This window comes from Falco cherrug, chromosome 1, assembly GCF_023634085.1.
Source record: "Falco cherrug isolate bFalChe1 chromosome 1, bFalChe1.pri, whole genome shotgun sequence".
NCBI classification, from domain to species: domain Eukaryota; kingdom Metazoa; phylum Chordata; class Aves; order Falconiformes; family Falconidae; genus Falco; species Falco cherrug.
Window position 1 is genome coordinate 61173686 of NC_073697.1, and position 288358 is coordinate 61462043.

Below are 288358 nucleotides of genomic sequence, written 5' to 3' on the forward strand. Positions count from 1 at the left end.
TGTGGATAGAGTTGTTGCAGTAAATTATTGTTTTCTTTCTAAAAGCTGGAGGCAGACTCAGTTGGGTCAATCATTGCCTCTCTGTTGTCTCTCCAGTAGGGAGAGCTACATTCACTCTGTTCTCCGCCCTTTCACATTCAGGAACTAAATGGCATCAGACTGCTTGGAGCTCATTTGACCTCTCACGGTTATGTGTAACACCAACTTAGACATTAATGTCTAAACATTGGTCCCATAGCAAAAGCAGTGATAGGGAACATGATCTGCCCCATAGTTTATACACATAAATCAAGATTAAAAGGTATTTTTAGGTCATATATACATATATATATACATATGTGGGGCTGTACTCCTATAATGATTTCCTGCAGAGGACACAAGGAAGTGGATTTCAAGCAGAGTGCCTATTCTGTGGTCACTACTTATGTATGTTGCTAAACTACCTCAAATAGAACTGATTTCAGTGAAAGCAGAGAATTTAATGAGGGAGCTGATGCCAACTTTAAAAACTGCCTCCCTCCATCCTATTTCCTAGTCTGCTGTGTACAGCTTCTTTCCTTTGCATGCTCCAACTCAGTGCAATTTATGTGTGGTCCCAAGAGATTGCCCACAGAAGAACTCAATATGCATATTTTTGTTGCCTGTTTAGTTCTGAGCTATCCTAAAAAAAAAAAAAAAAATAATCTATGCATTTATGCATGTGAAAACAGCGGCAGTCACTGCTAATGAAACTGCAGATAGAAAAAGAAAGGGATTTCTTAAGTGCAGTGTAGAGCTGAGTCAACCCTGAACAAATTGGCTGTGTTCAAAAGTCTGAGGGAGACTCAACATCCATTGCAAAGTCTGGCAGAGTTACATGCTAGAATCCATGTGACCTCAGAGACACTAGAATCTAATGCAACCTCATTTTGGGCTTATGAAAGCAATGGTAGCTGTGACTTGACCCTGCACTAATGCAATTAAACAACTGGTGTTTTGTTTAAAAGAATGCATGAAATGATCTTCCATGTTACTGTGGACTTATGCATCTAAACTATGTCTGGTCCTGACCTGGTAAAATCCACATGCTGCTTTGCTATGTCACATATCGTTACTGGCTCTGATTTGCATTGGATTGTTTCTACCTCCTCTGACATGACTACTGTATAGAAGTAATAGTCACATCTAGGAACTCATCTGCAGCCACAGGATGTTTTGGGTGGTTTTGGTTGTTTGTTTTTTCTTGACTGAAACATTCAGTTATTCCAAAAGCTTCATCTTAAAAATACTCAAGCAGACAGTCACAGGCTGGAGCAGACATGGGCTTAGGACTCCAGAAGACATGACAGGATGATTGAGGACCACAAGGCAGAAGGAAAGGCTGCATTTCTTCTCCCTTGTACAACCTGTAAACCAGGATGTCCTGCATAGGTTCTTTTACTGTATATTGTACATTAAGAAAAAGTCTAAATTATGTATGTGGTCCCAATTAATGTCATAATGTGACAATGTCTCTGTGTTTCAATGTCTCTGTGCTAGGCTCTTACCTGTAGGTATGACACAGTCAATATGGCATTTCTCTCATTTATAAACAGCAACTATTTTAATAGGTAAGCATCAGTCACTTAAAGAACAGACTGCAAGCAGGTGGTATTTAAGATCTTAATTGTCCTTTGGGTAAACAGTCACTTTATATCACTATCTAACTGTTCTTCCATGGAAGAGAGAGAAATAAGATCAAGGAATGAATCTTTGGATCACTGGAGCCCTTAACTGAGTCTCCAGTGAAAGTCTTCACATACAAAACCAGGGATTGCAAAAGATGCATGTTGTCTCATTTATGGCACTCACACAAGTTGCCTATGACTGTGCCTTACAGAATGCATTGTTCTATAACAAACCTACTAAGGTAAAAAGCCATCTGTTAACTTATCAATATTCAGATAAAGCCAAAAGAAGAATTATCTTTTGCTTACTGTTAATAATAGGACATTTCACAGCAGCCCTTTCTTCAGCAGCCTGATGGGCTGACCCTGGCTAGTGACTGTGCACCACACAGCTGCTCTCATTCTCCCCCCTACGACAGGGCAGGGGAGAGAACAGCCAGAGCAAAAATGAGAAAAATTCATGGTCAAGGTAAAGACAGTTTAATAAGTGAAGGAAAGAGAAAGAAAAAAATACACAAAACAAGTGATAGAAAGGCATTCACTCACCATCTCCCACAAGCAGACTGTTTCCCAGCCAGCCTCCAAGCAACAGCTACCTCCCCCCACATACCCTCCCCCCAGATTTTATCATCGAACATGATATTACATATTTCTTTGGCCAACCTGGGTGTGTCCCAGTTGTGTCCCTTTCAAACTCCTTGCTCAGCCCTCAGCCTGCTCACTACTGGGGGGCGGTGGGTTGGGGGTGGGTGGGGGGGAGCAGAGTGTGAAACAAAGGAAGCTGTGAAGCTGTCCAAACATTGTTTAGCAACAGCCCAAACACTGGTGTGTTATCAACACTGGTTTAGCCACAAATCCAAAACACAGCACCATAGGGGCAGCTATAAGGAAAACTTATTCCTTCCCAGCTAAATGCAGTACAGAGCCTTATTCTTTCCCTTTAAAATTAATCCTGGTATTTAATCTCAGCTCACCTGTCATGGTTTAACCCCAGCTGGCAGCAAAGTACCATGCAGCCACTCGCTTGCTCCCCGACTTGACCCTTAGGATGGGGAGGAGAATCAGAAAAAGGTAAAACTCAAGGGCTGAGATAAGAACAATTTAATGATTGAAATGAAGTAAAATATAATAATAGTAGTAGCAATAATAACAATCATAATGAAGAGATAGAGAGCAATAAAACCCAAGGGAAAAAGAACAAACAAGTGATGGACAACAACTGCTCACCACCCACTGACCAATGCCCAGCCAGTCCCCCAGCAGCGATCAGTGGCCCCCAGCCAGCTCCCCCAGTTTATATACTGAGCATGGCGTTCTACAGTATGGAATATCCCTCTGGCTAGTTCGGGTCAGCTGTCCTGGCTCTGCTCCAGCCCAGCTTCTCATTCATCTCCTCGCTGGCAGAGGATGTGAAAGTTGAAAAGTCCTTCATTTAGAGCAAGCCCTACTCAGCAACAACTAAACCATCAGTGTGTTATCAACGTTATTCTCATACTAAATCCAAAATGTAGCACTGTGCCAGCTACTAAGAAGAAAATTAATTCTGTCCCAGCTGAAACCAAGACAGCACCCATTTTTTCATTTAGCCAGGCTATCAGACAAACACGAGCATCCTAAAAGGTTCCAGGGCCACCTTCACCTTCTGTAGGTGTTCCACCTATATCAAGATAAGCGAGTGATATAAATCACTGCATCAAGGTGTGCATCTCTTGTTAAGATAAATTATTTTCTCCATTAGTCTTGGAAACACTGCTGGAGCTTAATATAAATTAAATGGGCTGCTAAAACTAGCATGCCTCACAGAATATAGAAAAAGACAGTTGGCTCCTGGAATCTGGGAAGCCAAAAGCATTTGCAAATATCACTTGGTAAGTCAAGTTACATATTGGCCATCACCCAAGCTCTGTAGCATTTCATTAATCTGAGGTATTGGATGTACATCTGAACCAGATATTACATTTAGCTTCTTGAAATCAATACAGAAATCAGATATGCTGGTAAGGTTCCGGAACTAATGTAATTAGGCTGCAGCATTCTCTGTATAAGGCTGTAATGACTAACTGTGGCATCTCCCATAATTTGCCTTTTACTATATTCCATAACTGTTCATGATCTGAGTCATTTGTAAAACTCCTCCAGGTTCAGGTGTTTCTGCTATAGAAGTAATCATTGAAAAGCTTTTAATTAGCTATCTAACTTCTCCATGCTGCTTAAGAGCTGAGTAATCCCAAATGGTGTTTTGGTCCTTCCACCAGAAGTGTTAACTAAATTCCATTAATCATGTCAGATTCTACCTTCAATTACACTTCTGAAGCCTAATGGATAGAACAGCACATGCAAAGAGAGACTTTGGCCTTGTAGATTCTCTTTATGTCAGTAAATATATGACAGCCTGAAAGGATATATCATTTCTGAAATCCTGGGCTGAGCATGCAGGGCTGCAGCTGGGAGTATTTTCATTTTTTCCTAGAACCTAAGCAAATATGATACAGAGTCACTGATCATAAAAAAACTCCTATCATGCTGCTGTTACACTGACAGAAGTCAGGACTGTTCTACAACTCAGGAAATAAGGACAGCTCTATTGTCTCATGCTCATTGTGTTCCAGCTTAAGTTAAATAATGTATGTAGCATGAACCCAGCTCACATCTCAAAATCCACACCTCCCAAACTATTACATCATCGCTTCAAAATTGGCTGGCTAGATGGAATAGTGGAATAAAACTTGCTGTTTCTAAGAAATGGTGAATAATAGCCTGATTGTATTTTCTAGCCCCTCTGAAATATGTCTGAAGAGTATTTCAGAAACTCACATAGAAAAGAATGAAAAGACTGCTGTACTGTCATTAAATAAGAAACTATGCTGTAAATCTAAGATACTTTTTTTCATTATCAAGGTGAGCTTTCTCAAAGATGCTGGAAGACTGGAAATGAAGGGACACTTATCTGCTGAATCAGGCCTAAAAAGGAAAAATGGCTCCTGCAGTATATGGCTAATGCTTTGCTATCACACATTGCTGGAATATTTCACTTCAAAGTTACCTAGAGAAAATATTTGTGAAGTTATTAACATTTTTTGTACAAAACTCCCATGACAGCACCGCAGGGAAGTTTTGATGCAGTTGCTGTATCTTTTCGTAGAGACCTGCACTGTGGATTTCAATGATGTTCTAACACTTTTAGCATGCACTTAAAAAAAAAACAACCAACCAGAAAATGCATTCTATCAGCTTCTATTGATGGCTGCAAAGATCACACTGCAGAGACCTTGTAAATCTAAACCCCAAGTGTTTAAAATGAAATAAAAAAGGGTTTCCATATGTTATTATTTTTAGGAGAACATAATTTTTGAAGGTGTAAGTTTGGGAGTGTTGAATAAACAGAACTCTTCCATTTCCTGGAAATCAATTTTATTTTACAGAAACATTTGTACTTATTGATACAAATGCCATGCAGAAACAGCGAATTACAGACAATAACAGAATCAAAGAAGAGAAGGCAAACTTGCTGAACATAAAAAAAGAATTATAATATTGAGAACTGGCAGTTGAACTGCAAGCTCAAAGACACTGCATAGAAGTAACTTAGAAATATACTCAGACAAGTATTCACAAACGAATGGTCCTATAGAGCCAATCACACTCACCGCAACCAGGGGAGAAGTGTGTGGAAAAAGAAGTGTGTGGAAAAAGAAGTGTATTCAGCTTGCAGCTCTCCCTGAGAAGCCTTCTGAGTGCACTGACGGATGCTGCCACCTCTGCTCTCCCCACAAGGAACTGAGGCGTCTTTCCTGAAGGTCCTCTCTGGCACGCCGCAGCCCTACCGCCCTGCACCAGGCACCTGTGGCAACAGCTATGGCATGGCATGGCATGCAGAAGAGTTGTGGGAGCCTGCATTCACACAGCCTCTTCTCATTGGCTTGGGAGTTACGTGCAAAGTCCTACCATGGCTTTTCTTTCTTATTTGTCGCCTTCTCAGTACATATGTGCCTAGCCTTCCACATTGCTAATCCCTGCTTTACATCACCTTGGCTTGCTGATCTGACTTCCTGGCTTGACCTCAGACCTGCCTTGTTGCTGCAGGCTTTTCCAGCAGTCCCTGAGCTGTGGTTAACTTCAATGACTGCTGTAGGACTTCCTCTGCTTTTCTTAAGTGCTTAAAGACTGGGTTGCTTGTAGTGAGCCTACCTGGCCATCATCCTCAGCTCCTGGCTTGTCCTCTGTTGAGGAGCAACTCAACTTTGGATGTTCCCTACCAGTTTCCCCATAAGTGTGTGTTTCAGATGTGTATAAAAAGTAGTCATTACAGCGCCTAATGAATCATTTGTGAGACTACTAAGATGCAAAATGACTACGAAAGCACTAAAGCTTTAGTTCTGTTGTACAACTTAATGCAGAAGCTCTTTTGAGTGCCAGGATGTAAGTAACATGTCAACAAATAAAGTATTTAGTGTACGTAAGGTATGCTGTGAGATGGAGAATTATGAACACTAGCCTCTAAGAAGTGGGATTTCAGTAACCTCTTTGTTGTCTTTATTTAATCATTATACAACACAATAGCATGGAGCAATATTCTTACTATAATTAGTCAAAGGAGATACCATGAAGGTCAATGCACAACATTTAAATTTTATAGGCATATATATGGGTCTACATAACTACATAGGCCTCTAAGGGCTATATATAGACATAAGAGATAAAGGATTTATCCGTTAGCCTTTGTCATAATTACATACCTAAATGCTTAAAGGCACTTCAGAATATGCCTTTTGTCGATGCAATGGTAATACCTGAATAGAAACAAACTTGTCTATGAAACCTTTAAACACTGATATTAGTGCTATAACACATATCCCAAAGGAAACGAGCTTTCTGTCAGTATTAGAAGATTAACCATTGATAGGCTTTTAATTGTAACATCTGATTTGTGGTTTATAATAATGACTGCAGTAATAAGTATTCAGTAAAGTTTAGAAGCTCTTTCCTTCCTTGTTATGCTGGGTGGAAATTGTTTAGCTACTTATCAACTTAAATGTTTCTATTCTTCCAAGTCATCTTCTTTTAAGTGGAAAAGATGCTCAGATCCAGGAAGCACCTTCTGTCTGTTAGAGTTGTCATCTAACAATAAGTTTATTAAAGTCTAAGTAAGATCATATAATCAGCTACTTATACCACCAGTAAACAGGCATGAAAAATCAAAGGGAAGCAGAAATCTGAACAAGCTATGTATAGTCTGTGCAAACATCCTTGTGTTATGCTTCAGCTGAATTTTGCTTCTGGTATAAGAAACTGTAGGGATCAGTCATCATTAAAACTGCAGAAAGCAAGCTGAGCAAGCCGTTGCAGTATTAGCCTATACTCACTCAGCTGAAACCACATTGCTACAGCTGCTGATGTTTTTTTTCATTCATCTGTGCCTCTCTTACTCTTCAGTAGGCCACCCACTGTTTGCTTGCATATTGCTGTATATGCACATTGAAGATTATGTACTATCATGCTCTATTTCTCTAAATTTTCCTTTAAATAAAAAAGCCCTAAGGCTTTCTAGATGCATGCCTTTCAACAGTATAAAGCTTGGATTAATGATGTCTATAACCTCATCTCTTCTTTGATAGGTGTTTCTCATTTTAACACATGCATATTGGCTAAAATGACAAGTTCACCACCTGTCGGTTTTATTAAGTAGTACTGGTGCTGGTTAAGTGTTGTTTGTTTATCAGAAAGATTCAGATTATCAGAATAATGGGAATGTGGTGAAAAATAATTATTGAATGGGACAGACAATATTCAGTTTGACCCATTCTATATAGCTCAACAAGCATACAGCAGGAAAGAAATTCATTAATTATTTCTGTGGGATGCTTCATAAAACTTACAGGATGTTTTCTATTATTCTAGCAAACTCCCTCCTCCTAATATCAAAGTGAATAAGATTTGACAGGTGGAACTAGTAATAACTAATGTTCTTCCTTTCATTTTCAAAAATCACTGAATATTTATCTATGCTTTGAATTCTAATTGCCTAATTAATAGGTAATCTAACCTTCTAATATTACTTAGACACAAGAATTAATAATTTCTGTGCATCAGGAGGAAGATACTAACTAAATCACCAAAAGTTCATGCTTAAAAATTATTCTTTTGCATCATACCGATACTCACGTCCTAACACTCTTGGAGCTTTCTATTTTCTCCAGAACTTTCACTTTTTTCCTCCCTTTACTGAGACTTTCTAATCCCTCAAACAGGCAATTTTTTGCTATCTTATTGTAGAGTGGCACCGTAAGAACTTGACTCCATGTTCTTCTGTTGATTTTTCACTTACTGTTCAAGGCAGAAAGGTTTACTGGTAACTCTAGGAAATAACCTTGAGAAATAATAGACATCCCAAAAGAAAAGTGCAAAAGTGTCACAGCACTCTCAAAACTATCAAGCTGCAACAAGGTCTTTTATCATCTCATACCAAGATATTCTTTATACTAGTCCCTCTGCTGCCTTCTCCTAGTCTCTCCTCATCCAGGGCTTGCATTCTCTCTGCTTCTTACTCACCTCTCTTCCTTGGCTGCCCAACCTCTTAACAGAACCAGCCACAGCTGCACCTTTTCTACATCAGCCAACCCACCGCCCCTGAAGACAGCCCACAGCTGTATGTTATCAATATTAATTAACCCAGCTTCATTCCTCTACACAAAAGTGGAAGAGTAATAGGTGAAGGTTTTGTTAGAAACTGAGGCTTGGAAAGGAAAATAATAATCTTATAAGGCTAAAGTTGGGTAGGAAAATCCTTAGAACTAGGGGGAGATGGACACACAAAATAAAGAAACAGAAGAGTTTAGGTTCAGGAATAAAATTATAGGATTGGGGATTTTGGAAATGGAAAAACTAACAGGACTTTTGGGGTATTCCCTAATACTTCAAGAGCAAAATGAGAAAGTAGAGCCCAAGAGCAGATGAAGGAAGGATGAAAGAAGCCCAGTCTTCAGAAGACTAGAGACTTTCAGAAAACTCTAGGATGAAAGGCTTGTTTACACCTGGCTCTGTGAGCCTGCAGTCCTTCCAGACTTTAAATTGGGTTTAAGGAACTGCTGAGATACATCTATAGCTAAAGGTGCTGCAACCTGATGAGTGACAGACACAAGGGGAAACCTGAAACAAAGGCATGATCTTATTCTGATTTTGAAGAATCCTGCTGTTTGGTGATACTCTAAAGAAATAACTCATTGAGCTGATCGATATGATCAGTGACAATACGCTTGATCTGTTTTGGCTGGTAAAATGAAGTATAGATAACTTCTATAAATACAAGCTTTCTATCTTGACTCTGAAAGGATCAAAGATTATTTTCATGTCAAATGTATTTAAGCAAAATGTTGAAGAGGGAATAGCTTTCAGCAGGAAGACTTGAACTCAAATATCTGTTATTGAAGGTCTTACCTTATTGAATCAATTTTCTTTGATTATTCACTGTGTCTTTGTTTAACCCCAGCCAGCAACAAAGTACCACACAGCCATTTGATCATTCCCTCTGCCCTGATGGAATGGGGAGAAGAATCAAAAAAAGGTAAAATTTGTGGGTTGAGATAAGAACAGTTTAATAATTGAAATAAAGTAAAATATAATACTAATAATTTTAATGAAAAGGGAGGCAATAAAAAGAGTTGGTCTCTCCATTAGACATTCAGATTTACCATATATAGCTATTAAAGGGTGAGGGGGTCTTGCTGATCACTTCTTGGCTCTCCAGTCGATGAAGCAGCTTACGCATGGGAATCTAAGAGCCTCAGTTGGTGCGGTGTTGCCACCGCTGTGCTGCTGATTGGCACCTGTTCTTCAACCTTCAGCAACCTCGGAACAGAAGGGTCCTCCTAGAGACTGGGCAAGGTAGAAAACTGCTTAATTTCCTCCATCTCCAAGGCAGCTATACCAAAAACCCACCAGTACCCTTCTGGGTCCCTGAAGTACCCTCTCCTGAGCTAGTCTATGCCAAGGGCGCATGGAGCCTCTGGGCCGGTCACTTCCCCTTCAGGCTTATTTCAGCCTGTTGGGATCTGTCTGCTGCTCCCGATATACGGATGGGTTCTGCCCCGTATAGCTTGATGGCATTAGGTGACACTGTGCACCGGTGTCTACCAGAGCCTTATACTCCTGTGGGTCTGGCGTGCCCGGCCATCTGATCCACACAGTCCAGTAAACCCAGTTGTCCTTCTCCTACACCAGGCTGGAGGCAGGACCCCTCTAGTCCCGATCATAGGATTCTCCACTTACTACTTGTAAAAATGGATTACAACTGCTTTCCATAGGATCAGGAGTCTAAGATCAGCCCTTTGACTCTGTCGAAACTGCCCGCTGGAGCAGCAGTTTTCCTGGAAGAACCCCCATTTGTGATTGTTTTTCCTTGCAATTCATATGCCCATATCTCTAGGGTCAAGATAAGTTTTCCATCCCACTTCCTCATGTCCTCTCCATGGTCCTGTGGGTAAAACCACAGGGTATCCCATAGTGTGTACCTCTTATGTCCTCTCTCTTGAGCAAAAGGATGCTGGTAGTAGCTGAGATGCGGGTCTGTACAGGTGCGGAGTGGGATCTATCCTCTTTGGATGGGCCAGTTTCTCCACAGCTGAGATGAGACAGGAAGAGAGATTGTCTTCATATTCCCAGAGCTGGTGAACCACTTCATCCACGGGCAGTGCTGCTTCATCTCTCCAGCTCATTACCACCAACTGAGTTGGCATGTGACGCTGGTGCTCTCTGTTCACATTCTCATCACATGGGTCATGTGCACTGGACTTTGTCTGGATCTGTAAGTAACTGTGCATTGTTTGGTTCACAATAAATCATCTCTAGCACAGCTAATTCTCTCAGGTACTGGATACTTCCCTCTACTGCATTCTACTTCCCTGGGCAACATGTATTATCCTTCTTGAAGGGACACCTTGACAGAGTCACGCTTGACAGGAGTCGCCTCCAAAGGCTGAGGACTTCTGTCCCTTTTCCAACTGCCCTGTCAATACCCCCCTCCCTAGAAAGTGCTCCCAGCTGCTTGGCTTCCCTACTCTCTACGTCCAAACTATTGGCTCTGCTATCCCAGTACCAGAGCAGCCAGGTGATAATGTGCAGACCTGGACGATGGTGACAATAGTTTTGCATATCCCACAGCTCACTCACGTATAAGGATTGAGTGGTTACTTCTTGTTCTGCCTCTTCCTCCTGTTCCTGCCATGGCCCTGCTTTGTCCTCCTTTAGTAATGACATGACTTTCACGTCCATTCCTTCTCGTGTATAGGCATGACTGATACTGGCAGGGGTTGGTTCTCTGCTTCACCTGCAGTGTCTGTCATGGGGGCTGGAGTAGCCACAGTGCCTGTCACTTTGCCGTCAGATCCAGAGAGCTTCTTTTCCACTGGAGGATACTTATTAGTGTTGAACAGGGCTCAGTAGGCATGGGCCAGGCCCCAGCATGTTGCAGTGATTTGTGCCTCTCTGGAACTGCCAGGGTGACAGTGTACTTTTTCCAAATAAAGTATTATTTTTTCCGGATTCTGCACTTATTCAGAGGTGAAGTTTCGAAACAGTTCATGTACCCAGTGTCCTAGGTACTTGCCCATAATATCCCATAAACCCTGCCACTCATAACTGTCCAACTTTGGGCAGATCTCTGGGTGGTATTCTTAGCTGTTTAACCTTAATCAAGACCTGGAACACATTCAGCATTCCTAGCAATAGGATCATGCTGGTTTCCACATCCCAGGGATACTCAAAATTTTCAAAGTTCTCAAACACCACTGTAATTAAACTGCTGGGGAAAGGGAAGATGTGGGAGGGTCTCTCCATCATAGGTTGGGTCTCCAAGGAGAAAAGGCAAAAGGTGTAATTATTAATAGTTCCCATTAGATGACCCCCAAAATACAGAGGTGATGGCCATGCTGTGTACACACCAGATTAATTTCACAACCAGTAATTCTATAATATCAGAAGCCAATGTTACAAAGTACAACAAAATAAGAACCTCCGCCCAGGCCCCAAGGGTGATAAATACCAAAAGAATGAACACGTACTGCAAGTAATGTGCTACATAATGCAACCCCGAAGAGAAGCACAACAACTCAGAGCAAACAAATCAACATTGTGACCAGTGACTATTAAACCACTACAATAAATTCTTACAACAATTTTGTTTTAATACACTCTGGTCTGTCATTATTTCAGCCCTTCATGCCCCATGTAGGGTACCAAAATGCACTATAATAGTTTAACCTCAGCAAGCAACTAAGTACCATGCTGTCAGTCACTCACTCCCCACCTCCCCTGGTGGGATGGGGAGGAGAATCAGAAAAAATGTAAAGCCTATGGGCTAAAATAAGAACACTTTAATAATTGAAAGAAAGTACAATATAATACCGCTAACAATAATTGGAATGAAAGGGGAGATAAAAGGAGAAATAAAACTCAAGAAAAAAAACAAGTGATGCACAATATAATTGCTTATGACCCACTGATGGATATCCAGCCAATCCCCAAGCAGTGATCCCACACCCGCAGTGAACTCCCCACAGTTCATATACTTAGCTTCATGTTCTGTGGTATGGAATATCCCTTTGGCCAGTTTGGTTCATCTGTGTTTTTAAGTAACTTACTACAGTTTCTTTCTTATAGGTATTTAGGACTTCTAACACTCACCAGCAGCAATTAAATAAGATCAAGTATTACTGATGGAGACCACAAAAGAATTTGTGTATGGGTCTAAAGAACAGACATTTTGGTGTTGTACAGAATTCTGTCTTAATAGCCCTGGTGGCAATACTCAGTCCACAGCTATGCTTAAAAAATATAATTAAGAACAATAATTCCAAAGATGCAGATAAATTATATGCCGAAAGACTTTCTCAAGAACATTATTTGAATATCCAGCTTTCCAGGAAGTGTTCTGAAAGTTTAGTATTTGATCTCCACTTTATCCTACTAGTCTTTATCGCAGGGCAATGACATAGATATGCTGGACAGACATAAGCAAACTGTGGACATAATTATCTTTTGCAACATGTATAAAATCCCAATGATGTGAATGACTTTACAAAGGATAGGATTTGGGTCTATATTCATAACTCTGTTCTCACTAGAAACAGTTAGCTTTGGATTTAAAAAATGTGTTCATGTTTAAGAACACAGTCCTTGAAGGGAAAATCTGCATTCTTGCTCTTCCTGAATACCAAGGCTGGGTGGGTGTGGGGGCACAGACAGTTATATAGAAATATATTACTTGTGCTGTGCTAAGAACTGGTTGAGAGTCAGTAGTGTTAAGATAGTGACAAGGAGTTAAAATGCTGAGGGCTTTTCCTTTTTTTGATGTAAGTCAGCAGAGGAGAGAAAAAATTGTTCTACATTTCCTTCAGGGACTTCCATCTCTCTGTAGGAACAACCACATAATACTATTGTGCTATGAAATCTGTGAACATCAGTTCCCTTCCTGAAAGTCTCTTTGCTGTGCAGGAACAATGATTGGACTGTCTTCCACTGCCAAGCACCATTTCCCTCACCAGACTCCTTTGCAGAGATTCAGTTCCTCGCTGTTCCCAGAATCTGTCTCCCTTTTCCCTCTTCCCTCTCTCAGCTGGAGTCACTCAATAGACTGAAAGAGCTATTGTTGCCATCTGTTTTGGGAAATGGCAGATAATAAATGGAACTAAAGCCCGCCACCACTCTGAAGGACTCCAATACCACAGTTGATGCTGAAAGTGATGTGAAATGGCATATCCCAGCCTTTGGCTTCGCCCTTCTATTTTCAGTATATTTCTGCTTTTTATTGAGAAAGAGCTGTGCCATGATATCACTTCTTTCAGACATTCCAAGTGGACCTATATGGCTAGGACCTCCCAATGAATTAGAAGACACTGTTGTCATTGTGTGTGAGAAAGTGATGGTGGCGTCCCTTGCAAAACGTGGGGCAGTCTGCACTATGCTGCTGCTGCACTCACAGCTGCAGGGCTCTCCTGCCCGTCAAACACCCGCCGGTCACAGAACTTGGCCAAGCTGTGACACAAACCAACTATTGACAACCATATCCTCCAATTTTATCAAATACTCTGGTGTACCCAACTAGTACCAAATAAAACCTGGAGATGACACTATCTTTATTTATACTGGATAGATAGAAATAAATTAAAACTGTTCAGTGAGGAACAAAGTCTGACCTGAAACCTCCCGAATACAGATGAAGACAGTTTTTTCGTATCATATTGCACTGAATATTAGATGAGTTATATTTGATGTTTTATTGATTTTAACGTGGGTGGCCTGAGAAAGAATTAAGTAAACACTAAATGTTATGCTAAAACGAGTCCCAAGATGGAGATTTGTATAAAATGGCTGTTAACAACCTTGCAACACTGAAGGCATTAAAAGTGGTATATGGAAGGACTGGAGGAGAGAGAGTTTGGAGAACAGTAAGGGAGTGGGTAAATAAGGAAGAGGACACGCATTAGCCAAGAAACTCCAATGCCTCACTTGCCATTTCAAAGTGATTTTTTTCTGCTAGCATACTTTTACTAGGTGTCAAATGGATATCTATATATAGATCTTCCTTCACTGATTTTTGTGGTACTTAGCCAGGGACCTTAGGTAACTCTTTTATATCTCATTGCGTAATTTTAGTGCTAGACACATGTTTAGTGATGATACAGCTCATTGATTGCCAAGAACACATCACATTTCTACTATTTATTTCTGTCTCATAAAACTAGAACTTTTAAGAAAGAATAACCTTAATATAGGAAAACAGTGAATCTTGGAGAAATTTTACTTTAATGAAACAAGTTGTTTAGTATGCTATTTCATAATATTTTGTTTCTTTCATATCCCATAGTTTCAGCAAATTTTGACAGGCTTTTTTGGGGCTACAGTGATAGCCTTGAAACATTCCCAAGAGCCTGGCAGCTATCCATCCCGTATAGATCTCTGCTGCTCTCTGAATGTGCCATTTTCAGCTGTCTGCTCGGGAAGCTTCATTTCCATATGCTCCAGATTCTAGTAATTCCAAATATACTTTTCTCTGCTGAAATGGAATATCATTTCCTCTCAAAAGTTTCCCATGTAAACATAACTATTCTGAAAAAAAATTATATCCTAATTGAAAAGAAACTTCCTCCTTTTTTTAAAAAATTATTTTAAACCACTGTCCTCCATTTAGTTGTCAATGCCCTCCGTAATGCATTGATCCTGAACTGATGTGGCATCAGTTAATTGCCTATGCCTGTTTCTCAAAGTTAAAACTCCTGCTTACTCTCTTTCCCCTTGAAATACTGGGAAATGGCAGTGGGTTGCAAGAATCCATGTTACTGATAACTACCACAGTGTTTGTTAGCACATGAACATAATTTAATGAGTTTCATTCTTCTATCTTACTACTGCAAAGAAGTTTCATTTAAATCTCCCCTTACTGGGCAAGAAGCACATGGGAAAGGAGGAGTTTCACTCTTGAGATAAAAGAGATAAAACCCATATAGATGCTAATCCTAGAATTTCCAGAGGTTGAATATAGATCCTTAGTGAGTGCATTAATTAACTGTTACTGGCAAGGCTGCAAACGTATTCCTAAGACTATATTTTCAAGCTATCATTTCTCTACAGTATAATCTACACAGAGACATTTTCTTTTGCTAACTTTGGCTTGGTTCTGATAGTGGAGCACTGCAAATGAGGCAGCTGATTACCACCAGAAAGTTTACTGTTGTGTTTTGTAGATTTACGTCTGCACGCTTAAACAACTAGAACTTTAAAAAGCCAGTGTTAGCCTGCTACCCCACTGAACTGCCACACATCTGGGCTCTCCCAAGCAGTTTTTCCCATGCAGGATTGCTTTGGATGACCTTGAAGAATTTGTTTGGGATTTCCAGATGTATTTCAGCTCAGTGTCCTCAGGTAACTTCTATGCACCCAGGAAATCCTGCACGTGTGGTTCAGTCCAAGGGCACATATACCATACAGAGGGATGCTTTTGAGAGCTCTCACACTGACTGTGGCACTGCAGGAGAGTAGCTGGGTCTGGGTTATAGCAGATCCAGCAGTGTTCAGAAGGGTGGAATGAAACACTGATGCACCGCACATGTGCAGTGAGACAGGCAGTCTGAAACCCTGCAGCTGACTGCGTTAAGAATAAGCTGTGGTGATATGATAGGCACCTACAAAACTGAGAAGGGATTAAAACATTTTCCAGCATTTAAAGGCTACCAGAGAGGGGAGAGAATGAACTGTTCTCCATGTCTGTGGTACACAGAATGAAAAGGAATTTTGCCTTAAATGCCAGCAGAAGGTTTCCAGTCAGATACTGGCTATGCTTTCATATATGTAAGAACTGCAAAGCACTGAAATGGATGGCTTAGGGAGATTGGAGTCTTCACCACTAGAAATACTTAATGACAAGTTAAACAAGCACATGTCAGGAGAGAGATCCTGGTTTAGAGAGGACACTAGGCTAGATAATGTCCCCAGGTTCCTTCTAGGTTTATTTTCTTATGATTGTATGCACAATAAATCTGACATATCCCAAAAGTTTCCAATTACTGTGCATGAACAGACCATCTGTGCAAGGCAATCTCAATATGCCCAATGCTTCCTGGAAGCATTTTACTTACTGAAACAGAAATATAACAGTTTTACCCATTTATTCAAATGTCTGCCCAGAGTAATTTGGAAAAATTCTGGTAGAGACACCAATCCAAAAATGTTTTCTTTGTTTACTTAGCATCTCATGTTGAATTTGAGTAAATGACTGGTTCTTCCAAGAACAGTGTGTGCTGAAGATACCTAGCATCCTGCAAGTGTTGAGATGTAGTCATGCCTTTCCCTGAGAATTACCATAGGAACCCACCCCATGAGCTTTTAAGAGAGAAGACTCACCTTAGTCAGACACGTAAATCAGTATTTGTATGAGTGTTTTTAGGATCAGGTCCATAACAACAATTCTTGGTGTTGCACTGAAAGTTACTCTTGTTTAAGAAATGTAGCAAACCACTTTCTTTAAACATTTCCTTAAGGAAGGAAAATACACATCTAAAGCTGAATTACAGTACTAGTGGACAGTGTTTGCCAAGTTGTCTGTAAATGCAGTCTTAACACGATAGGCTCATTTGTAAACAGGTGAACTGAATGGCTGGACATGGAATCAAAGCTTTTAAGAGAACTGAAATTCCTCTGCTTTAGAAAAGGTGAGGTTCAAAATAAAAATTGTTAGATAAACCACTTATCATGGAAGGCTATGTGGGCAAAGACAATGGTATTTGGGACATCTGAGAGCCAGTGACTCAAATCTTAAACCACCTAAGATCACTTTTAAACCTTGCTTAGTGATAAGCATGCCTCCAGTTTATATTATTTCTGCAGAGTTGCATTAGTCTTATAGATGTGCATGTTATAATAACTTTTGATATTTATATAGCATATGCAAAGGAAACTATCAGTATGCACAAAACACTAATCTTTAAAGTCTATTTGGTAAAAATGCAATATATAGTTAACACAGGAACCTATCTATTCAAAGAGTAGAATTTGGTAAAGCAGCTTGATCTTCTTAACATTAAGAACAAAACCCAAAAGTATGTGTAAAAATATCTCTCTGTCTTATTCCCTTGTATGTTGCTATTGCTGCTGTTCTTTTGTGATAGTAGTTGGTAGTACTGATTAGATCTGGGCTAAGTTCAGAGACACAGAAAAAATGTATCCTGTCTGGTGCTCCTTCTGCAATGAGTTTTGCAGTCTTGCAGCCTTGCTCTTATTTCTAAATGAGTAATGCTGTGATAATGTAAGTCAGGAGTTATGGGGAATTTAGTATAGCTTTTGAGCATAAAAGCATGAGGCAGGAAAAAGGTGAAGGATACACACAGAAAGAATAAGCAGAAGAAATTTTGCCCAAACCATCTACTATTAGTTCTGTGTTTCATACTTACAGCTGATCTTGTTGAAGTTCCACACTGTAAACTGGACTCTGCTGAATCAACAGACACAGAAAGAAAGCCAGCAAAACCCCAAAATAATATCTGAGTTTCATTAAAAGCCCGAAGGATATCAGATCGATCCTTCATCCCTTGGGGGATGAAAAGGAGTTCTATTCACAGTAATATGCTGAGTATCAAGTTTTCTAAACTAAAAGTTTAGTGTAAACATTTGATGTGTCAGTACATTCGAAAATTTTATTAAATAAGCTAAAACTTTTTAATTTAACCAAGTTGTGCTGCTTTTAAATAATTAACGTTTTGAATAGTGTAATAAAAATTCTCAAATGCCTGTTCCCTCCACACAAGAAAAAAAGACAGAGAAAGTTCAAAAGGCTGAGATCTGAACGGGAGGGTCTGGGTGTGGAAGCAGTGAGGGAAGGGTAGAAAAATAAAATTGTCATGGGTTAATAGCATCTTTGTCAGAAGGTCCGAAATATTACCATACATCTACATTCAGCTTCCAATACATCTAGACCAGAAAAACAAGATAGTTTAAAACAAACAGCAAAGGAGACACCCAGAAGAAAGTGAGGGACAGATTGAACCAAGCAAAAGGTTGAAGCCAGTAAGAGATAATGGCAAGAAAATGAAGAACAAGTTGGAGCCATTAGACACTGAGATAAGGAGACAGAAGCCACTAAGTAGGAGCATCAAGCTCATCAGCATACCATCAGCAGAGATGCCTAGTGATTTACTGACTTGAGGCTGGAGACAAAAGATCACAGCCACTGACAGCTCCTAACGGCTGAAAAAAAACAGCACATTGCCCCCTGTTGGAAAAGAACTAAGAAAAGGTGGTGAGGACTTGAAAGCCAGCACGTTGGTTTTTTTTTTTTTTTCTCTCTGCACCCTGAAAGATTCCCAAAGGCTGTTAGAAGGGGAAGCAGAAGCTTCTCCAGACACAGGCATTGGGGAAATGGAGGTGAAAAGGAAAAACAACACCCTGGTCAAGTCTGTGGTGGACAGGGGGAGGAAGGGTAAGGACATCTTTTTTAGGGGATTATTTTGGGTGATGGATAGAGGGTTGCCTTAGTGCTCTGAAATTAGATGCCTGAGGGAATTTGAACAACAGTTCATGTACTCAGTATTTCCTATTAACTCAGTGGCTTCCTGCTCAGCTTGCTGGGTAGCTATATCCCATCTCAGGACACTGACTTGCCTCAGGCGCTGTGTCGAAGTGTAAGCTCCCTAACACAGCTGCTGGGCTTAACAGGCATCATTTGCAACTGTTTCTTTGAGAAAACACCCTTAATTTTTTCAAGAATCTTTAAAATCTTGGTCCCCTGCTAAAATTCAGAAACATTGGCTGAAGTAGTTTGTGGTTGGGTTTTTTTCTGTGTGTGTGTGTTTGGTTTTTTGGGTTTTTTTAATAAATAAATCTGCCTTTAGCTTTGCTTTAATTGATGAAGTGATATGTCAGTTACTTAGCGATGTGAACAGCTGAACATTTTGGCTTAAATCAAGTTTCTATATTCTATACCTTCCAATTTGGAGTATGGCAAGGATGGCAAGAAAATATGCTGATTCTGTTCCTTTAGACAAAAAATACCTGAGGTCAACAGGCAGGATGCAAAGGGCAGTGATCAGAATGAGAGCAGAGTTTAGGTGGGATAAGTTTGTGTTTTCAGGGATAAATTCTTAGATTATATGTATCTGGGTAGTTTCACTAACAAGAATTTTATACCCCATCAAAGATTGCATCTGGCACCATCTTCAGTAACGGCTCTGTGACTTCTTAGAAAGAACATTTTGTTTGCATCTTTGGTGCTAGGATAGTTCCTCATTATAATCCCTTTAAGATAACTCAATTTGGGAAAGAGTCAGGAGAGAAATTTATGTCTGTTGAATGCTACTGAGCTTTTTATCCTAGGTTGACTCCAGTTACAGAGCTCCCTCTGAAACTTCTAACTTAATGTGAAGTCTGAGGCTCTTTGCTTGATATACTGTGTGTTGATTAGTTACTGCTTAACCATTGGTCTCTGTGGTTTATATATATATATATATATATATATGTATGTATATAAAATTTCTGGATACCTTGCAAGTCTTAGAGTGTGAAAATTTTTTGTTGTTGTTTTTGTAGCAGCAAGCCAAAAGAGAAAATCCGGTAGTTGCAGTCTATAAACTTGTAATGGCCAGATGAGAAATCTGTGTCGTTCCTGTGTATGATTGAAGTATTTGATCGTTCAGGAACTGATTATTCTAGGATGACATTAGTAACTGAAAATTAGTAATCAAGCTAGATAAATCTGGAGGAAAAAAAGAAAGATTAGGGATGCAGTGAACAATTCGTATGTCTCTGCCAGTCATAACAGCTGTTAGAAATGTCTGTTAGATGCTTTCATCAGCTTTACTTTCATCCTGTGACTAACATGATAGCTGAAAAGAAATGTATGGGCTTTTGTATTTTGTTTTAAAATTTATTTCATAGGATAAGTTACTTTAGACAAGAGATGAATAAAAGGGCATGTAAGAAGTATACTGAATAAGGAAGAAAATGGAGACATAAATTATATAGTCAGACCTTCTCTCACAATGAAAGAACATTAAAAGGAATTGGAAGAGAATACACTGTAAAGCTATGTACATTTACATGAAAACACTAAATTAGAAGCACTACAGATGTTGTAGACTTGATCCCTTATTTAAAATATTACAAAGTTTCTCATCTGCTTTAATGAGCTTTGGTCTCTTGTGAGATGAATTTGGAAGCTCAAAGAGGGAATATGAAAGGGACTTGTGCCTAGTGAGAGAAGAGTACACCTCGTTCCACCAGGGGTTAGTTTGGCTGTCTTTCTGCCAGTGGAAGGCTTTGCATTGTAAGGCATCAGCTCAGAGCTGGAGAGAAACTCCCTCTCTTTGATCACAACAGAGAAAGGGAGAGAGATTTCTAGACTCCTGCCGAAAGATAGGTCTGTTTATCACCAGCTTGAATGCCACGAACAGACACAAAATATAGCACCAGAATTTTTGTTACAAGATATGTACCTGAGGCTAAAAAGGATGCATTTCAATATGCCAAAGATCATCCGGCAAATTTCAGAAAATAATGCTATTTAGGACTTCCCTGAACAGATTGAAAAAGTCCATTGGGGCTGGCAGGGGAGAGAGTTAAAGCAATCGAAACTTTTTTATTTTCAGTGAAAATTTTTTTGACCTGTGGGAGGAAAGAGAAACACAACAAGGAAGATGAACAAACTGCTCAAACACTAATAAATCTTCAAGGGAGGCTGAAGAAAGTTTGAGCACTTGGAAGCGTGGATAGAGAAAGTATTAGTTATCTCACAGCCTAGGGAAATAACATTGTTTGGACTGAGGTTAGTCTGAACTGGCAAGAAAAACTTTTTAAAAAATGAACATTTTTGAGAGATATGTATGTAGCTTTACACATGACTGTAAATCATACAGAGAAACACTGATAAATGAGGGTATGGCAGTGAGTATAACAGTATCAGATATCAGAAAGTTATATAGTTACAGGTGAGATTTGCAGGAAAGTAATGTAAATAGTGAAAAGCTTGGATGGGACAAAAAACAAGCAACCAGTAGCTGAAAGGCCTGTGCTCAGTTCAGGACCCCAGACATCAAATGGTGCTACCAGAATTACTAGAGTAGAACCTGAAAGCAGTTATTAACATGGCAATCATGGCAGAGTACAGCTACTGACAGGCACAAATCCTTCAGGAAAGACAGATGTAAAAGTAAATATGATGAATACCGCTATATGTGGTGCTATATCAGATGCTAAGAAACAAGGAGAAATAGCCAGGAATAGACTAAAATCTGCTGCAAGACAAAATTCATTTTGAGGAAGGTTAATAAACTAGATTGTATTGGGATAGTACTGTAATAGATTCCCTGGATCAGATTTGGGTAGGAAAAAATGATGCAGAAATAAAGCACGAGAATCAGTATATAAGATCTTGTCATTATTAAATACCTTAATTTGCTAATGATAGACCTAACAATGTAGTTAAAGGTCTGTATATTGTGGAATCTCATAGCTGACAAAGTTTTTCAACAGCTAATCACTAACAAAAAGTGATGCCAGAAGTTATTTCAGTAAGACATTAAAATGTGATCAAAATGGTGGCCATGGGAGTGAGAGGGGGGTTGGGAAAAGTGTTATCAACAATCATAACTTTATTTCTGTTAAATAGAAAATTGATAAGGTTCTGTGGTAAATTTGTGAATTTCAGAAGCTCAATTTTGATCAGTGAAGAGAAACTGTTAGTAAAATTAGCTGAAGTAAGAGCTTAAGGCCTTGAATTTAGAAGAGGCTCAGAATTTCTCAAAATCAAAGAAATTTGATTTCTAAGCAAGGTAAAAATTTTATCAGAAATTTAAATAGATTAAAAATTCCTTTACAAGGCATATTAGGATTAAAGGATGAATTTAGAAAAAGTGAGACAAAAGCCTTGATTTTGAAAAAGCTGGATGTTAGAGATCAAGAACTGCAGGAGTAAAATAAATATAGTCTAAAGGGGCACCAAGTTTGATCGTACAATATTAAAACCAATAGTAAACATTAAACACTCTACATACAAAAAACAAACTACACAAATAAAAACAGAGTAAGGAAAGAGTGATGATTAGCAGTTCAGATGATACTGATACAGTCCAAAAGACAAAATGAAACCTTAACCTCTGCTTTTCCTAAGAGGGGAAAACAGTGAATAAATTGGAAAACCAGACTATTAGAAATGAGGGTAGAGACATTTCCATTGCCAGTTCAAATAAAAATCATTCTGTAAGAGTTTAATACACTGATATTTTGAGGAACCAATAAATTCTTACTAGGAAAATCAGTGAAAAAAACACACCACAGTAATGAACAACTGAAGTATCTGATTTTGTAGCAAGAATTTCTAGTAGGTCAGTGTTTACCACGTGACTACATCCATAGCTAAAACAAAGATCTGAATGAACGGTTTGGCTTTTTTTTAAACAATCCTCACAAGAAAGTTGGAAGATTCCTGAAATTTGCAGGTATCACTAAGAAGGGAAATGGTGTTGAAAGGATTAAGGCCCTGAAACCAAGGAAGGTGTGGTGAGTACCTTAGATACTTAGGTCAACAAAAGAGGATCCAGATGGTTGTAAAATAAGGGATGGGTGTAAAATAAGGGGGGAGGAATAATCTGGTAGACAACTCAGTCTAGAGAAGGGATACAGAAAGCCACAGATATAAGAAAGTTACTGGAGCATGGCAACAACAGCCTCAAAGGATATAGTCTACTGATCCCAGAACTGAGTTTGCTCAGAAGTAAAAGGTCAATCAATGGGCATAGTGAAAAAGACTACAAGCCTTCAGCTGAAGACCCTGACGACCACACAAAAACCACCAGGGAAGACCACTGCGCATGTGTACCAGACGTTTGCATATATTAATGAGTTCCAGGAAATCTCATGTATATGTAAATGAGTTCTCGGAAATCTTGTGATTATGGTATATAGTCTCTAAAAGTTTGCCAGATTGTTTGAGCACTTATGGTGCAGTTATCCCCAGTGCTACCCCAGTGTTGCAATAAAGAATACCTTACTTACTAACAGTCTGCTGTTACTGAGTTTTATTATATTGCACAACTTAGCCAGCCACACCTGGGGAGGTTAGAATGCAAGGGGGGCTGGATGCTGCCCATCCTTGTATCTGTGTCAGTGCAGAAAAGAGAGAAGATACCTTACTGAATGCGCTCAAAGATTGATAGAAGTCAGTGTTGCAACACACAAGGTAGCTCTCACACATTAATAACTCCTGCTTTAATCTCTATCTTGTTAAAGAGAAATAACTGTGGTGTAGAAATGGTTGAGCGGTGGTTCAGCGAGTCTGATGTATTAGACAGGCACAGGAGGCACATGTTGCTGCTGGCATATGGCCATGTTGAAAGAGGGAGGGCGAGAGGAAGATGTGGCTACCTGATACATTGGAATGGGCATTTCCAGTAGCAATGGAGGGGAGAACTAGGCGTCTACTCAGTTCAATGAAACAACATCTGAGGGGATAAGATTTCTCTCCATAAATAAATCAGGGGCAGGATACACAACTGGGAGAGAAAACTGTTTGAACTAAATGACAGTGCTAGCGGAGAATGGAGTTTAAACAGGTCACAACAAAATTCATCTAGAAATTAGAAGGTTTAAGTACGGCAGGAGTGATGGTCTGAACGATTGAGGCTACCAACTGCAGGATAAGGAGTCAAGAAAGATTCTGTTACAGGTAGTGCAGTCGGTCTAAGGAAAGAACTCCATGCTATACTGAGCTGTTGTATTTCAGGACTAGATCACGAAGGCCCCTTCTAATTCCTAGTTACTGAAGTAACTAATTCTAATATTTCCAAATATTTTTTTCCTATGCAATTCTCTCCTCTGTGACTTGTCAAGTTTTATATGTCCAAATCAATTATTCAAGGAAGTTCTCATTTGTTACCTTCATTTTGAAAGACTTCATTCTTATATCTTTGGCATAATTTTTCTTACAAAATTATACTAACTATTCTAACACTCAAAGCAAAAATCAACAGAAGTTGGAAAAGGAAAAAAATAATCTTAATTGAATGAATAGCTTATATGTATTGCAACTCAATTTACAGACTTTGTTCATTGTCCTTTCCAATAATTTACTGGATATATTACTCGAAATTACCACAGAAATACTGAAAGGCATTCAAGCCATCAGTACAGCTAAAAAAAAAAAAAAAAAAAAAGCCAAAACCCTAACAAAAAGAACAACAGAAACTACATAACAAGAAGACTAAATTCTTTGCTCTAGTAATCAATTTTATTTCAAAACTAGCTCATCTTTAGTTCCTGCTGTGCCTCTTTAGCAGAAATGTTAGTGCCTGGGTCTTTGTCTGGCCTTTGCTGTAATTAGTGCTAAAGCTCTGTTCAACGCACCTCTGAACAAGTTGTCACCCTTCATTGCAGCTTCAGTCTTCAGCAAAGCTAAGCTTCTTTTCAAAGTATGAAACATCAAATATGTCTTAGTGTTTTCAGAAACAAACCTTGGTTTGATGCTCCCTGTGTCTTTCTCCCCACAACCCTAAGCACTTTTGTGGTTCAGCAAAAACTAATTCCTTCTTCTGGGAATTCCTGCCAAAGACCGGGAATACTGCATGGGTTTGATTTCTTATGCTGCAGAAGTAAAAGCCATACAATTTCAAAGACCCTCCAGCTAATTTTACTAAGGAAAATGACATCACTCAGCAGTCCTGAAATTCCTGAAAGAAGTTCAATGCACATCACAGGGTGCGGGTGGGGGGTGGGGGTGGGATGACAGACTTCATGAAATCCGATAAAATCTTCTCAAAGTATTTTAGTTATTTAATTTTCACATCGCAGATACCATAAAAAGTAAAGCTTTTCTGCCTGTAAACTGTCTGCATAGAAAATGTTGGTGGGTTTTTTTGTTTTTCTTTTTTTAGCTGTCTCTTGGAATTGTAGGGAATTTCAGTAGCAGAGAAGAAAAAAAACAATTAATTTACTGACATAACATACCTGCATATCTATGTACACCCATGAGTTTTTATGTCCATATGCTGGCATGTAACCACATCTCTGCAAAGTACCAGCTGAAACATTTGTTAGACAGTCCCTAAACCAGTAAGATTTGAGTTGCGTGAGGCCCTTCACCTGGCAGGTGACTTCAGTGCCTACAAGGCAATTCATTAGACACAATTTGCCTGAGTCTATGACCAAGTGATATTGTCTGACAGTACATTCAATATATCTTGTACTGAAATACAGACTTCATTTCTTGTTGATTGTTTAGAATGTTTTAGTTTGTACATCCCCTTTATTGTTCAGCATATTTTCCTCCAAATTCTGATTTTTTGTTCACACACTTGGTTTATGTCCCTAATTTAGTTTTAGTACTTTACAAGAAACTTACTCCTTTCCAATGATGGCTCTTTATTGCCTGGCTTTTTTTTTTGTTTGTTTATATCAGGTTTTAAACACACTTCTGTAAAGTAGTAACTCAGGGTTGCTAGGTTTTCTTCAAGACAAGTAGCCTACAACACTGGTGGTAGAAATCATAGCAGTGTTCTTAGGAAAACCTATAGGAAAATGCCATTATAGAGACTTTTGCTGCAACAATGTTTACCTCTACTTAATTACAATCCTAAATGGGCAACAGTCTGACTTGCACAAATTTTCATGCACTTTTAAATAGTCTTTTTCAATGTACTTTAGAGGTAAGTAGATCCATATGTGCTACAACCAAAATAAGGCATACAGGAAGCTGTATACAAAATCATTGTATGAAATATGAGTTGGTTTAGAGCAGGTTAAGCTCATGCTTAATTAATTGAAAAAACTCACAGCATCTTCAGCTGGAGCTGAACTCAGCCGCAACTTCAGCCCCTGAAGACAACCAAAACATTCTTAAACTGAATACCACAGCATGTGAAGTGTTGTGTGACACTGGAGATATTTTTCTGTGCCTACTGCTATAATGTTTGGTCTTTTATCACATAGACTAGGAGAATCACCATTAGTTATTATCAATGTTGTACCCATAATACAAAATCAGGCCAGTCTGTTTCCATTCAGTAGAAATCACAGATATGCTGTAGATGAGAACATAGAATGCTAATCCAATATATTCTGCCTGACAATGAGCAGTGTAAGGCAGAGGAAAATGCAAGAACAATGTGGTAACCTACTTTTAGAAGTTTCTTTTCAATTCCCCCCAGTTAGTAGACATACATGTCCTGAAGCATGAAAATGTCAACAGATTAGTTTATTTTTCCCTAATGTAACTGTGGAAGATTTTATGGTGAATTCTGAACTTGCCTATAGAATCCATACATTTACAAAAAGATATGTAGATTCTACAGTGGATTAATTACACATTCTGGTAAATAAAGCATTTCCTTTATTAACTTTTCATTGTCTTGTAATTGGAGCATGGCTGATTTTGAATGACAAGATGAAGTTATTTTTATTTTAGTTAACTTTAAAATTAAGTACTGTTAATGCAGTTTTATTTATCCTTCCTTCTATCCTTATTCTCTTATCTTTAGGTGCTAGGAAGATTTCTGTTGAGCCATAAAACTTGATTTTCATTTTGTCATTTATGCCTTGTGATATGAAAGTAATGCTTTCATTTTTGGTGAAGGGCTTTGGTGGCAATGTTGACTTCAGGAGCTCCTGTCAGCCTCCACTCCCTCACCATACCTGCTCTTGTTATTGCTCCTGCAACTTGCCGGGTTGTCAGCTGTGTCAAACCAAATGATTGCATAGCCATGTCCAATCTGGACCAAAATACTCTTTAAATACTGGTCTCTCTTCATCCCTCCCTTATTCTCTATGTATGCTTATGTTTGTTTCAAACTGCCATCAGTCCACGGGGGAATCCAGCACACAGATGAACAAAGGGGACAGTGAACTGTCACGACTTGCCAAGGCAGGAACTCCTTAAGCCATATTGTTTCCACAAACCCTGCATCTTCAAATTGAGGTTTCTGTCTGTTAGAGAAGCTATTTACAGGACTGGATTTTTCCAGAGAGTCAGGAAGAAAGTTTCATTGCTTATATGTAATGATCTGACAGGTATGGCAATGTGTCTGCATTAACCCTCATTCAGAGAAAGCCTTAGCAACTGTTATTTCTAAACTTCTGCTGATACAGGTGCAGTTCTTGCAGGTTGCACTTTAGTTAGCTGTAAATGTTGCTTTACCTTGAGCAGATTTAAACTGATAGCTTTCCTTCATATAAATCCACTGCTTTCCAGTTCACATAAAGTGCAGATCAAACTCTTATTTCTCTTACAGACTTTCAAATATAGTGTGGAATTTTCATTTAAAATTAGTCAGGTGGAGGTTGTGTGTAGTCATTTCCGAGTTTTATATAGGCCAGCCAAGAATACACATTGTACTAAGTGACACAGTAGATATTTGTCTGATAACAAGGTCTAATTTGCATATATTGATCTGCTCAAAAGTCCATAACCTTTGTATTTTACTCCACATTCTTACAGCTGTTGCTTAAGGCTTTGCAGATGAAGCATCAAAGACCTGTTACCTAGGAAAGCTTTCCAGCTCATGAAGGCTGAACAACATCAAAGCTTTCTGTGACCGTTCTTTCTAAGGAGGACAAATAAAATTATTTTACTAGCAGCTTAGTTCCTCTAGATCTCCACCTTGTTCACATTTTTGCTGAGAACTCAGGCAGTTTTCAGCTCATCATTTACATCCAGGAGATGCTATTTCTCCCTCAGTTCCAGTGCTGCTTATCCTGATCTGTTGCTGAATTCTTTTTTTCCTGAAAGTTGGAAGCATGTAAATGTAATCTACAGAAGCTGAAGATCATACTTAGAAGCAGTCTTGGGTTTATAACTGCACAGAGAAAGAGTACCTTGTAAAGCTGTGTGGCTCTAAAGATGTTCAAGTTTATAGCAGCCCTGGCCAGACAATATAGGTGACATTAACAGTGATCCTTTTTGTGCTAAGGACATGACATTTTCCTAGCAATCTGATTTTGCTTTATGTCTTTTTTAGGTGGAAGCTGCATTACTAGAGGTGAGACTCAGTCATTATAGAAATGAATTAAATCTGGAAATGAGATTTCTTTGGATTTTATCATTCAGACTTGGCACCCGAACTTTCAATTTCAGTTTGAGTCAAGGAGGGAACATGAAGCACTGACACATGTTTTTTTCCACTACATCCTTGTCTCACTGAGATTTGCAGACCCGTGGTCATGTCCGTGGAGTATAACCAGTTCAACCATACAGTGCATCTACAGTAGGGCCAATGTTGTGACATGGCCAGCTGTACATGTGTTACACAAATGATTTAACTTCCTCAGGGTGCATGGTGTATATATATATTCTCCATACATTTGCAGTTCATGCCTAGCCGGTCTGACTCTTCCAGAAGGTATAAGGCTCACTGCATGCATGCTAAATAGCACCTGTGTATATACCCCTGCTCAGAAGAGCCCCAGCAAGAAATAAAGCAGTCTTTCCTTGAAAATTAGCTGGTATATATTCCAAAAAAAAGATTATGTGGACAATAAACCCAATTTTAAAATAGTGTTATTTCCCCCTGTAAATTATAATGCTAGGGTTAACTGTACCAAAAAAATGAATATTATTCTGGCAAGTATTTTTGTGGGGGGAAATAAAGAATAAAAGAAATGCAATGTATTAACAAAAGTGAAGCATATTTAAGACACGTTTTTGGGATTAAAGTTTGGCACTATGAGTCCTCTTGTTCAGAAGATATAGTTATTACACAGATAATATATATAAATATACTCATTTATATATAAAAATAAATTTATTATATAAAAGAAGAAATCAGTCATTATTTAATTAATTACTCCTTTATAGAATACACGGCCAGTTAAGAAAACAGCTCTGTGGTGCTGAGCTGCCTACCACTGTTAACCATAACAGTACAGTTAGTGAAACCATGACAACAGCAGCATTGAATAGGAACAGCACTGTGGATGGCTTTAAAAAAGAAAGTATTTAATTTTTAATAATATAATCATCTATTTAAAGTAGAAAATAAGTTGTATTATACTTCCAGTTTTAAATTATGTATTTTGTATTATTAGATACCTGGGGAAAAATGTTACTAGGGTTGTTGACATGAAACGGTCACAGTTTGTATTTCTGTGTATAACAGAAGCAAGATTCCATATACAGAAACCTTTTCTTGGTAGCACCACTGTATCATAGGACTGAGCGCAGAGAAACCTTTGCTTGAATTAATGTTTATCTAGAAATGTAAAAACTAGAGACAGGGTCAATTCTACAAGGAATTACTTGTCACTGGAAAAGAGTTGAAACTTGCTATAAAAGTTAGGTGAAGCAGGTAAATACCTGTTTGGGACTGAGGCTTTATCATCTACAGGAAAGCTCTTATATTATTTCAAGAATATAAAGTGTTTCTTGGGCAACAGTATGTAACAGAAGACAGTGCACAGCAGACTGGCAACCTATCCCGTACGCTTGTAAAGAAAGAGCTTTCCACCCACCCACGCTCAGGGCTTCCTTTGAGTTATCAAAAATGTTACTCAGTGGGCATTTATGTCCTGACCTCAAATGTGGAGACATTTGTGTACTTTTGTGTCTTGCCATTAATACCTATAGTCTGTGCAAAGTCTTGTGGGAAGATAGTTTAAAGAACATGGAAGTTCAATACATTTTCACCCTAGCAGTTAAATTAAAAGATTTATGGAATCTTATCAACAAGCAAGCAAAGTATTAGTACACAGCATTCAAGGCTGTGATTTAAAGCACTTGATACTATTTCCACATGTTGGCACTCATAATGAGCATTAGTTGCTCACAAGCTTGCCTAGCTTTTGAAGTTTCCCTACCCTGGGTGTATGAGCCAGCAGATGAAGACAGACATCTCTGCCTACACTATCTCTGAAACAGAAGTGCAAGGGAATAGAGACACTCGAGTTGAAAGGCCCATCTCTGGATGCAATGATCAGGTTTGTTTTCGTTGATTTTTGGAGGGTTCCTCCCACCCCCCTCTTTTTTTTTTTTTTTTTTTTTTTTTTATGCTACAGATTACTAAACTACACTTCATCTACAACATGAGCTATTACACTGTGGCCTTAGTACTCTAGGTGTCCATTGCTTAACAAGTTCTTTAGTTGATGTTATGGCATGTGTCTGCCTTCAGTATACAGGCTAGAGAACATATAAACTCACAACCTAAACTAGTTGAATATAACTTCATATAAAAGGGTTGCGACTGTCATCTTTTCTGATGTAAGCTAAAAAAATATTTTTTCTTTAGTAGCAGGTATTTTAGAAAATTAGTAAAGTAGTTGTGTGAACAACAGTAAACCACTGAAAACACTACTTTTTCTATCACTGATCTGTGTAAGAACTTTTCTTTTTCTTATGAGCCAATTACAGTATCTTCCATAGTAACCATAAAAGAAAGGAGCTACACAAAGACTGACTTAATTACATACAGACTACTAAATTTTTATTAGGCTAGAGTTACCTCAAAATGTAAACTATTATTTCTATTATATCTCCATAAAGGGAAAATTCAATGTAGTATTAAAGGTTGGGCAGTAAGAGGACAGCATTCAACTACTCTAAAACAAAAGCTGCATCTTTTAGATGTCTTTGGCGATAGTTCATAGAAGTGAAGATTTTTCTTGATTCAGCTGCATTTCACATGTGCCTTTTGGAAAGTGCATTCAAGAGGTCAGTCCGTTGGTTTTACTGGAGGAAATAAGGCCCAAGTGATTCCCATTTTGACTCTTATAACAGGCCAATGATTGAACCATGACAGCCTGCATGCTTTGTTTCACAGGCAGAGATGCTGTACAGTCTTGAGTCAGCAGTATCTTAGTTAATGGAGAAATAGAGGTTATATGACTTTACATTGAAGGCTTCACAATTCAGAAAAAAGATCAGATCAAGCTTGCTAGGGTCCCAACACGCTCATGGTAACTGAAGTGATCATTGTGATCATTCTTTAATAGCTACAACTTCTTTTGCCACCGGCAAGTACCTTCAAAGATGCTGCTAAGCCAGGAAGGATAGTTTTCTTGCAAAACAGATCTATATTACCTCACAAGGGGCTATACTGTGGCCAGAAATGATGTACATTTATGCAAAGAGAGAGGGCAATCAACTTACTGTCTTCATCCAGAGCCTGTGAGGCTTACACAAGGACATTGCATAATTGCAGCCTTTGGACTTGGTGGAACACAGGCATTTCTCCTTTGCTACATTTCTATGAGTGTAAGACTACCCAAAAGGGTAGTGGAAGAGGAAGAATACTTCTCCTAAGCCATCTCCGTCAACTTGAAATATGTAGAGAAGAGAACACAGGTGATGCACTTTGGAGATCAATTACCCAAGCAGCATTCAAGTGTCTTGGCTTTATGGCTAAATATAATTAAGAAGGTACCTTATATGCAAATTATCAAAACACACTTGATTTACTCATTTGCCCTTGAGGCATTACTGAGAAAAACCCTAAGTTAATAGTAATTACCTCTAGAAACAAACTAAACAATGTCTCAACTTATTCCCAAGGGCAAATTCCCTGCATCAGTTTCTGAACTGTGAAGTCTTTAAGCTTAGTCATTAACATCCAATTTAGATATTGATTATGAACCCTTTAATTCTCATTATAGAGCTGCTTATCAAAATCTACCTATGAAGTCTAGCCCTTGCTTCTGAAATTGAGATTTCTGTACCTCACTATACAGATATAGGAATAATCTTTTATTGTGTGTACTTTTAATTAGTTTATCTAAAAACTGTCCATTTGTACTTTTAATTCAGACACAACAAATATTTCAATGATATGTTCATAAGTTATTAAAAGAAACTTAATTCCTTTCCAGACATTATGTAAAATACAACCCTAATGAGGAATACTAAGGTCCTACATTCATGTTTTGTTTTGGAGATATTAATGTTGCAAATTTTTGAATTTCATTTTTCAGTACAGGACTTGTTCTTAACTAGGCTGTTACCAGTTCTATTATTCATTCAGGATTACTCTGATGTAGCAATAAATAACTGCCAAAAAAAAAAATTCTGTTGATTTCACAAGGTTTAATTTCTATTATAACCACTAGCAAGCTATTATTATGTGTCTGGAAGCTTCAACAAATCTATAAATGAAACAGCCTTTCCTAGATATTGGGACTTATTACTACCTATGTTTTTAGATTTGGCTACAGAGAAAAATATTACTATATGAATTTTGACTTTTGCTGATTTGTTGCCTTCATTCTTTTATCTGCAAAATATAATGCATTTGTCTGTTCATAGAATTAACTTTCAATCTTTAAGAATTATATGTAAATGAGGTGAAGATAATTTTGCATGAATCAAAATTAAAATTAAATTCCTCTCAACTTCCTTATGATTGGCAAACATTTCCAGGTATTCTTTTCTAGTACTACCTGTACTATTATTATAGGGTATTATAAGGTAAAATACCCAGTTAAGGTTTTACTGTCTACTAAAAAAAATAGTTTTGTTAAGAACATTGATTTTCTTCTGTTTTATATGGCTAAATCACCCAAGTAATTGTATTAATTCTTGTGTTTTAATATACAAATGAAAATTAGAGGCAAACGAACAGCACCGAGTTACTTTCCTAAAGGAATAAGAAATGAAAGTAATTTATAGCTTTTGATCCAAAGTTTTGGACAGTTTTGATCAATTACCATTGATAAGTTTGCCATGCTGTTATATGGTGGGAGAGTACATAATATGGTGGGTTAGGTGGGAGCCAGGCATTGCTGAACACCAGACTCCTGATGCAGGTATGTGTATTGCAGCGTAGTCACTCAAGATTTGTTAAGTATTCCTGGGCTTTCAAGTAGCTTCATGGAGTTCCCTTTGAAAGTACTTCACCCTTTATACAAATTGGATTCTTCTGCTGAAGAAAATTTAAATTTGTGCTCTAGCCAGTGGGATCTGCACAAAAAGTAGGAGCAATTGTATTACTAGACAACACAATGTGTGGTGAAAACTCATCTACTGGTTATCTGCTTGCTAATTTAATGAAGGATACAAGTGACTTGATCTTGATGATACAGAAGCAGAAGTACATTTTACTGCACTGGGCTATTGCACCTCAGATTCTGTCCTCACCACATCAAGAGTCTAACTTAATTTATATATGATTGTTTGAGTTGATTATATTACATGAATTAAGTAGCTTTGCCGTAATATTCTACTCAGACTCCTGATTGTAGGGTTCACCACTCAACGAATAAATGCATATTATTAGCATCTACTAATGAAACTAATTATTAGCATCCACCCTGAAACACACTAGTGAACACAGATTCCATTTAGTTTTGTAGTTCTGATGCTTAATATTCATAGGGGTTTGGGGGGAAGGTATTTTTCACTTGCATTTAAGGCCAGAAGTGAGCATTAGATCATCTACTCTGACCTTATGTATGATATCTGCCATTGAATTTCAGCCAGTTGATGCCAACTTATTTTAGAGAGACAGAAAGATCAACAGCAGACTGTCTCTTTCTGTCCATTTGAATCGGTGCACAACCAACCTTTTTAAAAATGTGCGTCCCTTTTCTGCTTGACTGTGTCTGGCTTCTAGTTATTATGGTTTATTAAATCTTTTCTTTGCTGAGGTAAAAAGACCTTTAACACCAGGTAGTCGCTTCTCAAGGAAATACTTATGCATTGTGTTAAGTCACCTTTCAATCTTCTTTTTGACATGCTAAACAGATTAAGTTTTTAAGTCTCTTCCTCTAAGGCATTTTCTCTGCACTCAGTGGTTTTTCGTTCTTTTCTCTGCCTGCTCGATTTGTTAAATGTGAACAGCAGTAGAATATGTAGTATTCCAACACTGCAGTCAGCAACATCACCCTGACAGATTAAGTCCCCACTTCTTTGTTTACAGTCAAGGATCAGATTACACTGAGGTTACAGTAAACTGGTTTTCTCTTACACATCCCTTTCAGGATTCCCCTGTCCATGACCAAGGACTGCAATTCATCTTTATAGATGTATAAAGCATTGTTTCTTGAATATCTTCAGCCTGCTGTGTGATCCAACAAGACTGTTTTGTTATTATCACCAGTCTCCAGGTTGGCAGCAGTGTGTCTAAGGACTTTATCTAGAACAGCAATAGAAATGTTTAATAGCAGCATTCAGCTGCTCTCTGCAGAGCCCTGTTAGAAGCATCCTGATTTGATGATTCTATGTAAAAAGATATTCTGATATATGACAAGTAGCTGTTCTAGATCTACTTTATTGAAGCTACTTAATGTTAACTTATTAAAAAACCTGTTGTTGTATGAAAAAACGTGTCAAAAGATCAAGTTCATTAAATTTCCAGTTACCTTTATTCACCAAAACAGTACTCTCATCAAAAGCTGAATATTATCCATGTGAGTATATTATATCTCATATAATTCAAAAACCCTGAAGATTTTGATGAATTTTGAAACAGCTGTCATTGCCACCTGCCTCAATTTCACTAGGACATTTATGATTTTATGGTTGTCATCCCAATTTTTTAATGTGGAGCTTTGGGATGAAAATTGCCTATTTTTTCTTTTTTACACTCTCATCTACATTTCCTGAGCATAGTAAAAAACACTTAACGATGCTTTGTTTCTCTTGTATTATGCTATATATTGTAATATTTAACAGAGAATTTCAGTCAGAAGAAAATAACAGGGAAAATACAAACAAAACCAATGTGCAAGCATAGCATGTGTGCATCTGTATCACCACAAACATCCATTCAAGAGGTAGCCAGACAGATTTTGAAAGTAGCTCGCTGTACTTCCCTATTTTTTTCATTTTTAATGTTGAATATTCAAATAAAAATATACCAAAATAACACTGGGTTTGCAAATAGAAACAAGCGTACAAGTAGGGAAATACTAAAAGAAAAACCTCATGCATACTATTGTTTCCAGAAGTCTGCCACATTTAGATTGCATAGCAAGAAACTACATAGAAAGTCTGTAGAAAAGGCATCTTGCACCATTGGTATCTCAGTTTGTCCCAAATTCTGTTCAAGTGTCACATAAGGAATGAAACAGCAAAACCACACTGTATGATGCAAGGGTAAATTAAGATATATGTTCATGTGGATGGTAATAAGTACACAGCTCAAATATGTTGCCTTGCCAATGTGGTATTTTTGAGTAACGAGATACCTCATAATGTCCCAAAAGAAGTGAAGGTGATAGTGGTCTTGTGAAAAGCTGTCAGTGGCACCAGTGAGCTGAAGTGCCTGCACTGCCTCATGTACCTGCAACAGTGTCACGTACTTGCTCCAGTGAGCTCAGGCTGTGCCACTGCTGGTGAACAATCCTGGAAGTATGTGCATCACATGAAAAATCAGCGGGAGGCATTGTTTCTCCCATAGTATGGGAAATCCTGCAGAATTACCTGGCCAAATAAGATGGCCAGCAAAGAACTGATAAATAGCTGATCTTGTAATGATGTGTTACTTCTCTTGAAAGTAGTGCTAACATGAAATAGATTGAGATACTTCTACCATGAGTCCTACAGGTTGGAGTGGATGAAATGTTCAAGGAGGATCTGCCAGAGACCTTGATTTGACAAAAGAAACTAGTTCTGCATAGCATCTGAGTGACTGACATAGTAGGGTGGTGGAGATAAATCAGTGGAAATGGTCCTTGCCTAACGTTACCAAGGAGCAGCACCAGAACCCAAGGTATAACACCAGAATGCACACTCCTGTACACGTTGACTCAAACTGTGTCAACTACTGCTACGCATGTTGGTCATAGACATAGCGTTAACCTGAGTGTTGTGCAGTTGTTAATAGTAAAGTTACACTAGGTGGCATAATGTGTCACTATTTGCACTTCAAAATGTCACAGAAAGCCAGAACAGCAATTATTCCTCACTGTAAGTTTTACCAAGCAACCTCCTTTAAGAAAGGAGAGGGCAAAGCAGCTGACCTTACTGGAGAGTGACAGTAGTAATCAGCTGATATACAACACCTATCACAGAAAAAAAACCCCAAAGTAACTGGCAAAAATCAAAATGGATGATCATCATTCCACTGGAATGAAAAAGTCTGTTCAAGCAGTTCTGGCCACCATATTACCCATTATTAGTAACCTAAATAAAAGTTCAGGAACAAATTTACAGAGGCCATAAAAATTTGCTATTTACTTGATCCCATACAATATCCTAAGCCAGCTAAGTGAACTTTGGTTTCTGAAAACAAGAAATCAACAACCAGAGAGAAAATCTAGACATATCAATCAGGAGCTGAAAGCTAAACAAAAGTAGGTGAGGAAAAAATCTTCCAGAGCAAAACTTTTGAGTAACTGTAAGCCTGATCTCAGAGGTCTACAGGTTAAGAACTTGTGCTAGATTTGTTGCAAGTAATTTAGCCAGTATCATATACAGATGACAATCTAACACTTAAAATAAGTTGTAATTTATGGGAAAACCCACAATGTATAATTGCTCAACTTTAATCACCTGTAAGAATAAATTAGAGCATAGTAAAAGTAATTCCTAAATGCGCTATGTGTAGCTAGTCAACTGAGATCATGTAGGGGTTTTCTGTACCCAGCATTTTGAACATCTAAAAATGTTGACTTTGTGCAGATACATGTATTGTCTGAGTTGCTGCTACAGAGGAAAACAGAGATGTACTCTTCTGTTCTTACATATAAATTTGACTTGTTAATGGTCAGAATTTTTACTTCAAACTAACTCGAAAATAATTTAAGACTAGAAGAATATTACTCCCTGTGTAAAGAAAAAAAATTACAGCATGCAAATCTGATAAAGGCTTTAAGGTCAGTATTTTGCCTAGCTCCACAAACTAGCGTTTAAGAGCAACACTCTTAAAGGCTGTTTCTAAATCTGGCTACCCAGCTGTATGTATTGCAGGAAGTCACTAAAACTTGGTAAAGTGATGTATCTGTCATGGTTTAACACCAGCCAGCAACTAAGTACCATGCAGCACCTTGCTCACTGCCCCCCATGCCGCTCCCCACCCCCCACCCCTCCCACCCCCCTGGTGGGATGGGGAGGAGGATCAGAAAAAAGGTAAACCCCTTGGTTTGAGATAAGACAATATAGTAATTGAAATTAAGTAAAAAAAAAAATAAAATTAACAATTGCAATGAAGAGGAGAGGGAGAGAGAGAAATAAAACCCAAGGGAAAAAGAACAAACAAGTGATGGACAACACAACTGCTCACCACCCACTGACCAATGCCCAGCCAGTCCCCCAGCAGCGATCAGTGGCCCCCAGCCAGCTCCCCCAGTTTATATACTGAACATGGCGTTCTACAGTATGGAATATCCCTCTGGCTAGTTCAGGTCAGCTGTCCTGGCTCTGCTCCAGCCCAGCTTCTCACTCATCTCCTCGCTGGCAGAGGATGTGAAAGTTGAAAAGTCCTTCATTTAGAGCAAGCTCTACTCAGCAACAACTAAACCATCAGTGTGTTATCAACGTTATTCTCATACTAAATCCAAAATGTAGCACTGTGCCAGCTACTAAGAAGAAAATTCTACTCCAGCTGAAACCAGGACAATTTCAAAGTAACTTATCAAAAGTAGTAAAATTCTTAGGTGCCCTTCTTCTTGCCTGAGAATGAGTCTCAAGTAACCAGCTGAACCCCAAGGTTCAAGCAGAAACTATATATAGAGTTTTTTTCGGGGCAACCCACAACAGGCAAGAGCTTCTTGCCTTTTTAACAATAAAAGAATTGAGTACATTACCAATATTGTAGGTGGAAGGATTTTCCAGAACATACAGTGGGTAACATTATTGACTTTCCCTTTCAGGAGAGGTGGGCACAGGGAAAGAAAAGATGCGGGAGGAAAACAAATTTGAATGCTCAACAGAGCTTAGCATACAACGTAGCCACAGCTTTATTTAAGCCAAAACTATCCAGCAGCATATAGACTTCAAACTCTGAAAACAGACTCTGAATTCTTCACTTATCATATGTTAAGGGAATTAAAAAGCCAAGTCTTCAGATTTCTCTTCAGCAATTCTGCTCTTTTCTGTTATTGCCTACTACCATATTCCGTGGCTGTTGTGGTAGAGGGTTATAACTGTAGCAGTGACATTGCAGTTAAATAGAAACAGGTGATCTCTGTATGGGAGGCTTAACTGCTGTCAGCATGAAATTGTTTTGCCAGACTCTTAAAAGACTGTCAGTAAAGCCTACAAGATTAACATGCTTACATCCCACGGAACTGCCATAAGGACAGGACACCTACTTCTACGGGTTCCGTAGGAAAATTAACGTAATTTCTTTTGATTTAAAGATTAGATTTTTAAGTTTTAAAGGTAGTGCTGCAGTTCAAAAGTAGCAGGTATTATTCTGTGTTTCAGTAGTAATCAGCACAGAAATCAGAGTAAAATATGCAGGCACACTTGTCTTGAAGATTAGTTATCTACAGCAATGGAGGGAAGATAGATTGGCAAACAGTACCACGTCCTCCTTAACCTGCACCATTCAGGTGTGACACCATCAGAAATGCACTCTTCAGTTTAATGCAGGCATAATAATGATGGGGCTTCAAGAATGAATCGTTTGAGACTGACTGACTCAAAAGTGGAATAATGTGCAATATGTCTGTCACAGATATTATGTCAGCATAATTAAATTGGAAAATGTAATTAATCTAGCATCCCAGATAAATGTGTGTGGATAATTTTAAGTTACACCTGTCCAAAGGCAATGTAACAGCCTGCTAAACAGGGACAGTAGAGTATTTGCTCTTCGCATTGGTTTAAAAGTCTTTGCAAGGTGCTGTCGGTGGAGAATTAGGTGCACAGATTTACTTCAGTATTCTTTTGGGATGCTGCTAATTAATCTGTGACAGGTATGATTCATTGAAATATTTGTGAAGAGCAAATGTTTCTCAATAAGTTTAGTCCAGATCATCAGAAATGTGTACCTGAAGTTTAGTAAAGTGTCATACAGCACGGTACTCAATTTGCATTGTCCACAATCTAAAGGTGACTGGGATAAAGACCTTGAAATTTAAAAAAATTAAAATGGTTAAAAATTTAAGTGCCTTTCACTAGGGCAACAAGAACATCAAGTAAGTGTGTTAACTCTTTATACAGTTAAGGACAAAATAATTGTTTTAGATGGACAGAAATTAATACATATGATGTATAACTATGGTAGTGGCAGGTTGTAACGAAGTGTGACTTTCATAATACTTTTATTATGCTTTATCTGTACTCCCAGGTTTATCAATGGAAGGTTTCCTGATGCATTTGCCAGTATATGGAGCTTATTTCTTCTAATGTTTAACTTTCTAAGGGACTGCAGTTTTGTTGCTTGTTGGGAAAGGACCTGAAGTTCACTGCAATTATCTTTTGGATCCCTTATGTGTTGTAACTTTCCTATTACTTCTGGAATGGAAACTAGTATGTAATTACTGACAGCTAAAACTTTAAAATGCAGGTCAAACCAATATTTTGAAATAAAACCAGTGCAGGTGACAGTATGAGGTTAGGTCGGGTATGTTGGATAATCACAAGAACAATCTGTTCCAAGCTTCTTAACACAAAGGTATCTGCTACTGACTCTACAGAGCAGAGGTAAAGAAAAGGAAATGCTCCTTCCCAGTGAAGCAGAACTTGGAGCTGGAGCATTCAAGTTACAAAAAAACCTTCTTAACGATTTAGGGTGAGGACACCTCTGAACTGAATTCAGCTTTCTCAGTCTTTTCAAATTTCCCATGCAGATACATGGTACAGTTTAGAACACTGACCTTGGGTTTTTTAAAAGTGAGATATAATTATACTATGAATAGATTAAAAAAAAACTTAAAAGGTATATGTGAAATAACAACCAATGCAATTCTACTGTCTGCAGACCAAATAAACTTTGTGTGCTAGTTTCCACATTTCAGAACAAGTTCTTGCACTTGTTTAACTTCTAATGTTCCCTAGGAATCAATGTTTTAACATTTTATTTATATTACAAACCTTCTAACTTCTTGTCCTTAGTACCTCTCAACTGTATGGTAAAAAGATTACACCTTTCTTTTGACTGATGGGTCATTTAGGTTTGTGCTCGTCATATATATATATATGTATGTTGGGGGGATTTGGGAACCTAAGTAGTATCAGCCAAGTGGCCAGGATCTGTGCCCAACTGTTACGATTTCTAAGGCAAACCCATTTTACCTATTTACTGTGGGACTCCATCTAACTCTGGATGGAAGCATGTTTGAAGCTCAACTACTGAATAATGTGAGTGAGGCTTTGAAATTAATTTAAAACACCTTGCTTTACCTTCGGCTTGCACTCACTTCAGTGTAAGGCAGGTTTGGTATGAAGTCCATGTTCAGCCCTGTGCTTAGAAATACAGTGCAATATACTCACTGCAGCTACAGTTCAGTAGTTTTAGTATATTTTCCCTCATGGTTATTTTTGTTCTTCTTTCCTTTTTTATATTATATTTTCTGTTCATAATGATAAACTGGTAAGCTCTTCTGAAAGCTAATCCCCTGTTAGCTTTGCATCTTCTATGCTAATCTCTTGTTAGCTTTGCTGCTTGTATTCTGAGAGCTGATTTGCATTCCCTAATCCAGAGCTGAATCTCTTTGCTCTTAGTACTTAAGTTTGTGTGTATATGTATTTTTAAAATAATTAGCTGAAGGATCCTCCCCATAGAACTTAAAATAGATTGAAGATATTTTATATAAAGTGATGTTTAAATGGCTTGCAAGCCAACTAAGTTTTTTTTTTCTGATTTATCTTTTCATCTGGGAACAGACAAACCATATGTTTATGATTTTTAAAATTAACTCTCAGCTCTAATTCTAGCGTAAGATTTTTGAGAAGCTTGCTTTAGTGCTTGTGAAAGGATTGCAGCAAAATTACAGGCATTCCTTCATCTGACTTTTGCAATTCTAGACATAGTACTGTAAGGTAAGTAGGGCTGGGCTTGAGAATCTTCCTTTCCCTGGGGTCTTTGGGAGGCACAGATCTGCCACCCTCATTGTACTATAGCCATTTGTGCATCCAGAAAAAGAGATGTGACCACTTCAGCCACGCACTCCGATTATTTGGTTTGCAATCCAACATTTACAAACTAAAGCAGCTCTACGTTGCATAGCTAAACCAGGAGTGCTCAAAGATATCCAGGATTTCTGTCTCCTATCCTTACCTCCCCAGTGACTGTGACAATAAGACCTCTGTTTTATTAGGAACACCACAAAGACTATATAAATCTTAAAGCCAGATAAAATCCATTTTTCTCAAATGTCTATTTTGTTTCTGAGAATTCCGGCAACATAACTCCCAGTCACCTACTCCGTAACATAAATTATGCACATTTTTATCATGATATATTTAGCATGGGGCCATAGAACATGAGAAAGGCTGTACTCGGAGCATGTAGCCTGATACCTGATCTAGAACAGTGAGCAGCAGTAAATGATCAGGGAAAAGTATAAAAGTGGACAACAAATGGTATTTCTGCTTTCCCTGAGATTGCCACAGTCAAAATTCAGTTTATAAGGAGAGACGGTCACTGCCAACTTGCTTTTTCCATGATTCTCCTGCAGGTGAAGAAGCTCAGCTCCCTGTACTGAAGTTGTTTCATGTAGTTGATCATCCTGGTTCCTGTTCTGTTGAAACTCTTTAAGCTCCATTCTGTCCTTTTTGAGCACCTCTTCAGTACTGTACTTTCTATTTCTAGTTTAGAATACTCTCCAAAACGGTCAAAACCCCAAACTTTTATAAAACTTTTATAACCAAATATGAGAAATCTCCCTTATTCCATAGTTCTGTTTTACCTATATTGTGGATTTACCAATTTTTAACAGAGCATTATTGCTTAGTCACATTGAATTTCTAACAAAAACTATTAAACAGTCATTATTCTCATTTGTGAATTTATGTAATGAATGATTCTAAGCTACATATTAAAATATCCCCCCCCCCCCCATTTAAATAAATGCAGCCAGAGAAGATATTACTTTTTCTAATTGGCTGCCAAAAAAAGGGCATATTTACATTTGTTTGACACACCTGACTGCAAACAAATGTATTAAGACTAAGTGAACTCCACTTAGCTGGAACTTACATTCAAAGGTATCTCATGGGATATGAGTCCATGTCAGGCAGAACACCACAGCACAGGACACAAGGCTGAAGAGGCTGGATTGGTCATTAGGACTAGAAGTTATCATAAGCCTTTAAATGACTTTATGTGCAACAGAAATCATACTAAGAACAATAACAACCCAATCATCAATACCTTTGTGAAGGCAAACTTGGATGCATGACCTATGGGATTGTAACCCAGCTCTGACAGGCTGGAGGAATTGTCTTGGGAGTTAGCATGGCATCAGAGTCTGGTAACAGAAGAGAGGAAACCAGAAATCAAACCAATCATTTATTTCCTGTTTTACTTTACTGCATCTCTTTCCAAACATAATATTTGATTTCACAAGCTTGGTTTTTGACTATAATAAACTTACTTAGCTTCTACATCTGAGCATTCCAGATATTGTCAGTGATTTCAGGGGACTTGCCAAGTCACAGGAATTTCACTCTTAGGAAGTGTCAGGTCTAAATGATGAGACTGATCTATTCTCATGAGCCCAGCACAAGGTCAGAATTCTCTACTGGCTTCTCAAGGCTCCAAAGGCCAACTGGACATTGATATCACAGACAGCTATTTAGGGAGAAGTACCTTTCAAGATAAACTATTAGCTAAAGTCTCACTGCACTGCAGTAGAACAGTGAGGCTGTTGGTGGAACATTTGGCAGACTGCTTGAAGAAAATAACAACTTAGGTCATGACCTAACATGAAGTTTATTATGTTCAAGTGCTAGGTGGACTACGACATAGACAAGCTGGCCAGCATTGCCTTTGATGCCCATTACATAATGAAATGATAACAGAATGGGTACTGTTGTAACATTGCCATGAGGTCTTTTTATGTTTTCTTCCTTCCCCCAAGTTACTTCAGTTTGTCTAGTTATTTATCTCATTAATACATAATTTTCGGGTCATTCATGATTTCTGAATGTTCATTTTTATCTGTGGCTGCATCCACAGCCGTATGTGCTGGCCTGTCAGATATAAACTGGTAGCTGCAATTAGTTATGCTACAGCAGTAACAATGGTGGAGGCAGAGGTCGTACCTTATAACACTCCTGAATTGTAACTCTTCATAAATTAAACTGTAAGTGGTACTAGCAGAAACACTGTCGTTTTCTAAGGAATGTAACAGTCTGAACAAACTTTTCTTCCATTAAATTTATCTAGAGGGAAAAAATGCCTCCTTCCATGCAACTACAACAAAGACATACAACCATTCACTTTTGCTGTCACTATCACAAGTCCTGAATGTATCAATTTAGTATGCTCCTGTTATGCAGTTTTCTTACTTCATTGCACTGACTGCAGAGCAGACATATATCCAAATATTTTCTTTCAAAATCCTCTGACGTGTGGAAGCTCCTCCAGGCCAGCACGGCACTGAGACCCTATAGCACCCACAGCTAATAGCTGTAAAGCCAAATTAGCTCATGTGTTCTCACACCACTTGCGCCACTGTGCTTAGATCCAATGCACAGAAAAGCAGCACTTTACTGAGTTTGCATGGCAAGGTTTTAGTAGTGGGGGGACTACAGGGGTGGCTTCTGTGAGAAGCTGCTAGAAGCTTCCCCTGTGTGTAATAGAGCAGATGCCAGCCGGCTCAAAGATGGACCTGCCACTGACCAAGGCCAAGCCATCAGTGATGGTGGTAGTACTGCTGTGGTGACATGTTTCAGAAGGGGGAAAAAAGCCTTTGTAACTGCAGTCAGAGGAGAGGAGTGAGAAAACGTGAGAGCAGCCACTCTGCAGACACCCAGGTCAGTGCAGAAGGAGGGGCAGGAGGTGCTCTGGGTGCTACAGCAGATTCCCCTGCAGCCCGTGGCGAGGACCACAGCAAGGCAGGCTGTGCCCCTGCAGCCCATGGAGGTTAATGGTGGAGCAGATATCCACCTGCAGCCCATGGAGGACACCTCAGTAGAGCAGGTGGATGCCTGAAGGAGGCTGTGACCCCATGGGAAGCTGGCACTGGATCAGGCTCCTGTCAGACCCTGTGGACCCATGGAGAGAGGAACTCTAGTGTGGGCTGGAGCATATTTGCTGGCAGGACTTATGACCCCATGGGGGACCCACGCTGGAGCAGTTTGTGAATAACTGCAGCCCATGGGAAAGAATCACGCTGGAGAAGTTAATGGAGGACTGTCTCCCTTGGGAGGGACCCCACGATGGAGCAGGGGCAGGGCATGAGGACCCTCCCCTGAAAGGGAAGGAGCAGCAGAGACAGCATGTGATGGACTGATCGCAGCCCCATTCCTCGTGTCCCTGTGCTGCTGTTGGGGAGGAGGCAGAGAAACTGGAGTAGTTAAGCCCGGGAAGAAGGGTTGTGGGGAAGATGTGTTAAGATTTGGTTTAATTTCTCAATATCCTATTGTGATTTGATTAGTAGTAAGCTAAATTAATTTCCTCAAGTTGAGTCTGTTTTGCCCATGATGGTAATTGGTGAATGATCTTTCCCTGTCCGTATTTTGACCCACGAGCCCTTCATTATATTTTCTCTCCCCTGTTCAGTTGAGGAGGGTAGTGATAAAGCAGCTTTGGTGGGCACCTGCTGTCCAGCCAGGGTGAATCCACCACAAGCGTTCAGATGTTTTACACTTGCAGTGCAGATACGTTCTTTCAACACAATGCTGACTTGGCTCTTACAGGTGTTTTTTCAAAGAAAAATGACCAAAAAGGTCAAAAAATATGAATATACCTCATGACACTGGAGGTAGTAACACAGACAGCAGATTAGTTTATTGGACTATTTAGAAGTTACACTTCTTATATTTTGATGTGTACTAGGAAATATATTATTGAGGGAAAAGATAATTTTTTATCATTGTATTAATTAGACTGCTGGGATTAATTTTTCAAGAGGTTCTATCCTTTTCATGCTTATATAACCCTAAATTGTGACTACACCAGCATACTAATACAAAGCTGAAGAGCACTCGCATTTCATATTTTTTTGAATACCCCCTAATTGGGAGAGATGATTCAATCTACGATTCCCATTAAAGACTTTATTAAAGAATGTAATTCTTTTTCATTTGCCATGATAACACAAGCATGACATGACAGTTACCTCTAAGACCAGTCAAGAAATGAAGTGAGTTGTTTGCTTAAAAATTAAGTCAGAGTCCTTGTTTATACAGCAAAAGGTTATTGCAACACTATTCTGTAGTGCTGTATTTTTGCTGATTAATTTGCTTCACAGTGTATGGTGATACATTCATTTGCTGACATAAGATTCATAGTCCATCTTTTAATTAAATTGTTAAAGAATGATGGAGGATACTTGATTGTGAGAATACTGATTATATTTTATTACTTTCAGTCCACCTTTAAAACTTCAGATATAAAAGCTGATTTGAAGCCTATGACCATTTAAAGTATAATGCCTTTTTTGGGTTTTAATCCCAACACACCTTTTCTGCACAGTTAGCATATTCTTCTTATACTCTTTTTAGATGTTAAGTACCTATGAAAATCATATACTAAGTTATATATAAGCAGAAATAAAGAATATAGTTATTTTGGTACCAGGCATATGTTCTTGGGAATAATTGTTTCATTCAAGTAATTTTACCTATTGATATCAATTAAAAAATCATCACAGTGTAAATGGTAGATATGAAACATATTACTCTTGTGTGTGCTAATTTTTATCATGAACAAAGATCTCAAGAACTTAAGCATATTGATTCTGTAGGACTGGTGATCATACCCAAATCATGGCAGGTCTTTCTATTTTATCACTCTCTACATCTACCTAACAGCAGGTTGCAGCAAGGGGGGTATCAGTCTCTTCTCGCAGATAACAAGCAATAGGACAAGAGGAAATGGCCTTAAGTTGCACCTGGGGAGGTTTGAATTGGATATTTGGAAAAATTTCTTCACCAAAAGGGTTGTCAAGCACTGGAACAAGCTGCCCAGGGATGTGGCTGAGCCACCATCCCTGGAGGTATTTAAAAGATGTGTAGATGTGGTGCTTAGGGACATGGTTTAGTGATGGACTTGGCATTGTTAGGTTTATGGTTGGACTCGATGATCTTAAGAGTCTTTTCTAACCTAAATGATTCTATTATTCTTTGATTGACTGAGTTTTGGAAAAGGAAGGAACGGTAGTTGTTCCTTCCTGTAGTTCTGTTTGCTTTAGAGCATCTGGATAAAATTTGTTGTATCACAGATTCTGTCCTCTGGATTCCATCTATACAACAGTACATATAAACTTCAACTGCTTGGCAAGAAACTTGTAAGCAATATGTAGTGAACAAACATATCTAAAAAGATTTGTAAACTGAGGCAAATTTTAAGAAATTATGACTACAATATGAGTGAAACAAAACAAGTCCAACAACTTTTGCATGACTAAGGTGGGGAGTGGTACTGCCCATACCAGGAACCCCTGTTGCCTGGCAAAGGTGGAAATGAAAAAGATAATCAGGCATCCTCTTGGGACACTCCTGATCCAAACCATAGCCCAAGCGGAACAGTACCATTGTAACCAAAAAACACCGACCTGGAGAAGGGCTAGGATGGAATTTGATGAATGACTAAAGCCAATCATCTCTTACCCTATAAACGGTGGTCCTAAGTGAGACCCTTTGAGCTCTCCTAGAATGCAGCAGGCTGCAACCACCACCTCCCTGAGTGGGATACTGCTCAGGGCTCACAACTCTCAAGTTTGTGATACTAGGGGAACTGCTGCCAACAGCTGATGACAGAGCCTGGGCTCATACCTCTGCTTCTCAAGACTCAACCCTTCACTCATGGAGAAATGTAAAGGTATTCGATGTGACTATTTCACTGAACTCAAGGAGAACTTTTAGTAGGCTGTACATTTGTACAGGTATCTCTTATACATCTATTACTTTGTGTTTGTGTGCATGCGTGTGTATGAATTGATTTAGATACCTCAACATCTCTAATACAGTATGTGTTATCATTTCAGACCCGTAGTGAAATCATTGTTATAATTGAACTAAATCCTATTGAATCACTTTGTAAATGTTAATTTAATTGATGATTAGATGCTGCTAAAATTTTGTGATCAACCTTAAACTGTGAATAATCCCCTAGATATAATCTGTTGTTGAAGTCTGAGACTAGAATTGGATCTAGCTGCCCCTAAACTCTAGAGTTTAGAAAGCAAGGGCATCCATTCTGAACCTGGTGACTCAATGGGAGAGTCTCCTTTTGTCCTACTCTTTATATCTTTTGCATTAGACATAAACTGTTGACCACTCTGAGCCTAAAACTGAATTTAGCTGCACCTAAACTCTGCCAGAGTTTTAGAAAGCAAGGCTGTTCACTCCTCATGACTCAGTGCTAGTGTCTCCTTTACAACTTTGATCCCTGTATAAATTATTTTGGTTTTGGTTTTTCTTTGTGTGTTCTAACCATGTAATAATTAATGAGTGAACCTTGCCATTGAACTTTGTGAAGTCTCACTCCCATAAACTCATGTTAAAACCATTTTGCTCATACATTTGATAGTTATTCTTTAAGCAATTTAACCAAAACCACTCATTTGTGACAGGGGGGCAGTAGTAATTAAGTTTATGAAGTTCACAAGATGCAGATTGACAGTTCTTACAGGTACTATAATTTCTTTTTTCTTTAAGACATCATCTGAAACCATATTAGGGAAACAGAAGGATGTAGTGAAAAAGTTGTCTATCAGTCCCATGACTTCACAGACTAGAAGGGGAATTAGAGTGAAGGCAGATTCTTCTCACTGCCCACTAGGCTTCTGATACCGTATTCCCTCTATTCCCTCTAATACAGCAATATAGGTAAGCTTTAAAATACATGTAAATTAAATGTTAAAATTTTATCTATAGGTAGGAGAGAAGACTGCCTTGTGATAGCTTGAAAAACTTGTTCAGTGGAGATAACCTCTTTTTCTTAGTATGAGCATTAAATAGCTTGCAACATCCAATTAACACTGAAACGATTTCAGAATGATAAAAATGAAGTGCTGCTGGGAGATATTCATAGCCTGTAAACTAAGCTGCCATCCCAATAGTATCATCTACTAGTCATCCCATTTGGAGAACCTCTCCTGAAGGCAAAATTTCAAGAGGGTCACTAAGGCCTGTCTCCAGCAAAATTGATGAGTTTTAATGAAATAAATAGGTGTCAGCAAAAATCTCTTCCATATTAAATACAAAGTAGGAGACATATCAATAGTTTAAAATGCATGATATTTCAGGAACATTAGTATTTAAAGTAATAATAGCTAGAAGCCTAGGAAATTCAGTGTCATTTTCTACCCACAGTAAGTTAGAATTGCTTTCTGTGAGGAATAAATATCCATAGGGATGCAAAAGAAGTCATTAAGAAAATGATAATATTTTACTGTGATTATTTTAGGTCGTTAAAATGTTTCCATTACCTTCACTTATCAGATGTTTAAAATTATCCTCATATGCTTGATGAATACCATAATTTACATATTTATGTTGTTGCTTACTTTATTAAGTAAAATATTTAAGATAGTTAAACTTACAAAATCCTTTTCCTCTGAATATGTCATATGCAAAAAGCTTCAATAGACATGCCTATTTTTGTTATGCTGAAGAGATACACATTACCCTAATTTACCATATTTTGATTTTGTCTTGCTAGAACCATTTGAATTTTCTAGACCACAGGGAGAGCTATTGAAAGCTGGAACTTATTGTTTTAACTAAACTTATTGTTTTGGTTAGAACAATAAACAGCACAGAGGAGTTTCTTATAGAGCAGAAGACAGCTTGCTCTTTGAAGAACTCTGGGGTTTTTTCTAGGATCTTAAAAGAGGTTCATACATTGCCTATCCATCCATGGTCTAGCTATCTCTCACAAACTGAGTCTAGGGCCCTTTATCATATTTTCATCCACCACATACTCTCTAGAGAAAATTTGATCTTTTATACTCACACAAAAAAGCCTGAAAGTGATGAGTACTAAAAAGGGGCAATTAAAATTTTGTGCTATCATCATTCACCTAAGAATAAGAGTATGCTTAGGTGAATGAACATTAATTCCATGTTAATATCATTCTTTAAGAGATTATTTATGACTGAAATGTTGCTATTGAAGCAAACTCTGTAATGGTTTATTTAAAGAGACTAAACACTTATTTTTAGTTTCATCTGATCTTATCACCTTTATAGATTAAAAATTGTTTTGACTATCAACAATAAATTAAGCAATATGCAGCACTCCTTGAATTATATTCTTTTGACTAATCAAACATTAATTCGGTCTTCTATGAAAAGTACACACTCTGAGATAGTTTTTAACAGAAATATTTAATATCTTCAAGTAAAACAGCATTTCAATACTCTCTTAAATGAATTATTATTGGAACAAATCAAACCTTAGTCTGTGCAATAAAAAGACTCATTATTGATGCAGAAATAATGTATGTTTCTCTTAACTTTCCTAGAGAAGAAATAACTAGCATTCTCAGAAGTGTCATTTTTATTTGAACCTTTCCATAGGGAGACATGTAAAAGATACTGTTACTGAAAGAACCACCTGTGCTGCTTGACTTGGGATTTTTTCATACTCCTCTCTTTTCATTTGCTAATGAAATATTCATACCTAAGACTAGTAAGTATTTCACATGTCCTTAATTTTGATGGTCCTCAAGATATAGTAAAAAAGGAGCTGTGAGTTTGGTGTGCTGTGGCACATCCCTAAATTATCTTCCAGCATGACAGTTATAAAGATAGTAATTGAAATGTTTTTTTCAATACAATAATTTTTTAGAATTTTTGAACACTCTGTCCCTCAATATATTCCTGTGTTCCTCATAGGTCCTATACCAACTACAGATTTACTATGGCAAGAAAAAGCTCCTATTCTAGGGAACCATTGGGAAATGCAAGGTTCAGGGTTGTCACGGAAGTAATTGCAGTGACTGTACTTCAAAATGCAGACCACTTCCCATTAATTCACCCAAAGTGTTACATTTATCTATTATGTTTCCATGAATGACGCTCATTTGTCCCAACTTCTACCAACCAACAGTTTTAAGTCTACTCTTAATTACGCTGCATATAGTGTCAATGAAAATAAGCACTCTCAAAGAGTGATTCATCTGACCCCCCTCAAAATGTTATCTACAATAGTTGGTATCTTTGATTAGTTTAGAAAAATTTAACTTATACAGAGTTAGGTGACATGAATCCACCCTACATCCCTGGCAGGGATCACCTTGACATTCATGTCATGCCTGTTGGTGTTCAAGAAGCATTTGGACAATGCTCTTAGATACATGATTTAACATTTAGGGCCCCCTGTTGAGTCAGGAGTTGGAATTGAAGAGCTTCATGGGTCCCTTCCAACTCAAGATGTTCTATGATTCATGTAAAACATTGACTTTGGTCTTGATTTTAGAGTAAGTATTAAAATGTATGAGCAATTTCACATCCTTTTTTATAATCAAATGCCAAAAATGGTGTTTTCATACAAAGTAACATAGCTGTTGAGAGGCAAATGGGTTATGGTGACACTTTTAAAAATTACAGGTGTCCATTGGAATAGTTTTTAAGTTTTATTTGCCAACAATGGAAAATTTTAAGAAGCTTTTCAGCCCAGATGTTCATGAGCAAGAACGACAGTTAATCCAAAGGTTAAGTATATAGCTTTCACCATCCTTCCAACCTATTTAAGCTACTGAATATGCAAACTCCTCAAAGACAAAATAAAATGTAAATTTTCAATTAATTTAAAATTTATATGAATTTGAAGTTGTTACAGAGTAGCTAAAAACCATATTAGTTATTTGCATAGCATATAATTTTGCTTTTCATTGTGGAACTGAAACATTTTTTCTAAATGTTTTGGTTTTCACATTCCCAACCCAAGATTGTCACAATTGGATATTGTTGATGTATGTCTGCAACTTTTTTTCAAGGTTGAAAATATTTCTTTGTTATAGATGATGCACCAGTACTTACAGATAAAGTAACTTTTAGAATAGGATTAGCCAAAAACATGTTAAACAACCAAAGCAAAAGAAGGTTTTTAACAAAGCTAAGAAAACTAAATCCAAATCCAGTCAAAATACAACTATGAAGGCAAAGACCCAATTATACATTTATCCATAATAAAAAATTGTTTTCCTAATTTAGTCTTTAAGTACATATATGCCCAGAAAAAAGATAAGCACACTGCACTGAAGCTGTCTCAATAGATAAAAGCTGTTTGCCTACAAATTTTTATTGCATGTACTAACTTATCAGCACTACGTGTTATTTACCTGCCTGTCACATTTTTTCCAGCCTCCTCCATTTCTTTATGAAACGTTTCGTTTGGAGTCCCAAGAGATACTTGCACAGTGTTTCTTAGTGTCTGACAGTTTGAACAGTCCCAGGAAGTCTAAATGTCCTCTCCTCGTTGCTTATACACCCATCTCCCTATGCTACAGCTGTACTGCAACAGCCTGGGAGTTGTTAACAAGGGTCAGGATCCCTAACCATATCTGATTGTGTTTTATCAATATGGGTGCAAAATTAGACAAATCCACAGTGCAATCTGAGCTTTGGTCCTGCTCTCAAATATAAAGAACACCTGTTGCTGATATAGACATATATATAATCTACGTATACACATATCTTTAAATACAATAGGTACTAAAAAAATTCTTGGTTATGCTTAGATTGCTATTTTAGTTTTCCTGAATGTATGGATTATTCTACCCTGTGAGTCTGTGTATCTAAGATAACATGCAATGCATTCATCATAATAATATGAAATTAATTTATGAACAAATGAAAAGGAAAGTTTGCAAACCAAAAGAATGTTAAACATAGTGTTAATGTACATGGACATTTTTTTTTCTGTAGTTCAATTCCATCTAGTAATTTTTTGTAGAATATTTCTTGAAATTTTAATTGTAGTCAGTGAAATAGGACAACAGAAAAAATTACATCACTTGATTACTAAAATTAAATGTAATGAAAAATACCAAAGTGAAGATGGTATGAGGTTTTTAATCAATCTGTTTTCATAGCACTTATCTTTTATATCAGGGGTATAAAGCATGCTAATAAAATTTATGCACAACAGCAAACACAGCATGCTTTATTGCAAGTATATAGCTGTATTCCCAAGGACAGGATCGGTGCCTTGTTCAGGAAGGAAAGATTATGAAAAAAAATGTTAGTGTGGTTTCAATTTAAGAAGGCATTTTTTCTGTGTCACCAGCCTGGCCCACTATTGTCTTTCTTCTGTTTACGAAAAAAAAACCCCACCAACACCAACAACCAAACCCCACCAACAACCAAACCAAACCAAACCAAACCTAACCAAAAAAACCCAAAAATGACAACAAAAAAAGAGAATGTAATGTTAATTCTGTAAACTGGTAAGCTTGGATGGCTGACAGGTAGCTAGGTAGTTTTATCTTCTTTACTGAGAGTAAACAAGGTCCAGAACAGGAATCAGCAACTGTTATACTACTGCCAGCTATACACCATGAGCAGATCTTTTTTGAATGGCAGACAAATGTGCGATGACAGACCCCAAGAGGCTCAGTATCTTGAAAATCACATCTGTAAGAGGTAACTGTCCTATTACCAACAAATTGATTAATGGCAACTTCTATCTATGGAAGGCAGCATCTCCCAGCAACCCTTAAGTTTTGTTTTGTATGCTTCATCTTTAACGAGAGAAAGAAAAAATATAACTCAGTACACCACCCTTCAGATCTCACTTGAACGTGATGTGGCTCATTGGTTGCAGAGAGATCAATGGGGCATGAATGAAAAAGAGCTCCCTGAAGGCTGATGGCTGAAAGCCAGAAAAGAAGATATCTTTCCATTTGATTGTAGGAGTAAATTCATCTTTCAACATTAAAGTTTGTAAATTCTGACCTGTGACTGTTAAATATCCAATATAAAAGTAGTAAAAGATTGTCCTTAAGAAACTATGTTTGTCCCCAGGTTTGTAATCTTTTCTCTTGAAAGTAACCCTTGCTACTGCCTTTGACACTTTTTATCACAACCTACACATCATACTCATGTCAAGAACAGGATTATACTAATATGGATTGCTTTCCAAGCCAATTACCTCTAAAAATTTCAGATGCAGGAATTAGAACAGAAGTCTGAATTTCTTGCAGAAAGTTCTAACGCATTATTTATTTTGATCCCAAATCGCAGTGAAATTCTCCTATTTTCACATCCTTGAAATTTTAATGAAGAAACATCAAAATATTTTAGCACCATTATTTAAAGGAAACACATTAGCATTCCCCGAGGTAAGATGTTTCATCATAGCTTAATAAAATGACCAAATTTCTTCATTTCAGGTCAGTTCAATATTGAATTGTACTTAACAAATGCAATTCCTTTTTCGAAGAAGCTGTAGCATACAAGCCTCATTGACCTTTCTCTCATAGGCTGCTATCATAATTAAACATTCCAGTTATGGCCTTGATAAAAACCAAAACCACACTGCTGAATGGATGTGCAGTTTTAAAGGATGTAACGCTCTACTCCTGCAGAAAATATTGGGGGGTTGTGGAATTTTTTTCCAATAGAAAAAAAAGTCAAAGAAAAATATCCTAAAGAAAACTAATGGCAATTCAAAGTAGCAGATGATAACTTACAACCAGAGCAGTAACTTTTTTTTTTTTTTTTCCTTCATATGGCTGGATATGGCTGTCTAACTCATATAATTCTTCTGTCAGGATTTGACTGTCTATAACAAAGATCAGGTTTAAATTTAAGGGGATTACTTAAAAAGTTCCACCTATAAACCTTTGGATAATTATATTAAACCTTTTGGTTCTATGAGAGATGGTTTTTCTCACTCATGAATACAAATTAAATAACATACAAAGAATAACCTCATTACAAGAAAAAAAAAGGTAAGCAGGTATGTATGCAAGATAAGAATAATTCTTAGAGTGTTACTAAAATGCTTTTAAACAGTTCATTTTTTTTGTTTTTTCTTCTAGGGAACTGCATTTGGATCCTAGTACCAAAAAATGTTCTATTTTTCTAAAGTCTGGCACATTTACATAGGTATTTGGGCCAGATATATGCACACTATTACAAATACAAACTCTCTTCATAATTTTATGACAGAACTAACTCAACAGAGATAACTCTTGATAACAGTAACACAACAAATGTCAAACAATCGGATTTCATATAAACCTTCCCATTAATCTCTCCTTCTCCAGCACTGCACTTCTTTTCCAGGCTTAAACTCCTTCCTCTGTCATTCCTTGAGGAAAGAAGGAAGGGATGTTTTCCTTTCACTTCAGGCATTCCTTATCAGGTTCATATTCATATACGTCATGATTAAGCTATCTATGCCTGTATATAGTACCTATGAGGCTAGTTCTATCAGCACAGACTTCAGATAGCCTCAGAGTACAAAATACATAGGAAAATACTTTACCATTGCAGTTTCACTGGGTCACTTGTTGTATAATACATCCCAGTTATTGCATCAGCTGTGTGAAGTCTTTATCCAGTGAGCTAGGGAAAAAATAATAATAATAATAAAAAATGGGCTATGAAAGTTTTGATTTCTATGAAACTGGTTAGAAATCTGATCAGAAAAGAAGTAAAGCTGTCCATGTTGCTGTTTCCTGCTTGGGGTCAGGGCTTCAGGTGCCCAAAAATGGAGACTTTTGATTCAAAATAAATGTAAGGATTTTGACAGAGCTGCACTGTGCCAAAGAAATTTCTTAGTCTTTTCAGGGAAAGAAGAATTCAGTGGTTTCCACATTCTCAGTATTTTTAATGCTCTTTTCATGCAGTGAAAACATGAAAGGTCCATGGTTTTGTAGGCTCAAGGGACCAACAGTTTTACAAACAAGGTTCCAATGAAATCACCTTGGATTCAGCAAGAGTGGCCTGAGATTTTTTAATTAAATGTTATTTCTTTTGCACATTAATTAAGATATGCCTCTCTTGTTCCAGTGGAAAGTTTCTATTAAATTCTTAGCTCCTAAATGAAGAGGAGGGAAAAAGGTCTTTTTTAAAGCACACCACTCTGATTCATAGGTATATCCCGTCTCTACAGAGCAAAGATCTGTGTTAGAAAACTCTGCAATCCACAATAATGACAGCTCTTTTTATTTTATTCTTTTTCTAACCACTTACTATCATTGTCCTCATTTTTGGAGAGGAGCAGGGAGGCAGATACCATGGGTGGCCTGCAATACTATGTTCACGCTATGTTCACTAGGTCACTTAGCTTATTATATAGTTAATGACAGAAATTACTTAGTAGTGGCTAGCATAGTATAGGCGTACTGATAGTGGGAATACTGAGCCACTTTTTGTCACAGTCACGTTGAAGCATCTGTACTAATACAAATAAAATAAGAGAAAGGCTATCTTGGAACTGTATGCTTCTCAAGTAAATGGCTTTGTCTTGCTTCCTGGTAAGTTGTTCCTGCTGTTCCTTTTTAGCCACATTCTAGAAGTGTGTATTAGAATATTTGTAAGTGGATGTTTTAGAACAGATAGGGTGTTTTCTAGGTGATAAAAAGGCAAGTTCAATTAAAAGCCCTATTCTTATCTGAAAAAACACTCCGCCTATCTGACGTTAATGGAAACTCAGAGATTAATGGCAGCACAAGGGTTTCCATAGCTGAAATAGGATGTCTCCCTCCTTAGTTTACAAAAGAAGACAGAAAAGATGATTTCCTCCCTTTCTTACCTAGCTCATGTTGGGGTGGATAGGTCTACATGCTCCAGAAGACACTGGAACTCCAAGACCATGGAACAGATAAGGAAAAAACAAAGCTTCTCAACATCTAAACCTCCTGCATTCACTTCACTTCTCCATATGACCCTCTTCCTGTGTCCTGTCCTCTTTTCCACTTCCTTCTGCTTTCTGTCTTTCTATTTCATGATTATTATTGTCCATTGACAGTCAGAATTTGATGGGTATGTATAACAGAGGGTCTGAACTCTCTTGCACTTAAGACACTTGGATCAGTCTTAAGTATCTGGTAGATTATATGAACATGATCTACAATTCCTATGGATAGAAGTAACTTCTGAAAGGCACATTGCAAGTGTAACTTAAGGGAACATAATGGCCTGTTTCACGTTTTTTAAATGCTTAGTGGTAAGATGTCAGCAGCAATATCAAATTAGTACTGATATTATCATAAAAATGCTATCTAAAAATTCTGTGCCCAAAATACAACAGGTGATTTTGAACACCCTCTCAGTGCCTCAGCTTTCTATTTTATTCTGATGCTTTGAGTCTAGAATTTGTCATAACTTTTCCGAGTGATACAGCAAAATCTCTGAAGAAATGAATAGTTCTAACTTCTGAGTCTGCAGCCCAGATGTGAGTAAATAACTAATGTAGCATAAGGTATTTGGAATTCTAGGGGAAAAAAAGAAGAAAAAATTAAGTATACGCTCATTAATTTAACATTACCTAGCCTGTGCACCGCAATGTGTACTTTCGTGGAATAAATACGCAATCACTGAAGACTGTATCATGAATGATAGTACCAAATTAAAGCTGCGTGGTTAATGCTCTGGGAATTAAATTCACAAATGAATAGTATTAGTGATTACATTTAGCATTATTTTCTGCAGAGGCTTTCTGTGTGTATAGTGAAATCTGACAAGCGTATGCATGCGAACGTGTAGAAAAAAAGGGTCGTTAATTTTCATTTCTTTTTACAGTCTTGATTTACAATTGCACATTGTTCTTCAGGTAGCTGTGGTGGGGAATGTGGAGCACCAGGTAGAGCTGCTCACTGTAACCCCAGGTGGGCACCACCTCTTGGGGACCCCCACCACCTCTGGGGCCACAACCTTGGTACAACGCACTGCCCCTGACAAAGCCGACCGCAAGCCTCCATCTCACATCACCTGCACGTAGGGCTGAGGGGCTGATCGCCTGCCAGGTACCCAGCACCGAGGCCTGCCTCACCCACCACCCCCGGGCGAGGCCCGCGGCCGCCGTCGCAATGGCGTCGAGCCGTCCCCGCGGGCACGCGGCGAGGCGAGCGGGAGAACTGCATTTCCCAGGAGCCACCGCGCCCCGGGGCGCTGCCATTGGCCGGCGCCACCGCCCAATCAGCGGGGAGGAGGTGGGCAGCGGTGCCGCAGGTGCCCGCCGGCGGAGGCGAGCGGCCGGGCGGCGGGGGGAACATGGCGCTGGGCACCGGGGCGCGGCGGCGGCTGATGATGATGCATCTGCCGGCCGGGAGCGGCTTCCTCCTCCTCCTGCTGCTGCTGCTCCTCCTCTGCGGCCAGCTCGGGGGAGGACAAAAAAAGAAGGAGGTAGAGATGTTCTCTTCTTTCGCCGTCGCGCCCGGCCGAGCGGCTGGGGCTGCCCCGCCGCGCTGCACCCGCCGCCCTCCGCCCCGCCTCCCCGCACTGCCCCGGCCGCGGCCGCCCGCCTCCTGCCCCGCCGGCTCCTCTCCCTCCCCAGCCCTCAGGGGGGCGCCCGCAGGGCGCCGGGCAGCCGCGCACCCTGCCCCGCGGAAGATGGCCGGCTGCCGGCGGGGGCTGCGGGGCAGCCGGGACCCAGCGCCGCCCTCGGCGGTAGCGCCGTGTTCGCGGTCCCCGGCGCGATGGGCGCCCGCCGCTCCGTGGACCGTCAGCTCCCTGGCGGTGAGCGAGTGAAGGCGCTGGGCCGCGGGCGCCTCGGCAGCCGGCCGCGGGCGAGGGGCGCTGACCTGCGGCCGGCCAGCGGGAGAGCGCCGCTGAACCCGCCCAGTTACCGCACGGCGCCGAGGCGGTGGCGGCAGGTGGGGCCCCTGCCTAAGGGAGGCGTGGGGGAAGGAGCAGGTTTCATTCAGGTGTCGTAGCAACGCTCCCGTCTTCATTGACTGTTTTGCTTAAACAGGGAAATGTGCAATGTAAATATTCGTCTATTTCACCTTCCTGTGCTACTGGAGCTTACTGGGCCGGCCCCCTCTGCTCGCCCTCGGTTCCAGGGCAGGCCCCATACCTGCCAGCACAGCCTTCGTACGGTTCCTCTGTAACTTCGTTTAGGGAAGGGGATAACTTTTGACCAAACTGTAATTTCTTTTTCCTTATATTTTTACATGTATCTAGAGTTAACCTTGCTAGAGGACTTGTGCTTTGTGCTGGTGGAGGAGAGGGAAAGAGCAATTTTGCCAACAGATCCTCTCCTTGAACTATCTGCTCAAAGAGAAGGATGGTTGAAAAATGTGTTTTTCTTTAAAGAACTATGTAGGTTACGAAGGCTTATAGGCCAAAGAAGTAAAGGGGGTACAGAGAGGGAGGTCCCGATGTCTTTCCTTTGGTGTCCCGTGGAAGGACGCAAGGGAATATTTGGCTTAAAGCTGTCTCAGGGAAGTCGGGATTGGGTATCGGGAAAAGGTTCTTCGCAGAGAGGGCGCCAAGCACTGCAACAAGCTCCTCAGGGAAGTGGTCACAGCCCCAAACCTGTCGGTGTTCAAAGAAATGTTGGACAACTCCCGGGTATATGGTTTCACTTTTAGGTTGCCCTGTGTGGGCTCAGGAGTTGGACTTGATGATCCTCATGAATTACTTCCAGCTCGGGATATTCTGTGATTCCAAAAGACCAATGTTAGTATGTAAAATCTTTAATTATCTAAATAGTGGTCTGACTTTGTGGTCTTAACAAGTTAAGTAATAAGCTGATTGTTGAGATAAATCCCTTGGGCGTCAACGTAAAAACCAAACACCTTCACTCTAGGCATTGTCTTTTTCCCTCTTTCTGGAAAAAGTAGGTGGTAATGTGTTGCTCTTCTGCTGCTATTATTAACTTGTTTTCAAATCTTTAACTTACTAATGTTTGACAGTCTTGACTGACTTGTTGTGATGTGTGCTGGCATTGTGACTTCTTTTGACACTTTCATGTGGAGTGCCCAGCTGTGCCACCAAGATAGCTGAAATAATCTCTTTTTAGATGGAGTCCTTTCCTAACATGTAAATAATGGCAAATTAAAATGCAACTCTACAATTAATTTCTATCCTACAGCAGAGGTGGTACACAACAGGATTGAAATGAGTATTTTTTGCCCAGTTATTTGATATTCAAATACCAGCCAGTTCAAGCCACTATTTCTCCTCTGTAAACTTGTTTTTCAGGTTGGGTTCCCCCCCCTTTAAGTTATTAACTGATTAAATTAACTAACAGTTCTCAGTCTTCTGCATCTTTTTACTGCCATTTTTCTTTCCTGTTTAGTCTTTCTCTGTTAATGCCATGGACTAAATACTGCTCCTACAGGCAATACCCTGGCTTTATATAAATACTTTGTATCTATAACTGAATGTTTACACAAACTAGTGCAACATTGTAAGTGCTTGCTTCACTTGAAATGGAGTATAAAGGAAGTGTAACTTAGTGGTTTTCAGGGTTTTGTACTTTGTACATGTTTTGCTCTGAATATGTTATATATGTTACAGGTAAATCTGGCTCCTTTTCTTGTCCTACTAACCTCATGTTGAAAGCTGTGGTAGTTTGCCCAATGAATATGGGATAAAGACATCCGTATACGAAATACAAAACTTGAACTTTCTTACACTAAACAGTTTGAAAATAACATGTTAAAACTGTTCTGAGGAAAATTATATGAATTGAAAGAGCGCAGGATCTTGTGCTATGGGAGGTTCCTGTTCACAATACTGTCCAGAAGTACAGTGGTAAAAGGCAAAAATGATGGAAGATAAATGTGTAAAGTGAACATACAATGAATTGTTTCAAAGTGAGTGCTGCAGGAGGGAAGTTAATGTAGTAGGATTAAGATATATCTCGTGACATAAAAAGAAGTCACATCTCAGTTTCCTCTTTCCTGCTTGCTTTGTGTTTGCCTTTGTTGGGGTGATTGTCTGGAAAGAGAGGTAAAGAATTAGAGAAAGTAAACTTTTTTCCCAATCAGCTTTTTTGGAAAAAACTTAAGTGCTTGAAAAGTAGTTGAAAATAAGAGGAACTTGAGGTATTGGAATTGGAGCTTAAGCAAGGAAAGTATCCTTGTTGAAGACAATTTTTTTTTTTTTTCTTTCAAAGCATTGACTATACAGAAAAGTATGCGTAAAGTCTGAGTGATTAGAGCTGTCTGGATCAGTTGTATGAGCCTGGAAGATAGAAATGTATTAGATATTTTTGAAGGACTTACTGTTAGGGGAGGAAGATGGATGGGGAAACTAGAGAACATTTGGTGAACTTTCTGTGTTGATTATGCAATACTATGTTAGAACTGTATTTAGAGTGGAAGGTATGTATGTTCTTAAATTTCTAAAATACGTTGTCCTATACAGTGAAATATTCTTAATGATAACTAAATAAACTTTCCCCTCTGGCATATTACTGAAAATTGCTGAGGCCCATCTTAAATTTGATTAGATTTATAAAAAATAAAATAAATATTTATTTGGAATGGATTTGCATTAGTTGATAATTAGTCATCTGGTGTCATGGAAACTATTTCTAGAATGGCCACATAAATATATAAACATGCAAACATTCCTATTGCTTCTCTTTAGTCCTGCTCTTCACTTTTCTGTACTGTGAACACTCATGACAGCCTTCACGCTGAGGAGATAAATAGAAAACATTGGACTGTCTTAAAATGACCACAGATAAAATGTAACAATTTGGAAATTAGATGAAAAGTAATGTCAACTTTCTCCCATGGCTCAGACTTAAGGGCTAAGTAGACTGGGAAAGACTGTTTTTATGATTTTAATTCTGCTGCTGAGCAGTACCTTTCTATAAATTGAAGCTGGGGAAAAAAATAGTTCTTGGTTATAGAAATAGCAGCAAGTGACTGAAGCAGGACTCTTCTCTTGGAAACTATATTCATGATGGGAGAAAATAATAGACTGTTTCCACAGTGTCTGAGAGAATATAGTTGTATTAACATACATGAATTTTTTTTGTAAGGCATGTTCCCAATCCTTTTGATGTTTTTTATGTACCTTATACAAATTCTAAGTAAGTAAAACTATTAAAAATTGAAAGGAATCAGAATGAGAATATTACACTTTGAAATATGCCAACAGCTTTTTATTATAAATTGCTTCACATGGGCAATTTATATTTATATAGATAAATAAGATAATTTTTTTTTGACTGAAACATTTAGAAGGAGAATATTGGTTTTGCAATATGAAAAGCATTTCTCATAGAGGGTAGAATTTATTTTTGAGCTTTCAAGTGATGATTCAGAAGCTTAGTTTAAACCACTGATATGCAACTGTAGCTATTTTTCTGTAGACTTGCCATTACTGCTAAATCTGACACAGGGAAGCTATCCATGTAGAGGAACATACCAGCTTCATTCAAGCGGAAGTATTTTGTTGAGCTTAAATTTACTCAAAAAGATGCTGATGACACATAACAATGTTTTAGTTATCTTACTCTTCTGTAGTGTCATAGTTTGCCCTGAGTATTTTTGAAGTGTTTCAAGGCTTGTATCTCTTTTACTGTTCCTCCCTGTGTGTCTCACCCTTTCGCAAACCGGCTGTAGAAATTACTGCAGCCATGAGAAATAGTAGAAGGTAGTTGAAAGGATGGTCTAATTGATCCTTTATCCCAAAGCTCAGCCATGCTTTTATTGTTCCTGACAAATGTCTGTTTGATGTGACCTTAGAAGCCTTCAGTGGTGGTGACTTTACAACTTCCTTAGGTAACCTATTATTGTGTTTTATTGTTAAAAAGATTTTTTTCCCAAATATCTAACGTAAATTTCTGTGTGTTCAGTCCCCACATTTTTGAGCCTATTATTTCTTGTCCTCATCATGACTGTAAAGAACAGATGATTCTTTGATGCATGGTCTTCTCCATTAAGGTGTAGCATTTGAGTTTTTCCAGGGTTAATTTTTTTCTTATAAATAGAAGTGACTCTGTATTTCTCTAAGGCTTTGAGTATTAAATGTGGTAATTTTCCTGAGAATCTTCAGTCCTGAACATGTTTTCTTCAGTGTTATGTGAAATTAACTGGGATAGATTGGCAGTATCTTCATGTTTCTGCACCATGTGTTCTTGTTTCCCTTTGCATTTACATATTAAGCCCATCTTGTTTTTTTAAGGTTACTGATGATTATTATGTTTTCCTTCCCTTGCATCCAGAATGGTACCTTTTGCTTTAGAATTCCTTTCCTAGTCTAATCCATGGTAGTGTTTCACCAGAAATGTAACAATTCTTACCCTTTCGGAGCTAGGGTCCACAAAATGTGCAGCAAAGCCTGCTGCCCTTGGTGTCTCTTGCTCCAAAATGGAAAAGGCATTAAAAATGGAGAAGGCATTACTTAGTTTCTTCTTCTGTCTTCTGATGCTGTTTTCGATGATCTATAGTATTCTTTCCTTCTGATGAATGTTCTGCCTGCATATTTAAATGAAAGAAAGAAATGATGAGAAACATGGTAGAGCAAGTGGAGAAAAAGCAAAGAAGAAACAAGATGTATGATGAATAAAGACTGTTCAGCGTAGATTCAATGGCAAATGTAGTATAAGAGAGATTCTTGATCTCTCAGTTCACTGATACTATTTCAACAAAAGTGATAATCAAAACTTAAGTTTCTTTTCTTCATCTGTTGAAATTCTCTTTAATGTTAAACTTGAATATAAAGCCTTTTTGATATTGTGATCATTAGAATTTTGGGTTTGGTCTCCAGACTGTGGAGCGCTGCGTGTTTTTGCTTTTGAAACAGCATGCAGGAAAATGGCCGTTATACCAAGTATAAACTTCTCTTCAAAAAATTTATTAAAAATTGAGATTTGTCAGAGGTTGAATATGTGAAGGGAAACTCAGTCCTGAGTATAGACTTGGCTTCAAGTAATTTTAAAGATATTTTGTAAGTGCAGGGTTTATATCCATTTGTGTAATTTGCCATTTTATCTACTGTTGCAGTAGAGCGAGAACTTTTTTCAATCAATGCTCAAAGCTTTTAAATAGCTGTCCTGGGTTTGAAGTGAAATAACAGTGATAAGTCATGCCTGAAAATGTGAAATTCTTTAAATGCATTTCTAAATGTTTTTCTCTACTCTGTCCTAAAAAGAATGGGAAAAAAGCAGTTGAAGAATTCTTTATGTTCTGCCGATTTTTACAAGCAGCAGAAACCTCTACATCCCTTCCTTTTTTATTCCTAATAAACTAAAGTTTTGGAGAAACTTGACAAGATTAACTAGCAATTCTTATTTTAAAAAAATCTGTATAGAAAACCTTGATGTCTTCAGTGATTGCGTACAGTAAGTGAAATAAAGGGTACTTACAGCAGCTTTTGTAATTGGATTACTTAAACTTTTCTGTCCCAGGTGTCTCCATTTGGCATCCTTGCTGTCATAAGAGAGATCAGTGGCATAATTGATCTTTTCTCCAGTTCTGTTCTATAACTGTTTATACAGCACATCCTGTGCAACCGCATGGAAAATGCAGATTGTATCTGCTTGAGTTCTAAGTGCTCTGGAAAAATTAGTCAGCACAAAGTGGGAAAGCATTGAAGGTTTTCGTTGTTCTGGATCTTCAGATTTATTCTCTCCATTTTTGTTTTGAAGGTCTCACATTGTATTGGCTAAGGTAGTGATCAGAACTGGAAAAGGAACTTCACCTGGAATTTGTTTTAGGCCTCTTCCTCTTGCTCTAATAAATCTGAAAGTATTGTTATACTGAAAAGTATAGTTGCTTTTCATCTAGTGCTATGAGATACTATAATATATATAAAAAGAGTATCTTCTTTAATCTTTTGAGCATATATCAAATGTAGTAATGATTCTTTTATTAGAACTTTCAATAATGAGGGATTGCCATGGAAAAAAAATGAAAGATATGTTACAGTGATCCTTAAAGTTGCATTTCATATAAAAAACCCTCATGGTTTTATATGCTATTATCACAAGTCCTTCACATTCTAAGATAGATAAGCAAGTTGATACTGGCATTGAATGGAGTACTTAGTTTATGACAATTAAAATAAACTGGCAATATTTTAATGACAGAAAATAATCCCCAAACTGGAGGTAGAAAATATTGGCACCCTTGCCAGTGCAGGCTTATTCATGACATCATTCTTCTTCATGATTGCTAATGTCGTGGCAGGACTTCTGTTGTTTCTTTGGGGTGCTTTTTCTCCCACTTAATGGGATTTGATGGTAGGATTTTATTTTCTTCTGATGATTGTATCTGATAATACCATTTTGGAATACCCCAAGTTCTTCATCTTCTTAAGCCATTGCAGTCCTTAGCCTAATTATGCCATTCCATTACTTTTTCTTGTTCTTTTCTTCAGAACCTAAAGCACTTATTTTTGCATTTCAGACATACTGTTTGTTAAGTTTAGCAGAGTTGGGCTGTTTTTCATGAAACATTTGTGTATCAAGTTCATAACATAAGTGGTGATTACAGTTGTGCAGTCCCTTTGTGGAATGACATTTTGAACTCAGAGTTGCTCAAGGTTATAGGCTATAGCATCTGCTGCTTGAAAGATAAGAACTATTTTCTGCTCTGCTTTTAGTCTGGTTTGTAAATAATCTCATATTACTATTGCTGTCTGCTATACTTCTACAAAATTAACGTGTTCAATTATTTTCCTTATCTACTTGCCTTACACAGGCCAACTATTGACAGGATCTAGTTCCGAATCCTGTGATTTTACATTTCTGTTTAAATTCTCTAGATTTTGGTACGTATGTTTGTCTGAGCCATGTAAATGTCTTTTCAATAGAGATTTTTGTGGAGCAGAAGTGTAGGTAACATAGTAAAAAAAATGCTAATATGTAAGGTTTTTATTTTACAACTTCTACTAAATGTTTTTGTAAACTTTATTATTTTATGATCCATTGATACTTAGCCTGTTTTTCATGACTCGTGAAAATAATTAACAGTTGTTCAGCTACTTAGTTACCTAATTCCCTTGATACTGCATGTTATCAGGTCCTGCTGGTTACACGTTCAAACTTTTTCATGTATTTTGTTTCTTAGACCTTGTCAGTGGCAGAGGTGCATTCTAAATCTAAAGTTAAGCCTTTACCTCAAAACTGCACTGTCCTCCAAGAGTGTGATTGTTTAGAAAAATTGTTATATTTATATTGCAGTGTTTTTTCTGCACTATGCTGAACAATACGGGGTTTTTCGCAATAAAGTATGAGAGGTAAATTTTTGGTTGGTGCTGCTTAAACTTTTCTTAGTAGTTGTAGCTGCTTTCACTTCAGTTGTTCAAATTACTACTTAAAACATGTTCTTTTCTTTCTCTTAGTTATCATCAACTCCTTATGACCCTCCTCTACTTTTGATCGTAAACTAGAATATCTAAATTGCATTTAATCCATAATTACTAAATTTACTGGGGTACTGATATACGAAAAATATGAAACAATACTTTTTAAAAAATCCTATTAAAGTATTTTAATGTGAATCTGCATCTTTCTATAAAAGACTTAACTAGAGACTCAGATTCTTCAAGGGAGATTAATGTGGGGGATGGTAAAACTGAGCAGACAGGATGCTTTGAAATACAGCTCCTTTCTCTACTCTTGTATTTTAAGGTTATCTAACAGTATAAAGAAGGTATTTGAGTACAAGTATAAATTTGTTTTGATTGATAGAGGTAATACTTTTCTAGATACCCTGGAAGTTGCAGGGCTGGGGCTACAGTGAAGGAATAGATTAGCTGTACCAGCATATGTTTAGGTGTTTGTCCAAAGGCAGGAATTCAACTTACAAGTAGGTGATGCAATCGTAGAGCAACTTACTATAGAAGCCTGAGGGCACCTCATCATAAGTGGCAGTACCAGTGCTCTGCACAGTCAGTGATCTTGAACTAGGGAATAAGAAATACAAAAGAATGTTTCTGAAAGCTTGCCCTTCCCTAGAGTTTGGGTGCTGAAGTCAGATCTGTAAGTCCGCTGTCCAGGATTTGGTATGATTTGCTAACATAGATGATGTCCTGGTAAAGTATTGTGCAGACTTCAGCTACAGGAGCAGGGGATGCTGGTGATGACTGCATACTAATTCTTCAACAAGGATTATGTATGTGGTCCTTAAAAATAATAAAACAAAAAAGCAAAATAAGAATGTGATCACTCAGAGTATTGCTTTCTTTTTTTTTTTTTTTCTGTCCACATGGTGATGTATTTATAGTGAAGGTGGTATGTACTCTGGTTTCTGTTCAGATCATGTAAGATGGTGCAAGCATGCCTATTGATTGTGGTTTACAGGATATGATTTCAGGGGTTTCTCCTGAGATGTAGGACTTAAATACTTCCATGTTGGTGAAGATCATATTGAATCCACTTCTCCTTACTTGGTCAAACACTAAAATTTAGAACAGTGCACAAATTTACACAGACATAAGTGGGTTTTGTTTTCAAGCATGCTTTTAAAGTAAATCCTCTGTGATGCCTTTTACTGAGATGGTTTTGGGTATGAATTAGGTATTTTCAGATTGTGCTTAAAATCAGATGCCCAGCGGGATTAATACACTTGCTACCTACTTTATCAATCTCTTTAGTGGGACCATAACTTGATCTCACTGCAAAGTCTGGTGTGTATAAGTGTAGGGCATGTTCAGAGGCCTAGACAACACTGAGAATTCTTCTTCCTCCTTTGCTGCTGTGTGAGTATTTTTTATACGTGTGGGCTATGCAACTTGGTAGTTGGATATGAAGTAGAATTATACATGTTGCAGATGCCTGTGGTTAATTAACTTGATTGCCTTCCATCTATGGATCTAGCCAGCGAAAAACAAGTTAGTTAAACATGCAAACCTCATGTCCAGTGTAATGTTACACATCCTGGTGACTTAAATGGAAATCCCGTCAGGTGTTTCCCTGACCAGTGTGTTTTGGCAAACAAATGCAACTTGCTGCTGGATTTTTTTTAATTATTATTCTTGGGCTGGATGAGAGAAAAAGTATGTAAGGGAAAACAACTATTAAAAGCTGTCTTGAAAATAAGAGGAGTGGTATGAATTGCCATTTTTTTTTTTGTTTATTCTAGCTTTTTCTACATAGTCTTTTTGAGATGCTACCTTGCCTTACATTTTTGAGATAGTCCTAGAAGATTTTTTTATACTACAATAACAATTAATGGGATATATAAATAGGTTGATATGACACTAAATGCAGTGCTTTACTGTAGAAGTATGAAGAAGTGAAACTGTTTATTTGCTCTTATGCTTGTACCTTTCTGACCTCATTTCCAAAAAATGGATTTTCATCAAACCATTTATGTTGCCATTATACTGTAAGAAGGCTTGCAGCCTATCTATGAATCTGGCAGTTGAGTATTGCAAAAATCAGTTTGAAGTGGATAAGTCTTTAGTAGGAGATGAATGAAGCTGATAAGATTTCTTCTTATCATCTACCAGCCATATGCCTTAAATGGAATTGCTGTTAATGACACATATAATTTCATTAGTAGCCAGACTTCTCCTGTATGTTCTCTCAGCAAGTCCTAAATTCTTCTAATTTATCTCATGCTGAAATGTGACTTACTCAATGGGTGGCTGATCAGGTAGGAGTGTTGAATCTGATCAACTTATTTTTTTCTATAAGCAGTTGATTTGAATTTGAAGCAAAATGCCTGTGAAATATGATGCCACACAAATTGCATGTAAAGATATTAAAAGCACACAATAAGATACACATGTTTCTAAAAAGACAACTTTTGATCATCCAAACAAATATTGTTTTGGTCCAGCAGGAATATTTGGTCATGCTATTTAGATAAGTCCTTTTATTATAGTTCAACAGTAATTGTTATCACATGCAGATGGCAATATTTGTTTATTTCATTCAGGAAATCATTCTAACAGTATTCTTTCTGTAAGGAAATGTGAAATGACCTTGCTTTAAAAAACAGTAAAAAAGTTTATGAGGTTTAGCTATTAAGATTTAAGAGAAGCCAAGTTCAATGAGCAAATCTGTTCAAAGTAAGAGTCCTTAAATCTTTAGAAATCTGTTAGAGGATAGAAACTGGTAGTGCTAAGTTGTCTGAATTATATATTATTTTTGCATCACAGTTAGAAATATTTAGGTTGTGGTTTGTACTCTTGGTAACCATATGATTGCTCAGCTTCAGTGCATTTAACTGGAAGCTTTTTCATCATCCAATTCTATGCCTGATTTCTACCAAGCTTCTAACTGAAGTAGAAAGTGAATGGCCGGAATTTCATTGGAATTTCAAGGACGACATCAGTCTTAGGAAGCTTAATCCAAATTCAAGATGTAAGACTGTTATGACTTTTTCTTGTCCACAATAGATGGATTCAGTTATTGACAATGTGACAGTGCTTTGAGTGGGTAAGGCAGAAATTAACAGGAATGGTGCATTAATATTGAAGTTACTATGTAAATATTTTCCTTCTGTTGTGAGACACTTTCTCTTCTGAGCTAGGTGTGGATAGAAGCTCTTGACTATCTTTATAACTTTTCTTCAAATCTCTGTTTATTGATAGCACTGCACTACCTTCTTCAGTGGGCTGTTTGTTTAGAAACTAAGATGAAGCATTATTAATATCCGCTGGACAGGCTCCAGATATTGTAATTATTTTCCAGTTCTCTTATGCTTTATGTTTTGGGGCATTGCTAATAATTTTCCACTTAAAATGCATGACAGGCTTTCTCATTTTTCTATTTGTTTCCTCTAAGCTGGATAAATCAGTCAGTACAGATAGTTTTACACACACACACACAGAGGTTTGCCCTGGTCTATATGAAATAGCACACGTGCACACACAGGCGTACAGACACACACAGGTTTACCTTGGTCTATATGAAATAACATTTACCTTTGCGTTGACAGGTGCGAGTTTTTCTCTTCCTGTAACTCTAAACCTAGGTTCTGTAAAAGATCAAAGTGCTCTAACTAGACCTCATGGAGAATGTAGCTTTCAGAGCAGTTTTCATCTGAAACGGTCTCATGTAATTGCGTATTGGTTCTGGAGGCTGCTAACTTTTATTCAGTTTCTTTAAAAGTAATAGGCACTTGAAGTTCTGCTTTTGTACATATGGAAGGATAATCCTCATCTAATTTAGCATCTTGTGTTCTAGCTCATCCTGTGAATGAAACTAGGCATTCTTAAGCCATTGTGTGCTGTGAACTTGTGACATTCACAATAGGATTTAATTTGTCAATGAAATTTGACGTCTCAACCTTTTATACAGTAGCGTTGTGATTAGAGCATGTCTGGAAAACTGACATAGTGGGAGCAGTTGATATTCACATGATTTATGGGAAATGATATCCTGTTTCACTTAAAGTACCCTAGGCACGTGTCTGTCTGCTCCTCTGGGTGCTTGGATCCTGTTAAGGTGGTCTGCATTATTACTTTAATTCAAAAAGCGAGCTCCTGCTCTGAAGTGTATTGGTTGTTTTCCCCCTGCAATGCTTTGCTCGCCCTCTGAAATGGTCTCTTGTGTGAGCTGGATTCTATTACTGAAATTAAACTGAAGCATGCACTCCAGAAATGCAGGTAATGCACTCCAATTGCTAATCTACATTAAGTCCTTGGAACTAGTTTAGAATTAGTTTGAAGCAAAGTCCTGTAGGTCGTGGGTATCAAGGTTTCAGCAGTAGCTGTTTTGTTCGGCAGGCCCATTTGTTTGTATTGCACTGCTCGCTGGTATCGACCTAGCCAAGCTGTCCTCTTGCACAGGCACAGAGCTTCAGAGAAGGTTGGGGGATTCACTGGGCCACAGAGGAGCGACAAGAGGCGAGGGAAGATAATTTTCTAGCTGAATGATCATTTTAAAGAGGGAAGTCCTGGGTTCCCACAGCTATTTATATGTTTAATCCAATAACTGTTTAGTGTAAAATATTGTAATACAATCTGTTCAAGTAGGTTTACTTGTCTGCCATCTGGACTGAGTGCAGCCTGCCAAACCTCTAAGTTGGGGAACACACAGAGGGCAATGAAAGAAATCAAGGTTACTTTTAAGTAGAGATGGGTTTTCAGGATAACCTCTCTACACTCGCTTTTCTCCATTTAAGCTGCTATCACCTTCTCATTTGTAACTGCCTTTGTCAGTGCAAGTGGCTGAAGGAAGTAAGCGTAGAGTGCATTATGCCCAGTGCTCTGAAGTGCCAGCCCTTGAATATTTAAAAGTAATGGAGACTGCTGGGAACATAAATGTACTCAAGTCGACATTTTGCTTTTGCTGTTCTAGGCTGTTTGTATGTTACAAAAATGTGGAGGAGGGGGAGATTACACAAAATCTGGGTTGTAAGTAGCTGGTGGCAGGTGGAAGAAGCTTGTTCTGGAATTAAGAAGCAAATCTGGAATTGCTGACTGTAGTCTCAGTTCCTGTTTGCTCTAGATCCAAATTCCTTATTTAACTGCTTCTGTGTGGCTTAGTTAAGCTAAGTACCATGTGACATCTACAGATAACAGGCGAAAAAGAGCATAGCGCAAGGTTGTAGTGGTGTTTGATTTAGTTTATAGGTGGTCATATGTCCCCATATTTGATTTGGGTTTAATGGAGTGCTAGATGGGGGAAAGGCACTAAAGCTGATAAGTTTCTTTTAGTGCAAACTGGTTTATACTTAACAAAATATATTAGTAAGTGGGCTACACCAGGAAACAATGAGATCTGAAATCATTCCGCTCTAGACTTTTAGTTGAGATAGTTATTAGTGGTTCAGCAACCTTATAGTGCCATCAGTAGTGATACTAATGGAAATGGTTCCATCTGTGTGAGAACTGAATGATATTTCCATCCTCAGCCTCTTCATAAATTGAGGATAAATATGCTCATGCCTTATGCATGCTCATTTTACAAGACCCTCAAGTGAGCTATGTTGGAGAGATCCTAAGTCCAAGTATATATTGCATATTCAGATAACATGTAGTTTCATAGAAAGTAGAACTTATTTTTTTTCTTGTCCCACTGCGTTCAAGAGGTAAAATTACAGCTGTGTTAGTGTATTAGTCTATTGGCATGTATCTTAAGTGATTCAAAAATCTAGGTGAAGCTGGTCAGTTATAGCAACATCAGTTTTTCGAGCAATGAATGCATTGTGCTGTCATGCAGAACTTGTGCTTGCTTGGCTGTGAGGGAGAAAATTACAGGTTCATTAGCTGATGCAGCAGCTTTGTCTTCTGAAATAATTTGAAGCCTGTACTCCTCCTAAGAAGTGAAGATGGAACTTTTCCTGAATTTAATGAACTGTTTTGATGGTAAAAATGTTCTGCAGGAAACAAACAGGTTTTCACTCAGGCCTTTACAGTGAATGTTGAGTCTACAAAGAGTTAAGGGAGTGTGCTTTAAAAATTAGCTAAGAGATACTTCCAGCTTTCAGCTGTTTTTTGTTATTAGATCTACAGTCACTTTTTCTAAGAATAAAAGATGCATAAAATGTTAGAAATTTGATTTCAGATTTATCAAATGGAAGTTAATTTCAGAAGGTAAAAATAAGACTTCATGATATGTCCATGTTTTTAAAAGAATGCAATGTTATTTTGGTAATCACAACAAAAGTTTATTTTTCTAATGTAGACATTAATTCCACTTCCAGTTTCCTCAGTGTGAGTTATTGAGTTATCCACTATAAGGGACTTGAATTTTTAATATTCATCACAGTAATTAATGCTGAGTATGGGTGTTTAAGCAGCAGTTTCTTACCACATTTAAACCCTTAGGTTTTGCATTAAAGCTTCCTGACCACTCGGTACGGTGTTGATTTAACATTCAACAATGAACTTCTGCTTTAATCATATTAATTGCACTTTTTTTTTTTACTTAGATCAAAATTATATGCTGGTATCTATGAACAGTCTTTCCTTAAAGTACTCAGAAGTAGATCTGAAACTACAAAGTAATTATTTTATGTTAAAAGGATTAAGGGCTTCATCTGTCACTAGAGATTGTCTACCTCCCATTGAACCACAGAATCCATTCATGAATTTAGCACCATGCTTGTCCTTTGTCTCATACTTACCAGGGGAGGTAGTATTCCAATGAGAGAATCTCCTGTTCAAAGAACTGTGTAATAATTCTGTCCCTTAAAGTAGGGATAATTCCAAGTATGCAACAACTTAATCTGGGTGGCTGACAGAGGAAAAAGGAAAGATTTGTAAAAGGTTTAACTTTTTGAAAACGTTGAAGTACTAGTTGCAGAGAAGAAGAATGCTAAATTTACTGGTTCTGTTGTAATTTTGTCTGGCTTTTTCCTCCCAAGAAACAGAAATTTCTAGGAAACTCTGACCATAAAGTGACCAATAAAAGTGTGGAATAATACAATAAAACAATGGAGATAAAATGTCAGAGATGGTGAAGAATGTATGAGTAACTATTAGTAATAAAATGACAGTGAAATAATGTGAGTATAGATGATATTTCTTACGATGAATGAGTCATGATCAAAAGAAGTTAAAAAAAATATTAGGAGGCATACTACTCCGAAACATACATTAATACAGGGATAGTGGGTACAATATACAAATTGCCTAATTTTTAAATGTGGAGTTTAAGCTTAATTAATTTTGATGCTTTCAAAACTTTCTTTATTGCTTAGTATTTCTAACTTTGTTTTATTTGCTTGTGGAATCTTTTTAGTGAAATGTTTTACCAAAAGAAAAAATAAGAAAGAGGATTGCTTTACATATGATAAAAGGAGGCATAATCAACTGTCTGAACTTGCATCCAATCTTTTATGACTAGGTAGTTGTGTTATCTGAATCCTTCTGTATTACAATTTCTCATTTATAACAGAAGAAAAGAGTGTTTTTTTGTTTTTGGTTTTTTTTTGGTGGCAAGTCATGCAGAGAAATCCTCTGCTCTGGAACCTTTTTTTCTTGTTTTATAGTAGGCTGTCCATTAAGTTGACTAGATCATGTTGCTATTGTTACTCATGTAAAGTGCTGTAGATATTTGTGACTATTTTTGATAGATAATGTTAATGCCCTTAAAATGCAAATCTGTTCAAAAGGCAGGTTGACAGATATTTGGAGGGAAAAAATGAAGGTTCACAATTAATTTCTTCATTGTGGGAACAGTTTGACCTTGAAACCAGAGTGAGCTTTTGCTAATTTCAAGTGAAGTAATGAAACAAGGTACTACTTTCTAATACCCTTGTAAAAGAAGGAAATTTGGTATCTTACCTTCTCTACTCAAGAGTCATTGTTAAGACTGCCCCTAATGTTAAAGCATCATCTGGAGAGTTATTTGAATTCAGTTGTTAGATGTTGTAATTGGCTTTCTCCATAACTCTGCCCAGACTTCTTTTGTTACTTGTCCGTTTTATAAAATTGAAAGTTTGGTACTTCCCTTTGTTCCTGCTTTTTCCTTTTAATAGTCAAAAAAAGGATGTGTTAAACAGATAAACTGATGTTTTTTTGTTTTCAGCACAAATTCTTTTTGGAAAAAGTAACAGTTTTTTAATATTTGCTCTGTGGCTATGTAATTCTTCTGTAAGCTCAGAAGCTTTAGAAGCCATCAGTTTAGAAAAGAAAAAAAAATCTACTTGAAAAGCCCACCTTTTGGCCATGTCAGCTGTCTAATGTGAATGATTTTGATATTTTAATGCCTTTCTTAGTGTCATGCAATAAGTGTCAAATTTAGTTAATTTTGAAAAAAAAAAAGTGCTGGAAGTGTGCATGACAGGTTTTGTCAATCTGTAATATGACATTTTATGTATGTTATGAAATTTCATGAAAGCAATGGACATTGAATGTACAATAATAATCCACTAAATATACTGGGGTGCACATGGTCAAACAAAACCAAATTCCCCTTAGGTCTTTTGAAGCACTATCTGTGATATTTTTTTTTTTTTTTTTTTTAATAGTAACATATTTAAAAAGAAAAGCCTGAAGGTCTAGTTTATTTTGGGTTTTTTTTCTCCTTATAATTTCTGGCACTTTTATCAATGACTTTTGTTGTGCAGTGTTAAAAATTACCTTTTAAGGAAATGTAGGAACAAGAATCCATCCAGACGGAGGGCTGGTTTATGAATGAATGTGTAATATTACATACATAATGTAATAACAGTTGCTTCAAAATACTTAAAACAGCAGTCCAAAGAATAAGTGATTTCTTTCATCACTTCTGTATACCACTTGGGTTGTGAAGAAAAGTGAACTAATAAATTGAAGGAAGATAAGAACTTTAAAACCAGTTTCCAGGACGGCAAGGACCTGCTGGTAGTGTAGATTCCTTTAGTAATATTCTGCAGCTCTTTTAATAGAGGAGGATGAATGAGAAGTATTATGTCCTCTTTCTTTCCTTTTTAATGAAAATTGTAGTCTTCACATTACTAAAACAAAGACCTGGGTTCAATTGATGTAGATAACCTTCATGAAAAAAGGTAAGAGAAAATAAGAGCTCAGTAAAAGAGTTGCAGCCCTTTTTGGAAAGGCCTCTTTTTGGCAACAGTTCTATTAAAGTGAATTTCTCTCATTTACCCTTGCTGCTCTTGGATGGATATGGAATCACTGTGAACAAATACTAGAGGAGACCATCTGGTCCTGAGCTTTTTTCCAGCACCCCACTTCAAACTCTTCACTGTGCATGTTCAGCAAGCCAACAACACGTTATAATTACACACTTTCTCCCACGTGCCTTTTAAGATCATCTTTTGTATGGATTTAATGTAAATTTAATGCATTTAAAACTGAAGGTACAGGATGATTAAACAAAATTTTTGAGTCAGATCTTGCTTGCATATCATTTATGACTTTGTTGGAGTTCAGTTTTGACACGTGTTTGGGGTGTTGTTTTTTTTTTTCCTGCTCATCTGTTTGAAGTGGAAAAAATAATGTGTTGAATGTAAACTTTAACAGTATCAGAATCTTTCATACAGTCTTGAGAAGATTGATGTAAGGATGCTTATTTGCTGTTTCTACCCAACTCTAGCCATAGTGCTCATTGTCTTTTATAACATAGTTTACATGTAGCATACTGGAATCTGGACTACCGTCGTGGTTTAACCCCAGCCACCAATGAAGTACCACACAGCCACTCACTCACTCCCCCCAGCCTCGAAGGGCGTGGAGCAGAACTGGGAGAAAGGTGAAACTTGAGCATTGATATAAGAACAATTTAATAATTGAAATAAAGTAAAATAAAACTAATGATAATGGCAATAAAAATTGTAATGAAAAGGAGGGAGAAGGGGAGAGGAATAACATCCAGAGGGAAGGAGGCAAAACCCCCAAGAGATTCACAATACAGTTGCTCACCACCTGCTGACCAAGGCTGAGCCAGTCCCCCAGCAGCAATTGGCAGACTCCAGCCAACTCCCCCAGTTCTGATGTTCTTTAGTATGGAATATCCCTTCGGCTAGGTCAGGTCAGCTGCCCTGGCTGTGTCCCAATTTCTCATGCCCCTCCAGCCTTCTTGCTGGCAGGGTGTGAGAAATTGAAAAGTCCTTGTCTTTTAATAAGCGTTATCTAGCAACAACTAGATATATCTAGCAACTGATGTTATCAGTTACCAACATTGTTCTCACACCAAATCCAAAAAACAGTACTGAACTAGCTACTGAGAAGATGAACTCGTTTCACAGCCAAAACCAGGACAGCTACATAGTATATCATCTTTGATTAGCCAGTTCAATTATGTGAAGTAGACTACAGGGGTTTTTTTTTGCCATAATGGAGAGTTCATGTACCAAGATAAGCCTGTTGGATTTTGACTACACATCTGCCATGGGTCAAATATGGTTATCTTCCTTATAAGTGTATGGATGAAAAAGGAGGAAAATAATTCTATTTCTACCAACTATCTGTCTTGTCTAGAGGGCCACTGCCAGAGATGTGAACAAGAAAATTAAAATGATGCTTGAAAAGTAGGAAGCACTATATTTTCTGCATTAAAAAAATGAATAAATGCTGTTGTGGGACTGAAAACTGATTGGCTGTCCAAATCTTGCCCATTATCTCATTCTGCCTTTCAAAGTGACCAAACTAATTTACTACCTCCTTTCTAAACATTATTATTCCTCAGAGCTAGGAATAGAATCTAGGCTTCCTGAATATCAATATTCTCTTGTTGATAGCAAAGATAAAAATAAAGGGGAAAATGTAACTTCATAGAAATGTTTAACTTCCTCTGGAGACTGGGCTATGTAGAAGTGGCTAGTTACAACTTGTGTTGCTCAGTAGCCTCTAACACAGGAGGTTTTTTGATCCAGGGTATCCATACTGACAAGACATTCAAGATTTCTCGGTTATGGAGTTAGAACTATGATTTGATGTTGTAGTATTCAATCACTGCAAGATAAAAGAGCATGATTTTTTTATTTTTGTCACATGATTTTGGGAACAGTTCATTGGTTGATGCTTTTAACACAATTTATAGATGTAGATAGATCAGATTTCAAGATTAGAACCATCTGATTATCAAAAAGTGGTAAGGGTTGAGCTTTTAATTGTGGATTTGAGTGATATCCAAAGTGGCAGCTGTCCCATATGCATAAATGTCCATTGTCAACATAAGGTACATTTTCCCCTTTGTTACATAGCAGTATTGATGGAAAGTATACCATGTTTGCCCTTGTATAAGGCAGGCATTTATATCAGCTGTTGCTGCAGGGTGTACCTCATTTCTAGAGGTTTTAGAAAGTGAAGATATAGTAACAGCCAAACTTACTTCCACTTGGTCAGTGGCATCATATTTTCTAATTACATGAGTTTATTTTCCTGTAAAGTAATTAATTTCTCAAGTAAAGGTTAATACTACTGTTACTATAATTCATGGTATAAAATACAAATATTATAATTAGTGTGTCTCAGCATGTTTGAAAAGTTTGATGTAATGCCAGGAATAACTTTTATCTAACTCGCCTGCAGGTGTAGATTTTTATGAAATTCTTCATCAGTTAGAAATACTGCTACATGCCAGTACTGAATTTTTATTTAAATGAATAGCAGTGGGTTTTTGTGTCTTTATGTTCACAAGAGGATGTTACATTTGCACAGATCCTTATGAGCATAAATCAGATGAACAGAAAGATATGTGGGCTCTCTTCCAGTCCATATTGCCTATATTTTTCTTTCTTTCCATTATTTTCAAGTTTGGGATAGATGTCAAGTCTTGTGTCAGTAAAAATAACTGCTGTATATAGCATGCCTCCAGAAGTTATAAGGTAGTCACATAAACAGTCATAAGCAATAGCAAAAAGTCATTCTGACCTGTAATCTGTGTCACAGACAGAGAAGGTTTCTGTGCTTCACAGATGCATATTTTTGGGAATGCATCTATTACAGTTCTGTCTCAAAAACTACTGTTGGAGGGTGGATAGCTATGAGTTAATATTGCACAAAAAGATTCTCAGATGTATGCTCAATGTATACCCTCTTAAACAAAAGTGCACCTTTGAGTTTATGTTATTAGAAGTTATATGCTAGACTGTTTCAAATTTCCTTTTGTAAATGTTTTAGTATTCATAGCTCTATTGAGTTGGCTGAGAATTTCAGCAAACTGATTCCAAAATAAGGTGGAAAAATTTTCCAAATATCTCAGTGTTTATTTCTCAGGTCAAGGGCTGCTGTTGCTTCTTTTTCCTCTGCGTTTCCATTTGGAGTTTTTGATACATGCCAGATGCATATTATTTAACTTACTACTGTGCAGTCCTGGTTGTGGGTTTGCCTCTTTCCCTGGTAAAACTCCACATGCTGAGCAACTGTGTCTGTGTCTTGGAGGTGCCCTTGCTGAGGGGCAGGTAGCCAGATTACACCCAACTACAGTGGAAATAATTCCTCCTCTGAATTTCTTTCTCCATAAAAATATGACCATTGTTTTAAAAGACCCTTTACATGTAGCGTGTGCACCAAGGTTAGAGAGTTAATTCTTTCAGGTTCAGCTGTTTGGGTGCATGGGCTATGTATATTTAACCCTGAAAAATGTATTTAAAGTGTTCAGTCTTGCATGCTTACAGACTGATGGGAAGATGTGTAAATTTTTGCTGCAGCAGTATAAGGACTATAAAATTACAATGCAAAACTTAAAATCAACAATTTGTAAAAATTATACAATTTGATAATTTAGGTAAAGGCTTCTAATTCTTTAAAAATTGTGGAGCCACAAATTGCATTAGCAGATCACTTCTGACCTCTTGTAGGAAACTTTTGAAGTCAAATTTTTCATGAAGTTATAAGCAATTTCTACTGGAAATTGTGTATTGTAAAACTAATGACAATACATATAGCTTTAGCTGTTTGTTATTAACAGGACGCTATGTATTATGTTTTCCAAAGAGCTACTTATTAATTCTCTAAATTCATGCATCAAAAAATAAATGGGTTGGTCCAGATCATCATCTCTAATACTCTGTTCAATTTGGTGACAGTAAATAAGTAGAAACCATTAAAGTTGTCAAAAATTGTGCTGTGCGAACAGACCTAAAGCATCATACAGCTATGCAGGCTACCTTTTATTCTTAGCATTTTCTCAGGGAAAAGCAGCATCACTTTTACATTAAGGTTACTAGCTGCTGAAATGGTCTTTTGATGGTATGGACAGAGTTAAACATACTGTTTTGCAGGCTGAATCTGACCTGTTAGAAATAATCCATATGGTTCCACTGGAGCTATCTCTGTTAGCCTTTCTGCAGTTCCTGTGACTGTGGTCAAGATGTTTTTGTACTGCTGGAATGCATGTGTTGTCACATGAAAGGTATGCTGTACCACGTTAAAAATACTTGAAACAATTTAGCCTAAACTTACCAAATGCTGTAGCACAAAGTGGTATTATTTTTTGGGTGTATGACAATAGTATATATCTTAGTTATGTGCAGTAGACATATACCTACCTGGAACAATCTAGTATAATGTTCTTTCAATAACAGCTGAAAAAACTAGTATGCTCTTACTGGTTTATGTAAATAATCCTGTTTTCAAGGAAAATTAATCCTGTGCTTCAGTTTTAGACTTCTGAGAACAACTATCTAAATTAAAAGAAAAATTCTTTATGGCCTCCCCAGCTTGGTGTCTCCTAGAGTGTCCGCCATATTTGGCTCAGTCAGCTAAATTATACTTAGTATTTTCCACAAAATAAGTCTTTTACAAGGTATATATGAAATGGAAATTAATCATTTACCACCTCCCTCATATTTCAGGTTGGCTTCTTTTGCACTCCAGGTATATCCTTGTCTTTTCCTTGCTTTAGTCTCTCTAGTCATCCTTTTCTCCTGTTAAAAATGTGTGAATGTTTTAGTTTCTTAACCCTTTTCTCTTGGTTTAATTTTTGAAAAAGAGTTCTTGTATATTTTTTAGTTACTATGTAGAAAGGGGAAATTCAGACCACGGAGAACAGCGCTCAGTAGTATGTCTGTGTCATCCAGAGAGAAATGGCCTAGTGGTTACCCACATAACACTGGTGTTTGATAGGGAGAGGTGTGCCTTATTTGCAGTGGTATGATACAGACACACAGTGAAAAGCAACGTTTTTTAGTGAGGGTTCCCAAGGAGGCCTGGATAAAATGAGTGTGTGTGTTGGAGTATTTTTGCTCTGATTTTCTCTTACCCGCTACACATCCTTGCATTGTCTCAATTATTGCATGCACATTCTTAATAAACAAACTGAGGAACAGTCTGATCAGTAGGTTACTCCTGTGGTAACTAAAGTAACTTAAGTGGAACTGGAGGTATGTAATGAGTGCATCTTAGATATGTTTCTATGATACAGAATGGCATTTCCAAGTTCAGGTTAGTTCATCCTCTGGGTAATATTTAGATCTTTTAAATAAATTTGCCATCTCAGCAGATACTCTTCTTCATATATATATAGTAGTCATTCTGACCTATGACTTCTTGAGATTCCCCTATGTACTCAGAATGAATTCTTTCCTAAATTTATGGTAGGGAATGCAGTTATTCTGTAATAGCTGTAGCTTGTTGCGTTGGCTTTAAATTACTTCAGATCAGAAAAGTATTTTATCTTTTCATTGTTTGGACGGTTTTTGTTGGCTATCTTCCTTTTATTCTTGTTATCCCTTTCTGTGTAATTCCCTTGGGGAGAAGTTTAATATCCATGTTGTCCTTCGATATTTGTATATAAAACCTGTAAATAAAGGAAAAGCGTAACAGCAGGTCAGTTTCTTACAACCTTATTTTTTCATCTGATAGTGGTTTTGCAGATTTTTGACATTTCTAGAAATAACTTTCAGCTCTTCTAGTACAATTTTCCATTGTCTTTTTTCTCTGGTTTTCTTTTTTCAAAGTATAACTTGTTTTCCAAACCTTCTGAGTTTTTATAAAATGCGGAGTCACCATCTGCAGTCTCAAGTCATCACAGAAAGAGTTACTTTTGTCTTCCTGTGACTACATTCATATTCTACTTAGCCAAAAAGTCTGCTTATTTCCTTCCTGTATCCCAGCTGGTGGTTGTTTTTTTGTCTGGATTGCTTCTTGCCATTTAGTTCTTCTCAGTTTTTGTGACTATCTTAGCTTTTTTGTTTACTCTAGAAATGGAATATTTTCATGGACCCTTGATGTCTGCTCAACTCAGGGAGCAAACTCCATCCTGGAATATTTGTGGCTGCCCTGGGGAAAGTTACTCGTGTGTTTTCTGCCAAAAATTTTTCTCTAGGTCTGTTCAAAGTCAAATTTCAGACTGCTTCCATTCAATTCCTGTGTTATGTTGTATTTCTATTCCCTTTAGTGTTAGAGTTCATTATTTTTCTTCCATTCTGTTTCTTCATGTTGTGACTCCCAACAATTCTACTTTTTTCTTCATGTTATGTTTTTCCTTCATATTGTTTTTCATCATAGTACTTCTTGCTTAGTGTCACATTTTTATGATTATCTAGATGTTTTTTCTTATAGCCTTTAGTTTCATCTTTTCTGTGTTTTTCTGGAGTATTTTCAACATTTTCTCAAAAATTTTGGTCTTGTTTTCTTTTTTCCTTCTTTTTGATACATTGCTTTTCTTGGTATGTACAGATGGATTTTAAAAGTCATTCCCACAATCTGTTTTATATCCGTTCTTAGATAGACTGTCACATTTTGTTCTCCTTTAAGGAGAGAACTGAATGAAATAACATAAAAATTTGACTCATCCTATCTGAGGAGATCTCTATTTGAATTTTTTTTTTCTTTTTTTCTTTAGACCAAAATCCCAGTATCATCCCTCTGGATTTGTTTGGGGTGGGGAAGGAGGGCACGTTGTAATCATTATGGTATCTGGAGACAAATGTGGAAAGGAATCAAGGGTTTGATTTCATTATTCAGTACTCATCTTTTCTCCCACCCTATGATTTGTATGATCTATTCTAAAATCAGAGACCATGTGCATATTAGTGCAGGTGTGTATGCAAATATATCCTGTGAGTCAGGACCCAAATGGGCTCACTTTACAGCGTTTAAGAGAGACTAGCTCATAGTATTGTCATTCTTCCTCCTGGTTTCCATCAGCAGATGTCTGCCACTATTTGAGTTCCTCCCCATTGCTGAGCTGACATTGAATGTTGTGTTGGTTCTTAATTCAGTTATTTGTTTCTGCCTCACATCAACTTTCCTTCTAAGTCCATACCCTTTGCATGTAAAGCAGAAATGTAATGATCATTTATTTATTTATTTATTGGCTTTTAAGGAGTCAACCTTCCCTAAAATGAAAACATCCATTTGCTTCTAGGTTGATCAAATTACTGTCTTAGAAAGCTAGCTTGTAGTTTACACTGCAGAAAGAAATACCTAAATCTGCTTTCCAGTTATTATCTGGTGTGATTCAGGTTATCTCTGTGAAAATTGCTGGTAATACTAATCTGACTTCTAGCATATACTTAGTGTGATGTGCTCACCTAGTGTTTCTAAACACTGAAAAGTAAGAACAAGAATAAACCCTTCAAGTACCACTTGCTATTTCTAACTGTAAGATGCTAATGGGTTTTAGTTTTACAGATACACAATGCAATGTTAATCTGAAAGATAAAATGTTTTATTAGTTCTGTTGGACCTGGCTTTTCTAATCATGACATAAAGTGAAGAAGTTCTCAGAGATTCAACACAATCCTGTTTCTCTGTGACCTCCTTTTGCCTTTGAGATTTATTAGGTTCCCTGGTTTTGGCTTGAAGGTCTTCATTGTGACTCATAGGTCTTGGGTTTGTATTTCTTCCCTGAGAATTCAAAATAGGCTGCATGAATTAGGTCTGTAAAATTTTTTTCTTTGCTACGTTTTGAGAAGAAAAATAACTGGGATGACATGGTGTGAAATACTATCAAAATGAATGTGTTCTGTTAGATGCTTTTATTTTCCCCTCTCCAGTCCTTACTGCAATTCCCTGATACACACAAGGCTAGTAATGGATTCTGATCTCATCACGATGACACTCTGCACTAATCTGTAAAAGGGATGATTCTCATTCATTAAGCTCTAATCGTTACCTCTTGCGTTATCCATCTATTGATGGGAGCCCTCATGGAAGTGATTTTTGTCCTGTTGCTTTTCTGTTAAGTAAAAATGGTTCAGGTGATATCTCTTTCCAGAACAGCAAATGGTGCACCATATTATAATAATCAGAAGAATTTTTTTTCTTTTCCTTCCTTCCTGAGCAGTGGTGAAAAACTACCTTGTGCTTTGAATGTTTTATAACATTAAATCAGCTAAGATCCAGTAAAAGATGGGTAAGAAGTCTTAACTTCTTCAGGCTGAGTTCACCTATTCCCAATATGTTTTACTCAAACAGCATCTGCAAGTGGATGCCTAGGGAGGGGAAGCATTACCCCCTCACTAACCCATAATCTTCCACCCTTTAGCTGTTTTCAGCTCTGGTTCTCTTGAGTCTCATGTTTTCCCACTAATGGATCTCTATGAGGAGTGCTCGATCATGATAAATTAATTCAGCAATCCTAGATCTTGCACCTCTCTTTCTATGATTTACAGAATGAGGCTGTTAAGGAATCTGGTTCTGTAGTTACAACTGTATCTGGAGACAATAGACTTGGCCCCAAACTGAAAGTGTCTTATCAGATATAAATTCTGCTGTTGTATGCCTTCTGTTGCAAGAATGTATTCTTCTTAATCCAGAGATTGGTGAAACCATGCATGAAATTGTTTGTTTAGTTTTCATGTTCATTCAGCATCTCCTCAGATGCTAAGATGAAGAAACTGAATTTCAAATCTTACAAACTTGGCTGAGGAGCTCAGGCAAGTCTTATGGTTCACGCCATTTTGCTACTCTTTGTCTTTGACAAGAAAGTCAGTGTTTTTCTTTTCTCCTACCATCTAGGGTAGGATTGTCCAGTAAACATCCCTCAGAATTTACTGAATAGAGTTAGTAGTGTTCAAAATACCTTCAATACCTTATAGCTACCTTGCTCCATAGCCGAGTTGTTCTTTTGCAAGAACCTGTTCTGGCCTGAAATAGATTTTTTTTTTTTCCATTCCTCTCCGCGGCGCCCCCCCCCCACCCCCCCCCCCCCCCCCCCCCCCCTTGCTTAACCCTGTGTACTGAATGAAATGAAACTGCCATACCAGTGTGGACTCAGACTTGTGTTTTACCATGCACCAGTTTGATTACAACAATTACTTTACCACTTCTGTCAAGGGGGTTTGTTCAATTCTTTAGAATACTTGCTTTCATGTCTTGATCAGTGTTGTATGGAAATATATTCTTCACAGAAAATATATGCTTCACAGAGGGTCAGCATTCTTAAGAGTGACGTTCTCCTTTTTCCACTCTACAGTGCACCAACACTCTACCAAAATACTGTCCTCTCTACTTAAGATGCAAAAGAGCCCATTCTCTTGCTGAAGGGTATATTTCTTTCAGGATAATTGGGTTGATATTTGGACCTTTTATTGATGATGTTCTTAGACTGTGAGCAAAGTCTTTCAGCTTTCTGGGACTGGGAGTAAATAAGTAAGATTGAGCTGAGTGTAAATTTGTGGTCTTTGAATTTGGCACTACCCTTTTGTCTTGAACGAGATTGAAAATTGCAAAACTGTATTGCATTTTACTGTTGTGATAAAGGTATGTTTGGTTCTTTTCTATGCAATAGACTGACATAGAGCTGATATGGCATGTTAGACTGCCAGTTTTATACTGTACATGCTCTGAGCAAGGATCCTTCCCTCCTATGGATAACTGTCTTGCAAGTCATGCAGTTTCTCAATTGGTGAAAGATCAGAGCTGTTCTTTTTTTTGGTTTTGTTTTGTTGTTTTTTTTTTTCTTAACATATTCCCAAGAAACATGAGGTATGGACATACCTGTAATCTAGTAGTTTGCATAGTGAAAAGAGGGCCACAAGAAGGAAATTTTCACTGGACATAGAAGGCAAAAAAAAAAAAAAAAAAAAAAAAGGAAAAGGATGCCCAGAGAGGTTGCAGAATCTCCATTCCTGAAGACTTCCAAAATGCTAATGGACAAGGCCCCTCAGCCAACCCATTGTAACTCCTGAAGTTACCCATTATTTAAGGAGGAGGTTAAACAGGATGATCTCTGGAGATCCCTTCCTACCGCATTTCTTACCATGATAATATAATAAATAGTATAGTCTTGATTCTTAAGGAAAGACTGAGCTACTTATACTTATTTTCAATAATGGGTACTTTGTGCAAAGAGGAAGATTTTGGCTTAGAAGTATTACAGATAGCATGGGTCTTATTTTTCATCATTGCAACTATAGGACTAAAATTAATCCTCACAACTTTATTGTGATTAAAATAAATAATGATAAAAGTAATTTTATCATATTAATGATAAAAAAATTGTCATTAATGATAAAAAGTAAAAAATGATAAAAGTCATTACCACAAAAAGTTTGATGAGAATAACTGAATAAAAACGTTATGCATTTGAAAAGCATGATATATTCTGATATATTGACTTTTTTTTTTTTTTTTTTCCTAAGGAGTAAAGCCCTCCATCAGCCTGCTCATGATACTGTCCCTACTGCAGCGCAGCACAGGGTGCTGCTTTGCTGCAAGGATTCATTGCTGGCTCAGTTCAATTTGTTGTCCACCAGGACCCCCCGGATCCTTTTCTTTCCAACCGGTGGTCCCCTAGGGTGTGCTAGTGCATGGGGCTTTTCCTCCCAGATTTAGAAGTGTGCATTTCCCTTTGCTGAACATGAGATTTCTGTCAGCCCATTTTTCCAGCCTCTTCAAGTTCTTCCAGGGGGCAGCACAATCATCTGGTGTATAAACTACTCCTTTAAGTTTGTATCATCTGTGGTTTTAGTTCTCTAGGTTCAAGATTTTCTGTAGCAAGTATGAGATCCAAAAAAAATATATTTTTGACTAGTTGGATAACACAGATTCTTGGACTTTGTATGAAACACAACACTACAAAGACCAAAGACCATAACAGTAAACTTATGCTTATTTTTCCTGTTTCTGCAGTTGACCATTTCTGCTTACATGGCTCTTGGGCATCTTTTTGAAGACTTTTATAAGATGGTCCTGGAGTCCTGGATTGATGTGGCCATGGGGTAAAAATAATTAGATAAGAATGTAAGGAGACAGGATATATAATACTTGATAATATGTAGTCCTGTGAAGTGTATCTCTGTGTAGAGCACTTCAGTTTGTATCCATCAAAACATTAGTACTCCAACAGCTGATTTAAAACTAATTAGCAGATGTGCTCTAATGATGAAAATCCTGATCACTGCATTCCCTGAACAAATTATCTGCAATACACTTCTTAATTTTGCATGGACTTTTCATTTACTTGTAAACTGAGAAGAGACAGTCTTCATTTGACATTTTTGTAATTGTATAAAAATGCACTTTCTAGATGCAGTATCATAGTGCAGTTAGTTACTCATTAGAAATTCTGTACTGAACATATAATCGATGGATATATGAACATTACATTGGATCTGTGTATGCTCAGTGAATGTACCTGGGATTCCTGGTTGTCTGTAGTAGTTCTGAAAGGTCAAAAATGTAAACAAATGTGAAAATTCCTCCATCTACCTGGACCAAATTTCCAGGAAAAGAACATCTTTTTTTGAGAAATACGACCTTATTTTTTCTTCTCCCCAAAAGCTGTTAAGTGCACAACTGCATAATTTAATAGGTAAGCATGAATGAACTGTAACAGAAAGTGCATAATAAGAGAGATTTAAATATATGCAGGAGGGAAATTTAAGCTTAATATGGTTAATTGGTAAAGAGATGACAGTTGTCACAAGGTAATCACCTGCCATCTGTTCTGAAGCTTTATAAACAAAACAAAACACAAAAACAATGAAGACATTTTCTTGATCAAGCAGCAAGATGATCTTTTTTTTGCCTGTATTTATTGCATACCAAATTTTTTGGGTTTTAAAGAACTAGTGACAGTTCACTTTAGTGTTTAGTATGGCCTGTGTGAGGGCACAAGGTAGTTACTTTCAATGATAGTCCGTTTGAATGTGGAATGAACTTGTGGTGGAGAGCAACCTGGTATAAAACCTTTTTTTTTTTTGACTGCTTTTGAAGTATATCAACAATTTTTCTCGAAAAATTGAACTAAATCTATCATCACATAACAGCAGTTTGCATTAACAACTACACAAAATATGGTTTTATGTTTTGAATGGGAGAACCTTGTCTTGGTTCCCAAGTCATAATGTAACAATTTGACTTAGTAACAAAAATGAACTTTTTTTGAATTATTTTGAAGAAATAGCCCTCTATTGTGTTTTTATTTAAGATGAAAGCTTGGAATAGAAAAAAAACATATGGAACAGGTCTTACACCTCCAAAAGAAAGATGCTGACTGAGGCCTATAACAGAAACTATCATTCCATGTATAAAATTGCTACCATGACAACAGATCGAAAGAAACACCAAGAACAGTACAAACAAGAAGGTCCACCTCAAAGTTCATGGCAGTCATGGTTAAAGTTGTGTAAGCAATAAGTATCAAGAACTTAGGAGTTTTTAAAAGAATTGTAATTGAATCTACATTACATCTTGTTAGGATGGTACTGTGGTAAGTGGTAGGCTCACTGAGTCAAAGAAATGCTAATTTCACATGACTGTTTCGAATGAGGTGATTTTAGATGTCTTTTTTTCAGTCTGATATATTGGTCGTCTTCCATCAGTCATTTGGAGAGCGACAAGTAGGTTTATATATGACATGGGTTATTTCATGTGATTAAAACCTAATGGGGCAGTAGTTCTGTATGTTGAATTCACCTGCCTGATTGGTCTGTGTGTCTGGGGACAAGTGTGAAGGTCACTTTTACAAGACGGTCCTGGAATACTGTGGTGACTGAAGGGGGGGGGGGGGGGCGGTAATAATGGCAGCCATTTGAAAGAGAATACTGATTTTAAGCTGTTGTGCAGAAGGTGAGTGTGATCTCTGAATAAACAATTGAGGAAATAATTAGCTGATTACATTATTGCATGTGCACATAGTACTGCCATGGATTAGACCGTTGATAGAGTATTATAGCCAGTTCTGATAGCAGTGCTGAAGAAAATGTTTGACAAATAATGAAACATTTAGGGAAATTACAAAAACTATTTGTAATCTGCCTGGAAGGGGAAGACTTGAATTCAGTTGTTGGCTAAAACTAAACATTAAGGATGGCCTTGACCACAATCTAAAACTATTTATATGAAGAAAGTTTGTTAAGAAAGCCATCTCTCATCTATCAGAAAATTATATGTTTTGTTTGACAGCTGAAAGCTAAAGCTTAGGCAAAGTGAGGTAAGAGATTAGGTGCAATTTTGTTGTAAGATACTTCATTAATTTCTGGTTAATTTTCTTGGGGTTTTAATTTATTTGGTATTTTTTGTCATTTAGATTTAGCGATTGTAATGCTGCTTTTTGGCTTTAAGCTATGAAAACTGCCTATAATCAACCCAGTTTCTGTAAATGATTTTTGTGTTGCAGTTCATTTTGTATGTTGTGTTCTCATTCTGTATGCCATATACTTGTATCAACAAAGCATAACTGCATTGCAGAGTGACAAACAAGATATACTGCTATCTTGTTAATCATTGGGGTTTGGGTATTTGAAAGTTGGTTGGATACAGTTTGTTAGAATACTAGCTGAATGTATTTATCAGAGTACTTGCCACTGAAATTAAGTGCTGACATTCCAAATGGCATTTGTAGATCTCAAAGTTATATCAGATGACTAATGCAAGTCGTGGCTTCATAGCTGTTGAATTTTCCACAACCTGAGGAAATAAACAGTGTCCTGATGTCTACTTACTCATTTATAGGGTTTTCATCACAAGCCTCAGAGTTGCAATTAAGATTTCTTTTTTTTTTTCCCCCAGTTAATGTAATTTCTACAAAACCAGTGCAGTTTTTCACTTCTTTAGAACATTTCAGCATTGGTTTGTCCTCTCTGCTCCTCCCTCATCCTCTGACCCCTGGATGACTTGGATTTGTTAGTATTATATGAAAATAAAATTTGTTGTTAGGACAAGTTTACTTGTATATATGGAACCATCAGTGTTCAGTTCAGTGATCTATCATATCTATCTTAAGATCTTTTCTTGTTAAAAGAGGTCTAATGAATTACCTGAAGTAAATGTATTGGATTAAGTAGTCGTAGAAATTGCACTTTATCATGTTTTAACCCAAGATCTCGTATTTCTGTGGTAGTAACACCACTTGAATGTCATTGCTAACTTTGTCAATGGTCTTAGGCTACTTTATATGCTAGTGTTTGAGGGTGGTTAGGTTTCACACTTAATTTCATACAATGATTAGAACAGTACTATTTTAATCAATTACCCGAGGAAGTGATCAGATGTGGTTTAGGTTGTAGGGATAATACCAAGTTCTGGAGACTATATCCTAATCGTATTTAGTAGTAAGGTTCCTGTCATGAGAACAAACAGATGGAATTATTACAAGAAAAGAAATTGCCAGGTAAACTGAAATAAATTTTTTCCATACCATTAATTTGGGGAGAAATGCTTTAGGGTTTGCAGAAATTTAATAAATATGCATAAGGTGATATTTTGTGTTCCACATCCTTTACATTTATACTGGCTTATTAAAGATTTAATTAAGTTTTCTAAAAACAGAGAGGATGCAGTCTTGCAAAAAAACATAGATGACAGTATGGGTTCACAATAATTAGGGCTTTAGGGATAAAAGAAAGGGTCTCTACAATTAATGAATATTAAAGCAATGGCTGCTTTGAAAACTTACAAAAATGACAGCATTTTACTTACCACATCTGTCTCCTGTTTGTATTCTAGCCCTGGTCCTTCAATATTTGTGATAAATGGCATACCATTTACTTATGCAACTATGGATACTAAGCAAAGGTTACAGAAGATATTTTACTTTCTTTTTTGTGTGTTAACAACTCTTTTTTGCCAGCTTCCTACTCTTCATTATTGTGCAGTGTCTGTCTTTGTTGTCCATTCATTTATATCTTAAAAACAAGTATATCTGAATGAAATTTGCTAATGTTTTCTATTGAACAAGCACCTCACAAAGCACTGCAAAAAGTCCTGTTCATTTAAATACCTCTTGAAGTCTGTTTTGCTTCAAGGTTCTAAAACCTTGACATTGGGTAGACAAGAAATGAGGAAAAGGAACTGTGGACCATGTTAACCCATGATCTTGCTCTCTTGTATTCTCTGTGCAGACATACATAAATGAGCAAATGAGATCTGTTTTATCTTCCTTGAGTAGCTTCCAAACTCCTGGGGGCAAGAACTGTCCTTTGTTGTGTGCTTCTCCAGTACCTCACACAATTAAATTCTGCTCCTTGACTAGGATTTCTCAGTGGTCTGGTTATATAAATAAGAGCAATACTGAAATAATAATTCCAAGCACAAAATTAATTAAGAGCATAAATGAAACAAACAATATTATACTTGTACCCTGAACGATATTATTTGGTCTATAAATTTTTTATCAAGGTAATATTGGAGAAGAAATATATTGTTCTACAGCTTAAAAGGTGTGTTCAATTGTGAGTTCAACACAGCTGCCGCAGATTCTTTTACAGGCTTTTATTTAAGGCCTTGAACATAACTTCTTGCTTCTTTAAGCTTTATATCACATATTAAAATTTACTATACAACCCTATGCTGTGGGTATGGCAGAAGCTTGCATCCTTTATGCTTATACTCTCTCAACCATTTTCCGGGTCTGCTTTCCTCCCTCTATTGTTGTTGATTGTGTGTTACTTTTCAAATATCTTCTGGATCTCCTCTTCTTAGAAGAAGAAATTCCATGGCTTTCAGATCTTTCTTTTTCATCTCTGTGCTCCACTTAAAATTCCAGTGGCCTGATCTGCTGATAGTAAGTTGGTAGCCCTTTCCTCTCTTCTCATTCGTTTCCATGGGAAAACTGGGTACTCTCAGGTCAATGATTGATGGTAAAGGGGAAAAGAGAAAAAAGGAGCTGCTGAAGGTAGTATGGACTATGAGGAAAGATCAACAGTTAATGAAGCTTGCTCTAAGTGGTTTCTACAGTTGATTCAGGAGCTGAATTCTCTGCAACACAGCTCTCCTTCAAAACCCGCAGCCTCTGTGAAGGCATTGCCATGCCTCTAGTACATAGGTCCTGGTGTTAATCTTTTTAAAATATACCCTTTCCTGATATTTCTTGCCTTCACTGAGTTTTGCATTTTAATTGTCTGAACGCTGGTTTATTTGCATTTGTTACTTCTCCCTGCCAGTCTGTTTAAATGCCATTTAGAAATAGCAGCAGAGTAAATTTTCCTCTTGTGTTAACTGTATTTTTTCAAGTTGAAACTGTTATGTGCCTCAAACAGGGTTTTTGTTTTTGTATAAATAGGAAGTTTTATTTTAGTGTTACAGTTTCTGGTAACTTATCCTGGAGACAGAACTGTGTATATGCAAAATGACTTAGTCATACTACCCACCCCCTTTTACAAAATGCTGGTAAAAAGCCATCTGGCCCACAAGCCCTGTCTGTTCTATATTATGAGATCTTTAAATACTCGTATTTCTGTGCTCTTATTTATCTTTTGAGCCATATGTTTGCATAGTTTTTGGAAAAGCTATATTTTTTCAGCAAAATAGTAAGTGTCTTTTCTCACCTTTTACCACAAAACATTAAATTAATGGATATTTGGCCAAACCCTATGAGCCAAACTAACAATATACCAGGCAATCAGATTATTTCAGTCAAGTCAGAATTCTATTTGGATTATGTGTATAAAGCAACCTATTTGTATGGTTGATTAATATACATGCAGTTTCAATCCTGCATATGTAAATCCATGTGTATATATAGTGCCAGAATATTTAAGTACATTATGTTAATTTTTTAATATTTTTTGTGTCCTATATTAATTTCATAATTTTATACATTTTATAAATGCATTCATTATTATAATTGTATTGTTTGGCAAAGTAAATTCAATTGAGTTGAACTACATTCTTGGAGAAGGAGATAAGTACTTATGTACTGGGAAAGTAAATTGGAAAGTAATGCCTCATGTACTTATTTTTAAATGTGATTCAGACCTAAAAGCTTATAGCAAATCATGTGGTGTTCTTGTAAAAGGATAGGTTTCTGTCAAATGGAGATAAAGTGTATTCTCCGTCTTTGTGTCTGTAGGGATTAGGACAGTAATTGCATCTAATTTCTGGTGATGCTTTCCCCTCCCTGTGGTCACTGATGTATTATTTTGCTGAAAATGTGTGGGGAGGAGTTGAAGAGTCTGCAATGGATTTCTTAAATCTGAATGTAATTCCTGTTACTTTACATTTCATCTCTAGGCTTGTCAGAATGAGAGGGTTTTTTCCATAATTGTTTTCTTCTAAATATAGATCGGGAAAAAATTGTGTAAATGTAAGTCAAGAAATTTATTTAGGCATATGCACATACATAGTGCTAATATTGATCTTTCTCCCCACCCGCTCCTACCTCCCCCCCCCACCCTTCCAAAAGGGGAAGGAAATTCTGGCACAATGAATAGAGTGATTCTGTAGGAAATGTAAAGTTTTTTAGTGTCCAGTTCATGAAATATGAAACCCTGACTCCTTTGAACAACATGGAGTGCAAATTGTGGCAGACTAAAGTTGGAGTGAGCTGATAAATGGTATCTACTTTTTCTCGGACATCTTTTTAAGAATGTAAGAAGTTTCAGTGATGCATATCTCCTATATTTAAAGTGATGTGACCAATGTGCATGTTCCTGGTTGGCATATTCCCAAGTAATAAAGTGATTTATTGTTTGTTCTTGCATGTTCAATGAATATTCACCAATTGGCTTGCTAAACACATTGACGAGCTTTGCATTTATATATCAGATCCTTTATTTTTTTATATTTATTTTTTTTTAGGCCTCTCTAATATCTTCCTCTCAAGAACACTTCTTGGTAATCTACCAAAAGTATCACCCTCTTACTTCCCTCCTGCTCCCTAAAGTAGCATAACCTTATCAAAGTTTTGACTGGTTAGTTAACTCACCTCTTAGGTCATATTTGTATATGAGTTTGTAAATTTAAATTGACAAATGAATAAATCAGAACTGTTCTGTGCTTTTTGGTCAGTTACTGCTTCAGTTTTCATGGGTTTCCCTTCCAATAGGAAAGTATGACTGTTCTAGCTTAGACCATTGTCCAAAAAATGATAGTGTAAAAATTAATAATGGCAAAGTATCCTATCTTTTAAGTAAAATCATTTGTTTTCATTTTCTGTCTGGATGTATTGGCTAGCTAACTTTGCTAGCTCATTATTAGAGTAAATGTTGTAGCATTTATAGGGAACTAGGGAAATGGCTTAGGGTCACATGGGAGAAAGTGCAGTACTGAAGGCCTTCTCACTCATAAAGGCAAACTTTTTGTAGGGAAACTCTTTCTGCAGATTCCACAGGCTATAAAATAAGGTTTCTAAGGTGCATTCCCCACCCCCCACGTGCTGATTTTTAAAGACTAGGTTGAATAGGAATTCAAAGTGCAGTGCTGGAAGGTGGCATGGTTAACTAGTGTGCTAATCTTGACCTTTAAGAATGCAGATTTCAAAGCTGGAATATTTAAGTGTGAGATAATAGGTTAAATTAGCTATAGTATATCTTTTCAGCTAGCTGCGAACCAAGACAGGACAAGAAGCTGCATAAATTTTATTCACCTATGAATGGATGTGTTCTTTAAAGATAGTGCAGCCTTTGACTTAAATAATTTTTCAGTGTTTATCCTTTTTGGAGTTCTTTTAAATACAAAGATAGTCTTTTCTACCTCAAAGTGTCCCTGAGATGCAAATGGTGAGGGCTTGGAGACTATACACTAGGATATATAATGTGTTCACTCAGTTCCTGCAGTGTTTTGTAGGAGTCGCAGGTTGGATGTGGACTAGGCTGAGTTTTGGCCTGAGCTGGTGCAGTTTCTGTTATGTCCTTACAACGATGGACTTGGGATCTACAGAGGACTTCAGAATATATCTGAGTGCATTTAGGTAATCAGGAACAGTGATGTCTCTTCAGCTGAAAAAAACCCCACAAAAACAATTAGGGAAAGTGCTTTGCAGAATTATCCTTCTAATTACTTTCAAAGCAAATCTCTAGGATAGATCTGTGGAATGTCAAATTTTATAGTCATGCTTTCTTTCTCCTTTTATATTTTTCATTATTCTACATCAACAAACTCCTTAAAGTCAACCAGAAAAAAACAAACTGCCAAGTAATTTTTTTTCTCTCCCTTTATTCTCTCTAAACTCCCTATGCTTCAAAAGTACGAGTGTTCTTTCTGTTTTCCGTAACTTTAGAGGCAGAATAATCAGTGGTCTGTAAAGGATCTGTTACAGAATTTAATCTTGACTTGTTTAACTCTTGAAATTGGCATTTACCTCTTTAGTGGAAGAATAATCTAGTATTTTTTTCTGGAAAATCTGCAGTTATTTTTAACCCTGATAACTCCAGACTTAGCAGATATAAGAGCTATCATTTTTATGTAGTGAGAATAGTAATGCTATTTTACATAATATTTATTTCTTTTCTACCATGTTTGTACATTGGAGGTTTAATCCTATGGGTGCTTGGGTTTATGGGTAAAACATGAACACCTGGAATTTTAAGGAAGAAATACAACTTGTATCTGTGGTAGGTAGTTAGAAGATGTTTCACTGTCTTTGGTAATAATAGTAAGTTTTTCCACTCTAAAGATTGATAACTGTTTTGCCTGCAGCTTTTCAACTGTAATCTTTGAAATTCTTGATTTGAACGTAGACTAGTTGGTGCATTTCTTATGTCAGAAAGTACCTGATTGGCTTGTCACAGGGTAGAAATTGTTTATTGCTTATCACCACCACATCTTTCCTCTGACATTAGTCTTTGAATTTGTTTATTATTCAGTTGCTGTGAAGAAGCAGATGAGAAATTTAATTCTGTTTTTTAGTTTCTCAGTGCACTGATCAACAAGGTAACCTTTCTTATTAATCGTAAAGGTGCCGGTATGGAATAGGTACTTGAGAATCCTCTTGGTATTACCAAAGAGGCAAATCTATTACATCTGCCTATGTGAGTTTTTTTGTTGTTGTTGTTCTGAATTTTGGGAGATGAGGTAGCCAGAGTAGTCATACCCATACCCAGAATGTTTTTCAACTAGATGCTTTATGTGGCCTCTAGATAAAACTAACTGGTCATTCTGTGCTTGTCTGGAGCACTGCATGAATAAGAACTCTGCTGATTTGTTGATTTAGGTAAAAGTCACTTTGATTCCTCTAAAATTATTTTATGTTATATACCCTCATTTTAACTGTCTGTTATATAGTAGCAAAGTAAGGTAAAGTACTGTTATATTTCTTGATGGAACAATTTAAAAAAATATTTTTTTCATTTCATATTCTTAGGGGGATCTGTCAAAATTATTTCAGTATATTTGACTGAGGTCTCATTGTTTTCCTGTTCAAGCAGTTGTATTTCTGATGACCAAACAGTGTTTACATGCCCTTTTAACAATGCCATTTCTGCCCTTTTATTCCTTTTCATACTGGCATGTTTTCACTCATTTAGATATCCAAAGCATCTCTGATTTGTATTGTATTTACTATTTATATTAAATTTTAAATGTTTATTGAATTAATTTGTTCTTAGTACTTTTTCTTCTAACAGGACATGCTCCTGCCCCTTCCCAGTCTTCCTTTATAATCTAATTCACTGTTAACTCTTGATACTTTTTCCATAGCTAGCAGTTCATAAGCTTCTTTTTAAAATAAAACTTGTTTTCTTTGTAGCAGTTTAGTCATCCTTCCGTACTTTCAGTGACTGATAAATACAGCATCTGCATTTTAACCTGGTGTTTGAAATAACTTTGAAAACTGAAGAGAAAGAAAGTTATTTTTTAACATTACCCATGGTTTCGTTGTCTGGCTTGATCGCTGGGTAATTCTTCAGTGGTAGCACAGTACTTCAGGGCTTTGACAGATTAGTGTCTGTGTGGTGATTTCACAGTGAAGAGAGCTCAGCTATCAATGGCTTTGTAGAATGTCTCTCTAGGATCCCTGTTTGCAGAGAGTGAAATCTGGATGCCATTTAAGTTTTTCAAATTTTTTGAGAGAAAATCTGGTAATACCCTGAACTGTTGTTGCTCCTTTGCCTTTTTGCCCTGTTTAAAACTGTGATTTGCTTCCAGCATTCCAACAAAGGCAAAGGAACCTTTTTTTTCCCCCTAAAATTTCTAATTTTTTTATTCTTTAAAATTAATTTCCAAAGTGATTTACCTCTGTGTGGTGTTACCATCATCGTTGCTATATCAACTTTGAACACAAAATCTTGTTTCATAAACATGCAGAGGAATGTGTAAGCAAGGGGTGGGAGAGGAAAGAGGAGTGGCAGTATGCTAATTTAAAAGCACTGTGTAAGAAAGGAAGGGGCTTTCCAGTAATGTAGATTTCTGAATTATTTTATCATGAAATAGGGAGCAAATACACTTTCAACAAAAAGGCAATTTTGTTGGTGTCTATGCTTATTTGAGTCACCTTTCCTATAGATTCTACTTGCTCTATAGAGTAGAACTTGCTTTGTACTCAATGAAGAACAAAAAACAGGGTGAACAACTGTTCAGTAAAGTGATGTCTTGTCCTGCACATCCTTTAAATATCATGCATTTCATCTAATGCTCTGAAATTGGAAATGTTCTCAGGAAAGGCTGAGGGAGCAGGGACTGTTTGACCTAGAGAAGGGTCAGGAGGGATCTTAGTAATTTATATAAATACCTGATGGGTAAAGTGTAAAGACAGAGCCAGACTCTTTTCATTGGTGCACACTGACAGGACCAGAGTCAGTGGGCACAAACTGAAACACAGGAGGTTTCATCTGAATGTCAGGAAACACTTTTTCACTATGAAGATGGCTGAGCACTGTCAAGGCTTGCCCGGACAGGTTGTGGAGTCTCTCTCCTTGGAAGTTCTAAAAAACTGTCCTGGACTACCAGCTCTAGGTGGTCCAGCTTGAGCAGGGAGCTTGGACTAGTTGACTTCCAGAGCTCCCTTTCAACCTTAGCCATTCTGTGAATCTCTGAAATTTCTCTAGAGTTGTAAATGGAACCTACAACCATACTAGATAAGAAAGGCAGACTCTTTTCTTCATGTTCAGACTTGACGTTAGTATTCTGTTTGCCTGTATTGTATCATAAAGAAACAACAAATTCAAGTTAATGTTGACTTTGTTTTATTTTCTTCCAGTCTTTCTCTTATGGATACAGAAATTATTACAGGACAAAGTCTTCTGAAGAAGGGTTTTGTTTGTTTGTTTGTTTGTGTTTTTTTAAAGGATCATATTATGTAAGTTATTTGCATTTGTCCCTGGGCAGCATCTCGTTCTATATAAAATACTTGAGCTACATACTATGATATGTACAAAACAATTTAAGCAGCCTGATCCTGGATTACTGGGTTCTTATAGCTTGCCCTGTAGAACTATTTTTTTTAAATAGATCTCTTTATTTTAAAGAGACTTATCTAAACAAAATAATTTGCAATAAAATTGACAGGGAACAGTTGGTTATACATCACTGTTTGGAGAAATGTTCAACTTATCTTCACAAATAGTGCTTGAGAGTAGTCAAATAAGAATATAACTCAAGAAAGAGAGACCTCGCTTTTATGTTTTCAAAGACACTTTGGACTCTAGCCTTAGGAAGTAACAGAAAAATGACATTTGGCATGGAAAAAGAGAAATGGCTTGTGTCTTTTTGTACTATTGAGCCTTTGCTTTTTAGTAGAGAAATGTCATTTCTTCAAAGGATCTAGGTAGTTTAAATAAGGCTGCCTGCTGATTTCAGCAAACACTAAAGAGGTTAAGTGAAAAGAATAGGATCAAAAGTTACTTTATTTTTAAAAATAAGCATAATGTTAATAAAGTGTCCAAGAAGTCAATATTCTTTGTAACAAGGGAAGGGTACACGAAGTGTATAATAGTTCTTGAATGGCTTTCAGTAGTTAATTCTCCACTGTAAATTCAGACAGGCTGCTGAATGCTGTGAGATGAGTATTGCAGCAAGCTAATAAAAAAATCTTGGGGAATGTGTGGAAGAATTCCTGAAATTTAGAATGGCAATATAATAGCAATTAGTTTAAAAGGCTAAGCTAAGTTTAGTCTTATCTAAAACTCAGAAATATTTGAAAATGGCATGCTGAATTAGTATATTAATGACACACATGCCTTGATAATCTGTAGCTGTGAGATGTGTTCCTGGATTTATAGAGTTTTTATTTGTGCAATACTAATTGTGCGTAGAATTAACTTGAAGTATCTGTTTAAAAATCATAAACTTAGCACTCTAAAAGGTATGGTCATATCCAGTTCCCAGGAACATGAAGGTTCTGAATCCTGGAAAAAAATAGACAGACATTAAAAATTGGAAGGTTGATAATTTTATTGAATTTAAATACCTGTGCAGAATTATGTATGCTTTTTAACTTTTTGGGGGATCATTTTAATATATTGCTAAGGATTTTCCCCCCATCTTTTAATCAAGAACTTCTGCAATATTTTTGCTAGGTCACCCTTATCACAACCCTGAAATGTTTTCCACTGAGGATAAATGGAACTTTTTAAGCCTTGCTGTATGACAAGTACTCTTGGAATCATCCTGGTTGTCCTATATTATGCTCTCCTGAGACCAATATCCTTTCAGTGTAAAGGTGACCTAAGCAAAATGTACTTTGAGGTTTAGCTGATGCTTTTGTTGTAGCGTATTTCCTCTACTTCATAATTCATCCTTTTGATATTTCTCATTATGTTTTTAATTACTTCCATACTTACATACATTAAAAAATCCCCCAAAACCGACAGTATAGGAAAAGCCTATAGCTGTATAAGGTGTCTTACCTAGGCTTATTTATATAAACTCAGGTAGTTTAACTTGCATTTATTTGATGCAGTACAGTAGGGATTCTCTTTCCTGAAGTGAACTGTGTGCTTGTTCACAATACTAGAATGCTACTCTGTAATTCATATTGTTGACTTGACAGATTTTATTTAAATTAGGTGAACTTTATGGATATGTACCTTCATTAAAAAATAAAATCTGTGACAAACTTTGAAAATTTTGAAAAGTATTAATTACAAAAAAGATGATTTTTTTATATTTTGAAAGAAATTGCCGATTTTGGATTGTACTCCATTGAAATTGAGGACAAAATACATCCATGTAAACCATTATGAGGGTTACTTTCTATCTTATGTTTTCTACAGTGACAAAAATATTACTGTTATAACTTTCTTGTGTGATCACAAAATGACAGCTCGGTATAATAGGAAATCACCCAGATTTTTCTTAAATTGCTAATAGAGCCACTTATGGGATAAAATAAAAAAAAAAATACAAAACACCTCATTACTTTTAGTTCTCTGTTCATTTGTTTACTCGGCCTTAAAAGGACATTTTTAGGCTTAATACCAAAAAATGTAGGCTATTTTGCATAAAGATGAAAATCAGTGTCTGATTCCAAGAAGCAAATCCTCAGTCACAGCTAAGTAACCTCAAGTCAATGGAGCGTAATATCAAGTCAGTCACAGTGTGCCAGCTTACATGGCTCCTCGATTATGTAACTTCTCAATTCCTGTAAATATGTAAATAATCTGAAAGGGAATAAAGTATCCTAAGAGATTTATATAAATATATATATATACACACACACACACATATATATCTATACACACACATATATATATATACACACACATATATATATATATATAAGTGGTTAGTGATATTTACGTTAACTTACGCTAGGGATTTTTTGTGGGTTTTGGTTTTGTTTTCTTTTTTTAATTTTATTAAAAAACAGCCTTTGAAAGATTATGGAAAGTTGAAGAGGAGATGAGGACAGGAAAGGAAACTTTTGCAGTACTGATGCAGCTGTTCTCCGTAGAATTAGTTTGTGGCCTTACGACTTTACAGAACAGATTGTATTGTACTTCTGATGCCTACGGAATCTGATGTAAATATTAATTTCTGCTGTAGAAAAGTATGTTTCTGACTGGAATATCCAGATACTTAATCCTGCAGTTCTCCATTAGACATAGAGTTTCTTGTGAATCAAGAAATGACATTTAACAAAGTTCATTAGTTTGACATGACCCATGGTTTTTGTTCTTGATTTATAGAGAAGTTCAAAATAGGGAATAAATATTTTGGATAAAGCTACTGACGCTGCATGTCTTTTATATAAAGTGTACTCCTCTTCTAAGTAAAATATGTTTTAATTTTTTGCCAGGTTCCACAATAACCTAGGAGGTGTTGGAGGGAAGAGTGAAGATCTAGGCAGATCAAAGAAATTACTCTTCTTTAGCACCTTCAAGTCCATGAACCATGTGAGGTCTTGTGTAGAAGGCTTGTGCAGAAAAGTAGTCATCTATCTTCTCCCTTTTTAGTGTGTAGGGATATTATGTAAACGTACCTGAGTACATGCAAGTATTGTTTGTCAAGATTTATGAATGATAAAACTATTTTTGGATATGTTCAAGAATACTGATATATTGATAGTGTGAATTACATTTATATGCAGGCATCAGATGAACAAGGGACAACAGAGGAATGAATGACTAAATTTAAATAGGCTGTAACAACACTTTGAATGTTAATTCCACTGTCTTTCTGCCATTAATGTAATTGAGTTAATAATTACAGTGAATGCTCATCAAACATATTTTTAGAGGAGGTAACTACTATTTCTACAGCATACTGCTGAAAAGTAGTTTCTCTTTACTAGTATTATTAGTTTAAAGACTAAAAAAGTGACTGTTCAATTGGAATTTAAGCTACATACATCAGATTGAGATATTTATGAGATACTTTACATGCCTTATCGGTGCAACCTTGTGGATTTTTTTACATTGAGTTTTGTCCTGAAATAATTACCTACAAAGCTAACATTTCTTGAGGACTTGATGCACCTAAGTGAACAAAGCAGAGTCTTTATCTCAAGAGTGATCATTCAGTCTACATTAGATGGTTTTGGTAAGATACACATACAGCAAACATGGAAGTCAGGCCGCCTCATTTTTTTTCCTTTGCAACATCATAATTTAAGAAATATTCAACAAAATCTGTAGTTAATTTATCTCCAGTAGCAAATGTAGGATCAAGTCATTAATTAGAAATTTATTTCCTTGCTTTATTTCTTTACTACAGAAACTGAGAAACTTGAACTACTGGACTGAATTTGAATTTTTCATCAGGAAAGGGGAATGGCTTGGTAACAACCAATGCCTCAGCCTTACTAGGAGTCACCAGTAGATTGAGTCCCTGCCTAATTTTTTTGAGGACGTTTCCTAGTACTGGTATCTCTTCTTATGGATCTTGACTCTACCTTCTAGAGCTGAGATCTTCCATGTTCACGTCTAGCAGCATTCAGGAGGTACCATCTTACATCAGAAAGAGCTGAAACTTCTTCTGAAACCTAGGGCTTAAGTTACCCGTGTGATGTTTTTCTGACTGAAGGTAAAGTAAATGAAAGGAGGTCTAAAGAAACTTAATTCAAACTAAATTTTCAATAATGTAAACCCATCAGAAATATGTATATATGATAAAGACAACTGATAAAACTTCTGTGAGAATCAAGGAGAAACTTCCCTTTGCCATACTCCAGCTATTTTGCTGTTATGTATATTTTTCAGATCAACAAATGTGAATCAACAAGTATTTCAATCTTAGGGTTTTTTTGTTTGTTTTAAAAATAAGAGATTTTCTTGAAATTTTCAGTGTCATCCGTTGAATAGCAGAGCAAGGACCATTTAGGAAAATCTGGGTGGTGTTCTGGTTCTTGGGTTTTGATTTTCTTTTCTCCAGAGAGATATGGTTTTATTTGGGTCAAAAGAAATTTTGAAAATCTGGCCAAGGAAAATTAAGTCAAGTGAGGCAAAACGTGTGTATACAGGGTGGTTGTTATTGTTGTTTATGCTTTGTCTTGTAGGCACAGTGTCTTGGGAGGCTGAATAAATAAAGCTGTGCTTTGAGTAGCTAATCTGCTAGTCACAGAGCATGAAAGGGAACGCTTGTAGATGCCAAGCTCTATTGGGTTAAGCAGCAGAGAGGAGATATGGGGGATCACTGGGAAGCAATCCCTGATAGGGAATTGCTTCAGGTAGAGATGCCAGAAGGTGGGCCTGCCAGCATCTTCTGTTTCATAACTTGTCACAGTTTGTCTGCATTTTTGACAGGTGGCACAGTTGTTTTAACACATCACTAGAAACTGAGATGTGTAATAGATAGGCTTTTAACTGTATTCTTTAGCTTTGTTCTCGTTTCATGATATGGACGACTGCAAATGGAAAAATCTTTTGCTAGCCATATGAAAAAAAGCAAGATTATTTAGAATTGCTGTCCCAAGCAGCTTATTTCAGTGGGGCTTAGCGGGATTGAGGTCAAAATGCCAAGGATTCTGCCCCTACTCCAGTAACAAAAATAATTTTCATAGGTGATCTCTTTATGGAGAAATCCCTGTCCTAAATAACTGTTTTCCTTGTTGCATCAGAAAATTTCTGCATTCTGGATTTTCTCAGTTACATTTTTAGGCGTTATTTATTTTTGAAAAAATGCTCGCGCCATGTATTTTCACTTGTAACAAAATAATGCAGGAACAGCAAGTACTAATGTAGTTCTGATTGGTTTACAGAAATTAGCTTTCGTGTTGTTTCCACATGTATATCATAAATGTTCTTTTATCTTGCTTGTAAGCATCAGGAAATGGGAATAAATAAATGGCACATGGCTGCCTCTTCACCCATTGATTTAAATGTTCCTTATGCTTTTATCAGTAGACTGTTGTCTGTTGACCCTTTTATAGTTATTTGCACCAAGAAAACTTGAACTTTACTCTGAAAGGTAGAATTTCCCTTCTCAGATTTATGCTTGTGGGTTTGAGTTTTTTTCACTGTTTAAATTAAAACAGTCCCATTGAGTTACCAGCATAAAGCTAGTGAATGTTCAGAGGAGTTCTGTAAATAAATGAGTTTAAATAAATGTAGGGTCTTTAAACTGTTTAGACTGTGGAAAGGAGCAGAAGTTTAGCAGTGTAGGGCAAAAATGAGATAGTTTCTCATTTTCTGGATGTGAGTACCAGTTGTTCATGTGTCTCAGTCATCACAAGATGTGTTTTGTCCAGTGGGTCTGATTTAGTCATCCTCTCCTATTTCCAGCTTTTCTCTGGCAGAAGTTTCCCCAGGGGGTGGAAAGAGGCCAGTTAATAAAATTTTGTAAATGTCTAGAATCCTAATGGAGATTCACTTTGGCAGTTTTATGTATGATTTATACAGTTTGATGGTAAATGGTAAAAGAAAAGTACTGGAGGACACATTCAGTTTCAGTACCTTCACGGCAAGAATAATTTGGGATATATCATTGTCTTTTCCTAGGTGTTAATAGATTATTATTTTCATTATTATTCCATCAGGATAATAGGGAAAATTCTGCCTTTTGTTTCTAAATGTTTTCTGTCAATTTGTTTTTTTCACTTTTCAACACTGTTCTTTTACGTGGGAGAAAGTTTTTGACTGGAGGTAGAGCTCATAGTCACACCTTGTATTCAGCAATCTGTTTTTCTTTTTTGTATGAAAAATGATTGCCTTTTTGACCCAAAGCTGAAGTAGGCAGTTGGAATGTTGAAATTTTCCATATTTCCTGAACATAGATATTCAGCTTTAAAGCAAAATGCATATCTAAAATGGAAAGTCATTTAACATTAGATTTATTTCTTGAACTTCATTATTAAGTGAGATGAGGAAAAGGTTGATAAATTACTCGGCAGCATACATTGTATGAATGTTTACAACAAAACAATATCAGATCTTCATCTATCTGTAAAGTGTTATGAATCAGAAAGCCATAAAATATAGGCTGTTCCACAGACTTCATTGCAAATTCTAGAGCTGTCAGTCCCAAGATCTCTTCTATCAATTACTTTGCAAAAGGAGACTTTCTGGAATAAAGTGGACTAAAAAGTAGTAGGATATCTAAGTGCAGCCAGTTACCGAAGAGAAATCTGGCCTATAGCAGAATGTTTCATTCATCAAGCTACTCAATGATAACTTTCTATTTGAAAAAAGTACATTCTTAAGAATCCAGCAAAGCAGGTAATAAAATTGTACCTAGTGACTTTATACTCCTGAAGTACTACTTAGTTACCTAAGTAAACATGTTACTTAGTTACCTTAGTAAACATGTTAGGTTAGTTACTTGCTTGTTACCTAGTGCATTTAGAAAAAGCAAAACAAAACATACAAGTGGTTGAGAACATTATGGTGAATCTCACCATATTGCACAAGAGCTATGTGAAGGTGATGTTATACATGGTTGAATCTGAAGGAATCAAGACAATTATTTATTGGCCACATCTTCCAAGTAAAACTTTGTGTAGGACTTCTCTGAGTAAGACTCTTCTGGTATCACTGATGATTTTGTAGAAACAAATTATATAGCAGTAATAGAGCTGGGTTCCCCCCCCCCCCCCCCCCCCCGTTTTTTTTTCTGTCAGGATCATGCTTTTGCTTTAGCACCCTTAACAATACTTCATAGGTTTCTGTTTCTTTTCTCTGCATAAGACCTATTCTGAAAAGTCTTTGGTCTTTTGTACCAAGTAGGATGTTGTGCATCCTTCCTGTGCTAATTTAAAATTAATGTATCTTTATCAGTTTTCTTTGTTTTATCTTTTTGCTTCAGCTATTAAAGCTTTTGGAAATATGAATACGCATCACTTTTTGGCCCCTTATGTTTTATTATGCATTACCAGGTGGAGTGCCTCTTGCAAAACTAGTGAATCTTTTGAAATGAACAGAAAGATTTAATCCAGGTACTGCTAATCCAAGGAAATTTTACAAATGCATAGGTTTCATTTTTATGTGATCTGCTTTATGGTTTGTTTTAAAGAACAGAACTTACAAAATATCTTTTTTAAAGTAAAACTACCAAAAAATAGGGCTTTTTGCAGAAGAAAAGCTGTATTGATTGATTCATTGGTATTCTCTTGACAGACAGAATTGTAGTCTCTTCTTTACTTTCGTGATTGCAAATCTCAGCTAAATTCTTAGAATAGTAATGAAAACCTAAAAGGGTTTTTTTGTTATTATTTAAAGGCTTTATACGGTCAAATAGATGTGAAATGTGGCTGTTTCAGAACTGTTCATGATTTACACTGATCAAAGCTTCTTCTTGACTCAGAACTTATGACGATGAGCTGTGCCTTATTAGGAGATCCAAGGGACGTCATCTGCTAATTTTTAAGATGGAAGATCTGACAGGCAAAATGGAATTTTCCTTTATCCTTCTATTTCATTCCTCCTTTCCCTTCACATACCTATCTTTACTCTTATTTATAGCCTTACTGATTTGTCAAAATGTTACATTTTTTTTTCTTTAAAAAACCCAAACTCCTAGAAAAGCTACCTTGTCTCCTTGCTCAGTGGTTCCTGCACAGTATCTGAATTTTATCCTCACCTTATGTGTCTTGATCCCTTTTTCTCAGAGCTTTCCCATTTCATTATATTTTGTTAAGATGGTTTATTCTTCTCTTCCACAGCAGACCCTCATCAGTTTGTATACCCTTTCACTAACTCGTGTATTTTGTAAGAGTTCTCACACCTTCCTGTTTTCTGAACTTAGTTTCTCTTTTGTTTGGTGCTTCCTCTTCACTTTCTGTCTCCGTTTCTGTCTGTCCCCCTTTCTGTCCTTCCCACCTTCTCTCAGCACTCAGCAACTTCACTGAACCTACATAACTCAGGAGACTAAAAAGTCTCTGCTGAGCATGTGTGACGTCAGGCTTACTTGATAAAAAAAAAACAAACAACCCAAACTAAATAGATTTTCATAGGAATGTTAGTTAATGTATTTAACTTGAGGGCCATCTGCTAATATGTCTCATAGCCTGATTCTAAATGCTTCATATGTTGGAATGCTTTCATGCAAAAGAAAAGCCACACACAAGGAATTTTTGGTCTTTCTTATATACTTCAGTCAAAATATTTTGGGCATCTCAACCTTGAAAGCAACTAAAAGTGTTGATCTCATAATGGAAAGTGCCTAGATGGGTTCATAAGACAGTGCACTCTGGTCTGTAGCAAAATACAAAACTTACATTAATTTAAATTCAATATGATACATATTTGTAAGGAAATTGTGAAGGTAATAACTATTTTTCTTTGTAGCTATGTTTTTCTTTGGTCTTAATATCTGAGTGACTGTTAGTATACTGCTATGATTTTTACTAACAGAATAAATATAACGCTGCATTTTCTAAAATTTTCAAATTTTACTGAAAGTTAAATGATTGCTGTACTTTTATCTTGTATTTAGATAATCAGCCTTACCCCACTCATTTGCCTTTGGTAGCAACCTGTTTATTTCATTATATGTATCCTTTCTAAGACCGCTTTGGGTTATTTTTTTTTTTTAAGTACTTAAAATCTACTTGTCTACATAGAAGACTAAATTGTGCTATAAGCTATATGGAGGTGCCCCCAATCTGCTTAAGTCCATAGGTGCTGTGTGCATGCAAAGGCAGAATATGTGTACGAAGTCCTTGAAGTTTAAGCTTAAACAGTGTTCATCCTTGTCCTCAATTACAGAATCTTTTGGCTGAGAAGGTGGAACAGCTGATGGAGTGGAGCTCAAGGCGCTCGGTCATCCGCATGAATGGAGACAAATTCCGAAGATTTGTGAAGGCTCCACCTCGTAACTATTCTGTGATAGTGATGTTCACTGCTCTCCAGCCGCAGCGGCAGTGCTCTGTCTGCAGGTAATCTATACCTTAGTGATCTTTTTCACCTTCCTCACCACAGTTTTCAAGTGTACATTTTAATCAATGTGCAGTACACTGAGTAGGATTGGTCTTTGCGTGGGATAGATGCTTACTATTTAACAGGCTCATGTGTTTGGTCACAGTGTCTCTTCAACTGCCTTTTAATCTATATGTCAAATTTTAGTCTTCCTAGTTTGGGTTTTTATTAAATTACAGTTGAATAAAATATACACAACTGAGGTAGACTTTCTCTTTAAGAAATCTGCTGTATTTTGTTATCAGTTGACCCTGATCTTTCCAAAGACGTTTTGTGTCAGAAGTGATTCGTTACCATTTAATAATATGACATTTCACTGATTTCTTCATTTAAGAGATGTCCAAGGTTCTGATAAAGAAGTGAATTACCCTGTAATTTCACAGCTTTAGATAGTTCCTACATGCAAGCATATTTTTTCTGTGAGGACATGCTTATTGTGGAATACTGTCTGGCACTGCACTTTGTTATGTTTTGGTGGCTCCTTTTAGAATATGTATTAAAGTGGCTCTGGTATTCTAAGTTCAAGGTCTTTCTCTGTAAGTTCCTAGCTCAATAAGTTAATCCAAAATTGACTGTTATAGACATGGAAATTGGGCCAAGGGACTGAAAGGTAGTCATGAACTGAATTACCTTAGTAAATCAGAAAGTGCATTAATAAAACCTTCTTCAGTCAAAATATGCATTTGCATTAGAAATTGTGTTTAGTAATAGATTTGATTATTCTGCAGGGAGTTCTAAACAGTATTTAAATAGGCAGCAAAACACTTCATAGAGCTATGTAATACATAAGCTTTATATGAAGAAATGTCATTTCCTGGTTTAAAATAGGTGCACTTTGAAGTTGGGATATATAGCGGCTTGTTACATTTCTTAGGTGTTGGAATGTGACATTTACAATAGAAACTAACTTGTGTACCTGTATTCATATACAGGCTTTATTACATTTTTTAAGTAGATTAATTTTAAGTCATTGAAGTCAGCTGGTCAGTTTTGAAAGCAAGTATATAAATTGCATTCCCAAGAGTTCACCCCTCTACATCTGAACTGTGAAAGACTAGGTACAGATAGTTTCAAACATCCTTAAGTCAAAGGATTTTTTTCTTTAAAACTTGCAGCACTTTGTTGCTGTTATTTCTTCTTTGTGTTGCTAGAGGTTAACTTTTGGAGATGAAATAGGAGTTGAAAGTTTACCATATTGTTTTGAATCATTCCTTATTTTCCTACCCAGTAGATAAAAGTACAGCAGATGCACTAAGTTCAGCTATATAAGGGCCAGTGTATTCATTGTTATAATGGCCATCACAAATTCTTTGCCTGTGTTATATACAGCTCTTTTGTGGAACATCTGAAAACAACATATATATTGCCATTATTAAGGGAGTTAATATTTTCGTACAAATGTATATTTTTTAAGGAAGTTAATTTTGCTTACAACTATTTATTGTTTCCTGTATTGAAAAACAGCTTATAGTCTTTGTCCTGTAATATGCCAGGCTAGCCATTCATGTACAGAAACAACTCAAAATCTTTAAGCATAAAATGAAGGGAAAAAATCAACATACTACTATCAGTTGGGTTTGTTTAAATAAATGTGAAGTTGTGATCCATTATTTCATGTGAAACAAAATGAGTTTAATGATGTTGATCATATTGCCCATAAAACCATTATCAGGAAAATCGACATTTTCAAATCAATGGCCAATTAATGGACAGGAGCACTGAAAGGATATACAGAACTGAAATGCATGCATTACTTTATAGTTAGCTTTTCACTAGCCAATTTGCCTAAAGGAAAAGTGGATTTTTAACTTAATCTGTAATGTTCTCTGAGGATGCTTTTGTCCAAGATTTAAGAAAACTGTTACTCATCAAAATATTTTCAGAAAATTGCATGGAAAAAAAAATCGTATTTCAAATAGCAAAAAGCACTTAGACTGAAATCTTTGACTTTGAATAACTGTCACAAAAATCACTACTTATTTTTTCCCCTAAAAACTGAGCCTGCTTAGTTTATACACCACAGGATTATCTAAAAAAAATGGTGTTGTCTTTTCCCTTTGTTGACTAGATTTGACATTTCAGTATCTTATCTCTTCTAAATGTCCAGTTTATAAAGAACAGGATGCAGTATTTTCAAAAGGGAAAACAAAATAAGTTTGTGTGCTGCTGTTGCATAGAGCTACATCAAATACTAAGCATGAAAAACACATCATTATACAAAAGAAGATAAATAACAGGATGAGGAACAATGGTTGGAAAAGTGGTCCACTTCTGGAGAAGAGCAGTGAAAGCTGATTGTCATTAGAGCAGGCCATTGCAGATTTACACATCTGAGGCCAGAACAGATCATGTGTGCCCTCTCTTGTTAAAATAAATTACATTAATTTTGTATCTGATTTTGGATTTCATTATATTTAGAATGTTTATTGTAAAAATGAGCCCCTGCTTATAATAAAATCAGTATGACTTTTCTGGCAGTGTTTTGAATGATTGTACCAACGAAGAGAGGTAGCTTCTTACATTCAGAAAGTTAATGTCACTTTTAGCACTCTTGAAAGTGAATGCAGAGTCTAGAGATCCAAATTCTCTACCAGATTAAGGACTATTGTGCCTGTCCATGGCTCAAAAGTGCTGTAGTTTGGGTATTTTTTAGAAGGTATGAATGAAAGATATTTTGCCCCCACCCCCGTCCTTTTAATGCTGGAGAAGTTCCAAATTTTGGATGAAACTTGGCTGAGGTTATCTTAGCCAAGTCTTAAAAGTCTTTCCTATCCATATAGCAAGGACATACGTGTGGAAAGCTGACCAAATCTGTCTCAGAGAATCCAAGGCTTTTCTATGCACACCAAGGAGGATATTGTAACATCAATCACATAAATCACTTAACAGCTATGATTTGTGAAAGTATATGGAAATAATACCAACTTATTCTTAAAGTGCTACATACAAAGAAGTCCCTGGGACTCCATATGAAACTTTTGTATGTAAAATATATCTTTTCATCCAAAGGAGCTGATCTTTTTTCAGTAAAACCAAAGCATATTGTGTGTTTTTATAGGTACTTCTAGCAAAAGTTATTCAACATACGATCTTTTTTCCAGTGGAATGAGAAGAGTTTCTTTGTCATTGCAGGAGGTGGATACATGATCTTACCTATCATCTTGAGAAACATAAATTAGAAAAACTTTTTGAATGCTTTGTTTGCCAATATTTTGAAACTTCCGTGTTCATCCAGTGCTAGGCTTGTTTGTTCCTGTTATACATCATATTGTTGTATTTAATGCTTTCCCTTTACTTAATTTTGCTTGATTTGCTTCTAATTTTTGACGTCCCTTTTTAATATATACTTTTAAAAGTTAGAATCTTATGTCTACATTACTGACTGGAATTTATTCTATGCCCAAAACCAATTAGGTTGATTTATAAGTAAGTGTTTCTAAAAGACAACTACCAGTTTGTTATCTTTGAGACAGAGATTGTTTCTATATTCATCTTAATGAAATTTTTTCACAAACTGTAGACTGGAAAATACATCTGTAGGCTATCTGAATCAATCCAGTCCTAACACATGAAGGCTTCTGTTACATGTTAGTAGTGCCTCTAGTCGTGCCTCTAGTCATGCCTCTAGAGTTTTTTCAAAGAAATTCTGTCTTTATCCTAAAGCAGAATTTGGAATACAACATTTCCGTCTAGCTTTCTGGACAAGGAAGTTTCACTTTTCTGGTCCAAAAAGCTATTGGAAGCCATATGATGTCTTAATAGCTGTGTAAGTGGTAGCATAAATGTCAGTTTTCCTGTTGACACTTGTTTAGGTTAAATAGACATAATTGGTATTGGGAGGTGAATTAACCATAACAGATCAGATATCTTACGTGCTCTTGAATGTGAAGTCATTGGTGAGGTGGAATGTGTTTCTAACAGTTGAAGTTGTGGGGTTTTTTCCACGTGCATTTGGAGACATAGTTAGCCTTGATTGGCTTTAGACCAAGAATAGTGCTAACATGTATACACTCTGCAACAGCACACTGGAAACGGATACCGAAGGGGCCTTTGATGCACTGAGATGATGAATCAGTTTGGATTTTTAGGGGGGTAGATGAACAGTGAGAAATAATCTAACTCTAAACAGTGGCTCCTCAGAATAAGACCAGCTTCCCTTTTCCCTTTGTGCTTAGGTATTCACTCAACTAGATAGTTTCTCTCTGTTATCCACATCAGTCACACTATTGGAAAAAATTATTTCTGTATGTAAGAAGGAGAACAAAAAAACAGTCACTGACAACAGCATCTTCACACAGATGAAGAGGCTGTTTCTCAGCCGGTACATTCTATTGCATGTAGGAAAACATTAACTACTAGCCTGACTTGAATCCATTTTTGGGTGAAATTCTCTTCCAACTTCTCTGCTTCTCATCTTCTTACCTCTGGCAGTCTGTTCTCCCATTTTATTATCACTACATTTTTCCCAAAGGCATCGGCACCATTTTACCAACCAGACTTCAACGACCCTCCCCATTCTACTTGATTGAGTATTAGTGCTTTGATTTTCAGCTGCACATGGGCTTTAGCTCTAGCCTGCTGAAACCTTCACCGTACTGACTGTTCTCCGCATCCTTCTTTGTTATCATTAACTCATTTTTTTTTGTTTGTTGCTGTACCATCTAATCAGTGTGTAAGCAAATTATATGAGATCTGTTATTTTACTTTCTAAGCACTGCTTCTCTCTCTTCTCACTGGTGGAAGCAACCATTTCTGCTTTGCATACAGATGCTTATCAGAAATATCTTCTTTATTGTCAAACAGTTCACATTATTGTCTGGTTCATTTTTCAAATTCATTGCTGGGGTGTTTTCATTTAGGAAGGGATATCTGGGTCAGAGAAATTAAACTGGTCACTTGAGTCTCTTTTTTTCCCCCTAGAGTTGAAGCCTGTCAACAAAAAAATGTATATTTTGTTTGATTGTTTTTTTCCTTAGTGTTCCTTGAAAAGACCAAAGCAGTGTCAGAGGCTAGATACTGAGTTTCAGTGAATAGGGTTTATTTTGACCTGTGCCACTAGTTTCTTATGAGATAATGATAAAAACATGTAAATTAGACAAGTACATCTCTCTGAACTTCAAGCTACCAGAAACAAATGGATTTTGTTTTGCATAGTTTCTAATATGCTTGTTTATACCTCTGAATTCCCAAATGTTTCTTTTAAAGATGTAGCTGAGCCTGTTTGAATCATTGCAAATCAAGATTAAAACCTAGAATTAGCATCATAAATGATCAGGTCGACTATGGAAATGGCAGGTGACCATTTGTGGAGACAAACTTGTAAACTGCACAAACTGAAAACTATGTTGTTTCAGTCCTGAATGATTTTTAATAGTACTTTATTGTGGAAGTAACAAACCTGCTTCCAGATTCTTGGAAAACACAGTTTTGCAAAGACAGTATTTATGAAGAAGAAGTTAGAGATGGCTGGTAATGCAGAGGAGTTTGTATAGCCTGTAATTTTCTTCACCCTCATGTTGGACCAGACTATTGCATTTTTAAAAGTGTCAGAAGTTTCATTATATTGAAAGTAGCACTGATTACTCACATTAGCTGAAGTTGTGTGTCTGTCTGTAAATACATATGTGTGTGTTAATATACATATAAAGTATATACATAAAATATATATGTAGGACGTGAGGGAGAGAGGTCATTTTTGCATGTGTGGCACATGTTTTCTAAAGACTTTTGTTTCTTTGAGTGACAAGGATGAATTCTGTCAGAAGTTAATGGTTTTAATGGAACAAGCTTGTAGTTACTGCAGAAAGCCTGCTGCAGAATGAGCTCAAAGTCAACTGCTTAAGCTGTCCCTCCTATATTTCTTTACAGGATTATATAAAAGGTAAGTAATAATTCAACATATAATTTGTGTATTTTTGAGCTTAATGTAGTATGTATTTCATAAAGGGCTATGAGTGTAGCTGCCTTCTGCTGTTGACTCACAATGTGTGGAAGGAAATGACAAAATATATGAGAGAAGAGATTCCACATAATTTTATTAACATCTACCCTATCAATGAGACCTCCAAGAGGAGGATTTTTTAATCGAGAGAGGAATTCTGTCATTTTCCTTGTTCAACAAAATATCTGAGAAAACTCTTTTCAAGCAGCTGATCAAAGAGTAGGTCAACAGCAAAAAGAATTCTGACAGTCAAGGAGGTGTCATCAGAAGGAAGAAACAGGATCCTCTGCCTTTCGGCTTTTTGCTGATTGATCAAGAGCAGGTAGTGAGAAAATCATTGACGGGTCTCTTAACTGTACTGAGAGGGAATTATCTTTTGAACTTTTGTTCAAAGAAGGAACAGGAAATGAGGAAATGTGGAAAGAACTGTTGAAAGTTCTGCAATTGCTTTTTCAGTGCACTTCAGGATCTTGATAGAGGTATTGATGAGGTCTGTTTTACAAGGCAGTAATTTTACACTTGGATCATAAGAGACTCCTCTCCTGGTTTTGGCTGGGCTAGACTTAATTTTCTTCTTAGTAGCTGGTGGATGCTGTGCTTTGGATTTCGTGTGAGAACAATGCTGATAGCAGCAACTAAAACCATCAGTGTGCTAGGTGATGTACTAAGTCAAGGACTTTTCAGTTTCTCAGCCTTGTGAGGAGGCTGGAGGGGCACAAGAAATTGGGAAGGGACACAGCCAGGACAGCTGACCTGAGCTAGCCAAAGAGGTATTCCATACCATGGGATGTCATACTCTGTATATAAAATGGGGGGTTGGCCAAGGCCAAGGGTTGCTGCTCCGGGACTGGCTGGGCATCAGTCCACGGGTGGTGAGCGCAGCTGTGTTGTGCATCACTGGTTTTCTTTTCTCCTTTCTCTTTGGATCTCATTCCTCTTTCCTTCTCCCTCATTTTCATGATAAGTGTGTTGTTATTATTATTGTTTTTATTTTATTTTATTTCGATTAAATTATTGAATTGTTCTTATCTCAACCTTTGAGTTTTACATTCTTTTCTGATTCTGGGTGATGGAGGAGTGAGTGAGCGGCTGTGTGGTATTTAGTTACTGGCTGAGGTTAAACCAAACCCTGTGGTCCCAATATTTTTTTTTTTATTTTTCACTTTGCAACTTCTACAAAATATGATCTCGTAGCTTCTTTTCATCTGCAAAATATTGGAAGTTTCCTGGGATGCTGTAAATAGAATAGCATGGATTTTAGATTGCTTTCTCCTATTGTAGTTATCTAGATTGCATAATTGCTTTCTCCTATTGTAGATATCTAGATTGCATAAACAGTGTAGTTTTCAACTAGTGTCCGTACTGTCTTCATTTTGTCATGTGTGGTGAATTTTCTGGACACATTTCTAGATTCTTTTCATCATGACATTAAGTCATGCTAAACAAAAATAAAAGCAAACAAGTATTCCGAATTTAGTAGCTTCTCAATACTGAGAAATCAAAATATGCACTTAGCCCTTTCTTCTCTTCATTTTGGGAAAACTGTTCCAAATAGTTGTTTTGGAAGTAAACTGCAGCAATGATCACGGTTTACTTTAAACAGATGGATAAGAATGGGTAGGTGACCTGGTAGTGAATTCTTTGCCAATTGTACAATTGTAAGTGTTTTGTGCAGTCCATAACGTGCCAGAAAATAATGCTTTACAGCTTTTTTTGGCAAATAATTCCACAGTCTCTTTTATTCTTTTCCTAATACTCTATTTGTGTTTTCCTTACTATAATTGGACTAGTAGAATAAAATTAATCTAATTTAATATAGCTCAAGCTATACAAATCTGATTATCTGCCATAGACACCCACATAATTAATCTTTTTAAATAAAACCTTTAATATTCATGAGCACATCTTGTGTAATGGAAGACGTTTTTGTAGAACACTTTCTTAGCAGTTTACTTTTCAGCATGTTGAATTTTCTAGGTAAGTAGCATTGCCTTCTGATCTGACCACTATTTTCTAGTAGTTGGTTAATATTACTCTTGTTACTAGTTCCTGTGTTGCTGTTATGATGAAATTCTTAAGAGGTGACTGTAGCAGCAGTCATTTAAGATTTAAACAACATTTAAATCTTCTCCATTTATCAAAAAATCCTTTCAAACTAACAGAAGCAGTGCTAACATTGTTATTCTGGTTTTCATACCAAGTGTAGTTCTGCCATATGCCTTTATAGTGCTTCATATAATTATTACAATGATTTCATATAATTATCATTACTTCATAGAAACAAACTGATAGAATCGATATTAACTAATGATAGGTAGGTAAGAAGTGTCAGAGTTTCTATTGCCTGATGTTAATTGGAGGCTGAAATTTCTTCAACCGGGTGCTTATGCTTTTTACTATTATTGTACCTGAAAAGAAGTAACTAGAGCTACAAAAAGTTACGTGATTGTATTAGGGTTGTATCCGTTGGAAATTCCATAGTGGACTGTAGGATGTTCTTCAGTGCTGTATGTGGTAATCCTGTAACTTTGTATTCCTGCCCCTCCTTGATTCACTCTTGTGTCTCAACACCCCTCAAGAGCTGCTATGAGGGTATCTTACACAGTGCTTTGATATCTTCAGTGTGAGGATGAGATTATGCTTTGAATCTGTTATAGAAAATCTGAGAAAATTTTTTGCAAAATGATACTTTCTGAACTATATTTTCTACTATTATATTCACTCAAAATAGTTCGAGGATGCAAAATACATGGAGATCAATGGGAGCAAGAGTCTTCCCTCAAATAGTGGGGGCATAACTGGAGTATCTAAATTTCCCAGAAATAGTGTTTCATCACAAATGAAAGGTAGGCTAAGAAGAATGATTGCATCAAGATGAAGTGATTTTTATCTTGTTCTTATAATAAAAATGGTTCAGCTTTAATATAGCAGGTTTAACAGAACAGTGCCCTACAGATATTACTTAAAATTTTAGAATGCCTTTGATGTTGTCTGACTGCCCTCTTCAGGATGACAGTGAATATGTTAGTCTGCTTGATGGTATCCGTTTCTAGAAATAACCAAACTAATGCCTAAATAACTTTTTTCTTAATTGCAAGCTTTGCCCTTTATGTCTTAAGTAGCAAATTTGACTAGTTCAGATAATAAGGGTGAAAGCTGAGTTTTGTTGTGCTTCATAATGTTTATTCTTTGGGGGGGTAAAATAGTAAAATTTAATTTTAACCTTTTTTTGTACTGATTTTTTTTCACGTACAGTATGTTCCTTGATACAATACAACTCTGGGGTTGTAGGTAATATATTTCGTGCCTAAGGCTGATCGCAGTTATGAGGAAATGGAGGTCTTATGACGTTTGCGGTCCTATCATCGTCTTCCCCCTCTGCTTTCTCAAAATACATTATGTATTATATGTGGTTAGTGCAGAGTTTCTCTTGCAACAAACAGATTTTTGCATCTACAGCCTTTAAATAAACAACATTCTGCACCATCAAACACATGGACCTGGTTTCACAGAAACACTGTTTTAAGAAAACCTGCAGAATACATTTATTTATGCTACTTCTGCATCTTACCACATGCAAAGATAAGTTGCCAGGTGGTAGAACCTTGGTTTGGACTCTACAGCAGATGTGATTAATTAGTAATATGGAAATAATGAGCAAAGCAGCCTATGTAAAGCCGAAAGTACTGCAAGGATCCTTTCAGATTTGGTTTGTTGTTTTTCTTTTTGGTTTGCTTTGGGGTTTTGTTGTTGTTTGTTCCCCCCTGATTTATTCATTGACATATATATTTGTCCTGTGGAAGAACCTGTGGTTTTGTGGTTCTGTGACTGTGTTTAGAGACTGTCTCTGCCTGTAAGGGTCCCAGAATTCTGCTGTAATTACTTCTTTTCCTTTCCTCTGAGTGCAAACAGGGCAAAGATTTTTAGTTTGTTGTATTTTTTGTTGTTGTTTTCTTTTTTTCTTTTAAAATGAATGGATGAACAAACAAAACCCACCCAACCAAAAACCCCTCACCTGAATATACAGCCATGAGAGGAAACTTTCTGACAAATTTGAATAGTAGCAATATGATTTTCTAGTGATGATAGAAAAGATTATTTAACCTTATATGTTGTGCAGAATTATCCTTTATCACTTTTAAAACAAATTATTTTTAAAATAAGAAATAATCTTGACTGTATTATGCTACTTAGAACTGTTCTGTTCATTTAGGCACTATCATTTCCCCAGTGTTTAGCAGTTTCTATGGCTTTCCTATTTTATGAAGATTACTACTTCCATGTTTCTGAGTTATTTGTCCACTAGTTTCAGAATTCCTTATGTGCAGCTGTTTCCAACAAATAAATCCTAATATCAAACTCATTGGTCACGTAAGCATCTCCTTGCAAGGATATGTTAGCAGGTTTGCATGATGCTTGCCACTCAGGGTATTTCTGTTTTCTGAGACTTTTAAAACAATGCTTTTTGTTATCATCATCTTGGGATGTATATTTTGACTTAATGAATTTCTAATTCTGGAGAAGGCAAGTTTAAAGCAAAGAGTTGCATAACTAGCTGAAACTCTTTTTTTAATTGATAGTATAGGTATTGAGAATGATAACTGCAAATGTAATTCATATAACCCTTGCAGCTGGTTATAGAATCTTTTTTTGCCAGCAAATGCCACATGGATGTATGTTTGTTTCTTTCTTTTACAGGCAAGCTAATGAAGAATATCAAGTACTGGCTAATTCATGGCGCTATTCATCTGCTTTTTCAAACAAACTGTTTTTCACAATAGTGGATTATGATGAAGGGGCAGATGTTTTTCAACAGGTAAATGCTGGATACCCTAAACATTCTTATTTTTTAGAACTACATGTTGATTTGCCATTTGATACAAGACAAATTATATTCTGTGTGTAGGTGTGTACTACTTTGTTTTCTTTACAGATTCTTTGTGGTTAAAAACACTTTCTATGGCATTAGAGAAGACAGATCATACCAGTAGCCACTTCTGGTATTTTCCAAGTGTAAATTATAATATTTGTTTATAGATTACATTATATGTATGCAAGATTTTTTCAACCCATTGTTAATGTGATTTTTTAGAATTAAGTGCAATGCAACTAACATTTGGCTTTACAGATTTCCTTTATTTTACCTTTAGGGGAAAAAAGCTCTTAACTAGAAGAGGCTTTTAGTTGCTTTTATGTAATACAATATTCTTCAAATCCAGTAATATTTGTATTAGTCTGGAAGTTCTTCAGGGAAGAGAGAAGAGATTGATTTAGATTTTATATATTGGCTATGAAGAGTAAAAATACCAACGGCTGGAGAACAATCTAAGGCCCCCTGTTAAATTGCAGTCAAGTTGTAGTCAAGGCAAGACAAGTCCCTTGAAAAGTGATACTAAATACTGACATACCTTTCTCTGTTATGTATCTGTTGATTGAATGTGAAAATGTAGATTAAGTGGAGTGACAAGTTTTGAAGTTCTCTGTATTTTTAACCACCTTTGGTGTGATTTGAATTTCTGAGGGGAAAAGGTTAATTTTTTTAATATTTGAAATTAATTAATATTAATAATTTAATTATAGTCCTAATATTTCTTTTTAAATACTTAATTTTAAAAGTTCAATTGTTCTGTTTAGTAAATATTTTTGCTTCCAATTGACATCTTAAAATCTATTATTAAGAATACATTGTAAAGAATAGTTATTAACGTCTTAAGACTTTGCTCTAAAAATTTTAGTTCAAATAAACTTCAAAATCATATTATGTTACCCTACATGGTTACAATAATACAAAATATGTTGTTAGATCTTGACTTAAGCCAACCAATACATATTATTCCTGGTGTAAAAGGGCACAAATGGAGTTTACTTCAGGTGGCGTGCATTTAAGTCTTGTAAAGTTTAGACCAAATTAGATAAAATATGTAAGGTTTTGGCTGTCTTTGAGAAATACAGTGTTAAGACTACGTGACACTAATGACTATTTTAAGATGCATTTGGGGGAAATGCAGCTCTTACCTGATGTTTATGTGTGTGAACAAATCATGTAGTAACTGATGTCATAGCAAAAAAACCTCCCATAAGTAATGTGATTTCAATTTTTCAGTTTTTACTCTGTTTATAGACAAATAATAAAGCAGTTGTAGACCAACTGCCCCCAAACTGTATACAATGTCAGAATGTTTCTCTGTCTCAGAATGTTTCTCTACCTTGTGAAATGTTTCATTAAACTATTTCAAAACATTTGTTGTGAATATAGCCTGTCTCAGAATATTTCTTATTTCCAATTCAATTAATTAAAGAAGAGGGCTATTTTTGGCTTAGATGGAAAATACTACGATAGCTGGTAATTTCAATTGATAAATTCAGTTCTGTACTTGATTATATATTATGTTTTGGTAATGTGATGAAAACCCCTTTTGCAAGAATGAAACAGACAAGTTTACTCTGCCTTTGTTATTTGAAGATCTCCACATGGCACCATCTTTAAATATTTCCCCGATTTTTTTTATGTTAATTTTCATTTTTTCAAGTGTTTTATTGCACTGTTTCTGAGATGGACTGAATATGGAAGAATTTTATATAGAAAAATTATGTTTCATAGGTTAGATACCGCCTTGCAAAGTTGAAATGCAAATATATTTTAAAGTGGTAAATGTAAATCTATTTGCTTTTCACCTTTTGAGTTTTTTTTATATATAGTGAATAGTTTCAGTGACATCAACACATGGATTTACAGTCATATAATTTCTAGGGCAAGTTATCTCAGCCTTTCTGGATTCAGAAAAGGCTAGTCACTAGTGGGTAGTCTGTTTTGAAGGCAGTAAAAGACTAGATGAATAGTTTAGTTAACTTTGGATTGGTGAGAGCTAGGCTAAAGAAATAATGTCAAGCTATTTTCCTACCCTAGAATTAGAACCTAATATGCTTCAAGAGATTGGATGGGTGGGGAGTCTGTTTCACTAATTACAGGAAAGTTCTTATATTGTGTGAGAACTTTAAAGCATAAGATGCTCTTACTCAGAGAAGCTTATGGGTGCAATACTCTGAATAATTAAATATCCCAAGGAATCTACTGGAGGGAGTATTCTGAACACTCTTTTTGTAGAACTATGCATGAAGGATGCATATGAGAATAATGTATGGAGACAAATTATATTTTTCACGCTAATTAGACTTGTGTTGTCTTATACATTAAAGGGAAACATTTTTGAGGATAGAGTTACTAATTTTTTTTTCTGCTATTTTTCCTCGTTTTGTAGCTGAATATGAACTCTGCTCCGACTTTCATGCATTTTCCTCCAAAAGGTAAACCCAAGAGAGCTGACACATTTGACCTGCAGAGAATCGGATTTGCAGCTGAGCAGCTAGCTAAATGGATAGCTGACAGAACAGATGTTCATGTAAGTCTTTCGACAGTTTTAAAATTGAAGCCAAATGTATCTTTGTAGTCTGAGACAGGTTGATGACAGATTCAGTCTTCAATACCAGTTTTCCTCAAGTGCAGGTTCTAGAATGCGAGGAAAAAAAAATATAGCCATGGTACTTGTGGTAACTTCTGCAGTGTGCAGAATATATTCCATTCTTACTTTGTTAAATTCTGTATAGTCTTACTCTGGATGAAAGCAAGCAGTGACATTGTGATGATTAGTTATTAATAAGTAATTCAGACACAAACAGCAAATCTGTTGAAGAAATAATGTTGAACAGTTCAAAACAATGCCTAAAACTTTTTTCGTATTATGTGATTATTAAAACAAGTAATTTTTTTTCTTGTTTAAGTATCCCTTTAGGGATTAGTTTTTCTGACCCTGAAACCAGATTTCAGATGCTCTCTGTTTGTTTGTTTGGAATATGATCTGTATGTATGCATTTATTGTGATCTGTATTTGTATTTATCTTTTCCAGATTAGAGTGTTCAGGCCTCCTAACTATTCTGGTACAATTGCATTGGCTCTGCTGGTATCTCTTGTTGGTGGCTTGTTATACCTGCGGAGAAATAACTTAGAATTCATCTACAACAAAACTGGCTGGGCCATGGCAGCTCTGGTATGCAGATTTCCATTACTAATGCATTTTATTAGTTTCTTATCATAGCATGTGTGTCTTCATTACTTGCACAGTAAATTTAAAGCCATTGCATTAATACATTGTTCAGAATGGTACTATCAGACAAAGATTTGTAATCTAGATTTTGGGGCTAATTCTTATAGACAGTGAATATCAGTTACTATGAGTGATTTACTGAAAATCAGCAAATTCTGTGACAGCTGCACTGCTATCATCCAACTTGCTCTTTTTTTTGTAAAACAGTAATGTTATGGTTGGTTTAGTGTGGATATTAATGGCAAGACTGTATCACTTTAGAGTAATGAAAGTTTAAGAAAAGTAACAAAGGCTTTTATATGTTTGTAAGAAAACAATAAAAGAACTAAGAAAAAAAGAAAAAGGTGGAATTCTTTCCAAAACTGGTTTCAGTAGTACTGACCTTAACATGCCACTGTTAACCTAAATGAGAATAGGACAATCTTATAGCGTTAACTGAGGAAAAGCTAGAACTAGCCAACAGTCTGTTTGAAATATTAGTCAACTAAACCCTCAAGGCCATAAATAGCAATTTAAGGTTTAACATGCTTAATAGTGTATTGCAGTGTGTTTATTTGTAACGTAGTTTTCAAATAACTGTGAGCAGACTGATGAAAAAGGTGGACTGTGCAGCATAGTCAGCTGCCTGTTTTAGACTGGAAGTAGCATGCAAGGATGGTAGATGACAGTTAAGGTGTATCAATAAGTACTCATTACTCTGCCTTCATTGTGACTGACAGAAGAGGAAAAATCTGCAGAGCAGCATCTAAGGCTTAATTTTCAGGGACCCGAAGCCAGGAACATGGTTATCAACACTAGAATAGTGTCTAGGATTATCAGGTTCAATCCAGCATTTTACAGCTTAATGGAGCTCATTCCTTCTATATTAGCAATATATTGAGTACAGTACTTTTAAAAAATTTGTTCATGTATTTTGTACAACATAAGCCAAGCTTTTCTTTTTTTCCATGTAAATGGTTATTTATTCACTTCATCATTTTAAAAATTTGTTCTCAACTTGCCTCAGTATGAATTAACCTTTCTTGAAAGCACATGGCTAGGATTGTAGAAGGAATATGAGTTTACTTGTGCAGCAGCATTCATATATTATTTCTGATCTAGACTCCCTTTCCCATGAAAGCTTGGACCAGACGGTCTTTTGAGGTCCCTTCCAACCTGGGCTATTCTATGAGTCTGTGTATTTTAGCTCTGTTAAAAGTAGGTTACGGGTATATCCTATAACTGTTTTTGCATTTTCAAAGCTATGTCATATTGATGGTTTGCTGTTCTGCTCCGATTCAACAATATGAGAAGATACCTTCTTTTGTGATACTCTCAGCTGATGGGCCCATTGGCAGTCTTCATTACATCAATTCAAAGATGGAGTTACCTAGTACCTGTTTGGTTTCAATTAATATTTATATCTAAACGATTAACAAGATCTTAAAGCAAGCTCTTTGTTCAGATGTCTTTAATATTTGGCATTAATCTTGGAATAATGGCTACTGATAGTGCTGTTTTCTCTCATATGCCATCACAGCATTTCCTGCTAGTGTAACATGGCATACATTCTTTGTTTAAGCAGTTTGTTAATCTATCCCATATATTGAAGAAGGAATGAAGTGGACTAGATTTTGAGTAGAATGATGTTTCCTTTTGATCTAGAGAGTCAGGACAGAATGCCTTCTTTGTTGTAGTATGTCATTTGGAATATCCTGAGCTCTAGCACAGTTTTGACAGTTCTCTTCCAAAGTAAGTCTGTCATATTTAGATCCATATATTTTTCTAGATTACCAGTATTTCCCAATGATAATACTTTTCAAAGATATACTACCACCAGAAAGCTCAAATTTAGTATGTATCAGTCTAACTTTTTTTTTTGGACACCTAATCTTCAGAGATCATCTGAGTAAAACAATAGTTAGCACACCAAAATAGATGTGTCAAAAATCAAATAAAGATATGTAATCAGTGGTACTTCCATTGCTTAACCATGCACTGTTTCTCTGGAGACAGCAATTTTATTCCAATTTCATACCTCAGGGTTTCTTATCAAAAGTTTAATGTTTGAATGTTTTGGGGAATTGTGTTGTTTGTCTTGCAGAGGTTAAAAATCAGTTCTTCAAATCAAGAATCATTCTATTACAATCTTCATTCAGTAAATAGTTGAAAGACATGTAATTAACTTCCTAATTTAATTAAGAAAATTAGCACATCAATTCTTTCTTAAAATACTTGCTGTTCTCCTTAGCAGCAGCTGAATATTTTACATCTGAACGTAACTGTAAATTGAAAGTAGAAAACTTGTAATCACATTCAACTGAACCCCTGTGGACAGGGTCAAAGTCCAAATGTGATCAAATATTTAAAGAGATCGTATTAATACCATTCAGTAGTTGTCACCCTGCTGATTTTATTGACAAGCAATAACAGTTGAAAGAAATTAAAATGGCATTAATGCCATTTATTGTTGTAGCTAATACTATTTCCTGTAAAATTCTGTTTAGTTTAAACTTGAATAGCATTTAGAGGATGTTTTTGTGAAAGGTCTTATGTCTGAAAGTATATAGCAATTAATCATGCCGTTGACCCAAGGCTTCCCTTTTTTAGTCATTACTGTTCTTTTGCCTTCACAATGTTGTCAAAGCCCCATACTGCAAAATGATGTTTTAGCAGAGCTCATGCAGTTACTAGAAGTCCTTTTGGTTTTATTCCGACCCACACAGACATACAAGTTAATGTAAGTTCTTTTTGGTGAAATCAGCAGGGACTCCAGATTGCAGACTTTTGTACAGATCACCTCGGTTCTGAAACATGACTAGAATGTGTCAGGATCCATAGAAGAAAATGGACAGTTGTTCATATATTCATTCTAAGGTGTTGTGTAGTTATGATTCTCTTACATGGTGCTTTTTTCTACCAGTGAAACTTAAAGCTACACTTTTCATAAAAGCTCATTAGAAGCAAAAATGGAGAAGATGGTGTCTGGTTAAGGGGAGAGAGTCATGCCTAACAAAATGCTTTTATGAAGGATATAAATAACTAATAAATACTTAATTTTAAAGGATTATATTCTTCATGAATATTTTTTTCTTTTTGAACTTTAGAAAAAAAATTAAACAGGGAGAGCCTGGCAAGATGCATAAAAACTACAGGAAGCCCATGTTTTTGACAGGGGTATTGCAATTATTTTGTTCCTTATTGGCAGTTCTTTTTATAGATGTTGCAGAACTGAGAAAGCACAGGAGCTTTGTTCTAAAAGCTGTAGCTTTAGGTTTTAGTGCTTTTTGAGGAGATGTACTGCTAGAAAGCCAGCATTTATTAACCATATGAAAAATAGAATTTTTAATTTCAACTGAAATTCTTTCATAGATATCCTGGAATTCAGTAACTGAAAACTGTTTCATTACAAAGACAAATCTCTTATTTTGTTTTCCTTGCTTTTTAGAGCTTCTTAGTTTGCTTTGAAGAGCCTTTACGATGATCTCAAAGATCTCTTCCAACCTAAGTGATTCTATGATTCTATGCTCCCAAATGTTGTATTCTTTTTATTTAAATGAAAAATGGAAAGTGCCGCTCTGCCTGGTTGAATGATCTCTTCCTAAAAATTAGAAAAAGATTTTCAGCATGAAGTGCCTCTGCTGTTTTTAGCAGCAGAAGAACAGAGGATCCCAGAAATGTTGAAAAAAAATATATATAAAAATATATATTATATAAATATATATTGATACCAAAAAGCTGTGTCTCATAGATAATGTTACCAGCACTGTTTTAGGAGAATATTTAGGAATGCAATTTTTAGTGATCCATCTAATGGTTTGGATAGACTTTCAGTAGCAACACCAGAGCTTTCATCTCACACATTGATTCTAATGCCATTTCACACAAGACTATTGAATTTGTTTTGTCCTCAACGTTAATTGTTCAACAGCAATGCTATTAGTTTTATCCCCTTGTTGAAGCACTGCATGCAGACTTTGGTAGTATCTTGTATGCCTTAGGCATTTTTGCTTACAGCATTACCCAGAAGAGTTTTAGAATGGTAAACTAGGACAACTGAGTCACGGTACATAATATCCCAAAAGATGTCTTTTGAGATCACATCCAAAATCTATCCCCTAGATTATTTTAGACTTTAATTCAAATCCTACTGTTCATCTGGATATTTTTCCCTCTGACATGCTGACACAAAGATGAGGAAGGACTCCAGTCCTTAGATATTTGCAGAGTCCTGTCCTTTTATACTGATAACGTGAAGCAATTCAGATTCTTGTCAAGACTGTTCATTTCTTAAGCAGGGAGAATAAAAGGTCAGATGGTATAAACTGGGCAAATTTCTAACATTTTAGATAAGGAACTGCTACGTTTTAGACAAGAGTAGTGTTGCTGAGAGTTTGGTTGGTTGGCTAGAGTGTGGGCTACTAGGGGGCTTTTTAAAGCATTTTCTTTACCAGGCTGCGACTGTGGGTTTCTGCATGTAATTTTCAGTTTTATTTTATGTGTATATTTCAGATTTGCCTGTATAACTGCACAATCTGGGGCGGCAAAGTCTGCTCAGATTAGAAGACTGCTGCCTAGGAGTTGACTCTATTGGGCAAAATATGTCAAGTCACTTGAATGAGGAGATAAAGCATGTGTTTACTGTTGTCATAACAGTTAATGGTTATGAGAAATGTGTTCTGTGCTGATACACTCCACAGTACCTATGCTATACAGTACATTCATCATCAGTTACTGCTCCAAAAGAGCTTGAAGGGTATCATGGCTACTAGTGGCTTCTTTAACCCCTGGTGGGAATGAGGATATAAAAAGTAATGTGTTTTACTCAACGATACACCTAGAAAATGTCAGACTCTACGTGAGTAGATAGGCATCTCAAGAGAACAGCAGTAAATGCAGGTTATTAATTTCCTTTTCTTTCCATAGTTAGAGGTTTTAGAGATGCATAGTGCCTTTTAAAGATACAGGAGCCCATTCTCTTTGCTTCTGTGTCATACTGTCCTTGAATTGTATATCCCTTAGAACTCCAGTAAGTGACAGACTGTCATTCAGAAATTGAGTACAGATCTTGCAGCTCTGTAGCCTTCATTGAATACAAAAGCAAAGTTAAACTTGATAAATAGGATTAAATTTCTTTAAAACAATAATTGTGAAATGGCTGAAACATATTTACAAAACAGTATAGAAATTAAGTACAAAACTGGCTCTCTGATTCTCTCCTTTTTTTGAAACCATGCTTGAATTTATATGAATATATGAATGTAGAATTTAAATTTTTTTCTTGTTACAAAGTATTTGCTGTGTTCTGAGTTCTAAACTTGCAGAGAAAAGTCTAATGATCTGCTTCGTATAGTATCTGCCAGTAAGAAGCTTCACTTAAAAATGCATATCAAATGGCTTTTTAAGCCTGTAGTAATTTTGTTTATTAAACTGGCAGATAGTATTAAACAAAACTTATAATTTTGAGAAAGTTATGTATTAAATCCAAATCATTTGACAAAGCTTGCAAAACCAAGAACAGTTGAGACATTCTGCCCATGTACCTGTAAAGTTGTGTCTTGCTAGCAATTCAGTGTTCTGGTGGGACTCTTGATACTTACTTACCCTGCATCTGTTCTTAGGAGCCTTGTGGTACACACAGGTGAGCTCAAAGCCGTTTCCCTCTTGGTGAAACTAAAGCTGAAATCATGCACTGTGAAACCATGAAGAAAGTACCACTTGCAATTAGTTAACAAGGACATTGTGTAGTACTGTCTATGCATACAGTGTACTCACCTAGACTGGTAGTAGGGGTTAACTTCATTGCTACTACAGACATCCTGTGGACATTTGGTCCTGGAACTGTAAGATGTTGTAGCAAATCGTTGTTCCTTCCCTCTCCATACTACACCAGCCAATAATGGAGGTTTACTTTGTATACTTTTATCATTTGGATGCAGAGTAAGATAACTAAATCTGGAAGCTCCTAAAATAGCTAAACCCTGAACTCCCCTGATAATTCAGGTAGCATGCAGCAGCTAAAGCGTTGTTCTTGGAGCATGACAAGGAGCAGGGGGATGAAAGGGGTATCCGTGGTACTCTTCTCTGTACAGCTACTGAAGTACAGACTCAACTCTGGATAAGTGGAGTTCAAAGTCTTTCTAAGTGCTCAGAGAAAAACACCTCAGCTTGAATCTTTTCCTGTTCTACAGTTTTCACCCTTTGTACTTTGAGATGATCCAAAACCCCTGCAGAATGGGGCCCTTTCTCTGCATATGAATTGTTCCATTGAAATAAATGCAATATAAACCCATAAGGTAAAAATGAAGTCATTAATCACGTGTCACAAGTTGCTTATTTGTAAGAATGAATTTGGTGAAGTTTTATCCTGGGAAACAGCAGCTTACAGTAACAGAGTGAACAAGGTGTTTCAGAAATTTTGGATCCCAAAGCGTGGGATCCTATGGAAACTATGGGGTTTGGAATGGCAACCCTTGTGTATCAGTGTGATGTGTCATGTCTCATAGATACATGCATCTGTTCTACAAATAAGGGTGTGTATTTCAGGAGTATTTTACAAACAGTAGAAGTCTGTTGTTTCCAATGCTTTTTTTACCCAGATGATTGCAATAGAACAGAACACAGCAAAATGAGCTTGAATGTCAAGTGCTATCTGTAGCATAACAAATGCTTCATTAAGGGATATGAAGGAAATGCTCTCTTCTTAGGATACTTTAAGTAGTTGAAGAGTGGAAGAGGACAAGGGAGAAGCTGGAGAATGTTTTTTGGCTCCTGAAAAGGTCATTTTGAAATACACGGTAAAGAGGTGCATGGTGAAAGGAATTCATGGCAGATCCAGGATTTGGTGAATTATATTAGTTTTCTCAGACACTTAACAGTCTGAACTGAAAAAGTATGAAATGAAAGATGACTTCAGGATAAGCAAACATATTGTTAAGTCTTTCCTTTTCAATAATACTAATACTTGGAATTTTTGTTTCTCCCTACTGTTGTGTCTTCTAGATATTTTTTGTTAGACGCTACTATGTTGTGAGACAGTGTATTTGTATTGGCAAGCATTAAAGATCTTAAGTAATTTGAGAGATTTATCTGTTTTAAAGTATATGACTGTATATAAACTGGGGTAGGATTTTTCATCTTTCTGTATGGATGCAAATTTGACCCTAGAGAATGTAAATTATATACAGTAATTTAAGAATGAGTAAAATGACCTCTCATGGAAAACTCACTTTGAGAGCCACAGTTTGTGTACTCTATGTATCTGTTCTTTTAATGTGTTACTTTTCAGCTAACATTTGGCTTTCAGAATTCTCTTTCATCTCTCTTTTGTTACCCATGTTTTCAGTTTCTACACTTTTTTACTTTCACATAAGCGATCTCCTGTGTGATTCATCACCAAAATTGCAGTATAAATTTATCTGCTAAAACAATCTGCAAGGTGTAGAAATAACTGTTACCCTTTTCTAGTAATGTAAGCATATACGCTCTTCATTTCTTTGCATATTATTAATTAAAACATAATCCATTTCCTAGTAATCACTGCCAGTATGCTTTCATCTGACATATTAATTGCATTATTGTTGCATTGCAAATCTTGTTAAGGGTAAAATGAAATACATCTTATATTTAAAGGTACGTGTAATGAAATCTTAACACTGCAATGAAGAATTATTATTAAACCCGATAGGAAAATGTAATTTTTTTTCATAATTGTCTTTTCCTTTCTATTATAAGGCCAAAAAGTCTTAATAGTAACACCATGATTAATATTCTTATGCACACACTTTCTAGTACCTTTGCCTTTCTCTGATGTCACAGTTACTCTTCCACTGTTTCTCTCTGGATCTTGCTATTATTCGTTGGCTTCGGTGTGGGGAGGGGGTGCTATGGTGAGTTGTTCCAGATTCTTTGCTGGGAGGAGTATGCTGCTGCTGCTTTCTTCCTCCTTGCTCTATGGTCCATTTGGAGCTACTTTTACACTTTGTGCTTCCTTCACTGATCTGCAACTACATTTTACATCAGATTTTACTGGGAAAATGGGGATTGTCTTACATTGGATGCTTGTCCTTTGTTCTCTTTGTTACTCTAAAACTGGTTTTGACCAGTTCCTGTATCTGTTGCCTAATTCAGCATTGGAGTAATATTTATAGGCTTGGGGTCTCTAGTGTAATCCTGTGCCCCCTTTCTTATCATTCCATACTGGTACACGGCATCCTGTGTTTCCACTTTTATTGTCTCTGCTGTCATCCCATGCCTACGCCACATGAGTATGTTGGTCATAATTGTTTCATCCTTAGTAGAATAGAAAAAAAATACTAATATGCCATACAAAAATAAGCAAAAGTAATGTAAACTAGCCATAGTGACCTGGTCTTTAGAAAAAAAACCTGCTGTTTCAGCTAAACAAATTAAGAAAAAACAACAAACATCTGGGAAAGCCAAGACAGGTGTAGATAAAGCCTGACAAGACTCAATCCTAAGGCCTTGCAAAGTTTGTTCAAATCATATTGCTAGAGGTGACGATGCTGCGTTTATGGGGAATACAGAGCTACACTAGCTTACATTTGTTTCATGAATGTTACTAAGCATTCTTTAAAGAAAACTACAGGTTTTTAAGTAAACCCTGGTTTAGTTAACCATCATGGTATGATTTTTTATATTTGTGGTCCATCTGCTTAAGTCACTATGGCTATACTGTGCTGGTGGGAATATTGATGTAAAGTAAAAATCAGCATACGTGTAAAAACTATAATTAAATTATCTTGGAGCTTTTGTAAGCATTATCTGTACTGATAAGTCAGAAGACACTTAGATAATCAGTGTTTCCCATTTTGGCTTTTCTAATTTGGTAATAAAAAGATACTATATTTTCCTCTTTAAGGTAGTCATAATGACTCTTGCTAGGACTATGATGTCATGTAGATTCTACAGTATGACTTTCTACAAGAATTAATGTCAATTTTTACAGTTGTCATACATCCCTAACCTAACTTCACGCTTCTTTCCATAGGGAATTTCTCTTTTCCCCAACTCAACCATTGTTACTTGTCATAGCTAGAATCAATCACAGTCATACAGGACATACAATGAGAATTTCATTAAATGGAACAGACTCTTTTTTTATGACTGAATTTTTTCTTATGTTTTTATATATAATTTCATCCACCTGAGAGCAAACAGTTAAGCTAAACATTTGTATTGGAATAGAGGCAGAAATCATTTCATGAAAGGTTGTATAAATCTTGAACACTAGTTTGCAGAACATTTCAGTTAACACCTACATCTGTGAGCACTTTTTGCTATATAGATGTGTAAATGTGGCAATTCCAAATGCACATAAAGACAGGATTATTTCAAATGAAATTTTGAAAATCTCTGTCTTGAGCTAACTCATTTTCTAGCAGAAGTCATTAAGAATTTTGAAAGCAACACATGTGAAAACCCTATCCTAAAAATCAAATAGAGGTAGATACTCTATTTGATTAGGTAAACAACTGCTTATCTAAAATGAGCATCACCAGCTGAATGCTTTTCTATTCAATTTGTCTGGGTAAATAAATGAGTATATTTTTTTTCTGTTTTTTTCTAGTGTGTTGTATTTGCTATGACATCTGGTCAGATGTGGAATCACATCCGTGGACCCCCATATGCACATAAAAATCCTCAGAATGGACAAGTGGTGAGTTGCTGCTTTTAATTTTATTTGGAGGGGAATTATTATCTAGCTAGTCACTTCCTGCAGTGAATCTACAATTTAAAATAATTGAAGTTCCATAGCATTGTGTCGGTCTGTCAGAATCTTAAATCTCCCTTTGCAAGCAGAATCTGTTTTGGAACTTCAAATGTTAGGAAAGTGCCATAATCTTTGATTTGAGCAATGACATGGGTGGCCGTTTTTCAACATTTTCTCTATCCGGCTGTAGTGAATGTGTTATAAAATGCTCCACACCACACAGTTTCCACTCCCCAAAGGTAAATGGATATTGTGTCTTTTTGTGAGGGAGCATGTTTCTACAAAGTGAAAAGCATGTTTATTTTTCCTTCTTTTCAAGCTCCATTTACACAAACCTTTGAGATTTGTAACCTCTTATCTTCCTCTTTCTTGAGCATTTTAGTTGGAAAAGGAGTTGGCAAATATTTTGATGTGCTTTGTACCATTTTTCGTCACGCCTGTAACTCTTCCACAGAACTTCATGGAATGCTTTTTTTTTCTATATCTCTTTACTTCAATTTAAATTCTTTATCAGCTTTACTAAGAAGTTACCACTAGTTGACTAAAACCAAAATTATTGTTACATCCTGCTACTGTTGACTTTGAAGGAATTCTCTTACTTGTTCTTTCCTGCTCGCCAGTTAGCAAATGTTCATCAGAGTTCAGAAGGAGAAACTCTCTTTGTGTCCTGAGAAGCTGTTGCACATAGAGTGGTGCACTTCACTCATAAAAGGGAAGCAACAATATGTTTATTGGTATAAAACAGCGATTTAACAGAGTTTGATAGTAAATGTGACAGTGGTTTAACAAGATTCGATGGAAAGGTACACTTAATTGTTTACTGCACAGAGGTCAGGGTTAAGACCAAACTGCCAGGGAGACCCTCCCATTGAGTCACGAGGTTCAGGAAGGGTGTCCTTGCATTCTAAACTCCTTCTCATAGGGGAGTTTAGGTGCCGCTAGATCCAGCCTTAGTCTCAGGCTTGGTCAACAGTTTATATCTTAAGGGTTGTATGTGCACAATCAGTCCTTTATACCACTTAGCTAAGATTTCAGTTTAGCATGCTAATTAATCACTTATTGAGAATCTTTTGTGGCAAGGAATCTCTCAGCCTTGAGGAGTAACCTTGAGAGGCGTCCCTACTCAAGGGGACATCCTGTCTTGCATCCCACTGCCATGCAGGATTGCTCAACAGGCCCTGGGTGTCTGCTATGTGCGGAGTAAGAAAATTGACTCATAGTCATATTTGCATACTTACTGCTGAAATTGGTTTCTTTCAAACTTGGCTTGAGTTGGAAGGGCACATTGTTCAAATTAGCTCTTGGCTATTTTGTCATTATCTGTCTCCCCTGAATTCACAAGGTAAAGAGGACCTTGGCTAGTGTCTACCACTCTTTGTTATTTACCACTTTTTAAGCAAGTTGTTGGGATGGAATCTATGAAACTTGCAGTGAACTTTAGTGGTCAGGGGGCTTTTTTGTAACTAGTGGCCTGTCAGGCGGTATTCATCTTTGGCCGTTACTAGTTAAAGGAGACTGATGTATGTCTTCAAAAAATAATTTGGAGCTCCCTTTGTGTTGTGTCTTAATTGGAGTAGCCAAAAATGACGGTTCGAATTTCATTACTGATCTGCTTTTTATCAGGAATGTTGCAGCATATTGCTGTCATAAAATGACATGATTCCATCTGTCAACTTTGTTATGTGGAAGTAGAATTGATAGTGTAATAAATAATCTCCGTAAAACATTGTGTTTATAAAAATTTAGAGTTTTTCATTGCTGCCTTGCAGTATTAAATTTATGATGCTTTCCTACGGAACAACAGAAAGGAGAAATACTGCATAGGAAAATCACAGTTTGTGACATATTAGTTTTTACCATATCCTGTTTTATATATCTTGCCCTTCTTAAAGACTGGTTTCTGAAGCATACCCTACATGAAATAATTTTAAAATATCCTTTTAATACTTCCTGAATTTGTGCCATCTTGTCTCAGTTTTCAGAGTGTGAACTCGAATCCTATCTGAGTCTCTGAAAAGCTACTAGTTTGGGAGTGTTATCATACACAACTAAATAATGAAAATAATGATAAAGATGGTTTTAAGTTCTAGATACTAACCTACTGTATTAGTCAACATATGTTCTTTTCTGGTTTTGCTCCATTATATGACTTCAGGTAAGTTATTTTGTGCCTCTGACCCACTTTCCTTCCTTGTTCATATGCATCAGTACTTTCACCTCCTTGGAGCTATGTCTATGTCAGTAAGTAAAACCAGTCAGATTCTAAGAATTAAAAAAAAGTATAGGTGCAGGATCACCAAGTTCCTGATTTATTTAAGGTATCACTGACCAGTATAGCTGTAACTCAAAGCTCTGATTTTTACCAGTGCTAGAAGCTTAATAAGTATTCTATAAACCTTTACCTTTTTTACATTGTGGCTTTGGTTGTGGGTTTTTTTCCAAATAACACTACTGAGCATTTCCCTGTTGTGTTTTTCTATCACTTATCTATGTTCCCTTGAATTTGAAGTCATAAAAGTGCTTATCTAACACTTCTGTGAGAGTTATTCAACCATGATATTTCACTGTAACACCATTTTGCATTGTCAGCAACTGCTGTCTTTACATCTGGATGAAATTTAACTCCTCACTTTCTTTCCAATGTCTAAGATATAGTACCAATTCTGAATTTACATGCCAATCTTGTACAAGGATTACTTGCATGTAATACTCTGAAACTTTGTTACTAGTTTTGCCATGCAAAATTCTGTTTTTAAGAGGAGGCATAAAATAGCTCACAAAGCTTAATTGTTTTATTGTTACGTTGTAACATTAGTACATTCATATGTACTAATTCTTAGCTTTTCTTATTTCATAGGAATTAGTGGTTCAGTTCTCTACTAGCTATAGAGCCTGATACGCCACCAGACTTTGAAAGTGATAACATTCTGTCTTTATAAACTGTTCCTTGCCTCAGGTATCTTCTATTATTTGCTCTGTTCTTGTCATAATTTTAGATGACACTTCATTTCTTTTCCTTAAATTCCTATATTTTTTTTCACAAGATGAAAAGACACTTGTTTGCTTCCCTTAAAACAACACAATATACTGGTTGCCATTATCTTGTGCAAATAACATTACTGGTTCTTAAAATGTTTGGCTAGTGCACTGCATTTATGATTATTTCCTTGATTACGTAAACTGCTTCAAGTCCATGATTGTATTCTTTGAATGGAGCTTTTAAACCATATCTTTGTAGTTCTGGTGGGTCTGTTCTGTGAAGTTGATGTGCTCTCCTACCGAGGTTGTTGCAGTTATTTCCTTTATTCCCCATTGCCATCAGCTAATTTCAGGTTTTGTGTCCACATGAAAGCAGTACCAAGTTTTTATGTAGGAAGCAGAGTCACACATTACTGCTGTTCTTTATTTCAGTTCCAGTTTAGGTTGATGAAGCTGGTGCCAGTCTTCTGTCTTGACACATTGTTTATCTTTTGTATTTCTGAAGTTGTCCATCTTCTGCCTAATGATTTTAGGCCTTTACTGGCTGCGTGACACTAAAATCTGTACCTATTTTACCAGGATTGCGAGTGAAAATTAAACATCCCATTGGTGTCTTTATATAAGCATTCTTGGGAGACTTCTAGTTTTTATTAAGAGCTTGATTTGTATAGAGCTGGTAGTGAGACAAATAGAGACCTGGAGAAAGCAATTATGTATTTTTGAGCCTTCTGCAGAGGTAGTTCTCTTGCTGTATAATTGACCTAATAGCAAAGAATTCTCATTAGCTTTTCATCAGCTTTTAAACAAATAGCAGCAATGGCTAAGAAAGCATTTATCTATCCAGGGATTAGCAGCTTTTTTTTTTTTTTTTTTTTTTTGTACAAATTCTAACATTTTTATTGTGCATTATGCTCAAGATTGCATCTTTAAAATGGTTGAAAGTTTGCTGTAAATGAGAACAGGACAAAGGACAAGCTTGATCTAAAATATTTAATTAAGATGGTTTTGAAACCTTGTATTTTTTTTTCCTTCTCCAAGAAGAAATTATTGGGAGTTGGGAAAGTTTTTGTGTGAAGAGGAAAATACAATATTTTTATTGTCAGGTAGTAGGTAAGCAGATGCTTTGTGAGGTGGATAATGGTATTAATTGCCACTATAGTAATCAGATTTTTTTTTTACATCTTATATTTTAAATTGTTAAAATTGCTTAAAGGTAACATAAATTATGTCCTTAGGAAGTAATTTATATCTGATTAGCAGATCTTTTAGATAGAACACCTTGTAATATCAGATCAAATATAAATATTTGATCAGTTGTGGAGTTTATTCAGTTTTCCTTTTTTCTACGTACCTTTCAGTTTTACAACCACTGATCTTTCAGGAGCAGTCTCTAAAATACAATTTTTTTAATGGTCTTATTGATATGTACGTACTAATCTGTATGTTTCTGAAGCTAAATGAGAAATATATTTGACTGTTAATATCATTAAGGTACTCTGTAAAAAAATTATGCTTAGAATATTGAGATTCTTAATTCACATTTGTCTTCTACTGCTAAGCAGGGCAAAATGTCATTTATTAAATGATATGCTTCTGTGTTTTCTGACATGATTTTTTCATATAAGTCTAATTAAAATAAATGGAAATGATTCCTGGAACAGCTTTAACGAATGACTCTCCCTTTCAAGATCATTAGGTGACAGTAAATACATTGTCCTTTTGCCTTCAATCTCTCTGGAAGCGTGTTTTTAAAGTACAGTCACCAAGATTGTATTTATAATGCATGACTTTTCTGAAAGGGGCCATATTGCTTGGTAGCAGTTTCAATATATAGAAAAGTCACTTTACTGTGTCATATGTTATGATATATTTGTCTTGTTTTGGATAAAAAAAAAGTTCATATAGGTTATTATGTCAATATCTAACATGATATCCAGATTGGTGTCACTTAGACCACAGCAATATTTTGGTGCATCAGTTGACAATAATCACAACCATAGTGCTATTGAAAATGCTTAATGTTTTATTGGAATAGCCAATTATTTGGGTCAATATGCTTGATAGAAATGAGAAGTAGGTTATTTAAGGTTATTTATGAGTGTATTTAATGAAATGGCTTTCCTGTGGTTATCAAAACAGTGAATCCACTCAGAAGCTAAACCTAGTAAAGGGTTTCTTAAGCCTTTAATTTAAGCTTCTGTATTGATTTAGTCTAAAAGCAACAATTGGCAGCGTAAGATGTTGAGCTACTATAAAACAATCTTAATTCTGTTAACAGGTCAGCACATTAACAAATGGGCAAATCATGTCTAAACTGGTCTTTGGAAAACTGTAAGACAACTGTCCTAATTTTTGAGTTGGCAAGGATGATTGTAGCTGGCATTTCAATGCCTTCCTGTATAACACATTCCTACCTTGCTATTAGAAAAGGGGGAAACCTTACACAGTATCTGGTACCCTTTTTTATAGTGGAAAAAATAGGAGGTCAGACAATGATTGTGACAGAAGGGTTGCTCAGAATAAGGCATTAGAATCTCTAAACTCTTAAAATGGTCAATTCTTGAAGCATGTGTAAAAATTCATATAGTACCATTGTATTGCAAGTACTGCCGTTTTGGGTGAGTAAAGATGGAGCATGTTCCCATCAAGTAAAACTGGATTCTAGACAAGTAATCAGGCAGCAATTAGTTTATCATGATAAAATCCAATAAAATAATAATAAAAAAGTTAATTTTAATTGCTGCTTGTAACAACAGAAATCCAGTTTTAATTGACTGATACCACTTCCAACTAACAAACACGCCTCCACTCCCCCCACCCACCTTTTGCTAAGTGTAGATGGGCTCCTAGAAGCGATTTAGTTTCATTTGAAATAATTGTTTTGTAAAGAACAGCTCTTTTTATGTCAGAAGTCAGGAAGAACTCAAATATGTGAAGTTATAAAGTATTTGAAGATAGAATGATAATAAAATACAGATTTTTTATTTTTTTTTTAAGACAGAAAAACAGAATGACACAAGGGAAAAAACCTGTTCATGTTGTTCTGTTACTACTAGAAAAAAACAGACATTTCCTTAAACCCAGCTTGAGTGTCAAGTAGGAATCTAGTTTTTCTGTCTTCCTGGACTTTACTTGTTGTGTAGATGTTCAAAAGTAAGAGCCTTCTCTAATACAATAATTTTGATTGCAAGGTACCTCTGAGCATTGTCTAGTCCAGTTGCTTGTTCAAAACTGGTCAGGTTGCTCAGGACTTTGTCTAAGCAAGTTTTTAATATCTCCATGATTACAGATTTCCCAACCTGTTCCAGTGTTTGACTATCCATATCATTCCTTTAATTTTACCTTTTCTTTTTTTTTTCTTTTTTTTTAATTCCTCAGGAACAGTCAAGGTAAATTTTATCCTTCTCTTCAGTAAAACCAGATTTAGCTAACTTCTTAACTAGAATCGAACACTGACTTAGCCCAGCAGTATACCTCTCCAGAGATCCTGACAGCATACCTCTGCTAGTGGTACTAGTACTATTATGTTATCACTACAGTATCCACACTGGAAACAAGAAAGCCTGCAGTAGTCGTAGAGATTTTTTGCTGTATAGATTCTGTTCTCTGAATACAGCTGTGCAGACATTCTTCCTGTAGGTATTAAACAGCTGTTTTCTTCTAAAATCTTGTAAATTTTCAACAATTTTGAGAGGGTGGAGAAGCAAGGAGAGAGGAAAAAACTCTGCCATGTTTTTCCTATTGCACAACACAGTCTTTCATTGCTTTAGCTGGATTATTTTGTGAATCTTCCTGTTCCCTGCAGAAAGATGATCTGTAGTACAAGGGTGCAGATGTTCCTCTTGCTGAAGTAAAACTTCGGCAGTTGGGAATTGTCTTGTGAATTACTAAGCAAGTATCAAAATATTTTTTATCCTGCAGAGCCATGTAGAGTTAGAGACCTGGTCCATTTTTCCATTGGAGAGCTCTTGCCTCACCCTCACCATACAGTTTTGCTAGTAAGTGCTAATGCTGTCATTTCAACGTAACAGATTAGATTTCTTTTATGTCTGTGAACAATGTCAAGAGAAGGAACGTGCATTTGAGTGTGTTAATGTAAATGAAGCAGCGCACTTCAGACAGTCCTTCATGGACTAATGCACCCATAATCTCTGGTTCAGAGAGATACCTTTTTATGGTGATGATTCTTTTTATGGTAGTTATTCTTTTTATGGTGGTTATTATTTATTGAACATAAAGAACTTTTAATACTTTTTTTTAAAAAAAAATCTGCAAGGCAACAGTTAATTTGCTAGTTGAAATTTTGATAAATATAAAATGATTTTTGCATGCTTTCATGGAAACAACAATTATTCTGACACTTTTTTTCATCTAGCTCTGTTACCAACACTAATCCCTTTCATTGGCTAACCTTTCCTGTTTACTGACTGTTCCTGAAGGAAGAAGCAATAGAATAAGACCTAAGGACTAAATTAAAAGGTAAACTAAAAAGTATTATTGTAAATGCAGATTGTTCTTCTAAGCCTCTAAAAAGCAGCAGAGTAGTCCTATACATTCCACCTTTTAAATATCAGATATTTCTCATTGCTCCTGGACAAAAAATGGCAGGATATCTGTATTTTGGTTTTCTGTTCTTTGAATCATTAATAACATTTTTTTTAAAACATATGTTGAGACCCAGATCTTGTAGGTAATATAGTGAGGACAAGCACACATACCTGTTTTAATTATTTTCTTTAGAAATTGTTTTGAAGAATTATGGACATTCACAAGTTTAATGATTATGCCAGTATCGTTCTTCATACCATTCATTTTGAGACTTAGCGTCCTATTCTTGAGCCTTTTTTTCTCTACTGCCTGTCTGAACTCAGGTAAAAGAGGAACTTTTACCTCAAAAAAAAGAGGTTTTGCTTCTGATAGTGTGCTCGGATAGGCAAAACCTATTTCTATACAAAAATGAAAATAGAATACAGTGGTAGTTGGGAAGATTGTACTTTGAGCAGGATGTGACAATAGATGCTCTGGTAAACACAAGGGTTGACTATTGGGTTAAACAGGTTTGGTTTTGTGGGGGGCAGGGGGGTTTCTACAGGGTTTTTTGTTTTGTTCAAGTCAGTGGTAAAATTACTACTGATTTTTATAACAGTAGAGCTATTGAAGGCACCTTTGAAAATTATATCCCAGGAACATGTATATATTCATTTGTCTTTTAGTACATTAATGTTGCAGTAGCAGAAATGAAATTTGGTCTAGCTTTAGAACAAACAATTAAAATCTTCAAATAAATTAAGGATCTGGTTTCCTGAATTTTTGCATCTCTGAGATTAATTTATACAGTTTATTTATGTAATTTGCAATGGATGGTATTTTACTTCTGTTTATTACAATGGTTGTAAATATAAAAGAATTTGAATGTATGTATATACTTTCATCTTCTTAGTTCTACTCATTGCAATGTATCTTGAAAATAAAAAAGCTATTTCAAGGATTACACTTACGGAAGCTGTAATGCTTATGGCATCACAAATGCTATACAACATGTGTGTAAAGTTAAAGCTTTCTGCTGTTCTGTTATTACCAAAGGACAAACTCAAACTAAACTATTGGGATTTTCTAGAATATACTCTACTGTGCAAACTCTAGTCTTAGAATTTAGGATCTTGGTGAAAAGTTCAATTTATTTAATTATTTTTATATTAGTTCAATTAGATTTTGCTTACAAGGATAGCTTACATGGCTGTTACATTATCTATGCATATATGTCGAAGCAGCCATTGCTAAGTTAATTGCCTTGTGGTGGCTGTGTATGTGGTAAGCTATATGTATGAAAAAAGTCACCAAAAATGTTTGAAAGTGAATTGCTATTTTCCAACTGCTCCATCTTCCTTGGAGCTTGAGGAGCAGAGGATTTAACTTCTATCCAGATTGCTGGTCAGGATTCAAACTCTATGTCCACATTGTTGAGAAACAAGTTCACAACAGGAGTAGACTTCACACAAACTTTAGAAAAAGGAATTATTTTCATTTTGCGCTACCCTTTAGACAAGCACACTCCTGTCTGCCACTTAAAAAGCCATTGCAGAACTGCCATGTGTATTGGTTAGAAAAGTTGGTCTAGAGCCCTTCTTAGGAGAGTTTGCTTCTGCATAACACAATTGAGATTGATCTGACCTTTACATGTTTTAAAGGCATCTTGCATCAAGCTAATGTGATTCAAAGAAGTGGGTTGAGGAGCAGATTTAATGTACCTCACATTTTCTTAGTATTCAGTACTTAAAGAATTAAACTTTCTCATTTATTAGAAATAGATGGTAGTTCTTGTGTACATGTTTGTACTGAAAAAAGGAGGCATTTCTCACTGGTCCCCTTAAAAGTCTATTGATAATATTTATATGAAAGCTGTTAGAGGCTGAAGCACTTTAAGAACAGTGCAAATTAAAGAGAATTCTTTACTGAAGTTCTTGCAAATCTAGGTTTTGAGCGATAAACAAAACAGGGAAATAACCTTCATGTTCACAGGTTCTCAGGTCACTTAACATAGCAGAATGCTCCACATGAAGACAAAATAGTGTTATCATTTAAGAAGGAAGTTGCCTGAATTTACCAGCCTTTCACACTTCTAATATAGGTCAATGGAATGAAAGAAGAATTTGGTCTATGAATTTTTAAAATGTAATCAATATTTAAAAAAATATTTCCAAGCAAAAATTATATTCATGTGCCTTTTGAACATTCATAATTCTGTAGTTCATATTAATCAGACTGAGTAATCCTTGTCAGATAATCGTTCCATAGTCTTTTCTGTGGCTAAATACCAGAGTTGTAGAACTAAACTGAAAATTGTTTTTTCAATTGTTGTTTTATTTGTCTGTAGACAGGAAACACTTCAGTTATTGGTATAATGAGTGAATAAACGCCATCTGATCTTGTCCAGTGCTGTCATTTAAGACATTAATGCTGGAAATGGGGGGAAAAAAAGACATAGATTGTCTTTAGAATACAAGTAGGCGTACTGCCACTAAAATTCTTTATGCGTAAAAATAAAACCTTAAAATTGAGCTCTGGAGTCTGCAGAAATATTTGGGCATAGTAGTACTTGCAGCCTTTCTGTGTAGCACTGAAGAATCAGAGAGAGTTTTGTCAGTGTTAGCTACTTTACATACTGAATGTGCATTTCACGAGAAGCATGATACAGTGTGGAAATGCAAGTATTGGATCAGCTGCACAGTTTAAGAATGGATTTTAAGAATCTATTTAAGAACCAAATTGAATTAAATTCATGCTGTTAGTCATTTAATATCCCAATAATTGATCACTTGCATTATTATTACTTATCTCTGGAAAATACAGAACCACAAGGACATGATGTGAATGTATACGCCGCTTTAGACAGTGCTCACAGAAGGGCCATAATGTGTTAGCTGCTGTCATCTTTCCACTATATCCCTCTCATCCCTTAAATTCAGGCGTACAAATGATTTGCAGACCTTGAGTACCTGGAAAAACAAACACAGTACACAGACTTTAATTTGTATTTCTTCTGGCTTGTTTCTTCTATTTCCCTAATTCTACTAAAATATTGGAATGCTTCATTTAGTGAAGAACAAGCAATTGAAACACCTCCAAACCAGCCTCTTAAAAGCTGAGGGAAAAATTCTGGAAGAAAAAGATTAGAGAGACATTCAAACCACTGTTACTCAGAGGATTATTTTCTGTATAAATTGAAGAACATACCTTCCAAAAAAGATAGCAGGTATAGCACAAGGTAGAATGAATCCTGAAAATAGACAGCACAACTGAAATAGTAATCACACAACAGCAATTTGAAAAGGAAGAGGGCAACAGGAAAAAAAACCAAAGCAAAACAAAAAATCAAACAAACCAGAAACAACTTTCAGCAGAATCCTGGATTTTACTGGTATAAGTGACAAATACACATCTGCTGATCTATTTAATATCTTTAGAATGAGCCTCTTTTTGGTGGAACTTACTCCCTTTGAGAGTCAGAGCACTGTAAGTTTGGGTTATTAACGTAAATATACTCCCAAGTTAACAAGTCCTGTCAAAATGCATAATACTGATTTGAGATTTTTTTCTTTTTCCTTTCCCCCTTATTTTTTTCCAGTTTTGGGGTTTTTGGGTTTTTTTTCTGCATTTGACCATCTACACAATTTCCTATAGCTCTGATCCAGCAAATAACTTTAACGCTTAATTCACAGTGCGTGAGTAAGACATAGTGGGAGGGCCCTTGTACATTTCCCAGTCATGGGCAAGTGCATCTTATAAAAAATCTTTGACTTTAATTGAGATTTGCTCCCTGATTTGTTTTACAGTGCTGTTGTACCACCTTGTGTATTCAAATGAAACTTCTCTTAATTGTTGGGTGGATTGCAGATGCAATACTTTGTAACTTGATTTTGACTTTATTTTTTAATAGGCAGATCACATTAATTAATCATATTCAGCCCATACTTATATAGTGGATAGCTTTTTCCTAGCTGAGTTCTTTTCAGATAATGAGAACATTATTTGTGGAAATCCTTCTGACTTCTGAGGCTTATAACCTTCATTTCTTCCCATGTAATGTAGTGGTAGTTTTTTCCTCTGTTCCCTTCTGGCAGCAGCTGAATTCATTAGTACCTATTTTTGCACTCCTAGTCATCAGCTTGAAACTTAATAAATTAGTCCCCAGATCTAGAGTTTCTTTATGTGTTTTTAAACAGCTTATTCTGTCTCCCATTGAGCCAGTTATTCAGCCTGCTTATAGTGTTTTTCCAGAGTCATTTTTCTCCAGCTTTACGTGTAACAGGATGAATTGCCAAAGTCCAGAGAAACAGTAGCATGTTTTCTTTGTCAAGAGGATTAATTACCTTAAGAAAGAGATTGTGCCTGATGAATCTGGTATCTATCTCTTTGTAATAAATGTGCTTTATTTCATCTTATTTTTCATATGTTTAATTGTCCTTCATGTGTTTTAATTGTTCTTTATTTCAAAATTTATTCAGAAGCATTTCATGTTATTGAAATCTAACTTCCTGTATTCCGGAATGTGTTTAGTTTCCATGAATGTTGTTCTATAGATTTACTCTAACATGCTCAGATAGACTTGGCTACAATATAGACATAAAAAAATAAAATTGCTACTAGGCTTTAAGATTTATGTACTAGTTTTGGAATCCCGCTTTTTGAGTTTTACTTCAGCTTTTTGTGGTATAGATGCATTCTGTCAGCTGTGGACCCTTGTATTCCTTTTATTCATTATAAACATTGCTGAAAACAGAATTCAGAAATCGAGTCATTACCACCCTTTACTGCATATTAACTTATTCACTTGTTCTCTGTTTTAATGGCTGAAATATGAGCTATCTGTTTTCATTTCATTTATGAGGCCACCTCAGATTACCTCCTGACAACTTTCATTTTATTGCTAAGCTTCTTGATCTTTTAAAAGGGAAATGTATTTGCTAGTCAGTCTCTTACTATTCTTTCTAAGTTCTGGGTGTTCATTGTATTCCATTTGTGATTATTAATTAGGTCTGGAATCCTTCCCTGGAAGGTCATCAATTTATTTTTAACATGTGTGGGATACAGATTCAAAATTATTTAAACTGCTAGTCTCTGAAACATGCAATTCACTGAATTTTTCTAGTGTAGATGGCTTCCCTCATTAATTTTCATTTCAGTTGAAATCTTTTGAAATGTAAAAATCTTAAATTGAAAGTTTTAAATGTGTTACCATTCATCTTTCAGTTTAATTTACTGAAGCAACTCAGGTCGTATTATCTGAAATTATTTTATACTTCCTGTGTCTTTACAGTGCCCTTTCTTCTATGAAAAAATGCCCTAAAAACATTATTGCTTCTTGTTGAAACAGTGGGCAACTGAGGATAGAATCTTCCAGATGTCACATACCAATCATTCAGGTCTGCTTTTAGTGGTATCTGATTCAATTCTATCTAGAAAATTACTCTCCAGTATACCATGAAGAGTTCTTTTTTGGAATGTTTTTCAGTTCTTCAGCTCTTTAGTATTCTTCTCCATTAGTGGGGCCCAGGTTTTCTCTTAACTTTGTTCTCTTCCTCCAAAGCCTGAAAAGTTCTGCTGAAGCTCAGTTTGTATTCATTTCCATTTTTCTGTGGATTCACCTGCATCTGTGCTTGGTTCAGGTAAGAGGTGCTCATTTGAAGCCCGTGCCACCTTTATTTCCCACCTTCTGTACTTTGGTTCACATTACACAAAGCACATGGGCTATGAGCCTTTTGCATGAAGTGAAGTCAGAAGGTGGACTCCAGTTCAGCCGCTACACTTCCAGCCTGCTACTGGTTCATTCAGTCCATGGGATCAAAGAGGAACTAGTGTGAAGTAGAACCACTTGAGAAGTATATAATCTGGATATAAAGTTTGGAGAATTAATAGGCGCTACTTGCTAATATAAACATAGCATTTGAGCCCTCAGCAGTTCAACATAAGCATCTTTACATCAGTAATGGTGGTATTCTTCCAGTCACATTTTGAAATTTGTTCTGATGCGAAGGATAATGTTGAGCTGGAGGCTCTGCTTCCATGAAGACGTTTCAATCACAGATTTGCATCTGATATCCCTGTTCCTAGGAGGCGTGTCTTACATTTTACCAGACGCATTCTGGTAATGGATCATCAAATGAATGTGCAGAAAGAGCTTTGGGTCATGTCTGTTGCTACCTTAGTAGCTCTGTACTGGTCTTTTCTCTGTTTCCTGAAAAGACTCAACTTCAGTAGGCTCTTCCGAATCTTGACTTAAAAGCTTTGCTGCCTGCTTTCCTTTCATACTTTTAAGGCTTTGGTAGACTGTATGTCAGATGAGAAAATATGTATTCTGAAAAGTCTACTTAAGTTGAAGATCTTTCCTCTTCAATCTTGTAATTTTCTACTGACATTGGAAATGCCTTATTGAATGAATGTTTAGAAAATATGACTACCAAAGGGTAAAATGTTTGTGGGTTTTGTTTTGTTTTGTTTTTTTTCATTCCAAATGTCTAAAACAATTTTGGTGTTGAGAAGAGATTCTAAATAATGTGTCATGGGGGTGGGTCTGTAACAGCCAACAAATTCAGAGAAATTATAATGAATTCTTCCATTTTACATCTTTACTTAACCTTAGGTCTTGTGCAGATAAGGCTGATACAATTTTTGGTTAATTATCAAATCAACATTTTCTCAACTGAGAAATTTTGAAAGTAACTTAGTAACTAAATTCTATTAATGTGTGATAATAAGAATTTTAAAACATAGTGTTCTTTGTACATTTCAATATGGAATTTCTATCATATTTTTAAGAAGTATTACAGTGGGTGAATTCTGGCCCTTCTGTCATATATTAATTTTTCATATGCTATGAGGATAATTTTCTTAGTATGCTATGAATATAATTTTCCTGCATTTAACAGGTCATACTAGAGAAATATTTTTGTTTCCCCATATTTATGGCTTTCAAACAAAATATTCAGTCCTTTCATATTTTTATAATTCTCTATAACTCTTGATTTAAATTTTAGTAAAAATACATATTCAAGTTGATATTTAGATTCTAGATATAAACAATTAGAAAAGCTCAATCTTTTAACAGAACTAACATATACCTTGGTGTGTATAGATACTTTTCCTAATGGCAGTACTTCCTCTTTTCATTTTAAAGGTCAGTTCCATTATTCCTGATGATTTTATTTTAATTTGGTAAGCTAAAAATAGGGAGGAGAACACTTTCAACCATACAGACATTGCATTTTAATATCTACCCATTTCTCAACAGAAAGTTTGTCAGAAAAGGGTTGCTAGATGGTATTAAAAATACCAGTTTCAAGGGAGACAAAAGAGTAACCTTCAAACTTTTTCTGACTTTGTCTCTTATCAGTCATGCAAGTGTCAGAGTCATAATGTGAATAGTCAAGAAGGCTTTGAATTGTCAATAGAGGAAGCTTCCTCTTTGAGGTTATATTCGCTGGAACAGAAGAGATAACACTATTATCAGTGTTTTTATAGTGTAGCCAATTTCTCATTGCATGTACTGAAATGCAGTTTTTAATACAGTTTAGATTTTAGTATAATGATAAATATGTCAGACTGTTAAACTAAATTCTGGGTGTTTCTCTCAGTCCTGATGCAGTATGGAATTCTGCTCTGGTCTATTTCAGAGATTTATGATCATTTTCTGGAAAAAAAAAAAGTAATTTTCAAATGCATTTCTAACCTTCTTTTTAGGAAATTGACATTAAATATGTGTTTCTGGGATGTATGTTGAATTGTCAGCCAGTTGGGACTTTAAAGTTTAGCACTGGAATGCAAACATACAGAATAAAAGGTAGCTCACTGTCTAATATACAAATACCATTACAAGCTATTTGTCATCACTGTAGTATGATTTTTTATGCTTTTTTTTTGATAAGGCATTGACGCCCTGTGTTTCAACTGCTTAGTCTGTGAATTGGTTTGAACTGCTGTTCATGGGCTTGTTACTTTTATTTCTTTTATTTTGTAATTGGGCTAGCTAATTCACAAAATCTCAAAGCATTCAAAAGTATTGTGCAAATTTTGCATTATAAAGCTATTGAGCTAAAATTTTACATATGGCCTGGCCCCCTTCAAATCTGTTAGTATTTACACTGAAATGAATCAATGGCTTAACCGCTGCTAGTGGACTGTACAGAGCTATAAAGGATTGCTTTTCATTTCCATGGACTTGTAGGTCATTGTTAGCAATGTGTCAATTAATTATTCAAGATAATTTCTGCAAGAATGTTGTTATCGTCATGACTAGGTGTAGATAGTCTTATGAATCATGACTGCATTTAGATATTCTGAAGTAATTTTTATGTTTTACTTGAGTGGAATTCTCATCCCTATTCTTATAATATACAGATTAGCAAATAAAGATTGAAAAGTGTGTCAGGGCATAGGGTTTCATCAGCAATCTCAAATATTTCAAATATATGAACAATAGCCCTTAGTATCCAATACCATCATCATGACAATTAAAATCCAGAAGTCATCAAATATGCTAAGTGCCTGGAGAATACTATGTAGGCAGAATTGTAGCTCTTCTGAAAGCTAGACTTTTTTTTTAGTATCACAAAAAATAGTCCATATTTTTTGATTGTTGGAACTAATTGTTGGTTAATATCATACCTTATAAAGTTAGCTGTGTTTCCCTCTTAGCATCACTCAAGAGGCTGATAGCAAGTACATTTCATTTGACAATAAGACTCCAAATGAATTCATATGGTGGCCTTTAGATCAAAACTTTGGATGTTGTATGAAGAGCTCTGTCAGTGGAAAACTTCTGTGTCAAGAGTATTAGTGATTTTAGGAAGTTAAATAGTTGATAATATATATTTTATAATGCATGAAAGGTCAGGCTATAGTATACATCTTACAAAATTAAGGCTAAATTTTGTCTTGTTTCTGTTTTGTTGTTCTTAGTTGCATTATCTCTTCTGCCAAATGTACATGTTTTCAGGAAAGCAAAAGTAGTTGAGGCAGTGGCTAAGTGAGTTCTTTCTCAATTTTCTTGTTGCTGATGGGGTTACTCATTGAACTAAAAAGTTAAAAATAGAAGTTAAAATCAATACCTAAACCAGTATTGTTTTCAAATACATACTTTCACATTTCTGTGCATACCCTAGCAGGTTGAATCCTAGTAGTTTTTGTAGTTCTGAAAGGATCCAGAATGTAAAAAGGAAATTAAGAATCAATTAAATGAAAATAGAGAAGCAAGACTAATGAAAAATATTCTACTTATTATCCAGCTTTTCTTCCTAGCTGTGTCATGATCATATACAAACTTCTTTGAGAAAGTGTCCAAAGACTGTTGACTACCAGAGAGTAATTCAGATATTAGTGGTTCCATTCAGCTTTTCTGCTGTGCAAAGTAATTATTTTTTTTTTCTACATGTATACTAGACGATCTTCAAAGTTCCAGGTATGTAAGGTAGTAAAGGAACTTTATTCAAAACGCCCCAAGAAAAGCAAAGGTTTACTGGTAACATTTTTACTTATGATATCATGGATTAACTTTTTAAAATCAAAACACTGTGTCTTCAAGATAGCTAAACAATTGACATCCATATTTGAAGTTGTTCTTAACTTTTTGTTAACTAGCTTAGTTTACCTGTTTTGAAGGACATTGTAAATAAAAATCAAGGAACCTGTCTTGTGAATCTTCAATTACTATGAGGATGAGACAGAAATATACTGAAATATCTGGAATGACCTCCCTCCAGAAGCATAGCATCATTTTTCAGTGGTTCTAGTCAGACTTTTCTGAAAGTGGGACATGGAGTTCAATGCCGTAGATTAAAGAATGGCACTAGCAAGTATATTATAGCAAACATTGCAAAAAAGTCACGTCATTCAACATGGGGAAATGAATAGCCTTCTTGGTTCTTGATTGTAGATGGTCTTGTTAAATACGATGGCTTTGGCTCTCCTAATGTGTGACATTTTTACATTTAACATAAAAAGCTTGTATCAATACTGTTATTAAGTCAAACACCAATATTAAGTCAGTGATGTTGCACAAAACTAGTCACCTCTATCCAAGGATTATTTGAAGCTGTCACACAGCAGGCAAAAAGAATAAGAATTTATATTTGATCATTAATCTGTGACTATGACAATAGAATTAAACCTAAATTTACTTGAAAACTTGCTATAAAGTATTTGTCTTATGACTACTATCTAGATATTAATATTTTTTTAATTTCCAGAGTAATTTGTCATTTTAAAGATACTTTTCTTTAGCTTGTAATACATATTTTGGTTGTTCATTCTTTATCTTTAGTTCCAGAAATATATAACTGGGTGGTAGGAGTGGATATGAGGGTGAAAAAAATCCACCTGATGACTAAAGTGAAGCATTTCTTAAGGTGGTTAATGAATTAGCTAAGAAGAATAGAATAGCTATAAAAACTTTCACATGTATGTGCAAAGGTGTGTGTGTGCATTTATATTTATGTATCCTTATATAAGGATATGTTTTACAATATTCTTCTGGCTTAATGGCCATTATTGGCACTAACATCTATCCGTTACTTTTGCATCTTAAATTGTGATATTTTGGGGGGAGTGCAGAGTGCCTTTATTTCAATCTTTTCATCATTAATCTTTATGGTGTTGCTGCTGACACACTACTTCTTCATTACTATAATTCTTATCCAGAGTAACTTTGTATCAGTATATTAGTTTTTCTTTGGTTCTTTTCATCTCTTTACACACTACAATGACTTATTGCTTAAGGCTGTATCTGAACTACTGCTACATATTTTGAAAATATAGAAAGAGTCAACGTTCATATATATGCAACTGTTTACCAGTTATATGAAGATATTATTGAAAAAATTGAAAAAAAATACTGAAATACATATTTTCTTAATAAGGAATGAATTATTACATTACACCTGAGAGCTATGAGGTCTAAAGCTTTTTTGTTTACTACATTTTTTTTTCTCATGTTCTGGAAAGCTGGTAAGAGTCTTAAAAGCTCAGGGTTCTGTCAGCTTAGTTCCAGGTCTGGATTTTTTTAGTGGGAATGAGTTTTTTGTTTATTTGGAAACAACACCAGGAATGTTCTTGTAGCTATAGTTAGCACAGTATGTAGTTACTCTTCAGTAAAACAATGATGTGCCTCTTTCATATCTTTCTTTAACAAAGATCTACAACAAAACCAGATTCTAGTCAGCTTGTTTTCTTAGGATGTGGGCTGTATACAACCACTTCTTTTTGATGGATCTGGGCCTTCTTGAAAAATGGTACAAGCTAAAGGGAAGTTGTGTAAGAGGGGAAAAACATTCTTGACTCTGTCCTGTGTTACCTAAAAACTTTTGTGCTAGCAATTACATTTCATAGGTTATATGTTTCCTTATGACACACTCAATAAAATATAAATAAAATCTTTAATTCTTAAAGATACCCTGTTGTCTTTGGAAGCAGTTTGAAGAACATAAGCGATACATCAGAGATATGTAGTGAGTACTTCATTTATATTGAATTGACTAAGAGTGGAATATTGTTTAATTTACACTGAAAGGCAGCGAACAGTGGGAGCTTTTAAAAGGGGGAGACAAAGGATCAAGGGATTTAAGGTGCTACAACTGCATGTTGCCAAGAGAATAGCGAGTCAACCTAAAGCTTGTTGCAAGAGTTTAAGTATTGCATCATACTTCTTGAAGTTACATTGTACGGAATGGACAAGGCACACGTTGAATGAATTAAAAACTTGCTCACTACTTAAAAGGTTTTTAACAGGAAGAGATCAATAAGGAAGACTTTTGGGTGACCAGAGTTTCCTAGCAATCTAGACATTAATGTTCTGTGTCATTAAAGAATTTCAAATACAATGAGAAGTAGTGTTGGTACTGGAGGACTGGGAATGTGGTTAATGTGATGTCAGTTTTTAAAGAAGGTGTGGGGGTGCTTGCAAGGCTCACACTAAACAGGATAATCTAGATAACAGCTGTTAAGATAGGAATATGTGTGTGTGAATGGAATACCAGAACTAAGGGAGAAGGTATTTAACCTAATGCTTTGTTAAAGAGGGTAGTAACCATCAGATGGATTAAACAGTAACTAGGGAATTACAAAGAGACTTTTGAAATTAAAAAAAAAATCACCTTGAAAATATGTGTGAAGAAAGAATGAGAATTTGTACCAATGGGGGAAGGACCTTGGAGGGAGAACAGAGCAGCAGTAACAACTAGCTTTCCCACTGCTTGAAGTGGCAATATGACACTGCTTGGGCTTGACAAAGCAGCCTCTTGCTCAGATACTGGACATAGCCCGTGTCTAGCTAGTAGACTAATAGTATATGCAATGCATATGCAATAAGTAGGGATTCAAACATGGGTGTGTGGGATGTTTTTACTTGTGTGTGCATTTACTGGGTTGTAGGGAGCTTCATAGATGTACACAAAGTGAGAGCACAGTGTGGGAGGTGTGTAATAAGCAGGCAAAAACATGCTTCTGGAATCCCTGATCTGGATATAACTGTGTGAACTGAGCAGAATAGATACATGAATAATTGTGACACATTAGAGAGAGCAGCATGCCTCATGTATCTACTCAAGTTCCTTGAAAGCATCAACAGGAATGAGAGGGCTACTGCTAACAGTTGAATTGAACTGATGGAAGTTTTGTCATCAAATAGGTTTGAAGAACTTACAGAATGAGGTCTGAGTTCTCATGAATGAATAAGGAACTGATAGGTGTCAATTAGTACTTTTCAAGGTGAAAGGCAATCAGTGCTGTCTCATAAGGATTTATGTTACAACCTTTGCTATTTACTGTCCATCCCTTTCCAAGAGCTTGAAAGTTTGCTGTTGGCCTTAAGTTATTTGGAAGAATAAAAAGAAGGGCCGGCTGCAAAGAAGTATAGGTGGAGTTCTGTGCAGAAGAACTGTGCAAGAGTGTTATCTGCCATTGTATTGCTCTGTTGAAAATAGCTGTGAAGTTTTGTGAATGAAAAAGGAGATCATACATTTTCCCTATAAAGTGTCTGTAAAATGATTGGCTCTTAGCAGGCTATTTCTGTTGGGGACTAAGATCTTTTGGTTAGGGTGTAGCATAATCAAAACAACTTCTAAATACTCTGTGGACAATTCTAAAGTTTGCTCTTTCATTAGAAGAGAAAAACACTTTCAATGCTGTACATTCTGTGTTTTATGCACAGCTTAAATACAGTCTGGGAAAAGCTCTGGTGATGAGACAGGGTGAGCTAATGTATGGAAGTGCCTCTTTAGAAGGGATGATAGGCTGATTTGAGTGAGGTGCATTAAATAATGACTGACATTGAGTAAAGTGTGGAGGGAATAATTTTCAGTTTACTCAGATTTGAAGGTGGCATTTTCAGATGTTTCTACATGTTAGACAGTGTGGAACTCTTTGCTGCAGGTTATTGCATGTATTAAAAGTTTACAGCTTTCAAAAAGCTACTGTACAAATTTGTAGCTATTAAAACCCCTTCAAGATGATAGTTTCAAGGTAGTCTGCCTAAAACCTGGTAGTATCTCTTGGGAGGCAGTATCTAGGGTAGAGACTTAAAGGGACCATTCTAGATCATAACCTCAGTCTAAACTGTAATGTCATTAACAGTATCTATCTTGGAGTATGTGAAGACTATTAAGTGCCAAGTTATTCCTTTGTCTACAGCATTTAATAAAATAATGGAATAAAATCTGACAGCAAATGGTTCAAGTGTTTGTACTTCAAGAGATGTGAAAATGGTACAAGTATTGTCACAAGAATGAAGATTTTCAGTAGTTGGTTGTTAAAAAATAACTAGTGGTTTCTTAGTGTTTTATTGTAAGATTGAAGAGTCTTTTGTGCGGTCATACTAGAGCTGCCTTTGTCTCACACTGGAATACCTTCATCATTCACATGGTGTATATACCAATTCACATCCTTTGGAGTTATGCAGATTTAAAAAGAAAGGGAAAATGAGATGTGGACTGGCAGGGAGCAGTACGTAGTCCTGCTAACACACACAGTTGCAATGCATGCCAGCTGTTCAGATTAGATTTTGAGGGAATATGGATCACTGGAGACAGATACTTGTAAAAAAGGAAAGATGTTCACTAGAGGGCTCTTAAACTGCTTAGGCAGAGATAAAAATGTGCTTCCTAGTGTTGAAAATAACTTAAATTTTGGAGTAAGTTATTTTCTCAAGGCAGATGCTGCATTCCCTATTACTTGAAGGAGTTTTAGGACATGTTAAGGATGCTTAGATTGAATTTGGAGAAATTTACCTCCTAGTAACAGAAGTTGAGAGATAGTAGAGGTAGTACTTAAAGGACTGTGTCTGTTCTTGTCTTGATATGTGATCAAATCCACTTCATAATCTTTGAGAAGATTGAGCACATACATACAATACATACAGTAGCTTCTAGCCATCACAGTTCCTTGTTGAGATAGAGTGCAGTAAAAGTCAGTGCTTCATCTGTTAGTTGTTGTTTTGCTGATTGACTGGATACCAAGCAAAAATTAATTGCAAATCAAATACAATAATAAATGCAGTTTATTATATTACAATACAATAAAGGAAAATAGAATGCAATATGATAAAAGGAAGCAGTAGCAGTTATGTGCAATATGATAAAAGAGCAATAGAAAAGCATCAGATCATTACTACAAAGTGTTGCAGAGGCTAAGAAAAAGATACATCACCAATTACCACCTTAACATCAGCCAAACCCACACTGTGGCTGGAAAACACCATTGCAGACAGCACCAGGGGTTTCTCTGTAATTGGGAAAATTCCTGTGTGGTGCATCCACCCATAGGTGAGGCTTTTGGCCCAGTCCCAGAGCTTGCCTGCTTTTATACTCGGCTAAAAACAAAAGTAGTTTACATAGCATATGTAAACTTTTAAGTTCAGGCTAGGTGCAGGTATGCACTATCTCATGACTCTTAAGGTTCACACATGCCAGGGACATTGGAAAGACGCCTGAGCGTGGTAGAGTTACTGTCATGACACAGCTGCACACCATATTTATTGTCTGGATGTTCCTGCTCATATCTTGCTTGTTCAGGGGGCTCAGGACCAACACCACCTACTCATTAAAGTTGTCTGTGAGCTCCCTGAGCTCTCTGTCCAAGTTAAACAATTCCTAATTAAAGACAAAGACTTTTTCATCAGCAGTAATCAATTTAATAAATTTTGACCACAGTTGCCATTTGGAGTAAGCAAAGAGTAGTTGCCTTGTGATGAAAAAAGAAAATACAAAATCTTTCTGGTAAGTGGCAGAGAAAAGAGCTCACCTCAGAGAAACTTCAAATACTAAATATGGGATACTGGTCTGAATATGGAGCATTGCTCTGAGGATGTCATGAAATGTTCCCTAGATTTTTCTTGTTCAAGCCTTTAGTGTTAGCCGTATTTTGGTTCACTAAATAATTCACTCTCCCGGTCAGTTTACAAGAAACTTGGGGGTGAGGATGCATGACAGTTTACCTGCTGAATCTCATACCTGAGGTTATTTGTAGAAGCCTTCCTTTTGTATTGAAAGCTTGCTTTCTTTCTTATGGCAGCCAGTTGACTCTTTTGCAGCTAAATGTTATGTAGAAGTAAATGCATTAGATTGAAATTCTTTGATATAGAGTAAATGGTTTTACTTTATAGTTTGTTCTAAGCAATTATGTTCTTGCTGTAGACTATATATCTTCATAAATATTGATGTTCTGAAATACTATCACCAGAAAACCAAGAGAATGAAATATTGGCTCTGTTGAAATCAATAGCAAAATTTTTATTGACTTCTTTTGAATCAGCATTTCACCCAAATTATTTCAGGTGCAGAGGAGAAACCACTGTGCTCTTCTATGAATACCGTGGGACTGGATGTATGCTTAGGTCAAAGTCATTGTGAGATTTTTTAACTAGAGCTTCATACTGTGTGTAAACTAGACAAATAGGTGTGTGGTGACAACTATTTTCTTTTTTCTATTTTTTAAAAAGAAAAGATACTTTGAGAAATCATCTGTTGTATTAACATGATTGCCTAATTAGTCTATAAGAACTGAAGGGAATCTTGACATTCCAGAGATGTGAAAAGGGGCAAAGTTCATTATGAAGCCGACAGCTGCTCCTCCAACACTAGGAACAACGCTTTGTACTAAAGTGGTGGGATGTGTGGACAAACAAGTCTTCAGATTGCATGTTTATGTTTTTAAGTTAGAGATTAACTTGCCTGTATGGATGAGTTCTGAAAACTGAGAAAAACGCTGAGGTTTCTTGGAATTGCTGTTTGGAGTTGTGTTGTAATTTATTTCAAGAAGACAAGAAAGACCATAGTAGAACTTGCTTGTCTCAGTCTGCAGTAAATTAGTGAATTAATTAAATTCAGAGAAATACAGCAGGTTAAGGCAGTGTTCTGCCTGTCAGACCCTGATTCAGCCTCAGCTAGTGAATAAGTTTCACTCCAGCACACATCTAAAAGGCAAAACTAGAAGTTTTTGCTTGGTTTCAGTGGGCTGCAAGTACTCTGAATTATGAAAATACTATGTGTTACAAAACCTTAAATCTTAATCAGATTTGGCATGCTGTCTCAAAATTCTGTTGTGATAAAACTATCAATGAAAAATATTTCTGAAATGCTATGTATTTACGTGCAATGTCCAAATTTATGTATAGTAGGAATAAAATTAAGGAACTCAGTGAGTAAGCAAACAATTTTTTGCTCTCAAAGCATTCAGTTATCTGGTACTGTGATGCATTTAGGTATCTGAATGCTAAGCTTGGAAGTATTTAAGCCACCTAAAAAATGACACAATGGCACTAGAACATATTTAAAAATCTGCTTGAACACGGATCTGTCTGACAGTGCTTCCAGATCTTTGATCAGTTTGTCAGGCTGTTCTTGTGCGTTAATTTTAATTTAATAATTTATTTTATTTTTTAAAATAATTTTAATCTAATTAAATTGTTTTATGTTAATTTACTAGGTGACATACAGTCCTTAACTTGTTCAGTTTTTCTCCTTCATTTAGAATCTTCAATTCTTACCTTTTTTTTTTTTTTTTTTTTTTTTGTGTGTGTGTGTGTGTGGTTATTTTTGTCTGAAGATATAATTTTTTTCTTCCTTGTGCACAAAAGCTATTGACCTATTCTTGCAGTTCCTCATGTGATGAAGTAACCCATACACTTTATGCATACTTACAACTGTTGATAAAATTGTTGTCTCTTAAAGCCTCCCAGGCTTTCCTTTTCCACCTATGTTACAGCATTTTGCAGGTAAGATAATGATACTAACTTTGTTTTGCGCCTTCCTAGACAGTGGATCAGTCAGCTGTTTTTATATCTGTAACTTTTGTTGGCAACTTTGCAGCAGACTATTTAATGTTATGGCATGGTTCAATATAATATATTGAAATGTAGAAATCTCTTGTTGACCATTGCTAAGTGTTCACTAAATTAAATGGCCTTAGTGAAGCACAAAGAGTTTTTTGATTCTTGTACAATGTTTTTGGGTTGTTTTTGTTATGCCCCTGAGGCTTGCTACATCTTTGGCCCCCTCCGATTTTCTTAGTCTTACTGTTCAATTAAAATTTCTGGTTTTATTGTTTCATAAATTCTTTTTCAGAACCACGTTCAACATAAAGCACTAAATGCAAAGCACCAAAGTAATATTCCATGCTTTGTAAATTAATTTCACTGCCTGCTGGTCTTGGGAGTCATGTCAGTTTTCTCGATATCTATGCTGCACAAACTGAAAGTATCTTTTCACGGCTATTCAGCCTGAGGACATCCATAGAAATATTTTTTCTAACCTGGAACTTTTTTGTTCTTCCTTTAATTGGGAGAACAGTTTTGTATGTGCTCTAATTTATATTTCATTTATGTTTCTGTTTCACTATGGTAGTCTTTCACCTGCTTAATCAATACTGTGTGTGATTCTTCTTTGAGTGGTTTCCTACAGTGTGATTTCCATTCTAACCCATGTCTGTCTGTGTCTGCTCCACCCCTCGCAAGTGGTAATTTGCAGTTTAACCTGTAAGAGCCCTCAAAATCTTAAACATCTCACTGATTTACTTACTTTGTTGCTGTCTTCTTCATGGTATATCAGCTTTTCAGAAATTCTTATGAGCAATTTAACTTCTGCATTTTTCTTGTGTTTGTTCAGCCTTGTCCTGTCTTTTCTGCCTATTCGCAGTGACTTTCTTTGATGGGATGTTGACATTTCTCTTTCCATTTTCTTCTTAGTATGTTCTCATCTACCTCTTTCAGGCATCATAGTGCTCTCACATGGAACATATGAATACTATTATATAAAATTTGTTGTTGACATCAGTATTGTATCTTTTTCTAGTTAAAATAAAACACTATTCTAAAAAGTGAACCATCTACAGTTTTTGCTTTCAACAACTTTGCCCAATTTAATAGTACTTATTTGCAAACTGCCCTCATTTCTGCAAAGCTGTGACCTACTAAATGAAAGGTTTTTTTCTTCTCTGTTACTTACCACAGAGAAAGGAGAATAATTTATCATGAGGTATTTTATCTGCTTTTTCAAATATCTACATTGTGTTTCAGTACACTTTGTTAATGAAATTCATTATATGGCCTTTGCCTTTGACCTAAAAGCTTATTTGTACACAGTGGCCTGTTTATTGTTTGTTTGTATTTCAAAACACTGAATGTGTCTTGGAAGTACAACTTTGTTATTTTATGAATTTGGGCACATTAATTGGGCTTAGAACAGCTTTAACTTCTGGTATTTATAGAATATTTCTAAGCTTATGTACTCCTTTCTGACCTGAAAACATACTGCAGTTTCACAATTCTGTACTTGTAATATCCTTTTAACTTCCTTGCATACAGTGTCAAAGTCTCACATGAACAAGCATTTACTACATTTTAAGAGAATTTTTCATTTGGCCTCAGATAATGCCCAGGTTTCCCTGTCCCAAATACATGGGCATCCTATGTTCTATTGCTTTATCTTCTAGGTATTTATTTTTATGACTTCTTTATTAAAGCTAGCATTTTAAATATTTCTATATAAGCCTGAATATAATGATTATTCTGAATGTTTATAAGACTTGTGTTGTTTCTTGCAATCCTGGAACTTTTTGCTTCTTCGCTATTTGGGTGGGGTTTTTTGGAGGCAGCTGACAGAAGGAACTTGAAATGCAACTGGTCTTGCAAACAGCAGCATTTGATCTGCATTCACTGCAGGTTGGAACACTTGCTAATGATAGCACAGCAAATAGGTCTGAGGTTTTGTGTCATAACATAAAATTTTTAGCCACTGTCTTTTATGGTATATTAAGTTAATGCCTGCCATCCTAAACAGAACTTTAGAAAATACATCATCACAAATTTGATAGTTGCTGAAGTACAAGATGTTTAATGGCATAGCACATCCTTTGAAAAAGTGTTCTCACTCTTATATTCTAATAATTAGGAAGCATCTGCCAGTGCATTAAACAATGAATTTAAATAAGTGACTCCCGTAGCTGCCTTCATAAATCATGGATTCAAAGCATTTCTTATTGTGAAATAAATTCCTATTTGTCAAGTGTGCCTGCTTTCAAATTATATATTCTAAACATGGTATGATTCCTTTGTTCTCAGTTTGTCCTGCTAAAGGCTTCATTTTGCTTAGTTCCTGTGTCATATAGGCTTATTCTAGAATATTGATATGAAGATTAAAAACAGTACAGGAAAACTTACTAAGAATTTAGTTTTGATGCTTTTTTTCTATGCATTCAGTTCTGTTTTGAATTTTTTGTTCAATCATGTTAGGACTGTCCTTTTCCTTAGTCCCTTTCTCCAAAAGATTGCTTCTTTGTAATCTTAATTGTTAATTAGCAGAAACAAAGACCAAATGAGAGTGATTGTACTGGGAAGAAGATAACAAGCATATACCTCTTTTCCATTGAGAAAATTCTGGAGTAGATTTGATTTTTCATTCATAAAGAAAGTTACTATATTAGTTTGCAGAGGAATGAGGAGAAGAGATATTAAATACAAAGAAAAGGTTTTGGAAAAAGAAGAATTAAAGTAGGAGTGTACATAAGTTTCCCTTAAGTAATGTGTGCCAGCCTGAATTCTGTTTTCCTAAAAAATTGATGAGATGTTCTCTTTATCCCAAAAGTAATGTTAATATGTACTGCTGTGGAATGATAGTAAATAATGAACTTAAAATATCAGTATTTAAAGCTTTAGATCATTGAAATGATATCTTATTAGAACAGCATCAGATGGCATTACACGTGAGGCTGAACAGAATAATAAAACTCTTGCTGCAATGAAAATATACTTCTCTCTGACTGAGAGGTTGATACTTTATATACTTTATATACTTGCATAGTTTGGTACATAATACTGCTTTTAATAAAGACTATTCAGTTTTTAAGGTGTTATTCTGGCTCACTGTCACATCGTGACAAAATCCCAAAGGATATAAAGGATATAAAATGTGAGGACATGTGTATATGTGACTGTATGTGCAATATGCTATGTAGGAAAAAAATTGGTTATAAAATTTTTTTGACAAGATTTTTTTGAAAGAGTTGAAACAGTTATGTATTTCAAACAAGTATAATTTTCTTTTAGTTTTTATAAAAAATATCCTGAAATATAAATAGCTGAAATAAAATATGTTACTACAAATGACTCTTGTCCCTTAATGGTAGCTCTAGCTTCATTCTCTTGTGGTCCAGTTTTGACAATTAGCTGCCAATATACTTTCCAAGAATAATCCAGAGTTTACAAAAGCTGTAATTTGTAAAGACATCAGAGATCCACAGCTGTACTCAAGAAAAAAACTTTTAAATTCATGAATCTGTTGTTTATACAGTGTTCACTCAGATACCTTTATTTAAAAATATGTGTTAAGCTTGATAAAATAATGTACATGCTATGCTTTAGATGGTGCTAAAAATTACTTTGTCAAGAAAGACTAGCATGGTTTTCCTCTCTGGCATATCATATTGACTAATTTTTCATACTCAATTTTGCATGCCTGATCATGCCTGCCTAGTATCTCACCTTCCTAGTTAAATAGCATTTTAAAAGCAGCATTCCAAATACACAAATATTTCCTCTATACTTGACCAGTTTGTCTGCTACTGCAAATCCAAAAAACCGACTTGACTTTACTATGGAACTTGCAGTCTGTGGTCATTGTGAAACCTGTAGCTCAAATAATACATATCTCTGAACTCTGTGTAGCAGAATTAAGGGCAGTATCCAATTTGCTTGGGGTAGGTATCTACATCAGACATCATGTGATTATTCTCGCATTCCTCTATTGTTGTTAACTGGATTGTGGCTTTGAGGTAATTGGGATTTACACCTCCCCTTGCTTCTGCTATAAAGCAGACTTTTCTGGCATTTTTCAGCTGTTTGAATTCAGCAAAGTTTATTTTGGAGTCAGTTTCATAGTGAAGCCTCTCTTTCTTCACTTCTGCTTCCAGCACTTCAACATTCAGGTCAAACTACCTTTTTTTGCCTCACTTGGAAGCCAATTCAAAGAACACTGTGAAATTTTGACAGAGAAAATATCACAGGTCATAGCTAAGAAATTAAAAGCATCTTTGAGTTCATAAATATTACCCAAAGGTAAAAGCTATATGGAAAAAATGGCTTTAATTTCTTTGTCCAAAGACAATATTACTACAGACCCAGGAAAAGAGAAACTTAAAGCTATAGATATTTTCTGGATAACTAGAATCATGTGCAACTTCACTAGTCTTAGATTCTAAACCATAATTTAACTAGCAGCAACCAAATGAGCTCAGCTGAATGGCTATTTCAGCTCTTCCACCTCTATAATTTATAAGGAAAACTTATGGGCTACTATACACTAGCTGTCCTGTGTACACCATGACCCATCTTTCTCAGCACACTAACGGTGTGAAAATCATCATGCTTCTGCACTGTGTTGGATAAAAGGGTTCAGGAGGTGGGGTGGGGAAGAAGAGTTCCCACTCTAGAACTTGCCAATGGGAAAAGTGTAGTTATTTAACCATGGTCTTACCAGTCTTATATGATTGTCTGGAATTGTGTCATCAGTGCCACCTAATCCCTATATCAAAAGTAATTATAGGTATATGGTAACATCTAGATGCATATTTTACCTTTGACTATTTTTTTTAAGGAAAAAAAAGAATGCAGAAGCTAAATGACCAAGGAGATATATTGCATACTGTGCCATATTTCCCATGGGAATGAGGGCAAAAATTACATGAATATTTTTGAGTTCAGAGAATAGTTCTTATTAACAGCATGCTTGTAATTTTAGGGGAATGCTGTTCATGATAAACATCTCAAAATCTCTTTTGTTTCCTAATTAGAAGAAATATTATAGTTTGGCTTCCAGGTTTTAAGCAAGCAGTCTGTACTCCAAAACAACTATTAACAGTTGAACTTTAATTGCAGCTCTTCTTTCATTAGAATCACTGGCTTAGTTGTCCAGTTGTAATGAAATGTGTAGGAATGTCAGTTATCTCTTGAGATTTTTTTTGGCCATCTTTCTTAAGCTGATGAAAAAGTAATCACATTGTTAAAACATAGCATCACAGTTGCAAAAATTTCCTTTCCTTAGGCAGCTAGCTAAGCTATGTCACGTAAACTTCCCAAAACTACCAGAATGCTCTTTCAGAGATCCTGGAAATCTTGCCATCATCTCTGTTAAAGTCTCTCACGTGGGTACTGTGTGTTGTAATGCCCACTCAGAGGGAAGTAATTTGTTGCATGCCAATCTATTAAGGTAAGTTGGGAATTCAGTGCTGTAAGAGTAGCAATGTTTTATTCCTAATGAGAGGTTAAGTTCTGGGTTTTTTTCTGAAACTCACAAAGAAATGACTCATCAAAGGATTGCTGTATCTTTTGTCTTATTATTTATTAATTGCTAAATGGGGGAGAAGTCCGTCAGAATAAATTCTTGTTCAGCGAGTTGTGTCAAAGCCTCTATATAGCTGAGCAGAGCATTCACAGTTTCTGAATTTGTAAGATCATTTCTACTAATTCCTTTGATAGCACTTCTAGACACCCTAAATAATGCAGCATAGCTATAAAAGCTGCCTAGACAGCCCAAACAGCAGCATAAACTAGGATTTGTATACTATCTTAAATTATACCAACTACCCTTTCCAGCCAGCTAGCCTGCAAAAGTAGGCAGCGTTTCTCCACTTTGCTGTAGGGCTGGGAACCCAGATCATATTCTGTGCTTGGTGCCAGATGGACTTTGTGGAAGGCAGCCAGCACAGCCTGTTTCAACCAGCCAGTCCTGTGAAAACTCGTTGCTGTCTTTGGAATCTGTTTTGGTTTGGGGCAATGGTGAACACAGCAATGAACTCAGGCATGGAAAATGTAACTCATATTCATTGAATTAATATATGAGTGAATTAAGGAGGCTGTATGAAATCGTTGTGTGTAACTGTATTATATATGTTTTTTTTTAAAATAAAACATCAAAAATATATTTAACAGGGTAAAAATTTATCTGTAGCTATTAAACTCTCCCATCAAATGTGGCTGATATGTTTTATGGTCATCAAGCGGAAGTCTGAACACCTGCATTGCTATACCAGGGATGCTGAAACGGGTATAAATACATGGAGGTTTATTTGTGAGGTCCCATGTTGGTTTTCTAGATTATCCTACTACTTTTAGGTGAAGCACTTGAGTGTAAGCTGAACAAAACCACTAGAAGTGTGTAGTTACCACCTTTAGTAATTCTGTTTATTCCTCGCCATTTGGTGGTGTTGGTGTGTGCAGCTTGGCTGTTTTCTTAGTCCTTGTCTTGTGGCCTGTAACTGAGCTGGATTGAATTTCATGTGGAGACATTGCTTAGACAGACTATTAGCTAGGAATATAATAAATGAAATTTTCAAGAGTGGCATTCTGTTGGCTTATATTTGAGTTGGAGATGCTCATAGAGCTACTAACTCTCTAAAAGAAAGTGGTTCAAGTGGGTTAGTGTTAAACTAAAATGTTCCTGTTTCGTTGTTTAAAAAAATGAAAATCCATGAAAAAACTACTGCTTCAAATTCTGGCTGCGCATTTCCTGCTATAGTCATATGTGGTCTTCGTTTTGCTAGAAACAAATTCATTAATTCAGGATTTCTGTTAGAAGTAAGTGAGTTTAGATTTATTTTTGGTTTAATACTACATTATACTTTGAAGCAGTTAAGCATCATTTGCAGATATGCCATTTTATAACTGGGTATCTGCAATAAAAGTGATTGCCCTATTAAACACTTGGATATTATCTGAACTCTTGGACATTAATATGTGATTAGAACAGTCAGAGGTTTCTGAGCTGTTTAGTAAATGAACTGGAGGCAAGACTTTTCTGTATTTCTTTAGTTTTTGAGACATTACTTCATATATTTATGTACTTCGTTTCAGCGTTATGTTCCTTAAAATGAACTCATACCCACATTACATCCCTCTGTCCAAAAAAAAGGCTGAAAATTATTTTGGCAAATGGTGATCAAACGCTAATACATGTTCTGTGTTGGTAGCTATTCTCACACATGTGAGTGAACAACTTAGGCCCAAAAGAGCATCGTCTCATGGTTTTTTACATCAGTAGTCGTGATAAGGGCTTTCAGAGGGCTGGCTGCTACAGAGGAAATAGGTCATGTTCATGTACTAGTGTCAGCAAATAGTGCTGTCTTCTGTGATGGAAAAAAACAGGGAATTACATTATGTTTCTATTTTCAGATTTTCACAGACCTGCCTAGGCTAATAACTTCATATGAAATCCCCTATTGGGTTCTTAAGCAAGTTAAAATGCTGTTCTGCCCATATGAACTGAGCAGATACTGCTATGTAGTAATAAAACAAGCATATTCGGACGGCATGCTTCAAGTGAAGCTATGTGAAACTTTGCCAGTTTTAGAAAACAATATTTAAATGGGTAGCTGCAGTAAAAGAGTCAGAAAGCTAGGGTTTTTCAGCTGCGTAAGATTTTATTCTTAATCTTGCTGGGCAGGGTGCCACTTTTGAAATGTTACATAGTCAATGTGGAAGAACACCTATCTGGAGAAATCTGGTTATGATCATGAAAACACACAATAAAACATGAATTTAATGTATCTTGATGTTTGGTCTCGAAGTGCTTGCTTTGCTGAATGAACGATTTGTTTTCCATAACATTTAACACATTTCTGCATTCCCACTTATAATGTTAAGGTATATAAATTGTGAGAGAATGTTTTAGAACTTTTGCCTTTCAATCATTTAAATACTGCTGAAAGCCATGCTACTCCTGGACTTGGAAAACATAAACCTCTGATGAGATAAAGAATGTTGTGGGGTTCTTTATTCCCCCCTCTAAATTATGAGAAAAGAACAACTTCTTATAGCTAATGTATGTTTTTGGCAAAATCGATGGACTTTAATTGAAATAGGCCATGTTGAAGGCTTAATCATAATTAAGTAATCCATGGCCTTCTGTAATGTTCCTCTCTCTGATGTATTTCACCCTGAATGTTAATGTAGAAAGGAAAACAAATTAATAGCAGCTGTCCTGTTGGTGTGGAATTTGTAACTCATAACTCTCTCTCTTTGGACACCACTAACTGGTTTGTTGCTTCATCTCTTTCCACATATATTAGCATTAATTTGGCCTGTTGTCTCCTCCAGGAGACAGTCTCCATCTAGAGGTTATTTTCTACACGCAATCCAAATTCAACTTATTATTAAGAAGGATAATTATTATCAAAATTGTCTGGTTTTGATTGGTTTCCAAGAAACTTTTGTATTAGATGTGCATCATGTCTTGTAAACTCAGGGCAAGTTACTTTCTCAGATACCCAAAATTATAGTACTTCATGAAGTAGCTTTGTATGTTATGGTATTAGTTTGATCAGTTCACTCCACTCTAGAATCTTTTATGTACATACTCATAGAAAAATGTTATGTTTATTTTAGGAAAGATTACTGGAGCACCTGAAACCATGTTTCAGTTTTGATGTTAGGTACTCCACAAGTTAATTGCATTGCCTTCAGGATTAACGTACAACTCACAGAGGCCTTATTCCCACTTACTTTGTTTCTGGTTTATTTACATTGCATTAACAGAAAGGAAGGAGCGAGCACAGATTTCACTCAATTATTTTACCAAAATGTTCCAACTATCACTCTTGAAGGGAAATCACAAGCATATGCTGTATTTAGGGAAATTTAAAAGTATATTGCATTGTTGTTATCATTGACTGTCTTAGTGAGGGATTATATATATGTACCATCTGCAGCTCAATAACAGTACATATGTAATGAGTTTAGGAATAGTAGATAAATATTTAACACAGCTTTGTAGAAGTGTACGTGCATTGAACAATCATTTGTCACTGCCAAAGAAAATGGCCTGATTTGGGGAAATGTTTATTTCTGTTAGCAATTCAAATTCCTTCTGTGGAATCAGACCTGAGATAGGAGAATGTTAAAAGCTGGAAAAGAACCCACTGTTCAAAGTCAGTCACTCGCGCTTTGGTTCCCCCATTAGTCCTACCAGTGTGGCACTTGCTGTTGCATCTGTTACGTGGCTGTGATATTTGTGTGGCTGTACAGCTGTTCTGCTCAAACTGTGGCTGCATCGCTTCTGACAGACTTTAGCTTTGCATCTTACATGGTCCTCCCTCCTGATGTCTGTAAAATGAAAGAGAAATACTGAGTTTATTCATTAATTTATTTGAAGTATTTGCCTAGAGCGCTTGCAGCCAGATAGACTTCACAGAGCTTCCAAATATTAAATAGATTCAGTGTAAAAAAACCAGAAGAGATAGCAAAACCAGAAATCTTACTTCTCATGTCTTAATAGTTTGTCACTTCAAATAAAATTTTGTGAGAATATGTGCCTGGCATGTAGGTCGTTCAGCAATCTTCTTATATAAGGAAAGAAGTATGAAAATTGAGAAACCTCACGTGACCAGATCCATTCTTTTGGTAATATGGATATAATTTCAAGAACTTAATCCAATTAAAAATTGCTGTGGAACCACAAAAATGTGTGGAGGAAACTGGTTGAAAACTGTTGAATAGCTAATTTGTCTAAATACTTTAAACCCCCCTGTCTTTAAATGTATTCCATTTAAGGTAAGTCTGAGTCAAAGATGGCCATGAATTTCAAAATTTAATGAATCAGTGGCCATTGCAGTGTACAGAACTGGGGTGTGTAGGTACATTTGCATAAATATGTATCCATACAAATATAATCTGTGCTTCAAGTGGCTTCACACTGTTGTCATGTGCCTGTAGGGAAAGACACAAGGACAAATGCCACACAGTTCTCACCGTTGTCCCCTCAAGAAAAGCTATTTTCCATCATTTTTACATTAAGTACTGGTCTTCTGTCTTCTGAAAACTTCTACTCTAATTTTTGTCTGTTTTTTAGAGCATAGGTCTGACAGTTCATTGTGGAAAAATCACATCCTGTAATTCCTTTGTGAAGTGGTTAAGATGCATTCATCATTAGAAATGGGGTGAGCTACTGTCATAAGTACAGGTGATTCACATTATATTGTCAAATGCAAATTATTTTGGTTATCCTTTGGCACTGGAACAGTCTTTCAGTGTCTTTACTTCTAAAGTACCATCACTCTGACTGACCCACAGCTGTAGAGGAGATGTACCATTGTTTTGAGCATTTGGAGAACAGTGTCTTGGGGAAGCCATTTAAGGAACCTGTTGATCACATGCAGTTAGCTTTATCACTGGGTAACTTTAGGGAATAATCTAACAGAGGACATTTATAATAGAACAAAGTTAACAGTTAAAATGAGTTGAGTCGCTTGGGGTTTTTGTTTGTTGTTGGTTTTTCTGTTGGTCGGGTTTTTTTGGGTTTTTTTGTTTGTTTTTGTTTTGTTTTTTAGTCAATACTGGACAGTAAACTTCTGCCTTATTTAACATTTTAACTAACTGGCTTTCAACTAGCACATTCTCTCTCTAAGTTAGCTCAAGATCTCTTGCCCTCTCAAATAACGATGAAGCTTGAGTTTTGTGTTTAAGGTGGCTACTCACTTTACTTTTACCCATTCCTGTTCCCTCTCTGGGGACAGAGCAGCAGGTAACATTTGTCTCTTACTAGCTTCTTGATACACACATAATGTTTCCAGAGCTAAATGAAAGAAGATCCACTTCCTTGCAAGCAAGGCTATGCCTTTAGCGACTCAAGTTTAAAGAAATATAGTTACAACATTAATCCCTATGAGATGTTTAGCCAGTAATTCATATTCATCAACTAGTTTTCAAATTACATTCTCTGATTCAGGTCTTCTGGGCAGGTTTTGTTTGTTTCAGGTTTCAGTTTGGTTTTTGTTTGTTCAAGTTTCAGTGTTTGCAAATGAACTGTATCTAGTCCATGTTTTTTTCTTTATAATGAGTGTCAGGTGGTATCTAGGACCCTTATCTGTCCACTAGTTAATAGTGATAATTAGAATATCTCTGTTTTCATGGTTTTGTTTTCATAAGGACTTGACCTTTTGAGAGACTGGTCTGGTGGTGCGTTTCATACTGTGAAAGCTTCTCAAACAGCTCCTGGAAAAGGCTCAAATGAAAAAATCCTGAGACAAACATGCATATTTTACATCATGCAATAAACCTAATGATTTTGGGAATTCAGTGAACAGGCATTCAAAGATTTCTGATTGAGAATCTTTCTAATGGCTGTATCCTTGTTACATCATTGTGATACCAACCCTGCTATTACTTTAGATCAAATCACCATATTACTGCTGTAACATAAAAATGTGCCTTCTCAGGTTGACGAGACTTAAGCTTTTTTAAGCAAAATATGATTTTTAAAAAATTAATGATCTAATTAGTCTTTACAGCCTTTAGTCTTTGTGGTGTTTCACCTTTGCATTCTAAGTAGTCTACACGTACAACATTGCAAACTGGGTTTACCTGCTGCAAACTTTGATGATCCTCAGATTGAAAGCAAATTTTTCAATCAGTTTTTCAAGTGTGAATAACTAATGAAATATCATGCTTGAAGTTTTCGCTGTTGAGAGCATATTTGCTGGCATTTTAAAAGCATCATTAATGTATGGGCTTGACAGCTAGATAGTTATGAAACTGTCTTGTTCCATTAAGAAGATTCTTTGTATTTATTTGACATTCACAAGTGAAACCAGAAGACACACAAACTTAAGTAGTATTTTTAAATAAAGTTGCTATGCTGGGTGGTGAAGACTGGTACCTAAAATGTGGTCCTTCCCCAGTGTGGAACAGATTTATGTCATCAGAAGCAGTAGCATAAAAGTTACTCTTTTTGAAGGTGAGACTGTTCCTCCCTATTAGGATGAAAGATAGCCTATTTAAAGTCAGTAAACTAATTTGAGGAAAGGAATGATTGATCTGTATAGTCTCTGCATGTGTATGTGTTTATGTACATACCTTGGGTTCTGTTCCTTCAGTGGTGTTACAGTGAATTAAAGTGTATAATAGAGAGAGAAAGAGAAAGAGAAAAATAATTTACTTTAACAAAATATAAAGCATATCAATAAAAATGATATCTCTCATCTAAATGTTTTTCAAATACAGAAGGCATTTATAGTTTTAGGAATCATATGACAACCAGTTTTATTAATAATGTGATAGTAATGTTGTCTTTTCAACATGGAGTGTATTTCTTTAGTACCCAGTGTGCATTTTTATACTATTTAGCATCTGTGTAGAGGAAGAGTAGCAGTGATTATGTATAAATGCATATAGGTATTTAATAACTAAATCATTCTACTAGATCGCGTTAGACTTTTCTGCTTAAAGTCTCAGCTTTTATTTCAGTTCACATTGTATTAATATATACAGTATATATTGAAACAATTTCAAGCTTTAGACTATAAACTTGGTGCTATGATTGTAAGAAGCAATAGTTGTTTATTATTTGTTAGGCATACTTGAATCCAGATCCTGCAAGAGTGTATGTATGCCTACATATGTTTGTGCGTATTTATCTTCAGCTGCTTGAGAAATAATGACAGAGGGTCACTATTTGCAGGACTGTGGTCACAACTGAGTCAGAGTACACAAGCTATTAAGCATTTTAACTTTGTCATTAATTTTTGTTAATGTAAAATATTCCTATTTCCTTTGTTTTATATATAATTGTCTCTCTCTGTGTGTGTGTATATATATATATATATACCCTTAGTGAGATTTATAAAAAGCCCTGCAAAAATTCAAAAAATACACATCGACTTATTGTCATACCATACTGCAATGAGATAGTCTTATGAGATCAGTGGTTTTTATCTTGTTAAAGAAAAAAAGATGTCATCTTTGAGGAATAGAATCTCTGGATACATGAAGTTTTTGCCTGGCTTGGCTTTGAATTGGTTATTTGAATGAACATAATATAACTGAACTTTGAAAACAATAGATAACCATCTACTGAGTAAAAAATGTTATGATGTCTTATGAACTGCATGTTTTGACAGTGCATCAGCCAGAATTTAACCAATGTGGTTGAAGGCATTCTTTTGTATGCTGAAGCATTGGAATATTTAAAATCTGAATTGTTCTGAATCTTTACAAGGATGGTATTCAGACAGAATTAATCAGAGTAAAGTGAATTAAAGCAAATAATATGATTTAAAAAACAAACTAACAATCCTCTGAATCCATAAGGAGGGCAAAAAGTCTCCTTTTTCATTATCTTAATAGGAGTGAGCACTTTTCTTTCTATTTAATTGGGGTAAAAAAATTGTCTATTCCTAAGAAGAATACATACAAATAATAGTTTGAGAACATGGATATATTTAATTTCATATTGAATAGTATGACAAGCTATACTTGATGTTTGTAATTGATGTAGTAGAAGATACTCTCCCTTATTTTGTGTATGTTTGCAGTCCAAAATTTATCTCCTTTTTTGCTGTTGTAGCTACTTAATAATACACACTAACAACTTCTGAATAATATATGTTCTTAATAGTAAATGTACAGAATGAGCCCATTAACAATTATTTTGGGGAAAAACAGAGCAGACTGTTAGGTTTGCGTTTAGTATATAACATCTGTTATTGAATTTACTACAATTCTATATGAACAAGAAATGTTATGAATTAGGATTTTTTTATGGACACAATTGTACCTTCTTGGAGAAAGATGGAATCTATTTTGTATGAAAAACTTCACTCAATCTGTGTAAGACTAAAGTGAAATGATTTTTTAAAAGGAAGGTTTGTTTTTCACTTTTGTGAAAAATCTTGCTGAGGCATGTCCTTGATTTCATCGCCTCCCTTCTCAAAAATTGTATCTCTCCAGCAAATAGATGTGTGTTCTTTATTCCACGCTAGCAGCAGTGTGAAAAAGAGCCCAGCGTAATGCACTTATGTATGAAACTTTACATTCATTGTGTGTATGTGCTTTGCCTAAATATGGTAGTTTTAGCACTCCTTTTTACTAAACATACATGCATAAACTATGCTGTTAACTTGTTGCTGTTGCTGTCTGTTTTTCTGCAAAGCGGGGTTTATTTTCATTTTTACATATTCAATTGTACCATTTTCAATTGATTTCTTTGTTTTAAAGGAGTTTGGTTTTCATTTTTGTTTTACAGAGTTACATACATGGAAGCAGTCAGGCTCAGTTTGTTGCAGAATCACATATTATTCTTCTGCTGAGTATCCTTCAAACTGGTGTTGTACAGAAAAAAAAGCAAGCTGAGGCACAGTGTGCTGTTGAATAAAATTGCTCTGACAGTGAATACAATTGAACTTTTGAGCAGGTATTGTATTTTGGCTTACTTACCATATATTTAAATAAATATTAAATATTTTTGCTGTTCACTGCCAAGTAAAGCTGGTATTGCTTTTCACTAATATGTACCTTATCTCCTTTGTTACTCATGTCTGGTTACTAATCTTAATGTTTTTTCCTTTCAGTGTTATCTTTTTAGTCGCAGAAACAAATTTGCTTCTCTTTTCAGTCTTTGTTATAGAAGTTAAAAAAATAATGTTAAAAATTATTTTATTTGTTTTAACTGACAAGGAAAGCATATTGCTGTTGCCTAATCATGCATGAAGATGATTTGTCCTCCAGTGGTCTTTGGTTTGGTTTTATTTTTCCCACCTAATCTAAACAGTTTACTACTACTTCTTGGGACAAATGACTCAATCCCATTTGTCCTGACATTGTCTCTTCACAGTAAGACTATAGGACTGACTTTTACTCTTTCATTCTTACTGAGTCAGAGTGAGTTCAATTATTTTTTAAATCTATCGTAATAATTTGTAAGAAAAAATTCATATGCTATCTTGGTTTCTTTAAACCCTGCTTCTCATCAGCTTTGTTCATTGAGTGAAAACTCTAGTCACCATTAACCTCTATTAAAATACAGTCATTCCATCATAAATACCTTCTTCTAAGGAGAATGAGAGGAAGAAAATAACATTTCCCAATTTGAAGTAATTGCTAGATCTCAGAGTTTGATGATCGTAGCTGCTCTTTGTTCTCCCCCTGAAATTATGTTGGCTTAAATCCTGCCCTTCTGGCTTCCCTGTCTAACTGCATCTTTGGCATTTACTGTCCAAAGAGAACACGGTCATTAAATCTTTTTGCTTCATTTCATTGATTTGCCTGGCATCAATATTGCTACCTGCGAAACCTTATTTGCTCCACAAGTAGGCATTACTGATTTGATTTCAAAGTTATGATCATATTTTGCAAAGTAAATGCAATATTCACAATTGAACTGGAATACTGTGTCCAGTTCTGCATCTCCCAGTACAGGAGAGATGCAGACTTACTTGAGCAAGTCCGGCAAAGGACCACATAGATGACTGAGGGACTGGAGCATCTCTCCTGTGAGGAAAGTCTGAGAGGGCTGGAGCTGTTTAACCTGGAGAAGCTTTCAGGGGGGCCTTATCAATGTGTATAGATACCTGATGAGAGGAAATGAAGAAGCAGGAGACAAACTTTCTTAGTAGTGCTCTCTAACAGTATAAATGGGCCCAAATTGAAAAACAGGACATTCAATCTGAAGACAAAAGGACACTTCTTATTGTGAGGGTGGTCAAACTCTGGAACAGGTTGCCCAGAATGGCTGTAGAGTCTCCACCTGTGGAGATATTCAAAACCCAACTGGATATGGTTCTGGGCAACCTGTTCTAGCAGGTTGCTCAATCAAAGGGTTGGATTACATGGTCTTAAGAAGTCCCTTCCAATCTCAAGCATTCTGTGATTCTGTCCATTCTCCAGATTTTATATTATACCCTAATTAATGTTGTATCAAAAGCATATTGTATGTGTTAACGTTTTGAAAGCATTTTTCTTTTTTTGTTATTTCTAAATTTCCTTTTCTTGGGAGGAGAGAATTAATGATAAATAGCTTTACCTGAAAACTGCCAAGTCAGAACTCAGAGATTATTAATTTATTTGCTAGTTTTTTTTATAAAAGTACACAGAGACAACTATTACCTTTCAGATTAAAAGTTTCTTGTATAATAGTATGCATCTTATTAGTATCATCTTTATGCTTTCTTTTCTATAGCTGCAATTTATTTTTCAATTTTTTTGCTTTTTTTCTGAACTGCCACAATTTAAACAAATCTGTTATCTAAAACAAACAAATCCTGTGGGCTGTTTAAGAATGGGAAAGGTAACCCCCCAAAAAAAGATTAAAAATAAATAAATCCTTTGTTCATTACATATTTTGGTTGTCTGACTCAGGCATGAAAGTGGTTTCTTTTCATTGGCAGAGACTGTCTTTAAACTGGGAAGTTGGCTAACTATATTAAAGCAGCTGGCTGAAAGAATCCTTTCAGTGAGGTTGCTCATTGCCACTTGCAAAAAGAATTCTCTGAGGTTTCATTTCATGGCTCAGTACTGCTGAGCTGAGTTTTTGGTTACACACAAATTTCATAAGTGACATGAAATCTTGACAGATTTTAACAGTTATGCATGAAAGAATTAATATTTCTTTATCCTTTCAGTGTTGGCAGTAATTATCAGCTGCTTTGTTGTTTTTTCATCATTTGTTTATTCAGGGAACGTTGATAGAAAATGTGGGCATTAGGAAAAAAGCATGCCAGATAGTTAAACAGTAGTATATTCAATTTATCCTTTAAGGTTTAAAAGTTGCATTGAATTTTAAACCAAGACATTACTATGCTGGGAATGTACATGCTTCATTTGGTTGCTTCTTTTTATTTTGTAGTAGTAAGGACAAGTTTGTCACTTCTTGCTAAATGTTGAAATGCAATATTATGTTTCTCTAGAAAGTGAATTTTTAATACTTGTGATGAGAAAATATAAATTTCCATTGCATTTCTATGCTTCCTTTTAGATAGTGTTTCTAACCAGTCTGCTAGATGATTTCCATATAAAGATCTGATGTTTTTCTAGAGTTGTAGCTACATAATTAGGACATGGGTAAAGACTTGTGAAGGTGTCAGATATTCAGTTTCCATTATATTATAAAGCAAAATTAAATTCAGTAAAATCTATATGATGTTCCTGATTACATACTAGGTGTATGTCCAAAAAGTTTATAATATTTTAAACAAGTAGTTTTAGTCCTAACGGATGGTTACTATGTCTTAGTAGTAACACTATGGAAATCACTGTAATAATACAGCACATAAAATGTTACATCAGTAAAACAATTCTTTAAAAAGTATTGTTATTTTTATACTTTATTTCTGATATGTTTTCTAACAGCTGAAATACTGATACTGCATTTAACAACAAATCAGACTAGCTGAAATGGGTCACACTTAACAGTTTCTAAAAGACATTAAAACCTTACAGTAAGCAAGCTCCTCAGAACAAGGAGGCATTCTTTCATTTCCAAATTCCCAAAGCAGGTTCTGATTCATTCTGAGGCTCCTTAGAGGTGACAGATGGGGGCCATATTACCATGTCCACAGTATCTTAGACCATAGGTGAAGGTTCCTTTAAGAAATTGAAGGAAAAAAAAAAATCACCATATTTCAACATAGATCTTGCTGCTTTCCAGGCTACAGAATAGTGATAAAAATTTGAGTAGGCTTTTAAAAACAGGTGGGTTGACCTTGGCTGCACGCAAGGTGCCAACCAAAGCTGCTCTATCAGTCCCCTCCTCAGCAGGACAGGGGAGAGAAAATACAACAAAAAGCTCGTGGGTTGAGATAAGGTCAGGGAGAGATCATTCACCAATTACCACCACAGGCAAACTAGATTCGACTTGGGGAAATTAGTTTAATTTATTACCCATCAAAATCTGAGTAGGATAATAAGAAATAAAAACTAAATCTTAAAACGCCTTCCCCCCACCCCTCCCTTCTTCCCTGGTTTAACTTTCCTCTTGATTTCTTTCATTGTTTGAGGTGGAATGGTTGTGTGGTCCAGAGGATGGAGACACCGGGCTTGCCGAGTGCAGAGTCGAGGCCAGTCAAACCCCAGCACAGCATGACATCACTGCCTTTATACTTGTTCCAGGAACATTTTAGTCCAGAACAGTTTAGCTCCATCCTGCCAAGGCAGAGATTTCATCTATTTAAGCTGTAATATATCGAAATCCACAGAGTTGGCTTGGCATTCCAATGCAATTTTCCCATTAGTAGGAATGCAGTACAAAGTACTAGTTGCCCATGCTCAAGGTGATCCAGAGTTGCTAAACTTTGCTGCACACACCCCGATGCCAGCTTAGTCACTCAGAAGGCACTCAGGAGCAGGCTGTTATGTCATATACAGAGCAAATACATGGAGCTGGCATCTAAAACTGGGCCTGAACTAGTAAAAGTCCTTGTGGGTGTGCATGTAGCAAAGAACAGTTAAAGAACATTGTGGGATATGATGGTGCTTGTTATATTCTACACTTTAGTGACTTTCAGGCTATTACTACTCTGAAACTTTGAGGGGTTTATGATACGCTGACAACATGACTGTTACTCAGTTTTGTTGCTATTTTGGTCCCCTTTCTCTTGTCTTGGAGAGTTAACTTCAAGAAGTAATCATGGAAACCATATCAATGTTTCTTGAAAGAACCTCTGAAGATCACATACTCTAATCTTCCTCTTAAAGCAGGATTATCATCAGACTGCATCTGTTCTTCCATGTCTAGCCTGTGTTTTTAAAAGCTCCAAGGATTGGGATTGCATAACCTCTCTGGGCAGTTACAGAAGTTGTTCCTAAACATCTGGTCTGAAGCTCCCAAGCTGCAATTCATGGCTTGTGCTGTTGTGTATAACAGTCTTGTCTGTCACAAGGTTTTGGCTTCCCTTTGGGTTTTTTGCCAGCCTTGTAGAATTAGCGAAGTCTTCAGTAATGTTTTCATTCAAAAAAAGAACACAACATTCTATGAGGTAGAATAATGAGATCCGTTATGTTTTGCTTTTTTATTGCCTAGGAAGAAAACAGAAAGCAAGGTTTGCTTTTATTCATACTACTTTACAGCTCATTTCTAGCCATAGATTGGCAGGTAATTTTTTTTTTTTTTTTTTTCACAGAGAGAATAATTTAATATTTATTTCCAGAGAAGAGGTAAGACTGAGTAATAGTTAAGTACAAATTTAATTTGAGGCTGCATTTAATCATCCATTAAAATATGCTGGTCTTTTAAATATCTTCTTTCAGTTTTCTTTGAAATTGACCAACTTTGATTTCCTTCCCAGGAGCAACAGGACCTTGTTATCATTTGCAATTGAGAAGGAATTTTTATGTAATATATAATGGTATTTATCCCCACATCAGCCTGGTGATCACTGCTTCAAGCAACTGCGTAATTTACACACATAATTTGGAAGGTTGGGTAGAATTATAGCAATATTGAGACTTTCCTGTGAAGTAGAAATGGTTGTTATGGAAATGGACATGTAACTGCTGTAGAATAAATAGGGCAGACAGCACAAACAAAAATTATTTAAAAGAAGATCATGGCATAGATTTTATTTAAACAGAACAAAAATCTTTTTTTGTTAAATGGATGTGAAAACAGTAACTTATGTGGGGCTATCAATATGCTAGACATTGTGCAGCCTGTAATGCCAGGGGTTTTGCTTCTGAAGAGTTTTGGTTTCTCTGAGGACCCTAGGACTGCATAATTTACACAGATGAATAGCTTTGTTCATATAAGTAATCCTGATAAGACAATCTATTTGTTGGCTAGATACCTAATTCCACATAAGAAGAGCATGTATCTAAACACCTTATGATTTAACAATGAATTTTAGCATCTTCTCAAGTTATCATCACAGTTTACTTCCATAAGTATAAATGCAGCAATGACTGTTAAGAAGATTGAGAAGGATTGTGCAAAACAAAACATCCAACCCTAATCAGTGATTTGGGGATTTTTGAGCCAGATCTAACACACAGAATATTATAGCTCCTAGCCACTGATGAATACATTCTTATTTCTTTTTTAATTATGGCACAACATTCTTTAACAATGACTTTTCAGTGTTAACTTCATGTAGTATACAGCAATGACTCTTTTAGGATGTTTTTTAACCTATGATTTGCACAATAACTGTTGTGTGATTTATTGCATAAACATAAAGTCATGGGAAACAGCATAATAGGGAAATAATCCTTTCTTTTGGTTTTGTTTTGGGGTTTTTTTTTGTTTCTTTTTTTTCTTTCCCTTTTTCCTTCTATTTGGGGCTATGTAGATTTTGCAATGTAGATTTCTCTTTCCAAGTCGAAAAATTCTACCCTTTCCTCATGCAAAAGATGTTCCAAGCTGCTGGTGTCTATTAGTGCAACCCTTTCCTGACAGAAATGGGGTCATAGATGATAGAAGTCAGCAGAAATGATCAGGTATTAAAAAAAAAAAAAAAGAAAAGAAAAGAAATGAAGGAAAAAAATGTAGGGTAGTTCAACACTGTTGGAGAAATAAGGAACAGGAACTAAAGTCAAGGGTATTGTACTACTGCTGCTAGAGCTAGGGAGGATAGAGTTATTAAGAAGACATAGAGGTAGAAGAGAGATAACTGTGAAATTAAGAGCTGTCATTTTCTAAGAGGAACAATGTGAAGTAAACTGCCCTGTGAGTATTAGTGTTATAATTAACTATAGCTGAATTCAGATAGACTACATTGACTGTTGTAAACCAAGCAGCCATTGGAGGCATGCGGTGTTCAGCTGTAAATATGGCTCTGGGTTTCAAAATACAGTGAGAAAGATAAAGGATAGTAAGGTTATATAGGCTGTGCTGAAGTTGAAAGATTTCTTCAATTATTTCATTTCTTCCTTTGGTAAACACTCATCATTACTTCTAACGAATGTCCATCTTCATCAAGTTTTCATGTCATTCCCTGGAGAAACAAAACTGATTTGAATGTAATGTGTCTTTTTTTTTTTTCTTTTGCAGTAACAGTGAATCTTTATTATACAAAGTAAGCTTAAAAGTTACAGTAAATATTTTCACTATGAAAAGAGTTTCAGTTATTAAATAAACTATTTGTTATACAGGAGGTAAATCTAAACCATTATTATAGGAATTAGCTGTTACTATTAACCTGATAATTTTTTTCATTATTACTATTAAACTTAGTTAACTTTGGTGCTGATAAAACACATGCAGCCAAGTAAAAATAGAAATGACTTTTCAGTTTTTTAATTTGAATTCCCAAGGTGGAGTTTAATGTGACAGCTGTGTAGGTGGATAGGAGATGTTGATTGAGAAGGAAAAAGAAATTTGATTGGTTACAAAGAAAAAGACAAATCCTTTCTGTAACATTAAAATTACACCTATTATGAAAGACATTTCCTGTCCTACAGAGTGAATTTAAATGAGTGTATTAAGTGCTTCTTTGGTGTAAGGAAATTTAACCACAGAATGAATTTAAATGAGAGACGTCTTTCTGTGTGTCAGTAGGGCTCGTGCAAAATCACTGAGCATAAGAACCTGAAATTTTGAGTCAAAGTCAGTAGAACAATACTCACTTAGTTCTCAGGACTAAGACTCTATCAGTCCTGCATAATGGAATCAAATTGTGTTCCCCTAAGCTTATGTAAAAGTGAATGATGGTGATGACTAAAGCAGTGAGATAAGGTTTTAGTATGCTTGATCTTAAGGATAAGAAAAAATGGAAGAACACCACAGTGGAAAAAGATAGAACTAAAAGCACAAAATTATAGCATATTTAAGTCTGCTTCTTAATTAACTATGAAATCAACATCTAAAGCAGCAAAATACAGTGCATGGTTTCTATTCTTTACTTGTACTATCAGCTATTACTGTCTGTTAACCTTGTAGGCTCTTCTGGCTCTTCTAGTGGCTGCCTGACTTTCCCAAGTGTAAGAAAGCATAAGGAAATGATAGCTAGACATCTCAAGAAATTTACTTCCATTACCTCATTCTTCTACTGCCTGACCTTAAAATAATTCATAATATGACCTTTTAAGAAAGATACTAAAGTTTCTTAGATGTCAGAGAGATATGCAGAGACCTTAAATTTACAGCCGGGCATTTGTCAACGTAACCTACAACATAATCCTCTTTCATCAGCTAATTGCATGGTACTGGATTTGGTGAACTAGCTTCAGATATGGCGTGTGTCTTCTGTATGAAATCACCAACACTGTAGTTAAGTGATTTTCAACCATTTTCAGTTTCTGGCTCCCAAATTTTCCAATGGAAGTACAGACTGCCACAAAGCAAATTTAGCTGTCAGCTGCTCTGGCAACTGCCCCATTGTATTTGATTTTTGCAAATCCCCAGACCTAGAGGCATTCACTGACCACAGGCTGAAGACAACAGCATTTTTTTAGGGTTTCTTTAGGCATCAATTAATAATTTTAATGTTTTTTTTAATTGTTAAGAAATATATTTTTTGAGTGGCTGAAAGATGCAGAAACATAGTCCAGAGTTGAATGTTTTACTTTCTGGATCCACAGAGGGCTTTTACTAAACTGAACAGTCCTCAAGTACATTCAGCTAAGAATAAACTGTCTATTAAGATACTGCCCAGGTCTTTAAAATAAAAGAAAGTGTAATGCCAGCCTAGAGTCATATTGATCATGATTTATGATATAGAAAAAGAATGTGTGATATTCTTTAAAAAATGTATGGGTGCTTAGAGAAAGCAAGAGAGATGCTGTACACACATGGTGAACAATCAAGTGTGTACTAAGAAACAGATGAGACAACACACGAAGTCCAGTATCTTAAATAAAGTGCTTGAAAATAAGGTAGATGTTTGGAATACAGTATTAGAATAGTGGGAGAAAATTATATAGTGTCATAAATACTTATAAATAGCTCAAGTAGAGCTTGTTTTAGGCAATGTATCTGTGTTTAAATGTTAAGAAATGAAGCTATTAAAGATGCATTCAGTTGTTTTAATCTGATACGTTTAACGTTAAGGAAACTAAAGTACTGTTACACATCTACCCGTTATGGAGATGTGTATACTTCTGTGATTTATATGTCTCTAGGCCATAAAATTTGTAGAGACAAATAATAATGTAAATAAGGTTAGAAAAAACTATTTATTTTGTATAGTGGCAAACCACACTGTAAGAATTTGCGAGATGGACAGGACTAACCCTGAAACTCCATCAGATGTCATTTACAAAACCAAAAAGGTCATAAATAATAAATGTATAGAGTCATCTCCCCAGAGTTAGTCATTAAAAGATGATACCCATGTGAACAATTAGGATGTAAATCAGGCTGAAACCCCTGAATGTTTGATTAGTGATTTAGCACAAATGTAGTCAGGTATCTGGATGCTACTTCATTGCAGTTGAATTAAAATGGATTCCAGAATCTTTCTCTTCTCCTGAAGTATATGGCCTTTCCATTCTCAGGTATCTTAAGAGCATCACAAGAGGGATGGTTCCATCAGATTATTTGTGGATTAGAAAGACAGTCTCATTAAATTGGAGATGAAACTAATCAAATTAATAATAAAATATTTCACTATAGGAGATTCTATATTAGTATCAAATTGATTATCCGCTCCGTTAAATTGATGAAAAAGCATCAAAAAGCAAAGTGTAGTTTGGTTGACATTTAAAAGGTTGAAATGCAAACTTGCAGCTACTTTATTGTTGTGAATTGCATATTTCAGGGAGTTGAGGGGAACTCCAGTGCCAAGACTCGTGTAATAATTCCTAAATTCTTGAGAAGCCATTTGGTGTACCTGAAGCCTGAAGGTTTTAAGGTGAAACAATTTTCAGCATTATTGTGACTATCAGTACAACTAGATTTCAGGCCATTACAAAATACTGAACTACACCTTGATTTTGTACAATCATAATTGAACTAAAATTATATTCAAATAAATAATTTTCAGATTATCCTCCAGTTTTTCAACTTCTGAGTTATGAGTCATCCTTCTTCACTGAGATGAGACATGAGATTTGTATCTTAAATGTGCCTCCTTCCTCAGCCCTTAAGGCCTGTTGAATAATCCACTGGGATAGTTATGGTCTAATTGAGAGTTATTACACATTGAATAGTGTAAGTGGAATATTCAAATTATTGCTCATTGTTACCTCATTGCTCATTGAACTAAAGCAACAGTGTCTTGAAAGAAACCATGAGACCTGTTTCATTGCAGAACCATACTTTTTGTCTTCATTAGTTTTTTTCAGCCTATGATAAAAAATTAGATTCTCGAGCTGGGAAAAGTGGTTAATACCTTGTTTTCATGAACTTCAAGTCGTTGAAGAATATTTCCTAAATAGAATGACTAGAATGCATGTTATGCTTGGATTTTTTCTAATTTAAGTTGAAAGTTAAATCCTCATGAAATGGTTCAGATAAAGAACCTGTAATGTGGTCAACATTTCTGAAATTATAGCAGGTATTTTACAGGTTTAAGAATTAGTAGGAAAAAGTTAAGATTAATGTCTCTCTCAGTTAGCAAAGTATGCCCCAAGGGGCCAGCAAAGAACTTCTCATGTTCTAATCATCACCCCCTAGCCCCCCCACCTCCCCCAAGCATAAAAACAAGTAAAAGGAGAGAAGAAAAACACCATAGATTTTCCTGTTGATCATATTACTCCTTCACAAAAAAGGTATGTGCTTTTCTTTGTTCCATGTATGGGAAAGTGAACAAGAAGTTTTAAAAGTTTGTGTGATAATCTGTCCCCATTTTAGTTAATAGTAAACTGAGCACAGACTCAAGTGGATGCATATTTTCTTCTCTAGTTTTTCTTGTTCATGTGTTATTAAAAAGCTGTGATCAGCAACTGAAAGATAGTTGTTTCTTTATGGATATAATGCTAATGCTGGGTTTTGTACTCTTGGAAGAAATCCACCAGAATATGAATGAGACCACCAACCTTTTTCACAAAAGTAACCAAGTGTTACTCAACTTGTTTTCTTTCCTTTTTTAATTCCCCACCCACTACCAATTATATTTTTTTTTTAGAAATTAGAAAATTAGAATTAAATTTGTGAAGTTAAGATATTAATTATATATCACATTAATAAACTTATGAACTATCAGGTTTACTTCCTTTGGGGCATTCTAGCTGGAATTAACAATGATTAAATTTTCTATTAAAGTACAGTAACCTACTAGTAATTTTCATTTTGTAGGGTATCTGTCATTCTGGAATTTATTGACCCAATCTGTTTTGTTTTGTTTTGGGTTTGCGTCTCTTCTTGTGTTTTTTTAATACTTCCGATCAGACATCTTGATTTTTGCAGGACTAAATATTATGCTCTGTAACTGCTGATCATTTTCTGAATAATCTTATGAATTTTGATGATCAATCTCTCTTTCATCCTACTTTAAAACTGTTGTTGTTCTTGTATCAAAACATTCAGAACCTTTTCAAAAACACTAACTGAATAATATATGTTGTCAATTTCTATGAAAAGCATGTACCAGCTGGGAAAAGGAGCAGCAGAAGTTTAATATGTAAAAGTAAAATTATTCCAAATTTGAGCAGACATATAACTATAACTGGATATGCACAGACAAAAATAATGCTACAGAGGGATACATTTATCAGAAAACATGACCATCTGAAATTTAAAACATTTGTTAGCCATGGTTTATCTGAGTGCCACACTCCCATATCTTTTCAGAATAGTTTTGTAATGCATAGTGAGGGAGATAAAAGAGGAATTAGAAAATAAGTACATTATTTGATATCACCACACTTTTGGCAGATGGAAAATTGTCCAAGTAACCACTTGCTAAAATTTTACATTCTGCACTGCTAGAGAAATCTGATACTGTAAAAGATTATTTTCAGACCATTGCTTTTTTTTGTAGAATATTAAAATAATGTAAAAACATAACATATGTTAGAAACGGGAGCAAATAATAGCAGCTTATTAAGCTATGTATTCTGTGGTAAAAAGCTAATTATTGCATTTAAATCACAACTCGGCAAGACTGATTTTTTACTTGAACAAGACAGAGCTGAGGCAAGTGACACGCTGAGTGTTAGAGTGTGAAGTTATGAAGCTGATATCGTTGAAGCTAAAAGGCACCTAGCAAGGCTGAAAGCTCAACAGTGATGACTAAAGTTAGAAAGCAACAACTGAAGCAATAATAGTGACAATGTGAGGGAAGCTTTAGGGGTAATGATGTGAGACTGGAAAAGAGAGGGGAAAAAGAACAGAACAGTTCAGCTGGTTACAGATCTGAAATTCTCAGTTGCAGAGCAAATAGTTAATTTTGTGATACTGTTATTCTTGATGGGAAGAAAAGTGAATTAAACTCATGGTCCGGTAAGAAAATAGGAACTGAGGAACAGAATGGTTGTCTGCCAAACAGCTTTTTAGTGTGTGGTTGGTTGGTTGGTTGGTTTCTGAGAAACAACTAGGTAAGGGAGATAGCAAACGACCACATTATGTGCAATACTGCACGAGATAATCAAGCAAATCAATTCCATTTACAAAGCAGTCCAAAACCTTTGCAGAAAGTAGCACTTCCCTGAGAGGATCTGGTGAGTTACCCCCATATCTTGAGGCTGGTTTTTTCCATGACACGGTAGAACCAAGAACAAAAACACTACTATAAGTGAGGGACTGGTAAAGTTATTAGATAATGTTACATTAGGGGCTTTCTTAACAGGGTAGAAATACATGTGGATTTTGTTTTTTCTCAGCCCTTTTTGTTGCACCTTCCTCAATTAATTAATTTTTATGCTTTCGTAACTTTTGAAAGCAGAGAATTGAATGATTCTCATTACATTCTTTTGAATTCCTTTTTCCTACTGGAAACATTAGCACAGATTTCCAGTCTTATGCTCATGGATCTGAATCTTAACAGGCAAAATTTTTAGAAAGTAATTTTTGCCTTCCCTTCCAATTTGCATAGTCTCATGGATTCTAGGGCTGTTTTTTTCTTTCACAATAATATGCAAACATTTTTTTATTTTTTTAATATTTTGTCATGTCTAGTAATAAGCTTCTGGAAAATTTGAATATAACCATTTATTCATAAGAGTTAGCCTAGTAACGTAATCACTTGTTTGTAAGAGTTACCCTATGCATTATACTGTTTGCATTTCAGAAAGTAATTTGGGCTACTAGTGTGTTGCTAATTAGTGTCTAATTTAGGATTGTAGGTAGATGTCTTTACTGAAGAGGTGGTGTCAAAACTTCTATTTCCCTGACGTTGCCTATTGGCATCTACATCCTTTCACTGTTGGTGTTTGCTATTTTTAATCCTGTTATTCTTCATTTGACTTTTCTTATTCCATAGATATGAAATTTGGAAGTCTCGAACCTGAATCAGGCTGCCAGTCTGTGATGAAGTGTGATGATGTTATCATTGACACTCGTAAATCCTTTTGCTCAGACTCAGCTTAATTGAAATTGCATAACTGAAATTTCAGAAGTCTTTGAACATGGTTTGATTTTGAGCATTTCTTACGTGAAAAATGTTAATACAAACATTTGTAGGATTAGTGGAAGTATAATGCTACGAGATGCAGGTGTTGTTTATGGAAGTAGCATGTTTGAGGTGTCTCCCACGAGTTATATATGTGCGTAAATAGAAACCTTTTATTGTTCTTAAAGTTGGTAGTCATCCTGCTACCTAGCCCTGGGGTAAGTAATGCTTAAAAATCCAGTCTTATTCAAGAATCAGTTAACTCTGGTGAAGTTCATATTCCCTGAAATTGTGTGACATAGCTCCCATGATGCACTCCTTCAGTGTGGCATTCAGGCATGCTGCCTCTTCAGAACAGATGTTAGGCACAGTAGTAACCACTCCTTTCTGTTTATACAGTTTATAATAAACAATTAAGTGAATGGTTTAAGATCCTGCTAAATTAGTTAAATTGTTTTACTATTATGCACTTGCTCACATTTGTAACAGTTATAATGAGACAGTAAAGCACTGAAAGTGACTGAGGACTTTGCCTCTGAGATGTTTCCCTGCTAAATTATTAAGCAATATGACACTAAAGAGGGAGCTAATGTCTTATGCAGAAGCAGAGGAAGATAAAGCAGTCTTAACTGCTTCAGTTTGCATCAAATAACCAATGAATTGTGTGCAATAACACTGAATGATTTCTAGTTCTTACAATTTTCATTTTTAAAAGTCCTTTACTACCATATACAAAAAATTGCAAGATACTGGGGAATAGCTGTTTCACAACTGTCAAAATCTGTTTGTCCTACTTGATGACTTGTCCTTTAAAGCTTCTTTCCTTTTTTATCTAGACTGCACAAAGGGAAATCTCACTGCATAATTTTTTTGCCACAGGTGAGTATATTGGTACAGTACAGATTGCAATATGCAGTTTTATATATAAATACTTTCTTTCATTTGATGAACCTGAAAGCTTTAACTTGTAGATGTACCTTTGTGGCTTTCTGAGGTATCCACACATCTGTTTTCCTTGACAATGGCGATACAGATGCTGCTATCACCATGGGAATGGTACTCCTAAATGAAGCTGCTACCTCCAAAGGGGATGTGGGAAAAAGAAGAAGTAAGTTCTTTAGTACAACTAAGACAATATTTAGACAATTAGAAGACATTGAGAAATTAAAAATTAACATCTGATTAAGTTTTCAGACAGTCTCTACCTTAAACCAATGTTTACCTTTTGTGGGGTGGAGAAGAGTATAACAATTCAGTTGAAAAATCTACATTCACATGAAGTTGTAACAGTAAAAAAAATGTTTTAAGCATATGTGGTCAAGGTACAGCTTGACACTATCTCTACTATGTAGAGTAGTATATAAAGTAGTCGCTACGGAGCTCTTGAATTATACTGAAAATTAGCAACATAAAAACCAGTTTCAAATTAATTTAGGCATTTAAGATGCTAAAGATGACAACATCCAAAAGAGTATGAAAATTCTTTTACTTGGTACTTTTACTAGTGTCACATCTTCAGGGGAAGGTGAAAGCCCAACAGTAGATGTAGTACAGAACATAACCTAATCTGTAATGTCTAAAAGATTTTTAGCCTGAAGTGCCAGTTTTATCTTTTTCTGAATGTTGTTGTCATTTCAAATATTTGCAAGATATTTTGGCAATTAATTGCATAAACACACAACATGAAGGTATTTTATCCAGATTTAAACTTCTTAACTGTTACATCAGAGTTCTGCTGACTGTGGTATAGGTTGAAACAAATATGCCCATCAGCCTTTCTACTCATGTTTTTTTCATTTCTCTTGCCACTTATTCTTTTTCTGGTATAAGGTGTTGAAAAGCGTTCGAAGATACCAGACTTCCTATGCTGCTTCCCCTTTCTTTCTGTATCAGTTCTTTAGCTTATTCTATGTAACACACAGTATTGCAGATAAGGCTGGCCAACTATTTTCTATAAAAGCATTTTAGAATTCTTTGTAATAACTAGTTGAATGTTGAGTAGAGATCTCTCATCTGTAGTGATTTGAGGATCATCTTCAATGAGCTGTAGACATATAATTTAATTCTGAATATCTTTTACAGTATCTAGCCTTAATACTGATGTCAAAAGAGACAGTGGTGTGAGTTTAATTGGAATCTGATCATAGATCACAATTGAGATCTGGATCTGTGAATGTGGACACAGCAAAATAAGAGTGGGCTGCTCTGTCAGACTCTCTTCTGCTTGTGGCCATTATGTCAATGCTTTTCACGTACCTGACCTGCCCTGTTCATACTTCACAATGTATTCATCCATTTGAAATCATATTTGTGAATGGTGATTTCTTCATAATTATGTGTCTTTGTAAGATTTGTACATGGCTAGTTTTCTCAAAATGACTGCAGATTTTTTTTTATTTCAATTGACATATGTCAATTTCCACATGGTCAGTTTTAATGAAAAAATGCATCATTGTCAATTTCCCCAGCTTCATGGTTGCTCATACTTCACTCAAAGCCAGTACACTTTTGAAGCATGAATGTACAATTAAATAACAAAGGTTTGGCTAAAGTAGGAATAGTATAATAAGAGAAGCTTTTAAAATCACAGTAGCTCACTAGAACCAAAACGTTATCTAATGTGGATGAGCCGCATCTCAATTATACACATCAGCTTGTAACATGTTGCCTTTTTTTTTCCACATGCAATCGAGCAAGCTATCATGATCAAAAAGGTTTTATGCTATTATCACATAGACAACTGGTGTTCCCAATTTTATTTGTTAATTTAAGCATTTACTTGCTGATTCATTGTCTGTCCGAAAAGGCTCAAAGTGCTTCCATCTAGATCATATCAAAAAGTCTCATCATTGTTATTTATCTTCAAAACCTAAAGATTTACATTGCTATCAAGTTAAGAGTAAAAAGTGATTTGACTACCAGCCTTGGAAATTACAACAGTGAAATGTTTTAACCAGTAAGAACTGGAAAAATGAATTATTAACTGTCTTTGCTGTCACTTCAGCCTTAGATGGTTGACTAGAGAGAACATGATTCCATTAGTGAAGGGATATTTTTCTAAATGTAATTTGTTTTCCAAAAAGAACACCCAAATACCTGAAATAAAATGGCTTGATATGTATAATTTACAGGGTTATTAAACCCATTATCAGCAGCAAGGTGTTTGCATCCACATACATTTAATTTGATAATTTCTACCTTTTTTTTTTTTTTCTGGAAAATGTATCTGTCACTCTGACAAATTATTTTTTCTTAATAACCATAAATATTATTTCCATATGTGTTTGAAATCTTGTCAGAAGATAGTGGGCATCAGTAGTCAAGACAGTAACATTTTTGTATTTAACTGTGTCAAAATATTCCAGAAATGATTGACATGAATAATATGCCTTGTAGAGATTCCAGGTTTAAGTCTTTTGTGTGCTAGTAAAGTTATGTTCTTTCCAGTAATATGTCTGGTAGGCCTGGGGCTGGTGGTCTTCTTCTTCAGCTTCCTGTTGTCGATATTTCGCTCCAAATACCATGGCTACCCATACAGGTAATCTCTCATTAAAATTTCATCTTATACATTTTAATAGATTTGTATAAGTTTAAGAACAGCTTCCAGGTAAACAATCTTTAATTTTTATCACGAAGTCTGTGGGAAATGGAAGAAGCAGGAAGAAAGCAAATTTAATTTAAGCAAACCAAAAAGGGCGGGAAAGCTAATGTTGTTAACTTAGCTGTTAATGCAGAACAGTTAAATGGGTCTGAGCATATTGTCATGGTTTAACCCCAGCCAGCAACTAAGTACCATGCAGCTGCTCACTCACTCCCCCCATCCCCTGGTGGGATGGGCAGGAGAATCAGAAAAAAGGTGTGACCCATGGGTTGAAATAAGAACAGTTTAATAATTGATTTTTTTTTTTAAATGATAACAACAAAAATAATTTTACTGAAGAGGAGAGGGAGACAGAGAAATAAAACCCAAGGGAAAAAGAACAAACAAGTGATGGACAACACAACTGCTCACCACCCACTGACCAATGCCCAGCCAGTCCCCCAGCAGCGATCAGTGGCCCCCAGCCAACTCCCCCAGTTTATATACTGAGCATGGCGTTCTACAGTATGGAATATCCCTCTGGCTAGTTCAGGTCAGCTGTCCTGGCTCTGCTCCAGCCCAGCTTCTCATTCATCTCCTCGCTGGCAGAGGATGTGAAAGTTGAAAAGTCCTTCATTTAGAGCAAGCTCTACTCAGCAACAACTAAACCATCAGTGTGTTATCAACGTTATTCTCATACTAAATCCAAAACGCAGCACTGTAGCAGCTACTAAGAAGAAAATTAACTCTATCCTAGCTGAAACCAGCTGACATGTTTCATATGAAGTGCCTCATGAAAAAGTCAAAAGAAAACATGTGCTTGAGTTTATAAACCTTTATCAGATATTGATTTGTGTGTCTTTGTAACTAAGGTGTACATAAGAAAAGGCACAAAACCACAAACCAGTACAGTAAGCTGTGATTTATCACTAAAAGTATATATACCTCTTCTTTTGTCAGCTATACCAGAAAGAAAAGAAAGGGTTATAGTCTTTCTTAGTTATAGGTACAGATGTCAATTAAACAGTTATAATTTGTCTGACAAATGCAAAAAGTAGAAAGATAGTAAAAAAAATACAGTTCTTGTCTTTTGTAGGTGGATGCTTTCAGCTGGGAGGTCACCTTCAAGGGGCAGTCTAGCCTTCTGATTCACATCTTCTTGCTGATCTGTTACACACTTTTTAGTAGCCTGTCAGGAACAGATGGCCCATAGCATTTTCTTGTGATCCTGGTACCATTTTTAGATGTACATGAAAAAGCCTAGCTAGAGGAAAAGAAAAGGTGCAATTAAGCAAATCTTCAGTGCTATAGTGATGATGGACAAGGCTACTGAGGTAAAAGGAATACAGTGACATTTCCCCAGTTGTCAGGTTTGTGGAACAAAAAAAGAGACCTGTTGATTTTTCTCTCCCAAAGCTTTGGTTTGTAGAATGGCTAAATATTTTTAATGAGGAAGACTACTTTTTCTGTTGTTCTGTTTTCCAGGATTAGCAATTTTGTTCCATTGACTTTTGATCCTATTTGAATCATAGAATCATTAAGCTGGAAAAGACCTTGAGATCATCAAGTCCAACTGTTAACCCAGGACTGCCAAGTCCATCACTAAAGTGTGCCCTGAGCACTGCATCTATGTGTTTTTAAAATACCTACAGGGATGGTGATTCCATCACCTCCCTGGGCAGCCTGTTCTGATGCTTCACCACCCTTTCCATGATTTTTTTTTTCCCTAACATCCAATCTAAACCTCCCCTGGTGTAACTTGAGGCTGTTTCCTCTTGTCCTGTCCCTTGTTCTTCCCATTGCTTCAGTCTTTGCTTCTTGTTAACTATTTTCCCGTAGAGATCTGTATATGTATACAGGTATATAAATATGTATATACATGTATACAGTTGACATAGTCTTAACAGGCTATGCTAGCCTTTACAACAGAGATAATATGCATGAATGCTGTTTTCTCCCCTCTGGTTGGCCACAGTACATTTGAAAAGGTGAGATTTTCCTTATCTCCAGTGAGGCTGGTTTCTGTAAACCAGTAGACTAATCCTTCACAGAATATTAGTCTATCTTCCGATTACCATATAGTGAAGTGTAAGTGAATGACACCTGTGTTGCAATGTAGATACAGTATCTGGCACCATGAAATGTCAACTAATATATATGTAAGGGAAACATCAGTACAATAGATTCATAAAGCTCTATTTTGGAGTGAGAACAAAAGAACTGTATCTATTAATGTTAACAGTTCTATTGTTTTTACAGCCACTGTTAAAGAATCATATGAGGAATTCTTGTATAGTTTTTCTCAGATCCTTCTTACTGTTCTTTTCCATGACTAGGTGTTGTGAATAGTGCAGCAGACAGCTTTATATTCTGTGCTATGTTCCACTAGTAAGGGTTCAGCCTTGCAACACCAACTTCGATCTAACATTTGAGTTAATACATACATTTTTTGCTATTACTTTTTGCTGTGAGACTTTAGAACTATTTTCTTGCTTACTGAGCTTGGTCTCTTTATGCTGATTAATTGACATTTAGTTTAGATCAGCTCAGGTTAGATTTAGCCTTTAATAATATACTCAAGACAAGGAAACTCTTCACCTTGCAATATGCACAGTAGGTGTGCTGCTGCTTTTTACTCATTTCTGCTAAGGAAACAGGTTTTCAAAGGGCCAAATAATATCATATTGCAAGATTTCATCAGTATGGAGTTAGTAGTTTGCCATCTGGCCTGTCTGTATGGCCTCTCAGCATCCTCTCTGGAGACTACCTTCTAGCTCAAGTAACTTAGGGTGAAAGACAGGATCTGGTTTTCCTAAGTGTGAGTATTCTTACTTCCCATTAAGTGCTTAAGTGTTAAACTTAACAGAAGAAGGAATTACAAGCTTGAGCTGCAGATTGCAAGCTCACTCGAGAAGCACTGCCAAAGAATGTCAACGCATGGCCTGAGCTCACTTGCATCTTCTCATAACAAGTTTTCCAAAAGGAAAAAGTAGTTGTTCCATGCCATGCAATTTAACAGCTACTAAAGAAAGCCTGACAGTTGTACTGCTTCCGTTTTCAGTTCTTTCATCTTAGCAATGTTCTCATCACCTGTTAACAACAGGCTTATATGACTGCCAATTTCCAGATCTTGCCTGGCTTTTGTGAATGTTTGCACTAAGGTTTTTTGACTGCTGTGTGATACCTACTCTGTTACACAATACCATTGATGTTACTGCAGACCTAATTGCTCAGGTCTACTACCTATATTGTAGTATCACATACTTTAATGATTTATATAGAATTATAGATATATATATATAATGAGCTTTAAGAATCTTAATTTATGTAGGGTGTTTCCCTCTCTTCTTGCTAACCTGTTTGCTGTAAATTCTAGGTGGGATGGATTTATTATTTTTTTTTATTCCCACACACACAATTGAACCTGTATTTAGTAATATATCAGATATTTTTTCTTTGGAGAGTCTATCAGAAGTTGGATTATTATTATATACAAAATTTGTAGATTTTGTGGTCCTCAGTGTCCAAGCTAAGAATAAAGGACCAAGAATTTAGGGCAGGGGGGAAAAGGAACTTCTGAATTCTATTGAAGTTTAATTGCAAGAAATTTAGTTTGATATGCAATGCATGTGGAAAAGAAGTGCACCTATTAGTATGTTAAAGCTGGTGAAGAAAGAAATAAAAGAAATCCAGGTTAGTGCTGAAAAGAATGATTCTTCACAGTCCTGTTAAAATGAGATAGTGCTGCATCATGTTGATACTATGAAGGAATTATTAGATACATAAACTAAATTCTGTCTTAAGGAGCTAAGTAGATTCAATATCACAACTTACTAATCAGTAAGACTCATCAAGTAAATTAATAAAAGAATGAACCCTGTGGATGCAGAAATACATGAGAATCATTTAATAGCTGGCTAAGTGTTATATAGGTTTCTTTGATTTTTTTATAATGTTACTGCTGCTGCAGAAATAAGCAAGATCTTGCAGGTATACTTGGACTGTTGTAGATTCTTCATGTTTTCATGGGAATAAATTAATCATTCAATCCTCATTCAATGTAGAATTACAGGAAATCACCACCAGAACTGTTCCATTTGCTTTGCTATTATTAAATTTTACTTCCTAGTTTCCCAGACGTGTAATTTACTTTCCTGTTCCTTTCCAGTGTTCAAACTTTCACGTTTCTGTTGGTCTCCTGGGTAGCTCTGACCCCATTTTTTGTTGCATTCTTTTAAACAAACATACTATTGATTCTTTGACACTTCAGTGATCTCAACCGTGTCATCTTCATGACAATGCTATAGTGTTTCTTAAGAGAAGCCTCTTTGGTTTATGTGCATATTTCTTAAAAAATTTAACAAAGTGAACATGGAAAACACTAAGGAGAACCAAGTGTGTAAGTTCTGTAATTTTCTCTTTCCCCCTTTAATTTAATATCCTGAATTTTAATTTTAGTCATATATTTTGATATACATTAATCTTTTTATCTGATTTCCTTAGGATCCTCCAAGGAATTCCACGTTCATAGCTTAAGATATGAAATAAGTCTGTCTTTTGTACTATCTTTGTCTTTGAAACTGTCATAGACTGATAGTTTCAAGGTGAAGCCTACAACCAGTCAAAGTCTATGTGATAAATTGTCCTCAGGCTAGTAAATCTTTGCCTTTAACAATACTAAAAAAAAAACCATACTAATGATCTGTCAGAAAAAAAAAAAAAGAATGTTTATGTTGGTGTGCCTAAAGCAACAATTAAAGAAAACTGAAATTGTTTTAATGCTATATGCACAATCTCAAGCATCAATTTCACTGTCATAATTATTTTTTTAAAAGTCAAATATACTAAATTGTTTCTGTTCTCTGGCATTGAACAACCAAATAAGCCCTCTGTGTAGCAGCATGCATCCCTAATAAGTGAAACAGTAACAGAACCTGCCATACACCCTCTTTCCCTCCAGTGACCTCTATGTAGCAAAGATAAATCAAAACAGAGGTGAATAAACATAAAGCAGGAGTCAAAAACTGGAGAAAGACTGTAATTTCCTTTTCTAATGTGCATAGATAAAAGTACTGGGAATGCTGTTATTTTTTTGACCCTGCCATTGTCATTGTTAATTTCTGTGACACAGAAGGGTTTCCAGAGGAGTGCTAGGTAAGAGCACAGGTCTGTAAGTATGCTCTTTAGAGAGCATGTATGTAGGAAGGGACACTAACCTTTTGTTTACGTTTTTTCATCCACTTCAGACATTTTGCAATTAAGTTTTTAATTCTTCTTCCACAGAATTTTCTTCTTGAAGTCTGGGGTTAGGGGAAAAAAAAAAAGTTTAATAAGCTGGTAAAATACCCTTTTATTTTATTGTAAGATACAATAAAGCGTTGGAATGGGAAAGGTGATGCAAAATGGAGGTCATCACAAAGGTTACCTACTGAGGCAGCACTGTCATGATGGATGAGCTAGCATGTAACAAATCTCTCTGCTATAGACATTTTTACCACGGCAGGGCATTTTCATGCCTCTACTAATCCACTTTTTTTTAAGGGAACTAGATGAATTGTTTCATTTTGCTAAAACTTTCATTTTAATTGCTGTCATTAACTGTTGAAAGATAATGCAATAAATTTTATATATATATATACACACACACTATTAAACATTTTGCCTTTCATTATGCTTTCTGTACAAGGCAAGAGTGTTGATATGTCCAAGAAAATCTTTTTTGGAAGCTTCCTCAGCCCAATATTTAAACTGAATAAGGTATATGTTAAGTAGCACTCAAGTGATTGAGCAATAAAATTTCATTATATCAACACAGAACTCTGTCAACTAATACAGATGGGAATGACATGGATACTATTCTCAGCTATAAGCCAAAGCATGAACTCTTAAGTTAGCTTTGCTGTTCAGGAAAGAGGTTGGAGATCTCTCTGGAAACCTCACTTTAGAAAGTTTCAGTCCAAAAAGTACACAGATTATTAAAAAGAATGAGGGAGGATGGTAAGAACAAAACAGAAGACATCAGTACACTAGCACAGCATTGTATTACTGGGAATGTTAGGAATGTAAATATTTGTAACACTGGTTTCTTCAAGAGGACAGACAGAGAAAAGTCTTGCCCACTGTTTACTGATACTAAAAAAAGTTTCTCAGCTATATATATATTTTTTTTTAGCAGCTTTGGCTGAAGCATTAACTGATCTCTGTTGGTTTTTTCTGCTTTATTTTCTGGGTAAAACTTTTAGCACAGTTTTGTTATCATTGACACATCCAATTGTGCTTTCAAATCTATGTTTTATCATTTGCAGTTGTTTTAATATGAATTTAAATTATTTGAGCAGCTAAAAATTCGAAGTTTTTATATAAGTTTTCATTAACTAGCTTGCATTAAGTAGCTTTTAAAAGGATTTTTTTGGTACCTGCAGTTGAGTGCTTTGTTGTCAGATTCTTCTTTATAGCTATTGCATTTAGGTATTATGGAAAAAAGTAACGTGAAGAGTTTGTAGTTATACCTACTATATACTGTAGTTATAACCAGCCTTCTGAACTATGCATTGGTGGAATGGAAGATACATATCCTGTATTGACTAGCAGGGAAAATGAACTAATCTTCAAGAAAGTATGATAAATAAAAGATGCCTTATTTTCTTGAAAAAAACCCATAGCTGTTAAGTCAGACATGAAGTATTCATTCATTGATTAGAGAAAAACTTTGTCAATGAATGCAAGAAGAACAGACAAATTGCAAGATGCCCCAGAGCCTCAAAATTCCTGGCATTAACTATATACACCATATAAGAAATATCTACCCTCATTATAATTAAATTCGTTTCAGTAAAGAAATCCTATATAATATTGAGCGATTTAAATGCAAGTAAATAAAATGAAATAGTTCTTTATTGGAAATATAAAATATTGGTAAGTAGAACAAATAGTATTTGCAGACATATAAAATCAAATTTATTGATAAATGTGAGCACTACTAACAACTATTCAGATGTTCTGTGTTGAATTCATGCATAATTAAATTGATTCACCTTAAGTTTATGAACTGGTAAATCTACTTCTGATAAAATTCACATTCAGGTCTATAGTGCTCAACAGGCTACTTTCTTTAAAACAGCAGAAATCTGGATTATTTTAAAAGACAGGAAAACAATAATATAGAGTTTTCAAAATAAAGCATCTTCCATTTAGCATTTTCTATAGTACATCTCTTAACACGACTAGAGACAGTGTTCTTCAGCAGAGAAGCTGCCCATTGAAATGGAAATCAAAACAGCTCTGTCTCCTCTGTTCATCTGAGCCATCCAACAGCACACTGAATTCATAGGTATCCACAGACTTCTACATTCCTCTTTGTGAAGCGTCCCTGTTCTGTGCTGGTTTCTAGTGCTCTAAAGAATGGGAGATCTGAATTTCAGGTGTCTGGCCCCATAACAGATCTCTCAAGGGTGCGTGTCTTCCTGTGGCAGTTTGCATGCTTTCCTAGGAGTAGGACCTTCATTCTGTGACTTCTGCCATTAAGAATGCCTCTTTTTATGTTTATAGCTTTCTTGTAAGGCTTACAGTTTACCATTTACTCCTACCTATGCTACCCATTTCCAGCTAGGTAATGTCAGTTTGGCCATCCTTTCCTGTTCTGCTTTCCCCTGCTTTGCATAAGGTGACATGGTTTCTTTTTAATTTCTGCAAACCTACCCCAACAGATGTCCAACTTGGTATTCTAGATTTTTCAGAACCGCTGCCCAGCTCCTCACCCCCTTTCTTTTTTGGCTGCTCTCTAGTTTATGATTTTTATGGTGTTTGGGCTTTTTGAGGCTTTTTTCTTCTTTGTTTATCTAGCCTCTTAAGCTTGTTTTATAACTTGTCTATAACTTCCAGTGTTTACCTTATCCATATTCTGTATCATGTCTCAGCTGCTAAAGATGCAGTTCACTTGTAGGCAGAAAGTGAGGAACAATAGCTACAGTAGTAGCATGTTTATCCAAAATAACACTGCCCACTTTGTATTTCCTCACAGTTTTATCATTCAATCATTCACCCCTCCTGAGCCTATCAATGCTACCTGCCTGATTATTGTAATCGCCAGCCATTACCACTCTTCCCCCAAACTTTGCTACCAGTATTCCTCTCTCTTCTCCTCTCTGTTCCTTCCCTATACGTGGTGTTATACATCTATCCTAGCTTTTCCCTTTCAATAATCACCCTCCAGCATCCAGCCAGTTGCCATCTGTTTTGCCATGGTTTGTATGTCTTGCCTAATGAGCTTGTCAGCTTTTTGCAGCAGGGAACATCTTTATACTGATACAGTCTTTTAAGCTTATGGTACTTGTACTTGTATTTTGTAATGATTAATTAATTATGTCATTAATAGAAAAGTGATGGAATTACTACAAGTGCATGCTAGAGTACACTGCATACCTGTAAGAAGATGAAAGTTCTTCCTTCCATGTGAAGCTAGAGGCAGTGCAGAAACCCCCCCTCCATTCAGTAGTTGGTTGCTTTTGCATTTGGACAGTTAACTTGGTCTATAGTTGTGCATAAGTCTCTCTGTGTTCCCATCTCCTGATTTATGAGATAACACTTCTTTGTTAAGGTACTTAGAAAGCTGTGGCACACAATATATATCTACTTTTTAAAAAATACAGCGTTGCGTTCCAGGGGTAAAGGAACAGCAGTATCAACTGAGACTTCTTAATTTATTAAAATATTAAGAGTTTGGAAGACTGCAACCCTACAGAGCCTTGCCACATCCTCTACCCTCCCCCCTCTGGGACCACTTCAACAGTAAAAGAAATACATTTTCAATAAATCTGAAATGTCTCCTGAGAGAGATAGTTCTCACTTTAAGCAGTACGAGCAGATGCAGAACTTGATTAAAGAGAACAGATGATTGAAGTGCATTTTGCTTTTTAATTTTTTAAATAGGCAAATTTAAGTTTCAGTCACTCAGGTTTTATTTGATAACTTTCATGCTTGCTTAGTAATTACTAAATGGGATATAAAAACTTAAAAATTATTACACAAATGTCAAATGACTTTTCAAATGAATGTTTTGAAGTCCTTGTTTATTGTTTTCAAATAATTGCGATGCTATACTCTGTATGCATTTTTCAGCATTTAATCATGTTTTTTTTTTTCTTTTCAGCTTCTTAATTAAATGAATTCAAGAGGGATTCATTTAGAGCTGCTTACCATGAAGATAAGCTATAACTGATACTATCTTCCCACCAATGTTACATGTATTCAAGAATCTTTTGTTGGTTCATCTGTTTTTGTGATAATTTATATAGTATGCTGATAGAGAAATGAGTGCAGTTCTATGCAATGAATATGTAATTTATAGAAACATATAGTAAGCATCTCGTTGGGAAGCGCTAAAAAGTTATGAATATAGTGTACTCAAGAATTTAAATAAATTTCATTATAATGGGCTTCTGTTTAAGGCTTCCTCATTAACTTTTTGGGCTTCTGTTTAAGGCTTCCTCGTTAACTTTTGTACATGAATCCAAAGGGTATTGCTAAGATTTTTCACCTAAAGCTTGTTATAAGGTTTTGAGATATCTTTTAGAACTGAACAAAGTATCATTGGTTCTTTAACTACTCTTAGGAAAATCTGCAGGGTGGAAACTGTAATTTAATGCACCTTGCCATCACTTTGCCTCGAAACAGTATACGTATATATAGTTGCTGATCACCTCAGACATGCTAAACCATTAATATAAAATTTTATTCTATATATTTTCATCCTGGATTTCATCTTGTCCTGGCTCAGCAGTATTCAGAGTACATACACTGCCAGTTCATCTCTCTCTCATGCCAAAGGAGGAAATTCAAAACGGTTTGTGGAATCTTGGAGACAAGAAGGCTTAGATCAGTCAGAACTCAGATCCTTTTAAGCTGACTCCGTGGTGGCAAAATGGGAGGATGGGGGACAACAGTATTTTGTAATCCACAACATGCTTTTTTTTTCTCTAAAATAGCAGCAGAAGGACTATTATCCTAAACTATGTTTATAAGGCAATACAGACGAGTCTATTGGAACAGTTAGCAGTTGCTAGTTTTCTGTGTTCACCCAGCTTTGTGAAAAACTTATGTAGGATTTTGTAACACAATTTAAAAATACCATTTTTGTAGCTGATCACATCTCATATTATATAATTTGCTCATAAACCTTTGTGTATGCCTACATAGCATATTCTCTGTGGCTCAGGATACAAGAAGAGTCACATGCTACCCTGCCTCAGTCCTGCTGCTTCTTTTTCTCTCTACTGGTCCTTCTCCAAGTACCAGGTTCACCATCACTAGCATTCCAGAAATGAAATAAAGTTGGAATTTCTTCATTCATTATATAGAAATGCCTCTAAATAGGAGGATAAGTTTGACTAGGCTTTACAAAATTAATTTCATCTAATGTTCTAGCTGTTCCTTCTCCAGAAAATACCAGTATATTAAGAATTGGGAAATGTTTTAGGACAAGAAAACCCAGGAAGGACAGGTTATACCTTACAGAAAAACAGAGTAAGACTGCTGGTGTGGAGGTGCTGCAAGGCTGTAGGAGCAGCATTTAGACTAGAAGCTAGGAGAAAACTTGACATCAACTCAAAACACCTGGTTCAGAGACCAATACAGACTGTAAAGGGGGTTGCAGCACAGAAGGCAGATCTGTACAGAAGGCAAGTCAGGCTGCCCACAAAGCCAGTTGACTGATATATGCCAGTATAGCAAAGCTAGAGCAAAATTTGCAAGAGCTTTAAGTCAGTGCTAGAAGCTCGAGCAATGGATGGAGGAATTAGAATGTGTGGTATTGAACACCAGCCCTGGTGTAACAGGCATTCAGAGCCCTGGTGGGGAAAAAAAGCTCCTCAGTAGGACACTGTTTCCAGGCTCCTGACTTGAATGGCACAGCAGGATATGCAGGTGACAAAGTGGCACCATATGCAAAATATTACATAGAGTGCAACAGCATGCACATCTTACAGGAAAAAAAAAAGAAATGTAGCAGTAGGTCTCTGTGGTTGGAAGTCTGTACTGATCTAATAAAAAAATAATAATTAATTCTAAAAAAAGAATTAAAACTGTGCTACTGACCTGACCCCTGATCAAGATGACAGTAGTGATCAGGAAGCAATACTAGAGAAACTGCAACTTTCAGACAGGTAGTAATAGTAAGAGATCAAGGCCACATTCTAATAAGTTTTTCAACTTGTGATGAGATAAAGCATTCCGGTGATACATTACTGCCTCCTGGAACAACTAGTAGTTCTCAAATAATAACCAAATCAAAAGCAGCACCTTGAGTAGCGTGGGTACTAGAATAAGAGGTATTCATGTGAGAGCTACTCTGCAACAGCAACCACAGTGCAGTAGGGTTAGTACTGTTGCAAGAGAGGACAGTCAAACTGAAATCTGAACTAATAAGTTGGAGCAGTGGAGGTATAACGGCAAAACAAAAAAAAAAAAAAAAAAAAAAAAAGGAACAGTCCAACTAGCAAGATGCCTACAACCAACCTGGAGGCTGTTAAGTACTGTATTAGAAGCCCAAGTAAAATATGTGCCACAACTCAAAAAGAAATTAAAAAATGCTTACATGGCTCAACAAGGCTCAATAAGAAAGTTACTCAGAGGGAGTTCCCCCTGGCAAGGGAAACAGGAAAACTCACAGCACCTCACAGGTCAACTGTAAACATAACAGGTCTGAAAAAGCAATCTGAAGCTGATGCTCACAGTGGTAGCACAGAATTCTTTAAATACATCAAAAGCAGGAGACCAGGCAGGGAATTACTGCGAGCTGATGACAAAGATTTAAGAAGGGTCACACATTGATAAATACTGAGAAGAAGCCAAATTCTCTGTAGCAGCTAGGCCAGATCTAGATCAATGTGGTCTAGCATCTTCTGTGTAATTGCTTTAAAAAGACAAGCTAGATACTGGTAAGATCTCAGGACCAAATGGCATTTATGAAGAGCTCTGAAGGAAAGGAGATGCGAGGTTGCAGCACTGCTAAGCAAGGTGCCTTCACCTATCATTACAGGTTGCCTCTGTGTCAGAGGACTGACAGATTGCCAACACAGCTGTCGCCTATAAAAAGGAGAGTCTAGAGGGAAGGCTGAGATACAGACCAATGAACAATTTCCAGTCCTGATAGGATGGTTGAGTCTGCAATTAAGAGTAAGTTTACTGAGAGCAAGGTTAAATATAGTCAGCTGAGAAAGGTGTAGAACTTGCGTAAAGGAGAATTTAAGTTCATGAATCATGTAAAGGGCTAAAATACTGTGAGAAAAGCATACGGATAAAAATCCTTTGGCAAGGCTTTATTAAAGAATGTAATCTGCAGTTGTGGGAGATGTCCTTTTCATGACTTGAAAACCAATTAAAAGATATCAAGCAAAAGATAGGACTTAGTGGTCACTTCTCATGACAGAAAAGTCAGCAGTGGGACCTTCCCAAGGACTGGTGCTGGCACCACTTGAATACATCATCAGTGACCTGTATAGAAGGGCATACGCAGTGCAGCTTGCACTATAGATAAGCTCATAGTGCTGTGCTCATGGGGAGAAAAGTCCACAAGAACTTCACACAACTCAATGAATGGGTAAAAAGATGGCAGGTGAGAGCACCAGTGCATCTAGAGAAAAATAAATCATGCCTTATTCAGCTAAAACTCAAAAGAGAGACCGGAGAGTCATAACTGAACACATTTTAATGGAATTGTCAGTGTGCACTGGCAGCCAAAGAGATGTTTGGTGTCAGTAGGGCTATGGATAGCAAGACAGAGGACAGCACTAACTACACAAAAATCTCTATGCACTCTGCTGGGTGAGTGCTGCATGTAGTTCTGATCTACACATGTCAAAGACACAGGGCATTTCAAGGAAAAGACACTGGGAATTGATCAGGGAGATCCCTGATCCTGATCGCTCCTTATGAAGGGACACAGAGGACTGGAACTCTTCACCTTTAAAAAAAAAAAAAAAAAAGCCGAAGAGGGAGTATGATTGTGGCTTATGATTTTATAAATGTATTAGATAAGCCGAATACAAAACATTCACCAAATTCTACAACACTAGAACCAACATGCAGCTTATTTAAAAGGAAGTACATCCATACTACTTTTTCAAACTCTGCCACAGGAGGTTGTGGAGCTAGATAATATCAGCAGGTTCAGAATACAGTCAGAAAATTCATGGCCAGAGTTTCACAAAAAAAGTCTAAAAGTGAAGCAAGTATGCACCGGTTACCATCCTTAATACAGTAATTCTGGATGCTGAAGAGAGTATGAGGGAAACGAACCACATTCTCTCTAGTATCTCCAATCAGCCAGAACACCGAGCTAGACAGACTTGGTCTGACCTCCTAAGGCATTTTGTAAGCTCATTAAGAGCTGTGAAGACGGAAGAAGGTGATGTTAAGATGACCTGTATGATCTACTGCAACTTTTGTTCTCTTGACAGCACAAGAAACCGGGCCTGGAAGGCACCAGCAATCAAGGAAGGGGCAGACACAGGTATTGGCAGAGGTCAGGAGGATAAGAAGCATTTCAAAAGACCCCAGTCCCAAGATGTGTGGTCAGGCAAACCCTGTATGTAAAAAAGTACAAAATTTAGCAGAACACAAATACAGAGTGATGTATTTAGGTCTCAAATGCTGTGCGATAAGAACACATACAACCACATTTTAAAATATATACAGAAATGTGTCATTAACAACTTAAAGACATTTCCATCACGTGTGATGCATCAGAAACCTTGGGATCCTTTTTTGATGCTAATGCACATTTTATGAAGTGCTAAGGGCATTGCTATTTGTTTTAAGATGTCTTTCCTTCCTGTTACATTTGTAAGGAGCTGAAAACTCAGTTCCTGTCGTATTTTATAGGTGATCACTTCCAGTGCTACAAATTTATTGCCTTAACTATAGCATTCACAGTAGTATAGGGACAGATTGAAGTTTAATTTAAAGAACAAATTGAAGCAGGGAGAAACAGCACAGCTGTAACACAGATGAGAACTGCAAGTCTGCACGCAACAGGCAATATGGAGTCCTCCATTTCTTACGACTTCTCTGCTGTACGCTACCTAGCACATATGCTTCCTCCCCACCCCCAGCTTTAGATATTTTTCTATAGGCTTTAGCAAGCATCTTCAAAACCATTACCTCCATTTGCTTCCATCCTCATGTACCAGCAGCTCCTTCCTTGTGTCCTTTTTCTGTATCACAGGCCTTAAGGCTTTTACACAGATCCAGCTGTGCTTGACAAAATCTCCTACATTTGTTTTGTTGTACTCTGTTAGTTGCTTTACCTAGATGCTGATGTAATTGGACAACATGTGTTGTCATTAAAGGGCCCATTTGGGTGAAAATTAAATAAGTTATAAATTTGAATCACAGACTGGTCAGGTTTGGCAGGGACCTCCGGAGATCATCTAGTCCAACCCCCTGCTAATGCAGGTTCACCTACAGCAGGTTGCACAGAGTCACGTCCAGGTGGGTTTTGAATGTCTCCAGAGGAGACTCCACACCCTCTCTGGGCAGCCTGTGCCAGTTCTCTGTCACCCTCAAAGTAAAGTTCTTCCCCATATTCTGATGTAACTTCTTGTGTTTCACTCTGTGCCCGTTGCCCCTTGTCCTGTCACTGGGCACTACTGAGAAGAGCCTGGGCCCATCCTCTTGATACCTGCCCTTAAGGTATTTGTGAAGAGTGCAGATAAGGTAGAGAGAAGCAAACAATATCTCTTTTAAAGTACCCAGATTCTAAAGGAGCAGGAGTGTTGTACTAAAACCTTGATGGCATTTCCCTCTAGTTCATGTTTGCAGCAGTGGACATCTAAAAACTTGTAAAATATGAAATCCATACATGAGGATCAAAGCATAAAAATTTATAGGAGCAAAGAAAGAGAAAAAAAAAAAAAAAAAATCACCGTTCTGTTTCAAATCAACCTCTGCTCCAGACACTCTTCAGAACACCTAAATAAAACTCTCCTCACAATGTTTTAGGTGACATTAACAAGGCTCAGTATCCTGTTAAGGATCTAGAACAGACCTCCACATGGATGCAGGTGTCTGGTCAGGCAGAGTCATAAACCTTTTAAGAATGGCATCATGAGTTTGTGTAAGATTCCTTTAGACCAAGTTAGAAACTTTAACAGTTATTCTTGCAATTCTTTGTAATGCATGAACAACTGAGTATGATTGTGTTCTTTATGTTTGGTAGCACTGAATAAATGTATTCAAGAGAAAAATAGCCTATCATTTTTGCCTGTGAGAAAAACATAATATTCTTGGATGTTCTAATAGGAGTTGAAGATTTTATACACTTGTTGAGACTTTGGGTATTTTTCCTCCCCTACATTTTCTGTCCTATAGGAATTTCATTCCTACATCTATCTATCCCAGACACACACACACACACACACGAGTGCCTCATTAGGAGTTCTTAATGAAAAACTTTTGGAGCTCTGACAACTTCCTGTTGGAATGCCTCGAATCCAAGAGCAGACATCCACCTATGTACAGTTCATATATGACCAGGAGTACTGTATGTTCTCCTCTGAGGTATGGATGCATGGTACACGAAGAGCTACACAAGTTCAGAGTTCATTGCCTGCTATGTGGCAAACCGAACACAACACCATCCATAAAAAAAGGTTAGGTCAAACAACACAACTCTTTTCTTTCTCTGGCACTGTCATATAAAAACAGTATCTTCAGGGGAACAAACCTTTACAGAATGTTTTTTATTTTTATGTTACCAGTGCTAGAAATTTAAAGTCTACGTCCTCCATTCACCCCAGTTAGCTATACTATTATGCCAGATATCATTAAAATGAATAAGCAAACCCAAATTTATTTCTTTGTGCATCACAATAAGCGTATGATACTGCAAGAAGCATCTTTCCGTATTTTCAAGGAAGGTTTGTCTCATGCATTAACACAGGTCAGTAGATTTTATTTGAGATTAGTAATTTTCCTAACACCAGGCTGTGTGTTGGTCCCTCTAAAGCCACTGCAATTAAATAGGGAAAATTTATCTAGTTTGTATTTAGCCTTTCTGCCTTGCATTTTAAAAATGCTTTCCAAGTATAAACAGTAATGAAGAAACCTCAAAAGTTCCTAAGTTGGAAAGCTTTGTTTTATCTTCTAATGGTTATATTTTTGCTTTAGGAGCCTTACTCTAGAGAGAAAAGAAGCCTTAAGGTAAGTCATTACTGAGGAGCACTTCAGGCAAAAACAGTGGAAAATAGTTTTTCTAGGCTGCAGCACACACAGTTTGTTTCCCCTCCGGTAGCACTTGGTGTAGGAGTTTCTTTCTCTGACTTTAAGGACAGAGAACAGGAAGCTTTACATACAATGTGTTTAAAGACCTGATAGAGTCCTATTCAGTTTTAGTTTGTTTTGTAATAGTATGTATTTTCACTAGCAATGGAATAATTTTGCAGAATGAAGGTGAGCAGAACCACTTACTCATCTGAAAAAAATCTTATCATTGGTCAAAGCTAGTGAAAGCTATTGATAGTATTGGAGAAAGCTTTAGCCAGTTTTTGCCCTCGAGTGGGCTATCTAGCACCAGCACAACTGATGGCAAGTAATAAATCACCTCAGTACTGAGGCTGGATTTGGCTGGCCATCTGTGTCAATAGAAAGCCCTCCCTAGTCAATGTATTTGGAGCTAGGAATAATTGTACCTGGTGTGGAACAGCCTTTAGCCCTTCCTTTTCTATAATTATTCACTCTTCTCAACTATTTTTAACCAATTCTTTGCCCCACCTCCCTCATGGATAGGGTCATGGCAGGTTAATGGCCCTGCTACCATGGCAATTAAAATCTTCATCAGCTAATTGCTGCTCAGATGCTCTGTTTTCTCCAGGCTCTGTTCTTGCATTTCTGACTCACCACTTTTCAGCCAGAGCCAGACAGCTGGACTGGATTATGCTGTGACTTTTCTCAAAGAATTTCATTAACGCCAGAGGTGTCCAGCCCCAGGCCAAAGCTCCCTGCCCTCACACACTGCATTTCCCAGGGCTGCCTGACCCAAACAGCCTATCCACCCTCCCTGCTGCTCTCCTCCTAAGGTGACCATCTCTCAGAGGAGGGCTTGGCTGGCCCCATGGACCTGCCCTTTGAAGCAGAATGGTCTTTTCTTTTTCAGAGTTTGCATATTATAAAACCATAAGAGGAAACAAAGCTAAATATCAGCCTCTGCTGTATGGTGCAGAGGCATTCCCACAGGACGACAGGCTGAAAGCACAGCAGAACAACAGATACAGCTTTGCAAGAATAAACAGTTTGCAAACACTGCAATAACTGGCACCTAAAGACTTAAGTTAACATATCATGCTGCAAATACTTGAATACAGAGAACATGTATAAAGAGCAGAGTAAGCATTTCTCCAGCAGTCCTTGTTCGGTGAGAGCAGGATACAGTCACCATTCATTGGCTTTATAATGCTGCCTCTATCCTGAAGCCATTGTAGGCTGATGTCAAACTTACAAAAATTCCTAAATAAGTGAGCTATGAGGGTAAGTTCGGAGAATTTTAATGAGCATTTGAAATGGTGCAAGTTAAGAAATTGATGACAGTAATGGTACAACTTCATCCTACACCCCTTTTGGTAATCACATCTATCAAAAGCCTTAGCTCAGCAGTGGCCAGTTCTCAGGTAGGAGCTGTCCCAGGGGAATTTCCTTAAAGGAAGACAAGGTTTCCTGCTGGGCATATAGCTCCCTCCCCAGACAGGTTCCACAAAAAAAGAAGCGTCTAAGCCACAGGCACACACATCACAGCAAATCCTAAGCTTGCATTTTAGTTCGCAGAATAAAAACAGTGAAAGCATTCATGCCAGTGCATCGTGACAGCAAATGGTGTCACTATCATTTATAATTAAGGGAGACAGACAACACTGAAAAATCTAGCCATGCCAGCTCTAGATACAGGATTTTTCACGTTTTAAACTGTCACCAGAGGAGGCAATTCTTAAGGGGTCAAGGAAATTAGTCTTAAGTGGCTACATACTTAATTTTTCAAAGGTCATAAGGTCCCAAGACCTGCCCCCACAGAGACCCCTGCTAGGAGAAATCTGAAATCTCCAATTTCCATGGTTTCTCAGGGATGCTCAAGACATCAGTGTCCTCTGACAGACAAGTCATGGTTACTCACATTCTAAAGGTACATATCCATTAAAAAAAACCCACACCAAACACACACTAAAACCAACAAACCAGACAATAAAAAAAAACAAAAAACACCAAACCAAAAAAACCACCAAACCCCCCACACTACAGATGCTACAACTCATGCTCTTCAGGGACATATTAATCATCATCAACAGGCCAATCAGCTGATACAACCCAGGAACTATTGAGGTATTAATTAAGATTCAGATTTATTTTTCTAGAAACTTACTCACCTGAATTTGCTTTCACAAAGCAACCCCAAATAACCTGCACCTCTTTCCCTGTGTATTCAGGCACATTTTAGTGCCTCTGGGGTCTCTGTTTATTATTAAGTTGCATAAAACCTGAAGAAATATTTTGATAACTAAGAGCTCTTCAACAATGGTGTATAGTATAAGAAAGGCATAACACATAACCAGTGCACAGTAAGTCAAGGTGTCCAGTATCCCATATTAAACATGTCTTCTGCTTAAAACCCACATTTCATGGTCTTTTTTCAGCTTCCTTTCTTGCCAAGTCTTATGCATATTTAAAAACCCCTCAAGTTTACTGTTGCTTTAAGAGACTCTCGATTGTTATTATCACACAAGTATCATCACTTTTCTTTCTGAAGTGGATTAGTAGTTTCAAGTGCCATTCACACTGAGGGATACCCAAAGAAGTACATTAAGAGGGTTTGGTTTCGATTGGTTGTGCTTTCTGGGTTACTCTTCCTTCAAACAACTCTTCTACCTGATTCTTTTCAGGAAAACATGAACGTCTAGTGTCATGACAGGCTTAAGTAGATATTTATCATCTTTTTGAGGGAGGGGATTTCCTTTTTGGAGGTCACAATTTTTGTGACACTAATAAATCAGCATCAAAGGGTGCTCTAGTTGTGTCATGCCTTAATAAAGACAAAAAAAGGGCAAGATAATAGAGATAAATGAAGATGAATTTGATACTGACTAGCTTTCAGCATGATTTGCAGATAGGGTAAAGCAAGCACCAGTATTCCCAGGAGTGTCAGAAGTCCAAAAGCAAGAGTACTGCTCAATATATAGATTTATAATATTATGTCAGTGGATTGCTAGATAAATTACAGCTACAAAATGTACTCTTGATACACATCACATACGAGCTGCAGTTTACCAACAAATATATTAATGCAAACTTTCCTGGTGGCCACACTTGCCATACTTCCCAAATGAATATTTGTATTGTGAAGAAATAATAGAATCAGGCCTCATTCTCCCCATAAACATTATTTGCATTCAGGTATGTTATATGCTAGTAATCCTTAATTTAAAGTTATGTATTAGTTGCAGTCAGCAGTATATGTTATTCAGGTAACTGAAAAGTCTACTCCTAAATAACAAAACTAAAAGCAGAAAATCATGTTTGTTGTAAGGAACTGCTGACATTCAGTGCCTACTGTTACAGCCTGCACAAAGAACCCACCTGCAGTATTTTTTAGAAGGCAGAACACAAAGATTTTGTTTGCATAATACCGATTACAGGAAACAGCTGGGAAGAGCTCATTCAGCCCATACTCTGTACAGGGAGGATGCTGCAGGTGACCTGAGCTTCACAAAACTACTGTAGGATACAGGGATAATTCGGCTTGCAGATCTGACATGTAGCCTTCTATGTAATTAAGTTTACAGCTTTATGAGATACATAATAATGAAAGCCTGGCTTATAAAAGCAACAATCACTTTTTACATGAATCTTTTCTTATGTAAAGTATTTGTCTTCCTACTTAGGAATAATTGATTTGTTACCATTTTTTTTTCAGTTTAGGAGACTGCTGGGCTGAGTTCTTCACTTATGCTACCAGTGGGCACATATTTACGCTAATTATCAGTATCATCTTCAAAGTCCTAATCAAAAATGACATGCAAGGACAAGATTGCATAGTATTTATGATAAAGAAATCACGCTTGGAAACCTCATAGTAAAGAGCAACTTTGTGTTTACAAGTTATGGTTCCTGTAACTATTGTTTCAGTTATTACTTTCAACACAGTAAGCCAGGGCTATAAAAGCAACAGAGAACAGGCAACATGGAACAACATAAACATTTCCAGTTATAGATGCACGTTATGAGTTTCCATTATTTCCAAGCAGATGTGAGCTCCAGACAATGATAAAGGGAACTAGAAAACAGATAAATAAAAATCAGTTTATCAAAATAAATAAATAAAAAAATAACCAGTGTGCCTATATACTGGTTTTCCCTCCCCATCTATATGTAGCTGTCGTGGATATTGTGATGGAAGGTACATGGTTTTTGCTCAATTTAATAATAATCCTATGATTTTGTTCAAGGTGAGCACAGATACAAAGGCAGCTTTGCTCCCAGTCAGACACAACCCCAGGAGCAAAGGGCATGGCATAGTCCCTGAGGGTGCTGCACCTCTTTGCTGGCACAGGCTTCTTCGAGCACAGGGCTGGACAGCAGGCGGGGGATAGACTAAGCAGGTGTAGTATCTACAGCATGGACTGAGGTTTAAGGCACTCTTAAGAAGTAGAGGAGAGGAGATCCACACCTAAAACTCGAATATGATAGAAACCATCCTGTCCAAGAAGCACACGTAGTTTACTAGGACCTAAGGCAAAAAAAAAACCCAAACAAACAACTCCCCCCCCCCCCCCCCCCAAAACCCCACCCATTGTACAAGGATACAGTGGGCAAGATAACCTCAGGTTAAATAACTCATATTTTGTTCCATTTTACATAGCAGCTCTGCATTCTTATTCAGATAACCTTAACAAAACTCAGTCTTTAAAAACTGCAAGGCCTTTGGCATCCTAACTTCAAAGAGAAGATGGAAACAACTCAATTTCAGCTATCTCTGATCAACTCTAGAAAATCAGGAATCTTAGATAGACACAGCACTTGAAATGGCTTCACACATCACACACAACAGTTCTCATAAAGGAAACTTGCATTTCTTCCTATCAGTTCCTAGCACAACACAAAAAAGCCTCAAGTCCACAGGACATGCAATGAATGCTTTGATAAAGGAAGTTGAAGTTACAGGTGAAGTTTACCTGCATGTTCATATACCTGTAATTTTCACAAAGTGACACACCAGCACAGTCCCAGCCCTGGGCTGAAATCCCACAGCTGTACCTGCAAGAGCCTCTGCCCTCCAAAAAAGCTCCTCTAACACAGAGGGCAGGTTCCTAACACCAGTCACACACCACTAGTACTTATGAAATCAACACCCTTCACATCCCTGAGGCTTCCTCACTCTCTACAAAGCTTCAGCTGCCTCCTCCTGCTCCTTTATTCCCAGCAGCTGAGCTAGTTTCCTTCAGCCCTGCTCTGTTCCTGAGGTTAACCCTGCTCTTGCCATGGCACATTTGTAAATCCTGTTGGTGCAATGTATAAATATTAACTGAAATCCTAACGCCAGCTGAAATTGTTAATGTATGTGAGTTGTGGCTATCTTTTAGAGTAGCTAAATGAAATTTGGCGTTGGCTATTTTAAACTGGAAATAGTTAATCTAAAATATGCATATTAATTAATATAATATAATCAGTATAATTAGGAATAGATATATCTTATTGGCTCATATTATTATTTTTGTGGTTCAGTTTTTTTCCAAAGAGGGAACAGTTCTAGAATTCAAAACACAGAAGCTTTTAAAATATCCATATGATTATAACAATGAAAAATGTCACTTGCACTTCCTTTTTCTTTTTTTGATTGAAATCACTGCATGTACTAATGTATCTGAACTATTGCCAGAGTCTCCTGCAAAGGGTGCATTCATTAAATTTTAAAGCTCGGGCGTGCAGTGAGTGACTGCCTGTGAAATGAAAACTCTGTTCTAGTGAGATTCAAAGCTGAATACAAGCTCAAAGGAAAATTGCTTCTGTTGTCAAATCCTTCTTAAAACTTTGAGCAGATTTCCACTTAATCATCTTCAGATTCACTTGCCTCCTAAACTGGAGATGCTTATTTGTAGCAAAGGCAAGACTGTTTTGTATTTATTATTGAAGCTGGACACCACATCCAGGTAGATTGTCAATAACCTTTATCTGAGACAGTCCCAAAAGCAACATTTATATCACTCAGGGGCAAAAAAAAAAGGTAGTCTTCAGGACTCTAGCTATAAATAAACAGGAGGCTCCTTTTTTTTTCAGATTCTGGCTACCAATGTACAGTTTAAAAACACTTTTCATGGGCTTGTTGGGAAAATATTATGCCAAATACTTTATCATTAATGTATTGGGTTTTTTCCTTCTTTGATCTAATTCCCTTTGATCTAATAATTGTGTTTAATTAAGACTAATCTTTGCTAATGAAAAGGAAAAAAAAAATCACAGAAGAGAAAATTAATTGTCATACCATCACACATAGGTCACCCTCTGACAAGGTCCACAGCTTTTTCAATGTGAATCTATTTGATAGACTTACTGCGTGCCATTACTGCGCTTGTCCAATGTCACAGGGGTACAGTCCATCAAAGTAACTGTTCATGAAGTATGTTCTACTAGTGCTAGCTGCCAGGGTGAGAGATGTAGTTACACAATTGAACATCACTGTGGCTGAATCCATTTCCTTCTTCTCCCTTTACAGTAACAGACGAAAGGATTAAGAAAAAAATACTAACAACATTAAGGAATGCTACTGTCCTCACAGCTTTGAATGTTAAGCTCTTGCATCCTTTTTCTGGTTGCAAAGAAGGACTGGGAATTTTGTGGGAATAAAAATATAAATAAATAAAAATAAAATAAAAATAAAATAAAAATAATGCGAGTTCAATTGCTGAAGGGGGCTGAACCAGTAGGTGATGTCCTACAGTTACGTTGCTCTCTGCAGGGCCACCCGGGTAGACGAGACCTATCTCCTGCAAAAGCCTTTGCAGAGTCCCTGCAGGGATCTAGCACAAATCAGGGTTTCCACTCCATTTTGTACCCACTCCCCTGTCCCACCCATGCTTTCTGTCCTCCCCCAGTTGTAGACATGATTATCTGGACCCATCTCAGTGATCAAAGAGTAACAACCACTCTTTCCCAGCTGAGACAGAGAGGGGTGAAGGGAAAGAGGGAGCACAGGACCACTCGGGGTTCATGGAGCACACCTGCTGTGCACACAGTGCCCACACCACCTCTGGCTAGAGGGCTGCTGGAGGAGTGACCATGTGTTCCCCGAGTTCAGCCCTTCCTTACCTGCAGGACTGCCTGCCTCTGGAGGCAGCCCCAAGTGCCTCTACCCAGAACGGGGGAGCTTGCTCTCCTGTGAATCAGAAAGTACAGTAAATTCTCTATGGAGCCGTTACTTTGAGTACTTATTTACTAAACTCCAAGCATTTCACTTTAATTAAACAACATTAGAAAACTTGGCACATTTCTCATACGGCATCCTACAAATAGCATTGATTCTAGAGGTTTGGAGAAAAGTAGGCCCTGAAGTTGTCTAAAGGAATAGAAAAATTTGAGTTCTTTCTATGTACATTAAGAAAACAAATGAAAATTGGCACATTGTCTCTTCTAGAGAAATATGCAAGTCACAATTGCGGTTTGCCCATTTAATTGGTAAGATGTGATACGATCAAGGAAAATGAAAGCTTTTAGATACCAAAATCTGAGCCTACCAGGAATTATTGATCAGTTGAATCAATAAAATAAAACAGAAAGAATATAATATAATGAAAGAAAAGAAAAGAAAAAAGAACAGTGAAATTAAGTGAAATAAAATAAACCAAAGGAACCGAAACCCCTCCATATTAAAGATAAGTAACAGGGAGTCTGATCAATATATTTTAGAATTGTACCAAATCTTCTACTGAATTCAGTGATGCTGTGTCTAATAAGCTGCAAAAGAGTAGTACAATTGATAAAATTTTTCACCATTTGCAAATACACATAAATCTTTTGTGGAGAAAATTCATAGCTGCAAAATTTGACAGTAAAACAGATTATAAACTGTGTAAATATTTCAAGGAAATTAGCTGCAAATTGTAAATGGATTTTGATTATGTGTTTTTAAATGTTTCCTTAAATGCTTGTTGATAACCTTTTTTGGTTAATTAAGCTAAACATTTATAAAATCCATATTACTGTAGGGAATGATCTTCCTTCTTCCATTCTGTATGTTACTTTTGAACAAAAATGCTGATCAGTTCATAGAAAAACCTGAATAGTTAAAAAATTCATAAAATCCGATTCTAAAAAAATTGTGTTTATGTTGATAGTATCTTGAATAGCGTCTGCATTTATTATCTTATCAGTATGTTCCCAAAGCAATAACCTGCATAATTGTTCGGTAGAGATTGATATGGTAGAGATTTGTTATCAGGAGTCTTTGCTTTCTGATCTTTTCCCCCTCTGATTGCTGTTTGTACAGCAACAACTTCTCTGCCTTGCCCTGGTAAGTCTCGTTTCCCGAGTAACGTAATGAAACATCATTGACTACTGAATTGTTTTTTCCCCCCACAAAATGTCCTTCGTGTTTTATTTCACATTTATTTTTACCTGTTACTATTGTGGTCTCACCCAGTCAGGATTGGTGACATGCAGTGTATAAGTGCATGCAGTTACTGGGGAAAGAGCTGTAATGTTTCTCCCTTGTCCTCAGGGTACCACAGAAATCAGTGCATGAGGTGCGTGAGCACATTTTGAAATATTTGAAAGTATTTCTGACTAGATGTTTGCAGAAAAAGTTCCAGGGACCTGGAATTTGCTACCCTGATTGCTCTGAAATAGCAAAAATACGATGACCCTCTCCTACGTTCTGCCACACATCTCACCCAATTTTCTAGGCATTTAAAAACAACAAATAGGCTAGACCATAGATCACTTTTTGAGAAGGAGAAGGGTAATGCAATGAATCATTTTGAACTTCTAAAACTAAACATCAACTTTGGAGATGTTTATTTTCTAAGCATGTAAATATTCCCACCGATCTCATTGCATCTGCCTTACTTTGTCTGCATCCCATAACATTGCTGTATTGTCTTGTTAAACAACTGTTGTATCCCGAAGGTCTCTGCGCATCTTTGACAGATAGAGTAACGCCCGCATGCATCATGTGTAAGGGGCCTTGGGATCTTCCAAACAGGAGAGCGCTGAGCCTTATCTTAACTATACCCCCATATTTTTTGGAGGTTTGTTGATCACTGAGATTATCGGAATTTCTTCTTATTACTGCTTCTTTCAGTGCCTTAGGAGGGGAAATCAGTTCTAATATTTCCACTGATCCATGGAGGAACAGTAAAGCAATGGGGAAAAAGATACGAATATGCTTGAGGAAAGAAGATAAGTTTCTCTGATGACGATGTAGTGGGATGTTTGGCTCATGACTATCTCTGCCTATTAATTTGCATTCTTCTTATTCTGCAAAGAAAAAAGAGCTGGGATTCATAACCACCTTTGTTGGTTTCTCATCAAATTGCTTGGGATTTATCCATCATAGAAAAAGTTTTAATCACATTGTCAGTATTCATTAAACTGCATTTTGACTTGAAATTCATTTTCTGTCGTGAATGGAAAACTTTAAAAAATTATAGCTCCTTTAGGAAAACTATCTGAATTCCTTTAACCATGAAACCAATGTTTTACGAGCTGAAAAGAGGCAACAAATCTGACTTTGTAAACACTTAGCACAAAAATGGATGTAAACAATAGTTTGAGCAAACGTTTATAGAACCTGAAGGAAAAGTAAATGTTAGATAAGCGAGAGAAGAAGAAAGGCCCTGAGAAGTGAGGAAGCAACTGCCAAAATGAAATGACCTACTGCTGTCCATCACTTGGCCATAGAGAAAAAACTGCTCCCTGACTCACCTTGTTCTTGTTAGCACAGGATGACATTGCAGCCAGGATGGAATGACCAAGATGACAAAACCCAGAAAGAGCCAGGAAAATCAGCAGTGAGACACAGTCAGTGACCACCCCTTCATCGAGTCTTCTGACAGCATTTTAAATTCAAGAGAAAGATACTTACAGAGTTCACAGCAATGAGTACACAGTAAGCCTCACCTGTCTCAAATCCTATTTTAGTTCAGTGTCTGTTAATGGGTTTTTCTTAATTCTGGTGGTAGGAAGAAGGAGATGGCCAGCCTTGGGTGTCCTCAGAGGATATCCAGTGTGAGAATCCATCTTATGGGACTGATTGTATCTACTACGTTCAAAAACCCTGGGCAGAGACGTTAATTTATGATATTCTCCATTTAACCAAATTCCTCAGCACTTTATGTTCTCCAAAGTCTAATTAACCATTAGGTTATACATATTCTTTTAACTGTCAGTTCATTATAACTTCTCCCTCAGGTATTTAACATCTTTGGATGCCCACTGTACTTTAATTTCAATATTTTTTTCTTGGGTTTTTTTCTTTTTTTTTTTTTTTTTTTTTTTTCCAATCCAGCAATCAGAGAAACCTGACTGGTTTTAGACACTTTGGTTATAGTTTTTGAACTAAGTCTTTGGCTGTTCTTTCTGCTGATTTACAGCAGCTGACAGGTGATTAAAGCTCCATGTGTCCAATCACCAAGAAGTTATTTCCTTTTCTGCATTCTTTGATTGACAGGAAAGGTGAGAAATGAAAGTTCAAACAGACTGTAGCAAATGAGATAATTTTAAATTTACCACTGTGCAGAGAAAGCAGCACTTCACATTACGAAGCAGAGAAAAATAATGTCCCAACTGTCAAAAATTTGACACTGTCAGAATCTTTATCCAATTATGGGTTTGATTTTCTTTTTGATTGCAGGAACTAAGACATGATTATGATGTGTCCTGGATTTAACAAAATGCATAGCTTGTGTGTGTGTGTGTGTGTGTGTGTGTGCGTCCTTTGGAGATGTAAATGCCTTTTAATGCTGTGCAAAATTCAGAAAACCAATGGGAAGGGTAGGGGAGAGGAGGCAGGGAAGGGGAAGGAGGAAGGGAAAGGGAAGGGGAAGTGATTCTTGAAATACTTGTAAATATGAGTCCAGATGGAACACATAAGTAGAAGATAGATGAAGTAACAACAGCAGAATATATTCAGAAGCAGTTTTGCTTGCTCTTGTAACTTGTTTAAAGGATGCTCAACCAGGAATCTCTGCTTAAATCCAGGGGACCCATTAGACAGGGAGACCGACAGAATCCTTGCAGAAACAGAAGCTGCTCCAGCTGAACAGAGACTGTCACTGAAAGTATTCAGGGGTTTCACATGAACAGACTTCTCTTCTTTAATCCCTAGTGGTGTTCCTGGGTTGTGAAATAACTGTATTGGGATTACATGAGTCAATTTGTTCTGGTTTGACAACTCATCACACAAGCACTCATGTCATGTATAGATACAGAGACATATGGTCACAACTATGATGTAAATGTAGATGCCTTTGGAAAGAGTACAGAGAACTTGTATTTCTTGATTATGCTTCTAATTGGACACTAACTGAAAAATATCCTTTCTTGCTCATTAGGCTGAAATTCTATTTCAGTGTAAAGTAAGCTTAGTAAGTTTCCTCAGCTTTTTACTGTTCAACTTAGCCAGCAGTTTGAGTCAAATTTGGACTACTGATCTTGTCTGGCAAATACTTAAACTCATTATTTGAAATCATCATTGCCTAATCAAATACTCCTAGTAATTTAGAGTGCTGCATAGTTGGTATTCTCATCTAGACAAACCAGGTAACCAGTATACTTTAACAACTTTAAATTTGCTTGGGTTTCCTGAAAGGATGTTTGCTGTATGTTAAATTCATTAGGCTGTGACTTAACTAACTAATAATAGAACTTCATGCCTTGGCTGTAATATTATATGAATCTAATACTATTGGAATATTAGTTCTAGTGCTTACCTGTGTCTGCAGAAATAATTCCTGTTATTGTCACATGTACACACCAGCAATAAAAACCAAAGATTAAATCCTGATGAGTGAGATGAAAGCAAATTTAATTTGTCTCATTGTCTTTGAGCCTAAACAAGTATGCACAACATTCACTTTTTTTAGGAGTCTCTTGAGCAGACAATCAGTATTCCATGAGATTACATTTCCTGCTTCAGTGAATATTTGGGAATGTATTGACCCACTTCATCTCATTTGGGATTATTTTAAGTGTTGGAAGAATGATTAAAAGAGAAATGTAGTTAGCAGACTACACCTAAACTACACAGTGTTGTGATTTTCAAGCAGGAAACCAGAGACAAGTGACTAATAAGCACTGTAGATGGAGTTATGCTTTTTTTATTACACTTTTTCTGAAAACACTGGGCCTGCTTCCCACTGCAGTTTGCTCACAGTGATGCACAGAAAGAGTGCAATGTCTCCTCACTTTCAGCAGCACGTGTCATAGTCTCAGAAATCCATGGGCATTTTGCCTAGGGAGCTTGTAATGGTTAATGCTGTGTTCCAGGCACAGCGTTATTCTATGTTTTTAACCCTGGGAATAATGCTTATCTGTGAATTCCCCCATGATCTTGGGCTCAGCTGAAAATGCTAAGTATTGGAATGCTTTTGCTAGCAGAATAAGAACAAACTTTTATACTTTACAAACTTACAGATTTTTTTATTTCAGTCCCAATTTTCTTCTATATTTTAAATGATTTGACTCCTCATCTTTGAGACAAATGCAATAGGAACAACCCAAAATTTTATTTCAGCTATTTTAATTTCCATATTCATTGTATTTAATGTTAGATTTGGTCACGTTCCAGGATCATAACTGCCTTACAGCAGGAGCTATCTTTGAAAGTGTTGTGGGATCTAACCTTGAAATATTTCTCTAGTAAGACAGTATTTTTTTTTGTATTTTTCTCAAAGATTATCTACTTGGTCAGACTTTCTACTTTTCTTAATGGCAGTTTTACAACTCATTTACCTGATTACCCAAGTCTGTATAGTGCAATTTCAGGCAAAGGTATCCTCCTTCCTATAAAAACTTTGGAGACAGACTTATGTCTGAACATTTAAGTGATTAAGATATTATTTCTTTCCTATTTAAAAAAGTTTATAATTGTGAGGCTACAGGGATTTATATGATATTTCCTTTAATATGGCAAATATGTATTAGTTCTAGCATTATCCATGAAAGGCAAGAAATGTGAAACACAAGCTCTGTCCTCTGTGGGCAGAATGCCTCTGGCAGCAAAAACTGAAGGAGTGGACTTCGTTACCCTACATCTCCAAAGCAGCAGTAGTTGCAAAAGTCACAATATTGCCTTAAGGTTATTTCTTATCTTATCAAATGCCTTCAGGGGACTGTCAATCTTTGTTCTCTCTTACACGCTGAAATTCTGTTCACTTTTCATATATTAAGGGAAGGAGTTAATATTTTTTTTATATATATTTTTACTTTCTCAGAAATACATTTATATATACTTACATATCATTACAAGAATATAAACAGAATGTATATGCAATAAAAGAGAAAAGGGTTGGTTTAAGAAATATTATTCAGCATTTAATATTTTCATGCTTACTGGTGGATGACTTCTTTGGGTCACTTAAAAATATTTTTTTCTCACCAATATAAGGTGCTTTGTAGTGATGAGAGAGGATGGCATTAAAGAAAGCAGAGTACCACAGCTTGCTTATTGCTTTTCTTTAATAAAAACTGTGAATTTAAAAGTAATTGTAATCCAACCATTTAAAATTTTTTAATGCTTTTCAGTTTGAAGTTCTGTCTAGTAAAAAATGTTGGCAACAGCTCTGATAAAGCTATGTATCACCAATCTTTCTCACTTCATTTTCTAGTAAGCCTCATATTTCTAATCCTGCCTTCATTTACATTTTCTTTTGATGAACTAATCTTGATCTTGAGTACAGCATACAGGCACTAGTGAGAATACTTTTTGTGATAAAATCTGGAGCAAATATGCAGCCATTTGTAGCACGATATGATTCATTTTATGTTTATCCAGGTCACAGAAGTATTTCTAATGACTACCAATATGCAATTCCCATTGAAACTAAAATAGCTAGTATGCTTTGATGAATTTCAATTAATTTATGACTTCCTTTCTTATCACGCTATGAGTAATGCCACCGGCATTTCTCTTGTGTGGCAGTATCTACCTATAGTTGCAGCCTGTATGAGTAAATACAGGTCCCAATCCTAACAAAAGATCATTACCTGTTTGAAGAGGAACGTAATGGAGACAGTAAGTTTCACAAGGGATCACTGTTCCTGCTAATTGGCAGTTATCCTAGAACAGGAAAACATGATAGTAAAACAAATTATATAAGCTATACTATACTGATGGTTCAGGATCTTTATGCTCCTTTTAATCTTGTATTACACAAATGTCTCTTGAACTAAGAAAAAAACAATCAGAAAGTTTTGCAAAAGAGAAGAATGCTGTTACTGAGAGTGTGGCCTTTCCAACAAGTGCCAACTAACAGTGCCAATGATTCTAGCTACATAAGTGGAATATAACAGCAGCTTGCAAAGAGCGTGATGCTCAAATTCTGTTATAAATTTTTATCATAGAAATTTATCATAGATGACTGTGCAAAAACCAGTTATTTCTATTTGCCTGTACACATCAGCTTTGTGAATTTTGAAAGACCGTAGTTATGTCAATACATGAGCGTTAATACAACCATGAGTTTGTCTGATTTATTTTTGGTGATGAATATTGAGAGTAATCTAATGCATCATTTGTGACAATACAAACAGATTGATTACATATGTACCTAGTGCTGGGGCAGGCAATTCTGCTGTGGATCCAATCTTATTATCAGTTTGGGGATGAAGTTTGTTGCATACAAACTCTACTTCATATTTAATGACATAAGGAATCCCCTTGGACCAATGAAATTTTTGTTTGCATTCCCATTAGGTAAAGTTGTTTCCCAGTTTGGCATTACTTACTGCAGTTATGCAGCTGATGCGGGATTTATTGCTCATGTTTTTCAGCAGTCATAAATTTAACATATTCAGAGAACCTTTTCTTAGCAATCCATAATTATACGATCAGTTTTTTAAGCTGCTACATAATACTAACTGTTTGATCCAAACACACACTGTTTCTGCCATCAGAGTTTATGATGTTTGACATTTTGAATGGAACATACATTAACTTTATTAACTGTCCTGGTTTCAGCTGGGACAGAGTTAATTTTCTTCCTAATAGCTGGTGCAGTGCTGTGTTTTGGATTTAGGATGAGAAAAATGTTGGTAACACTGATGTTTTGGTTTATATATCATTTATATTCTCATTTATTGAAATATTCTAATGAATGGCTATATACCAGTCTCATATAATATTGTTTCAATATGAATCTGTATTGCAGAGGTTTAGGTGTGCTGGAGGATAAAAAAATCATATCCAGCTTTGGATAGAATGGTCAAAACGAAACATTGTCCTGACAAAAAGTCCCAAATCCCTGGACTTAAATTTGGATTTCAGAGAGGTATGAAGACTGCACCAGACGCTTTCTGTAAATTCTACCCTTCCAGTTTAATTAACTTTTATATTTTATTTGGCTTCAAAGACATTTAATCAGGTGCAAATTGAATATTGTAGCTAAATCTTCCAGGACAAAGAAGAATATCTAGCTCTACTTTTACTCTGGTCTAAGGTCTACTTGCATTTACTCAAATGACAGCAGGATCATACCCCATAACAGAAAATTCCCTGGAAGGCAGCGATGAAGATTAAAATTAATTTTTAGTCCATAATGCTTTTCCTCTCTGGGCTTGGTGTGGATGGGATGGAGTTAACTTTCTTTACAGCAGCCCATATGGTGCTGTATTTCTGATTTGTGACTAAAATGGTGGTTTTAGCACACTGATGTTTCAGTTGTTGCTGAACAGTACTTTCACAGAGTCAAGGCTTTCTCTGTTTTTCCCTCTTCCCCCTGCCGCAAGTAGGCTGAGGGTGAGCAAGAGGTTGGGAGGAGGCACAGCCAGGACAGCTGACCTGAATTGACCAAAGGGATGTGCTATGTCATGTAACTTCATGCTCCTAATAAAAACTTGTGGGGCAGACTTTTCAAGGTGGCCATTGTCCAGAGAGTGGCAGGGCACTGCTTTGCTTGTGACGAGTGAGTGGTTGCCTTTGTATCACTGGACTTTTTTGTGTCTTTTCTTCATGTATTAAACTATATCAACTCATGAGTTTTTCTCTCTTTTACTCTTCCAGCTCTTTCCCCTATCCTGCTGAGCAGCAAGTGAATGGGTGGTTGGGTGGGTGCTCAGCTGCTGGATCAAGTCAACCCACCACACCCACTAAAAGCCCTATTTTTCACAAACCCCCCAAGCTGCACTGTATTTAACTTGAAAATATTTTAGTAAAGGTAGTCCAATATGATGAATGCTACTGGAATCGTACACTACTGCTATCCAATTATTACTAATATTTATATTTGGCAGAATGTCAATGTAGCCCAGGAGCAGAAACAGCAGTAAGACACTCTCCTAAAAGCATTTCTAGCCCCTAAAGATAACCAAATAATCATGGTGATGCATATATAACATGTCCAGCTACACCCGGAGGCTAACATGCTGAATACAAAGTGGTGATTTTTTTTTCTCCAAAACAAATGTAATGAGTATATTAGAAAAGATAATGAAATGCAGATCACACTTCACAAGATGAACTTTCAGTTGCATACTTTTTATCAGTGACTAGGTCATTGCTTTTCTGTGTATGCCATGCTAAGGTGCTACACAATGCCAACTGAACAGAGACAATTACTACTTATAACTGCCAAATTCAGGGTGACTTCTCATATTACACCATAAACATCAGTGATAATGTCTGGACAAAGATTATAAGGTTTCATTTTTAGAATCTAATTTTCAAAGTGGTGCAAATACCTCCCCTAAATTCTGGTTGTTTTTTGGTTTTGGGGTGTTTGGGGTTTTTTTTTTTGGTAGCTAAACTTTGTCTGTGTAAAATGCAGTCACATTGCTCAACTGAGAAACTGCTTCAAAAAATTCATTCATAGTCTGTAGTGTTTTTAGTTTGTACTCTTCAGTATTGTGCTCAAAACTTGAAGGATATAGTAGAAATATCCCAGTGTGTACAGGGTTTAGAACTCAACCAGCCTTCACCACTTTATTTTCACATATTTTATTCTGGGATGGATTTGAGCAAATAAAGTTATAGTCAGTAATGTATGCCATATATGTTATATCAGATCCACTTACATTTCTGAGTTCTTGAAGTATATTCATACACCAACACATCAATTTCAAAATTACTGTTGAAGTAATGCAACATTTTAAAAGATGTTGTGATAAAGAACCATAGCAGCTCACGGCATTTCTGTCCAAGTTGTTTTCCATTAAAGGTATTGTTTGATATCATTCATCTTCAACATGTTGTGTTTCCTTTGGGCTTCTATTACTATACCTGCTATGTCAGTCCCATTGTAGCAATGACAGTGATTTATCAAACACATTAAATCTTCCATATCTCTGGCTAGAAAAGCTAGTTTTTCAAATATTAAATCTCAGATGTGTCACATTTAACCTGCCCTGAACTCCTGAAGCAATTCTGTGCTGCTTTTTAAAAAAATCAAATTTTATTTTATTAGTAAACTTTTTACCTGACTGTAAAATAGAGCATTATCAGCTGCTGAAGAGGTGTCACAGAAGCTTAAGAATTGTTTATACAAGGAAAACCAACTTATCCCAAAGAGTCTGTGATTCTTAAGCTTATCTTTCCACTTACCCTCTGATATGTCACTGTCTTCTTCAATTTTCTCTCACCATAAAAATGTCTAGCTGTCTCTTTAGATGATTTCTACCATTTGCCTTACTGGGCACAGTGAACCAGGCTGAGCAGGTTAGTTTGTGTTACTTTGTCAAACCAGCTCCTGATTTAAGAGCTATCTATTAGATCATCTTGAAGTCTTCCCTTTTTCTGTGATCACTAACGTTGACACATCTAAGAGAGCGCAGAGAGGAACATGAAAGACTACAAGAATATGCTAAAGGAAAGATGAAAAAGGCAGAGCACATTTAGCTTTGTCAGATATAAATTAATAGATTTAAAGTGACGGATACTCAAAGTACAAGTGCAAGGAGTTGTAAGTATTTTTCAGGTTGGCCAGAAGAAAATAAGCAGCATTCAGGGAATAACTGTATATGATGGATGTTTTCATAATGGTATATATAATGATGTCAAGTGTTTTCTGAACACACTAGGAAAGAAAAGTTTGTATTCCAAAGAGCCTGAAAACTAGGGTGGGCATTTTCAGAAGCATGGGCAAGAGTCACCCGCACCCGGTGGGTTCCTTCTGTGTATGTTGGTGGGAGTGTCTGTGCTTCTGAAAGTCTTTCCTCTTTCCTAACCCTTCTTTCTACATGCAATAGGTTAAGTAGGGGTAACGAAAAGGAACACAATTAAATGAACAGTGACTGAACTAGATATACATGAATGTCGGTTGTGTGTATAAGAGTTCATGTTCAGAAAAATAAATCACATTTTCTTTCGCATTCTGACAGGTACAAGAGCTTCTTTTTTTACACTAGCTTCTTTTTTTAGAGTTAATAAGACTTCTTTCAGTAGGGGAGATTATTCCTTTGAAGCAAAGATATTAAGGTTATAACAAGCTAGCTAGCTTTTAAAATTATTATAAGGTAACATTTTCCCACAGTGGAACCTGTAACCTATAGACAGTAGTATAAAAACTTTGTGCTAGCTTGATATACATGGATGAGTTTCAACCTCTAATAATAAAAGATGTATTTAGTATATCTGATGTAGCTTTAAAACCTGAAGTTACTTTAACCCACTCATAAGTAATCTCACTTAGATAGAACCAAATCTTCACTTTGTTTTGTCAATTGCGAAACTCCCTTTACCTGCAATATAATAATACAGACCCAATAGATACATCCTTTAGATAAGTTACCGTCCATTCCTGTTAGGCATGGGTATTGCTTTCCATGTAAGATTGTATGCCAGTGGGCTGAACAACCAGCTGAGGAAGATGAATGATGCTCTGACCAGTGCCAGAGCTTCAGCCCCTGTCCTCAGGGCTGTCTGACCTTGATTGACTTATAAAACAAAATATTTCAAATTAAAAACACAAGCTACCTGAAACAGCCAGAAAATTTCTGGCTTCATTTCAACTACTTCTGCCCTTCAGACAGGGTAATAAGGTGGAAACCCAGGCTACTACCACCTTGGCCTAATCATTCTGTGACAGCTTTCATGTTAACCTCTCTACATGTGGAGAAACAGGAAATTATTTAATTTCTGTCAAATAATTATTACAATGGTGTAATTAATATTAGTTTTAGACTATCACATGTAATGAGAAATGGAAGATACAGTCAGGTTTTGCAGCTTGCTTTGTTTACTACTCTATTTAAAACGATTGAATTGTTTTTTATAATTATCTCGTTCAAACAGTGAGAGTATTCAGCTACAGAGTTGTTTCACTAGCAGCTTAACTACTTGGGAACAATGTCTCGGATTTTATTTTTTATTTATTTTGAAATCCATTCTCTGCAGCTCTTAGACTACCATTGAAAGGTGTTGATGAAGAACAAAATGCTCATTATTAACTCTTCTATGAATATATTTTCTCTGAACTCTGGCATAAGTAGGGGTCAGGTTAGAAATGAAAGTAAAAGAACAGGATAGAGAATCACTGTATTGGATCTTACAGGCTGTCCTGGTTTCAGCTGCAATTAAGTTAATTTTCTTCCTAGCAGCTGGTAGAGTGCTGTATTTTGGATTTAGGATGAAAATAATGTTGGTAACACACTGATGTTTTTTTGGTTGTTTCTAATTAGGGTTTATACTAAGTCAAGGACTTTTCAGCTTCTTGTGCCCTGCCAGCGAGAAAGCTGGAGGGGCACAAGAGGTTGGGAGGGACACAGCCAGGACAGCTGACCCAAACTGGCCAAAGGGATATTGCATGCCACAGAAGATTGTGATCAGTGTATAACTGGGGGGAGGTAGCAGGAGGCTTGGCATTGCTGCTGGGGGACTGGCTGGGCATCGGTCAGTGGGTGGTGAGTAATTGTATTGTGCATCACTTGGGGTTTTTTCCTTGCGTTTTATTCCTCTCCTCTTCATTAGAATTATTGTCATCGTAGTTGTTGTTATTATTATTATTATTACTTTGTTTCAATTATCAAACTGTTTTTGTCTCAGCCCACGGGGCAGTGAGAGTGAGAGAGTGGCTGAGTGGTACTTAAGTGCTGGCTGGGGTGAACCCATGAGACAGGCTCAAGTGGGAACATGCAACATCCCTGGTTCACCTCTGCTTATTACTATTATTTTTTAATTAGATAGCAATACACAAACACATTTTAGAGGACTCCAACTTCATTAACCTGCCTGACCTTTGGGAATAATGTCTGGGGTTTCAGGGGAATTAAAAGGCATGGTGGTTTGCAGGAAGGTCTAATTCCATGGTTTTTTGATAGGTTGAGGAAACTTTGTTTTGATTTGATGAAAATTATAGTCACAAGTTCAGGATACCGGGGAGCAAAACCAGAATGGCTCTTTTACAACCTCACTTTCTTATGCAGTTTTTGATTACTTTGGAATAAAGTAATTTCTTTCTCAACTTAGAGTTTATGTGTGTTTTTCTAATTATCCCCATTCTTTTAACCTATTTCAGTGAAGAAAAAAATCTCCAGATTAATTTATTGTTTTTACACAAAACACAAAGACAAATATAAAATGTTTTGGATGGAAATTTAAACAATTAAAATCCTTGCTGTTATAGTTAATGAATGAAATCTTCCCATGAAGGGTGTCTTCTCTAACAGCATCATCCTGCCACATTTGAAGCCTCTTCCAGAAACTTCATTTTTATTTGTGAAAGAAGCAGATCTGACTGATGGAAGCAGAACTAAGTATTGCTGAAGCTTTCTTCTGATGAATAAATCCCAAACCATCTTGAACTCTGGTTCTGCACATGATTTGATTAGGTCAGACTGACCCACTATCTCCTGAAAGGCAGCAATCAGACAGTTGCCAGCTACAAAAAGGTTATGTGGCAAAACCAATGTAAATTTCATAGCACAGAGTGACAACTGCTAAAACTTTTCTACTTAAGTGGAAGCAGCAGGGGTTTTGGCAGCAAGAATGCAACAGCCACATACACTTTGTGATCCCAGAAGAAAAGGTTTCTCAGGGTTATGTGAGGACTGACATGCGTAGCGTCAAAAATGAATGCATTCCTTTATTTCCTGTGTATCAGTGAGATTAACTGTCTTTAGAAGAAAAAAAATTATTTTTTTGTATTTTAAACATGGTTTATGCCTAAGTTTTAATGCAATGTTCTGCTTTTAGAAAATAACAGTTTTCAACAAGGTCAAATACAGACCTTGTGAATGAATCTTCACCTACACAGCTAGAGCCATTTTCTCAAAGGTATGGAAGGGGCTGTTCATCTCCAGATTGCAATGCGAAATGCATAGTTGGACCATCTCCTTCAGACTAAGCATGAAGGAAATTGGTTTGCAATGAAGTCAGCTAAAAGCTGGCATAGTAGCCATTAATAACATGGAAAGGACTCAAGTGTCTTGCGTGAATTGAGATAGGCACTATGATTCAGTCTCAAGACACAACCCGAGAACTTCTATGAATTTTTGGCATTCTTGGTAAGACAAGTGTTCACCAGCTCATGAATTTTATGCATTTCACAGAGAATTATGTCTACTTCCAACTTTTGCCTTGAGCCCCAACTTTTCTAGGCTTCTTTTTAGTATGCTTTCTGCTCCCTTAGTTGCATCTTTGACAGACTGAACAACTGGAAGTGAGCATATTTGACATTAAGCCTTTACAAGATCTGTATACTTATGCAATTCTTGTCTAAGTCTATGGACATCTCTCTATTAATACGGCTTTATATTTCTCTTCAGTTGCTTTCAGAAAGTGAATTTCTCTGTAAAATGAAGTACGTTTTTTCTCCAAGTGCAGAACTTGCCTTTTGTAAAGGTGAATATATCCTATTTATTTTCTTTACTCTAACCAAGGGTGCACTTCTTTTTTTGAAGTAGATCTTTTCTTCTTAATGCTGAGTACATTTACTGATTTTGAAACATCAGCTGACTTCATCCATACTCTGTCATTTCTCTGCTAAGATCCTCAATGAAAATACTTAGAAACATTGAGTCTATAATTTATCTCATAGAAACTCCAGTAATAATCTTTCAGGAAATAAACTCTCTTTGTTGTGTTTGATAGGCATAGTGAGTTCTTCATCCATCTTCCAATTTCTCTGTTCCCTTTTCACCATCATCAATTATTTCCTATAAGTCAAATGAATTTACTTATAGAAAAATCAAAGGAAGTTATTAAATTAGTGGGGCATGACCTTAATTTCTTACAGGTATGCTACATTTTATTCAGTTTTTCATTTGTGTCCAGGTTTCATTTTATTCTTCTTCAAGCCTTTTTTAAAGCCTTGCATAATCCTTGTGAAAGGATGCACGATGGGAGATCCCAAGGATGTTTTACCCTCCTTCTTAATATGGATTTTCTCTACATTTTTTCTTCTCTGTGGCTATGTCTACCCTCAAATGAGTAGTGTAGTTTAGTCATGAGTCAGACAATAAACTGTAAAAAAATTATAAATCTATATATCTATATCCATCTGTCTATCTACACACACACACACACACACACACACACACACACACACACACACAGATATATATATGGATATATCTGCTAAGACACCCCCAGTACCTTGTACTATTTTTTCTGGGATAGGATTATCCAGTCTTCTCAACTACCATATACTTTGCAAGAGTAAACTCCATGTCCATATTCATTCATATGCCTGTTCTGGTTTTGCTTTCATGAACAATAGTGTCTTTGTAACTTGAACACTGAAGCTAAATATCAGTTCAAATTGGGAACCATGCGCTAACTCTTTTCCCACATTTTGTCGTTGTTTAGTCGCCTCCATCTTTTGTCCCCAAGAGCAAACTTTCTTTGTTTTAATACTTCCCTATATTTCTTGACTTTTAGTTTGACATACTTTTCTTTGCTGATCATCTCTCCTTTTTTCCACTCCTTTCAGTAGCTATATATATTTTGAATATCTATCTCAAGGTGTTCATGCTGGTAAGTGTAGCCTTTTTTTCTCCAAGGATTTATCTGTCTTTTTCTGAGATGTGGATCCTGAGTATTTATAGTACCTTCAACTGAAATAAATTCATGGCTTCTGTCACACTTCTGTCCCTCAGCAGTTTGCTTGATCTTGCCCAATTTTTTTTTCATTTTTTTCCTCTATTTCTGCCATTTCAAAACTATGTACCTTAGTTATTTATCTACCATTTAATCTTCTGGTTTTGGTTGTTCTTAACACCAGATGTATCTTAAGTACTTACCAAACCTAAGCTTAAAATAGCATTTCCTCTTTTGTATTCTAAGTTCTTGATAAAAAAATCTCTCAACTACCATCTCCAGGATTAACTGTTCCTATGAATATTTGCTGCATTTATTTGTCAGTCTACCTCCAGTAGCTTTGAAGTTCTCATAGATGTGTAACTCTTGGTAATATTTCTCCCTCTAGAAACTCCATGGAGATCTCTATCCTTATCTATATCTGACACAAAACCTCCCAGTATCCTACCTGTAATTCATCTTTTATCATGCTTCCCCATAGGATTTTTGACTCCAAAAGATTGTACTTTATGCATCTCATATCTTTTTATTTCCTGAAGTTTTTCATATCCTTAAGATACAATCACCTTATGTCTTTATTTCTGTCTGTCCTGAACAATGCATATCTTTTCATACCCGTGTTCCTGCCATGGCTGCTGGAAAGAAGAATATTATTTCTCAGGTCCAGCCCTAACAATTCTTATTCCTCAGTTTTGCCACTGAGACTGCTGACATTAATATATAGCATTTCAATTACTTTTTACTGACCAAAAACTAATTTCCTTAGCTGGATTAATCTTTCACTATCAGTTTCAGCTAAGTGGCTACAGCTCCCATCTATATGAGTATCTTCTGCTTTCTATCCATTCTCCTGACCACTGATAATCTTTTATACATTGCTGTACCTTATCTTTCTGATTTCTTTCTCCCTGTATATTAAAACCACAAAAGATCTGTAGAAAGGTTAATAAAATAGAATATTAACCCTTAGAAGGGGAAGTAGCTGGTTTTATTTGGTCTAGAAGTCATCACAAAATTGGCTTTTAAGGCTTTTAAGGATTGGATCGCACTTGAGGGAAAGGAGGAGATGCTGTGTAACCATAAACTTCTTTTATTTTACCCCAAAAGATCCATTAGTGCAAAATGACAAACTGTAGTAGCCATTCTTCATCCTCATCACTCCATTTCATGCTGTTTTCATTCATAGTGAACTGGATCTGAGCACAATGGTGACTAAAGAAGGCTACATTCTTTCCTTTAAGTATTATGGAGGGAACTATTTCTATTTAAACTCATTTCTGAGATGAATGCATAGTCAGCATTGTAGAACATATGAAAGCCAGTTATTACTGAGATGCCCAAGAGCATATTTACAAGACTGCAAATGACTGAGGTACCATTACTTAGTGAAATACCCTTTGCAAGCATTTTACTCAGATGTACTGCTGAGATGCAGTAAATGAACGCAATTACTCCATTGAAAATGTAAGATAAAATGGATTAATTTATATAATCTGAAGACTGCTAATATGTAGATATGTATTTAATTTGAAATTACATTGAAACCCACTTCCTTCAAGTTTTTGTTTAGGATTATGAAATGATGATTAGCTATAGTTCGCTTGGAATAATAAGTTAGCAATGTTGCAGCCAACTGCCTTGCAAGACATTATTATTTTGATTTTCTAGTTTTGTTGTTTAATCTTTCACTGGTTTGATGTAACTTAAGGTGTTTAGCTTTAGTATTTTTAAATTTCCCGTTTCTTGTTTGCTATAACATTACAATTACATTGAGTTACTCTTAGTTAAATGAACAAAATGCACTAAAACCTGCATTACTCAAAGTTATTCAGATTTTCTAAAACACTTCCTTATATTTCCCTGTTGATTTTCACTTCCTAAATCTTCTGTTTCACATTTTTAAACAAACAGGATTTTTACAACACTGCAAACATACTGGAAATATTTACTTGGGGCAAACTACAGATACTGAAGTTGCTCAGGATCTTCCAAATTAAGGTTGAGATTTTGCACAGGGTTATGCAGAGAAGAGTGTTCCATTGTTTCCTCCTAGCCTTTTGCATTCAAAAGCACTGCAGCTCCACAAAAACCTCTTATTATTTTATGGAGCAGATTCAAACCACCCACTGCAAGGCTATTACGGTTACAGTACACTATTTGACCTCTTTCTGTGCTCCTTCTTACAGGGGAGAAAGCCTCTGGTGCTGTGTGTCAGTATTGCCGGCGGGTCTCTATATGTGCATCTGTTCTCCTTAGTGCACTTTGACACACAGAGTTGCCAGAAGCCTTCTTTCTTCATGGCTCAGTAGACCATGTCCTTACTCTACTGACAACTCTGTCAGCAATATGGGGCTTACCTCTCCTGCTTGCAACTTTTCCATCCCAGATATCATGTTGGTTAGTTTTGGCCCAGCATGGGGCTAGCTAGCTTTCATATGGCTGTGGCTTGATGCTAAATCTGATGCCTACTGACTTGAGATTGTCACTGCCTTTATATATTTGAGAGTGGAGATAGAAGCAAAATCAGTATTTGTGCAGAAATAAAAAACCTTGGGTTTCAGCATCATGTGTTCAGTAGTCACAAACAAAGAGCTATGAAATATAAACTGTAACAGCATTTAATGCTTACCCATGACCTTGAAAAACCTTTAAGATGCTTTTCCTGTGGACAGATGGCTAAGGAAATTTCAGCTGATAAGGCAAATGGTAAGTACCCATATGCACAGAAAATAATTACAGTAATTGTTTAACACACCTTTGCTGTAGTTAGTATTTCATTAGGTCTTTTATAAGAAACTGGTGGGTTTGGATTTTTGCCTGTTTGGTCTGATCTTGATTTAAGAGGGAGGAGAATTTTTTAAAAGTAGAGAAAATTCTGTTCATTCACTTTTAGGTTGTGTGAAGGTGAAACCAATGTTGCTTTTTCATTACACAGATAACAGACTAAAGGTTTCCCAAATGTAACTCAGTGCGTCTTCACAGTGGGGAAATTTGACTGATAAATAGTCAGCAAACTTCATAGAGTGAACTTTGCTATTCAAAACTAAAGCATATTCTTAAGCATTAAAATTCCCATTTTTATTTTTAAAGGTTTTATCCCAGCTTTTCCTTTCATACTATTTTCTATGTTTTAATATGAGGATTGATAAGTAATCCCTAAAGGTCATATTTCAGATATTGAGCCAGCTTTTGGAATTACCTCGAAGCTCCAGATTTACTCAATAATTGCTAATTATTGTTACTCTGCACTAAATGACAGAGAACAAACCATAGGCCCAAAAGCAACGATCATCCATCATTTGCAATATTAAAATAAAGCACTATTTTTTCCTGAAAATACAGACAGGAGTTAATTTAGGGAAGTTCCATGACCATTCTTATACAGGAGATTAAATATCTTGATCATCCTAGCCTCTCAAGGCCTTTCAGTCTACTCATGTCCTTCTTAAAGTAAGGACAGTGTATTTAGAGGCATAGATGCTTGTAGGAATCAAGCTGAAAATTTAGACAGAATGAGGAAAGTGTGAACCCCAAGTTTATAAAGGTTTCACTAGAAGATGGTATAGTGATTCCTCCTTTTGACAAAATAAAGGATTAAGCAGCAGGTTTTGATGTTACAATTTTCATGTTTAAAAAACCTTTGAATAACAAGACTGACAGCTTTCTGTCTTCATAATATCGTTTTGTACGTCTGTACATTGCCATCGTTTGTCTCTATACAGAAATTAGTGCCTTACTTTTTTTGACTTACCTGAAAATATAGTTGTTCAAGACTTAACTAAGATGACAGAAGTGTCTGCCTATCCAAAATTAGTGTGGTACCTCAGCTACTATCCTAGTAGTGACTAATACATAAAGTGATTGATGCCCTGATAGTACTTGGTAAACCATATGCACCTAGTTTACATGCAGTGACTTCTACATTTACTAAGTTTTCTGGAAGGAAGAAGATGTGGACTCCTAGAGAAGAAGATGTGTTCTAAAGACCAAAGCTGAAGACTAGGGCCAGAAACTCCTAGGGCATATTTTTTAATTTGCTATCTGGTTCTGTATATCAAAATGTCTGTTAATTTGTCATGTTTCTGAATATGAACAGTGATAAGCAGGATAGCCTGCTCTTCAAAAAGTGCTGTTCACTGACAGCCCCACTGACTAAATATGTTTTTGTCAACATACTTAAGGAATTTGAAAGTCACATTGTTATTGTTTATTCTAAACCACTGTATACTAAGCAAAATATTACCCAGTTCTGCATGCCAGTAAGTGCTAATTGCATCATGAGCAGCAGGTTTTAACGCTTTCTAGAATTAAACTAAATTATAAAGTTATTAAAAAAATAAAGATTAGTAATAACTTGTAAATAAAATAGTTTGGGAAATGCGCTTGATAGTTTCTTCCTGTTGGAAAAAGCATGTTAAAATCATTGAGCAGCAATATATTTGAAAGCCTGTAGGAAGTAGATGCTTTTTGCACAATTCAAATCGAGCGGTGAAGGGGCAAAAAGGTAAGCGTCTTTTTATATCATAGAAATGCTCAAGTTTCCCAGGGCTGTCTCTGAGAAAGTCGCAATACCACTCTCCTGGGGGGACAATGGAGATATAAATGTACAGATAAGCAACTTCATGATACTCCAGAACACACAGCACTTGTAATATGGAGCCTCTGACAGGTGCATTATGCTATAGGTGGCATGAAAGGATAGTTTTCAGGACAGGATGTAGCCCAGAAGGATATTACAAGGACTTAACAAATGTATGTTAAAAAAAGAAAAGAGGAAAACAGCCACCAAAAAAAAAAAAAAAAAGTATCTTATCATTCTTTGAAGTACTTGAGGCATTAAAATAATATTATCGGCTAAATCATAGTGTCAGTGGAGGATTTCATTAAAGATGACCTGCTTAGCCTTCCCCAGAGCAGGAGGGACTCTGTTCTTTTCCAGGATACAATTTATTCTCCAGCATGAAACTTGAGCAAACATCAAAACAAAACTGTTCCCCTGCCTACCACAGGTAAGGAAATTGAAGAAACATATACTCCCCACTGTCTTCTTTTTAATCCCCCTGCTTCAGGCCTGTTGCAGGATCCTACAGCTCTCAGTCAGAACCGAGCCACTTGCTGATTTTTATAATCACCGGTTTCTTTCCCAGTAGGTCTTGTAATTGAAGTGTGCACCTGACTGCAGGCTAAGTGGGCCCTAAATGACCAACCTTCCCTGTTAAAGGAACCAGTGTCCCTTCAATAGACTACCCTTGTCATAGTCAAAGAGTCCCCTCCTACAGCCCTCTCAGGGACCACCCCCTTTCTTTCATAGAATTCCTCCAAGTTTCTATAAGTGACTCCACTATTTAACTCTGTGCAGCTCAGGCTAATAGCTACATTGCACATATCCACCTACTAGGCTTAACATTCGCAACATCAGCAGCAGATGCATAACTTTGATCTTACGTCAATGTTTTTTCCTTGATCATCTGTATCACAGAAGACCATGAAAAAACCAAACCAAAACAACAAAAGAAAACCCCAACACAGAAACATAATTTAATCAACACTTTAAAAAAATAAACAACCCATTTCTTACTGGTTTTTTTTTCCATATGTGCTCATATTCTCTTCAGAAATACTCAGTGCCCTGAGATGCAAGAGAAAGACATAATCAGAGATTTTATTTAACTCAGATTTTATGTGAGCAAGTTATACATTGACTCTAGAAACTGCCCGGGCTCCTAACTGTCCTGACGTATCTAGAAATCCTGACTTAGACATCTCTGCTAACTGCCTACATTTAAGAAGTATGTCCTGTAGTTCTGCATCTCTGAAAAGGACATAATGCTCTTCTATTTTCATAGAACCATAGAATGGTTTGGGTTGGAAGGGACCTTAAAGATCATCTAGTTCCAACCCCTCTGCCAAAGGCAGGGATGCCTTCCATTAGACCAGGTTGCTCAAAGCCCCATCCAACCTGGCCTTGAACACTGCCAGGGATGGGGCATCCACAGCTGCTCTGGGAAACCTGTGCTAGTGTCCCACCACTCTCACAGTAAAGAATTTCTTTCTAATATCTAATCTAAATCTGCCCTCTTTCAGCTTAAAACTATTACCCCTTGTCCTATCGCTACATGCCCTTGTCAAAAGTCCCTCTCCAGCTTTCCTGTAGGCCCTCTTGAGGTGCTGGAAGGCTGCAATAAGGTCTCCCTGGGGCCTTCTCCAGGCTGAACAACCCCAACTCTCCCAGATTTCTCCATAGGAGAGCTGCTCCAGCCCTCTAATCATCTTCATGGCCCTCTGGACTTGCTCCAACGGGAGCATGCCCTTCTTATGCTGGGGGCCCCAAAGCTGAATGCAGTACTCCAAGCGGGATCTCAGAAGAGCAGAGTACAGGGAGAGAATAACCCCTCTTGACCTGGTGGTCACACCTCTTTTGATGCAGCATACAATTGGCTTCCTGGGCTACAAGTGTACACTGTCAGGCCATGCTGAGCTTCTTGTCAACCAACACCCCTAAGTCTTTCTCTTCAGGGCTCTCTCAATACATTCACCACTCAGCCTGTATTTGTGCTTGGGATTGCCCTGACCCACACCCAGGACCATGCACTTGGCCTTATTAAATTTCACAAGGTTCATGTAGCCCACCTCTCAAGCCTGTTGAGGTCCCTCTGGATAGCATCCCTTCCCTTCAGCGTGCCGATCACACCACACAGCTTGGTGTCATCAGGAAGCTTGCTGAGGATGCACTCAGCCCCACTGTCCATGTCACCAACAAAGATGTTGAACAGTACCAGTTGCACCTGAGGAACCTGAGGAACACCACTCATCACTGGTCTCCACTTCACCATTGAGCCACTGACTCATTGAATGCAACCATCCAGCCAATTCCTTATCCACTGAGTGGTCCATTTTACAGTGCTACTGTAAAAATAAATACATTAGAAAAGAGGTTGGCTGAGAGATGGTAGTAAAGAAGATTGTTAAGAGATAGTTAATTCAGTGAAGAAAATGTATCATAGTCCCTTGTATAAAACACTTAGCTCATCTTGACCTCTAATCATATTTACTTCATCATTTGAAAGCAAAGTTTTATTTGGTTGCTTTTAAATCTTTTAATACTTAACATTTAATCATGTACATTTGTGCATCCATAAAGTAAATTTTGTGGTATGGTGTAGAAAACTGCAAAATCTGTTACAGCAGTTAGTGTTTTTAGAAGTCACAAGAATAACCTGGTTAGGCATTATAACCTGCTAAGCTTGCTTCTAATGGGTGACATATGCCAAACAGGAAAGGTAATGTTCAAAGAAGGAAAACTATTAGATATTCTCTCTCTGTGACATCTGCAGCTTCTGGTACCAGCTCAGAGAAAACAAATCTTTTTCTTTGTCTGGCCAATCATCGTAACAGATCACATAGCTTATTACCTTTGATATAAACTAAACCACAACATTCAAACGGAAAACTTAATCTGATAGAGAACTAGTAACAGATAATGATTTGTTGCTTTCCAGTCGTGCTTCTTTTATGTGTCACATTTAACTGAGTACAAGAAATAAACACACTTACAGATCAATATATAAATGAAACTGTTGATCTCAGTGATGATTCTGTATTAAACCAAACCAGCTTGTAAATGTGGTAAAGTGAATATTCATTTTAGAGACACAGAAGTTAATGAATTATCTCCCAAATAAATGGTGGGGTACCCCTTATGTTCAGTTACATTTGAAATAAAGGAAATTGGCTTAAAATAAATTCTAATGCAAATTAGAAACACTGTAAAGCAGCTGATTTTCAGTTTTCTTAGAGTAAGTAACCATTAGAAATGTCATTCAATACAATCATATCTACATATTTGCTGGGCAATGTATTATTCTTTTAGATGGTTTTAGGAAAATGACTGTCTGAAAATCATATAGGTTTGTTTACACTGAGCAAGTCCAAGGCTGAAAAAAACCCAAAGCCAGGGTAAGTAAATAAGAAGAATCTGTGAGCTGTCTTGCTGAGATGATAATTGTATTTTGACTATGGTTCCTTGTTTTTGCAGTACTAACACACAGGAAATGGTATTACGTTAAATAATAATTGTTTTCCTAAAGGGATAAAGTTCATTTCATGCTGTAGTATGTTAACTTAATAAAGTAGCACACTACTACATTAATACATTTAATTCAATTTTATAGAATGCCTTTATTGCATAGATCTATGAAGCTGCATAGATTGGCTTTGCTAGGCTTTGTAGGAACCTCTTCATTAGTTTCAATTTACATGGATATATGTCTCTTGAGGTGCACTTTAATTTCTGAATTCAAAGCCTCAAATAGCACCTGTGTTCCTATCAAAACATAAATTACATATACAAAATTAGATCCAAAAGGACTGTATACAAGAACACAGCCAAATCCCTCTAAACCAACCTCTATTTAACCCTGGAAATGCTTGAAAATTCCAGGCACATCAGGTGCCGAGACTAATTTTCCCTAGGTCTCTAAAAATCAGCTTCAGAGTAAGCCCTAAAGCCCTGCCAGATGGACAGTGCTGAACAGCTGGGCGCGTGGCTCACACGCAGACCCTGCCAGATGCCCTCAGTAAAGGTATTTCTCTTTCTCAGAGGTCGTGCCTTGCTGAGCCACCTCAGGTCCACATGGAGAGAGTGCCCTCAGGTCTGGCACACAGGTCCATGGCAAGGAGCACCATCTGGGCCGGGGAAGGTCAAGGAAGCCTGAAAGGAGGGCAAATGTGCAGGGGAACAGATTGTCAAAACAGAAATATAAACACCAAGAGCATGGCCTCAGCTTACCTCTGAATTCCTCGTTAGCCTCTGTTTACTCCTGTTTGCTGACTCACCATCAAAAGAATAAAGAAGTCTTCTCTAATTAACGTGTTTCCAAAGGGCCATCTACTTTTCTGGATTATTGGCTCAGACCAAAAAACGCTTACCTCTTTTAGAAATATTTGAGCATGTACTTATGGGGGTTTTGGAGAGGAGAGGAAGAAGAGGGACAGGAAAATGATGCCTTCTGTCTGGGATTTTTTGTCCACACTGTGAATCAGAAATACCAGCCGTTACCCTTAGAAGCACATGATGCAGCCTTTTGATAATTAGCTGCTGGACCAGTGTGTGTGAAAGCCATCCACAACAGTTAATCCTTGGAATTAGTGCGGTTTCATTTCTCTCCTGGCTCTATGGGATGAGTTCAGTTATTTGTCTGGAACGGGATTTTTAAAGAACTACTCTGTTCAGTGGTGTGAGAGAAAGGCAGAGAGAGACACACAGGCACTCTTGAGATCTTCAGTGCCTGAGGGCATTTCCTATTTCTTGTAGCATTGAACTTATCTGTGCTCCTTCAGAGGAGCAAAAAACAAGATGAAATAATTTCTACTTTATCACCAGCCTCTGAACATTTCTGTGCTACCCTTTCCTGTCACCCAGCAAGGGCTGCATTCTCCTTCCCAGTCCCAGATGATTAAACACTGTCACCCAGCAAGGGCTGCATTCTCCTTCCCAGTCCCGGATGATTAAACACTATGATTTCTCTTAGGCTCTGAGAGCTGCTTTTGGGTTAGGAATATTAAAAGCTAATCACAAGGAACGGTCCTACATGAGAAATCTTCAGTGCTTTCTTGTCCTCATTATCAGTGGGATAATCAACTGAATTATAGAATCAGCTTTTTTCCAGACAATGAGCTCTCTAAGGAAAACAAAACAAAGCAAAGGCTGTTCACTTTCCTCAGTGATACCTCTGTGTCATCTGAAATAAAGCATTAATAGTCCTAATTTTGCAAGAAGTCAGCACTCTCTCAAGTAACTTAAATGACCTGGCTGTAATTTTCAGAAGTGATGGGATCTATCACCTTCCTGCATTTCCAGCTGTGCAGGATGAGCTTTCTAACCCTGAGCAAGAGAAGTCAGGCAGAGTGTGCATCTAGGTCACATAGAAAACATGCATTTTGTGTGTGTATATCCATATATCTTTCTAAGCTGCTAACCACTGTAACATTCAAGCTCTTCATCTGTATCTTTGTGGAACAGGTTAGCATCATTCAACACTACTCTACAAACAGTTTCTTTAAAAAGTTTGCCATCCTAATTCCCTGGTGACTCATTTCCCTAAGCAATTTCAGAGACCGTGTCCCATATCTGTGAGCAACTTGGGCACATTTAGCACACTGATTTTCACTGAAAATAAATGGGATTTTGTCATCTGAATTCATTATGAGCTTTTGCAAAATGTATCTTAAATAACTTGCCAAAGGTCACAGAGGGATTATTTAGTGAAATTAGGAGTGTTGCTTTGATTGCCTGAGGTCTTATCTGGTATTACCACCTACCCATTTTACCACCTCCACAACCTGTCTCAGCAATTCTAACATTCCTCAAAGAACTATATTTGGAGTAGTGCACAGCAGAAAGAGGTGGCTTGTGTTCTTCTGACTTCATTTTAACAAGTGCATAATGCTCTCTGGATATGGATTTGAAGGCCCTCACACAACTGACCATTCCCTCCATGCATTTCAATATATCCTATTTCTTTTACCCTGTGATATGCTGGCTATTTATGAAATTATTTATGATATGTAGAGTGTGTAGTAACCATATGTTATGAAATAATTCCAGAGTTATATTATTCTAAGGCCAAATATGAGCCCAAAGAGCATTATAAATTTACAAATTTTTGGAGAGGTGGGGGAAGGGGATTTAAGTATATAGCCACCAAGTCCCAGGGAAGCTGGAAAGAGTCTTTTGAGGTTTTGACACTCTGCAGTGAACTTAAGAAAAGTCAGTCAAAATTCTAGACAAGCTTTAATACTGATGAGATTGGCTTCTCTGACCTCACAGGTATAAGAAAAACAGCTTAGGTAAAACCATCCAGTAGGAAAAACCATTTGGATTATAAATTAGTATATTAGGAAGCGTCCTGGGAGAGGGGTGGCTTGTAAAACTTGAAAATAGAAAACATTTGCGCTGTGACTAGATTCTTCATAAAAATTTAGCCTGGCTGTTTAGAGTGTCCATTTAAGTTTTAGAAGAACATTTTTCACAAGATTGAATATAATAATAGTTTTTTCACTTGTCGGCTGAGGAATGAAGATTCAAAATATACAAGCAAGTTTCAAAAGATGTAAAGTGTATTTTGTCTGTGTTGCACATATGTAGATAATTCATACATAAAAATATATGTATATATATACATATATATATATATAGATGCAAATTGTTATATACTCCATAAGACTCTTTGTAAAGATGACAAATTTGATGTGTTTATTAAAAGGGGCGATTGTTACTCTGCAGGTAGACAGGATTAGAAGCCACAGTTTATGGAAAAAAAACACCATTAAACTTGAGAGTAAAATATTACATACCACAGTAACTACCAATTATTTATCTTAAAGTTCAGATAATCCAAGTTCTTACTATCAGCTCTGCTTTTTATTTATTCTGGGAAAGGGTTGGTTTCTACATCTACTGAAGTTAATTGTAAACTCCTGCTTATTTTAGTATGAGAAGGATTCAACTGAGATTGTACTGATTAACCTCCATTAGTTAAACATTGAATTCCATCCACTGCCTAAACACAAATTTGTCAATACCTAATGGATCTACTTGATTGTTAAAAGTGACTTGGTGTTGTAAAACTGTCTGTATTTCAAAATGCAGTTTGTCTGTCTAGCCTCCTCTGGATCTTGTAAAGTATTTTGGGGGGGACGTTTGAAAGGGAAAAATTTTACACCTCAGGAGAAATTGTTAGCTGGTGGCTGAAGTTTCTGGACAAATTAGAAACTCTAATTCCAGTTACCATTCAAGCAATACCTTCGGTTCTTCCTTTCCTAGAATTTTATTTTTGTTTAGTGCAGGACACACACAGCTACATAATCTTAGGTTTTACTTATCGTTATTGTTACCTGTGATGAAGACATGTTTGATGCTCTTAAAGAAGTTCCAGTTTACATGGTAGTTGAGCGACAAAGCAATGAAGCAGCTTGTAGCATCCCCAGAGTCTGAGACTCAATAGATGTCTGACGTGCAGCAGTTCTTTTTGTGAGGCTGTGGTATGTTTATGCCACTACAAGGTAACACGCCAACATCTGGTTTCTTTGTCCTTCAGAAATACTGCACATCTTATAACCTAATATCTGTTTCATGCATGGGAGTACATGTCATCTGTCCTTACAATCCTATTTGTGCTCTTTAGGTATTCTGTGCTTGGTAAATCAGGAGAAACCAAATTGCACTTACAGAGGAGATGTCAAACCAACCCACCACACCTCTTTCTTTGACAAGCAATATTGGCTTGGTCATTGGGTCAAAAGGCAGATTCTGGGTGGCTGGCTTAATTACAAAGACAGCTTGCTTCTTTAATATGCTTTATTTTCTTTTGCATATAGAACTTCTGTTACATCTTCTAGAAATTGGCTTTATTCACAGTGCATTTTAAAAAGATGTCTTCTTCAACAGTAAGTGATGAAGTCCTGTGTTGAACTGAGTGCTAGAATTTCACTTCTGATACCATGTTTGTTGGGTTTCCTAACCAATCATATAATCTGATGAATACTCATAATGAAACAAACTAGCCAGATTTTAAACAGAATTTAAACAAAATAAAATCCTGCTTTCCCAAACTAGCACACATTTGGCTTGGAAGTTTGTACTTTTAACTATAGTCTCACCATAAATCATCCCTAAGAAAGGAAGAAGACATGATTCTGGCCTATATTGCTAGTCCTTATATTTTTTAAAAAATAATTATTTGCAATCTTTTTTGATACATGAGAATCAGCTATTTCAACTTTTATTTTTAGAAGCTGAAAAGACATCAGGGCTAAGACAATCCTGTTCAAGTCAGAATCAGATGCTTTTACCACATTCAGTTTCCCTGGCATGGTAAACTATTTCTTGGTGGACTGATATATAATTTTTATTTTTTTTTTAAACTTGTCTGGACTGGGCTTTTTGCAGCACTGGGACTGATTTTCTCTTTTATTTTCATGCCTGTGCCATCTGTAGTTTGACTCTTTCTTTGCCCTAGCACTATGCGCATAAAACTCATTTGATCTTCAAGTTCCCCAGGAGCCTGGCATCTCTCTGAAATGTGAAGAAAGCAACAAGAAAAACCTAAGGCTCAGCAAGAAGTTATTACAGAAAGAAAACACTAGTAGGGGCTCAACTATCTTTTGGATGTAAAAGCTCTTTGAAGAGTGGGAGGAGAGGTTATTCCTAAGGAGGGTGGTAGTCTTAAATTTCTGGATCTCCTCGAGTGCTCTCGGTATTAACACTTGTGTACATATACAGGAGGTGTACGCTCACCCACACTCAAAGGCATTTAGGTTTCTAAGTCCCACTGATTGGTAAATGGTAGAATTTCATGGGAGGTCAGGTTAGTGATAAACTAGGAAGATCTCATTTTTCACTGCATAGAAGTCAGGTACCACTTTTCCTTTGCTGGAAATCAGCCAGCAGTGAAAAATAGCTTCTAAAGTTATTTAAAAATAGAACTAGATGATGAGTGCAGGGTGAAAATGATGGTGGAAAAACAGTCCTTTTGACTCAGGGAATATAAATAAGTCTGTTTGACCACCAGTATCTCATCTGATTTATGAAAGCCCAGAAGTCACAACTCCAGAGGGCAGTTAAAATATTTTATGTGACTGATAATGACCACACACTCACCTCCTGAGGTAGAAATATCTCCTCTGTATTCATTAGACCAGAAGTGACTCTTTCCCACAACATTGTTCTTTCACCACTGCACTCTTCATACCCTAAAGGAAAAATACTTTTGGGTTTCTTTTTAAATAAAAAGTTTTATGTTTAGAAACAATCCAATCCGTACAAGGAAACAACTGAGATATGACTGTAGTCAGAGAAAACTGCAATAATTATGAATTGCAATAACTACAGTAAGTCAATTATAAGAGCTATGGGTTCTTTCACAAAAGCCCCCCAGACGGAACAGGCTGACCTAGGTACACAGATCCTACTGAGTTTAAGCTGTAAGAAAAGATAAGTGGCTTTAGGTGGATTTCACTTTTCCCATGACTGCTAGTTATTATATTGTTATAAAGTATTATTATAAAGTAATTTTTTACCATGCTACACCAGTTTTAAACTCCATGGGGTTTTTTTACCAAAAGTCAATAGAAATAATTTTCCTAATTATGAAGCTTTCAAAAATTGTGCACTATCAAACAGTTGAATCTAGAAGCGACTGGATCCATATGATGTACAGCACATTCATGCAGCAATTTGTAAAACTATACATTTTGACACCGCTGCAGTAGAATCAAAACACTGTACAGTAGGAGGAATAGAGGTCATGGAAAAAGTCCCAGGTGGCTGAGTTCTGTTGGTCACTACCTGCTGAAGGGTGAAAGAGAAAATAATTATTTTATATGTAAACCATGTGCTAGGGCCCAATGAAAACTAAAAAACATCCAGAAATTACGATTTCACAGCACGTAGGGCAAAATTTTAGTAAAAAGAAGTCACACAGCTTATAGATTACTGGTAAAGTGAACTGTAAACCTCAGGTCCTTTTTCACAACATCTACCCTACAAAACAAAACAAAGCCCCAAAACCATCATCTCATGAAAGAAACATGCAATTTTCTGTGTCATCAAACACATGATCATGACCTTGATTGCTTCAGCTCAGGATATTCTGAAGCCAGAATAATAAGGATGAGGAATGTGTAAGACAACACACTCTCAGGTTTCTCAGTAAGTGTAGAAGCTATTTTAATGCAAAAGTTGTCATTACACACTAGCAGTTTATTAAAAAGAAAAACAAACAAACAAACAAACAAACAACCCTAAACCTAAAACCAAACTCCTCTAAAGTGGTTTGAAACTTCCTGAACTTAATGTCATTTAAGACCTAAGAATAGCTTTCTATTTGAAAAATGTCATGATATTACTATATAATTGTACAAGTAGATTTCTAGACTTACTTGTTTCTCATTTGTTATTCTTATCATTCTTACTTTACCAGCTTGGCAATTGATAGTTTGCAAACACTAACCTTTTGAGGTTCAACCTTTCAATCTCTTGACAGAGTCATTTTAATTAAAATGGTAATGCTTTCAATTGCCAGACTTAATTTTAATTTAAGTTAAACACCATGCACACATTTTAAAGAAATGAACAACTTGTTTGGTATCATTTGATTTGTATCGATTTCATCTATGAACTTTAATGAAAAGTCTCAAATGAGAACCATTATATGATACAAAATCTAAAAATAATCAAACCTAGTTGCAATTCACGTAAATTCCTCCACTAGGACAAGTTTTCTGACTGAAGTCTAGGGGAAGTTTTGTGTAGATGAGGTAGAAGAATAATAAAAGAGAAAACAGACTTCCCTGACTCTGAAATATTATGTGTTATAGAATGGATTTTAGAAGCTCTTAAAACATTTAAAAATAAAATCTTTTCATTGAAAAATGCAAATTTTTTTCTCATATATGTTGTATCATTTATTAGTATTTTATGACTGATATATAGTGACCTCAGTTCTGTCAGAACACACCAGAGCACTTGCATTTTCTGCTAGCGTATTTTTGGGATGAATTACATAAGTAAGAGAAAAGTGGTGCTCAAAACCCATCTGCAGCATTCCTTTCACATGCCATCCTTTCAATCAGATGCAGAGGAATACTTTGCATCTAGCCGTTGCTATGTCTCAGTTAAGAAGATTAAAACCTAAAATAGCAAAACCAAAAATCCCCAAGCAGTATGCTTTCATTTGCCAACACAGTCATGGGTGGCATGGCTTGACATACGTTGCCTTACCTCCCATATATAACAACATGCCTCTCATACATACATCCCCCAAAAATGACGTCTCATCAATGTACTTAATTTGACTTTTGGTGTGTATTGCTTCTCACAGAGTTTATATCTACAGTGCCTCTAACACAATGGCAAAGAACCTCCTGCTTTTCTGCAAAACTTTCTTGGGAGCTTCTCAAAATATCCAAATACCCCAGAGCACATCATACTTATGCCTGTAGGATCTCCTCCACCCCTTGTTTCTATAAAGCACTACAACATTCCACCTTTTTTGCCTTCACCTCAAGGTCCACATTTCCTGTAATGTTCAACCATTCAAACAGTTCTGTATTGTTCACCTGCCCTGCCCTCTGCAATATTGATGGACTCACACAGTGAAATTTCTGGGCTGTTTCCCCTCAAAGCACAGTGATCCGGGATAATGCTCCTGGGGCTGTGGAATCACTTTTAGTTTCTGGAATTTTATGCTGCGTTTGAGTCATGTTTCCAAGCTCTTACTTACAATTATCATGTCTGGAAATTTATCTTCTTGCAGAAGGTGGAGTTGAGATTCCATTGACTGCAAGGATTAGTGCTCCAAGAAAACATTGTGAGTTGGCAGGGTTATTTCTGTGACCATAGGCGCCTGCACTGAGACTGCCAGGTGGAGCTGAAGGACACACAGCCACTTACTTTCATGTCTGAAAGTGGCTGCATGTAGGGTAAGCCTGTTCCTTCATTTTCTCTTTCAGCAGGACTACAAATGTTCTTCTTCTTTTAATATGTGTGCAATATACAGTTTGCTGACATAAGTGACCAAAGCTTGCAAAAATAAAAGCCCTTTTAGAAGAACAGCTTAAACCATTTATAAAATTTAAGAGCAGCTTTTGGCTGAAGAAAAAAAATGGTTGGACAATAATGAGAACCTCAAAATGCTTGATTTTCAAATTAAATTATCCTTTTCAAATTAAAATGTTTAAACTTCTTGGAATTCTGTTCCACAATTTCTTTTGATTGAATTAAAACACAGGGACAGAAAACAGAATGAAAAGTGTTATATTTGGTCAAATAACATATTTCCTCAATCGGAAATTAACTGGGAAGATTTGCAGTGTGCTATTCAGTTTAATAACATTTAGAAAGGAATCTTCAGGTCATCTTAGAAAAATATCTGTCAACATTTGTGTTCATGCAATAACAATGAAAATAACTTATATGTTTAGCCCCATTTCAGTTCCCAGAACGCTGATTCGGACTGCAGCTTGGATTGTGGATTTACTTGATATGTACTTAGTTTCATGTCACCTAACACACTGCATATTTTCTGTAAAACCCCAGATAGTATTATACAAGCAGTTGAGATTTTTTCATCACTGTTGAACTTCCATTATAATAGCAAATAAATTGAAGTGCTAGGCTAGAACAGTCACTTACATATTTAGTAAGGTTTTAAAGCAATCTTCTATTGTATAATCGTCCCACTTCCATCTCAGACTCTGCCCACTCTTTGCAAAAATGGTTCAGGTGGCTAATCCGGAGCTGCTGAGCTGATGAAGGAGTCCATAACCTTTCCTCTCTGCGTAGCCTGGACCCATCCTGGATGTGCTCCCATACAACAATTTCTCTGAAATCAGTGTATCATTAGTAACATGGGATGTGAAAGGTTGGCTTAATTTTAAGAAATAGATTTAGTTAACAGGAAAAAAAGGAAAAAAAAAGGTCACCTAAATGCTTTGTGTTCACACTCTGCAGCCTGACCTCATCTTTTCTGAGCCTATTATGAAGAACAGATCCTTACTGAGTCTCAGCTTTCTCTAGTTCTCAGTGTCAGGCTAGGTAGCAAAGGCCATTTTCTCCGTTGTGAACTCCGCGATAACAATGCAGCCAGGCCAAAAAGGCAGCTCATACCTCTCAGCGCCTTGCCTACAAGCACATGCTTGCTATGATTTTGCCACATTTTTTTCACACTGGACAGTTACATTATTGTTTTCAGGTATGAGGCAAATTCCCACAGTTCTTTTGTTCAGACAATAGTTGTATGTTATGATAAGACTAATACACAATATAGATAGGTAATCGATCAGATTGGCTTTGCTGGTTTTATTGCCAAAGCTAGTGATAAAACACTTGGCCTATCCATTTGCATATATACTAAAGCTTGTACTCTCTTGGGGTGATGGAAAGTCTTGGGAACGGAAACAAGTCTTTGAAAGAATAGCCTCAAGGAAGATCACGGATCAGATGGAATCCCACAGAATTTTCACTTTTTTAATAAACAAATCTAATATGAATGTAGTAGTATTCACACCTCGAATACTGTGTTCAGTTTTGGGCCCCTTATGACAAGAAAGACATTGAGGTGCTGGAGCATGTCCAAACAAGGGCAACAAAGCTGGTGAAGAGTCTGGAGAACAAGTCTTATGAGGAATGGCTGAGGGAATTGGCGGTGTTTAGCCTGGAGAAGAGGAGACTCAGGGGAACCTTAGTGCTCTCTACAGCTCCCTGAAAAGAGGTTCTATCCAAGTGGGTGTCAGTCTCTTCTCCCAAGTAACAAGTGACAGGACAAGATGAAATGGCCTCAAGTTCCATCAGGGGATGTTTAGACTGGATATTACGTAAAATTTCTGCACTGGAAGGGTAAGCAGGTGGAACAGCCTACCCAGGGAAGTGGTGGAATCACCATCCCTGGAAGTGTTTAAAAAACATGTAGATGCAATGCCTAGGGGCAGGGTTTAGTGATGGACTTGGCAGTCTGGGGTTAACAGTTAGACTTGATCTTAAAGGTCTATTCCAACCTAAATGACTCTGTGATTCTAAATCAAAGAAAGGACATTGTTAATAAAAGTAAGTCTACTTAGAATGGAGAAACAAAATGAAAAATTAGACTGACCAAGTATACAGTGCATTTTTTAAATAATGAAAATGCTCTGCCTCCTTTCTTCAGAGTCCAATCCTGGTGTTAAATGACATTTCAAATAGTAAATTCTTTTGTAGACTTGTGTAGCATTAGAGTTTAAAACATGGAAAAATTATTAGTGAGAAAGATGCACCAGTAAAATGACCCTATTTTTATATAACTTCTACTGTATTCACTCAAAATGGATCAAAAAGTGTTTCATTTATTTTTCTGATTTTCTGTAGGAGCAGGCTTTTGTTAAACATAGAATCACAGAATGGTCAGGGTTGGAAGGGACCTCTGGAGATCATTTAGTCCAACCCGCCTCCTAAAGCACGTTCACTTAGAACAGGTTGCACAGAATCACATTCAGGCAGGTTTTGAACATCTCCAGAGAAGATTCCACACCCTGTCTGGACAGCCTGTCCCACTGCTCTGTCACCTGCAAGGTAAAGAAGTTCTTCCCCATATTCAGATAGAAATCCTTGTGCTGCGGTTTGTGCCTGGTGCCCCTTGTCCTGTTGCTGGCCAATGCTGAAAAGAGACTGGCCCCATCCTCTTGACACACACCTTTAATATATTTGTATGCACTGATAAGATCCCCTCTCAGTCTTCTCCAAGCTAAGCAGGCTCAGCTCTCTCAGCCTTTCCTCATGAGGGAGATGGTCCAGTCCCCTAACCATCTTTGCAGCCCTCCGCTGGACCCTCTCCAGCAGTTCCCTGTCTCCCTTGAACTAGGGAGCCCAGCACTGGACACAGCACTCCAGATGCGGCCTCACCAGGGTGAAGCAGAGGGGCAGGATCACCTCCCTCGACCCACTGATCACAACCCTCTGAACTCTGCCATTCAGCCCTTCTCAATCCACCTCACTGTCAGCTCATCTAGTCCACACTTTCTGGGTTTACCTATGAGGGTGTTGTAGGAGACAGTGTCAAAAGCCTTGCCGAGATCAAGGTAGACATCATTTGCTGCTCTTCCCTCTCTACTCAGCCAGTCATTCCATCATAGAAGGTGATCAGGTTGGTCAGACATGATTTCCCCTTGGTGAAACCATGTGGACTACTGATAACATTCTTTTCCTCCCCATGCTTTGAGATGACTTCCAGGATGACCTGTTCCATCACTTTTCCAGGCCTGAAGGTGAGGCTGACCAGCCTGTAGTTTCCTGGGTCCTCCATCTTGCCCTTTTTGAAGACTGGGAGTGACACCGAGTTTCCTCCAGTCCTCAGGCACCTCTCTTGTTCTCTGTGACGTTTCAAAGATGATGGAGAGTAGCTTAGCAATAACACCACCAGATTTTATTCCAAAGAGACCTTAGCCTCCCTTGTTGCTTCCCTGTAACATGCCTATATTCCTTCCAAGTGGCCTGTCCCTTTTCCACATCCCGTAAGCTTCCTTCTTCTGTTGGAGTTTTGCCAGAAGCAACTTGCTCCTCCATGCAGGCCTCTTGCCTGTTTTGCTTGATTTCTTACTCATGGGGATGCACCTATCTTGAGCTTGGAGGAGTGATGCTTGAATATTTGCCAGCTCCCTTGGGACCCCCCTACCTTCTAGAGACCTAACCCATTGGTTTTCTCCAAGTAGGTCCTTGAAGAGTCGTAAGTTAGCTCTCCTGAAGTTCAGGGTTGCCATCCTGCATGTTGCCCTGCTTCCTTCATGCAGGATCCTGAACTCTAGCATCTTGTGGTCACCGCAGCCAAGGCTGCCCCCAACCTTCACATCCCCAACCAGTCCTTCTTTGTTTGTGAATAGAAGGTCCAGGAGCACACCTTGTCTCGTTGGCTTCTCCACCACCTGTGTCAAAAAGTTATATCACTCTGCAGGAACTACCTCACCTGTGTGAGACTAGCTGTGTTGTTTCTCCAGCGGGTAACTGGGAGGTAGAAGTCCCCCATGAGAACCGGGGCCTGTGATCATGAGGCTACCTCCAATTGTCTGTAGAAAACCTCATGGGCTTCCTCTTCCTGATCAGGTGGCCCATAGCAAACACCCACAACAGTGTCCCCCATGTTGTCCTGCCCCTTAATCTTTACCTGTAAGCTCCCAACTTGTTCTGTATCCATCTCAAGGCAGACCTCAATACATTCCAGTTGCTTCCTCACATAAAAGGCAAGTCCACCAACCCTCCTTGCTGGCCTGTCTTTCCTAAAAAGTAAATAGCCACCCATGACAGCATTCTAGTCATGTGAGCTATCCTACCCTGTCCCTGTAACTGCAATGAGAGTATGGCCCTGTGGTCACACACAGATCTCTAATTGTCTTTGCTGGGAGAAATCACATTCAGTAAAATTGAATAATTTCATTGATATACTGCTATTTTCAAAATAGCATGTCATGGTCATGGAAAAGGTCACATAAGTTTACATTTGTTTTCTAAATCTCTTGAAAAAGTAAATCTATACTGGAAGCAACTTGTTTTCAAACACGAAAGTCCTTCTTAAAATTAAATAGGGATAAAGGTCTAGGCATTGTTTTCGTATGTGCTAAAAAGATTCATACCTGCGAGAATATTTTAACCTTTCCCATACCTTATTATTTTGCTGATATTTTTCAGAATTTCATTTCATTTATCTGACCTGTAAATGTGCCAGAACATCAGAAATTAACCTTTGATGAAGTACACGCATAATATAAATGAATGCAGAAGGTTTTAAGGAATAATGAAGCAAAAGAGGTTCCAAAGAACATTTTCTCTTGCTTTTGCTTTTTAATTCATTGCACTATTTCAAACACGGTTGCAAAGCAATGCTGTCAAGTGCTATCTATTGTTCTCTACCATTCACGCTGTAACCATAGCAATTCATATGCTCCAACCCCCCCTTGCTTAAACAAGTAAAACAAACAGTAGTAATCCTGAGATAGTGATTGATCAGGAGTTCTAAAATAACAGTTATCTGCATAAAGAAAAACATCATCTGAGTTTGCTTATGTAAAAAACGATAATCTGGGTCGAATATGTAACACGAGCTCCTTCAAAAACCTGGGATGTCAGTTATGAGCTAAAGGGCTAGAGAGCTAGAACTGGATCCCACCTATTGTGGAATGTTACTAAAATAATCTAGTTACATACTAAATCTACAATACCAGCCATCTAACTCAGTCACGGGAACAAAGATGGTAGTATTATTGGAAACATTCTCAAGTAGCATTTTACTATCATTAACTACTTAATTTTTTGAGGTAACATGCTTATCCTACATTTACAATATAGAAACTGACATAATTAATTGAAGCTAAAAATTTACTAACTGCCTTCCAGTTCAAGACACTTCTATTCCTGAAGCCCAGTAATGCAGTACCTGGCATGTGAATAATCAGCAGTACGCAAATGTATTCAGTGCTAAGGAGCTTCTATTGACATCTAAATTGCCACATAAGGAACCTCCATCAATTGCTCAGTTTGGATTTCAGATTTGAAATGTGAAGGTCAGAGCTGAATTGCCATCACGTTTTCCTTTTTAGGGAAAAGTTGAGCAACTAGCACCCCCGCTATGGAAGTTCTCAGAGTATCAAAATTTCTGAAAAATGTTGTGAAATGTAAAGACTTACAACAGCTTCTGAAATTCTTCAATTACTGACTCTGCATTTTATCTTCTCTATCATGTTTGGGTTTTTTTGTTTTGGTTCAGGTTTTTGGTTGTTTGTTGGTTTGGTTTTTAACTTTTTTGTTTCTTTGTATTAAGAGAGAGAGGCTTTGGAGATTATTTCACCAGACAGGCCTGTCTGTGTATGCATGAAAATACAACTCTGTGGTGTTCCTTTTGCCTAAGGATTTAAGTTGCTATATTAATATCTTTGTAAAAAATACAAATGTTCACTTAATTTAGGAATTTATTTTATGAAGTCATAGACCGTTTCCTTAAAAGGGTGGAATAGAATTAAAATTGTCCTGGAAAGAGTTGCAGTTTTATTTTGATCTACATCAGTTCAAATCCAAAGCCAACTGAATTTCTGTGATTTTATGAAGTAGAGTATAATCTGTCATTTTTACTGATACCATGCCATCCAAGTTACTGCTAAATAACAATCCTGTATATGAGTTTCTACTTATTTTGGAGAAAAAACTTTGCTGCTTACATTACACTTATTACACTGTTGCAATGTTTTACAACATTTAAGCTGCTCTGTTTTTGAGAAAAAAAACACCCACCATGCATTTTCTGCAAGTAATATTAAATTACTGTTATTAAACAGAACTCAGTGCTGGCAGAATTTAATATTCACAAATATTGGATAAACAGCTTTGTAGAATATTCAGAGCAACAATTTAGAAGTACATGATTTTAAAAATCAGGTTTCTGTCACACCAAGCAGAGATGAGATTAACTGGACAAAGCATGTTCACATGTGAAAGTTAGACAAATGTTTCAGCAGTGTAATAGTAACAGTTTAAGACTACAGATATGTTTACTCTTCACTTAACTGTCTTTAATCCAAAGATTATTCTTGATAGTATAGCTGAGTTCACACATATCCTGAGTTCACATGTTTCTCCAGCACCCTTTGCATATGAGTTCTTATCCAGGAGATTAATTATTTTGCATTCTGTTGTGCCCCTGCACACAGTGTGCCTGGTGGCTTACTGAGAATGGGTGTCTGAACTTCTAGTTTATCAGAATATGACAACTTTTACATTAATTCTTAAAAATTTTTTGTAAAGTATTACAACCAAAGACATACAGTTGGGATGATGTGGAATCTTTCTATAAATGCCATCAATATGTCTATTGTATGTATCAATAGAGGGTTAGCATCCTTTCAAAAAAAACCACCTTGCGATGCTGGGACAGCTGAAAGATGCTATCCAAACCACCTTCTTCCAGTTCCTTTGTAAGATATTGGCATTTTCATTCAATATTTTCGAGCCCTAGAAATTCCTCATGAGCATGAAAAATTATCTAAGACTCTTTAAAACCCCAGACTGTGACATTTTAAACCAGGAATCAGAATGGACTTTGATGGTAGGACAGCAAGATGGTATAGTCCAATTTTAAAGAAAGTTATAAATAACCATGCCATGGGAGAATGCTAAAGAGACCAAAAAAATGCAAAATCCTAGGTACTAGTCACACCAAGGAAGGATTAAGGATTGAAACTTAGCAAGATGGTCAAAGTAAAGCTACAGTGAGTTTTCCACACAGCTTCTTATCTGTAATTACAAGCCAGAGGTAAATTCTGCTTGCAGAGGCAGCGCTGTCCAAGAGGCAATGGTGCAAATAGCTATTCCTGCTTCAGAGGAAGCCTTCCTTCTCCCAGAGTCCCCAATACCTAGCTTATGTAAGAGCAATAACATACGAAGCAGGGCTAAGGCTTTACCACTTCAGTATTTTAAGATGCTAAAATTATAGTACAGCAAACTGAAAATTCCATTAGTTCTACATGGAAGTTGATAGTATCAGAAATGATAACACACTCTATTAAATAATTTTAAATGTGTCAAAACTCTGTCACTAGACATGTACACTAGCACATCTAAACATTCCCTTGGCTAGCACCTACATTATTAGTTATCAACTGGTTATGCTATATCTTATGCTTTATTGCCCAAACAATCCATTGATTTATCCACTTAGGCACAATTTCCACATCAGTTCTTCCAGCAAATATAACAATATACTTCATGCTTACCTGGCGTAAAGGAAATAAATCCCCCAAAAGGACAAACTCTACCCATATAATTATTTCTGATGTTTATTATTACAGTACATTCATAGTGCTTAAGAAAAACTTGGCAGGAGAAGAGATTTTCAAATTATAGAATGAAGCACAGATGAGAAATTTAGCATGATGATTTATAAAGCTGCATTGCTTAAATATTGAAATGCTGATTTGACAACTGCTAAACTAGACTAACACAGTAAGTCAGAAATGACAAGTTGTAAAAAAAGCTGACTCTCAACGTGGGGACCACTGAGAGATTCTCTCATGGTATGACATTGTAATTTGGTTTGACATGAAAAACAGTGAAAAACATGTATATTTTGAATACCATTACCTATAAGTTCCCTGCTGTACTATTTTAAAAAAGGAAAATCAAAACCCCCATACATTTAAAGCACCTAGGATTCAAATAAAAGGTAGTGTGTTTAGTGCACAGCACTAACAAATGCATTAAATTTAAGTTACTTGTTTCAGAAGCCCCTCCTTTGGAAACTGGTTCATGTAGTCATCAGTGACTATGTCAGAAATATGTTACCCTATATGAACATTCAGGTAGCTTATCATTCTGCAGAGTATGCTTGGTACACACTGGAAGCAGATACTGTTGGCTGGGGTTGGCTGCACGCCATACAACGTGCAGGACAAAGTGCCCTCAGATGAACAGCGTGTTGAACACATCTGGAAACACTTTAGATGTAGGTTGGTGAGAAATGTCTACAGTGACATCTTGTGTTTTTTTGCCTATTGTACCGTAGATATCAGTCAGTAAAATGGACTGAATTATTTTCGGACAGATTATCTAGTTTTTCTTCACAGCCTTTTTACATCAGTTTTTCCTTCTCCACATTGGCAAAACATTTTAATGTTGTCCAGAGTCAACTACATTTTAAAACTTCTCTTCATGCTATGTGATAAGCAGAAATGAGCTGGCCTGTCTAGAACTAATTTCTAACAAATTCAAAATTTACTGTAGAAACTGTTATCTCTAGCATGCCTATTTTTGTTCCTTGATGAGCTACAGATATATTTCTTAATTCAAGCTGAAAGGAAGTAAGCAGGTGAGAGGAAAGGAAATAACGTGATAAAAAGAGTCAATGTAATGCTGAAAACTTTGGTTTAGGAACAGGACTTTAAAGACATATGATCCTCTGGAGTGATATTTCAGATGGTGAAGATAGATAATTCATGACAGATCTGGAGCAGGTGTATTACTGCAGTAGGCATACTATCTTTCATAATTGTTAGAAAGTTATCCTGCTGCCTGGCTTAATGAATAGAAATATACTCTAAATATACCAAACTGAAAGGCTGAAATCTTGACTCAGCTTGCTTTCACTCCTGAATACAGAAGGCATTCCCCAGGGTTCAGTATGGCTGCAAAGCAGGGATACTTAGTTGAAAAAGGAAATTTAGAGTTCCATGTTGAGCCTTTCAGTAGAATTAAAACTGCCCTGTTCTGGATTACTTACCCATACTAAATGCCATCATCTGTGTGAGCTCCCAGGCTGAGATCTTGGGCTGGTTTATAGATACTCTGTGGTTTTGCTGCTGCAGGTGTCATGCAGAGTTGAAACAGGTGCCCAGCTCCTTGGACAATCAAGGCTGTGAGGCATCATCTGCCAGGAATTTATCAGGCCAAATTAATTAGCACCTCTGAAAATGTTTCCATTAATTTTTCTTGATGTGATTAACATTTGTTCTTTGTTGGAAAATAAAAATTGAACCTTGTCATAAATATCAAAGCAGAGGAAGTAGGAGTGTAGTAACATTGACAGATAAGAACAGATACAACTTTTAATTTACTTTATATAAGGGTAGAGAGTTTCTGCATTTGCAAGTAGGGGTAGTTTGCCATACTTCGAATACACTAGATTTACCTCGTTATCTTTTAGGAAAGCTTTCTAATAAAAAAAGAAGCTAATGGAAACAACACAAAAAATACTTTAAAACAGTGTATATTAATGTCAAGAAATCTGTTCTGAGGGGTATTTTTACACTAGAATTTGTTATGACTGGGAATACTGTGTAAGCAAGTCAGTGAATCAGATACTTCAGAAGAAATAGTCATCACAAGCACAATTACTTTTGATCTTTCAGGAGGAGATTCTTTGAGAGTCAATGTTTTCTCAGCTCATACCATAGGAACAGCCCCTATAGCCAGCAACCTTGGCAATGCAAGCAACAGAGCTATTGTAGTAGGAATGGACACCTGAAAGAAGGAACCCTTTTCAAAGTTTCCTAGACATGCAGGCAGGATGCATTCTGACCCCAAATGATTTTTGAAAGGATTCCCTTATAAGGGAAACAGTTAGCTTAAAACCTGTGACAAAGAAGAAAAAATAAGCACATTTAAGGGAAAAATGAAAATAAGATCAAACTCTTTATCAAATCCTGTATTGGAGGAGAAAAATCAGCTTTGGTCCAGTTTAGAGAGTTATCAGCTTTTTATAGTATCTTAACTGTAATTAAAATTACCACTAGGACAAAAAGAATGCATACACAGCTAGAAGAGAAAATAAGCTTCATTTGACACAACTCTTAGAGTGCTATTGAAAAAAAAAAAAAATCTGCAATGTTGGTTTTTTTTTTAAATACCTGTCCTCTACTATTAACGACCTCTACTCTTAGTCTAGAAATCCTACTGCAATTCTTTCAGGGAAAAAGGAGAAGAAGAGATAAGTAGACCTACATGTGTGTGAAGAGCCAGAGATTATCATCTAGTTCTGCTGCACTTTCAAGATCTCTCTTACCATGATTTCAGGAGACAAGATATTCTAATCTTCTAGCAGAATGGTGGACCATTTGCAATGCACTTGAGGAGCAGAGGAAGTCAGTAATTGAACAGTTTACATATGTATATATATAAATGTGGAACACAGCCTATCTATGAAAGACTAAAATGAACCAGTATTTTCCTCTTCTGTACATTATGCTATTTTTAACGAGATCTACTTCTTTGTTACAGCACACAAGCAGATGTCATTCTCCATACTAGTAAGAAGAAAATCAGTTTATGGACTCAGAATGTCACATGATATAAAGTTGAAAAGAAAATGGAGATAGGAAATTTGTTTCTTTAAGGCACTGGCTTTTTTTTGTGTGTTACTTGTTCCAGCACTTGGTTTTAGCTTTCCATCAGTTTCTTCTAGCCCAGCAGAGCTGATCACCTCAAATTAGACATTTCAGAGCTATTGCTGATGGTATTCTAGACTTAAGTCCACTATGCAACTACTACTTTTGTTTGCAGTGATGTGCTCTCATTTTTCCAGGATTTCCACAGTATGTTTAGTATTTATCATTTTATTCTTTCCTACCCCATTTTTAAATTCTACAGAGGTCCCTCCATACCAGCATCCAACCAAGTACCTCTCAGCTCAGTACTGTCTTTGATAGTTGTAGGCTTGCAACCTATGCTGGCCAAAGAGATGGTGGACAAATCTTTCAGGAATTTTTTGAACATTATACGCATTGAGAACACTTGTGGTCTTTGAGCTGTACCACCAACCCTTGCTAAAACCAGTAGTAAGAGGTGGGAGGTGACTGCCAAGGACAAACAGGAATGGGGTCCCCAAGAAGCTGGTGAACAGGGGACAGAAGACAAGGCTGAGGTGCAGGCAATGACACCCAGCAGGACCTGGCCCCCAGTGTCCAGCCAGGGTGAGCAGAGCAGGGCTGCTGACAGGGACTGTGGTCAGCCACAGTCATCACTGGGCACCAGGCTGGGACACACAGCTCCCAAGCCCAGAGGTGGATGCCCCCAGACAGGATTTCTTGCACATCTCCCTCACTACCTCTCTCATGTGGCCGATTATAGTAAATCTGGTGGTGGTGGACACACACAGAATATATATCCTATATGAAAGTACCCATGTTTTTATTAGTCAGGAAAAAAGCTAATAATGTAACAAAAAAAAGTTACCCTTCTTAAAGCAGCTTCTTTTTCTAACAGAAATCTTGTTCCATTGCCCAGAGCTGCACCTGGATTCTGCTTAAAGGTGATAGAAATACATCTGCAGTATTACTGTAAAAATGTCAACTCTCCATATAACTGATACAGAAGCAGATGAAAAACTGCACTTTACGCAGAATATTATTTACTTTTTTATTTTGGTGTGCATCAGCACTTCTATTCAACTTAATCATAAAGCACTCGATTCTTCCAATACTAAGATTCATACCTATGTCAGCTGCTGTGGAAATGTCTCCATTCAAAATAATTTCAGGCATGGCTGACAAGCTGCTAGAAAGCTGAAACATTTGCATTTGTTCACTGACACATACTTTTTGAGGTGTAAGTGTTGCAGTCAACCCTCATCCTTAATCTGTTGTGCAAATCAAGGATTATTTTTTATCTGAGACTAATTTTATGACACTAAAGCAACTCCTCCATAGAATTTTATTGGCGTGAAGATACATATTTTACTTAGTTCAGGGTGAAGGTGAGATAGTGGCCTAAAGTAAAGGTAGGTCTGCAGCATGGCTACAAAAAGGTAGCTCTGTATATGGCTCATGCTCTTGGGCTGGGTTGGAATTCTAAAGAGTTCTTTACTCTCAATAGAGCAACTTTGTGTCTGCATGAAAACAAAACTGTTTTCTGTGCTGGCCCCAAGATGGACTTGGGTGGACCGGGGAAAGAAAAGAAGCAGCCAAGGAATCCAGAAAGTCATTGATTCAAAACTTTTAACTTTCACCACTCATCCCACAGGTCAATGACAGGCAGTGTTTTAGCTCAGTCACCCTTATCATGGATCTAGAGAGATATCTGGCTTCTCTGAATTCACCTCCTCCTACATGCTGCTAGTCAAGGTCTGGTTACGCATGCACTCTGAAGGCGAGATCAGTTGTCCTCAAAAGAATGCAGAGCAGACAGCTTTCAAACATAATCTTTTTTGGCTCTTCAAACACTGCTGTTTCAGTAAGATGTTATGAGAGACAGGTGGTTATTTGGTTCAAAATAAACCAGCTATGTGTTAGTGGAATGAGAATCCCTGCCTAGTGCAGTGTAATGGATGATGCCAGAAACAGGAAAGTGATGATACTGGTGAGGCTGCTGGTTATGGAAAGGTTACTTTTAAAAAAGGAGCTTGCAACTCTGGGACTCCTTAATGGCACTGCCCAAGCTGTTTGAAAGTGAGAACAAGCAATTCTTTCCCCTGGAAAATGATACCTCACTGAAACTAGATTAGCATCAGTATGGCTGCAGTTTCTGTCCCTCTACTTGCTAAGGCAGAAAGGCTCAGCTTCTGCTAAATGTAACCCATGTAACACACCTTAAAGTATTTATTTACAAAGCTGAAATATCTTATTGGATATGACTCAGATAGGGATATGAGGCAGTGGATGTTACTGAAACTTTATTACCTGCTTGTATTTAAAACTAAATTTGTTCAATAGATAAAAGCTTATTGTGCATGATGGAATAGAATAATATCTTGTATTCTAGCTGTATGCTTTTCTAAAGCTACTGTAAATACTGGAACAGACTTATTCTGAATTTGAAAATATTAAAGGAATTACATAAAAAACCCCACATTTTTCATATTGGCTTTGAACAAATTATGCAAGCAAGAAAAAAAAAATAAATCTCATTCTTCTCTGTTCCTGCATCAGAAACCTGAAAATGTCTGTGATTTATAGCTGGCAGTTCTGGTTGCTGCTTTTTTTTTTTTTTTTTATCAAAATTGAGTCTGCCTGTAACAGAATGATCTGTATGCAGAGTATACAGTTAACCACTGCTATTCACCACCATAACACAGATGGATCTGCCGATTTAATTTGTTAAACATATGGCTTTAGTAAGGAACAAATGACAGCTGAGCTAAGTATCTTTGACAGAGTAACTCTAGAAAAAGAATCAAAAGTTAGTTGCTTTGAAAATTGCCTTGCTTTCTTCAAAGCCCGCACTCGTTACTTCACTCTGTCATCTTAATATCCATGAGTTCTGTTTCATAAGAAGTTTTTCATGTCTTTGTACCTTTCAAAATTATACGAGATACATGGCCAGGAGCAACTGCCAGGATTAGCATTATTGAGCACAGAACATGCTATTTCTTTCAAGTCAGAGAAACCAATTGCTTTTATTACTTTAAAAACTGACCATGGATTATATCTCTTCTTCCATTACATTTAGCCTTTCTTTTAAAACTATTAGTAGTGTATAATTTCATTAAGGTCCAACTTGTCTTCTTAATAGAAAGCTTTCAACTGCTTCTGATTTTAAAAATTTTAAAAAGGCCTCGCTAGAATTAATTATACTTAGTTTCACCAGTCACTGAAGCTATATCTCTGGGGAAATATTTCTGACACAAATATAGAACTTTTAGAATTCCTTGTTAGCTTTGACAGTCCTCTCCACCTGAAAATTAAGAAAAGGTGCCACATAACTCTAGCTTTATTCTTTTCATGCAATAAAGAGATCAGAAATTTTATATTAATTTTTTTCATTTAGGTTGATTGATAAAGAACAGATACTGTTAGTTTTCCTGCTTCCACAGAGACTGACACATGTTCTGTTTCAATGCTACACCCAGTTAGGTAGTCTTGGTTCAAACTGTTGTTTATACAATAGTAGCAATTAAGGTTGCAAACCATAAAAATAAGAAAGAGCTGTGCTATTGGGTGTCAGCTACATATGAAGTTTTGAACTGCATGATTATTCTGGAACATGAAAACACTAAGACATCATTTGTATCAGAATGTTCCCTAATGGGAGAAAATGTACAAGGTCTTCTGAGAAAGTTCAGTGGCTAAAATAACAAACATCTGGTTCTGGTTTCACACTTTTGTACAAATTCTTTACACAAATCCTGCATTCTAGTGTGTTGAGTGCGTTCCAGGTATATGATGGCTTCTGCTGTGTTGTGAGGGAAGAAAAGGCCTTGTTACTCCAAGCAATATTACAGAACTGAAGAACTCCACTAAATTAATTTTGTCTGGAGTACATGTATGGATTTCAAATACAGCTATGATCTAGATGACCATGATTAAATACAGTAGCCATTAGAAATATTATAACTTGATTACAAATGGAGGATGAATAACAATTTTTGTTAGATCAGTCTTTTACACTGTTTTAGTTAGGATATAGACATGCATCTTAGAAACCTTTTTTTTTTTTTTAAAAAAAAGTGACTTATTTTTAAGGTTCACAAAAAACATACTCAAGACAGAGGTTCGAGTCTTAGCGAGCTATTTATTTGATGGAACTATTCTTCTCGAGAGTCATTATAGCTTTGCCCTGGCTCCCCTAGATGAAGGGTTGCTCATGGTATTCACAGTGAATTATGGGGTCCCAGAGGTATTCCAGCTCTAAATAAAGTCTTTCGAGACAAGGAACACAGAAAGGCACATTGTGAAACTGTGTCTAATTTAGAAGCGTGAAAATTGTTGCTTCTGGTTTGATACTAAAATCTGGACAACCTAGACTGAAACTTCACCATTTCTTGAAGAGTCTCCTACTATAAGTAGGGGATTTGACTTATTTCAAAGGTAAGGCAACATGATGCTAGCATGGCAGCTGTGTGACTGCATTAAAGCTGACACGGAGGAAAAACTGGGCTCTGTTTGGATGATCTTTTTTTACTCTTCATTCTAGTTTTATTCAAGAAGGAATAAGAATTTTAAACTACTCGAGCTTCTATTTGAAGATCAAACCAATGAGCAGCATTGAAAAACCTACCTGTTTTGAGGAGGAATGTTTGTGTAGGTCACCAATGGTAACACCTGCCACCACAATGGCTGCATTAATAAAGCTATACCTCAATGAAATGAAAATGCTGCAGTTAGGTTTTCAACATTCTTGCAAAGCAATACTGTGGTATACCACACTAACAGCTCATACCTGGTGTTAGCCACTGAAGTAAAATTCTAGTGTCAGAGGATCTAATGTCAGGAAGGAGAGAGCATATTACACCAGAATTGTTCTCCATTTCCTTTAAGTTTTTAGGTTTTGTTTACTTTAAACTGAATTAAGTAACCAATTTTTTTACTTGTTTTGTCTGTATGTTGGGGTATTTTTTGCAGTTGTGATTTTCATATAATACATTGGACTGTTGCTATAAAATTGGCATTGACATAAATAAAATGTATTATGCCTTTAGTATAGCAATTTATGCTATTACCTGTCATTAATACAAACCATCTATTTTCAGAAAAAAATGGACTGTTTCATATACAGTATCATAGTTCTTATTGTTAAACTGGGTGAATGCATCAGATAAAATGAAATGCAGTGATGTGACCAGAACATTTTCTTCTGAAGATATAATTCATTGCAGCATTTTCAGTCTTTGCTGATTATTATTTACTGAGGCGTCTACATAAAGAATGCTCTTTTTAGATACAACTACATATTCTATGCAGATTTTTTGAGGAAAATTAAACTCAAAATAAGAAAAGTAAATTGATTTCAGGAACAGCTGGAATATACTAGTCATTTTCATTTTTAAAATCAAACTGAAATTTGATACACAAGTATAAACATATTTGCTTAGCACTTGTGGGAAGAGAAGTGCTTCTCTGTATAGCAAAAAATACTGTACACTAAGGAAAACAATTTTACCAAGGACACTTATTATATCATAAATATGTGCCTATAGTTGTCTGTGTGTACAATGACGTTACACACTTTCTTCACTTAGCTGTATCACATGATTTTAAATTATTTATTATAAACCCTTATTTGACTTAAAAAACAATTTAACATGACTAATAAAATCAGAATCAAGACTGGAGAACTAACTTAAAAATCCTAGAAACACAAACAAACAGTTAAATAGAATAACTAACTGAGGCTAGCCATACAATATTCAGTACATGCAATTCAAACTAGAAGGGAGTGCAACTGGATTTTAACAGCACAAAGAAAGAATTCTAAACTTGGAAATTGGATTCTTTGGCAGACAAGTAACATCTTTCATGTGCGGGTCATTGTATGGGGTCCAAGCTGCATTATGTAAAAAGCAGATGTAAATCACAACTCCAGAGAGAATATTCAAAACTAGGTAGAGTTAGCACAGTAACTCATAAAAGCAGAGCTGAAGGAATATATTTTGGATCCTTGCACATGCCGCACACTTTTACTTATGCCTTGTCCAGCTTTTCCTATATTGACTTCTCCCCCCTTTGCTGTGGGTATGGCAATTCTTCATCCAAGACCACAACAGCTGATATGAGTTAGTCCTATATTGCAGCATATAAAGGCACAGACCTCAAGTGAGGTCTTTCATTGCATACATAAGCACTGGTTATATACAATCATTTTTCCACCCAAGCTCTGCCCCACAACATACCTACACACAGTAAAGCACCTTTGCAACCAGCTCACACTCCATCAAGCTGTTTACTCCCCCCATGTTCATCTGAGGAGCTCTCTTCTTCCCTGATACTTAAGCTGTGGGAGGCTTTAGGCACAGCCCTCATTGGGAGACTTTGGGCACCCCCCTCATTGCAGACAGGTGTGCACAGAACTGATTTGCAGGTGAGCTCAGAGAGCCAGATTTAGTGCTGATTGTTTCCTCACTACATTTTAAGGCATAATCACTCTGCAACCTGGCACTCAGACAGTGAACAAAGCCTTTTCTCAGAAAGGGACCTTAGATTATATGCTTCCTCCTATCTCTCTGACATAAAATTGCTATATCTTTTTTTCAAGATTTTGTATGGAATGGTGGATATTATTTAAGAATATTTAATAATCTCTCACAAGATTAATAGCATTTAAGGTCACAGTAAAGTCTAGAAGATAGTTTACACTGTGGAAATCAAGCATGAAAACTCTCATTAATTTTTAGCCTTTAGACTTGCCAAGGTCTTCTGAAACTTGCCCTTCCCCTAAATCTGTAGCAGACAGATAGCCATTCTCAACATATAGTTAATACTGCAGATGTGGCTGTCTACATAAACAACCTTTGCAAGATACATCTTTTAGCAGCTTTTATTTGACAGTTGGTAAAAGTGAATGTTCCAGAAAGGACAAATAATCAGGTTGTACAGACCATCTAATAAAGTTAATACCAGAAGGAAAAAATCCATGATGTAGCACTTTGGCACAAGACCCTTGAGAGTTTGATTATATGTTTAGTGACACTACCAAAATGCCTTTATTCATTATTGTAATGTTCTTGAACACGTGTCGGTTGAGACCTACAATAAGTATTTCATGTATTTGTGAAAATTGAGCTGTAAATCTAAGGAAACAGCTGCCATTAAAACCAACATGGCTGTATTATAAGCCACCAAGACTTAAAAGGATTACATTTAGAAGGTTAAATTCAATGTCATTCTATTTTCAGTTGTGGATCGTAAAAGCCATTCTGTTGGCTAGAAATCAGAAGCAATTCAAATCAATGAAATATGTATTAAAGGGGGAGGGAAGGAAGATGACAATTAGTTTTGGAAACAAGAATGTAATTTCTGATTGCAGCAATAAAGATCCATGAAAGCTGTCCTTGGCTATTAAATAAAGCCAACAGTTGTGCATTGTTATCGCCGTACCACTTTATTTCCGAGATACAACCTACTCTGAAAATTACAGTGCTCTGCTAACTGTCAGATACTGAGAATGTAAGGAACAACTTGAATATTTCTGAAATCTGCTCTATGGTTCGTGATTTTTTCCCCTGGGTGTCACAGAGTATCAATATTGAGAAATATTTGCTTCTGGGTTGAGTAATAAATGGAGCACACCTTTTAACAGGGAAGGCTAAAAGAGCATGGCTTGTTTTAGTCAAGCAAATGCAGGTTATGGAGGAAACTGTCTATAAATAAAGAGAAAACAGTAGGGAGGGGGGAAAAAAACCCTCAAGCTAAAGGACAAGTGTTGACACAAGAAGTGGGTATAAAGTGGCTGTGAACACATTTAGATTATAAATTGGAAAATTCCTAGTCAGAGTAACAGGAGCATAACCTAATTGCTTTTAAAATGGGTCACTTCATGAAGGAGTAATATGGGAACAGCAAGGGGGCTATTCTGAATGCCCAGCAGGCTGTTTGAATGATTTCCATGCCCTCACCCCCCGGTTCTGTTTTTCTACATTTCTACCGATCTCAGTAGTTTTTGTGTTTTGACCATTTTGTAAGGATTTAAAAAAACAACTTATAAGTATATAGTACCCTGAATATCAATCATTCTTAAAAGATATAACATATACGTTGTGCTTAGAATTTAAGCAGGTACCTAAGCACATTGCTGAGATGGAACTAATCCTGTTCGATCAACAATATTCCCCTCTTGAGATAAAAAAAATTGCTCTTGTGAAAAAAGTCTTCAGTGTATCCAACCATTAGCTACACCACTGTTTCTACCTCACAATAAAAGAACTGTTGTTTCATGATCTATTCTCTGTCGCTCTACTAAATGTTTGCTATTTGCTGCAATGACACCTGATATTTGAAGAGGGCACAAGGTATAAAGAAACTTGACTGATCACAGCTACTGACATATTGATAAAGTTTAAATCAAACTGTTATAGGACAAAAACCTTAAGAATCCTGAAAGCAGGGAGCAGAATTCAGGATTGTCCTATCACCACAGAGTACTTTCATCCTTACCATCAAGGTTTCTGTAGGCACTTGTATTCCTGTCTGCAGAGGTGGGTAAAGGTTCAGACACAAAAGGTTTGAAGTCCTGACCCTTCCAAAACGTTGCAGCCATCAGGCCTGTAGTGTCCTGCCCCCAGTTTCACAAATATCCCTCACTGCTGCTTTGGTTAGATACCACAGTCCAAGAAAGGAGTGAGAATTCCTTCTATCATTTCCTAGTTCCTATAAAGCTGATTTAAGCATCCTTCTCTTAATTCTGTGTTTATCCTGAGTCCCATTCCTAGGATCTGGTTGAAATTTTGCTTCTACTTTTTAGGCAATCTGAAAATGGCTCTTACAATTTGATCCCTAGAGTCTGCTTGGTTATATTCAGCTCAAAATCAATGTTTTGCAGAGCTTCTTGTCCATTTAATGAACTGGTTCAAAAATTGGGAAGAGATTTCCCCAAATATTTCTCCAAATATGTCTCAGAGGGAGATTGCATAAGTATTTCAACAGTATGAACAAAAAATGTTATTTGATTATGAATAAAGTTTGACATAAGAAGAAAGCATTTTACACACCTTAGCACTGCAAGCAAACAAGGGAATATGTGGAAAGTATCCACAAAGAACTGAACCACTAACAGTAAGACGAGACAGGACCTAGAGAAAACAAGGTCAGAGTCCTCTTTTTCACTCATCTATAGTTCAGGAATTATAGCTGTGTCTAAATCAGTGTTAAAGGTGACACCTAGAAAGAAGGGTGATGATTCTGAAAACAAATCTGTCATGGTATTGGACTGATAAGAATGATGAGAATTTTGAGTGCATCTTCAATCCATAGCATCACGTGAAAAGGTTATATCTTTACAGGATAGACAACAAAATTGAAGAGTTTAATAACATCTGGATCTCATTTCAAGCCATAGAAGTGTAGAACAAAAGTCAGGAATCTGATTTAGTTCTATGTGCTTAGCATAAGTAAAGAAGTGATATATGCTTGGGATATTATATTCAGGCAGAGGGACTGGAGCAGAGCAGAATGTACTGATATATTAAATAGTTACGTTTCTATTGGATTGTAAATGACATTGGTTGTTTCCCAAATATAATTTTGGAAAAGGCTTATATCACATTTTCTTTTGTTTCAGTCGCTAGGGCATTAAAATGTGACAGTATGTAAACTCAGGCAGCAGTGCTTCTCTGAGCAGACTAACATGCATTAAAAATGCTGATAGATATATAATCTTACCTCAGGTTGCAGTGTCAACAGAATATAGATGTATTCCAGAAAAAAAATGATAATTCAGACAAGCTTGCTTACTTATCTAGCAATCTTGTAAATTAGTCTAGTGCTCATGAAAAATACCAAGCTAGAAGAAGGCTGGAGCCATTTTTTAATTTCAAGTAATGTACAGCATGGGCAGTAGTGCAGCTTCCTCCAGACTGGTCTATCAGCTCAGTTCACTTGTGGCTGAGTAGCCCAAATTGTACCAGAAAGGTATCTGGCAGTGCTAGCCAGGACATCAAAGCCAGTTGTGTTGCAGGCATGTTAGATTGTGCCCTAAGCCGCAGTTCTCTGTTGAAGCACAAATCAAAACTCATTTGTCTTTCAGGTCTTTTCAAAAAGTATGTGCGGACTGAAACTTAAATCTGCTGTAGGTTTTTACATATCTTTATCTCACTGAAGTCTACTTCTGTTCCTTACATGAAGTGGCATACTCAACATTACAATTAAGTAGTTAATATTTATATAGGATATCCATAAGCTTCATAGTGTCTTTACAAAAGTCTTCCTTCTAACTCTTCCCCTAAACCCATAAAAACACTGTCATAAACCACACATGAGACTGACAAAGTTTTCTCCAGCAGATAACGGACAGATTTCTTATGCCTGTAATCTGAAGTAACACTAGTAAAAGTTCTCTAACTCTCTCTTTTTGGTGGTTCTTTTGCTATTGATACTTACTTTCTTCTGTGGTTGAATGTGATGGCAAGGCCCGATTAAGACTTTATGCAGTCTGATTTTCTTCATGTTCTGATCAATGCAATTCCACAGTTTTCTAAACCCATTCTTGTTCTCAAATGTTGTGTTTGGACTAAGTTCTGCATTTGTAAAAAAGTAGAAGAAGGAATGCAATCAGAAGAGACTAGGACAGTGTTAGGATAAATGGTTCACACAGCAGACGCACAAATTCTATCACGTACATTTTGATCATGCCCCTTCTTTCACCTTTTCGTCTCGTTAAATGCTAAATCACTAGCAGTGAAGGCAAGGAATAAAGTAAAACAAAAAGGACAAAAGATAACCATTACTACAACAGGCAAATACCTGCTGTACTGATACCATTTACAATATGTTCATATATGTTGTTTGCTTTCCGCAGGAAGAAGAGTTTAACATCAAAGGTTATTTTTTAGATGATTATTAAAATAAGGGGGAAGGAAAAAGTAAGCTTTTCCTAGCATTTCCAAGAACAGATACAGCAGAACAACAAGCAACCTAAGTTACAGGGTTTACTCTTGTGAAAAATTACATTCTTCAGCAAAAATAAATTGATGCATTAAAGTAATCTCCTTTTAAAAAGGAGACTGTAGTAGGGTTGTTGTAGGGTTGGTGATAGTGGTAGAGTTAGAAGAAAACCTCCACCCTAACATATTTGTCTTTGCTTAAACATCTACATTAACTAAGCTTTAATGTCTATTTTAAGTAGTATGTTCTTGTTCCTTTCATTTCTTGTGCTGGAAAAATGGGTGCAAATTATTAGGTTAAATTATTCTAAAAGTTCTCTTTTAATGGTACCTTGGCATAACAGTCATGAAAAAAGCCTCAGAAGCGCAATTATTATATTGCAGCGTGAGAAGAAAAATATTTTTAAGTGTTGATACAGAGAAGTACTAAAGTTTGTTATAATAATTTTTCTGAAAGCAGATACTTTGCCTTTATTTTAAAAATAGAAACTTGGTTTAGTACCGTAATTATAATCCTAGAGATTTAGTACTTTTTAAATAAAAATGAAAATCTCAAATATGAAAAAAGCACCCATAAGAAGCAACGAAAGCTCAGAGGAGAAGAAATTTGGAGAGTTACCAGTGTGGTGATCGTATGAATATTTAACAGAAAGCTTAAATTCAGCACATCGGCTATGATGAGGTAATTTTAAAGACCATGAGCATAAATAAAAATTATTTTTTACTTTTATTTACTGTAATTGCTAGACCGTTTGCATTTGGGATGTTTATGTAACGTAAAAAATCAGAGGGTGAATCAGAGGCATTTTAAGAATGAAACAGAAATTTTCATAAGTTTTACAGATACCTTTAAGAATATTAATAGAAAGAGCTAGCAGTGTTAATAAGCCATGGTTTGAAGTAATTTATTTACCTTTTGGTTTCCATGGGTAGCAATGATAAAAAATAGCTACTTATTAATATAATAATAATAATGTATTTCCAGTTTCTATTTCTATGTTTACATTCACTTACAGTAATGAATACAAGGCCTAGAAAAATTTCATTATTTTCAGGTCAAGAGTACACAGGATGTTCCAAACTACAAAAGAGAGGCACTTCTGAAGTACCTCCTTAGGTACCTGTCTGGAAGACGGACATCACACCTATATGCTGTTCAATGGGAAAAGCCATATCCCCTTACCATCTCTGAAATCAGGCTATCACGTACTGCTCATACAGTACTGGAGCCATTGATGGGAATGGCAAAACTGCTACTGACCTCGAGACAGTGGTATCTCATACTTTGTTTTCATGGCACACAACTCAAAAGGCAGTGTTTAAGTTTGCTGAGAAAAGGTGTAAAAATATCCCACTGTACAGAATTAAAGTAACATCCTATTTTCTAGTTAGGCTTTTGGGTGAGTTACTTTTGTTATTTGCCAGTAAAAAAAACCAGAATTGGTTCCATGTTCTAGCAACTGCAGCTAACAGCAGCTTCCTTACTGGGAATTCATTCTTGCATCTATTTTAGGATGAATTGTACATGTGAAATATATTAGCCTAATAACTTGAAATCTAGTATCAAATGCCAACACCAAAGAAATGGTACTGGGTTTTTTTTCGGTTGGTCTGCATCCTCCATTCCAGGGACTGCCTTTAGATACAGAAATATTTATTTGTAGGATTTATATACGGGTGTATGAATGTTAATTTGCCTTTATATCAGACTTACCATGGCAGTGTCTAAATTGTGGATTAATTTAAATTGGCACCAAAAAAACTCTTTGTATATCACTCTCCCACCTCTCTGCTTTCTGTAAGGAAATGGGCTTATCCGGCTTGCTTTTCTCTTTGCATCTGCAACATATGCAAACTGTTAAATTCTCCCATTTCTTGTTCCGTACTTGACAGTGTTTCATGTTTTAAACTCAGTGAATACTTGAGCAAGTAATTTCTGTGCCTGTAGCTTTGTAAATTCAATCCTTTACATGCTAAACTCATTGCTCTATTGAAGTTAGTTAGCAACTGAATTAATTCATTCATCATCTATTAAAACACTTATGCCTGGAATGTTTTGTGACTCAGTTATTTCTTTTTAATGCAGCACACAGTTTTATAGCCTAGGTAAGAATTCGGATGTAGGATGGTGCTGGATGCTACAGTGTGGCATTAAAGTCTGGTTGACTTTGCTTTGGGAAGGCCATACAGTTCACTGAGGAGGAGGGCAGGAGCAAGTTCTTACCCTGTAACCACTTTTGAGAGAAATTTCTGCCATTACACCATCATATGTAATGTCCTCCTAGAGTTACATGGTGTGATAAATAGTAATATGGGATTACAGTAGTTGAATCTGCTAATAAAGGTAAAGGCAGAAACCAAAAGTAAACTTACAGAAACCTGTATGAAAAAGCAAACCCCCCAAACAAGGACCTTTGCTTAGCACAGCTGCCTGAACAACCGAGAAGCAGCAGATCTCATCAGCCAAGAAAAGAAGCAGATGTTGCCCTCAGTTATAGACTTCTGATCCTGCACCTCATTAATTCTGCTACAACCTGTGTCCTTGAAAAAGCAAACATTGCCATTTTGCTACATATAAAAAAGAATCATTCTGACAAACACTTAAAGTGAAATAGTAGTCTTCAGCTGTGTGAGGTGCTATACAATTTGTACTGCACTACTGATTACATTCATAACGATAAACAGTGGCATAGTGGCCTATTTAGGCCACTTTTTTAATTAAAGAAATTGACCATTGGGAACTTACCTTTAATTAAGCACACTGAATACCACATTAACCTCATTATATGGTCCTGCAAAGTATAAATGAGTATCCTGAAGGTGGGATTCACCTGGCCAGACTTCGTTGTTCTTAAGCAAGGTACTTATGGATACTGTGCCTTGTATTTGCTGTTCATTCAACCTTAATTATGCATGAATTCATGTTCAATTTTCTAATAAACTCTAATGAAGAAATTACTTTGAGACTTTCCTCAGCTCCTACTTGGAAACTCACTAATGAATTATGTTTATTATTACATTTCTTAAGCAATCAGACTTTCATGAATCACATCATTATTTTTTTATTATGATTTTATTTTTATATGGTACACAGTAGTTCTGAATTATAGATGGACTTTGTTTTCATTCTGTTGCCTACCAAGAGGAATTCACTGCATTTTTTCCCCATTGTCACAACTGCAAACCCTTAGAGTTGTATGTGGAAGAGTTTACTTTCCCCAGCAAAAATAATCCCACCAACTAGTAATATGTACAAAAGCCTCAAATATATCCTGCAAAAAAGTAGGTTGTTTCCATATTTATGTGTAGAAACTCATAGGATAGACTGGCACACTGCCATTTAATTTCATAGAACTATGGAAAGCAAAATGTACTAAATCCTGCTGAGATTCCAGCCTTTTGTGCTTCCTGCAACAAATCAAAATTATTAAAAACTAGCTGCACTCGAAGTTTCCATAACTGGCAAGTTGTTTAATATACTCCAGACCAAAAGGAAACAAAGGTAAGAGATCTAAAGTTAATAAAACATGATCAGTGGAGACTGATAGAAGCAATATCATAAGATAGGGTGACTAATGTTGAAATTTAGAGGGAACAATCAGATAAAAAAAAAATCTGTTTCAGAGGATCATAATGGCTAATGTACAGGACTTATCTTTTATCTGAAAAAATATAACTGAACTTGTAGGAAAGTTTAGACCAACAAAGACGGTGATATGACTGATGGCAAGTAACACCACAGTGGGTTTAGAATGATCATCTTATCTGAGAATATAAACAACATATGACACAAAAATCTACATATAGCGAGAACTGTAAAAGCACATGCAGTCAAGTAGTTCATATCATTGTGGAATTTTTACCTTTCTGCCCAAGCTCAAGTTCCTGTTTCTTTTTTCCCAGTATTACTAATATCTTTCAATTTTTGTGAGAAAATACATATTAACATGGAATTGGTAGAAAATGATACTATTAATTGTCTAGTAAAGTGATTTTACTTTTTTTATTGTTGTTGTAGCCTGTTTGACGTCTGCATTCTTTCATACATTAACTATCAACAAAGGTCCTCCTTGCGACTACTAACATTTCTCGTTCCTCTTCGGCTGAGCAGTTGACAAAAATCTCAGGAGGTGACGTAACTCTTCACCTCAACTCTACCTCGTCTCTATCAGACAGAATTTTCAAAGGATGTCTTCTATAGTTTTTATTCTCATGACCAGAGAAACAACAAAACAGAAGCTACACAGAACAGTGATTCTGCTGAGTATCTGTGGACTGCTTACCTAATGAGGTGGGCTTTTTCAGCAGGAACCCAAGTCTACCCTCCCACCCCTCTCTCCTAGTGGACACCCATTCCTTCCTGCCCTGTACCTTGTTCAGTCTCAGGAGAGTGCAAAGGTCCTACACAGCACATGAATTGCCTTACACATCAGAATGGCATTTTATATCTACCTTGTATACACTTTGTGTTCATTAGAAAAAGACGAGTCAAGGTGCAAGCTAACACAGGATCAGACCTCTGATATTTGACAGAATAGATTCTTGTCCTTGATTAGTTATCACTTATTCTTCATCTGTTTTGTCTAGTTAATTTCTCCTGTACAGGAGTAGCTAGCTTTGCCAAAACTTTGCACATGAAATAGTTTGAAAAAATTTGGAAATTAAAAGTCTCACTTTTGCTCCCCTCTCTCTATTTCCTTTTCTTTACCTTATTAGAGCTTTTCTGTAAGTTTCCATTTTTTCCTATACTGTTTCTTTTTTGAGAGCCAGAAGTTTCCGCATTTTCTAGTCACTGACACCTAAATATATATTCTCTGTTAGAAAATTATCACGAATTAACTGTCTTGTGCTGACTCCTCAATCTCAATATAGGCAAACTATATTTTTAGCCATTCTGTAAATTCTATACTGCTTCTTAATATTACCTTATCAGGCAATGTGCCCTTGTGCTTTGACTTCATTTTCACACATCATTCCAAATCCTTTTGATAACTCCTAGAGCAAACATACAGGCCAGACAGGAAAGCAGATTAACCCTTCAGTCCCAAAGGAAAAGAGAAGTCTGGATTAGTGAAGAAAAATGTTAGTAGTGAGGGAAATAGAGGACACCATCATTCGAGTAAAGGAGATGAAATAAATACACAAAACAAATGCTGCATAAACACTATACTAGTGTTACTGCTAGCTTGGTAGTGGAACATATACATTCCGTAATAGTTTGCAATTTGCATCAAAAATCTGTATGCCTGCAAATTGCTTAATATGTTAGGAGTACGGCCAGTAAAAGAAATACAGAAGAACTTAACATCTAGTATGGCTTGTCTGGAGGACAGAAGAGATGAGAGAGGCAAGTTTCTGTGCTTTATAAGCTGACTTAACTATGGGAATTGGCAGGAAAATTAAGTCATCTGAGAAAATTACTCTGCATGGACTACATTTAGTATCTTGAATTTCTCTGTGTGGATAAGTCCTCTGGACAGGCATTTAGTACTTGACAGTCTCCCTGCATTTGTCCAGGTCTGTCTCCCAAGGCACAGCCAGAGGTAATTTATTGTGAAGGATAAGTTAAGAAGTGGAGAGGTTTTTTACTGTTGGCCAGTCAATGAAACAGCCCCCTTGCAGGAAAGGTTGGATGCCACACATGAACTTAAATGTTAATTCCAAATTGCATGGGGTTACTGGATATGATGGTTCCAACAGAACAATTTTTGCTTATTGGATTAGGTGATAAAAATTATCTTAGCAGCAGTAATCACTTATGGGCAAGTTTACACTGAGAAAACATTCCGTAAAGTATCAGCAAAACCAGTAATCAATCACCCTTGCTGATGACTGACAAACCTTCAAGATGAAAAGATGTGGGTGGAATTTGAAAACTGGTGCTGGAAGGATCAAATGCATCATTACAACTGGTTAAGTTTGGACTAAATCAATCACCCCCTTGAATATACAAGCATACAGTGTGAGCTCAAGGAACAGACATCATCTGAAGGTTTAGGAAAATCATCTCATAAAGAAATTAGTGATGTTTCCCATACTGTAGAGCTGTTTTTCACTGCAGGGGCTTGAAGCTTCATTACAGTGCCACAGATAAACATGGTAGTATTTGGAGGAGTCAAACAATTCAATAAAACTGTTTTTCTGTGAAAATCCAATAGAAATTGAACACACTCAGGAAAAAAAAAAGTATTGAATGAGAGGTTGTATAATTTCTTTCAATACTTTTACAGTTAGAAACTGTTTTATAGTCCTGTAGTACCAAAAGAGGAACTAAGGACTGAGCTAGATGTTGTTCAGTCATGGAACAGTTTGTGGTCCCTGTCCAAAGATGCAAAACCAGTGAACAGAGACATTTGGCTGGGAATCAGGAGCAAAATATTAGAATGAATGAAAATAATGGAAACAGTGGTGGTATCAAACAGCAGGTGACTCCCCCCGTTTTTAAGACTGGATAAACATAAGGGAAAATGAAAGGACATGAGATAAAGAGACAGGAAAAAGGAGAGAGAGGAAGACACAGAGTTGTTATGAAGATGAGAAGAAATTAAATCAGAGCCCTTAAAGACCTGTAGTTTCTGCAGCCTCTTCTGCTCTCTGAACCATGTTTTCCTCTACAGCCTAGTGGAATTGGACTCCTTACTGTGAGTCTCCCCATTATAATTCTGGTTTAAGAGCAGAGGTGAGTCCAATTTACCTTCTGTCACAGTGGGACAGTAATGAGCTATTCCAGATAGTCTATGATCTGAATTTTTTAGCCTACCCCCGTCTGTTTTTATACATTCAAAAATTATAAAAGACTTCTATAATAATCTAATTTGACTTTTTGGACACTACAGACAGCAGGCTTCCATAGACAATCTCCTTTAATTTTGAGGTATATACTTTTTTGCATATATATAATGTTTCATTTGGCTATACTAAAGCACATGTTGTTTGCTCATACTCTGTGACCTATCATACCCATTTTTTAACATTCTTTCAATCTTTCTGTCATCTACTAACTTTGTCAGTACTGATTTTATGGCTTGGGGTGTTTCTCCCCCCCCCCCCCCCCCCCCCTTAAAATGCTAAACAGAATGAGACTGAGAATCAATCTTTGTGAGACCCAACTGGAGTCAACCCCCTTGGTGACAATTACCATTATGTTTTGACTGCCGGTTAGTCAGCTTCAATCTAGTCAATGCACATCATGTTAACTTTGTATCATTCTACTTGCTTAATCAAAATGTCATGCAGAAACAGACAAATGCCATTCTAATAATTACTTTTTATCAATTGGCGTATAATCTTATGGGGGAAAAAAAAGGAATATTAGATTAGCTTGACAGCATATATTTTCCAAAAATCTGTCTCATTAACTACATTACCTCCCTCTAATTTTCTATTAGTCAAGTACCATATCGGCTCTTCTGTTACTTGCTCAGGATTGACACCCAAGCTGTACAGCTTATAAGTACATTGGCCAGTCTGTTTGCCTTTTCAGATATTGAAACAACACCAGCTTTAATCATTATTTATGCATATAATTGCAAAGGAATTTTTGGTGTTTCTTTACCTGATTTATGGTTTCATAGTATCAGTAGAAATTGTCACTTAGCACTATTCCTTCCTCTGCAACTAGTTCTACTTACAGAGACTTCTTGATATAAGAAAAAAAATACTTTTGCTTTTATCAAATAACAGATTGTTGTATTTTGCTTTAAAAATAAAGGCTATTCATATCCCATGTTCATTCAAAATAGTTTATATAGATTCAGAGGAGTCCAACTAAGCAATATTATACAAATTAATAAGATAACAAAAATAAACCAAGCCAATATTTTGTGGTGGGCAGTAGCCTCTTAAAAAAGATGGACATTAGAAATAGACTTACTGTCTAAAGAAAGTCACTGACAGTTTGGAATAACACATCAAATATTCCAGCTTTATCTTTGGTATAAGACATGGACTATTCTACTCCTTTTGATCATAATGTGGAATTTATTATGTGTGGAAAGAACAGACTGAGCTACTCAGTTGAAGTTTTATAGTCTGCTCTTCCTCAGTACAGTCTGCTCATATAATGTCACATGTCTTTTCTCCCAGTTTCCCCTAGGTGAACCTGTTTTCTGGCTATGTTGTTAAACTGTTAAGGCTAAAACCATTATTCATCATTTGGTTCTGATCATGAAGAAGCATCTGCCAGATATTTGCAACCATAATGTGAGTAAACTCAAACATCCACTAGGTATTTGCAGCCATTACATGTGTATGCTTGGTACTTATTACTATTACATAGCCATTTATTGTTCTCTTGTTCCTCTTTTTCAGATTTTTTTTTTATGTTATTGAAAGACAGCATCCCTAGACAGAATTCATGCTCCAACATGGCAGGCCATGAGCAAGTACATAGCAAGTGTTGTGCCTTCATTAAAGATTCAGAGTTTCATGTGCACATGCCTTTTGCATTTCACAAAAAGAAAAACACAGTGTTGTTAACAACAATTCTACAACTTTTTAGTCTTACTACCTTTTATTTACAGACACTTCAATCCCCAGATGGAAACAGAGTCTGTTCTGAGCTGGTGAAAAGTAAGTTCATGAAGTTGCAGTCTCTCTGGTTTCATTATAGTGACCATAATTTGTTTGTAAAATTGTACTGCAGGGGAGAATTTTACACAGTAGAGACAGTCAGACACTCATAAAACAGTGCCAGTTACCGATTTAAAGAATGACACCTTAGCACCGCGCTTGCAAAAGCAGACTTTAGAGGTAAAAAGATAACCAACAAAGCAGGCATCATTTACCAGCACTGTGCACCTAGCAGCAAATGTCAAAAAAAAAAAAAAAAAAAAAAGAAAAAAGAAAGAGAAGAGGAACAATAAATGTAAAAAGTTTAACCACGAGTCCTGTCTTTGCCTCTTTCTTTGCTTCTCTTCATAGCAGCTGTCTGCAGATTTCTCAGTGAAACTTGAGGTAAGATTTTTAAAAGCTAGTTATACCATTAAACATTCAGTATTGTGCTTAGTGGTTTGTTTTTTTTTAAAGCTTATCCATAAAGGATAATGATTTCCAGGGCTTTGACTTCCATTTGCCACTCTGTGTTCCTAAATGTACATAAAATGTGGATATGACTTTTCTAAAATCTATGGAATTTTCAAAATATGCATTCAGCTCTTAAAATACAGGGACACATCTGAAGATTGTATCTTAAAAAAAATTCTTTAAAGAGTATTGTGAGAGACAGTAGATACAGTAGGATGGAGAAAATTTTAATGGTTCAGATTTTTACAGGGAATAATTACATCATATCTTTTAGGCTCCCAGTTATTAGGTTCCGATAAAACTATTTTAGGAGTAACTAGAGCTCTTGTATTAAGCAGAGACATTTAGACAACACAATCACAAGTGAAATACAATGTATATTTCTCTTTCACTATTTCTATAGTAAACAATGGAATAAACTGAAGAAAGCAAAAGGCAAGTATTTATATTTTCTGCGTCAAATTTTTCAAAGGAAATTTACTCAGCTTACAGATTCTGATTCAGTATTTGAATACCTGTAATAAGACAGAAATTATCTCCAAAGGAAAAGAAATTGAAATCAAATTATGTTTCTCACAAAATAATTTCTACCTTGTTTATATATTCTGTGAATTAATTAATTCAAGGTTACTCCTTAATACATTATCTTAATGCATTTAGTCTTGGTCCTTTCTGTCCAAGTTCTTTTAAAAACTACAGGTCAGAATAGTCCTCAGAGGTCTTTCTGTGTTTATTCTAGACCCAGACTCAACCCTAGAGTTGTCGGACTTCAACAGATTTACATCTAAAACTAGTATAAGCAGTCAAGCTCTTTGAAAGTCCACTGGGAATATTTTCATTGGCAAGGAATAAGACCACAGCCTATAAAATAGTTCTGGGAGTGAAAGGAGAGGCTGTGCTGAGACAAAAGATTCTGATAGCTTTCCCCAAAATTATTAATTTTAGATTTTTACGTAGTGCTTCTTCCTATACTATATATTATTTGGCTATGTAATCTATGCAGAGTCCTCACCGAAACTTGTGGTGCTATACTGCAAATGAACATGTCTTGTTTCACTTCTCAAAGCTTTGATTGAGCAAACCCCCTATAATATATTTGAATTTAATTATATGGTTCAAATCACTTCAGCCAAACCATGTGTTCAAGTTCAAGGGTGATAATGATGTAAATTAATTTTAAGTATTACAGAATTATGTGCTGTCTAAACCAGGCATCTAGGCTGTCTTTATAAGAGTTAGACTATAATGTGCCACCACAGACTGGACTGATTAATTCCCCTCAAAGATGAGGCCTAATACAGGTGGTGTTAATTGTCCTCCAGAGATGCTTACTTTTTTCCATTAATTATTGACAAAGCCTAGACAACAAGCTAGGGCAAGGAAATTAAAATGTCTTTCAAGAAGAAAGTAGGCCCAGATGTCTTCAATGGGGTTTAAATAATAATTTTTGCCTGCTCTCCTTTACACTAATGGCAACATTTCGACAGGCTTACACAAGAAGATGAGGCAGATTAATTACAGCTTTCTGACTCAAGAGTATTTTTTTTTTCTTTAAAATAAATTTATTTTATTTAACCAGTTTCAGTATAAAGTGGGTTTTTTTCTGTACTTTCTTGTTCCTGAGACTAAAATCAATATCTTTTGCAGACATCATAAAGTACTCTGAGCTCACTGAAGTTCATCTCATTTTCAGTTTTTAGCATTTGTTCTAATGAATATCTTGTCTTGACAACACCTGAGTTTTCTTTTAGTTTCCAATGACACTACCAACAGAAACCAACGAACTTTCCAACCTATTTTATGTATTCTTTTTTTGCCCTTTATGCCTCTACTGGGCCTCTTCCCTCACAATTTTTCTTTTCAGAAATGCTGCTATTCACACTCGACTTTGTTCCAAGCTATCACCATGGACATTTGTTACTGGGTATATAATTTTATGCTTGAGGCTCCACCTATCAAAAATTGCTGCATCAACATCTTCTCCTTTGATAACAACATAATTATCACTTTCAGAGATAATGAACCTCATCAAGGTCTTCTTTTCTCATTTTCATTTATGAACAAATTTGGCTACTGCCAGGAGTTAATGAAACTAAAAAGCGAAAGAGAGGAGGCAACACTGTCAGACTGATGCAACATTACTGAGAGAGTGACAGGACAGTTTTTAAAAGATCACTGATACAAGTTGCCTGCCAAATATTCTGCTGCATCTTGAATGGGAACAGGTGTCCTGCTCTAAGATGAACAGAATTTTATGGGAGAGTTAAGAGTATTTTAGATGTTAAATTAATGACTAAAAAGTTTTCTGAATTCAGAAAAAAATCAGGTTGACTATACATTGAAAAAATCAGTGATTTTCTAGTAAAATTGATATTTTCAAATATTCCATGACAGGGAACATAGTAATTGCCAAAGCTAACAGATTCTAGCAATTCATACATTTCAATATTCTCTGTTTGACAATAGTTTGCACCAAGTCTTGGAGAGAAAGATGGAAAGAACATTATATTGGATAATAATAGCAAGAATTTCTCCAAAGTCCATCATCAGCTTATATAATGATGCAGGTGGACCTTTACTCATGTCAAGACTTTTCCTAAAACCCAAACCAAACTGGTAACATTTTCTTTAATGTAACTAAGAATAACCCTATTCCTTGATGGTTCACATTTACATTAACATTCTTTTTATACAGAATCAATTAAGACATATATGCTTTAATACCATAATACGTGTAATTGATAACACATGTCTTTTAATGTATGTGATGAATGATTATCTAAACTCCAAAACCTAATTAATTACCTTCCCATTTCTGGACTTCAGATCAAACTATGTATCTGTATTTACTATATTTTAAACCATATGTGCTTTGCCACTTTTATAAAAGAACTTTGTAATACAATAGTTAGCTTTTGTAGAGCTGCTACTGAATTTTGTTCTATTTGTTGGTGAATGTGAAGAATTAGACTTCTTAATGCTATTTTTATGTTAGGAATTAGCTTTTTTGCAGGTGAAATGGACCAATACAATATTTCTTTCTACTGTGTCATGTGTTTCTGTGGTATGAGACACAGTCATTTCCAGGAAAACAATGACCTTTCTCATGTTGTGGTTCCTATTATTTAATGAATCAATTCTAGACCCAGGAACTTCCTGGACTACTTAGAATTAATGGGCAGACTGATAAGACCAACACTGAGAACTTGATATGTAATGAATTTAATAGAACAGTCACCCAAGTTCTTTTCAAAACTCAGACTGATATTCTTATACTATTATTGTTGTTATCTTAGTAAAAAAAAAAATTATGTGATTGACAATAAGCTCATTTTCATAAGGTTCTCTGGCCTGGGACCTTTTTCACACAACTCTAATTCCAACATCTGATAATACTAGTTTACAATTTATATTCTTTATATCCAGCCTATAATATAAAATGTAGAAGAAAGCAATATCAAACAAAACCAAAAACCCAAAGGAACAATAAGCGCTCAAGGAAAAGGCAAAACCACAGAAATATAAAAAGAAGACTCATGTTTATTTAATGAGTGCTCCTGATGGGGAAGAAAGCCAAAATAACCACTGACATTTTTGTGATTTTGACTTTTTAATTGCTTGTTTGTTCCTTTGGGAAGCTTGCTCAGGCATCCGTTAGATTTTTCCTAGTTAAATAAAGTGGTTGTTCATGTACTTCTGATTGCATTTGTAACTACCTTCAGTTCTTGTTCGTTTTTTAATTCACTTTGAGCTGCATTCTGATTTGAGCTATAATGCAATGTCACAAAAAATAAAGTAGTTTTACATTAGACCTTGCATATTCAATTAGACTACACAGAAACATAGAAGCAAACTAAATGCCATACTGGATTAGCCTAGTGGTCGTTTTATACAGTACTTTATGTTTAGAAAGAGCAAGACCAAGAAGCTTGAGGGACCAAATTAAGCAACCTGCAGTTGGTGTATGTATGGCATAATCTACCACCTTATATAGGTTACCTGCTGCTTTCTAATTTTCAGAGACTGATTTAAGCATAAGGCAGAATTTAACTTCTGACACTTTGCTTGTCATTAATTTGTGGGACTCTCACCTGATCATCATATAAACACTCAATTCCTCTTTGAATCTCTCTAAATTTAACCTAAAGACATTATTGAAAGCAGAAATGTTACCGTTTAACTACATTTTATATGAAAAAGTACAGATAGAGTTTCGAGTTTCTGCCTTTGAACTGAACTCAATGGTCCCATGTTCTTGTGCTATGGAACAAGGAGATAAGTATGCTAACTCCACATTGTCTGTCATTGATTATGTAAGTTTTTCTCATGTTTTCTCTTGTGCATCTCTTTTCTAAAGCAAAGAACCCTAACCTTTTCAGCTTCCTTTCATATGTTGTCTTTCCCTATAGCTTCAATATTTTCACCCTTCTTGAGCTTCTTTCATTTTGAAGCATCTTTTTAAAAGCAAAGTAATCAAAAGCCCAGATACGTTGGAAATACTGACTTCTAGACTGTTTCTGATTTGATAGTCCCAACTATTTGGTTTATGACTGGCATTTTTGAGAAGAATTTGCTTTTCTCTTTCTTATGCACTCTACCTTGCTTTAAGTAATATCACATTTTGTCTCTTTGTTAAGTTGCCCATTATCCTAACTGGTTACAGCTTTCTGGAGCTCTTCACAGCTCTTTCTGGTCTTGATTAGTGTAAATAATTCAGTATAATTTACAGATTTTTTATCTCATTGCTCACTTGCTTTCCAGGGACAGTTCTTGTATGAAACACAATTATTAATCATTTCTCACAATGAAACTTTTCTTTTTTTGGTTTGTCTAGGTAGATTTTTATCCATAACAATACCTGGCCTTTCCATTCATGGTTACTTCATTTCTTAGACTCCTGACTGGAGTCTTGTCAAGTCTTAGACAAGACAGTGAAAGTCTACCTAAATTATGCTCACAGGATCTCACTAAAATTATACAGTCAAAGAATTCTGAAAGGTTCAAACGTGTGTTTTTTGGTTTGGGGTTTTTCTCAGCCTTGTTTGGTATATGTGAGTTAATGTACAGGTCTGTGTGACTATAGGTCTGTTAATCCCTCCTGATAACTTTTGAACTCAGAGATTGCTGGAAAATCTGATGAGCTTCAGAGATGTTAAATTTCTACAAATTTCAAAAATGTAAGACATCAAGCAAAGACTGGAGGCCTTATTAATATATCCACTGCAAGGGATAATGCAGTGTGATGAGCTCAACACTTATTATACATCAGAGGAACCACACAGGGGAGATCTGTTGTCAATGGTTGAATCACAGGAGAAACTCCTGACAGCTTACTCCTTATTGAATATTTGAAAATTTACCTCTCAGTGAAAACATCTCTCCTGTGTGGATCCTTTAATGTCTGGTATAGCATGGACTTCTGCTGCTGTAATTAGCTGAGATGAAAAATCATACATTCAGGGAAAAAAACCACCTGGAAATCAGGATTGGTAGGCTCTGGTGAGCCTCAGGCTACTACTTATCCGATCATGTCCAGCTGTCAGGTATATATCTGGCAGGTCTTCCTTACTCTTTCTTTTCCAATGTTTGTTTTTATAATGACATTGGAGTCAATATTCAGGTATCTAGCTTAGTTTTACTGTTAGCTATACAAGCTGTTTTGATGTGGCATTCTACATATTTGTAAAATGTGCTACTTTGTTCAAAAGTAATATGCCCCTGGATTATTACTATTTAAATTCTGTTTTGTTCTGAAGATTTCTTTCTCTCTAATCGGTATAGTCCTTCGCCCTGAGTAAATTTGATCAACTTTAAAAAAACCCTCCAATATCCTATTTCTCTTTACATAACAGCATGTCTGAAAAGGAGCGCAAAGGACAGAAAAGAATTGACTGCAAGCAAATAACAGTAGAATAATGACAGTAATAAAATATTGAAAGAGATTTTTCTTGGCTGACAAGGAAAATCTTTTGTTCAGTTTTTATGGCTATTTAGGATTAACCTTCTAGTGGAAGTACTTTACCAGGATGCTATGGCAAAGGTCCATAATCTGACTAATCTGGCTGTGATTCACATTAAGAAATATCCTATTTGTTGTTAGGACTCTCTTCTTGAAAACCTGATGTTTTTTCTTTTCTTTGCAACTAAAAGCTGTGATTCACTGGTCAGATAACAGGAAATTCAATGCCTGCTTTTAGTTTTAGAGTGAAATACATTTTTTTCTGAATTTTCAATGCAAAATAGAAAAGGTTCCAGAAACTGAGATGACATAGTAACCATTTCTAACAGCCTTCTGCTAAATCTGTGACATTCCACACACACCCCCACCCCTATCGTACCCCCACAAATGAAACAGGTGTTTTTCCTTTCTAGCATGTAGATGCCAGTTAAAGTTTACAACAGCTTTCAGGAAAGGAATGGTGGATTTCAGATACCAATTATTTTTCCTCAGTATTAATAATATAGTACATAATTTCCTCGGTATATTTTACTTACATTGCAAGAGGCATTTATTTAAGCATCCCAAACAATTATGAAATTTTCCTACAGTTTTACTGAGCTTTTTATTTCTGATTCTTTATTGAATACAGTGAAATACATGTGGTACAGGTGTGTTCATAAAACCTAAACCCAAGGTACTCTCAATGAAATACAGAAGAGAAACTGGATGTGTTCAGACTAGTGTTCAGCATAGCAGGAAATGAAAGAAATAGAGGGGGGTCTATATCCCATCCCTGACTGAGGCCAAAGAGCCGTGAACAGCTTCTGAGGAACTGTGGGCAAGCATCATTTCAGTGAAAAGCATTTGCACCTACAGGGGAGAGAAAAGATCTTGAGATCTTGAGAAATGGAGGAAGATAGACATTCCGGATGCCGCTGTACTAGTACCAGTTATGTGAAAGAAACTATCCAATTAATAACAAGAGATGATGGTCAGAGAACATAGAACAACCAGGCACAGGGAATGGTACAAGAGCCTAACATGAAGGGCAGAGAAGATCCAGTTATAGCAAACTCTCCATATAAGGAATAAATTCTGATCTAAATTACTTCAAAACCAAGCTTTTTCTGTTTCTGACTGTGAAGTCAGAAAAGATGATGGAGTTGATGTTCTACTGAGGGCTGAGAAAACCTAGTGGAATTAGATGCAGAGATTCAAATGGCTCTCCTTTACTAGTAATGAATTGGGCAACCGGAGAAATGTGGTTAAATAAAGAGTAAGAGTGAAAGAGAAGATATCTCAGAGGCTTAGTGCACAACTATCCAGCAGATATCCATATACAGTTTCTATTTTGTATAGTAACAAACAGTATGTCAGAGATATATGAACTTCTAAATACTGAATTTAGTATGATCTAACTGAAATGCTACTAATTAAACATCAATATTTTGGCAGTTCAGAGAGTTTGAAAGAATCTTTTTCTTATATGCTGCAGTCTAACACTTGGATTCTGCAGTTGTACAATGTTAATGCAGATTATATTAAAAATGAAGGTAGGTCACTGTTACCAGGTTTTTCTTTTTCATTTTTTTCCTCCCATTTTCATGTGATTGTGTCACCCCTTGTAGCCTGCTGAATTAAAAGCAGATAGTAGAACTCTATTCTTACAGAAAATGCAATTATGTTTTGTAATCACTGATCTTAGCGGTTTAACATTGTTGTACAACACAGCCTGAAGGGTTCTGAGCTAGTCGCTTTTACTTAAGAAAAAAACAATCACCAGCATATGACTGTGATCACCAGAAGACTACGAGTTTGTGCATAATTATTTGGCAGGTTGTTGTACAGGGGCAGTGGAAGAGAAGCATTTTTCTTTCTTTTTAAAAGGAAGCTGGGTCTTTGAGTAAGATGTCAGCTGGATTTCTGCTGTAGCTTCCACAAGATACAGTTTAAAAGTTATGCTAGAAATTAGTTTGTCTGGAACTCAAGGAATATAAGTAATTTTTAGCTAGAACTCTTGAAAACCAAATACCTGTTTACTAGTAACTCAGGTGTAAACCAAACAATGTTGAAGGTTTGGTTTTTTTCCAATTAGATATATTAGCTGTTTTAGCTACTCTAGTTAAATTGTTGAGGATTGAACAACTCTAATCTGATAATCTTTTTATAATTTCTCCAAAAATTTCTGAATAAATTTATTACAAGTATTATCTGTCCTTGTAAGTCTGCAAGTATAAGTACTCACCATTGTATTTAAGAAATCTTGGCCTCCTTGGAGAACTTGTGTATATGAATCTTATGGGCATTTGAGAAGGAATTGGTACTGCACCAAAGGGGAGATCTGCAATCAACAGCATGTGCTAAAGATTTCAGCACACATGGTACTGCGGAGCCATTTTCTCATTTCATTGAATTTGTATGTAACTAAAGCAGTAAATGTAAGACTGTGGTAGTATATGTAAGATGTAGGGAAATTTTCAGGATTCCAAAATTACCTACACATGTAAATGTCACCCTCCACTGACCACACCAAACTTATTTATAGATATGGATGAAATGTAAACATAAGAAATTGTGTTGGCTTTTTATTTATTTTATATAAAAATGCTTTTTTAATTCTGATTTTTGCTGTTGCCATGGAAATTAGCCAAAGCAACCATTATATAACAACAAAAATAAATCTCCATTTAGCTTTACACACATTATGTAACCATTACCAAAAGCATATAGAATTAAGTAGCTATTGATATTGGGTTTTACAGTTTTACTAATTTACTTTGGATTTTTATTTTTTTTTACAGTTTGGTAAATATTGGCTGGTATTGGATGTAATAACATTATTAAATAATTTCTGGAAATTTGTAGCACAGGGGATGTTCTAACTTGATGTAACCTATCAATTACATTAGTGGAGAGAGTCACATTGGACAGGCAAGGGTTGTAACCATTTCCCTCATTAAATAGTAACAAGATGGTTTTCATTACTCTTCTAATTTCATTATGTTCCCTACTTTTTTCTGCTCATTAAGTATAATCCTAATAATCACATATCCACTCATAGTAGCTTGTCTGTCTTAATCCACCTATCACTGTTCTGTGCATTCCCTTGCTATCGGCAGCTTTCCTTAGTTTGTCAAACCTGTCAGACCAATGTACAGCAAAGAATTAGCAGTGAAGGGAGAAATAAGCAGTGTTGCAGAGAGAATACTAAACAATATTAACCAAGCAGCAATGAGTTCTGAATTTAGATAGGCAAATTTAGGATTCTACAAATTTCCAGAATTCTGTCTGAAGAATTGTGCAAGAAACGTACAATGAAGGGGAATTAGACTGGGCATGAGGATTTGAGACCAAAGCGTCTGAAAAGTTCAAAAAGAAAGCATACAGGAAGTGTACTAAATAAAGAATGGGGAAATTAATGCAAGAACTGAGGAGTCATTAAAGTTTCTTTCTTCAAAAAAATGTAGAAGAATCCAAGCGCAAATGGGTGTCATCACCCTATTAGTATGGATACTGACCCTGTTTGTCTATTTGAGTGTTTCCATTCTAAATATAAATGCACCTAATAAATGATAATTAGAGTCATCATAAGACATTAAAAAGAAGAATATGTCAAATTCCACACAATATACTAACCACTGAACTTCTTAAAGTCAAATGGCAGATGAAAGAGAAAGTAATGGAAGAACATGAAAACTTTGAGTTGTATTACAGGGAGGAGTAAAAAACCAAGAGAAGCACTGGTCTTACTAACAAGCAGTAGGTATTTTGCCTTTGACAAAAGCAAGTGTTAGACTGCAGGCGATCAGCAACAGAAATCAAAACAGTAACAAGCTGTTAAGGTGAAAAAGAGAGTTAAGTGTTAGGGAAAAAAAGAGCTCTGTTTTGAGAGAATAAAGCCATATAATCTGTGCTTCAGATAAAGAGACTGGTTGTCATGGTGCCTTCTGATTACTGCAGTAGATACAGGTTCCAGATTTCCTTGGTAGTATATGAAATCTGGCCAGTAGATGATGGTCCTGAGAGGAGCAAGTAAGAGCAAAATGGTCTTTCCCTGAGGAGGCTGGTGAAATCTTTTAGGTCTTTCAAACACTAAACAGAAATGTGAAAAGTAGAGAATATTATTAAATAATATATATCATATGTGCCATGGTGTGCAGAAGAGAAGGTTGGGGATTGTTGGTGATAGTGAGGGATTAGAGACTTTGAATTAGGTGACCTACAAACCAGAGAGAAGAAATACCGGTATATAGTTTCAAAGTCCTTTGTGGAAGCACATGGAAATATTCAGGCCATAACTTTTCAGAGTGCAAGTTGAGGTAGCCAGAGGTACCTCTGCAGAACATCTGAGCTTGAGAGACTGATGAACAGAGAGTAAATCCAAAGGTATCCCTCCAGGGTGACAGAGAGACTGTGTAGGGTTAGTTTGTTACAGCCCAAGAAGGCAGTAAAAGTTGCTGGATGAGAAATACCCTAAATGAAAGCTCCTCAAGGACATGGCTGGTGAAGGGAGTTCAGCTGGTTTCCAAACCCCCTCCTTTCCTTATTCACACTATATTTTTTCTCTCTTTTCTAAAGGGTTTCTCTTTCCTGTTAAAGTTCTAGAACAAAGTCTATAAAAGCTGTTTGGCTTTGTTGAAAAGTTCACATAAAAGAAAAGTCATAGGCAGAACTGTCTTAAAGCTCTGGATGGTTTGGAGTCTTGTGCAAGTACCTCAGTGGTTATTCATTTGCTAGTTAACAATAAAAAAAAGAAGTTGTCATTCTTCATTAAATACATTAATTTGTTAAACTTCTTTTCTCTGCATCTCGCTGTATTTCTCACTTGGAGCAGAACCATACTGAGAGGATGCCAGATAAAGTTTCCAAGGTGTCAACAGCTGGAGGCACCATACCCATATAATGGAAGAGAGTTCTCTCTCTCCATTTTCCCTGACATATCCCTCAGATGCAATTATTCCACTGGATGCCTCCATTTGTGCAAAGGGAGAGAGCTAGTTGTGTGCCAGCCAAATTCTAACACACAAAGCTAAAATCCTTTCTGGACAAGTTGCAGTGCTGTCAATGTGTGCACGATTCCCTCTTTTTTGCCTTAGATATTGCAGGCTCGACGGGGTGGAAGTCAGACGATGTGCATCTGAGCTTAAGCCAAAGCTTTCCTTAAGAGGGCTGGGGACAGTGCTCTCCCACAGGTACCCCTCCATAAAAAGGGTATCTGCATTGCTTCCGTTCCCATGCCCCGCCCCAGCACCCCCGGCTACTGCATATGCTGAAAGCAATAGTCTTTGTTAGATTAAGTAATTTGCTGAGACGAGCTTTGGAAGTGCTGCTGTCTAGTCTGCAACAGTCCTTCCTTACTGTGACTGATGAGGCAGAAAACTGCGTTATTTGGAATGCAGCTTAGGATTTAAGTGACCTAATATTGTCCCAGAATTCAACAGATATAATTTAATTTTCTATGTTGCAGAGTCTGAATAATCCTTTTTTAATTAAATGTCTTGGATTTAGTCTCATGCTCTTTGCACAAATATGTCCAGTATATCTTGTGCTATAGTTACTATACATGGACAAGCGTTACTTTTTGTTTACATTTCAGAGCATATTTTTGCAACAAGTAAACAATGCAATGAGTCAAATTAATGGAAAGGAAATACTTATTGTTCCATATTCTTTCTGTAAAAGTTTGGCTCCACTGGACTGCTGTATTTAAGAGCTGGTTTAATTAATACAGTATTTTTTGCTGGGTAACAGCTGTCTGCTGGTACTGGACATATATGCCACAGTGGAAATAGTAAACAGTTTAATTTGAAAAAAGTATATTGATTATTCCTATTAAGTGGCCTGAGAATTATGACTAACAAATCAGTAATACTAATTCAAAATATGAAAGAGAAATAAAGAAAATAATGCAAAGTTAGCAACGGCAACCACAGCAAAGTTTAGAAACATTTAAGGAATGTTTGTATTTTTCACTATCTACCACTTATATTTTCAAGCCAAAAGGGACCTACAGACAGTTAACCCTGTCAAGATTAACTATTTTAATAACTAAGTTTCCTAGAATTACGTGCACCTAAGTGTAAAAAAACACAACCACCTCACAACTTGTTTTCTGATTGATAATTTTTATTTTTTGATTTATTTTTCATTAAACATTCAAGTTCCTTAATAGGAATGCATCTTTAATCTGCTTGAGTTGAAACATCAACATTTTCCTTATTATGCTTTGAAAATGTGAGGGTAAGAATACTAAAATATCCCCATGGGGATTAAATGCATTCAAGGAAAAGTTGTTTGAAAAGTTTTATCTAGGTGTTTAGAAGTTTGGGACAGTGTCTCTATGAAGCAGAAAAGCTGGGATGCCTGACGAGCTGTTTGATGAAGCACAAAGGCAGAGTAGGTCCCAGATGGAGTATTACTGCTTTATATATGCAAAAATTTAAAGTTTTAGTGTACCCTCTCCATCTGTTACATCTCTAACTGATATGCTGTAGTCAGCAACCCCATCCTCTGACCAGCTGAAATAAAATATACTGTCAAAAAGTTCCTTGGCAGAGGTTTTACAGCAAGAAGGAACCAGACTTGCTTGACTGCAAGGTTCCATCTCTAACCATGGAAACTATAAGCACTTCCCTTAATAAAGAGTTTTGAAACCTTATTCATTGTACTCACTGTACTCAGTCCTACAGTTTTTGACTGTGGTCACAGCTACAGCATCTTACCCTTTCCTGCCCTATGCAAACCCTTTTGCCATTTTACCTCTTCAAAAACAAAAGGCAAGTAGACTGTGACCAGGTGCAAATTTCTCTCAAAGAAAATATACATTATTTAGCACCTTCATTATTTTGCATAGAGTTCATTAAGGAGAAATAGAAAACTCTCCACTAAGTGAAGAGACTTAGTTGGGGCCAAGTCTATGAGTTCCAAAGTCCTGAAGACCCTTCAGCCTTCATATAGTCAATGTAGCATTGCCCTCCAAACTGAAAGAAATAATTATTCTTCCACCATGTCCTAAAATATATTACAGCCCAGAAAGTGGAAAGCATAGACATGCATGGAAGTCTGAAATATCATCAGCTGAACTTACCTGGCCTGCCAGGCTCAGGCTATTTCTTTGAGAAAAATCATCTAGAAGTGATACTCCTCCCCATCTACCCCCTCTCCCTCATTTTAAAGGAACTGAAAAGAAAAGAAAAACACAACTGTGAAAATGCATTATGTTCAAGGATAATGAGTGAATGATAGTGGCAAGCACTGTAGTCAGCAATTACACTTCTATCAATACAAATGGAGCAATTAATAGTTGTTTTGTGGTATCCACTCTGCTTCGGAACTGCAGGAAGAGCTCCTCTTTAAGAAGCAGCTTATCACAGTGTACAACGGTGCAGATTCAAAAAGCTTGAATACTTCAGCTAAACTTCATAGACTGACAGAAGGGCTCAAGGGCAATCTGATTATATACGCGGATCACTTCCCATAGGTCATTATATTTCACCCAATTGCCCCTGAACTGACTTCAGTAACTTGCATTTCAGCTAAAGCGTATCTTCCAGGGTAGAATCCAATTTTTACCTGAAAAGAAAGAAAATGTAATAATTCACTTCAAAAAAGAATGAGAACATGTTAGATGAATTGGAACAATTTGAAGTTTCTCGATCAGCAATGTATTACTAGCCAACAGTGGGTCAGTGACCTGTATGAAATACAATAATGATCTCAAGATGCATCACAAAATCTATCTTAACTCCAACTAATTGGCATCCCTGTTAGCACTTTAAGAAGAAACGACAAGAGCTGAATGAGCACTGAAAATGAACTACTCTTTCATTCCTGCAAGGGAGTCTCTGCAGCTTAAAGTTGAAGGTGTTTTGGAAGACGTATAAAAATGTTTAGTACTAGTGGCTCTGTAATATCTGTTCTTTTGCGAAAATCAGAACTTCTCTTTCCAGAATTTTTGGTGAAACAATTCAATGAGTCTCTCAGTTATTTCTATTGCTAAATGGGAACAATCCAGAAAGTATGGAATAAACCAATTCATTATAGGAATACACAGGCAGAACATGTTGTACCTCCATGGCTGGACACTAGAGATGGTAGAACCGTTTTCCCTTCTTGATATCTTCACTTAGATAGAGTGTGTTTAAAACAAGTTCTTCACCTACTGTTTTCATTGCTTTAGGCAATATTAAACAGGCATGCCAGTCTTTTTACTGATTGTTGTCAACTCCACTTAGTACTTTGTTATATTAGTATACATTAATTTGAGATTTTATTATTGCTGTAGGGCATATACACATCATTATGTTTCAGGGCAGTAGCTCATCATTATGGTGATTATTCAGGAACGATGTGTTGATGGCTTTAATGGGCCAATAATCCAGTAATGAAGGCTCTGTAATGGAATTCAGTACTGTTGTGAAATTATTCAGTACTCCATAGTGATATGATTTGCAGAGCTGTAAAGCTGTACAAGTAGAATTATCTGTTAATATATCTTTTTGCAGCTTTTCAGGGTTGTTATCTATGTGTTCATTTAGGAATACTGATTCTCATAGGTGTGATAATTTCCTTGAGCTATGGAGGAATTTTTTGATAAAATGGCAATTTTTGTATTATTTTACTAGTTGTCTGCCACCCGATTTTTAGAAAACTACATTGTTTTAGATAATAGTCATGAAAGTAGAAAAATTATAGGAAGAAAATATGACTTTCTGTAATGAAAATAATGTTATACTTTGCAAAAGAACTTAAGAAATGGGGATTCCTTGTATCTTCATGAAAATTAGAACAAATATAATGGAAGAAAAATATTGATATACTTTTTATTACTTTAAAGGTTTGGCAAATGGTAAGACATCAAATGAGTGTAAAGCTTATACCAGCAAGGTATTTCAGTCATGTTTTCCTCATTTGCACAAATATGTGTTTCTGAGTGTAAAAAATAAATATTTCACTAAATCTGAATATTCCCTCATATTAAAAATATCTGTACAAGATTAGTTTAATGTGTCTATATATATGTACATGTGTGTACATTTATGTAGCTTACATGCATGTATGAATTTTGGTATTACTCTCTGATGATATAAAAACAAAAACTTAATTTCTCTGTGATGTTCTGTGACCCATGCATATACAAACTTTCTTTTCTCTGCATATCACTTTCAGAAAAAATCAAAACAGAAAACAGTATTGCCATTTGTAACCATGTGGCTCTGAGAATCTTTTGAGGTAGTGTTACTGAAAGATAGGTCAAAGAAACTTTCTAAGACTTGTTTTGAATTTTAGAAAACAGACATTCTTTATTACAGCACCAGGAGCATGGGGGATACCTCCTTCTAACGTATTCACCTTATCCCTGAATATATGTCCCTTATATTCTCCATAAACATACACATGCATTACATTTCCCTGATATCCCATACATATTCAATTATCTCCTCGGGATTCATGTACATTACTCCCTCCTTTCTTTGCACTATGTAGTTTCTTCTGAATCGAGTCAAAGGGCTGTTTTTGTGATCACCAACCCAAATTCATTTCCAATTCCTTCATGACCCAGTCATCTTAGTCCTCTTGTGTAAACCTGCTAGGTTTTCATGAGATTCAATCAGTTGTTTGTTTGGTTTTTTTCATCCTAGGTGTTCCTTTCAAGTTAGATCATAAATCTTGTCCATTCAATACCAGGTCTTCTTGATCACTATCTTAACAATTGCACTAATACAAGGACTTCTCGATAGCAATTTATTATGCTAATGTTGTACATATACTGAGGTTATACATTGAACCTAAGGTTTGCATATACTAAGGTTATACATTAACCATCTGGCATCACTGGTATCGGTAGAACCAAAGAAGTCTCTAGAGTAGATGATTTTTTTTGAAAAAATCATGAGCATCACAATCATGAAACAAAACAAAGTAAATCTGTTTGCTACCACAGTCTAATTAAAATACAACTGTTTTACAGATAATCCTACACAAGGGTGAATGTTGCTGCAATAGATGATAACAACTTAGACTAGTTAAGTACATACAAAATGTTTTTCCAAAGAACCGTCTACAGAATTGCTGCTGACAAAGAAATGGAAAGACAGTTATCACAATG

The 288358-nt window shown here is 36.4% G+C and overlaps 1 protein-coding gene across 2 annotated transcripts; it reads left to right on the plus strand.

The window, feature by feature from the left end:
• The first annotated feature begins 57274 nt into the window (after positions 1-57274).
• Positions 57275-195190, plus strand: TUSC3 (tumor suppressor candidate 3). Of its 2 annotated transcripts, none has more exons than XM_055700898.1 (10): positions 57275-57465; positions 106011-106180; positions 116860-116977; positions 119421-119561; positions 120067-120207; positions 129833-129922; positions 169003-169066; positions 183210-183284; positions 185624-185714; positions 194905-195190. In XM_055700898.1, the coding sequence occupies exons 1-10, from the start codon at positions 57334-57336 to the stop codon at positions 194918-194920; spliced, it is 1038 nt and encodes a 345-aa protein (XP_055556873.1). In that variant the 5' UTR covers positions 57275-57333; the 3' UTR covers positions 194921-195190. The 2 variants fall into 2 exon arrangements, with proteins under 2 accessions (XP_055556873.1, XP_055556872.1); XM_055700897.1 differs by lacking the exon at positions 57275-57465 and adding an exon at positions 57668-57935.
• Positions 195191-288358: the final 93168 nt, after the last annotated feature.

Excerpts from the sequence above, each read along its gene's own strand:
- TUSC3 (XM_055700897.1), top strand. The coding sequence starts at position 57,759 with ATGGGCGCCCGCCGCTCCGTGGACCGTCAGCTCCCTGGCGGTGAGCGA. Across the intron at positions 57,936-106,010 it reads CGCCGAGGCGGTGGCGGCAG|AATCTTTTGGCTGAGAAGGT; the intron begins GTGGGGCCCCTG and ends CCTCAATTACAG. Across the intron at positions 169,067-183,209 it reads ACATATTATTCTTCTGCTGA|ATGCTGCTATCACCATGGGA; the intron begins GTATCCTTCAAA and ends ATGGCGATACAG.